At 38.5% G+C, this 288,358-nt stretch overlaps 2 protein-coding genes across 5 annotated transcripts; both read right to left on the bottom strand.

Moving 5' to 3' along the window:
* Window positions 1-80,250: 80,250 nt before the first annotated feature.
* On the bottom strand, window positions 80,251-134,178 carry LOC117413581 (protein quaking-A). 4 transcript variants are annotated; one of them, XM_034022765.3, is made up of 8 exons: window positions 133,746-134,178; window positions 116,846-116,988; window positions 106,444-106,560; window positions 101,628-101,771; window positions 89,082-89,169; window positions 86,903-87,289; window positions 84,363-84,437; window positions 80,251-83,163 (listed from the first exon to the last, which is right to left on the bottom strand). In XM_034022765.3, the coding sequence occupies exons 1-8, from the start codon at window positions 133,894-133,896 to the stop codon at window positions 83,147-83,149; spliced, it is 1,122 nt and encodes a 373-aa protein (XP_033878656.3). In that variant the 5' UTR covers window positions 133,897-134,178; the 3' UTR covers window positions 80,251-83,146. The 4 variants fall into 4 exon arrangements, with proteins under 4 accessions (XP_033878656.3, XP_033878659.3, XP_033878655.3 ...); XM_034022768.3 differs by having other exon boundaries at window positions 87,017-87,289; XM_034022764.3 differs by having other exon boundaries at window positions 86,903-87,313; window positions 133,746-134,177.
* Window positions 134,179-143,587: 9,409 nt separating this feature from the next.
* Window positions 143,588-234,345, bottom strand: LOC117413934 (parkin coregulated gene protein-like). Its single transcript, XM_059000286.1, has 5 exons — window positions 234,111-234,345; window positions 214,848-214,982; window positions 190,102-190,273; window positions 180,601-180,750; window positions 143,588-145,268 (listed from the first exon to the last, which is right to left on the bottom strand). Exons 1-5 carry the CDS (start codon window positions 234,204-234,206, stop codon window positions 145,108-145,110), a joined length of 714 nt encoding a protein of 237 aa, XP_058856269.1. The 5' UTR covers window positions 234,207-234,345; the 3' UTR covers window positions 143,588-145,107.
* Window positions 234,346-288,358: the final 54,013 nt, after the last annotated feature.

Here is a 288,358-nt window from a genome sequence, read left to right as displayed (position 1 = left end):
CTCTGTACACCGAGGAACTCGGGAGCTAATGTCGACAAGATTCTATGTCTGCTAAAAAAAAAAAAAGAATACAATTATAGAGTCCTCTGTTTATATAACAAGTATAATGTATACAAAATAAAGTGTGTTTAAACCTATATTTAACAGCTGAATTCACATACATATTTACCTTAGATCAAGCTCTGCTTAGCAGCGTGGTGTAGTTTGGAACAGTGTGATTATCTGTCTGAACTTGGTTTCAGGAGACTGGGTTTCAAGCCACTGCAAGGCACACCAGGGGAGACCAGGGGGAACTTGGGATTTTATACATCAAAATAAAACCATGCTGTGTATAATAATAATAATAATAATAATAATAATAATAATAATAATAATAACATATGCATTCAATTCATATTTATAGGTTGTATTGACAAAGCATGCGTGGCTCATCATCCTAACAGGATGTCTGTCTTAATTCTTTTTATTTCAAATTTTCCCTTGCGTCAGTCACTGGATCCTGCCTCTATAGTAACGCTCACTCTGTGCTGAACTGATCCACAAGCAATCCCTGCACAAACCTCCCTCTGCCTCCACTACCAAAACCTTGGCATTTAATACAGATAACCCAACCTGACAGCAATATCTGTCATGGCTTTTCCTTGTATAAGGTATGCAGAGACAAATTGCTGAAGCATTTTTATTAGGCCTCTTTGTAATATGCCCTGTCACACAAACTTCCCTCTCCCTCTCCCTCTGTCTTTATTCTGTTACAAAAAATACCGCGACATTTACTGCAACACAGTGTTTTGTTAAAAGTTTTGGTATTGTGTTACACAATTCATTTTAAGAGTCTCTTGGCTACTTGTTTTTCAAGCCAAATGATTTGGTATAGTGTTCTGGTCAATAGAAGCTAACATTGCATTATCCCCTACTGGGGATGGAATATTTCTAGAGAACGGCTGATCATAGATGTCATGGTCATCATCTTACAGAAATGTACAACGTACAATGACACGCCCCCTCCGGTCTGCCGGTGAAGCCCTACAATTCCAGATTGACTCTGGAATGAATAACCCAGCATTAAATACAAACAATTGCTTGCAGTATTCTGTATTCGAGGCGCTTCATTTAAACTGAGCTGGGGAAAGCAGACCATTGTATTTTATACAGGCTCTATTGGACCCTTTGATTACATGCTAAGCAACAATATTGCAGAGATCACACTGCCATAACAACGAAATAAATAAATAAAACGATATGCAGTACCAAAAATATAGCACAAATCAATCAAGTCAATGTGGATGTAAAACCACTGATACACCAGGTAAGAACAGTCAAATAATGTTTGTTCAGCTAACTTCCTCCAGATGGCGAACTTTACTTCTTGTTGCGTAGGAAAAAAACAAAGCACGTGTCTGGTGCATGGAGCAGAGCAGTCCCAGCTGCCATATACACCATGCAGGGCAAAGTTTACCCATGTGTGCCAGATTTAGAGCATGTCAGATTGTGTTTTCAGCTTCCATTTTGACAGTGTTGAAATGATCTTTAACCCTTTAAACTCCACTATTTGTTACTGTGTATAAAAAAATGAATAGATCTGGAATATAATGCAATGTTATATTTCATATATAGTTTGGCTTTTCTCTATGTTATCCATGATAAATGTGGGCTATATTTTGTATTATAATATATCTATCTATATCTATATCTATATATATCTACATATATATATATATATATATATATATATATATATATATATATATATATATATATATATATATATATATATATATATATATATATATCAATTACAGAGGATTTAAGGGGATCAGTATGCAATAGACAAAACAGGTAATTTCTAATTAGGGACCTATTGACGTCGAGTGATGAATTTTGGCACCAGCACAGAACAAGCCATTGGGAGCACAATGCTGTTATAACAGATATTTCCCATAGGGGCCACTGTTAAGCCCATATCACGTGGTTAATTAACTCTGATGAATGTTACAATGTTGGATGAATGAGCTGAGCCCTCAAACACATAGCATTATAGCTGCTCATGTGGTTAGAGGCACTTGAACAGTTACAGACGTGCTCAAATTTGTTGGTACCCCTCCACAAAAAAAGAAGAATGCACATTTTTCTCTGAAATAACTTGAAACTGACAAAAGTAATTGGCATCCACCATTGTTTATTCCATATTTAATAGAAATCAGACTTTGCTTTTGATTTTTTATTCAACATAATATTGTAAATAATAAAACAAATGAAAATGGCATGGACAAAAATGATGGGACCGCTAACCTAATATTTTGTTGCACAACCTTTAGAGGCAGTCACTGCAATCAAATGTTTTCTGTAGCTCTCAATGAGACTTCTGCATCTGTTAACAGGTAGTTTGGCCCACTCTTCCTGAGCAAACTGCTCCAGCTGTCTCAGGTTTGATGGGTGCCTTCTCCAGACTGCAAGTTTCAGCTCTTTCCATAGATGTTCGATAGGATTCAGATCAGGACTCATAGAAGGCCACTTCAGAATAGTCCAAAGTTTTGTTCTTATCCATTCTTGGGTGCTTTTAGCTGTGTGTTTTGGGTCATTATCCTGTTGGAGGACCCATGACCTGCGACTGAGACAGAGCTTTCTGACACTGGGCAGTACGTTTCTCTCCAGAATGCCTTGATAGTCTTGAGATTTCATTGTGCCCTGCACAGATTCAAGGCACCCTGTGCCAGGCGCAGCAAAGCAGCCCCCAAACATAACCGAGCCTCCTCCATGTTTCACTGTAGGTATGGTGTTCTTTTCTTTGAAAGCTTCATTTTTTCGTCTGTGAACATAGAGCTGATGTGACTTGCCAAAAAGCTCCAGTTTTGACTCATCTGTCCAAAGGACATTCTCCCAGAAGGATTGTGGCTTGTCAATATGCATTTTAGCAAATTCCAGTCTGGATTTTTTATGTTTTTCTTTCAAAAGTGGAGTCCTCCTGGGTCTTCTTCCATGGAGCCCACTTTCACTCAAAAAGCGACGGATGGTGCGATCAGAAACTGACGTACCTTCACCTTGGAGTTCAGCTTGTATCTCTTCGGCAGTTATCCTTGGTTCTTTTTCTACCATTCGCACTATCCTTCTGTTCAGTCTGGGGTCGATTTTCCTCTTGCGGCCGCACCCGGGAGGTTGGCTACAGTTCCATGGACCTTAAACTTCTTAATAATATTTGCAACTGTTGTCACAGGAACATCAAGCTGCTTGGAGATGGTCTTGTAGCCTTTACCTTTACCATGCTTGTCTATTATTTTCTTTCTGATCTCCTCAGACAACTCTCTCCTTTGCTTTCTCTGGTCCATGTTCAGTGTGGTGCACACAATGATACCAAACAGCACAGTGACTACTTTTCTCCATTTAAATAGGCTGAATGACTGATTACAAGACTGGAGACATGTGTGATACTAATTAAAGAAACTAATTAGTTTGAAATATCACTATAATCCAATTATTTATTATCTTTTCTAAGGGGTACCAACAAATGTGTCCAGGCCATTTTAGAATATCTTTGTAGAATAAGCAATAATTCATCTCTTTTCACAGCTTCTTTGCTTTATTCTATGACATACCAAAGGCATGCAAGTATACATGACAAAATAGCTTTTAATTTCATCACTTTTCAGGAGGAATGAAGCATTATTTCAATGAGCTGTAAGGGTACCAACAAATTTGAGCACGTCTCTACATATGACGTTTCATCAGTGTCACCTTTGCAGGTCACAGATCAACGAAAGCATCATGTCACCCTATAAGAAATGGCATTGCATTTAGCATGTGCCAGCCATTTTACACAACTGAAGCTATAATATCTAAAGCTGTAGATATTACATGTAGAGTAACTGTCTTAATAATATTGTATTTAAAGCCATTGTATAATACACAAACCATTTATGGAAATCCTATAATCCACTGTGGGTTATATAATTCCCTCCTTTGTGATAATATTTGTTGTCCACTTAAAACCATTAAATATCTTCTGTTGATCAAGAGGCCAGCTAGTGGAATATAAAAGCAGTCTTTCTGCCATATGTCTCCATTATAACTCCTAGTGGGAATCTGTGTAATTCTCTAGGCCAGTATCGCTATGGCGATGGTTGTTGATTTTAATTACTTCATCAGCTGTTGGTCTCCAACCTTATTTTTCCAAGAAAGGTTGTTATCCTATTGATTTAATGTAGAGATCTGAGTATCGACATCTCCCAGTGATATCTCAGGAGAATAATGAGGCATTTCATCCCACTGCCGACCAGCCACAGATCTCAGACAAGCATTCTCAACTTCACTCAACATCTGCATTTACGGAGAGGGGGTAAGCTTTGGTGTTTGAGGAAGACTCTGTTTTGATCTGTAGTGATCTGTGGATTTAATGCATATGAAATGTGAGGGACAATATCTCTAGCTGTACAGCCCATGAGAGCTCCCATCATCAAACCTGATATACAGCAGTGTGAAATGTATTAGAACACCTCAGGATTTGTCATTTATATCCTTTATATACCTACCTGCATGAAAGCCTAGAAAATGATATCGCAAAAGTCTACCCAAAGCCATAACAGTAGTACAGTATTTCATGTTAGATTTTGAAATGTCACATTTTTAAATTGTTGTCAGTTTTTTGTTAAGTATATGGAAAACTACAAAGCGGTATATAATTCAATATGTTAACATAACATTATTCAGCCGATTTCATCTGACTTTATGAAGCAAAATCTCTTAATTCTATAGGGTGTATAGAAACTATTGGCTGTATGTCAGACTTGATATTTTTTTTTACCTGGAGAACTGCTTATCCAGCTGTCTTGAAACTTGGTAATAACTTTATTTGCATGGGTTTGTGTGAATATCAGATTCTGGTCATCTACAGAGGTGTCTAACTGTCTGTTCATGTGTCTGAATGTCACACTTACATTTGGGCATCTAACTGGAGAATTGCTTATCAAATTGTGATTAAACATTTCATTGCTAATTCTTATTCAATTCTACGTACCGTTGATATATGTCATGGCCATCACCCTTTTCATCATATTAGAATTATGAATTTGCAGACATGATGGGGACATACTTGTTTTATATTAAACATTTCAGAAGCCCAGACTGCTTTATTTCTGTAACAGTTAGCTTGCTGTGTTGGCTCTCCGTCATACTAGTGTGATATTGGTGCTGGTCTTAGACAAGCATGAATTCAATTTCACTGACTCAAATAGCCTGCTCACCACCACGTTGCATCAGACGACCGGCAGTGAGCTGCTGGCAAAAGTTGGAGGGCTTTGAAGTGGAACAATATTACAGTTTATGGTTCTGATAATGGACATCATCCTTCATATTTTCCCTTTGAAATCAGAACCTTTAGCGATATTATGCCTTATGCATATTTTTATGAACACGCATTTAAAATTCAGCAGCCCCATGTTAAACTGGAATTGTTCCTTTTTCTCTGCTCCTGCCTGCAGTTAATTGGGCTATTATGGTTGATTAAATGGGCCATTTGAGTGGGTTAGTTTGGACATACTGCCTCTGCATTCTCATGCAATTGCATGGTAATTATTGACTACCTGTTTGAGGTCAGACCCAGAAAACAGTGAAAATATACTAGAAAACAGGCGAAATAAATATCATCTTTTGCAGTCTTTTTTTTCTAATTTCACTAGCAACAACAATTCTTGATTGCTTATAAATGCATTTATAACCTACTGGGGTCTATTTTAATGATCTATCAATGGTGGATATAAATACCGCCTGAATATCTGATTCTCATTTTTCAAAGCACTTTTTATCAGGGGTGTGCTAAAACTCGTTCACTCGTACTTGGAATTGTCTGGAAGAAGTATTCAATAAATCCATTCATTAACGTGGTGATTTCAAAACAAGAAAAGCTGTCCTCCTTTATGTTTACAATTAAGTACCAATCAAGAGCAATTACCTACCAATTGGAAGATTATTTTTCTGTCATCCAAGACGCTGGCATTATTATGGCAGTGCTCCGGATGACAGGAAATTAACCTTTGGTCGCCTAGTTGATGGCATTCATTGCGTGTCATAAGTATATTTGAACTGTATTGTTTATTTGGTTACATTGGTAGTGAACGAACAAAGGCTCCTTTGAGGCCGCGAAAATACAGGTGCTTGTGACTAACTAAAAAAAATAACCAACATTCCCCACGGCAACCCCTCACTGGATGACAGACTAGTAACTCACTAGCACCCCCCCCCCCCGCGAAACTCCAACAGCATCCAAACACAGCCCTCCCAAATCGGACTCCCTCCTTTACATACTCATTCTCCCTAATTTCCCATTGAGTTGAATGGGATACTTCATACTCTTCATTTCAGGAATTACCAGTGTGGCTATCATTGCTTAAAAATCTAAATACAATGAATCAGTAAACACATTCAAAATAAAGAAAAAAGGAAACATTTGATTTGCAATATCCCCCTGTGAGGATCCCAACTGACGGTTTCCAAGTCTGCATTGCAATCAGCTAACGAGCAATTAAACATGTGTAAACAACAAGCAGGAAGAGTGCGTTTTACCAATAGGTTAATTGAAAATCTTTTGCTGCCTTTTCACCCTCAGTTTGTGAAATGCGTCTCATTCTGCAGTCCTCAGTTGTATTAACACCCAGGCAACAAAGTTCCTGATCGTTTGCATAATTATCCTGCCTTTGTATTAATGCTGCATCACTTCAGACCATTACAGAGCAAATCTCCCTGATCCCGAGAGAGCCTGCCATTTGATGTGTTGTAATTCAATGGGAAGAATTCCATTGCTACTTCTCTAATAGTCAGATATCCATATGATTAATATTATGATGATGCACCAGGAGAATGCACCACAATTAGTACACCGCCGGGGGGCGGGGGGGGGGGGGGGGGGGGAGTTATTATTGTTTAATAAATCATGCAGCCATGGAAACAAAAAAGGACAGTGATCTTATTACAAGTTGCTAGACTAGAAGGAACATGGTCACTGGGACAGTTTGGGGCAGTTCAGGCTTTTTAATTCACATTGCAATGCATTAAGTGTAGTCCTGCTTCTCTTAAAGAATAGGGGGATAAATAAAACATAAGGGATAGGCCTATAAATAAATTTTCCATACCTGAAGTCCATACCTACAGCGGGGGAAAACGAGGGTAAAAAAAATTAAATAAATAAATAAATAATGTTAATAAGTAGATGCCTATGGCTGGACAACCAGACTGGTGTTCCCAAATGAAAAAGTCACATGGTTGGACCTTGGACCGCCATATTGGATCTCGTGGGACTTTTTGGAATTTTTCAAAACTCTTGTCATTAAAAACAACTTAAGGTGGAACTATGACAATGGCAGCAGATAGTGCAGCAATGGCCTATAAAAAACATATGTTCAATCTAGGTCGATTGAACAATTACTTTGCCCGCTACGCTGGATTGGCACCAAATATTCAACAATCTTCTTGTCTTAAACCGCAATATAATATACAGTGCCTATAGAAAGTCTACACCCCCTTTCAAAATGTTCACCTTTTGTTGCCTTATAGCCTGGAATTAAAATGCATTAAAAATAGTTTTTTTTTTCATTTATCTACAAATCCTATCCCACAACTTCCAAGTGAAAAAAATATTCTAGAAATTTGTAGAAAATTAATTAAACATAAAAACTGAAATAGCTTGGTTGGATAAGTGTCCACCTCCTTTAGCAATCCTAAATTAGCTCAGGTGTAACCAGTCGCCTTCAAAATCACACACCAAGTTAAGTGGCCTCCACTTGTGTCAAATTGTAGTGATTCACATGATTTCAGGATAAATTCAGCAGTTCCTGTAGGTTCCCTCTGCTGGGTAGTGCATTTCAAAGCAAAGACTCAACCATGAGCACCAAGGCGCTTTTAAAAGAACTCCGGGACAAAGTTGTTGAAAGGCACAGATCAGGGGATGGGTATAAAAAAATATCAAATGCCTTGAATATCCTTTGGAGTACGGTCAAGACGATTATTAAGAAGTGGAAGATGTATATATCATATATCTGTAAAACCACTTATCCAACAGTGATACAACCTGAGAGTATTGAGTAGCTATTGAGAGTATTGAGTAGTTATTGAGAGTATTGAGTAGTTATTGAGAGTATTGAGTAGTTATTGGCAGTATTGAGTGGTTATTGGCAGTATTGAGTAGGCATTGGGAGTATTAGATTCTGTGGGGTGTACAGTATGGGGGTGTCTGTCTGTCTCTCCATACTTTTGTTCATCTGTATGTCTGTAAAAGTGTAGCTGGATGCGCTGGTAGATGTGAGACTCACTGACACTAATCCCTGTACAATTATGCAATAATAAGTGAGCAGTATTATGAGTACAGAGCCATCTTGTGGGTGTAGTTTATTAGACATGAGAGGAAGAATGAAGGAGCGTGTCTTTGGTTGGCCTGGGTTGCACTTGTATGGTAATGTCCTTGTTTAATTAACCCAATGCTACTACTGTGCAACTCTATAACAAAGGCTGCTTACGTTGCATAGATTTAAAGGACGGTTGTATTCACTGGGAAGTGCTGTGTGTGTGGTTTTCATTTTGCACTGGCAGACACTGGCAAGGTGCCAATGTGGAGATCAGGTGGTTTCAGGAAGCCCAAAGTGTGCTTTAGGATGTGCTATTTAATTGTTCAGCATTATAACGTTCTGTTAACAAAGACTAATTCTCCTTTATCAACGCAAATATCATCTCTGGCAGTCCTGCAACCTGCCAAGCACCTCTTCTCAGTAGTTATTTCTTTTTTCTTCAATTCTGAGTAATAAAGTTGTGCTTGGAATTAAAGTTTAAAAATCAATTTTCTATCCCTTAAAGGAGTGCTAACCAGGGTCTTGAAATCCATGTTCAGCTCTACCTACAGTATTACTGTATCCCCGTTGCTCCTGTTAAAGGTGAATCAACATTTGATGAATCAACGTTTGCCACTGAATTTAAGTTTATTTCAGTATTTCTAAATTCAAGGAAAGGTTCAATAGAACAATGATATTAATCTAAATTGATAACTCCATTGTGTTATTACTAGATGACAGCTCTGAAATGATCGTTGTTGAGTTCTGCCTGTAAAGCCTGTGTCACCATCGACCTGCCAACCAAACCTCTGCATCCTACTTCAACTGGGTATACACAGGTCTTCCAATTCCTACCCCTACATTCAGCCACCAGGTCTGAGTGCCGGAACATCTTTCTCTCATAGGCTTAGTGCACGGCTGCTCCCCGTGGTTTTGTGAACTCTGATTCCTTTTGTTACAACCTCAGGACTGGATCTGGTCATAGTGTTGTTTCGCTAAGAGAGGCAGCAAACTGTAGTCTCTTGTCTAGGATAACAGTTATCTTTGTTTCTGTTTCAAGCATGCTATGCAGCTTTTACTGCTGAAGAGCGGGATTTTTTGTGACAAATATAACTCCTGGCTTTTGTAGGCTTTGGATTTGTTTTACTGTGGCATTATAGTTACCATCTGAATGAAACACTGTGCGAAAAACAAGTTAGATAAAAAGAGTTATATGAATAAGCAATACCTCATGTACTACTCCTGTTTCTCCATTTTTAAAGTCAGGGAAAAACTGACTAAAACAATCCAGCAAGGAGGTCCATTATAAATCTTCTTTACTAATAAACTAAAACGATTTGCCTGGTTTGTTGTCTGCCAGACATGAAGTGAATAGAAATAAAATAATGGCCTCTTAAGACAGGTGAATAGTTGCATCTGACAAACCGTTTAAAAGACACAAAACACAGAGATGAAGATGCACTTTTTACATACGGAGATGTTTTTGCCAAAAGGGATTCACAAAGTCTATCATGAGTTACAATTCCTGAATTCATTGATCCTACTTGCGCTTGAAACGTGTCTGGGGGATACGGGACGACTAATTAAGATCGATTTGTAAATTACTGCATAAAAAGAGAACAGCAAATTGAAATGCTTGTTTGCCAAATTCAGTGTGGACCTTAGAGACAGTAAATTGAGTGGAAGAGAGGGGCATTAAATAAAACAGTCTGACTAGTGCTTTTAGAATTTTTTTGGATAAGAACACAAGCATGATCTAATTGAAAAAAGATACTATTACTAGATAATAGTGATGCGTGTGATTGGATTCAGCTGAGACAGAATAGCACAGAGCGTATGTAAAGAAGGCACATTTATAGATGGCATGGGAGGAACCAGTTCAAGAGTTCTTGTATTATACAGTGAACCCTGCTTGATATCACTCTGGTTAACCCTGTGATATTAACACATCAGTGAAATGCCAGAATACAACAGGAGTCAATGGGGACAAGCGCCTAATAATATCACTTTGGTTATCATTGCACTGCGGTTTAATATCACTCACATTTAGGACTGCCAGGATTATTTGTTGCCAACAGTTATTTTTCCAGGTTGCAACTCACTGTATTGTCATCATTTAAGCTCAGAGTCCCTTTGAAAGGGTTTGTAAGAGCAACATATCTGGAAGACATAAAATATTTATGATACGTTAATCTTCAAACACAGAAAAAAGAACAGGGAATAGCAGTATTAGCGGCTACAGCAGATGGAGGGGATATTTCTGGCAGCAGGCGTGGATGCCATGCTCTTGTGAAGCAGCAAGACCTCACTTCATTTCCAGTCACCAACACAGATGGCATCAGGATGAGGTGATGTCACCAACGGGGATGACATCATCGCTTGGCTGGCTATGCAGTTCGCCGGGGATGTTTGGAGTCTGCAGTGCAATAAAACCACCAGGGCAATCACGTAAGGGTTACTACAGGCTTCAGGAATTCAAGATATTTTGCAATGCAGAACAGCTGCTTTTATTCCTGGCTTTTTGGTTCTGTGTCATGATTATTAATTAAATGTTTTAGAATGTTTCCTTAAATTAAAAAAAAATGAAAATAGTCTTTTTTTTAATTTTAAAAATGGAAGCTGATGAAAATCACCATAGCTTTGTTTTTGTTTTCTCCAAAGTTTTTTTTTATTTGAGTCAGTGGTTTGAAAAATATACCTCTTTCATTCTTTTGTTACTCCTGCAAAAATAATGAAAAACCAAACTATGGTATAACTTTAAAACACTTGCCATTTGTGTAATGAAAGGGTCCCAACTGAGATGTACCACAATACTAGGGGAGAACATTCATCTCCAAAGGCAAACGATTAAAAAAAAAAAAATCTACAGAACACATAATCATCATCATTATCATCATCATCATCATCATCATCATCATCATCAGCAGCAGCAGCAGCAGCAGCATCATCATCGTCATCAGCAGCAGCAGCAGCATCATCTGCATCATCATAATCAGCATCAGCATCATCAGCATCAGCATCATCAGCATCATCAGCATCAGCATCATCAGCATCATCAGCATCAGCATCTTCGTTGCAGTCCAGTTAGTACATTTATTCTAAAACGTCGATCCTCACTGATTATGAAGAATTTATCAGAAAGAACAAGGATTAAGAAATGTGGTTATACTTGTGATTTTCAAGAAGTTCTTAACACACATTATGTGCATGTTCTCCACTTGCATTAATGGTAATGGCTGTAGTTGGCATTATAAAAGCAAATTAACCATGTTTTATACCAAAAACCCTCTCCTGGCCTGAACTCAGTTCATTTTGATTAGAAGTGCCTTCATGTTAAAATAAAATAATCCATATGCGGACTCATAATAGGAATGTGAGCTATTTGTTACCAGATGTGTAATCAAATAAAACCACTGAAAATAAACATATATATATAAAACCAGATTTTACATATATTTTGTGAAAAAACAGAACCAGTAAAATTTATTCTGTCCATATGGCACGTGTTATGCCTTATTCATGTCCTCTTTATTTCCAGTGCTGTAAAAGAGACTCACTCAGTCTCAGGCTGTTCAGTGGCATACGGGCTCCTCAGTGGGAGAGGATTGGCACCTTGTAGTGACATCATCACCTCAGCAGCAGCTCTGACAGCATCACATCCACTCTCTGGATAGATTTCCTGAGTGTGTGCTCCAGTGTAACACCATCTAATCTACTGCTTCATGAAAGATATTAAATAACACCCACAACCATTCTTACAATCGGAAAACATAACATATGCTGCTAAAGAGATTGTAACTAACTAAATAGTCCCATAAACCCACCTGTTCTGCACTTCAGGTCTTAAACGTGCAGTTTTGAAAGAAACACATTGATTTTTATTGTGAAACATAATATCTGGTAATGCTTTACATTAAAGTTCTCTGTTTCTAAGCCTTATTCACAGGATATCGTATAGGCTTGCACTTCAGCTGGATGAAAGCTTATTACTGGCTGACAGCATGTCAGTCAATAGAGGAAGCAGCTGGTTGGATAATGATAGTGAAGAAGCCATTTAAGGGGTGGGGACAATTCCACGTTCCAGGTGAAATGACTAAGGAATTGCAACACTAACTAATAGCATGGCTGGCAAACCGAGATTTCTTTAACCGATTGTACTGTAGTACCATATATACATATTTTCAAAAACACAGAATTTTGAGACCCATATAACAAATGGAGGTGCATAACAGATACGATGTGTGGAATTATTTTGTCAGCTCTAATTACTTAAAACAAACCAATATACACTGCTTTTTTAAAGTATTGAATAAATGTAAAGCAGTGGGATACCCATTTTTGTAAACTTGGTTGCTTTTCTGCAAGGAGAATCTGTCCCTAACCAACACGTCATCAGCAAGCGCATGAAGGCTCTGTGTGTTATTCTCCCATGTCGCTTCTTTTGTTTCTGCCTCTCAGTCACACGCTGGGAGGCCGAAACGGGAGTCGACCGCTTAGAGCCTGGAGGATGGGCTACCCTCAGCCATGGATTCCCTGAGGTTTCCCCCTAAAAAATTAAAAATATGTTAGTAGGGGTTTTTTCTTTTTGTTTGTATTTAGTTCTGTGGGGTGGGTGGTCGGGTTGTAGAGGCTGGGTTCTTTCCCCCAGCGCAGTTACACTCTTGGGGGACGGGTTGTGTCTCAGCTGCTCATTTTCATTCATTTTTCAATATTTTTGGAGGGTAGGTGGCAGTGCGCCACTATTGGGTGCGTTAATCATTTATTATTATTTTCCATTCATGGTTTGGTGGCCTCGTCTTTTTGGGGGGAGGTGGCCCATCGCCACTTCCTATCTGCGGCACTGGGATGAATGTAACTGTTCATGTTTTTTCAGCCAGCCTCGCGCAGGACAAATTTATCATTCACTCGGGCCCTGAGCACCCATCAAAGTTCATTATATCATCTGCAATTGCAATCAATAAAGCATTCATTCATTGCAGATTCTCCTTGCTGAATATTCCATTCCCCACCACATGTAAAAATTAACCATCCATCCCAAACATTGTTCATTACTACTACTGAATGCTTTACCAGTCGTGGCATTCAGCATTACCCCAAAAAAACTAAAACGTTTGGGAGGTAAAATGAAAAACAAATGTCCAATCTAGTAGATCTACATTGGTAGTAATTCATATTTTAATAAAACATGTAACAGTGGTGATCACACAATCTCTAGTGCTGTTCATTTTCTAGTGCTGTTCATTTTCAGATTTAATCCGCTAATTACCGGAACTGTACAGGACCTCAGTTGATAAGGTTGGAAAATCCTTCACAGTAAAAGTCTTTCAGCCAAAACATATATTGTCATTAACAAAGGTCATTTTCATGTATTTTTTGTGTGGTTGATCATATATGTATTTTTTTTTTCTTCGATTTGTTTTAGATTGCAGTTTTGTGTGGATTTTAAGCTGAAATCTTTTTGTAATAGAAGAAATTAAAAATTCATTTTTCCTTTATTTCCCCCCTCTTACTGTATATCTAATAGATAGTCTCAGTGACACTCAGACCATGTGAAATGGACCAAGAGAAACTGCACAGTCTAATCTCTGGCAAACAGCATTTAGCTACACTCCACCCCAAAAAGTCTCACCTCCAGCAACATTAACATAATACCAATCCACTGCCGGGTGCGGCCAGCCACTACTTCAGTTTTGATCTCCGGTGAGCTCTGATTACTATGCACCTGTTAAGGTTCAGAATGCAGCAAATCCTACTAAATACCTCTTAGAATGTTTACGTAACTAAACCTTCAACTGCCAAGCAACACTTAAGTTATACCAGGTCTTTTGCTGTGTTACTGTTTTGGTGACCCTATTAACTGGATACCCAATTCAGTTGAACTGTTTGAACTGCCCTGGCTACCCTCAAGGTCTTCCTACACAGAGCAGCATGTTTTCGTTGTATTGATTTACCTGTCGTTGCTCTGGAGGACGCCTTGTCAAAATGAGAGGTCATTGAGGATACCCACAAAAGTACCTTTTTACTGGAGATTTTTATCCTTTCAATTTGGAGTCGATCTAAAGATCTCCCTCTCTTATGACTATCTGTTTAACTTAACATTATTCAGCAGGTTTCATTTGACTTTATGAAGCAAACCTAATTTATCCTATAGGGTGATGCAAAACTTTTGGCAATAGCTGTATGTCTGTATATGTCAGATATTTTATGTGGATATGTGTGTCAGTGACGCAAGCGGGACAGATTGCACCCTGATGAACGAGATAGCTTCATGCTGCTAAGGCACCTGCAGGCTTCATAATTAAAACAAATGGATTGTGTGGTCATTGGCAACAGGAACCACACGCCTTGGGGGGAAAAAAACAGCATTCCCTGGAATTCAACAGCTGTGACAGGCCAGGACCTGGAACATGTTGGGTCTGTATCACTGCACGAGAACAATTCTTCATGAAACTGCAACGGTTATTACATTCTTTGTAGAGGCACGTTGGTCCTGCTTGATAGAGCCCGGCTAGTTACTTCAAAGCAAGAGTGTCAAGATTTAAGCACGTCAGCATTTTTGATATCTCAAGGCAGAATGTTTCATAGAGATGTTGCACAATAAGTTAAGGGTGCTTCCTAGTGACCCATTTTGACAAGGTGTCCTCCATTCGTTGACCTCAGGAAGAGCCCAGATGTGTAAGTATTGTAGCTTGGACCTTGTCCTTGGAGGACCTAAGTAAAAGAACGGATAGGAAACGTGACTAATGCAACTGAGTTGAAGCTGGAGTTATATATTTTCTCATACCTTTATATTTTATACATTAATTGCACTATGGTCTTTTTTTTAAGTGTCAATGTACATTTTCTGTGAGCAATTAAAACAAGTATAAAGGTAAAACTAGCAAGTAATAATTCTGCTAGAAGTTTATTGTTATTGTTCTTGTCAGTTTTTTTATACCACTGCAATTATTTTATTCCAATCTGAAAATGTGCCTTTACTTAAACAGAGTCCATATGAGAGTTGAGCTACTTTCTTGTGTAGCAGGGCTTGATGTTCTTATAATTGCCAGGAAAGTTAAAAAGGAATATGTCAAAAACAAAAACAAAAAACAACAACAAGCGATGTAGCGTCGTGCGGAAACAAAAAACATAAGAACAAGTGCTTTGGCTTTTCTGTTCTGTACCACATCATGGATCGTTGTCGCTGTGTTACCTGTTTGACCATGTGAAAAATAATCCTTACACTGTCAGTGCACTGGGAACTTTACACTAAAGTTCTAAGTGTAAAAATTTGTCAGGGGTGTTAACAATAGAAAGAACAATTACAGGTACGTTATTTAAATAGTTGTAGCAACACGTGGGGACGTGTAATGCTATATTTAAACAGTTGTAGCAATATGTGGGAACCTGTAATGCTATACGGTATCTAAACAGTTGTAGCAACACGTGGGGACGTGTAACGCTGTGTTTTTCATAACCCCGCTACTTACTCTTTAAGTCAATATGAGGCAAGTGCAGGAGGGAATTATTAATGTGTGCAAACAGCCGCACTCACTTCATTTAATTGGGAGCGCAGGTACATTCCTAGCCTTTAAAGACCTGCTTAAAAGTCAGGGCGGTGCCTGGTATGTGCTGAAGGTAAGTAATCCACTCCATGCCCTCACTACTCTCTGTGGGAACAAGTGTCTCCTACCCTCTGTCCTCAGTCTATTCCACATACTTTCCAGCTGTAACCTCATGTCCTGGTTTCTGTGCTGTGCTTAAAGTATTGGTTAGGGCTAACTTTGTCAACTCCTTTAAGAATTCAATCAAGTCCCCCCTAATTCTTCTTTGTTCTTGACTAGATAGGTTCAGTTCTGTGTATGATGACACAGGTTGATATACCCAGCAGGCAAATCAACCTGCTTTGCATTCATTTCAAGGGAAGTAGCCAATCAATGTAATCTGTGTAAGTTGCTCGAGGGCCATTTAAGTATTGCTGCCATAGCTGGTAAATGGCCTCATTAAAATCCCATTGTTAAACTCCTCTGCTGTTGCCATGGAGAAGTCTGGTTTGTCCCTGACTTGTTTTCAATAGCAGTCAAGGTGATACAGTGAGGAGATGTATAATTTTATTATTATTATTATTTATTTCTTATTTGTTTATGTATGTATTAAAATATTTTTTTACTATATACAATGTATAAAGGTTTCAAAATTAGCTTATCATGACAGATTTTACTCTTCACGTTCCCTTTATGGGGTAAGCAATGGTTTATCTTGAGCTGGTTTTCAACATGTCGTGCTGGTTCAAGAGCCTGTAATGCTGTTTTAAGAGCTGTGTTGTTAAATTCTAGTCAAGTGATTGGGTATACACTCATAAAATGTATTCATTTCTGTAAATCTGTGCTGGGGATTTACCAGTAAATTTGTCAACAGTTTATTTTGCTTCCCTGATGTACAGTATTGCTGGACTTGCAGGAGACACTGACCGTCAGTGGTGAGGGAACATAATTTGACATTATTAAATTATTGACAACTCTAAATTGAAAAATAAAAAAGGAGGGGAGGGGGGGGGGTCTTTTCAATTGATATGAACAGTGGTGGATCTAAAAATACTGTAATAATTAAAAAGGAACTTTATGAAAGCCAAATAGTGTGTGTGAGTAGACAAAACAAGTTAAAATACATGACATATGTTGCTTACACTTTTGCACTGAAAATCACATCACTAGTATATGTTCTGTAATATATACATTATTTCTGATTCCTTTATATAAAACTGGCAAGGGGTTGCACAGGGTCATCTACATCACCAATTAATCACTTGCTAACACCCTGAATTTGGGTCTGTTCAATTTACACAATAGTCAGAGATATGAATTGGTTTCACATGAACGTTGTTCACTAATAGCTGTCAAAATCAATTTCTATTAGGTTTCAGATGTAGGCGAACTTCCTGCGATTAAGCTGGTTGAAGGGAGCTCATGAATATTTCAATTGGGATTTCTCCTTTATCAATGCTATTTCAGGAGAAAGCCACATGGAACTGGGTCGTTTCCTCAATGCCTGTGTTCACCTGGTTTGAGCACAGGGTGAAACTGAAAGCTAGTAACCTATTTATCAGCAGATATTTTAGAATATTGTATTCTAGAATGATTTTTTTTTTTTTTTTTTTTTACATTTTCAAATATCATGAATATCATTATATAAAAAAATGTGATTTATCTGGAGTTTGTATTTATAATATTTGTATATGTATGTATTAAAATATTTTTTTACTATATACAATGTATAAAGGTTTCAAAATTAGCTTATCATGAGTGAAATAGGCTATTCTTATGTAAATATTAAGCAATATAAATCATTTTTAAGATTTTGGGAAAATATATATATATATATATATATATATATATAGATATATATATATAGATAGATAGATATATATATATATATATATATATATATATATATATATATATATATATATAATTTTTTTACCTTTACATTTACATATATACTGTAAGATTTAGCTAATGTGAAGTTTTTGATAAAGATTATATATTTTTACTATACCAGAAGATATTTACCACTAAAACATCACACTATCTACCACTCTCCCCATCTTGTTATTATTTCCCTTGTGTATTAACATTTCTAACATTTTTATTTTCCTCTTGCCTATATAACTAACTAGTCCTCTCTGCCAGCTTAATGTTCCATTTGTGAATAAGTAGGCCACCAACTCCTCTTAATGTGACCATTCACACTTTAACAATCAGGATGGCTGTAAATGCAAAACCATTCCTACATAGAAGACATGAAAAGACCTGAAAAGACAGCCAGACAGACTATATCCGTTATAACTGATTATAAACACTAACAAAAACAAAAAAAATGTAGCAAAAGTGTATAATAATAGTATATTATTTCTAATCATAGTCTATTATTGTTAATAGCATAATTAATAACATGTTTATAGCGTGTTTATAATCACATATAACAGATACCTAAACTAATACCGTTTCTTTTAGTGTTTCTATATTTTCGCCCTTCTAAGAGTTTTCTCCCTCATCGTTTTGCTTTTTTTTTCAATCTGCATCAGAACACTACCTCACTGAAGCTGGCGTGCATTGGACAAGTGATCTAATTTGAATAGAGATTCGATTTCCAATCTATAATCTTTCGCACGCTGAAAAACTGAGAAAAAAAGGGTGTTGAATTAAACTAGTTACCTAATTAAAGAAAAAGATGGAAAATCATCTAATGTTATCCAAGCAAAGCATATTGTAGTGCATTAATCCTTAGTCATAGAAAAACATACAGTATATATGAGGTATGTATTACCATGGTAATAGTTTACAAATGGACTGGAGTTGAGGCATATAGTAGGGAACTATTGTCCATTAGGGGGCTATAGCATCTGCAGGATACTTTATCAACACGAGGCAACAATAGCTCTCCACAAAACCCCAAATATCCAGCCCTTATGTTTTATTAATCTCTGAAAGACAGCTTTATCTGTATTTGGTTTCCAGACGGCGGAGTAAAACTCTCAGAAGGTGGTTCAGGTCTTGAGGCTTTTATTTCTCAACAGCTTCTAAGTCTGTGTTTTGGATTGGAGATAATGCTAATGCTAATGTAGATGTTTTTATAACAACTTCTGTGTTTTAGTGTCTTTTTCATTTAGAACTGTGAGGAAAATGTGATTCCACCAGATTTTTTTCTTTGCGATGTCCAAGGTCTAGGTCAGTGATTGCTATAAGTATATGTGTACCGTTGCTATGACTATAGACCATTTTTAAGGACTCTGAGGCTAAAGTGCAAATTGTAACCTGTTACTTAATGGTGTTTCAATGAATCACAAGACGGATTTAATAAAACCCTTTTGCAGTTCAATGGGATGGTGAGGGGGAAGTTAGGAGGGGGCGATTAGTGAGTTGCGTCAGCCTGCCATCGAGTGGGGGGTTGGCGCTGAGCTGGGGGGGGGGGGGGGGGGTTATGATTTTTTGGTGTTTGTGGCTGCATTGGGGGAATGCTGCCACACACATTGGGTTTAAGTAAGTTCCGGGCAGCTCTTTTCTATTGAGCAGCCTAAATAAAACACTTAAGGTGCCTAAAACAGAACTAACGCTTCAAGTGTGTTTGTTTCTGCAAAACACAATATATGGTGGCTGTGCCACTCATGCATTACTGGCCAAAACCAGCTTCACACATATATTATTGTATATCCTTTATTACTAAGAATTAGATAAGGTACCTGTACTGTTTTATTAAGTATATTCATTTTTTTCCCCCAAAATATAAGCACTGTCTATAAATACTTAGCATTACAATTGTCATTTCATTACAAATTAGTAAAATGGCAAAAGATGCTTTTCCCAATTTTCCCACATTTGCTTTGTTTAAGTGTAAAACACCTCCTGTAAAACTACTTCCGTCACACTTCAGCAGGATAAAAGTGAAATTGAAGATTTTGTCCAGGTCGTTGCAGGTCACGGCCGTCCTGATGACTCTGGGCTCCAGGCATAGCGACTCCATCACACTGCTCTGTGCCACTGCTGAGCTGGGCATCGTGGAGTTTGACACTCACATGAACAGATAATCAATCAACCAGGCAGCCCAGTGACAGAGCCAGGAAGAAGTGACCTCTTCTCTGTCCCTCTCTGAGCTGGGCCTGGGAGATACAAGGCAGATAGACAGGGTGTTGACAGTATAAGCTTTGACTTTCAAGGGCTATTTACTTGGACAGCGTACTAGGGGCTGGCACATTAACTGGTCCAGCCAAAGGGCAGAGACTGACCAGCAGCCATAACTCACCAGGCCTGTCCTAGCAGCGGCTGTCAGAGAGGTGCGTGTAGCACATTTATCTGCTGTGTCTGAGGGCCCTTGTCAGCTTGCTGGACCTTTATTAAAACAAGAAGCTTCCTCAGGGTGCAAAGCTGATGCTGCATTTAGAAAGAGAAACAGCATCATGATTTACTATGCTTTTTTTAATCACTCTTTTTTTAAGGGGAACTTTTTCAGTTCATTAACTAGTTTCATAACATGTTAACATATGTTTACCACAGTAAATGTGCTTTTGCAGTTGTTCCCATGCATGTACCATAGTTAACCATAGTTTGACATGTTTTAAATATTGCTTTACCATACCTCACCTGGGTTTTACAGTGTTTACCTATTCATTACATGCTTTCACTATGCTTTAATACACTTTGCTATGCTTTTGAAAATTTTAATCATGCATCATGAGTAGGGCTGCAACGAAGGGTACATTTTGACCTTCGAAGGTTCGGAACACATTACCAAAGGAAAGTTCGAACCTTCAATGGTACTCATTTGCATAATTTACTGGTGACATCACCACAGCTACTTGTTTATATTTGATTGAAAATCCTATTATTTTACGGGTAAGCCATATAAATGGAATAAAACATTCACATGCAGTTTAAAAATACATTATATAGAACAGTAATCATGTTTTTGTAATTTAAATAAAAATAAAAATACACATTGTTTATTTACACGTATTTGAAGATGTCTGTAATACATACAGTAAGCTTGCATTGCACAACTGCAGCAGACGAGGCAAAACAAAGCTTTATTTAACAGACACTGTTCCAAGCAGGTTATCAGTCACACTTTACTACTACTAAAAATATGAATACTAATAATAATAATAATATGAACTTACACTTGTCAAGTGACCCCAGAGATTGGTTATACCTCCATGATACGAGTCGCTTGCACAGCTTGCATTCAACTTTTTTTTTGGTCGTCTGGGCATTTAACAAAAAAATCCCAAACAGCAGAGGGGTTTCGAGACATTTCTTTCAATACAGCTTATGCTATACAGTGCTTTGCTGTCGAGATGACGAATGAAGAAATTAAAGGTTTGCCTCTGGATAACATGAGCTGGAGAGGAGAGGAGTGGATGGTGCTCAGTTTTCAAAATTAAAATGATTAGTATTATTGTATATTTTGTATGATTCAAGAATCCATGGCTAGCGAACAAACCTTCGAACACAGCCCTAATCATGAGTCATAATAAACCAATGGGGGACTACATTTCTTAACATTTTCTCTGCAATGTTTGCCAGGAGAAAGATAATTCTCTTCTAAACATCACAGTGCATCCACATCATGCTCCCTCCTGCAACAATGCTGGTTTTCTGTTCTCACAACACACCTTTCATTTCAATCAGAGCAACAGCATTGTTGCAGGAGGGAGCATAATCTGGATACACTGCAAAGGAATTTCCTAGTTGATTTACCTAAGGTGTGTGAATAAAAATATCAAAAAAATCGGGAATATGTTGAAAAATATATTGGACGTAGGATACAGCAGAATCACTGGAGGGGGTCTGTAATAAACTCTATTTCACCCATATAAAGAGGTCCCAAATCATCAACCCACATGGAGAAGCACAGTCAACTTGTTCATGAGTTATTGTCCTCCAAAAAGTAAAATTACACAAGTAAAACACAGGTGTGCTCTTTAACCCTAATTCTATAATTTGCAAACATTTTATAGTACACTTTTTCAGAATAATATTTGAATAGAATGCTATAGATCTATAATTATTGCTGGACAGAACAAGTGAAAAAAAAACACATTAATGGAGAGACTGTGCTGTAAAACGTCAAGATTTGTGACCCAGACTCACCCGTAATTGTATTTTCCGTCGTAAATTTCACTGGATGCCGCATGGGCTCCATAGACAAAACCAGTTAATGATTGTAAGTGCTGACATAAATCATCTTCCTATTACCTGAACAGCATTGTATCACATGTCCCATCTGCTTTATGGAGTGTGAAGCTGACATAGCTCTCCTAGCTCTCTCTCCCCAAGTCTAAATCTAAATCTGGTACCTGATGAGTCCACCTCACTTTGAAGGCCTCTGTTCTGATTTGCTCCTATTGACGTCAATGTAAAGTCACCTTCAATATTAATCACTGTATCCAGTATTAAGCTCAACCATCAAACCTCTGTTAAATTATCTCTCTAATAAGAGTAACATGCTGTCCACTACCCACAGTTACTAATAAAAAACTAAATAAACCACGGTTTCACTGTACTTCTCAATATTAATTTAAAACTCCTCAATTCCAGTCTTGTCATTAGTGCCTGGCCCTAGGTGAAAGGTAGAACGTGCTGGGTCACTCCAATCATTTTCAACTTCAGTCATCTGATGAAGTCAGCAAAAGAACAATTGAATGAATATCATAAAATTGATCAAATATTCTTCGAATAACCCACACGCTTTGTGAAGCCGGGCCATTGTCTGTCACTTTGGCAACAGAATTATTTTGGTTTTGTAAAAAAAAAAAAAAAACATTTATTTATCAAGGTACCATTTATTTAGTCTGTTCAACATGAGAATGGCTAAACTAAATGCCTCTCTTGTGCTTGTGTTATTTACACTGAGGGCGTTTGAATAAAAAGAAGCTGATTTAAGGTTAAAAGGCAGATAAGTCGAGACAGGAGAGATTAGTCTCTTAGCCATGGGTCTAACAGCCACCATCGGTACAACAGACACGAATCACAGCCGCCGATAAACGGGCATATCAGCTGTCTCCATGGCGACCCCGTGCGCAGGGAAAGGTTAGGGGGAATGCAATCTTCCTGGGCTACAGAACTGGCAATGACAAATGTCATTATGATTATTATAACAAATAGGCTTTCACTGGCTCCAATTGTGGGCCAGAAATAAACAATCTGTGTGGATCTCAATTTGGAAGCAGCTCCTCGGAGAAAATGCTGCCTGGTTTTAGTGAAAGAGCAGCAAGCTGCAATTAATGGGCTGTGCAGGAAAAAAACAAGGTACTGAAAGTGAAACATGCAAACTTACACGGTGTGGCAATGTGCCCTGCCCCTGTGTGCATTTCTGTGTTGTATGTTGTGTGTTAATGTTGGTGTATTGTAGTTGGCTGCACGGGATATAAATGGGTGTGTGCAGCACAAGTTATTTAAAATGTGTAATTGTATTTAAGCACGAGGATTGCACATCACTTCATGTGCATTTAAAGTATTTAATATGTGAGCACGAGGTTGCACATAATTAATTCACGTGCTGGGATTCAAGTGAATAATTAATTAGTAATTGAATCCCGGCACAACAGTATATATAGATGCACGTTTTACTCACTCGGGGTTGTGTGTTTGGTGAGTGGAGAACGGGAGTGGAGAGGAGAAAGTAAAGTAAAGTAAAGTAAAGTAAAGTAAAGTAAAGTAAAGTAAAGTAAATTGATAGTTGTTTGTACTCACCGTGTTTGTTCGTCCCGGTTTGTTAGTGTCTGTTCGTTTTGTTTGTCTGTTTTATTTGGCCTCAAGTGCCGTGTCCTGTGTTTTGTTCAACCGTTTATTTATTTGTTTATTAAACACTGAGCGCTGCCGCGACTCAGTTTCACTCATCACCGCTGTCTCTCTGTGTATTCGTTTCCTGGATCTGACGGCACCACTCAGCCAGCCGTGTGACACACGGCAAGAGTATTTTGAAAATAAATTGAAAGTTTTGAGTGTTTGGAATTTAGCTTTTGGTAATCTGAGTCGATTGTGAGGGCCCTCTTCACTGTATGAGGAAAGGAAAAAAATATGAACCCTTTATTGTTTCTTAGTAAAATGTGGTCTTCACTTTTTAGGTATATTGTAGCATCAGGAGGTAGGAGAAAACATAGCAGTGTTAGCAGAATGATACAGAAGAATAATAGATTTCAGATCCTAGGGATTCTTCATTCTACATGTTTCCATCTACAGTACATGCTGTTCACTCATGTTCCTCATATCTGATGTCATGGAAACAATCAACATCGAGACACATAGAGCCCAGATAAGAGATACCCATCACTGGTATTGAAATTCAGTGCTCTACAACATATTGACCAATTGTGCTGATTCACATTCAGCCCCAACATGCTGCTGGATGGGCCCCTGTCTAAATACCCCCCTGGAGCCGATTAGAACATACGAACCTAAGAACATTTACCAGCGAGAGGAGGCCATTCGGCCCATTAGGTCTTAAAGGATCTCAGTGATTCATCATCAACACCATGACTAGGTCTATCTCCATTCAGTTTCTAACTGCCTGGTCCTGGTTTCTGTGCTGCACTGAAAACACTAGGTTCCGTTAATAACCCCATGCACAAACCCTCAGTAACAGCGGTAATGCATGCTGAGCAATACTTCTGCATGCTGAGCAATACTTCTCCATCCTCAGCACCAGGGGGTGCCCTAAACATGAACCCACATGGGCTGGCATCAATGTCATCCCATCTCCCCTGGGTACACCGGCATATTATGGTCAAGGGAGCGCAGGTTCGCAACCCCACTAGGCAAATTCGAAAGTCTGCGCTGGGAATTCTCTTCTGTAAACTGTCTCTGAAGGTGAAAATGTTCATGTTCTGAAATTCATAAAGACCCGACAGTATTGGAGGTGTTGTTTAAGGGCACATCCTAAACAGCATCCCTTTAAAAGGGTTGACAAAGTTTACCCTAGACACCATTTCAAGTGCAACACAGAGACCAGGACCAGAGCTGGCAATCAAGTGGAAAGAGACTTAGGACAGAGGGTAAAAGACACTTTGTTACATAGAGAGTGGTGAGTGTATGAAATGGGTTACCAAGCCACATTGTTGCTGCTGAGTCATTGGGACTAGGCAAAGTTCTAGAATAACTCAACTAATATGAACCAGATGAGAGACAGTGTTCTCATGTTTCTTATGTTCTCATGTAAAAACTATTCTAAAAATCGTATAGGGCTCAGCACAAACTATGCCTGTAATCAGGTCAGACTCTTTTGTTTAAGAGGGTAGCGCCCAATCTCTGACTGTTACACATAGATTAAATTAAGCAATATAACTCAAAGAAGAGGGCTTTGCTGTCTGGTAAGGCCTACCTCTTGCAGTTCAATGTCCCGAGCAGCTGGCGAGACATTTAACATAACGAGAAGGGCCTAACCAGACAGCAAAGCCCTCTTCTTTGGGTTCTATTGCTATTAGAAAACGGCTGCGTTAAAACAAAAAACAAAAAACTAAAAACTAAGTTATTCATGGAAGATTTCTGGACTGTCGTTAAAGAAACAGCAGTTTAGAAACGTTTTATGAATATTAGACATAATTGACTGTATTTAATCAAAACAGAAACAGTCATTAAACAGCACACAGCATGGGACCCTGAATAATGTTTCTAAAGAGCTATTTTTATCTCTTATTTTTCCATTGGCCCCTCAACCGTTCGTCACTGCATTAGACAGTCTGTGTGGCTCGGTGTGACAGCAGTGCTTCATATGAGCTGTTAGCTCTGACACTTACTCTGCCTGTTTCCTTGCTGTTCCCTGGCTCTGCCATGCAGCCAGTTGAGGTGCATTGTTTTAATGTGCTGGCACTGCCTTGAATCGCACCCTATTTGAAAGAGGAATGCATAATTGTCTCCCTGTCTTTCTGCTTCTGTGCTTCTCAAAAGGAATAGGCAGCTTTGACTGGAATACTAAGTAGGGCTAGGAGGACCGTGTAGCTTCCTGAGTTGGTCGATGAAAGTTCTGATAGTAATCTGAGCCTTAATTCTAGCAAATGAAACACATTCAATCTGTACCTTATAGGTCTCATAAATGCATTTTTGGAAGAAACACATTGTAGCTTCTTTGTATACGACTGTGTTTTTTTGTTGTTCACTCTTCAGACTATAGTTGTAGACACTTCAGACTATATTGTCCCGTATAAATAAGCAGGTAACTCAATGTTTTCTTTGAGCTATTGCGTAAAGCACATGGCGCTTGTGCAGTTTCTATAATGATCTTCAGGCTTGCCGTGCTGTTTTGTATTTGAATGATGTTTGCAGTCATTCTTAGTTGCAATTACTAAACTTGTTTTGGATGCATTTCCTGTTAAAGTGCTTCTCTTCAGCTACAGCTTCCTAGATATCTGAAATGCGTGCTTGATCAGCCAGACTGGCTTTATAGAAGTAAGCGGCTACAAAATCTAGAGCAGTGCTGTGAATTGACAGCAAAACAAAAGAAAGATTGAGCCAAAGTGGCAGATGACTCTCAACACTGGCTGTTAGGTATATCTACAGCAGGTATCTAGAACTGAAGAGCAGCTCCTGAACCTAGGGGACCTTTCTACAGACTAATCAATTAAAAAAGAAGAATACATTTAAATATAATAAGCAATTCAGAATCTTTGCTAAAAAAGGCAACACACACACAAAAAAATGCAGCTTGCTCTTTAAAAGTGCCGAGCTAAATACAATACTTTTTCCCCCCCCTGTTAAAATTTTGCCCATCTTTACCACTCACCACCTGTTCAGATTTAACCTATTCCAAACATGTAAAAAAAACTGTTTTCAAAACCAGGCTGATGTCTGGTGACAGAAAGTATTTCTGAATATATTTCATGCTGTAGAGCATCCTTGTTTATCTTAAGGAACCACAGAGTGTGCTAAAACCGTACTGTAATCTATCATTCATTTGAACGTTTTATTGACATTGTTTTTTTGTTCATGCTGAGAGTTGCAAACATGAAACGTAGGACAGAGAATCCGAATGCAGCGCATTAAAGCTTCATTACCCAATTACAGCCTTGTGAGAATCTTTATTGTGTTTACCAGAGAGGGAAACAGAATAAGAGAGGCAGTTGCTGAACCTTGGCTGAGAGTTCTGAAGAATTAAGCTTCCTCTTTCAGTGCTGTTCCTTCCTGTGAAACATTTCAAATCTGAGAACAGAAGATACTCGAAGTGCATGATGTTAACAAAATAATTCCACTAAATCCTACCACATACTGCATATCTTGCCATCATTTCATAGGTCTCAGATTTTTCTATATGAAAAAACACACACATTATGGTAATGGTGAATTCCATTTTTGTTTTTATGGAAATTTATTTGAAGCAGTTGGTAAAGAACATATGAAATGCTCTTTGCAGATCCCACAATGCTACACTTGCAGTCAACTTCCTAAATTCGCATGAAGGAACTAAGTTGACATTAAAAACACGTCAGTCATAGGAAAAGCAGTGATTGGTACTCAAATATGAGCCAGTGCGTCTAGCTTCTGGGAGTTTGAAAATCAATAGGAAACAATGCTGTAGCCTGATGGCGATGGCTACTTTTGAGGTGATCATGCACCCATCTACCGCCAGAATTCTGTGTTAATGGTTTGAGGAGCATGAGTCAGACTTCAGGCATCTTCCATGGCCACCAAAATCCCTGGATCTCATCATGTTTAGGACTACCTCTCTGCACCAACTACATTCAATATTAATGAGTGAATGGGTTCTCTCGAGGCGCCTTCCAGCACCTTGTGGAGTCTGTGCAATGCTATGTCTGTGACCAGGGTAAGCGATGGCCCAACCCAATATTGTAATATACAATATTACAATTCCATCCCATCTTTAAACAGACCTCTCTTACAAATGTTTTTTACTCACTAGAAAGCTACATCATAATCGACATTTTGTAATCCACAGATGTCATTCCTTCAAAGATGAATTAGACTCAAAGATAGTGTCCAACAATTTGCATGTGTTTGGGTTTGAGTGTGGGCTAATCCTGACACTAACAGTATTGTTAATAGAATCTGAGTAGCTCATTGTTTTCCAGCTGCAGATAACAAACAAAAAGTCTATGCATGCCTTCAACCCACACATTGTAATTGTATACAATTAACATGATTATACATTGTTTCTGCTACACAGACACACAGCTTGTCAGCCTCATACAAGAGGGAAGAGTGTTTGGGAGAGTAGTTAATACAGTTAGATGTTGTCTTTGTCATTTCACCTTCTGACTTTCAATCCGTCACATGGCACCACCACTCATAACATACCTTAAAAAGCAGCTTGGTATATCTTTATTTCTCTTTGTCTTGTTTAGAATCATTTGTATGTCATTTTCTTTTTCTCTTGACGTCCTGTGTCTTCTATCTAAGTATAGCTGGTATACCAGAGTGCAACAATTAACTTGTCCCCTGCAACACCCTGCCCCCAGATGAAATACATAAGTCAGCAAAAAAAAAAAAAAAAAAGTAAGACATAATGTTGCTAGTTAATAATAATAATGATGAATTTACCTGGTTGTAGGTAAATGGTTGCATCTGGTACCATTGCTGTAGATCACATGGTCTGACAAACTACAGGGGTCGCCATGGGCAGCTATATAAATGAAATGCTCTGCATTGTAATTGAGGTCATGTTATCGGACTAGAAATGTAAAGTGTGGAATACTTAATTACATATGACCACATCCACTATATCCCCCGTCGCCAAGGATTTCATCCCCTGCGTGGGATAATTAAGAATGCGCACAATGCTAACACTTTGGTTTCGATTCTCTTTCCTTGGGAGACTTGGTCAATCCTCTCTTTGTTGAGGAAGCAAAGTTCAGTTTGACCTGCTAGAGGAAGGGATGGTGGAAAGTTGCATGGTTGTTGTGGTGGGGAGGTGAAGATCCCATGGAACAAAATACATGTAAGATCTAAAACATAAAATATAATCAACAGAGAATATTTTGTGACTAGGCTAGCTTTTACACTGCCTGGTTGTGACCCCATTTAATACCTCTCACAGTCTGTGACTTCATTAACTAATTGAATTAAGAATTAGGTGGGTGAAGGTTAAATGATATTCCATGGTGGTTTTGTAACCCATGGGTTAATGCATTTTTTACTGTTGAGAGTAATTATGTCACGGAAGATGTCGGGGAAAGAAGAAATGCATTTTAGCGGAAGCAAGACGGTTTTTACTTAAAACAGACTAGAGTCTTGAACTAAGTAGTAATGAGCCACAAAATATAACTATAAGATTTATAGCTATAAGATTTTAAATAATTCACAGAGGCAGCATGATTTTGATTCCCTTATTTTCATATGAGCTCTGGTACTAGGTGACAATGCAACATATTTAACAGATGGTTAAATAGTTGTTTAGAGGCACAGCTTTAGTTTGCTGATATGCTGTGTTAAGCCTCGGACACACGTGAGCGGTGTGGCTCCGCTTGCAGGGAGTGAAGCGGGGCGGCGCGCGGAAATATCGCTTTGCTTGGTGGACACACATCAACATTTTTGAAGTGGCGATAAAAAAAAGACACAGCCCACCACCTCACAGCACTGTACAACAACCCAAAAAATGTATATCATTCTTGAACTTTTACTGCTTGAACCCAGAGTGAACGACCATGTCCATCTCCAGAAATTTTCATCAGGATCTAACGTTATAAGTTCCCATATCAGAACACCACTCTGAAATATTTGCCTTTTATTTACCTAAGGATATGTATGTAAAATATGACTTTTTATTTTGGAATACAATGTGAAAGCATTTTTCTACAATTATATATCCAGCACTGCACTTAACAAGACTGGACTGTGGTACTCTATCTGTCGTTATACATTGTATAGGAGCTGCTATTATTAAGGAAAAATTGATCACTTTCTTTGTAATTGTATACAAATAATCAGTTGGCTGGCAACTGGTTAATTACTTGACGTGTGTATCTGACAAAAGATAATGCGGGTGTAAGCGGTTAGCATTTGTTTTGGATCATTCAGTAGACCAATAACCAACGTCCTTGAAATTCTTATTTTTATAATCAAATAGCTCTGGATGCTGAGGAACTTCAGCTAACAGTAGCTCCTCCATGTTAATGGATATTCGAGTTCATCTAGACATGACGTATCCAACACCATGGACCTGATTGGCTAGGCCCATATTTGCCGCTGTGGGAAAATGTTTGAGCAGCAAAATATCGCTCACCGAGCAATATTTTGCCGTTCTAAAATTGTGCTGCTGCTACACTTTTCCGCAATGTCATTTTTTCGTCAGTGTGTGTTCACTCTAATTGAAATAAAAGGTGAGCGATATGTGCAGCATTTTGACGTTCCCCGCTAGCGGTGCCGCGCCACTCATTTGTGTCCTAGGCTTTATGGGTTGAGTAGCAGATTGGTGGTTTGGGAGCTAGATAAATACAGTTCTATGTTTTGGTGATTTTTTTGGGGAAATTCCAGACCATATGGTTGGGAATCTTCAGAATAGCGCCATGAAACAGGAAACAAGAACAACTGAATCCAAAACTATATTGCATTAATTACAAATTCTTACCATCACAACCTGAATACACTCTTCCATGCTCAATTACGGCTAACATTCCTCCCCAGATATATTCTTGCATGTCACTGTCAGAGGTTTATTGGAAAGGATTTCTCTAACTCCCACGTTCCACTGAACTGTGTTGTATCATGGGATTCTTTTTGGAGAACACAGGGCTTGCTCTTGCTTATAGAAAACACAATACTTCCTTGACATTGGAGGCTGTTGCTCAAGCTAAACCCTGTGTCCAAGGACAGTGGATTGGTTAGTACAGAGCCTTTCCCCTTCTCTGAGATTTCATTTATCTATCATTTCATTTGGCATTAGAGGTCAACACTCAATAACAGATGGATTACTTATTGCACACAATTTATATTTTCCTTGTATCAAAATTGAGATGTTCAAATTGAAACACAATCATTCTGTGCAGTGAAGGCAATCCATTTACCACACTTCTCAAAGACCTCTGTAAACGAGATGTTTCATCTCCAGGGACTTTTTCAGTCTAAATATCTTTCATGAATATACTGGAGGAAAACGGGTGAGAGCTGTATCTTCACACGTTCTTGCTTGTTTAATATTAACTGCAGTATCTTTATTTCATTTTAACCCTCTCCTTGTTGTAAATGTAAAGAAACGCTTTTCTCTGTGTACATGTATATTACAGAATACCAACCTATTTAAAAAATGTATTTGGTATACCATATTGTTCCCCTTTGTATGTTCAGTGCTTGTCCTTTATACCACTGTAGTTGGGATCCAGAGTTACAGGTCTTTACACTGTTAATCTTGTGAAATAAGTAGCAAACCATGGCAACACAGCTGATGTTCATTAGATGGCACTGCAGCTAAAGTTAAGTCATGACTGCGTGGTCTAGCCTATGTAAAAAAAATGTCTATGTCTGGAAACTAGAACTGATGAGCAGTATCTGAATTTAAGTCATCATGGTCCTTATAGGATTAAACCCTTTGCAATAGCTTTAGCGGAACTGCATTATTCAATGATGCTTAAAATCTGGTAATTTTCCATTGTGGTAAAGAATCAGTTTCTTCACAGAAAACGCCACAGGGGTTTTAGGTTTGACCAATGCTATTGTAAGAGTAACAGTAGAAAAATGTTGTTTTGGTTTGGCAACGAGTACTAGCTGTCTTTGGCTATCTCTCTATTTTCCCAATCAGTAACTTGTGGTGAACAGTGACAGTGTACATATGTTAAGAAAGATGAACAAGCAGCCTATATGACCAGATTTTGATAATTTGCCCCTATAGTTTCAACATAAATAGATATAAATTCAAAAATGTGTCAGAGGCCATGTCCCTGTTGCCATCAGTATACTCAGTAGGTGGTAATACAGTCTGCTAAAGAAATAAACAGTGTAGAAATGTCTCACAAAATATTATACTTTATATAACGCTTTAAGGTACACAGGACATATGTGTCCCACAAATATCTTTCTTATTTTTGCAATGAGGTGCACGAAACAGGGTTACAAATTTATTGACAGGTTGGATCTGGTCATCCAAGTTGTCAGTTTCCTCGTGATACTTGAGTTACTCTCAAATTTTAAGAAGAAACCGTTTGAAAAATCGCTCATTTCCTTGTGTACCTTAAGGGTTTAATTCATCGAAACAGGCATTGAAAAAATGTAATTAAAAAAATGCTCTTAACATTTAAAGGACCTGTAATAATATTTTGGAATTGAAAAGGTGTCAGAAGCAAGTCAGAAAACTCTTTTAAACTAAACAGTTACACATAATACAAATATGTACCTCTTATTACCATCACTGAATAGAATAAAATACTCTGGAAAAATATCTGCAATGTATCACGTTTAGGAGTTTTACTACTGCAATATTTAAATCTGCCACTGTTAAGACAATTAAAATAGACCCCAATTTATTTACGACCAGTTTAGGGCTAAATAAACATGCATAGTAAAATGTATCCCTTTAACTGCTTCACAAAGGGATCCATTTCAGAATAAGCAGCTGTTACCATCAAACTAATAGACGGCAGAATCATGGGCAATGTCTTCCCTGGTAGAGCTAGGAGAAGTGATGACTGAGGGGGTGATTTGTAGGTTACTGGTATCAAAACATCTCCCTGACTGTTATAGGCTACTTCAAAAACTGGAGTTGCTTCACAGTATAGTGGAGGTGACAGAGATAGATCCAACAACTTCACTCCAGAGGCCAACATCTTTCTGATTGCCTGAAGGAATATTCCCATAGGTGAGCTGAAAGGCTTATCTCATGCAAGAGGACTCACACAGCATCAGAAAGAGTTCATGACTACATCTGAAAAGCTGCGATAATTATAGCTTAAGTAGCTTTTCTTTTTTACTGTCACTGATAATCGCGTCCTTCTGTAGTGGTATTGTGGAAGCTAGAGCTTGGGGACACCCTCAAAGCCCAGGTTTGAATTTGGCTTACAAGTCGTGACTCAGTTCAGTTCAGCACAATATTGACAATGGGGACTTTGCAGGGAGTCTCAGTGTGGAATGGGGGGAAAAAAGAAGTGCCTTCTGAATTCACATCACACTTCATTTCAAAAGAACTCTGTTCCCTTCAAAGTGAACTCATTTCTTTGCATATTCACATTTTTCTGAACCCTTGTTTCCATTGCGATGAAACAAACTAATCAAACAAAGTACATATGCCCAGACAAGGAGCTCTCAGTTTGGTTTGAAGCATTCAATCAGCTGAGATATTTATTTTTTTTCTTTTCTTTTTATTTATCATACAGAACTGGCCATTAGCTTACTAAAGACTGAGATCCTGTTCAGCAAAATAATAAATTGGATGCAGATGACGTCTGTTTATCTGGGAATATGATGATTTGCTCCTGTTATAACAGTGTTATAACAGTTTTTATCTGGGAATATGGTGATTTGCTCCTGTTATAACAGTTTTTTTCTTTTTAATTGTTATGTTAATGGCATTGATCCAGAGATAAAATAAAGAGACCATTTTATTGTTACAAAGTTGAAAATATACAAGTTTTCAAGTCAATTAGGTAAAAATGGATTTGAGAATAAATACTTTTTAAAAAAAATAAATATGTAGTGGTAGTTTTTAGTGCCAAAGGAAGTGTGTTCTTTTTTATTGAAATTACTCCATATCAGTAAATATAATAGATCATTAATATGTCTACTATGCAGGGACGTTGGACAATCTAAGAGATATATACAGTCAGGGAGTCAGGGATTAAGTTATATTGATATAAATATTGCTATTGTGCCTGCATTCCTCCTGTGGTTTAATGCAATTTCCAGTTTAAAATAACACACACACACACATTTATTTTATTTTAATTTTAATATACATTATTTGTATGTACTTTATGCAATGGACCAGTGCCTAATGAGGTAAAAACTATACTTTAAAATCAATTTGTCTAAATTTGGACAGGCTTTTCATAAAGTCTAAATTGACAGCACTCTAAATCACTGTACTGGGACCAGCACTGAAGTGCACATGCACTAAATATTTATTTTAAGAGGGAAGGTGAATGCCAACAGATATGAGGACGCACACATTTTATGCGATGCTGGATGACTAAATAATAGTTTTTTTTTTAGCCCAGCTGTGTCTGCAATATAAATGAGATATATTATGGAACATATTCTCATTGCTACTGTATATGTATTATATATTTATGACGGTTTATATTTTAAAGTTGTAGTGCCCTATACAGTTTATACTATTGGTTTATATTTACATTGTCATCTTAAAGAGTAAGTAACTGGGTTCCGAAAAATATAGTGTTCCACGTCCCCACGTGTTGCTACAACTGTTTAAATAGCATGTCTGTAATTTTTCTTTTCATTGTTAACATTCTGACAACTTTTACACTTATAACTTTAAAGTCTGTTTCAAAGCTCTTTTCAAAATGCCCGTTCTAGTGCACTGACAGTGTAAGGATTATTGCCCACTTTGTCAAACAGGTAACACAGCAATAATGATCCATGATGTGGTACGGAACAGAAAAGCCAGAGCACTTGTTGTTATGTTTATTTTTGTGTTTATCGCTCTTCCTGCAGTGATTTAGAGGACAGATCTCAAATCCCAGTGCACTAGAACGGCTATTTTCAAAAGAGCTTTGAAACAGATTTTAAAGTTATAAGTGTACAAAGTTATCAGGATGTTAACAATGAAAAGAAAAATTTCAGGTCTGCTATTTATTTCAAATCCTGGTGATATGTTAAAACTCAGAAGTTTAAAGCAATTCTGTGCTCTAAATTGAGCTCTCATAATCATGTCTAAACTGTAAGTTACACAAAAGTGTAGCTACCAACCCTTGGTACAAAATACTATGACCAGACAAATTAGGTTTTTCCACTAGGCCATAGTGTTGAAGGTAAACTAGTTAATTGGTGTACTGCTGTACTGATTCTGAGAGCTCTATGAGTCTTTCGATTTCTAAGTTTTAAAAAGTCGCCAGGAAGTAATAGCTGAAACAGAATATGATACAAAGCGAATCTGAACAACCAGACTAACTTGTAAAACTGTTAGAAAAAAACGGCTTTATAGGTATTTCCTGTTAGGTTATCAGTGTAACAAAACACTATTATATTCAGAACAGTTAAATACTGTACATCGATTTGTAAACCTCATGATCATAGGCTTTTATTTCCCTAAGAAATATCAGTTGTATTGCTGTTCATTGTGAGGAATATTAACTGAAGTGTGACAGGAGTTTGTCCCCGTTGACTACCCTAATATATTCTGTCTGGTAAATTTCAAGGTGTTGATGTTAAGCGCGTTTGACTGTAATAGCTTATGTATTAAATTGGCCCAAAATATATGCCTCCAGCATGTGTTGTATCTACAGTGGTGGTCATGAAAATTGCATTGCCTACGTTTTTCAGTCAATTTTACCATCAAAAATGAATTTGAGCTGCTGCAGTTGCTTTATAAGATATACTGAATACAAAGTAGTGAAAAGTGACAATTTTTTCCCAGTACAACTTAGGACGTATGATGCATTATCAGCACAAAAAAAAAAAAAAAATCAAGACAAATTACTTTTAACACTGTCCAATATTGGAAGCGGATTGCTTTTTAGCTAATTGCTGCATTGGATCTTGCTGGTGCTCCCTTCTCCTTTGTCTTGTGCTGTCTTGGAGTGGTGGTAGCACTTTACAAAATGTGTATACCATACCAGGGTAAAACTATAGCCAAGTGCTATGATAATCACCACAGCAATCCCCACAACAGTTCAGGAGAACTGAAAGTTAATGGACATAACCCAGAGACAATACAGCACTCCCTCTACAATACCCAGAGAAAATCATCACCGTCACTCAACCAGAAAAACAATCAAATCACTCTGTTTGCAGTAAATGTCAACATACATTACATTTGCTTTTATTTCAGCGATTTAGAAAATGCAGCTTGTCTAAGTGAGAAAATGTATTTAAGAATTATGACTAAAAGGCAATGGTGTGTTGGTATAAAGTCCTAGACAGTGGTGCTGTACAGGAGCCATATGAGAGTGTAATGAGATAAACTTTCCAAATTCTACAAAATGACAAGGCTTGCCTCATTTATTACACTCAAAACAAATGATCCCGTAATTCTAAATCGTTACTACAGTCACATCAATCTGACTGCAGTCTGAACTGTGCATTGTCTGAGACACATTAAAAGCTAACCAATTCAAAGTATTTGAATTAGAAATAGACCAATCCTCTGCATCATTAGCTCACATTGCTTTGTACTTTGTGGATACTGATTATATAGTATATATAAACACAGGATGATTGATCCTACTTAGCATTATTCTTTGCTTTACCACTCTGCTTTTAGCATACCAATAGGGGGCGAGAGGAGTGTGTTTCACAAGGGGTGCATGGTATACAAGTGGTGCATGTTATACAAGGGAAGTTAAATGAAACTGCTCAGGGTGCGTATTATAATCTAAAGATTACGGTATATGGTAGAAAATACCACTCATTACACAAACGAAAAAGAGTAATAATAAGAACAGTTAACTACTGTGGGCTGAAGTTCAAATTGCAACACAATAACTGGCACATAACAATGTCCGTCTGCTGTTCGAATTCAGTAAAACAAAGCATTGCAGTGTATTAAAACAATGCACTTTATAGAAGAAAATGCATTAACTCAGTACAAGAATGTCATTATTCCTACTGCAAGCAAAGGGCAGTTTGTAGTACATTCTTGCATTATTATCCTGGCATCACTAACTGGTTTTCTATAATTCATTAAAATTTACAATGCTCCAAGGCACACAATCACAATTAAAAGTGGCCTTTTCTTTCTTAATCCACTCTTTGTTCCTCCTGGAGTTGTCAATTTGAGTTTCATTTGTTTTAGTTCCTAATTTAAGAATTTTGGTTTCTGTCCTGACTCTTGCTTTGTTTATTTTTTTGTTTTCTCAAACAAACTGTTAAACATTAATTAGCCTTTAAAAATGTTACATATCCCCTACCAATAAATAACATATTATAGAAACATGTCGTCATGCACATGGAATAAAATACCTCATGAAATGTGCAGGTTCATCACTATCACTCATTACTGTGTCATAGTTGACTTGGTTGAAAAAGGTCAACTACCAAAATAAAGCCTGATAATAAGGGGTTTATTGGTATTAGAAACTGGTAGTGGGGCTGTTATTTTAAACATTTATTTACTTTCTCAGTGCTTAGTTTTCTTTGGTTATGCTTTTTTAATACATTGTTCTCTCTGAATGCTCAGTACTGTGAGGCAGTGCCCTGCAATGGATCTTTCTGATTGGTGAATGAAAGTTCTGAGTTTTCCAGTGTGCAATGGTAAGAGTCACTGACAGAATGCTACCGCAGTGAGAACCATTTCATAATCAGAGATACAAACAGTATTACATATGTGATAATAGATGGGCTGTAGTGAATGATAAGTTTCTAATGCATCAAAGGGTTCTGGTGACACCATAAACCCCGACAGCGAAGCTTGAGTGGTTAATAATGAATGCACCAGACACAATTATAAACTGAAGCTATCCACTTCAGCCCCATGTGTTATTTTTTTTTATAATATATGGAGTCCAGCACTTTCGAGGTTTATATTGAAGGCAGTTTTCTTTGTTGTTTTTTGTTTGCTTGGTTTCTGATGAATGGTTCTCCAGTGTGAGGACTTGGAATTCTTTAAAAAAAAAAAAAAAAAAAAAAAATGTTGGGGGAAAGTAAAAAATACTTTTTTTCATATGGGCTAAGATGCAACTATTGTACTTATACATATATTATGATTATATAAAGCAATACACACTCAGAATGCTACTGGACCAGGATCATTGTGCAATTTTGTGCAAAATATACAGCAGTGTGCAGATTTATTAGAACACCTCAAGATTTGTCATTTATATCCTTTGTATCCCTGCATGAAAACCACTGGGTGTGAGAATTTCAATTTTCGGTCAGTGAAATAGAAACAATAGGCACTCAAGTGTGAAAATGTTAGACCACTTTAATTAGGCATCTTAAACAACTTCTAAAACGTCTCATGCATTTTACCATGTGTGGCTATGTGTTCCCATTCCCTTACAATTTAAAATCAATTGCATATGTGGCTTAATAAAGTCATCAATTAAATTAGTCAATCACTAATTTGCCTATTTTGACAATTTCCTAAGGTTTTCAGTGACAGTGGTTTGATGTTATATGCACAAAACATCAAAACAACAGAAGCAATTGGGTGTTCTAATAAATGTACACACTACTGTAAATCCATTGTGTTGCTACTTGCTGTTGATTCTATAGCTGTACCAGGATTCCTTTAGGGTGATGAACTGGTACTGCAGTGGCTTGGCCTTGTAATAACTTAGATTAAGGGGGTCCCCAGTGTTGTAGTAGTGGTGAAGCCCAGCTCTGCGATAGGCAGGGTGGTGGCTCAGTCAAGGACTCAGCTGAAGCCTTGTCTGTTATTTGGATGGGAAATATTGGAGTTATTTGAGGACATTCAGACTGTCAGACCTAGCCTATCCTAGAACAATAACTAATTCTTAATATTTCTTGTTGTTTGCAATGTTTTAACTTGTATTACTTCGCCATGTATTACTCACTACCAACCTTCTGTTTACTCAGCCTCCATTTGTGTCCTCTCTTTCCACTCTCTGCGCTATGTGTTAGTTTGAAGTAGTAACTTAACTTTCAGTAGTCAGTTGCAGACTGGCTTTGATTGAAGCAGCTTTTAATACTTTTATACAGAATTTCAGCAATAAAATACTGAGGCATAATATAGTCATCTGTTCCCATTCTCGCACAAGTGTCATCTTCAATGAAGTCTGCCACAAAGAGAGCAACAGAACTGCACAAACAACAATCATAATTAAAATATAAATGTCCACTATGAATGAGATGATTACATTACAGAGTAATTGGAAGATAAAGAAAATAGATTAAGTGTTTGCCGAAATCCTGGGCACGACATCGCTGGAGCACAGATGGAACCAAAACTATGAGTAATCGCACAATCCCTTCATTTTATCAGCTGTCTTACACCGGTTCATTTACAGCAACTGTTGCGGCCTCTCAAAAGAAGACACTAATAAACTGATTTATTCAGGAACCTTTATGACTTATTATCTGCAGTCTGTAGTGCTTTGAAAGCAGATGGTTGTAGACAGCTACTTGGCTGGTCCAGGTAGGGCAGGGATAAGGGAGGCTGTGAGGGGGGAGGGAATTGGTTCTGCAGCCATCTCAGATGTGACAGAAATGTGTGATAAATTGTCATCATAAAAGGAACATCGCAGGGGTCTGTCACTACCACAGTAACACCTGGACTGATCCATCTCGACCCATCTGGCATTGCTTGACCAGTGTGCCAGTCAACGTAAGCGTGTGCCAAACAACACACCCTGAAGAACTGACAGAGTCTGACACGCGCGCAGAAGAAACATGATGCCCTTGATAAACAGTTATGAGCATGGCAGTGCAGTTGTGTGTGCCAGGGAGAAGATCAAGCTGCACAGCACAGTCACTTCATAAACATTACTGAAAGCATGGCAATGCACATGCAAGCATGGCAAACCCCAGTATGGTAAAGCCTTGGTTAGCCATATTAAAGCGAGGCAGATGCATGATAAAGGCATCCTCTTATATAAAGGGGTACTAGACAGTGGCAAATCTAAATGTAGTTTAAATAGCCACAAACTTGGCATTTGACTTACTTTTTAAGACAAAAATAGATGAAAGAGACTCAACCACAATGTTAGAGATATTGTTTTTCACAAGTCTTGGCCTAAACTGTTACACTGATAGCAGTCGCTATACTGACAATAGTATAAAGTAAGAACAGCTGTTTTAAGGTTTGAGTTGAGTTGTATTTCCCTATAACTAGCTTTCAGCTAAATTAACCGAATATATTTTTTTCATTGCTAACTGGCTGACATTGTCTTTGATTTCCTAATTCCCAAAAGCCTGACTGGAGCTGAGTTTAACCAATATGGAAGCAAATAAGTTTTTTACTATCCCCACTGCACACACCTCTCCCTTCTCTATCTCTGTGGCATGGTTCTTGACCTGGTTTCACTGCTGCTCGCCATGTCCTGGTCCCTTTCTGCAAGACTGAGTCTAGTTAATGCGTTTCAGCCTCCTGGGTACTCCCTCTGTGTCCGACACCTGGAATTAAATTTTGACAGCTGTGCTCCAGGAGGGAAGTCACACTTGCAGCTGAACCTCAGAAACAGATGTTTATTTGTGGAACGGTGCAACAATGCTTCTGGAACAAAAACCTGTAAGTAAAAGCAAAAAGAATAACCCATTACCCATTACAGGCAGTGTTGTAAATATGTAAACTGCAGCAACGGTTTCACTTCATTAAGAAATCAATTTTCATACTATTTGTCTTCTCACATATAATATTTTCCAGCTTGAGCAGCATTATTAGATTGTTCTTTTTAAACAAACAATGACCTGTTTGATTTGAGTTGCCTTGCCGGCAGTTAATAGTTTTCTTCAATCACCTCTGATTGCATTCACTTAACATCCAGATTGCAACCGGCACACTTTGCCAGAATTTCCCAGTATGTCATTTTTTATTGAGAAATTAAAGCTGCACAAAAACGGGATCAATTATTGCCAGGACTGACAGATGTTGCTGGTGTTGCCAATAGACGATCAGACTAATTATGTCTAAGATGGGCGATTCAGAGGCACCACAATGACAATGAAAAATTGGAGACAATTGAGGCTCACATTGGGCTAAACAACTCATTTTATTTAGGGAGCAAGTGGATATACAGAGCAGACAACCATTAGGAAAGATAGAGAACTCAGCAAAGTGAAAACAGGAACACTATGTGTCCAGAAAAAGGAGAAAAGTGGCAAATCACTTTTGGGTGATCACCATCTAGAAAATAGCAATCACATCACTACTCATACGTCATGAACAGTTTCATCATACTAAGAGCTGTAATATTGAATTGAGAGCTGTGGCAGGGGTGATATTTTACTGACATGTTTTCAATTACATTCATGTTTTATTGAAAAATGTAACATTGGTTGCAAAAGGCATTAGTCAAATGCATTCATTTCATACCATTCTCTTCAATGAAGGGCGAACTTTCAAAGGTCTGTTTTGTATTCTGTTCAGAAACAGTTCAATATCAAGTCATCTAATAGAACGTTCTGCAAAATAAAAATTGCAACATGGCATAGATTATTAATAGAAGACAAACATCATAGCACAGATAATGTATACAATGAATATGTTATTCTCTAACAGCCAGTGAGAATTCATTTAGAATTGAAGAAGATCTTATATACAACTGGAAGGAAGCAAATACATTTCCTTTTCGTTTCCCAGGGTTCATCACAATACTAAATGAAACAACATGCAAAACTTCCTAGTAAAGAGGGTCTTTTGAGCCTCACTAGTCGTCAATATAAATTAGAATTAAAATTAAAAAAAAACCCTTAAAATATAAATATGTTAAAGAAAAATCATAAAAGGAATGTACATTAAAAAGAGAGCTTTAAGAGCGACCCTGTGAAATTGCAGCTGGCTGTGCACCAGCTGTACCCACTTTACCTAATTGAGTCCTAACAAGAGGCTGGAATTCTGGGAAGATTTTGTAAAATGACTTCAGAGGACATCCAAGAGTTGCAGGGGAAATGCTTTTAAGTCCCTGAATCTCTTATTAGAAAGAGAAGCCAATGGCAGTAGTAACCAAGAATAAAAAGCATGTTAACAGCCAGTAAATGACTGGCTTATCTAAGCACAAACCATTTGAATATTGTACAAAAACAACCTTTTAAACTATAGTTTTATTATATCATATTTGTCATGCCTTTTAATGATACACAGAAACTGTAGCCTCCAGAGTCTGAGACTGGAATTATAATGTCTAGACAAGCAATTTGCACAGGTAAAAAAACAAATAATGCTTACTAGAAAATTGAAAAAAACAGACTGAGAGAGGTGAGAGGAAAGGTAGTGTTTAAACATATTTCTCTGCAGCCAGCTGTGTTAGTAGAAAACAAATGTATTCAACAATGGAGGATATTAAAAAGTAAATATTTAATGAAATGTTCTTAGTTGCTGTCCTCGTACTTTTTTCTGATGTTGGCAATCAGTCTGAGCCTTTCTTAATGCAATTAGTCCAATGCTGTGATAAGTCTCTTTTGATAAGTCTGTGTGAAGCGCCATCTAGTACACAGCTGTATATTGCTAGATCAAGTGTTATGAAGTGCCAGAGCAATCTGGCCTGTATTACATATATCTACGACAGACAGCTGGATCTGAAGAAAGCACATTAAAGGGGTTTCAGGGGGTTTCATTTTTTTTTTAATATAGATGCTCAGAAACCAAACTGGAATTCCGTATAAGAGTCCTTTAGTGTAGCCTTGGAGATGATGGTGTTGAATCAAGGGTGTGTTTTGGGGTGCATGTTGTTATATGCCCAAGTGACAGACTTGCAATCAATCAAGACTGTCGTAACCAAAACACTCAAAGTTCCTTATAACATTGCTTATCTCTGTCTGAGTGGATGAGGGGAAAAAAGTACAGCCTTACACCTTAAACGATAGCCAGGTTTGCTCGTGTCTGCCTTCCTTCCTTGCTTTTTTGCATCTTATATCTTTCCACTTAAGAAAACCAGAATCTTAGCCAGCAGCTGCCTCTGTACTATCACAGCACCTCACACAGGGGTCAGAGCCAGTGAGGCAGATAACACAAGATGTCATTCAAGCTGAGATTTGGACTACAGTGAGGTGCCGCCATGTGGCTCTGATAACAAGATACCCTGCCCTTTACACTGAGAAGGGCTCTGTCCATTCTTCTGTCGTGGCAGGAGGTTACCCCACGTAATCCCCACTTCTGGCCTACATTTACAGTGCTAATAAACAAAGCATAATGCAATGGCATGTACACTAACCCCATACATTAGGATGCATGCAGAAAGACAGTGGTATGTTGGGTATTTTCTGACCATTTTAACTCACTCCGATCCGATTCTGTATTCTTTTATAGAATGTTGTATCTGTCTCTCCTGCAGATTTTATTTTGTGATATATTTGTGGCAAAATATACCATAAACCAGGTTACTTGTTTTGCACGACGGGCTAAAGACTGGATATTTATTTTCTCTATTTGTGATTTCACAAGTATATTTGCATACTTTACATGTGCTCTGTGAGTAATTGCAATAGGACCATTCAGAATGATAGTCAACATCATAAAACAGGTCACGGAACAGTAAAGAAATACACATATCTACTAAAAAAAATACCACCCTAGCAAGCATAAATGCATTGATTGGTCTGTCGTAGTTTATTTTAGCATTTCTACATAGCCAGACACACACGTGGCTCTCTGGTATTTATTATGAGATGGACAGACACGTCTCTGCTTTTTGGACCATCATGTTTATTGACCCAGCACATAATCAAAACTACAGAATCAGTGCAGAATCTAGTGTTTGAGTGCTAGTGGATAGTTAAATGTGTGTTCCAGCTGAGTGTGGAAACAGCAAACAATGCAGCACACTTATCAACTCACTTATCAACTGCCTGAAATAGCAAGGCGCTTCGCTGGGAGGTCTTTAACAGCAACCTACTTCAAATGGGTTTTAAAACATGTGATTCTGAGAACGTCAAAGAAGAATTCTGTTTCTATGGTAACTATTGGTAACAGCATTATAGAGACAAGTGTAGTGTTTCTAAAAGTGTTGGAAGCAGTCTTTCAATGGATATTGAATTAAGGTGCAGATAAAGGTACTCATTTAACATACTGTGTCAAACTAGTTCTAAGACAGCAATTAAATGTAGTCGTTTCTCCATGGTTGTACGCCAATTAAGCAGAGGAGAGGTTCTGGCAGGGAACTTCATGTAGCACCAGGTGTCATGTTTTCTATAACATGTGTTTCTTACAAAAATAAATTGAGAACTACAGTATATAGCGAATGAAAGTGCATGAGAGGTAAGGTTTAGGAATTTTGTTGGCTACAATTACTTAAAGGTGGATTCTTTTTTTTGTTCAGAATTCCTGTGGGACAAATGACACTACTGTAATTCTTTACTGTACTCTGATTGCTAAAGTTCAACTGGCTAAGAGCTTTTCAACAGAAATGAGACCGGTAACATAAAAAAAGCAATTTCAACATCTAGACATTAGGAGTGTGAATAGTAATGATACCCAAAATAGCTGAAACCAAGCTGTTATTTAGTGAAGTGCACATCTTGTCTAAATTAAAATTGTAATCATACCTGTGCACTGATGCAGTTACAGGGTTCAAGCAGAGCACCCATGTCAGTGTGAAATCCTGCGCGAGAACGCCTCAATTTAAGTGACAGTCAAGCTGCTGTAGGCCTCCCAGGATGCACCATCCATCCATCATTACTGCTCTGCTACATGAACTGCGATGCCAAGCAAAATACGCATCTACTCTGAGAAGTAAAACACACAGATCTAATTTACTTAAATGGACTGGATTAGGCTTGCGGATCCACAGTTATGAATTGAAAATGTTATTCTCTAAAAGCACTGCAGCTCCCATTAATCATATAGCAGTTATTCAGCTGGGAGGCTGCTATTGGGGTAGAGGAAATACTCTGGGACTTTAAGTGTATTCTCGGTCAGGAAACCTATTTATTAAATATGTTTACTCCCATGGTGTATCTTTTTTATAAAAAAGGAAACTACACCAATACTGTTAGTGAGAAACAGCTTGTCATCACTGAACCCACCTGTGAACAGGTGAGCTTCAGAATCCTTGCATTGTCATCATTAGTGTTACTGTCCCCTTGCCTTTATATATTGTTTGCAATCATTCCGCGTCCTGACTGCAATTACAGAAAACACTTTTTTATTTGTTGCGATACGCTGTGTTAACGGTAGAGTTTATCATTTTAAATTATTCCTTTTATTTTTTATTACATGATATTTGTTTTTTAAATTCAGTAACACTTTACATTGTGTCCGCAATTACATGTGTATTTACAGTGTAGTTACTTAGTAAATACATGTGTACTTACACATCATTACAATGTTATTATGCATAGTTACAACGTTCAGCATGCCTATTAAATACAGCATGGCTATCTAATACAGCATGCCTATTCAATACAACATGCCTATCTAATACAGCATGCCTATTCAATATAACATGCCTATTCAATGACAGAGACTGAGGCACTTCGAATGGGTCTTCTTCCCCTGAGCATATTCAGACACTGACAAATGTTTAATTGATTCTGATGCACTATTGAATTAATTGCTGAGTCTGTAGTTGCTAAGCAATTTGGTTTCGCACCAGTAAATAGATTTTTTGTTTGTAAAACGAATGTACAGTGTTGTTAGTAATTAATTATAAACATAGAAGGCAACAGGGATGAGTTCCACTGTATACTAATAGTGTGCAGAGGTTTCTCATTCCATATCCAGCTGGAATCGACAAGCTTTTATTTCATGCACTGTACTGAAAGACATTACAAAGTGGCTCTCTAGGCGGAAACTGTATTAAATTATATTCACCTGAGTTCAGGCGCTGCTCTTCAGTTCCAGTTGCCTGTCAGATGAACACTGTACAAGAGCACCAACAATGTGTTCAAATGTCAATGGTCCCAGTTAACATAGTACCACATTTCAATCCCTAAAGTAACATCAGTATTGAAGTAGATAAATAAAACAGATGATTACAAATTATTTGCACACGTTCATGTGTTAAAGACACATGGCATTAATTATATATTGTTGTCAGTTAAGTTTGACCGAACTGATGCTGGACTTCATTTAAAAAGAGATACTGTATGTTGAGTAGAAAAGCCTTGGTTTGTTTAACACAGCTCTGCCAAATACTGTATTAAAGCAGTGGTAGAAAAAAGTTAGCTTCTTACCAACAACAAATGACAAAGACAGATTATAATGGGATGTGCTCAATTACGTTCCCTCACTGTGACAATTCCCCACAAGAGCTCGGTAGAACTGAAGGCCAGGGGCTGTCCTCCGATCCCATAACCAAGCCAATTGCCTCTTTACACCCAGGAACTTGAGAGCGGATGTCAGTGAGCTACCAGCCTCTGGGGGACAAAGGCCAGCCCTGCAGGTGTCCATTTGAGTTCACCAAATGCCTGCCCAGAATGTCTGCTGTCCGATGAGGAGAAATAATCCCTGCCGGTTTTGCCACCCTAACCTGTCGGAGTGGCATTATGTGGACAAGCACACAGTAAACCTTTCATGATATCAGCAACAATTTGACTTTTATGCAAATAGTTTGCCTCTGTGGCACTTTGGGAACACTTGTGTTTGGATAGGGGCAGCAGTGTGGAGTAGTAGTTAAGGCTCTGGACTCTTGACCGGAGGGTCGTGGGTTCAATCCCAGGTGGGGACACTGCTGCTGTACCCTTGAGCAAGGTACTTTACCTAGATTGCTCCAGTAAAAACCCAACTGTTAAAAGGGTAATTGTATGTAAAAATAATGTGTAAAAAATAATATAATTGTATGTAAAAATAATGTGATATCTTGTAACAATTGTAAGTCGCCCTGAATAAGGGCGTCTGCTAAGAAATAAATAATAATAATATGGTTCAGAATTATTTTGAAATGCTGTCAGCACCTTGACGGTTTGAATGGATTTATATGCATGCTGATGATTTATCCTACACAGGGAATTTATTTTCCATTAATTGATCATGAATAAAATCACCTCATAAACATCTAGCCGGCAGAGTAAAGTTTATGGGCACCAGTGACCTCATCACAGCTCCACTTTTCATTTTACTGAATATGGCTCTCAGGAACTGTTAATCTATAGTGTTGTATTTGAACTATCTTTATATTCCAAAGTATTGTTTTTTAAGGTGGTTGCAGTAAACGAAAGAATGTCTAAATCTTACCTGTCGTGCACTTCTGTTCACTTTATAGATCTCAAATGTGCAGATTTGAATGAAACACAGCAAACATAGCTCCAATCACTTTAAATAGAAAACCTGATGGTTCAACGTGATGTAACTGCTGGGACGTGACATCACTGTCTTTAATAACACATTATAGGAACTAAAGATTAGGGGTGTGCTAATAGCGTTTAAGAAGAATTTATCGGCAAGTATTAATTAATCCATTTACTAATATATTGATTTAAAAGCAAGAAAAGCTGTCCTTCCCTCACCTTTACAATTCGGTGCATTTGAGTTTGTTAGTGCTCAAATGAATGAAGAGAGAGGGTCGTCTGTTTTCATCATAGGCAATACAGTAAACATTTGTCTATTGCACAGTGTTGACAGTAAAACCAGGACTAGGAAATGAAGAGTTTGTGGGCCCTGTCACTCGGAAGGCAGATTATTCCCCACTACAGCTCACTTTATTGAAAGAGTAAACTGTGTGCATCCCTGTTTGGGATTACAGCGGAATACCTAATCCGTTTGTTCGGAGCGCCGCAGGAATGGTGTCCGAGGAATCAGAGTCGTGGTAATCAAAGCTGGATAAAACCCTATCAAGTAAAGCATCTTAACTGTAATCCAGCCAGCCATGCGAACACATCCTGCAAACTGTGGGTTTGGGGGTTTAGTCCTGCAGAATAAATTACAGTCAGACTCAGCCTGTATCCTCAGAGACATAGAGAGAGAGAGGAGATTTAAATCTACTTGCCTCCATCTCCGTCAGTGTGCTCTATTGTTTGCTGGTAGATACTAAAGGGGGCTGGTAGAGCAGAGGGGATATTCAGTAGCCGCTCTTGTCTTTCAAGGCCTGTGTTACAATCCAAATTGAAATTAATTTGATGGACGTACACTGTACATAATTCTGCACAATTAGCAATATCTATATCTAGTGCCATTATAATAATCACCTTTTATGAGCACTACATTCACAAATATTAGTGCTACTGGTGCCTTACATTATTAAGTTGAATGTCAGTAACATGATAAGACAGCTGCTCGTAAATTGAGTAGAAGCATTGGAAATTGAAAAATGATGGTGCCTGACTATTTATACAGTAGTATCTGGCAGATGCTGTGATATCTGGAAGTGAACGATCTTCAAAGTCGCTGTTTTGCACAGTTGAGCTGATGTAATGAATGTATTGAACTGCTTTTTTCACAACTTAATTTTAAGGAATGTTTAAATGTGCCACTGAACTACTTTAAAGGGAATTCTGTGTGCTGAATTGGTTCTATCGCTCAGAACTGCCGTATTAAATATTATACTCCTCCCTATCTCAGAAAGCAAGGTGATGCTCGAGTAAAACAGGAAACAATTACCAGCAATTCCAATTGTATTTGAGCATTAATGTTTACTCAGCCTGCTGAATCTGAAATGTCCTCAGCCCATGCTATTATAAACCAAAATTGAAGAATGACGATATATTTAAAATGTGTTTTCAGACAATATTTTGGACTGGATCCATTTAGGCTGCTTGAAATCTAAGTCACTGTTTAAAATGAGTTTAAATGTGGGATAATATCCTGATTGGCTCAGAAGATCCATGAGGTTTATATTTTGTATCATTCATTTTTTCCCCATTTCCCCCCTCCCCCCTTTGACCCCAAACCTATTGCCAGATTAATAATATAATATAATATAATATAATATAATATAATATAATATAATATAATATAATATAATATAATAAATGTTTTACTGGGAAACTGAGAACATAGATAATTGCCTTATTATTTATTCACTAATTCCTGTTAAGTTCCATCTGGTTAATATAAAACAAGACACTTCTGTTACCTCAGAATTTATTGGAGGCTTGCTGTGATTCTAGGGACGAGGTTCAGCCCTCTAAACTTTGTGAAAGTCTTTCTCCTCCCTGCCTCCTTTGCAGCTCTACCTCCCTTCTGGGGGTCGTGATCCTCCATCACCCTGCTTTGGTTGACCTCTGACCCATGTTGTAGGTCGTACCTCAGTTAAGGGTGGCTCCTGCTGGTCCAGAAAGCTCCTGGGCCAGTCAGTCACCCCATACTACATTTTATACTAGCGATGCTGTGCCTTGGTCTTTGAATGATATAGGGATGTACGAACGTTGAATGTGCATGGATGTACGAAACCGTCTTCTGTATTGTAAGCTGCAGCAATAGACAGTGAACCTGCAGGGTGGAAATGGAAAGCGATTGAGGTCAAGGAGGACACTTTCCCCATAGTGATGCACCTGTCTGAAATTCCAGGAGCGCTAGCTGAATGCCTAGTCCAGCCGGAACACAAATATCATTCCGACAGTTTAAGTCCACAGTGGCTGTCGCCACACCTGCCTGCCTCTAAATAGCAGTGCCAAGTGAGCCGGGCAAAAAGTAAACAGTGATTTAGAGTCTATTCTTGAATTCACTCCTAAGCCCTGTAGGAATTGGGCTGAATTGGTCTATCTGGTGAAACTAATAGGACTGCTCGGTTTGCAACAGTAACCTTTGCACATTACAAAAGGCTGAATACAGTAAGTCAAGAAGGATAAGGTATTTAGGTTTCCTGTTGAGTTCAGTTTAAAACCCATTGAGTTTATTGCACTGAAAGACAGCGATACTCAATCAGATGTCCAGATGGGCCACATTTAGAAAGTACATAGCAAGACATGTTAAATTATGAATTAGGGATTGCATGATTTTGTTAATGAAAATGTCTGCATTTCGGCAATAGGCTTAAAGAAGATGGAGCTAACATAATAATTCCAGTAAATCTTAGTTAATATATATTGCGATCATTTTGTAGAAAAATGCACCCATTATGGTATTAGATTTATTTAATGGTAATTTATTTGAAACCATTAGTGTAGAAAATGTATTGATTGCTCCCTGCAGAAACTTCACTGCTACGCGTCAGGTCAACTGAAAGATATCGGTCTACATTACAAGCAAGTCAATCACAGGAATATGTGATAAATATATAGAAAAGAATACGCTTAGGAAATCATTGTCTAAAGAAACAAAAGCTTCTTGGTGCTTTAGCTCTGCTTCCAAATAACATTCCTTTTTACTAGGGTTATGTAAAACGCTGTGCTCTAAATGTACTTTACTGCCGGTCACAATTGCAAAATCTTTTTTTTTTCTCTTGTAGAATGTATTTCTTTTAGGTATACCACAGCTTATGCAATGTGCAGTTTATTGTGTTCTTTTTAATCTGGAGGCTCTTTTTGTTAAATGGGGTTCGTTTCCTCTGTGTTTCCAGGATGTGGCCTTGCAGGATATCTCTGCATTTTGTGATTTCAGGTTGGAGGAAATGAGTTGGAACATCCTAGAAATTATTTCCTCAGCACAAACTTAGGCTAAGGCTCTGGTGCATGTTTGCTTATTAAGCCTTACTTTACCATGTTACATCAACAATTTGTTAAGAATATCTTACAGTCTTCCATCTTAATCATTTGTTGAGAATTATTTAGTTCCCAAGATGCATACAGAACTTGTCAAGGAGTTTATCGCTATAGATTGTGGTTTAACTTTGCAGTGTTTGAGACTTTTCAACATTCCCCACTTTCTGTGGCTGTGTGATGTGTATGATGTAGGGGTAGACTGACTAATTTGAGTCTAATAGTCAAGGAACAAAATAGCTAATAGGTTGACTAATGGCAACTTTAAAACAATGTCAGGTGCTCTATTGGTGAATGTACTGTTTTGTAACAGCAGCTCCGTCTAGTGCACATCAGTGTATTGGCAACAAAACAAAGCGTCATAATGCAAACTGGCTCTTAATTTATATCTATAAAGACATATTGGCAGATCTTACCTATGTTACATATATCTATGGCAGTCAACAAGAAACCAAGAGTAGCTCCTGAACTCAAGTAAAAAACTCTTATTACAGAGTTATGAAGATTTTTTAATTTTTTATTTGAGTAAATAAGAAACACAGAAACAAACACATATATATATGTAATTTAAGAAATACAAATTGGGTTCATCCCTAAAATAAATACATTTCTCCCAGGCTTTCCTGGAAGACCTTTTAACCTTTACCCTTTAACCCAAACCAATGACTCCTTTGAAGCTTGGCCTGTTACTAATGATTTCCTTCTCTAACCACAAATCGCCTCTCTCCATTTCACAATAACAAGCCTTTCTTGTCACATCTCCAACACTAAAGGAAAAAAAAAAAACAAAGTTAAAAATGCTCTTTCCACGCTGCCCCCTAACCCTCCCCCTGCCTAGTACAAAGGTCTCATTCACAGCCCAGACCCACGTGGTTGACCGGATTAACACAAGCCTCTGTCTGAGATCGCCCCCTGTTCTGCCTGCTTGTGTAGATCCCTATGGCTCTTGTTTTTCTTGGATACAGTCCTCTGAACTCCCTATTAGTATTCCAGGACTGCTCTCTCCCACACACTGATGTGGACGATCTGAACCGGGGGCTCTGAAACTTATCCGAACCTCACGGCCTGCCGAGCTGCAGGGGTAAACACAACACGGGTCGCAGCAACCTGACATTCCATCTTTCTTATGTATGTCAGAAATATATCCTCATAGAAATGGTTCAACCATTGGGTTATAATACCAGTATATTAACCTGAAGAGATCCTAGCCGAACCATTATCAGACTGCTGCTTTACCAGCAATGCAATGGCCAGCTGAACAGCCTCTTCTTGTTCTCAAACGTTTCTTGTTTTCACATGTTTTTGGAGTCCAGGGCAGTTCTGGTATTGTATACCATGCTGCCTTTGAAGAACAACATGTATGACCTCTAATGTTACAATCAGTTATCCCAGCATTTGTTTGTTGTGTTATCTGGTAGTTTTTAAAAGTTGCTATAAGGATAGTAGTGCCATAATTTAAATGTATGACTACAGTACATCACTCTGTAAGGCACACTTGTGCCATTACTTGCCATTTAAAGCATTTATTCATCTACATCTTGAAGCTGTCTTTTAATTGAACATTTTGTTATATTGATAACATTTTACAAGCAACGGCAATAGGTATTTTCAACAACACCATTTAGCAATAAACAGGTCTTTTTTTATTTTTTATTTCCTGCACAACAAATTTTATTCAAGACTATAACAGGCTTTAAACAAACAGTGGAATGAAGAGCACAAATAGCAAAGCCACCTGAGAGTATTTTGAAGAGGAACTGCAAATACACTCGATTATAAAATCAGACAAAAACTAAAGAAAAGGATACACTTTTATTCAAGTGTTTGAATCATTCTGTAGTATTTTTAAATTGTGTGGCTTTACTCAGACTTTAAACAGGAAAGCGTTAGCAGGATGTGCTTTATCTGCTGTATTCCCAGATGAGCTGACCTCACCTCCTGCAAGAGTTCCTTTTGGCCCATACTAGAACGCTTTACAGACATCAGAAGAGATGTTTTCCCTCTGAACTGTAGATTAATGAAAGGCAGTTAAAATGTGGGCATTCTGTGAGATTTTAGTTATTCTTGTAATTGGTTCAGTTTGCTTTTATTTAATCTTGTACAGTAAATGTTGTTTCTTGTAGTACGTTTTAGAATTGCAATTGGGGTGCTAATGACAAGAGCTTAGAGAATCTGTCCAAATGATTTTAAAGGCGGTCTGGTTGAGAGGGACATGTATTATTACATGAACATGCCAAAATACACAATGTTCAAAAAATGAAGAAATGTAGGTCTATTGGAGTGATCTAAACTGTGGCAGATTTCAATACTGGCGCTGTTTTTAAATCCCTAAAATAGGAACCTCCTTGGCATTTTATATTTCACTCAGACACCCCAGTGACTCACCAGGTTAAAGCATCGGGAGCTCACTCGTTTAAATCCTGCTTGTACAGAGTTGCCTCTATTGGCTAGGGACCAGTAGGGAGTGCTGGAATTGGGTTAGGGAGGAAAATCCTCTAGGGTTGGTTTGCCTATCCTTATCACAGCAACCTTTTTTTCAAATTTGCTGGAAAATGCCCTCTACAGCTAAACGCTTCAAAAGTTACCTGAAAGCCGCCTGGCGTTTCACAGGCTTGGCATGTACAGGAAAGAGTTCAGTTTGATACTGTGGTACAGTATGGCATGCTCAAGGCTGCCATTGGTTTGCAATGGAGACTTTTCTTCATTGTTAAATCCAGCTCTCGTAGACTAGTTTCTGAATGAAGAAGCCGCTGTTGGATTCAATATTTACCTGTGGCATTTACACAGAACATTAAACTGGCATCTATGGTCTGAATAAAAGGCTGACGTTGATGCATTAATGTAATACTGAGGGATTAAATGATATGCCTGCAGCCTGCTGTCTGAATTGGGCAAAATTATAGCATAGGTTCCTGGCATCAAGCTTGATGTATTTGTACTTACAGCGCCCAGGCTTAGGCAAAATGACTCTGATGAATATGCCTTGATTGCTAGTTATTTATTATACAGACTTGATCGCTTTCCAAACAGTCTGGATATTTTTATCCTTAACAAATTAAAATCAAAACCATGTTTCATAACCCCCTTAAGACAAATATTTTAATTAAAGTTTTAAAAATCCCTTACAGTGTCCTTTAGACTTCTATAGTACTATAGGATGGGACTAAACAGATTGTAAAGGAATCCTATAGGATGCAGTAGATTAATGCAGACTTGGTGGTCCAGTGGTTAAAGAAAGGGGCTTGTTACCAGGAGGTTCCCAGTTCAATCCCAGCCACTGACTCACTGTGTGTGACCCTGAGCAAGTCACTTAACCTCCTTGTGCTCCATTGTAAGTGACTCTGCAGCAGCAGTTGTGATGCATAGTTCACCCCCTAGTCTCTGTAAGTCACTTTGGATAAAAGCGTCTGCTAAATGACTAATTAATAATAAGAATGTATGTTCTTATGGGCTCTTTATAGTATTCAAAAGGGCTCGCTATAGTACAGGTATTCCACAGGACATTTTAAAATCCTATTAAATACTTTTCAAAGTCCTGTTCCTTGCGTAGAAATACAGACAATTGAAAGAAGGTGATTCAGTACGGTCATTTTTTTTAAGTACTGCTTAAATTTCCTATAGGACTTGTGTCCAATTTGCTATAGCACATCTAATAGGATGTCTTACAATAGTTTATTTCATAGTTCTCCTGTAGGACATTTTCATAAGGGATGTCTTCTCCAGTAAATGCTGTATGATGTGAATGATAGTATCTATCTTGGTGTTTTGCCCTATAGACCTATAGAATTCTCCAATTTGTATGTATTTATTTTTTGTACATCATTTTTCTATTAAAAACCTTAAGAACAAAAAAAATCAGGCTATCTGGAAACCTTTTTTTTTATATATATATATATATTTGTAATTACCCTCAAACCTCAGGGGTTGTATCTTCGGAACTACTGGGAATAAAGAGGTACAATAGTGAATTTAACAGTATCTTATAAACCCCAAAACTTCTGAATATTTCGTCAGCTATAAAGTTGAAGTTTCAGATCAATTGAGATGTAATGACTTGAGTTTTTGACCATACAAAATCAGATATGTCGTGTCTCAGCATTACAGCACAGTGGAAAACAGGACCCTAATCCTGTCAGCTTCAGGGAACAACTTGATACGAGTCTGAAATATCCCAGTTTTGTTTCGATTCACTTTGTATAATTTTCTGCTTCAGTCATCCCATCCTGGTGACTTTTTAAAACTCAAACATGTTCTGAATCATGTCTTCTCTCAACATGCAGCTGGTACACCAAAGTGTAACCATTAACCTGTCCCCATGAAACACGGACATCAATAAGAAGTACCATACAGAACAAATCCACAGCTGGTGGAAAGGTTAATATGATTATGCCTAATAAACACAAACTACAGTCAAATCTACTTAATATCCTGTCAATGTCACCCTCTGCTTACTATCAAATGTCCTGACCAGAATACAATGTGAGTCAATGGAACCAAGCTCCTGATATCACTTGGGGTATTGTCACACTTCAGTTAACATATAACATGTACTCGTCATACAACTGCTTTCCATCCCACCTAATATACTTTGGTCAATAAACGCATAAGAAAAGCACAGGATCACGAAAAAGACTACAATGTGTTTAATTATTACAATATGCAGTACGTATGCAGTATAGGAGGCAGTATATTGAAAATAAATCGTATTAATGAACGCTATTATAATCAGTCTGTCTTCTGTGTTTTAATGCTTAATTTGCCAGATTATTGGTTATTTCCTGACCATTCTTGCTCAGAAATTACATTAAAAGTGTTTGTGTCAGGAATAGAACATTGAAATTTAAAATATAATTTTCTATTGAGTTTCAATGAATTATTTGTCATAAATGGCACTATTAATAATACAAACAGTGTTACTCTTTTTATTGAGACTGTCAAGTTGGAACATGGATAACGTAAGCAGAGCAGCCTACACATTGATATACCTCTGCACTCCTTGCTGTCTCCTAGAGTACCTTTTGTAAGAAGACGTTACACTTGAGAAGATCTCAAGCTGACAAAGTGAACTCTCCGGTGAGGCTGTTGTCAAATCACAGAACAAAGAACTGGAAAAGCTTTGTCTTTCATCAGATCCAAAGCCATAGGTGGTTTTCTTCTGTCAAAATCTGTCAAACTGGTCCTCTTGGCTTTTATCTGCTGCCACAATGTGATGGCTGTAGAAATATTCTCTGTATGGTAAATAACCAGACCTGAGATTTAATCTCTCCGATTGCTGACTCCCCCCGCCCCCCGCCCCCCGCCCACCTCCCTGACCAGGGGCTTCAGTTTGCTCCTGGAAAGGGAACCTCCCTTTGGAACATTCTAGAAGGCAGTCCGTGTAATGTTACCCAAGTTGGCATTCTTTGAATAACAGATTTTTTTTTTTTTTAGGATCAAAGAAACATAAGCACAGCTTTAGAGTTATAGCCCAAGGAATCAACAGAGTAACATTTGAGTTGAAAACACCAATGGTATTTCCAACGTGGTTATTTCAACTTTTTCGCTGCCAAGGTAGATAGAACACAAGCTGTGGCACAGTAAAGTGCTTGTTTAATCATTATACAGCTTCATAACATTACATTATTGATATAGTATAAGTGAAAGTTCTTGTGTGCGGTGATAAGATAAACAGAAACATCTGGTGTGTTTTGCATTTCTCTGTATCCTTAGTTTCATAAAAAGTGCAAATCCCAACTGCTTACAAATTATATAATACATTATATTGTCTAATGTGTGTATGTGTGTGTGTGTTTTTTCTTTTTTAAATTTAGAGTCCCCAATTATTTTACCTTGATTTTATTTTAAATTGGCCTCATTTAACCACTTTTTCTGCAACATCTCACAAGAACAATATCAGAATGGGACCTTGTGGGGCCATGACAGATCTAAATACTTTTAAAAAGGCTTAAGGTTATCAAAATCAAACATCCAACATACATGTTAACTCATGCATCGTTAGTGGAAGACACACCTATTGTTAAAACATTGTTAATAATATTTTGAAACAACAGAGACAGTAAAATGACTAGACGTTTGATCAAAGTCGCTGAAAAAGTTCTGAAAATGACCATTTAAAAATATATATTTAAAACCCTAAGGGACGCTAGCCAATCAGAGGTATTCCCTGCACTAGAGAGTTGTAAACAGATGCTTTTGACCCTGAAGAAAACAATAATTCTGGCTTCACTGTAGATATCAATATTGGATTATTTAATAATCGACTTTACAGACAACAACTTTGGTGTGACAGAGGGGTCTTTTTCATGGTAAAATGTTCACCTTGAAATGAAAGCAGGGTGCTCAAATGCGGGGCAAAGCAAAGACCATCCTAACCATGTGGGCTGAGCCAGTACCAGTAATGGATTATACCCTGCCCTGGTTATACAAGCTCATATAAAAGTCCTATACTCATTTCAATAGGTTTTTCTTGTTTAATCATTAACAGGTGTGTGCTAATCTACAAATCAATTTAAAAAATGCAACATAGTAACAATGCTAATAGATGCCTCCTCACAGTTCTGTTATGATACCAGTGTTTTACCCTATACAATCATTAGAATACCTCAGCACTGCCACCAATGGCAACACAATGGATTGTTATGCTGTGGCGGTCACCTACAGGCAGTGATGGTATCATGGGCCTGCAATGGATTACTAATGGGCATTGCTACCTAACACTGTGATATGAAATGCTACTTCGTAGCATACCAATGGTTTATAACATTATATTGTGCTATACTGCCCTTATGTACAGGTAATATTTGTAATACCATTGGCGATTTTGTTTTGTAAGAGTTAACCGTCACCATGCCTATCTCTAAGTTCTTATGCTCAAAGGGATATCCATAACAGCAGTGGTCCCTCGCCTGACATTCTTAGCACCCCACAGATGTTTCTGACTAGTTCAGACATGTTAGCTGCTCCCAAGCATTTCAAAATAATTGCCTGTGCTTATTTTTCTGCTTCATCTTTTTGCTCAAGAAAAAAATAAATCGACTACTTCATGCATACACATCACCTGAAGCATTTAAACTCAGCGAGCCTTGTGCTGTAGATATGCCAGCTGAGTTAGTGTTTGGATTTTTGTTGTGAGAAATATTTGCGTGTGTGGGGGATTGGTCACTTGGTTGGGAATTGTTTTAAAGCAGTTGCTGTATAACATGTTTAATCTTTTTTGTTGCCATGTTAAAAACTACCTCTCCTTCTTGATTATAATATTTTCTATAAAAGTGTGTTTGCATGCTCTTTTTTACTATGCATTTACCATATTTAAATTTGCTTTACAATGCTGTACCTCCCAGGGCTTCACAATGCTTGTGTATGCCTTACCATGTTTTCACTATGCTTTATTACACTTGTTTTTACTATGGTAAACCTTTATAAGGGTACAGCAGGATTACACAAAATTTTTGATATATCAAAGAGAAAACACACTTACTGGTCATCCATATGAATTAGATAAAAACTATGTAACAAAGGAAACACTATTGACGACAATAACATTTGAATGATATATTGCTTATGTCATGTTATAAAGTTATTTAAAGCATGCTACTGTTATTAATGGTAACTACAAAAATGGCAAAAGTGTATAAGTGCGTAAAAGCAATGGAGCTGCATACAATTGATGAGACAGACATATAAAGACATACAGACAGAGAGGCATAGAAAGACAGACAGACAGACTATATTTGTTATAACTGATTATAAACCAAAGCAAAAGTCTTATTATTTATAATCATATTCTATAATTGTTAATATCATAATTAATAACATGTTTATAAATTGTTTATAATCACATATACTAAAGTGTATACTATCCATTTATAACATCCATTATAACACATGTGTATATGCAATAGGGACAGAATCCTTAAAGTGTTACACATTTCAAAACAGCAAGCAGCTATACCTTAAGCAGTCAACATCTTATTGTTATGTTAGTGTACAAATTGAACATTCTGGTGCGATACTGCAGCTTTAAAATAAATACTAAACAAACAATCCCTGTCTGAGCTGGCTTCTGTCTTTGTGAAATGCATATCACCCCCAGTGTGTGGTGGAGACAGGCGCTGTCACTGGGAATGATAGAATCTGTTTGAAGGACGGAGTGCAAAGCAACGTTTGATGTTCGTATTCGTCTGGAATGAACCGCTGCTTCCTCTGTGAAATAAATGCTTCTCTGTGGCATGGCGCTGGGTCTCAGTCACAGCTCTGTCTCCAGATATTTGGAGAGGGATAAACTGAGAAGCAGCTGCATCTGAGGAAAGGCCAGGCGTCTGAGTCTCGTTGTGTTTATTAAAACAAATACACAAGGAGCAGCTTCAGGTACATTCCTGCAGGCTGCTCAGCGCTAGCTCGTCCCATACTAAATCCACCCCAAACAAGGATGTTTGGGTGTCACCAGGTAGCAGATTGTAATGACAACTTCGATTTTACAGAGATATACAGCTCTGGCCAAATGTGTTTGTGACAAAGAGAGAGTGAACTCTTGTTTTAGATCTCCCTCCCGACCGGTGAGGGCGCTGGGGAGGAGGAGCAGGCGGAGCCGCGGTGCGCAACGTCACAGACCCGGTCGGGAAGCGCAGTGGCAATCACGCATTGGCTGACGGCGGTTGCACCTGCTGACCAATGGGGATGGGACGGGGCATACAAAAGGGGGCGTGGCCCAGGGTTCTGTTCCTTCCTGCAAGGTACTGTGTGAGAGAGACGGAGAGAGAGACGATAACAAAAAAAAGGATACAAACAAACAGGGGAAGGAAAGCAAAGAGAAGGGGTGTGTGGCGCGTGTATCGCTAATAACTGTGTTGTGTTTTTACTTTTGTCTGCCAGAGCACTAACGGGACGCTTCGGAGTAAAAAGGAGGAGCGCGAACCCGGAAGTGCCGGACTGGTGACACCCCGTTTTCCCGTCGAGGATTTGGGAGAGACGGACTATTGTTTTGTTGGTTTTTTTTGGGATTGTGCATGTTTTTGCTGGTTCCTTTCTTTGTTACTTTATTTTTGTGGTTGCCAGGTTACACATTGTTGTGTATCCTGGCTCCATTATTATTTTGTGGTGGCCAAAATAAAGCCACGTGTTTTGCACATAGAAAATCGGCACTGGTCTGGTTTATTTCCCATCACCCACACAGCTATCCTGTCACACGTGGTGTCATCGTGGGATGGACCCAACCACTTTTTCGGCGATCCTGGAAGCGTTGGACAGCCGGAGGGAGGCTGAGGAACGGAGGAGGGAGGAGCGGTACACGGCTCTTATCGAGAGGGTCGGGATGGGGATGACGTCGCGGCAACGGGGCCTGTGCTGGTTGCCCCGAAGGCCCGGGCCCAGAAAATGACGGTGGAGGATGACCCTGAGGCCTGCCTCGTAGCTTTTGAGCGATTGGCTACCACCGCAGTATGGCCCCGGGAGTACTGGGCAAGCCAACTTGGCCCCTGCTTGATTGGGGAAGCACAAGCAGCGTACCGGGCCATGACTGATGAAGATGCTGCTCAGTATGATCTGGTGAAGCAGGCTATCCTCCGCCGTCTCAATATCACGGGGGAGACTCACCGAGTCAGATTCCTGGAGTTCCGGCGACCCCCGAACACCTGGCCCAGGGTAGTGGCCCAGCGGCTATGCGACCACATGGCGCAATGGCTGAACCCCAGCCAGAAAACCGGGATCCAGATGGGGGAAGCCATTGTCATGGAACAATTCTGCCATGTGGTCGGGGCTGAGACGCAGGCGTGGGTATGCCAGCATAACCCCACTATGCTGGAACAGGCCGTGGCATTGGCTGAGAATTTTGAGGACTCCCTGGTGTCCGCCTGAGCCACCTTGCTGGACTGCCCCCCTCCCTCCGCTGCCAAAGGACCGCCATCGAACCCTTCCCCCGGACCCCGGACCGTCAGATCACCGGCCCCTTTACCATGGAGGCAAAGGTTGGCCCCCAGCTGGGGTAGAATGGTTCCCCCTGCCCCGCTGTCATACCAGCAGCGGGACAGATATGTACCGCCCTTACCCTCTGCCCCACCCATCTGTTACAGGTGCCAGCAGTCGGGACACATTGCCAGATACTGCCCGGCAGCCATGGAGTGCTGCGTGTCACCCGGCGTCTGAAACAGGTAAGAAATGGGGAAATGGTCGGGAGGGCCCGTGTATGGTTGATGTTGTATTGGGGAATGTGAACACCCACGCGTTAGTGTGAGCAAACTTTAATTCGGACAGCTCTCCTTGGCGGTATGTCGTGGCAGCCACAAGGCCAGGTGGCAATCTCCTGTATCCATGGGGATATGGCGACATACCCCACTCTAAAAGTATATTTATCGGTAGGCCCGATAAAGCGTCACCTAGTAGTGGGGGTGGCCGAAAAGTTGCCACACCCAGTTATTCTGGGTCGAGACTGGCCGCAATATAAGGATTTACTAAAAGTATCGGCAGCCTCGACCACACGTGTAGACACGGCAGGCCCCCGGGGAAGGGAAGTAATTGGTACTATTTTCCCTTTCCATACAGAGCTGTTTTCTCCACTTTTTCATCCTAGGAAAACACATAAGGAGAGACGGAAGGAAAAGTGGGAAGGCACATCAATAAGACACGGTTGGGGTCTGGCGGGAGACGGTTCCGATGGTCCCAAATGTCAATCGAAGGGGGTCGGAACGCAGTGTGACCTGGTGGGCGAGGTTACTGGACCCTCGAGGGTAGAGACTGCTCCAGCCCCTGTCAATATCCCGGACATGAGGGCCTCAAGCGCGGACCTAGTGTGGGAGCAGAACAACAACCCCACACTGGTGCACGCTTGGGAACAGGTCCGGTCTATTGAGGGTAAGGATGTTGACGGCATTGGGACACTGGTAAATCCTCATTTCGTTGTAGAGGGGCACATACTATATAGAGTAAACCCAGCCCCGGGCACAGGACAGCCTGTCAAACAGTTGATGGTTCCCCCGTCCTGTCGACCAGAGGTCATGAGGCTGGCGCATGACGTCCCCTTTGCAGGACATCTTGGCGTTGACAAGACGAGGGACAGAATACTGGCTCGATTTTATTGGGCAGGACTCTACACCGAGGTGGCGAAATATGTAGCTACCTGCCCGGAATGTCAGCGAGTAGCACCGGGTCGGGTGCGCCCTGCCCCTCTGGTTCCACTGCCTATTATCTCCACCCCCTTCGAACGCGTTGCAATGGACATAGTTGGGCCAGTGCTGCCTTCTGATTCCAGGTACAGGCACATATTAGTGATGGTGGATTATGCAACACGGTACCCGGAAGCAGTTCCGTTGCGGTCCACTAGTGCCACTGGAATTGCGAAAGAGTTAAGTCAGATTATGGCTAGAGTAGGGATCCCAAAATAAATATTGACTGATCATGGAATGAACTTTTTGTCGAAAACGCTACAGCAGGTGTACAAAATTCTAAAAATACGTCCCATCAGGACGTCTGTTTATCATCCCCAAACGGATGGGCTGGTGGAACGTTTCAACCAAACATTAAAGCAAATGTTGAGACGATTTGTGAGTCAGGAGCAGAAACATTGGGCTACCCTTCTTCCTTACCTACTCTTCGCAGTGAGAGAGGTGCCTCAGAGCTCAACGGGATTTTCCCCCTTTGAGCTTTTATATGGCCGGCAGCCACGGAGCATCCTCGACCCGTTGAGAGAAGGTTGGGAAGAACACAAAAGCTCCTCTAAAAATGTAGTGCAGCATGTGCTCCTACTGCGGGATCGCCTTGATTTAATTGGTCGACTGGCTCAGGACAATCTTAGATCGGCTCAACATCGGCAACAGCAGCATTACAATACTAATGTGCGAATTCGAACCTTTCGGCCAGGAGATAAAGTAATGTTGCTTCTTCCATCATTGGAGTCGAAACTGTGTGCTAAATGGCAGGGGCCATATGAGGTGATACGGGCCGTAGGATTAGTGAATTATGAAATTAGACAGCCCGATCGCCGAAATAAAACAGAAATTTATCATGTCAATTTGTTAAAGCCCTGGAAGGCAAGGGAGGTCTTATTCATAGCCCCAGGCAAGATGGAGGATGACTTAGGACCCTGTATAGAGACCCCTAGCCCCAGCCAGATTTCAATGGGGAAACAGTTACTTCCAGATCAAGTCGAATTGCGTAAGTTAATTAGGAAATTTGGTGATGTGTTTTCTGACGTGCCCGGCAGGACTAACCTTACCGAATATGCTGTTATTACTCGGCCAGGTGTCACTGTTCGGGAGAGGCCCTACCGGATCCCAGAAAGCCGGCGGAGTGGCGTCCAGAACGAGGTGAGGGCGATGCTTGAACTTGGGGTCATTGAGCCTTCCAGAAGCGAGTCGTACAGTCCCATTGTTATAGTGGCCAAGAAGGATGGCACTAATCGCTTCTGTGTCGATTTTCGAAAGGTCAATGCTATCGCCAAGTTCGACGCCTACCCCATGCCTCGGATCGACGAACTCCTTGACCGACTGGGGACGGCCGGTTTTATCTCAACTCTGGACCTGACGAAGGGATATTGGCAGATCCCTTTGACCCACGATTCATGTGAAAAAATGGCATTTTCAACTCTGGATGGTCTGTTCCATTTCAAAACCATGCTGTTTGGGCTACATGGTGCGCCCGTCGCCTTTCAGAGACTGATGGACGAGGTGTTACATCCCCATTGTGAGTATGCAGCAGCGTATATTGACGATGTGGTTATATATAGCTCCACCTGGAGAGAGCATGTAATTCGACTTACAGCCGTCCTTCAGTCTCTAAGGGCGGCCCGGCTGACAGCCAATCTGAAGAAATGTGCGTTTGCTAAATCAGAAACTCAGTACTTAGGATTTATTATGGGAAACGGATGGGTGAAACCCGTAGCCACCAAAGTCCAGGCTTTGGTGGACGCGGCTGTCCCCAAAACTAAATCCCAGGTGAGGTCACTGTTGGGATTGGTTGGTTATTACCGCCGCTTTATCCCCGAGTATGCCACCGTGGTCGATCCTCTGGTGAACCTCACTAAGAAAAGTGCGCCAAATTTAGTCAAGTGGTCAGAAGAGTGTCAGGGAGCGTTTGAGACCATCAAGCAAAAACTGTGCCAGGCTCCTGCGCTAATATTACCAGACTTTAGCAAGAGATTCCTCCTCCATACTGACGCATCAGAGGTTGGTTTGGGGGTGGTCTTGTCCCAGAGGGTTAATGGGGTGGAGCACCCCATTCTTTACATCAGCAAAAAAATGCTTCCTAGAGAGCGCAATTACTCAGTTGTAGAGAAGGAGTGCTTGGCCATTAAATGGGTGACTCACTCCCTCAGATATTACTTACTGGGACATTCATTTGATCTGGTCACAGACCACGCCCCACTCAGATGGTTAAGCGCTATGAAGGATAACAATGCTCGGATAACTCGGTGGTATTTAGCATTGCAACCTTACATGTATCGAATGGTACATCGTGCAGGGAAAGATCACCAAAATGCTGATTATTTTTCCCGGGAGGGGGGAGTAATGGGGATGGTAGGTTTGGCCGAGTGTTCCTTCGGCTCCACTCTGAGCGGTGGGATATGTGACAAAGAGAGAGTGAACTCTTGTTTTAGATCTCCCTCCCGACCGGTGAGGGCGCTGAGGAGGAGGAGCAGGCGGAGCCGCGGTGCGCAACGTCACAGACCCGGTCGGGAAGCACAGTGGCAATCACGCATTGGCTGACGGCGGTTGCCCTCGCTGACCAATGGTGACGGGACGGGGCGTACAAAAGGGGGCATGGCCCAGGGTTCTGTTCCTTCCTGCAAGGTACTGTGTGAGAGAGATGGAGAGAGAGACGATAACGAAAAAAAGGATACAAACAAACAGGGGAAGGAAAGCAAAGAGAAGGGGTGTGTGGCGCGTGTATCGCTAATAACTGTGTTGTGTTTTTACTTTTGTCTGCCAGAGCACTCTGGAGTAAAAAGGAGGAGTGCAAACCCGGAAGTGCCGGACTGGTGACGCCCCGTTTTCCTGTCGAGGATTTGGGAGAGACAGACTATTGTTTTGTTGGGTTTTTTTTGGATTGTGCACGTTTTTGCTGGTTCCTTTCTTTGTTACTTTATTTTTGTGGTTGCCAGGTTACACATTGTTGTGTATCCTGGCTCCATTATTATTTTGTGGTGGCCAAAATAAAGCCGCGTGTTTTGCACATAGAAAATCGGGACTGGTCTGGTTTATTTCCCATCACCCACACAGCTATCCTGTCACAGTGTTGCATCACCTTATAGAATTAACTCATTTTGCTTCATAAAGTTGAATGAAACCTGCTGAATAATGTTATGTTAACATATTGAATTATATATCACTTGGAAGTTTTCCATATACTTAACAAAAGTACTAGTATTATGGCTTCAGGTAGACTTTTGCATTTATGTTCAGTTGTATACTAAATGCGTATTTTCTTTAGTAATAAATATACCAAGGTAAACCAAAACTCAAGTGTGGACTAACTATTCCAATCACAAATGGGGGACGATACCATCATTATCTTGGTACACTGTATATGTATTTTATTCCATGTGTGTTTTTGTGATACTGGCAGGGCTTTATAGGGAACACGTTTAGACCTGTCTGAATCACCATTAGATTCATATAGCATTAACATTGTAAAGTTCATAAAAACATTTCTACCTGTAGGGGGCACTACACCTAACTCTCAGTTGTTTACACAATGGTGTGTATCAAATTCTGTTTACGAATAAAGTTTGATATTCATGAAATTGCTCTACGCTGTTTTTTAAAGGAGCTACAGTTAAGGTGAAAACAAACTAAAATAGTTAAATCTGTGGTACTAGAAGCTGTTATTAATCTTATCTGCTAATCTACTGGCTAACATTTTCCCCGTTTTGAGATTTCTGATAATGATTTGAATGATATGACTGAAATATTGATATGGAGCTGATGGAACAACAAGTCCCTTATAAAAGTTTCCCATAGTCAAAGGATAGCAAAGTATAATAAAGCACAGTGAAAGTATCGTAAAGAATAGGCAATCATTTAAAAAAATAAAATAAACTGCAAAATATGGTTAACTAGTAATGTAACCATGGGAAAGGCATGGGGGAAACTGCAAAATCATTGTGCAGATTTACCAGGGTAGACCTTTATAAGGGGTGATACAGAGAAAACAGTTACTGTGGTTGTTTCATTTTACACTCCAATGCATTTTCTTTAGCGATAACGTTACCACAAAGGGGGGCAGATACCATGCATAATGCAGGACGTCACGTTTTGAAATGGAGAACAGGGTGAAACAAGGATGCAGACTGGCTGCACTTTCCTGCAGAAACTGCCGGTATGAAACTGGAACATCACATGTGGTTTCACCTTCATGTGCTTTTTTGGCAGTCCCAGAATATTAAGACATTTAATGAATCAATTACTGGAGGTGCTTCTTAATTATCAAAACATGCAAATGCACACTAATGAGCCGCTCCTTTGTGTAATGCCAAGGCTAAGACGACCAGAACTGCTCTGTGTCACTGGGTTTAACAAAGTGACTAATTCCATTCAGGGGGAAAGCACTGCTTTCTAGATTAATACAGTTATATTTTTAAAAAGGCATAACATTAGATGTTACATTGGAGCAGCCCAAGATTTTATAAGAACTCCTTAATGCCTCTCTCTGTCCAAAGCTGACTTGATCATACGCAAATCATACCAACACATACATCGTTTTGGAAAAGGAGCCTCTGGGAAAGTGAGGAATGATTTAGCTATAACAGCTCACTAAGAGGAGTCACAGAGTAAAAAAGAACCTGCTTCAACACATTCCCTCCAATCAAGCCACTTGTCAGTTATTTAGAGAAGTAACGGCTAATAAATGAATCTACTGTACCTTAAACACATTGCTGTTCACTTCAGAAAGGAGATAACCACCAATGGAATTAAATGAATGATTTATTGATTTCACAGATAAACATGCCTATAAATAATTACATTGCTATTTGAATTTGGCCCATGGCCTTGCCCATTGGAGCTTGTTAGCCGCCCCTATGCTGGCAAAATTATAATCAATGAAATATATTAATTAGATTATATTAATGCCAGCAAGCAGGACAAGTGGCACTTGAGGCCACCTTCCCCCTAGACAAGGCAAGGTGGAGGCACTGCACAAAATCGCCAGACTACAGGGCATTCTCATGAACATAATGTAAAAAGTAGAGTTGGCTTAGAAGCGAATATTTAATTGCTTATGTAAATCAGCCATCTAAGCAGCAAGACAGGAGACTTTGATTTGTGTTTAAAATGCTTGTTTAGGGGTCAGCTGTGCCATTCACTGCATTGCAGGGCGTTCTTAGTCGTTTGTTCTCTTAGTTGTTTGTTCTCTGAACAGGGTTGGCTAATTTACAGGTTTTTACACTGCAGAGGGAGAGCGTGGCTATAGAATGCCGAGATTCTGTTATGTTTAAAAATACATTTAGAAATGAATGAAAAAAAAAATGATAATGAGATTTAAAATTAAGATTTAAAAATATGTATTCATAATGTAAAAATGTCATATTTGTACATATCACAAAAAAAAAACAACAAGATACTAACCTTGAACCTGCTTGTGCTGTACGGAACATGCCACTGAGTCAATTTACTCAGGGATCACTCTAAAGACAACATGTAGTCTCTTAAGCAATCTGATCACAACTGTTTATGCAAAGTCTTCAATCTGAAAAAAAACCCCAACTGAATATTCATGAAAGGCACTGTTCATTACAAATCTGAATAAAACGTTGTGTTCTGCGCTGATAGTGCACTGTAAATCAGAGAAAACAGGGTTTTATTTTACTCATGGTACTATTAAGGGTCAATACCAGTGAATATTAATAGGAAACCCTGATAATTTAAGATTTAAACAGAAGACTGTTAAAATGAAGCGCCTGTTGATGAGAGCACAACAGCTGGGGTGCAGTGGGATATATCAGATGAGAGCACTGTGACCAATGAGTCTATAAAGCCTTGATTTATTCTATGCCTGGTTTGCTTTTTGTATGACTAGAAGGGGGTTTACCTGAAGTAAAACCTGTGTCAGTTTGACCAAACAGAATAGATTCTGGATAGCGGCTTTTGTTTTGAGCAGATTATGTTAAAGAGTAATCTTTAATCTGTGTTAGAGACAAAAATAATAATAATAATTTAAAACAATGCAGACCTTGTAATGAATGTTTATAAAAAATACATTGTTACTAATTTACTTCCGCTTGAGGTCTGTTTTTTATTTTTTCTATTTTAGTTTTTTGCCCAGTTATGTATTACAGCCCTGTGTCCTCCCAATTTGAAATACCCAATCTCAACATTAAAACCTACAGTAGCAATAGAAGACATACTGTTTAGAAGGCCTTTCTAAACAGTATGTCTTCTTCATCCAACTGTCATATTAATGTCATTAGAAATCCATTGCTGTAAATACTGTAGTCTTCTGATGGTTCTGCTGAGGTTTGTTCGGGGTAATATTCTATTACTATAACCATACCCCAGTGATATTTTTCTAGCTTTTCTGTGGGGGTCATGCTTTGTCAGAGCCACATTTTTTATGTATTCTTTTTTAAAAAGGTTGACACGGACAATGGTAATATCTAGTCAGTCAAGGTTTGAATGAGTGAATGATCCCACTGCGCCAGCTAGCCCCCCCCCCCCCCCCCCCCACACACACTTAATTTACTTTTTTTTTTACTAAGAGTATGAAACAGCTGTAAAGAAACTTTACACCCAACATGGGGTACTTTAAGGAATCATAAAAATGTGTTTGATACACTAATAAGCACGGCTGCTGAAACCCCTTGTTAGACAACACTGACGCTGTGTTTCCCACTGTGTCCAAGCCTCTCTGATTAAGTCAGTTACAGGATGCAATGGTATGGCTAGGTTTGCTGCAGCACAATTACAACAATGAACAACAACGAGCTATGTTTGAACTCTTGGAGCTAGGAGACACTGTCTGATTGCTTCTTTTGGATCTAGAAATGCATGTATGGGCTTGCTGTTAACATTCCGATATTAACCCTTTGAAGTTAAACCTTTTAGGTCCCTTCTTCTGTTGAAGCTCTTTTTGCTTGTATTTTATACAATTTCAAATAAACATATTGTTAACTGGCTCACTGGTGTGAGTCTTATTTTGTGGATTAATAAGAGTACAAGACACTGACAGCCTCTATATACCAAATAAGGAATGTGTCCTTATCAGTAACTTTCCACCAGCTTTCCTTTAAATTGAATTAAAGACAATACACAGACAAAGCATAGCGACATATAAAATAGAAAAATATTATAAAAACAACACAATATCTTGCAACCATATGTTTCAAAGATAATGCTGCTGAAGTAGTTACTGGCTGGTCTGGAATTACCATACAATGCCTAACTGCAATCAGGCCCTGTGACCAACCACACTGGAAGTGATTAAATACCAGATTTTTTTTTTTATTGACAGTGTTGTACTTCAGTGTAGGCTAAAAATAAGCAAAGAACCACAAGATATTTAACACAAGAAAAGCTATTACAGAAAAAGATAAAAGATAATTTTGAAATGTCCATTTATTCTTCAGTAGGCAATAAGTCCATGCCGCAGATTTCGCATACATGTTTCATAATGTTCCTATTTTAAGTCAAGGACAACTTGTTGCATTAAAGGAATGTATTAAGCCGACATGGAAACACATTACATGAGAGTATATTAGAACATTTGGCATTCACGCTTGCTGTAGATTTGGAATGCAGCCTTGCTCTTCTGAGGAGCATGCTGTCACCAGCTGTTCAGAGTGATAGGCAGGGAGACAGTCCGACCGCCATCCCCAGGCAAGGCCAAATAAGAGAGGTGGAGATGAAGAAGGAAGAGAGGGAACACAAAACCACAAAGAACACTAATTCACGACGTAAGGCTCTATATTCCCCAATCTCACTGGGTGAGAAGCAAGTATAAGTTTGTCTGTAGCCTGGCTGGGTACAGGCCCACACATAAACAAACCCTCTACAGTGTATTCACAGAAATATCTGTTTCGTGAATTGTATGCATCTCCGCTCTACTGGCTTTGCTTAAATAAATGCTGCTTGCAGGTCTTGTTTTAGAACATTTAGACACATCCCGCCCTCGCTGAGTAACCCTCGTAAGTCACTTTCAACACCTGGTAAAATAATTACGCTGCACAGCACATGTTATATGGAAAATCAGTTGCAGCACTCTTAACCCTATGTTCTCCTGCATGTTTTGCTTTTATTGTGGCTGGCGTGCCCTGTTATTCTCCTCTCTTGCATGTGTGTTTTATATACTTCTGTGGAGAAGCCATGTATTGATTTAACTTGAGTGTTTTTAAGTGTATTCAATGTTGTGTGTTGTACTGTATCTCTTTTCAATATAATTCTTAATTGTCTGAAGTAGCTAGGGAGATACTAATTAAGGTTTCCTAATTGATCTGTATCAAGTTAAGCTTAATTGCAACAGGTGTAATAAAAGGCAAGACTGCCAGTTGCTCTATAGTGAAAGAATGGGTTGTTGGTGTCGTTTTAGCCAGTGAAAGCTGAACTGGCTTTTAAAATGCTTCTGTAAGCAACCTGTTTCTGCCTAGATCGGTATTTACCAGACTTACTAACGAATGCCCGTTTTCAAGCATGGTGGCTGCTTCTAAAAAAAAATCCTAAATGCTGAATATCTGAAACTTGGGGTGTGCAATTGTACTTTCTGCCTCTTCACACATAGTTTTATCCTTGGGATGAACCCCATGTTTGCATAGCGGAATCTAGGTCACAATGATCCATTTTTGCAGGAGTTCTGGTCTCTGATTGGTTAGACTAATGAAGGATATACAGTATCATTAGATCTGCTCCTCAAAATTTGAAACTATGACTGGACCTTTGTACGTGATTCTATTTTACATGCTATGGATGTATGTCATGTGTTTTTTTTTTTTAAATGTGAAATCTCTTTGCCATTCACTGTCATGGGGATGCCAAAACAGAAAACAAGGCAGTCTCTATAAACAAACAGCACAAAGTCTCCCATTCACAGCACAGCCTAAATGACAGATTCTGCTGAGGTCACACTTAGAGCAGTCCTAATATCTAGAGCCTTAAAAAAGGTATGTTCAAATCACTGGCACAACAAAAACAAAAACCTTGACCTTGTCTCAGATTTTATCCTTGTACACTCAATCCACCTTTTTAGTCATTGCTTGATTTGATCCTTGGCAGGGGATATGTAACTTACATATTTTGTTTTTTCAAACTGGATGCCTTGCATTTTTCCAAATTGAGCTGGCCTCTTTTTATTATTATGTCTAAGGGCATGTAAAAACAAGTATTGCTTTACATGGAATGTACCTGACACTGAGAGACAAACAGAAAGAGACAGAGAGAGAGGAGAAAGGAGACAGAGACAGAGAGGCACAAAGAGAGACTTTCTAGATACACGGTGATTGCAATACAACCCCTCATGCAGTCCTCTGTTATTAATGACAATACCCAACCTAATCTGTGTGAGTTATCACAGTTACCCCCCTGCTCCTGCTCACTGATTAGAGTGCTTCACTTACGCTCGCTTTTTATTCTCAGACAGACTTTAATCTGTCTGAAACATCTGAGGGCTCTTCAGATTATTCTGCTGTCATTGCGAATGTCAACAATGCCCCTAAAAGTGTGAAAACATGTATTCAAATGCCAGCTAGTGCTCGCCTGAATTAGTTTTGAATGAGAATGATCATTGGTGGCCTTTTTCAAATAATGAAGCAGAGCTGTTGAATATAGTTTGGAAAGTGCACTATAAGCTAAAGCTTTAGAGGAAGTGCATAATGTTCTTATAATGCAGCGTGGTACAAAATACCAGAAGCTGCTGTATTCAAAGCTTGCCCCACTCCCAATAAAATTGGCTAAAATTGCATTCTTGCGGATTTTCATTGTAGACCTCAATCAGTTTATGTTATCCTTTTTTGGCATGGCAGAGGACTCATAAGAACTACTGCCACTCGTAAGTATATAATGATATCAATTTAGCAGCATAGAGTTCTAACTTGTTGTATTTGCTGACAGTATCCTCCTCAAAGGCAGACTATGTAGTAATACTAAAATATGCTTTCTGGTCAGTGTGCAGTATTCACTGTTTAACACCGACTCTCAAAGACGTGCAATAGGTAATCTCCTGGATGAATCTACATCAGTCTCACAGCATGAACACCATTCCCTGCCACGTGCGATTGTATCTGGAGTCTGGAATATCCTTATCTCCAGTCTGTGTCGACCACAGGACCCTGTTCCCTTTGCTTCGGCTGCTACAGCTCATATTAAATGGCATGACTCACTTAATCCTGCAGTGACTGTGAATTTAATGTAACTATAAATTTTACAGTAAAGATTAATATGAGACAATATACATCCTTCTTACTGTTTACACCCGTAGAGAGAGGATTAATTAGTTATAAAAAGGTGGAACACATTGAAAGACTATACAGTCATTTATCTTGAAAATTTCATATTAGTATGCATTAAGGCTCCACTCTGGGCATAACCGGCTAGTGTTTTAGGGAAATTGAGCTTAAATGTCCAAAAGATTTAAAAGCAATTCCAAACCTAATTATTATTTTTTTTATTATTATATTATAGTCAGATTGTGGTTGAAAGAAAGGGTAGACTGTAAAATAAGTTTTTAAAAATATTATTATTGGGGCACTCAAAAGGTCCAACTTCCCACTGTTTCAGAATGTTTAACATACCTTTGTGAAAGGAAGTGTGTTTGAAAAGAAACAGTGGGGGTACGTATAAGCTTTTGATGACATGGTATCTACACTCACTTATTTCTATTTAAATCTATTAATGTGTTTGTAATGTCATTTACTACATAATTAATGATGTAAAGGGCATCATGTTATTGAGTCTATTTATCAATGTATTTTCCTTTATTCTTCTGTATTGTATATTATCTAATTTTATTTCTTCTAAAACTACAAACTTGCTCATACAGGTCTGAATGTCCTTTAATATGTCTAAAATCCGTTTATGTTTATGTTTATGTGGACCAGCTAAATTTGCATCCCTTCTAAAAGCCACTACCAGCGTTTTTGGAATTTTATTTTATTTTTTAAATTATAAAGTAGATGTAAATGCTTCCAAATTATTTTTTAAATGTTGGGTAATATTTTAGGATATGTAATTATTATGTCTTTGTGTCTCGAGGGATTAACATGTCCCTAATAAAGTGGCCAGCCAGTGTATTGTTTAATAGATGGGGCTTCAGTAATATATAAACAAGTAATTCCTTCCAATTATAAACCGCACGAACAGAGCTTGATTTTACACTAAGAACCAATCCATTGAAGAAATATTTTATCAATTGATTGAACTGGTTGAAAGATCATTTTAGTGAGGGATCTCAAAGAACTGTGATGGATTGAAAGTGACCATTCTTTTTTTTATTTTGCAATTAAAAGCAATATCCACATATTAAACAAATCTCTTGTCTCTCAAACTATGCACTCATTATAAGACAAGCCCATTCCCAAGCAGAATAAATCGCAGGTTTGTAGTGAGGCATGTAGTAAGACGAGCAGTTAAATTGGTGACCTTTTACTGGAGGACGATCCACAGCCACTGGAGGTCAAAATAATAATGGGCAGAAAACCAGTCACAGGTTTCCGAAAATAGAATTAGAGAGGCTGGATTAATATTCAAGTAGCCCCAGGCTCCTGGGGAGAAAACACAGGACTGGATGATTGTAAAATGCTTTCAAGGCAGGAGGCAGCAAGCTGTGACGCTGCCGTCTTCGAAAGGGGAGATAACGGCACTGATCAGCAGACAGCAGCATTAATACATTTGAAATGTCCTCAAACACAATCAGTGTGAGGTTAGCCAGTTTAGCAACAATGCTCCGACCAGGCGCCAGGCAGATCTGAGCAGTGGAGGAATTCAACACGACCCTTAAATCAAACACGACTTAATGAAAGCCTTCAATACGAATTGAAGGCAATATGCGACTAGCATTTCCAAGTCAGATTTGATTTACTGTAATTGACCGAGATTAATCCACCAATGATCAAACCTACTCTCAGTGGAGTTCAATATTGCTTTCTTTTCTTCTTTTGTTTGTTTTTTCTTGTGTGCTTGAAATCCCTGTTGGACAGACAGGCAAAGGTTGCACGGGGTCAATTTGACAGAATTCCAGAGAGTCTACCAGTGAGATTACAAAGTGTTTCTCTCCCCTCTACACTAGTTCATACAGTGTTGAAATTAAACTCTGGCAAAGAGGGAATAATAAAATAGAGAGAGCTGCCCGTAGGAGCAAAAGTGTTTATTGATTGGAAGCAAATGAAATATTTGTGTGTGTTTTTAGTTTGCCTTGAGAGTCTTTCCATGTGCTAAAACTGCTGGCTGCCATTCGTCACCATTGCTGGATAAATAAAATTTCTCAAGTCTGAACCCAAACAACAGTGTAAACACTCCATACTGCCAGACTGTGATGCATGCCTCTGATTTATCTGCAGAACTGGTGTTGTTTGTCACATGTGACATCCTCTGTGGAGCTCGAAGCTGACAGAGAGATCCCCGCGCAGAGAGCTGCTTTTTGTTTTGTGTAACACTGGATACTGCGTGGCCTTTGTGTTCCATCCACAGAGGCCCCCAGCTCAGGATTGACCCTGCCAGGCTTCTTGGCACTAATCAGGGATTTGTATTAGAGAGGAGAACTGCTGTGATTTATTTGCAGAATGGTGATGATAATGGCTGACAATTGTTTAGTAGAATCTGGGAATTAATGTGTCAGCAACATCACAGTAATTAGCAACCCACTTTAGGAACAATCACACAGTTACATAAAAAATCCACATGCAAATAATGTCGTGTTTGAGACAAAGTATTTTCATATCAGTCCCATTTGTTCCTATCTACGGCAGACCACAATTAAACCAGTTGGAATTAGGACTTCAACCCCAGGAATAAGAATAAGAAAATGTACGAATGAGTGGAGGCCATTTGGTCCATCAGTGCTCCTTGTAACTGGTTGATGTCAAAACCTCAGACCATAAAAGATCCCAATGAGTCAGCATCAACAATATGACTGGGTAACCCATTCCAAAGTGTGAACAGGAAACTTGACTGAAATCCAATCCAATAGAGTTGCTAAACAGGAAGAAAGTTAAAAGATTTTGAGTGTGTCTGGAATCATTACCACTTAAGACTGACATGTTTAAGAGCAGTTGCGTATTTAGAGGAGCGCTAAAAAACCATTTTCTTACCCCCTTTTATCGTCAGCAACATTATTATTATTATTATTTATTTCTTAGCAGACGCCCTTATCCAGGGCGACTTACAATTGTTACAAGATATCACATTATACATTATTTCACATTATACAGATATAACAATTTTTTTTTTTTTTTTTTTTTACATACAATTACCCATTTATACAGTTGGGTTTTTACTGGAGCAATCTAGGTAAAGTACCTTGCTCAAGGGTACAACAGCAGTGTCCCCCACTAGGGATTGAACCCACAACCCTCCGGTCAAGAGTCCAGAGCCCTAACCACTACTCCACACTGCTGCCCCAGTATCGTTGCACTCCGTTTTCATCTTTGAATTCAGGATGTGTTAAATGCATGTGGACATGTGATGGTGCTTCCTGGGTCCTAATCACACCGTGTTCTATAGTTCAAGCCTTCTCCAGCTCTTTAGATATCTCAAATACATTTCAGCTGTTGATTTACCAGCCAAATTAATGGATGTCATCAATTATGTCATATTTGCCAATCCCTTGTATTGCCTGATGTTTTATTAACATATTTGGTTTTGGTGGCAGCATCATATATTTTTATTAAGGGAAAAAGGATTATATTTATTTTCAGCTTGGGATTGAACCCAAGGTCCCTATTTCCCCATTGTGGTGATGCTTTTCAGACAGGGATGTTCTGTGCTAGTTATATATTGAGACCCACTGAAATTGTGATGAATATGCTGGACAAACTTCAGACTAGTCTGGGTTAAATGCGTCCATCAGTAAACCAGGTGTTGTAATTTTTGTTTTTGGACAGAAGTCTTTTGTTGATTCTGTAGACTGGAACAGAGCAGATCCTGTTGTGGTTCCCAGCTGTGCATGTTGAGGTCATGGATTTGGTACAATGGGTTACAGATTGTACAACAGAGAACCAGAAAGCTGCCACTTATATTCAGCGTCCTGTTCTTGACTGTGGCGTGCCCATAGTTAAATAGAATTGCCTTCATCTTGCATATTGGGATGGAAAATTGCTTTAAGTGTATAGGCAAATCTTCTCACCCCCCTTTTTAAAACTGTTTTTTTTTCTAAAAATAAATAACATTCAGTATTTGTTAAGCTTTTAAATAAACCCATTTCTAGACGTTTGTCATGGAAGTTAAGGGAATCGAAAGTGTTTTATAATAACTGCTATACATTAGGACTTTATAGGTCTCCTCTTCAGGTGAAATTATATATATATATATATATATATATATATATATATATATATATATATATATATATATTGTAAGACAGCAGGGAGGGGGTTAAAACCTCCCTGCTGAAAAAACATGTGCGTAGGCATATTTTTGGTTTGTTTGTTTTGTTAATTATTTTCATTACCTGCACCTGGCTATTATTGAAAATTAGAGCCAGGTGCAGGGTTTATAAGGAGAGCAGTCAGTCTGCTCTTGGCGGCTGCTGAAGAGGGTAGAAGCCCAACTGTGCTGTTGTGTGGGTACAGCCGTAATTTCAAAGCGGAAAGGTAGAGTGAATCCTTTTCTGTGTGTGCTGTTCTGTTTGTTTTGTTTTTGTTACAGGTAAACAGCTTAGCTGTCCTGTTTTTAGTTTAGGTTCCTGTTTTGTTTTAGTTATTGCTCAAAGGAGAGCTAGGTGTTTGTTTTGTTTATTTTGTTTTTGTATTTTCATTAAAAAAAAATAGCGCAACCGCACTTTCAAAAATCAATTTCTGTGTGTTGGGTCAGTGTTTTTAAAGGGGCAACGGTGAGGTGAGGGCGATTCTTTTACATATGGTGGCAGCGAGTGTGGGTGCCCCTAGAGACCCGAAAATTGATTTTAAAGAATTAATTGAGAGGCTAAATAAAAACACCGCTGCTCAGGAGGAGCAGATAAAGAAGATGGAGAGGCAGAGACAGGAGCTGGGCGAGGCCCCGTTGATAATACAAGAGCGGGAGCCAACCGAACTGGAGCTGCTTCTTCAAAAGTGGGAGCTGCCGTCCCGAGAGCCAGAGGGGGTGGAGCTGCCGCTTCCAGAACAACCAACCGTGCAAGTGAGTCCGGCGTTGCCGAGGGAGGTTCCCGGTCCCGTCATCATGGACACCTGGCCGGAATACCCAGACCTCCCTGCGCTGAACCTTGCTCCCAGGTCGCAGCACTGCCAGGCACAGTCGCTTGCCTGGTCCCTTACTCCACTCCCCCTGGAATCCCAGACATCGCTGCGCAAGGGACAGAGGTCACTAGCATTCCCCCTGCTGATTGCTCCGCTCCCCTTGCCTAGTGCTACGCTCCACCTGGGATTCCAGAGGTTGCTGCGCAGGTCCACAGGCACACGCCTCTGCCTGTCAGTCCTGGCTCCCGGTCACCAGTCTGTGCTATGGTCGCCCTGGACAAGCCTTCTGGGTCCCTCCCTGGAAACGCTGGAGGGGCCAACCCACCCTCAAGCCCGCCCGTGGAAGAGGGCGAAAATTTACATTTGTGACTTGAGGGTGGGTGGTCTTTTAAGGGTGGAGGGAGGTGGCCGTTGTATGGTCAGTGTCTTGAAAAGACATGGGGGGGATGTGTAAGGGAGGGGGTTAAAACCTCCCTGCAGAAAAAACATGTGCGTAGGCACATTTTTGGTTTGTTTAATTGTTAATCATTACCTGCACCTGGCTATTATTGAAAATTAGAGCCAGGTGCAGGGTTTATAAGGAGAGCAGTCAGTCTGCTTTTGGCAGCTGTTGAAGAGGGTAGAAGCCTGACTGTGCTGGTGTGGGTACAGCCGTAATTTCAAAGGGGAAAAGTAGAGTGAATCCTTTTCTGTGTGTGCTGTGCTGTTCTGTTTGTTTTGTTTTTGTTACAGGTAAACAGCTTAGCTGTCCTGTTTTTAGTTTAGGTTCCTGTTTTGTTTTAGTTAGTGCTCAAAGAAGAGCTAGGTGTTTGTTTTGTTTATTTTGTTTTTGTATTTTCATTAAAAAAAATAGCGCAACCACACTTTCAAAAATCCATTTCTGTGTGTTGGGTCGGTGTTTTTAAAGGGGCAACGAACCCCGGTGAGGGCGATTCTTTTACTATATATATATATATATATATATATATATATACACACGTTATATCCACTTTCACTTGAAAAACAAAACAGTAATTTAAGTAGTGTGAATTCAAGTTTTACAACCAAAACAATGTGCTTGATCCAACAGGCACTGTTACCAGTAGAAGCCCTTAATAGTTCTTGCATTAATTATAGACTGTCCAACACAAGTATAAATGAATATAAAGTGAATATGAAGAAAAGGGTAAGAGGTGCCAATTGAGCAATTCTGTCACCTAAAGTATAAAATGAAAAGTAAACATTTCATTAAAGGAAATCCAGGACAAACACTTTGTTAAAATGTTGATTTTATTCCATAATTTCTTTTTGAACAAAAGGATATTTTGGGGCAAGAAAGGTTCACAAAATGCATTGTCAACTTATTGAAACATAAATTGGGGATAATTAAAACCAAGCTTAATTTCACTAAGCAGTATTTTAATAATTTGGGCTCTTCTTAGGACATATTTTAATGACCAGTTAGGCTTTATCAGGTGTGCAATTTTTCAGCTTAATAGGCACAATGTTCTTGCTTGGGGCTAAGGGTAACTACAGGTCTTCTAAGGACATTCAATTGAAGCAAAAAACAAATATTAAATTGCATCCCTGAGCTATAATAAACCTCAATATTATTCAGTGCTGTTATTTTTGTGTTTGAACTTTCTTTCAATGGTTAAAATTAATATAAATATATATTATTTATTTTAAATGCAAGGCCTCAAATACGCAATGAAGCTCAAAATGTAAGCACCAATGTATTGAATTTCTCCAGAACTCATTTGCAATAACCTCAAATAAAAACGTGGGACCTTTTTTTATTTACTTCTGATAATCCAGTCTGTTCACATCTAGAATTACTGTTGACCTACAAAAATAGCTGTGCGCACCAGTGCCTTACACAGCCAATCTCTTTGCAGGCAGCAAGTGGGTGGATGTGCATCTGTGGGATTTAACCCTATCCAGGGATCAACTCTTAAACAAAGGCACAGATTTACCAAACTTACTCCAGTAAGTGTTTCTATATGAGAATGGCACATTATTCCACAATCATGTTCAATACAGTTTGCTGGTGTCCACTTAGCACATTCTTCCATACAGTAGTTTATCCTTGTTTGCACTGTTTAATCAAATTGCTATGTAGAACAATATTAGTTTTTTGTTTGTTTTTTAACACCTTTTTTTAGTATTCAAAACCTGCATGGAGCACTGCTCTAAACTTTAAAAAGGATTGAAAATTGCCTAACTTAACCATGCAAGTGCTGTTTCAGGCAAGACCTCCATCATTTGAGTGCTTGTATTGCTGTACTGCTGGCAGCTGAGCTTACCTTTTCAAAGATTTTTGTGTCCGTCTTTGCGTGTCCATCCTCGCAAAGACCAAACGAAGAGACTTGGATGCAACATAAGAAATATGCAGTACAGTGACTGCCAAGACAGACGACAATGTAAACCAGCCCAAGGGGCGATGCAGACAGGTATACGGTATTCCACTTGTAACATTTGACTTTATTGCACACATCATCATCGCTGTTTTTGGTGTGATCAACATTTCTGGCATTACAAATGTTTTTTTTATTGTTTTTTTCCCCTACGATTTTTTTTAAACTACTGTACATTAATAGAACTTTATATATATAGTTCAAAAAATATTTAAAAACTTACATTTAGTGTTTCCCTAATATCATAACAAACTTTTAAAAACCATTGCTATTGTACAAAATGTTAAACACTCACATGAATGAATTTATTATTATACAAGCAGTTTCATGTAAAGCACATTGGTATAATACCCAGTAGGAATTTAGTTTTCGCCTCTCCACTTGGTAGCATGGTCTTTAACCTTTTGAGTGCTGTTGATTTGGTTTTAACATTTGAATTGCTCTGGATTTTGGTAAAACAGGAATGTTTTTAAAAGCTTTGGGGATGCTGACTGTGCCAGTATGAGACCTGTACTTGACATGGTGCAAGATAATATGTGAGATTTTGATATGAAAGCAGAGTTAGCGGATTCCACATCATCTAGGAACAACAGAAGTAACTTGGAAGTGGACTGGAGATATTGGAATTACTTATTCTATTATTGTTAAGAGCAGAACTGTCCTGGGGAAGGCACTACATGTGAATGAGAATTCAGAATTTGATAAGCCAAGAGTCTGAGGTGGCTTAAAAAAGTTCTGGTGTAAAACGTACAAGACAATAAACTAATACCATCATCAGTGCTGTTGAAGGAATACACTAAACAAGTGTATGATTGACGATTCGAAGTCAGTGATGTGTTCCATTCAAGTTTTGCAGCTGAAAAACTTGGTACCTCAAATTACTTATTTTTAGAGAATTGTGGATCGTCAATGGGTCTGATTAATACATTGTGCAATTGCAGCATTAGTATACAATAGTGCAAACAGAGTTCCTTCAGCACTCAAAGGGTTAAAGAGAAAGTGATTAATAAGTTAATTATTGCTTGTGCACCTGTGTTTAATTACACCTTACATTAGTGAAAGAAAGAAGCACCTAAACTGGATTGAAAAAATTAGTACACAAACATGTGCTTTTGCTTGTAGGCAACAGAGAAAGCTAAAGAAGTTTTAATGGAAACAAAAATAAAATAAAAGTTTGATCCCAAATGATCTTGTTGGTATAGCTGAACAACTCTGAGTTTCATACCAATTATTAAAGCAGCTCTCAATTTTCCTATACAGTGCAAATGTAGACCGGCTAGACAAATGGAGTTTAATTGAGATGAAATGTCAGCAAGTCTTTAGGAGTGTGTGTTCGTGCGTGTGTGCGTGTGAGTGTGCGTTTGTGGCCAAACAAACACTGATTTAATTGGTTAGTCCAGTGTTCCAGACTGTACATTCATTAAAACAGGTTAAAAACACAAGACAAAAAATAAATATCAGCAAGTTAGTAAAATTCTTACTAGAATGTTTATTAAAATAAATGCCAGGATGTTAATAAGAAAAAAAAACAAAAAGAACAGCAAAACACCGTGAAACTAAATGCAAGCATGTAAAAAATACTTGTAACAAAGAGAACTAATAAAGTGGCTAATGAGTTAACAAGCTAGTAATTGGAAATCTAGGAAAGGCAATACTCCCAAATGACAGGCCAGGAGAAAAGCTGCAATGGGGAGGGGCTATTAAAAAATCTTGCAAGGGGTTCCATCAGAAATAAAGAAAGTCAGAAATGTTTTAGAATATACATATAAAATAAAGCTAGAAAAATACATTATAAACCTGTAACAATGGCTGTAATTACATTATTATACATATTGGCAGGCCATAGACTGAATATGGTACAATATCTGTACTCGTGATTTACCAACCACCAAAAACAGCTTTGTAACATTGCTGAGAGAGTACGTAATACTGTCAAATACTGAACTGCTGACTCCCTCTTCCATTTTAATATTGCATTAAAAAAATTAACACTGAAAAACAAAACGTTGACCTTTTAGAACATCATGTAGAAAAATCTTAACCAGAACAAAAAAAATTAAAAAATTAAAAAGAAATTGATTATAACTGGTTTTGTTCTCTGGAGCCAATTAATCCCGCTCCTCTGAATAACTGAAACCCATATTCCTTGAAGACTGCGACGCTGTTTACTGAATAACGAGGGAGAACGACTCAAAACATGTCTCCTCATTACTCTAAAATCCCATTTACTACCCTCTTAATCTGAAATGGTCACCCAAAAGATCAGATTGCCATCATGATTGTATTAATATGACCAGATTCCCCCCCCCCCCCCCCCACCAAAAAAAAAAAATTAGTTTAACTGAAAACAACCACCAGACCAATAGTGTATCCCACTAACTGGTCTATGATAATGGACAGGCCAGCAAGGAGTGGAAGCTGGGGGTTCTGATCAGGGTTTCAGTTATTCAAACAAGTGGTTTACACAGCAAGTGTTTAATCCATCACCCTCTTTATAAAAAGTCAGCCCAGCAAGTCTTTGCATTGCAAGTGGCAGTTTGTTTTTGTTCATTGTATGTATAAAGTATTCTTTTTGTTCAAATGGCAGACAGGGATTAAGGAAAAAAAAAACTAAACTAAACTGAGGAAGACAAATTATGGCACACACATTTAGCTGGTCGAGTAACAGCTACTTGCATAGGATAATTTGAACGGCTACAGTTGACAAGGATCTTGTAGCTACGTATCAACTCCAGACCATCCTTGTTAAGAATCAAGAAGTTTCTGTCCAGTCTTTCTGGTTGGCGTGCACTGGACTGAATTTAATAATGTTAATACTTAGAAAATAATATTAATAATAAAAAAAACCTGTTGATAAGGCACTTAAATTTCTCCTCTATGTTTCTCGCAACATTCCTAGATATGCTATTTTGGTCGTTCTTTTGCCAGCCACTACTATCCATTATCACTTAATCTTTTTTCTAGTATACATATTTTTTTCTTTTTTAGTATTTTGTAACTGCAAGTTAAGTATAAAAAGCTAAAATTGCCAAAAATATATTTTCTTCACCAGCACCCTGTAAAAGTATCCTCTGTAGTTTCTATGCAAGGACTTATCTACACTTTATAGAACAGGTATAGAGCAATCGGAACAGGCAAGCATGGCTTTCACATCCTTTTTTTTGTTCAAAAGAGTAAAAGAAAACAGAGATCATACAACACAAGAGCTCTGCTGAAACTGCAAATATTGTGCGACACATTGTGGATGCACCATGCTCATGGAAAAGGCTAAGGCTGGACTTCAGCAATCCATCTATACTTTAAGGCAAGTAAATCTTCAATAAACACACACAAAAAAATAATTACAAAAATCATGTTAAATGCATCTCCTAAAGTGGAGTGCCCCATCCCAAAAGTCCCTTAGTGTTTACAGGCTTCAGTTACATGAAAAAAATACACATTTTCATCTGTGATAGGAGTTAGCACAGAAAAAAAATGGGGAAGAGGAGGAGACCTTTGAGGCCGCCTCCCTCTGTGCATCTTGGCACACGTTACCCCCTTACTTTGACATTCATTTGGCATCAACTGGCACCCTAAATAAGCACAAGATTAATAAAACGTCCTCAAATCCTGGCATATATTAAAATATTGCCATTTATATTGAGGGAAGGTCTGTTGGTTACTCTAGTTTACTAGTGCTAGATATCTCATCTTTTTATGGAAACTTTAGTATACTAAAAAGTACAAACAACTGCTTGTATGGAGCTAATACAGCTGCAATACATAAAATACTGCAGCTTTTTGTTTTCTAGAATTGTGGAATTGCATTTTTTTTTTTTTTTTTTTAAAGAAAATGTTTCTTTGCAGTCAATTTAGCCATGCTTAAAAAGACAGCCACACCCATAATGTGTCGGCACAAAAGTTTCAGAGCTGAGAGACAGGACTACATGTGAAATGACATTAGAACTCTGCAGTTTGTGTGAGTGTGTTTTTAGGGGGGGGGGGGGCAGGAAAGTTTGAGCACAGCCCCCTATCAGTGCAGTTAATAAGAATTTGTCTTACCAGTTGTTAGCCTTTTGCTTTATTTAGAGGTGGCCACTGAAGGAGAGCTGTGAAGGATTGGGGGAGAGGGGTTCACCTTATTGCTTAAGTTATTCAGTGCAGATTCTGGGATAACACATTCACCCAAACCAGACTACAAGCTGAGACTCCGATAACAGTTTGCTGGGTGGTTGTTGCGGTTGTTGTTAGGTTACAATACGGACAGTGCCTCAGCTTGCTGTGTCCGAGACAGGCAAGCAAAGGCGATTACCGGTTAACTGATCAGCAGGCAGGCATGGTCAGCTCATCATTGGGTGAAGATTTCAGAGGTCAGAAGGTCATGTGTTAGTTGCCGGTGGCGGCTAGGTGGTTAGAAACAAAAAGAAACAAAAGAAGAAAAAAAAAAAAAGATAGAAAGGATATTAGTGTCAGCAGAAGAGACTAGATGACATCACTTTAACAATAAAATGAATGACCCCCCCTCACCTCCCCAAAACTAACCATTGGGTTAAGCATGACATACTTGCATCATTACTTATTTAATCAATGAGCCCCCACCTGAATAATCACACTTTACAGATTAAATTAGAGGACAGCATAAGAGACCCAACTTCCCCCCCACAACAAAAAGCAAGAAAGTCAAAAATTAAAGCGTTTAGTTCTTATTTGAGTGAAAATGCCGTTATATACAGTACAGTAGTATTAGTGTTAAGAGACATTAATTAATGTCATTTAGACACAAAGGCATTGTTTTTTTTTTCAGTCTACTCTCATTTATTAATATACATGTGCCATAATTCTATTGATCTTATTATAAAATGTCCCTATATATATATATATATATATATATATATATATATATATATATATATATATATATATATATAAAGACAGTACCACTTGTACAGTTGAAATATAAAGCATTTTAAACTTGGCTAAAATCAGAACATAATCCTGAACTTCACAATTCTACAAGTGTATGCTCAAGGACACTGTAAACTACCTGCTTTCAATACACAGTCTACTCCAGAGCAAATACGTTTTAGGTTTGAAAAGCGCAGCTTGTTGACTATGTGCATATGGTCCAATAGCAAATGTTAATTTGCTAAGGGTGTAAAACTGAAAATGAGGTTTTTATGAAGTCTCATTTTAGGAGAGAAGGTACAGTATGCAAGGCTAAGAAATTACTGTCATAACATAAATTAACTCTTATTTAAGTAGGTAACAGTTTCAAGAATTTATACAAGTAAAACATTTATGTTTTTATACATTGGTCCAATCAACAATGCTACACCCAAAAATGTGGACAACAGTATTTGTGTATCTCAGTCGGATGCAAGGATCCTGCCATTGGCATCAACGTTCTGAATCCATGAGCCAATTTAGCAAACTAATCCCTACTACAGCTCTATACCGTAGTGCTAACATTTTTTTATAGAATGATTGTGTACCTGAGCTTGTTGCTTTTACCATAATCGTGTAAAACACAATCTATACCACAGATTAAGACTTAATGAAGAGAGAAACAAATATAAAAAGATTTCTTAAGAGCTAAACTGACCTCTGTCTGCGGTCACAATCCTTTGGTAAGGATGGACCCGCGGGTCATGCCTCCGCACTTTAGTTGCCATTGCACCTAAAAGGTTCACATATTAGAAATCAACTCCAAACACACATTCACATTTTGTTATATATATAAAAATATATAAACATAACTTATCTTTCATATAATTTACCCTAATAATATTCCACAGTATCAATATTACAGAAGTTTGACAATTCACTTGTACTAAAAAAAAAATATATATACTGTACACCATTTATTTTGCTGCAGCAAAAAATGCGAGGATCACTTCTTTTAGGGGACTTTACAACAGGTAAAACCTTTTAATAAGATTCTACAACATGTCAAAGGTGGTGAAAGGTTCTAATTTCTTTAGATGGTATACCTAACTGACCTCTTGTATAAAATTGCTCAAACAGAACCTGCTCTGTAACAGTGCAGGAGCATGTCTCACACAAACTGAAACACTGGCTCTTATGGGGAGGCGTATTGACTGGAAGTATTCACCGGTAGTGAACAGCCTGCAATTATTCATGTTGGGTCAAGGTAGATAAGAGAACAACTGCAAATGCATTTTTCTTCACGCTCTGTGACAGCCTTGTCTTTTCTTACAGGAGCAGTAAGGTATGTTTAACAATCCACTACTACTTTCATTCGTATTGGGTCAAGGCAGTCCAGGCAGATTAAAGTAGAACTATTGCAATGCCATTATTTTCTGTGCTTATAACTGCATTTGCATGTTATTACAAGACTCCCAAGGACCGTTTGCTGTGGCTTTTTCTGTGTCAGTGAAACAGAACAAGGACACCTGCACAGGCTCGTTTCCCCCCCAGTGTTTCAGTCAAGACCCCTGAAGAGACTTCTTCAGTACAGTATTGTGATTTAGAGTTACTTATTCAAGCACTTGCTTATTTTTTTTATTTAGACTTTAGTTGAGAACCGAAAAAATAAAAGAAACAGCTACTGTAACTGTGTGCATTCCTGGCTAGAGCTGCTTTTATTTTCTACTATCGCTAACATGGCTGCCTGTAGCAGCGTGCTTTGGACCATATAGCAGTCCTTACTTACAGTCCAGCTAAGACAGAACATTAGACTTAAACACACAAGAGTACTGCCAAACTGAACACTGGTGCGGGATAATAAAAATGCAGTTTCAGGACATTCAGTCTATCATCATAGTATTGCAATTTTACCAGTGTGTCTTGGCACTGCCCCTGTGCTGGTGACCTACAATTTAGGTTTTTATAATTCTGGCTAGTGACACTTAATATACAGTTTGTATTGTCTGAAAAACACAGTATGTACTGAAGGAGGCCTTCAAAATTCAAAATGTATTTTCTTGAATTGACCCATCGCATGTGGTATTGTTCATCATACATGTCTAAAGTACATAGTTTGGCAAAACTTTTAAAACGTTTGCCAATCTACTGCAGTGTAATTAAAAACTAACCACAAACATGTTCAGGACTTAATACAATTCTTGTATACCAGGTTAGCCCCAGTATGCCTTTCCACAAAGGTGCTTTCTGAAAGCACTGATAGGAGTTAATGCTGGTAAAAATAGCTTCAAGAGCTGGAAAACTACAGTTAAAAAGTATGTCACGGTTTCTATTTGTTTAATTGAAACCAAGCTCAAGATGTAATCACTTTGTGCACTGCTGCAAAGGGATTCAATTAATCTTGCAATTGATTTGTATTCAGGTCTATGTGCACTTCACTTCAGCTTTAGTTCTCTGTATTTGCTTGAGTAGCAGTGGTAACATTTTCTCCCAGTGAATGCCTGAAAGTCCCTGCAGGCCTTATGGCACTGTCCAGGATGACAAGGGAGTCCTCAGTAGGAATCTCTGTGCAGTTAAGGAGCAGACAGAAATGAAAGACTGTCAGGATTCTTTAGCATTACTCAACTGGTTCATATAATAGTACCACCTCTGCATGAGCCAGGTGAAAATCACACTGTCCTAGAGTCTGTGTCAGCCAGCCTCCCTCCCACACTTGGTCCATGTTTGAAGTTACTAGGATCTGCAGGATCAGATCAATACCACTTTAAAAATTAAATGCCTATTAAAATAATAAAAGTACCTCTGCATAAATCTATTTTAACAATCCATGGAAACAGTGGGGCAAAATTAGAAATAAGATTGCGTACGACTATAAGGGAGGGGGTGCTTTTCAATTGTGACAACCAGGATTACTATAGAATTAAATGGTAGCAGTATTTACCAATAAATTAGACCTCTCAAGTAATTGCAGTACATAGCAAAAAGGAAGCGTGCCCTATGAGACAGCAATGACATGGGAGAAAATGTATACAACACCTGTTGACAAGTAATACAGTTTACATGGAAGAGAGACCGGGAAGCACAGCAAAAACATTCATTAACCAAGAATTCTGTTTCCCACAGGTGTTTCCTGCGAGCAGATCTTGCCAGTGTACACTTTCAATACATCAATGTGTGTGTTTGACATACGTTCCTTAAGGCATGCAAAAACACAGGAACCTTGACAATGCACTCAAGAACTTGAGACGATATATTTACCTTTTAATAACTCATGACTGGGGTTCCCAGATGCTGCCTCCAGAAAGCCATTGTATAAAAAGCTGCCTTCCTGTCCAGGGTTTATCATTGTCCCAAAGCCCCAAGGACGCTTACCTAGAACCCCGCTGTGTTCAATGGGGTATTCCAGTAGAGACGTTGGGGCCAGTGTATACGGATAATCGTATGGTGAGGTGTAAATGATGCCACCATCTGGAGATTGGGGCATTAAGGTGGGCGTCCCGTTTTGCATCATCGCGGCCGCTTGCATGGGCCGGATGATATTCATGATGGGGGTCCCTGGTGTGGGGGGTCTCAAGCCTGCAGGTGGGAGAACTTGCCCTGAAGGTGCGGCTATGAGCCGGGTCCCCTGTGCTGCCGCGGCAGCCGCTGCAAGAGAAAAAGCAAGGGTGGCTGCAGTAAGCAAGGGGGGGGGGGATGAAGGAGAAAGAGGGGGTGGGGGAGTGCAATAAGAAAGATGGGGTGGGCGAGGAAAAAAATTACAGGCAGAAAAAGCAGAATGAAAGAAGAGAAATGGGAGGAGGAGGAGGAGGAGGAGGAGGAGGAGGAGGAGGAGGAGGAGGAGGAAGGGGAAAAAAAGGCAAATTAGTCCATGCAATGATTACAGTGAACCAGACACACAAGCATCACCTTGTAGCGCAAAAAAGGGTTCATTTTGCACGAAAACAACAAAACAAATAAAATGCACAGATCAAATCACCGGAGTGACACCACAGAAAGTGTAAAATTGCTCCAGCTGAAATGAGCCCTAATGCCATTGTATGAGCCACAGATCCCCAGCCTGAATGAAGATGATTCTGCTTACGATTAGTTGTGGGACAGCAACAAAACTAAAATAGATTGATAAGTCATTAATTAAAATAAATAAATAAATAAATAAATAAAAAATTATATATTATATATATATATATGGTTGGCTTTTACACCCAATGGGAAGTTATCTAGATTAGAAGGGCCATGATGCAGCATCTTTTTGAATTGTGTATAAATACAAATGGCACAGAAAACATTCCTGACGATTAGTGGATGATCCTCAACAAGACATTAGGATCCTTTCGGCTTAAAATGCAGCCTGGTTTGCATTTGTGAACCATTCTACTGCAATGCCAAATATCACAACTGTTTACAGCTCGATGTTGTGTTAATCAGCATTCAAATTCAGGGCTTTCGCCTACCAAAATACATTTACTGTTTCAGTAAAATCTATTGGGTTACTTAACAGCTGAGCACCAATAAATGATAAATGGTTATTAATTGGACAGGTGCTTAATATAAAACTGTCCATAGCACATTAAAGCAAACAAGTTACATATGTATTTTTGCTGCTGCTGCAGATGGTCAGCAGTTCAACTGAACCACATTTACTCCAACATTACATTTGCTGTATGGCTACATTTCCAGCATGGCAGACACTGATAAAAAATTGTGTGTGTCGAATTGCTAAACTATATGATTATATTTCAAGACAGCTTTTTTTTTTTGGGGGGGGGGGGGGGGTCTTTAATGCACGAAGTGCTGACTATTTGCAGCAGTAAGATTCAGTACATATGAATATATGTAAGTACTTGTTAGACCTTTGAAAGAAATTACAAGTGAAACAACTAAATGCAAGATGCACAAAAAATAACCATGCACAAACATGCCAGCGATTCAAAACAGCAAAGCCACAAAGCAAAACCCAAAAGTGATACATTTCCAAGTGAAGGAAGGATCTGGATCAGGGATGGAGAAATGAAAATTGGGGCATCTGCCATAATGAACATCACATAAAAGGACACAGGAACCAGGAAAGGTTAATACTTGTTATTGTCTCACTAAAGGGTGCTACTGTACACACGTCTGTCTATTTATCAATGCAGTTCAGCAGTACAGAGTCACACCAATTTCGCATGCTGAGTTTCCATACGCTCATTATGCGTATCGGTAAGTTCCGTCTCCAGTAGGGAAAGAGACTGGACAGTTCTGCTCTACATTGCTGAAACTAAATTCAGTGTAGCTTTTCAGAGCTGTACGGTTGGTGTGTGCGCTCATGTAGGGCTTGATGTCAAGGACTAGGACTGAACCCATAACCACTTCAGAACTGCATGGTCTACATGGTGTTGTCTGGGTGGTGAATATGGAATGGGTGTGGAGAAGGTGGGCTGTTACAAGGTGGTCTTACGTGTTTTGATGTTTGTGTCTCTGTAGGTGCCGTTTAGGATGGCCAGTTCCATCAACTGCATTTTCTTCAGGTTGTCTTCTCCCTCGGCCTACGAAAGGGGGAAAAGACAAAGTATTTCATTACCTTCATGAAACACACTATATGCTTGTGATTTATTTTCCCCCACCAAGAAAACTAAAATTAATCTCTTCAAAAGGAAACAAATGCATTATTAAAGTAATATTGTCAATTACTTCCATTTCTCCCAATTTTGAAAGCATCTCAGCATTATGCATAACAATCTCAAAGGCTGTTAAAGTTAATGTCCACATCTACCCATGGGCCAAATGTATAGATGTATCATAAAAACAGTAAAAAAATAAAATAAAATGTAGTGCTACGAACATAGTCTAGCTTCAAATTCCAATACATTCCTAATACAAGTGACAACTTGCATGTGCTCATCAGCACTGCATACGTACACTCCGAGAATTAATGAATATTGCATTCTGCCCTTTTGTCCCTCCTCAAGGCAAGTCGTCATTTCAAAGCCTACTTGCCGCTTTCAGAGAACAATTTAGTGCAGCCATCAGCAAAGAGCCACACCAATTGAAAGCATAACATACTGTACATGCCACTAGAGACGGCATGACTCACAGCTAACTGCACTGTCATGACCCCTCTGAACAGGTAGGAGGTAAAGTATTCATGCACAACGTTTGTGCCACTTCAATACTCTTGACCAACATGGGCTATGTTTTTATTCATTTATACAGAATATTTCACTGGAAGTTTGCATTACTCAACAGAAAACACTATTTCCTGTACTGCATTTAATTATTTCATATAAAAAATTAAGGCATCCAAAAGTAATTTATTTGAACTAAATTAAAAGTACAGGACCTTTGCTTTTAACCAACAACCTTAAATAAGTAAGCAGTTCCTAATGAATGTCAACACTGGCAAGTGCAGTTTCATACCTCGACCTGCACCAGAGAAGAATCTGCTATTTAGATGTGTTAAACAACCTCACATATATGTTTAGATGTTTTTGCTTAGTTTGACAGTTGTACTGAAGGTCATACTCACAAGCAGAGAAGCACAAAACAAAGGCCGAGAAGTTCTGGAACTGGAATTACTTTTTTTATGAAGGGATTTTTCCCATTACTGCTTTCAATTTTACACCAAAATAGAATTCTGTGGTGTCTGTTTAAATCATCATTGCAGTTTAACCTTCTGTGAACTCTGCTCCAATCATAAAGCAGACTTTTTGAACACATGCAGTGTTAGCTGTAGAGACATGCGAGAATATAACTACGTTCTAAAATATTTCATTTCATTATAATGAAGTGCCTGTAATCCAAGTTACTGGTCATGATTGAGTTTCTTAAAACAGGAGGCAAGGAAGAGCCAGTGTCCTTGATTACCAACAGGCACAACAGTCTGCTGTTGCTGGCTCCCTGGCGGCAGGCAGAGATGGATTGTTGCAGTTTGCAGCGAGAGAGAAAGATGAGGCCGCACAGTAATACTGATGCAGCACAGAGACAGGTACCGATGCTGTACAGCACTTGATAAATTTGTAGGTCAGAGAGTTAAAAGAGACTCCAGGGAAGGAAATGCCATTCAGCTTTTTGACTATTTTGTTTCTGCTATCAGCAGGGGACTGAACTAACAAGGAGCACACATCAGATAGGAGAAAAAAAAATTAAAGCAGACCAAGTATGTGCTTTTATTTTCTTCTATTAGTACTGGGACACAGTCCAGAGAATTGCAGGTCATCTCCTTAAGGGACGGCATCTTATGCAGGCAATATAAATATAAGCAAACCTGGAAATAGCCCAACCTAATAGATAAAAATGAGTACTTAACCATAACCTCCACCTGGACTTCAGCGAGATCTGCTTTGACTCAACCTACAAATATCAAGCTGCAAGTCACTGTGGAAAACTGTTGGTTTATTTTTGAAGGTGAAGATTTCCCACCCCCACCCATCCAGAAGTTCAGTTGCCAAGGGGTGTAACAGTCAATGAACAGAAGGTGCGACCTGCATGAGCTTTGCATAGCGTATTTTCCACATTCATTTTTTTCACTCCTCATGTTTCCTTCCTATTTGCCACTGGGGGGCGGGGGTATGGAATTATAAAGAATATATAGGCTAAATTCAAGGGCTCAGAAAAAGAGACATGTCCAATGTACCACTGTACCAGTGTATGTACTGGGACAGCAGGAGACTAGTACTGCCAGTAGTATACAACGAAACACCAAAACATGGTAAGCCAAGTGTACAAGCCATCAATGGCAGTTTCAAAGAATAATAATAAAAAAAAAGCACACCAGTTTCTGTGTGCAACCTTTTCAGTAAAAGTACTCACGGCTTTTATTCCCAAAAGGGTTGCTGCTGATCTATGAAACTCAACTTAATTCTGATGCAACTCCAACTGCAACTGAAAGTTTCCTTTTCTGCAAAGCACTCAATAAAAGCAGCAGTATGCTCTCGAATCAGGTTTAATCAATAAAGCCTATTTGCAAAGCCGGTCAACCGGTAAACGCCATCGGGGGGAGGAATATTTATGGAGCTGGCTAGACCATCTCATAAGTTTTCTAAGATGATCAAATGCTGAGATGCTTTGCACACCAGATTCTGAGAAATAACCCATTATAAACATTTGCAGCCAGGTTGTAACATGCCTTTACTGCTCTTTCAAAAGGAAATCCAGCTGTTAGGTGTGACCATGACACTATAGTCAACATACTACATCTCCATGCATTACTACAGAATAGAAACTCCTGATCTAAGATTTACAAGAAACTTCAGTGCTCAGGCCACTGAACCGACCCCACCCCCAGCCAAATCAACAGCCTTCAGCATTATTGGACACTGTAGTAATCCACAGAGCGGAACACCTTTTAAACCGATCTACAATTACAACTTGTAAGGACTCGATTTTAGAGTTTTCTTTTATTTAAGTAGGCTCTACTCCCAAAACTCATGAGTACATACATGTACCCGTGCAGTGAAGTGCATATTAATTTGCAGATAACTGTGTACTGTAGGTCTGCTGTAGAGTTGGCAATTTGTGGTAACTTATGAACAGGCTTTTATTTGTTCTACTTTGATGGTCTACTGGCCACCTGTGGCAAACAGAAGACGGAATATTACTGCAGAATTGGCAACTAAAATAAGAATATGAAAGCCTCCAACTTGGCTGATGGAAATTTTAAAAATGCAAGGAATTGCTCCAGCAATTAAAGTAAGTTTTCCATCTAGTGAACTTTCATCCTTCGTTTAAAAAATACAAAGATGACTTCATACACATGCTGGAACAGAAGGGTGGAATTAAGAAAGCAGCTGTTTCGGTAATGACATCTGTTTAAGTGTGATTTTAAAAAGACCCTGTGCCAGGCAGTCTAGCGCTTATCTCCAAAGGCCCCCAGTGAATGATATCTAACTGCAAGGCGTGGGACTGAGGAAAGCCGCATTTGGCAGAGAAAAACAATAGACACCAGCGTGGTCAGGCTCCGGGGAGCCAGGAACACAGAACACTTTCTCTGCTTTCCGTTAGAAGACTGGAAGTAAACATCCCCGTGAGACAAAACACACACGCCTGACGAAGTTTGTGTTAAAAGGCCTGTATCAAGAGAGACAATGCTGAATTTATCACTACTAACCTCAGCTGATGCTATTCTCAATCTTTGAATTTCCCAAGAAATAGGCTACAATTGAGACTTGCCGCTAGCGCTTGACTGACTGCACACACTATGAATCCCCTATCCTAGTCATATACATTACCTGCACAGAACAGTACTGTACCCAATTGTGTCATAGCGTTAAAACCTTATTGTGGGTTTGTAAATTTAAAAAGCAATTGCGTTTGTAACCAATTATACATATGTATGCCATCCTTGTGCGCATTACTGCAGTCTTGTTAAAGTTTGACCATTATAACAACAAGTTGTAGTGATTAAGTACAAGAACACCCCATTATCTTTGACTTAAAAAGGAGGAAAATAGAAATAACAGACACAGTAGTTTTAACTAGACCCAATATACATAAAACTGGAAAAGCCACTCTTGAAATATAGACTAACAATTTGTGCAAGAACAAAGAAGTCGAAGTTAAAAGTACAGATTTAAAATCTGTCTTTTGTTAGACACCCAGGAGGTGGATGATTAAAATGGACAAAATTAGAAAACATATTGAATAAAAATAAACAAATACATCATTTCAATGTAAACTGCCATGTAATGCAAACTACCCTTTGATAACTCATTTGGGAAACGGGTGATCATGGTCCACACAAAGGGCAGATTCTACAATGTTGTTCTGCCGTGTAGACTTGCAGTGGCCTGTAGTGTGACCAAAGGGCTTTAGCAAGGACGACTAGTACATACCGTCTTGGAAATAGCTCTGAAATGTATCGGAACGTATTTGAGAGTCATGGTGAACTGAAGCACTATATAAACAATTTATTGTTGGTTACTAGACCTAAAAGTATGTAGAATGTGCAGGTTTTGTACAAACTACAGATCTAGCATATTAGAAACACATCTGACAGCCATATTCACATGTTTTAGTGCTAGTGCTCACTAAAATGTGCTTTCTCAATATGAACAACCATCAGCTTGACTCAAGGGTCGTTTGTGAACGGCTATATGGAGTAGAGTGCATCTATTCCAGTTATTATAGCTGAATCTGGAGACATTAGCATTCGTTTTACATTAATACCTCAACATGGTCAGGGAGTTGTAAAGGAAGCTACCTTAATGTACAGGACGTGTGGCCTTCAACATAGCTTTCGTTACACATGAACTCATAAACCCAACATTAGCTGGTGTCAGCTTGCCTTGAGGAACATACTGAATTACAGTTAAAATGAAGCAAAGCTGTAAAACAAACCAGTCTCTCTATTTCTGTGAACACGCTGTAAAGCCACATTGAGACAGATGTCTGGATAGATTCTCCCCACATCCCCCGTTGCCTGATAATACATTGTTCTGTTACTTTGATCCCTTAATGCCACAAAATCTAGCTGAGAATATCTTTAAGGGATTTCCAGGCTGATTCAGGTTTTAAATACTGCTGGATTTAGATCAGATCTGCATGTTCATGTAAAGCTGCACACATCCACCAAGCTGTTCATTCTGGTAAGAGGGACAGGCAGGGGCTGCTGCATGCTCCACAATGCCAATGTGTGGCTCGATCCGGCTTCTTGAGGGATAGCACCATTTAAACACATCAAAGAATTACAGCCAAACCTTGAAACTGTAAGGAGGGATTACTTTCAGGCATGCGTTTCTACAGAAAAATCTGAGAGAAATGATTGCAACAGGATAGAGGGTTTTTTGTTCCAGTTACTATGCAAACATTTGAAACAATTGTCATATTATTCCATCCCCAGTGCCAGTCCCACTGCACACACAAACCAAATTGGCTAAGGTGTTGGGACATGAATTAAATAAATTCAGCAATAATCTGATTATGTTAGCTTGTAAAAGACAGTAAAACAATAGTTGTATCTTCTTGTTCTGATCCAACAGAACATATTTTATATGGGGGTAGTCTCCACCCATATCTCTTAAGGGAGGGATGGCTAAAGTAGCAATTAATTAATATCATAAAGTTACAGTTTCAGGATCACATTAATCAATTACACAATTACAGCTGACCATAAAACACACACATACTAGATAAAAAGGAAACTTTTACATTTGTATAGGGCATTGTTGTTAGATCCCAGTCTCTCGCAGTTAATGACCACAGGTCAGTTTTGGAAAGCACAAAAATATTAGTTATTTATTTAAATACTTATTATTTGCCTACAGCTAAGTGAATTGCCCAGCTTCAAAACGAGTAAAATTGACTGGAACAGGACGTAACAGCTCTCATTTCTCATGGGTGTAATCACAGTAGCTTGGCAAGCATGTCACTCACAGGCTGCATGGTCCCTACAGAGGAAAGGGTATTTTATTTACTCTACTCAGCTCTTCTGATTTCTTGTTGAGCCCCGCAATGGAATAACACATTTTTTGGCAGGTTAATGGAAATTCCTCCCAACTGAAATATTTCAAATTGAAAAGAAACCCACCATTTACAAACTGCCCAGTCCCTGACCACATTCCGGCGCCTCCTCAAGACTCACCTCTTCAAAGAGCACCTGTAGAACTCCTCTGTTTGTATCCTGGGACACTATCACCCTTCATGTAAATGTGCTTTATTTTGCACTTATCTGCCCCCTATTTTACTGCATTTAATCCTGTACTTCAGAATACTGTAATCTGCCAAGTGTTTAACCTGTAGTAACTATCACTATTTAATCATATCCTGATGTAACTATCACTATTATCTGCTGTATTATTGAATTGTGGTTTGTCAAACTTGTACTTTGCTTGAACAAAAGTTATTGTATTTCTTGCTCTTATTGTATTACTTGTATTGTAACACTTGAAATGTATTTGCTTACGATTGTAAGTCGCCCTGGATAAGGGCGTCTGCTAAGAAATAAATAATAATAATAATAATAATAATAATAATAATAATAATAAAAAATGAAGAGATGAATAGCAGTCAGCATAAAGTAAGAGATAAGAAAAAAAATGCTTACAGTACTTGTATCCAGCATGCAACTACTCTAGCACATGATCTTGTCTCGCAATTACAAGTTTAACTTTTACTCAAGTACAAACTGAAAGCACACCATACTGCATGCGCCACACCTACTTTATTGAACACCTTGTTTCAGTTTGGATGAACCCTATATATTAGTAATGCACCCTTTTCTGCCTGCTGTATAGGTCACTCCTTTAATGTGTTTAATAGCTGAAGCATGTCTTCCATGTATTTGCAGGAAGACTTCAGGGTTTATGTTATTATTATTATTATTATTTTTTTATTATTTAGCAGACGCCTTTATCCAAGGCGACTTACAGAGACTAGAGTGTGTGAACTATGCATCAGCTGCAGAGTCACTTACAATTACGTCTCACCCGAAAGTCGGAGCACAAGGAGGTTAAATGACTTGCTCAGGGTCACACAGTGAGTCAGTGGCTGAGGTGGGATTTGAACCGGGGACCTCCTAGTTACAAGCCCTTTTCTTTAACCACTGGACCACACAGCCTCCTCCTCCTTATGTACTGCAAACCTAGTCTAAAAACAAAAACAATCAATCAACCCAAGTAATATTAAGGGTTAGCCTTGGAGTAAACATGAGCACAGAACAACTGCATGAGAGTTTACTGTGGTCTGTGCTTCCATGTACTGTACAGCTCCAATAACACATTTGTGAAATATCCTTTCTAAATACTGAATGGCATGCACCTGGTGCTACAACAGGCATTTACAAGCGAAACATTTCTGCCAGTACTTCATTAAAAGTGGCATAACATGATCCTGCATTAAGGCAAAGGAGTTTTATATAAAAAATGTTTCATTATGCATAAATATTTTGCAGTCAGGGTTTGGGAAGGATTTGTCACTTCATTTACTGCATGGGTGATCAACCTCCATGATCTTAGTATCTTACTGTGAGCAGGGCCTTTCCTGTGAAGACAATCTCTCTACACAGAAGCCACTGCCCTGTCCTATTCCACAGCCAGCATGTGCTGTAGAAATCACTGCTCCTTGACAGGGGATCGACTGCATCTCTAACTAGGTTCAGGGAACTGTAGGACGGGTGGTTTAGCTTCCAAGTGGTTTTCATTGTGAGCAGCTACCCACCGCCAGCTGCACAAAAAGCTGTTATTCTTAAACTTGACGACTTCTTAGAAACACTTGGTCTGGTGATTAGGGACCTGGGATAAATCCCCATTTCAGCAACTGACTTACTGTGCGACCTTCAAGTCGCTCCTGTTGAATGACAGCTGCAGATATGGGTACAAACTTGGTATAGAGGTAATATGCCTAGAAGTGTGATCCTAATGATATTCAATGTTAGACAAACTAAAGTTGAAAATTCTTTATCGGATTTTATTATGCAATGTCAGTACATTTAAACAGTCAATCTGACCAAGTAACAAATGGTGTTCTATGACTTTATAGCTAGGAGAAAAGTTGCATTTTAACAAAGCAAGACGCATTCAGAAACTTAAAAGGTTTACGGCAGGCAGGCAGTAAGATGTTTAGACGCAAGGAAACAGTGACAGCGTCAAACAGATGGTTGACAAGATGAAAGAAGGGTTAGAACAGAAAAGGTTTCAGAGCAACTGGCCAAACCCTTGAGCTTAGCCGATTTCAAATAAACAAAATTCTTTCTTGCAGACCACCTGCTGAAATCGAGTCGCTGTGGGGTTGTAGTTGGATTTAGCAATGAAAATGACAGCATGTATATAAAAATAAAAGAAATAAATATAAAAGACATTTCAGTACAACAGACCGTATTGCAAATATACTTGTAACAACAATTCTCGGCATGTATTGAACGTCTACTAACTGCTGCTAGTTGATTTGAACACCTGTGTTGCAGACAACTGTAAACACTTTCACCATCACTCAGAGAGACACCGCTGTGCAACAAATAGACAAAGCAGAGGAAGGGCTCCACTTCTCATGCTGGTCACAAAGTTATTTAGTTTTATGTAAGGACAGTCCATCCCAAGATTTATATTATATATATTCACCACTAAAACTAGTTCTCCATGATCCAATTACTCGACAAAATTGCCCAAAGACAGCAATTAAGATACACTCTGCATAGATCTTTACTTCTTTCTGCTAGTGCAACACAACATTCAGCTATTGTGGTTGAAGCATTCATTTAAGCCCCTGAGGGCATGCAAACTATAGTGTCACTTCCAATCTGATCAGGCTCCCAGCCTGTTTGTTCAAGAGAGCACCAGTTATTAGCAATGGATCTAAATGAGTCTGTTCTCTTATCACACAGATGAGTTGGCTGCATGAGTGAGACAGACAGAGACAGTGAGACAGAGACAGTGAGTGAGTGAGTGAGTGAGTGAGTGAGTGAGTGAGTGAGTGAGTGAGTGAGTGAGTGAGTGAGAGAGAGAGAGAGAGAGAATTGGACTCCCCAGTCCCTACCCCATGTTGGTTCCCTTATACTGGGTTACTAGTAGCCTACTGCTTAGAGTATCAGTCTCAGTATCAACAACTTCTATTATTGTACCAGCTGTTTTATCTTACATCATCCCTTGACCATGAAATAAATTCTGCATTTTAGGATTAGCAAAGTATTTAATTCAATCTGATCTCTGAACTCAAATCAAAAAGAAAGATTTGGATTAGTGTGCAGTGCATCTGAATCAATGCAATATATACATGCAACTGAATTGAGTCTGTGGGCCATAAGGCTATTCAGACAGCTTATTTATCTAAAGAGTTCAAAAACACCCAAGTCCGGGAGATCAAGGGGTATTGCTCTAAAACCAAATGTGCCTACCCCCTTTAGTTGAGAGCCTTCTACTTTCAGGAGCCACTGCTAGGATCCACATTTTCTGTATAGTAAGTCTGAAAAAAGTGGGGGCCAGTCATTGCTAATAGAATAATAAGCTGCAAATCACACAATATTGACACATCACTAAATCTGAAAAGGACATCAAGCATGCAAGATCTACTTGTTAATTAGGAGCAACTGCTAGTGAGCCCTTTGTAGCCAGGTTGTTCCCCCCCATTGAGAGCAGGCATCTTAATGATCAGTTTTAAAAACATCTGTAATCCATCATGGTTGACTGACTACCACTTTTCAAATCTACAGTCTGGCCAACATTCAGGACTTGACAATTCATAGAAACAAATAGTTTTACTCAGCAGGAGCCAAGTTAGTTTTCAGAGTGAAAATTGCCCAAGAAACACTGCAGTATAATTCAGCAAAAAGCTATTCTAGGCTCTTTGGAAGAAATACAGAAAGCACAATACTCAATAACCAGGTGCCAGCTACTGTACATAGTAATAGTATGTCAATAAGAAGCCAATTTGTGCAGCCCACACACCATCAATAACTTATGGGTTTTCCAAACAGTAGGGGTGGCAGAAACAAGGCAGGATTATCAAACACATGCCTTATTTTTATTATTAGGGGTCTATAATTATCTATGATGCAATGTAGAGGGTATTTTATAAAGGCAAGTCAATGAAAAACTGAGATTACACCGAATGTAATTAGCCTGTGCAATTTGGTTCCTAACCACAGCTCTATTATTTCCAACAGGTCCAGTCCCCAAGTCTGCATGGGTATTGATTCAGGCTGACATTACCTTCCATCATTTCTAGTATTGTCTGCAACCTTGCAGCAGAGATCAAAAGAGCCAAAGTTGTCTCTTGCTTATACATCATCTCACGCAGAACTAATAGTAAATGGCCTGAGTTCCTCATTACAGTCAGCACTCTCATCCCATCCTATAAAATTTTGACTTCAGTGACGGTTAAGAGTGCAACGCATATCTGATTATTTCATCTGATCTGACGTGTATGTAGGTGAGCATGTTGTAACCTGCCCCCTAACACCCAAACAACCCCCTGCCCTGCACACACACATTTCGTACAGAAAGAAAAAAATATGACTTGGGGTTGAGGAACTGTACAGGGAGACTTTCATTGTAATACAGTACATACTTTTAAATCTGGCATGTATTGCAGCAGTATGTAAACACAGCAACATGAAATAAAAATGTGCACAGAACTGCTTAAAACGTAAAAGACAATGCAATTTAGCAAAAGATTTAAAAATAACACCACTAGTTTCCAGAATTAAAAAACAGTAACCAGGTCAGTCAGTCTTCAAAACTGCAGAATATAGTGCGATAAGGCCCTAAAGTCACAGTTCACTTGCAAATGAAAATGCACAAAAGCAGAGATCACAGATTTTAAAATGCACAGTATCTAAAACTGTTTACTGATTAACTTTTACATTCCCGTGCCTCATCTCGTTCGCGTTGTTTTTGGAGGAAACACTGTAACTGCAGTGCACAATATTAAGACAGACTGATATGCCATGCCAGTGTCATATCCGAGTGCTGACTGTATAACTCACATTTACATTATTGTAATTCACCCTCTCAGCCTTTACAGTGCACTGATGTACTTTAGGTACATGCTCCACACATTACAGGCAGTATCTGTAACACTGCATGAGCCACCCCTGCTTTAATGTATGGCTTTTACCTCCGATATAAGATTTCAATAGAATGCACCTTGATATTAGCACAATGGTGATATCAGATCATCCTCATTCTTATTATTACCTCTATAGGTATCAATCTATTGAGGGAAATACACATTTAAATGGAATGCAAACAATGTGATACATTTAAAAACAGTTATATAGAAGGCACACAATAACCAAGCTGCTACACTTTGTGGCTGTATAGGAGGTAAAAGCTGTAAAATCAATGATACAGTGGGTTATAGTTCACACAAGCTAAAATCACATTAATGGAAAAAAGGATGCCGTGGAGTGTAATAGGGAGTGCGAGTGTGTGGAGGAGGGTGGTGAAGACTATAACAGAGTACATTTGTGTGGCAAATGTTTAAACCTTACAGGTTTAAAAGGCAAACCACACTGGATTAAATCATCCAAAGGGAAAAAAATAGGGAGAGGAGAAATTTGATTTCAACAGTGAATTACCAAGACCCCATTCGTTTCTTGAAAGCTGAAATAGACAATTTCACGCTTCTGAATGCAGAGGAGATGCCCCTCATTAAACACATGTATCCATTGAGCTCACTGCATAACTACTTAATCCAATTTATTTTAGCGTGTCAAAAGAAATTAATGTGTGCGTACGTGCCGCTATACCCACCACTCCTTTAAAAATACTGTTCTACCAAAATGAAACTCTTGACACAGTCACAAGCATCTCTTTACCGTTTAATTACAGCCGATTTCAATATTGTTAACCCTCATATCAGTATTTAAAAGCACAGTACCTCTTTCTTTCTCTGCAGTTCCATTAAACAAACAGGGACTGTCGCCCCATGTTTTGTGGAGAGACAGTCAGCTGTATTCCAGAATAACTCCAAGTAAATCACACATTATCCGTAACCCTCTGGAAATGAGATGCAAATCTGTGTGGGTTTTCTGATTAAATTAGACTAAAACTCAAATGAATACATCAAGTGACCATAGCGATCTGCAAAAAGATGACATGTTTTCCGCAAACTGTATTACATATGGCATTTACAGGCAGCCAGAGTTATCACTGTCAGGAGTCATCCTGTGTTATATCTGACATATGACTTAGCTGTGAACTCACAATGAGCAGGAACCAATGCAAAAAGGAGAGAAAAAAAAGTTTATTTCCTAGAACTCTTCTAAGATGACTAGTCTGACTAGTGCCCTATCAATGGCTAAGAAATTGTTGGCTTGCATTGCATTCGCTTACATTTGCAAAGCTGATTTGACTGACTAGATCCATTCTAGGTTGTATTACGCACTTCATTAGCCACGCTGGTATAGTAACAAGCACTTAAGGTTTTAAAACCAGTAATGTCTTTTACAGGACACAAAAGGGAGTTCCTTCCTTCCCTGTTCCTGTACTGCTTACTCATACAATGAGCTCCATCACAAGGTCTGCTGTCATAGTCTCTGGGGTAACTCATGTTCTGGGGTCAGCGTACTCACCGCAGGCACTAGCAACTTCTTCACTTCTTCCACTGCTCTCCTCATCTTCATTTCCGCCCGGCCTTGTGTGTCCTCCACTGTGATCAACACGTGCAAATCTTCATTTAAATGCTCCCAGTTGGGCTTGCCTCTGTTCTGTTCTTCCTGTGTACAGTGAAAAAAAAATACAAGTAATCAAAAACAGAACTACTACTTTTGTAACAAATGTGTTGCTGGGTTAGGCTTAATGCCATCCAGTGACCCCAAGTATACTGTACACATGCAACCCCAGGGCTTGTTAGCCATTTTAACCGCACCAAAAACCCAGTGAAAGACATACTGGCCATACAGAGCTCTGATTCTACTGTGAAGCTACACATCAGCCTAAACTGTGTGTGATGAATTTACAACCTTTGCATTAACAGGGTGCAAACCCCACACCCTCCCCTCCAAAAAAAAAAAAAAAAAAAAAAAAAAAAAAAACCTGCCATCCAAATGAGCTTGAGACAGATACAACTGATGAGCTATTTGATCGTTTTACAAAAATAAAAATAGACATGTTGTGCCTACACCCTCTTCCACTATTGGAACATGTGGCTTATCCTGTCCCAGCGTACACTCACATTGCTTTCCTTTGTGCTGGACTCAGAAGGACGATTAGAGTCTGCATTAAGGTTCAATGACTACAAGACTTGTTACAGATGGTCCTTTAATACATGTGCAATTAAAGCTGGGAATGTGCAATTAAAGGGAAATACTGTTCTGCAGTTTAAATGTGTGATATTTATTTCAGACATCACGGATGCATTGGTTTCCTGCACAATATCTTTGACATTCACAAATTATGCCCTATGAATGAATAAACATGGCCATTTTAAAGCAGTGTGTTCAAATATTTGTCCCAGCACTACAATATTACACAATAAAAAGTGCATTGCCCTTAAAGTTTAAACAATAGTTGTCATAGATACACAGTTAACCAAATCAAATATCATCCATAAAATCTTTAAATAAAAGCAGACATGCTAAACCGTCAATAGTTCCTTGAGCAAGAGGCTATGTTGTAACAAAAGCCATACTGTGCATTAAGTTAAACTAGTGCCAATAGCTCATCAGATGGACAAAAAAAAAAAAAAAAAAAAAAACCCACATTGTTCACCAAATATGCAACAGCCTTTCAATAAGTAAATAAAAAGGTTTTAAAACCCACACCAAGTAGCCCTAATTCACCGGACCTCCCTAGTGTGGATTGATATTACAGAGACAGAGCAGGCTTGCTGTCTTTATAACTGATGTCCGATGCAAATATCTCACTTAGTAATGGAGGGCCAGACACTTCAGAGACTACAATTATTCAAGCGACCATGTTTAAACTTTAATATCTACATAGCTAATTCTGCTTTAATTGGCATCTTATTGATCCAGTACTACATACCACTGGAATAAAGTGCGGTTATTAAAAGGGGCCTTTCATATCAATTACTATGTGCCGTTTCCCCTGTGTATGAGCATGATAGTATACTGGACGCCAACAAAAAGTTTATGGTTTTACAATGCTCTTCTAGTGATCCCACACAGTGATATTTCTGCTGTCACTAAAAAGAACTTGATACACAAACAATAAAAAAGGTGTGTGTGTTTTCAACAACTACAGTACTATGTTTATGAGTTCTTTATTTGTATTGTGTGTCAAAGGGAATATGCACACACAAAGGCTGTATTTTATTTCTGAAGCATGTTTGATCAGGAAGTGAAGCATGGCTTTAACGGCTGGTGAATGAAAGTGGTTTCTGCATTTTTCTTCCTGTCCTGATTAGAGATCACAATCCAAGCTCCTGGTCAGGGCAAAGATTTAAAGACCCCCCCATCTGACACCGTACTTGTTATGTACAGGCCTGAGGCACATCATTAACTTGGCACTCGTTCCAGTCCCCATCCTTCACAGCTCTCTCCGCCCCAGCATTTGTTATCTCCAACCCATTCAAGCTGCCAGAGCTAAACACTTAGTAGACCTTTTCTGGTCAAATTCCCTTCAAGGTAAAAAATAAAAAACCCCATTGAATGGCCTCTTTTTCCATAATCTACCTCAATTAAAAGACACTTTATACAATATAACAATACTCCTGGGTCCAAGGTAAAACAAAAAAAAAAACGTGAATGCGTTTGTAAAGATTGTTTCTTACTAAAGCCTTGAACTTTGGCACAAATCAGTTTGCTTTTAAACTAAACATTCCAAAAGAGTCAGCCTGCAGTCTCAAAAGAAACCCGCCCTGTACCAAACAAGTTTAATTTCACTCACGGGACTTCTAGCAAGTATTGTGCAAGATCTTATGGGTACACTGTAACTACCCTCTTCAGTCCCTGCCCATTTAAATGGATGTAGGGCTTTCATTTGTCAACCCTACATAGTAGTTTGCCAAGGCCTATTATGGGTGATGCCTCCTATTAAATTCACCCTAATAGTGCCCACAATGGGGTGCATTATTGTGAAAGTGAAAATCACCCCCACTTCCTTGAAGCCTGACCTCTTTCCAGCTCTCTGCCCCCTGCTAGACAATCGCACAGCATGACATAGCCTTGCTCCAGATTCAATCTCTCACCTCTTCCCGATTGCTAGCCGCCTACAGACTACAAAAGCTACACCATCATTGGATCCCAAATAAACATTCAAATTATACCCAGCAACCATTCAACAGAGGATCACAACAAAAAAAAATAAAACAAATAAGTCTTAAATGGCAATAAAGGGTCTTGTATATAAAATTAAATGTGGCAATACAGCTGCAACAACAAAAGGCATAGGCCTAGTACACTTCAGACCCCCCATTCCCTAAAATAAATATTTAAAACTTCAGACCTGTGAGTGATTAGTCATTCTGTAGATTTAAGCGATGTCTGCAAACCATAAAAAGCTGTATTTAGGACACTCAAGGTGTGAAACCGACCACATCAATATCCGGCACTGCACCACTATTCTGACAGAATGTACTTCTGCTGAGGTTCATTTCATGATTTAGTGCAGCCCCCATCGTGTACTTTAGAGCGCATTAGCTGTGCCCTTTGAAGAATCTGACCATCTCTGTCCAATATTACATCCCTGGCTCAAAATAGCTTTCAAACTTGGCAGCACTGCATTGTCATATTAGAGGTCACCTCACTCTTCGAACTCTGTCCTTGGGAGCCACGTTTTGTGTGTGCTGTAGTGTTTTAATAAAATGATTTAACCCTTTGCGGTCCATTGTCGGACTGGGTCCGACATTGCAATTATTCCTCACAGGTCCTTTGTTGGACTGGGTCCGACATCATTATAGCAACGCAATAAACGGGTGTCTAGTCGTTTTTTCTCCAGAAAAAGCCGAGAAAACCATTCAATTGCCGAGTGGGAGCGACAGGAGCCGAGACAAGTCGAAAAAAAAAAAAGGGCGTATCTCATGAATAGTCATACATTGTATCAGGTATCAGATAACGGGGGCGGTCTGAAGTAAACAAGTTGGCTGACTGAACCAGCGCACAGAAAACACGGACATTTGCAGAGCTTTTTTGAGATGTTATAGTAATAAAATAATGACTTGGATCGCATTATTGAGGAGTTTGGTGATAAAACGAGTGATCCGGAGATGATCGATCGGTATGTACGACTATTATTATTATTATTATTATTATTTATTTCTTACATAGGTGAACGCTATAGCAAACGAAAGGGTGGGGCGGGGCTGGAGATGCCTTGTGAGTGCTTTGTTGATATGCAGGGCCATTTAAACCCGTTTGACTGTGAAAAAAAACACTTAAAACAGCGCGTCTAAAATTAACTGTGCGTGTGAAAATTAATTAGACCTGGCGTGCATGACGCGCGATTAATAAATGGACCGCAAAGGGTTAATGTAGCCGGGGGGTGTATGTGGGGGGGTTTAAGCGAGAAACCACAGACAAGGTTGGATCTGCAGGCACAGGTGTTAGAATTATGCTTCTTAATAATGATAAACTACCTTAATAAAAACAACCTTCATTACCCGCAAACTGGGACACAAACCTAAGCTGAATGACTGTTGAGAGATATCAGCAATATCAAGCTTTGTGACATGGTTTTGGTTTGTGATTTGCTTTTGTTTAGATACTCTACAAGAAACCACAGCCTGCCTGTATGCACCAGTATAACTGACCTTCCAGCAGGGGGCCTTGCGTGCAATATGTACATGGCCTGACCCTTGCATGACTGGATGATTACATAGACATTAAAAGACTTCGATGTTGGCAGGTGCTTTTGATGTTTCTCGTACAAAAGAGTCTAAAGTGATGGCTATTGGCCATTCTATAGACTTCTCTGCAGATTTCTACACCCAGCTTACCTGAAGGAATTGTCTTGAGCCGTCCAAACACTCGGGGCTATCCTGGTTGTTAATGATGGCCCTACATCTATTAAAGGTGTTAAGGCAGTGTGGTTCAAATCCTGAACATTGCACTCCTGTTTGCTCTAGAGACAGAACTGGTATTTATGTAGAGAAGACTTAGAAGGTGCATTAACCAACGCTTTAAAAACCTTTCCAAACACATTCTCACACCTGCCACAACACTAATAGTTTTTTTGCTGTACTAGCACCCAATTGAAGACAGGAAACTAATTAGTGGCAGGACATATGAACTGGGAAAACAATAACAAGCTATGGCTATTGCTCTGACGGGTTCAATGGCAATTCAATGTCACTGACAGAGCTGTCAATTCTTACTTGCCATTTCAGATAGCTCAAAACAGGAACAAAGAAAAGCCGAAAGCCCAGGGGGGGGGGGGGGGGGGGGGGGGAGAGGGAAGCGGGGGGGCAGGCATCACAGATGTGCTTACCTTCTTCTTATCCCTCATTGAGCTCTTTCCCCGGACCATGATTTTACATCCAGTCTCTGCTTCTAGCTGCTTGGCTGTGAGTCCTCGTGGGCCCAAAATCCTTCCAACAAAGTTATACTGCAATACAAAAAAACAGAAGTTCTTTATTACTGATCAATGCAGGGCAGTGGGACAATTTCTAAAAACAATACAATCTGCTTGGTATGACACATGCATCTGGTTAAAAGCCTAACCCCTATAATAGATACACACCCAACATTGTGATTGACTGGAAATTCTAATTAAATTAAAAGAATGCAAGTTTCCGAGCTAACAAAAAACTAAGCCTGGAGATCAGGAGACTGAATACCAGCTCAGCAATTGACGCACGCATTGTGCAATCTACAATCTACATGTGACACTGTCCCACCCAGCAGGGAAATCGGGTTCCCCACTGGCAAGGAAATGGCAGTTTTTAAAAGAAAACGGATGCGCAACAGACTGCCGAGGCAGGAATAAAGGCACAGCACCCAAAAGAAAAACTTGCTACTACGGCTGTGGTCAAGAAATACAAAATGATCCACACACAGGTCTGGTTTTGGTTCTTGGTGTTAGTTACAGTAAAGCACCTCTTGTTATTTCACACATACTGTAGAACCGCTTTAGAAAAATAGCAGTTTCTTCTATAAGAATGCAATGTTTTGGAGTATTGCCCAAAAGTAGGCTTCAAGTTTGATGCAAGTTACTAATCAGGAAAACAGGCTCTGTATTGTGGCCCTTGTACTTTGTGGAATTACAAGCATTAGGTTAACAATGAGTGGTTGTTTACCTCAAACTAATCACCCGCTACCCTTTAGTGCTTTCTAAAAAAAAAACTACAAAGACACACAGTAGTTCCTTATTAAAGAATTCGGCAGCAGACCTGAACACTAAAACGATCACTATCAAATTCTTTATTGTGTGAAACAGCCATTAGGTGTCCAACAAATACAGTAGGTAATCCCAGGGATGGGGCAAGAACGACCAATTAGAACTTCCTGGTACAGCCTCAAATATGAACCTTATTATCAAATACCAGAAGTTTTTTTTTTCCCCCGTTGTTGCAATGCTTACACAAACCAGGGGAAACATATTTATAGAGAATTTGTAATGAAGTGTCTTCGTGGTTTTAAAAGTTAATGCATTCAGTACATTTTAAATTGCAATTGCACGTCAGTTTTTTTTTTCTAGCATTCCTACTAGACAAGTTAATTCTCCTTTGCAAAAATAAATGTTGATGCTGATCGTACATGACAGACAGCAAGAGCTTTTCGCATATTTGAAACTGCTCACTTTACTGTTGCGAGACTAGCAATTAGTGCCAAAGCCAAAAAAGAAGTTCCGGAACAACCGAGCCGGAACGCAGTACACATCACATTCCGCACTCCCTTTCAAATCTCGTGTAGAATGACACATGTACAGACTCTGATTAGGAGATGGAGAGGGGGACAGCAGAAAGCAGCACTACCTGGCACTTGAGGTCTCTGGTACTGCGAGGCATCACAAGCTTAAGCAGGTGTAATGTGAAACACGACCAGACAGGATGTCAATGTAGATTAGTATTCAGAGTAGCACTGACTATATATATATATATATATATATATATATATATATATATATATATATATATATATATATATATATATATTACACACAAGTGCCACAAAAAGCCACAAGCCAGTGACGTTTAGATTCAATGGACTAGTTTAAACATTTACATACGGTTCTCACAAACAGCGTACACAAATTAATTTCTAAATTTTACCATCTAAGCTTACCCGCACAGATGTAAAAACAATATCAGCGAAAATGTGTTAGTTTGGAAACTTTTTTTTTTTCCCCCCTTGATCCCTGCATCAGTGACAAAGACAAGTGAATCCCCTGGTGTACTGCATGAACAGCTGCATTATTCTGGAAGACGCAGGCATTCCAGAAATGCTTAACCACAGGCTTGCGGTCGCTCCCAGGAAATCCTCCTCTTTTTAGAAAAAGGACAACTGTGCTGGATGACCAGCGAATTACGCATACCCCCAATTTCATCTCCGCCTCCTGTTTCTGATCCATCACTCAAATCACACCTGTCCTCGCCTTGTTTTAGAATCCCCCGGAATCCAGGATAAATACATAACAGCTGGAACTATCAATGGTCGATAATGCTGCTTGCGCAACAGTATACATAACATGTGCACATATTGTATTCCAATGTTACAAGAACAGATTTTAAAAAGAGCCCATTTCTCAGAGATCAGTCTTACTGAATCTTGCTTTTACTATTCTTACATTAAAACAAAACCAGAACAGCTGTCCAAAACCACCATTAACTAAGCACAATTATAGAGCCTCATAATAAAATGTCAGAATGCACTTAAGCTATACAATTCTAAAAGCTCTTCAATACAGCCATGGCACATACAGTCGATATGATTAACCAATGGCCCTGGATTGCATCAACCACCTATGGGAATCCCGGGATTATCCCTAAACAGGTTTATCCTAAATAAGTGTGCTGTATGCTCCAATAAAATTCTGGCAGGGTATAGGTTTATCAAATTAACCCCTACTAACTTTACAAAATAAAAACATTTTCATTCTCATACTGGAAATAAAAAGGTACGCCACAATAGATTAGTTCACTGGTCTGCTGTTTTATATGCAGTGATCTGCATTTTTTACATTCCTAGACAGATTTACAGGTATGGAGAGTTAAATTAATACAAAAGGTGTATATGGAATATCTGAGTATATTAAACATGCGCACAGTATTTTAAATATAAAAATATATTTTTTTAAAAAAAATCAAGTTCAAATTTAAAAAAATACTAAAATTCGCACTGTTTTAAAAGCCAAATTATTATAATAATTAGTGTTTAAAAAGGGCCCAGTTTCACTGCATCATTCCCATTCCTAAAGCATGAGGAGATTAGAAAAATACCTTTCCATTGTATCTGCATTTCCACAAATCCAGAGAATCCGCACTTATTTCCTAGCAAAGCCCAGAGGGACTGGATTTCAGTTACATTAACAGGGTCTTTGTTTACTCTCTTATCTTCCATAAACAGCTGGGATTCACAGCATGGCAGCGTAACCAGTTCCCACTGGAAACTCCGTAGTGGAGTTTTCATACAGGTCTCCAGGACCCAGTAAGAGGCTGAAAAGCAGCTCGACAGGCTGCAAGGCAAAGTCAAATCTCCAGTACGAAGCATCAGAGACCATCCCCACACAAGTGCAATTAGACATCACATTCAGATGCAGGCACTGTGTCTGATTTTATAGCAAAACATGAGTTATAAAATCCCAGTCTTCACCCTGAGCTTTACATTGTACAGCTGGCTGCAAGTCTAATGAAAAAAGTAGCAAAACCACACAGAATTTGAGTTGCCTTCCAAATACTTTACCAACCCGGCCCAAACAATACAGCTTACATCATAAAATTCCTCAATGTTTTTTATTTTTATTGCCAGACTTGCACCTATGTTGCTGTGTACAGTACAGTATTTCTTCTAGACTGTGCCACAAATAAACTGCTAAGATTAATGTTAGTTTTGTTTTACTGAAAGTGTGTAAAACAGGGCAGCTTTACTCAGCATAAAAACTACCTTTAAGGGCAGGACTGAGTCACTATTTATATTCAGGTGTCAAAAGTAAGATTTAAAAAATGTTTAAGCAATAAATCAGCACTAATAATAGCTCCCATAACTATTAAAACACTCAACAGTGCTACATTTAGAAATACAGAACCACGTTCAATGACAAATGTTTCGACCAAGTCTTTTTCATAGCAGCTCTGTCTTAAAAGTGCTGCATTATTAGTAACTAGGTCAAAACTATTATTTTTGCAGATATTTTGTATATTTAACATTTGCTTTTGTTTCCCTATTAATTTGCGTTCATAACCTCATGCTGTTGGAGGCAGTACTAGACAAATGTACATCCATGTACGTGTTTACTTTGAGGTACAAAACTGCAGCGTAAACAAACCCCCCTGCAAAATCTATTTTCCTGTTCTTTGCAATCACTCAGACACATCCTAATCCAGCAAGACTGACCTTCAAATCCCAGAGAGACGAGATAATTGAGGCCGACCCCTCAGGGGGCTCATTCTCTTCCTCCCCACCCTTCTTTCCCTGAGGAGTCAGTAAGTGTTCCAGTCTCCAGCGAGCAGCTCCGATAATCCAGACGTTTTACTCTTCTCATTTAATGGATTACTTGAAAAAAATAAATCAACGTGCAGCTGCTTCCATCAGCCCTCCATCCAATCTCCCAGATGACTGTTTGGATCTTATTATTAATTAATCTGGGCAGAATTGCAATACCTCCACCATATCATTCAATTAATCCATTTTTCACTCTGCCCAAATAAAGTTGCATGTAGAGGGAAATTGGAGGCCATTTTTTGTTCTAGTAGCAATTAACCCTGTCCAGTAATACACTGCTCTCCCCATCTAGTTATTATAATATCCCGTGACCTTCACATCTTGTAGTTTATACCGTGGGGGCTTTTAACATGCTTGCAAGGCGAACAAGTGTAAAAGGTTAGGCCAATGTCAGTGTTTCAGGATAGGTCCCATGGCCTGCAAACCAAATGTAAAAATGTAATTCCAATATGGCCATTTCTGACTATCTCATTGTAAATGAATACAACTAGATCTATTATAACTCCAAATAGGTTGCCAAGAGTAGCTCAACTAAAGCAGGAAATCCACTAACATACAGTAGGTTGACTAAAGGCAAATGAGCTGCGAGGCAGATCTGTGGACAATCAAAAGCTCCACAGAGACGGTAATACAAGCCTGGAGGGCAGTCGGGAATTCCTTGATAACATGATATCAGAGATAATGCTCTATCCAAACTACATTTAAGGTGATCAGAGCATTGTAAATCATGAGAGATTATCCTGTCACATTAAATCAAACAGTTCTGGCTGCATCTAAAGCATGATAATACAATATGAACCAACCGTTGGATGAATTTTATTATATTTTTATATATATATATATATATAGAGTGGTGTTTAAAAATAAATAAATGTATATATTTATGTATGTATGTATGTATGTATGTATGTACGTATGTATGTACGTATGTACGCATGTATGTGCCGACACCTCCATTATATCCCTTTCGCCAGCATTTGCATCTCCAGATGGGGATAACAAACAATATGTGGAACCGAGTTGCTGTAGCTTTTCATAATGACCCTTGATGAATCTTGTTCACCCGTTAAAGCAGTCAGTTTTGTTCCAAGCCTGTCAGGATGTCCATAGTCTGTGTTGAGGGGTTGTATGAAAGTCGCGGAAAATGGAAAGGGCCAGATTGAGGGAAAACAGGCGATTACTGAAACCCAGTTACTGTGGAACCATTTAACAACTTCCATGTGCTTGTTACCTGGCAGAAATATACAGCCCCTAGATCTCAGCCTTTCAAAAATCTACCTCGGTTTTAAAATTCTCATTCTAGGTCATTATCTTTTGGATAACAAATTGATTTGCTACGCTATTAAAATTGGGCTCTGCAAATGCACTAGGTTCTAAGTGTATGTGCAAGCAAGAATGTGTCTCAGGCCATATATCAGCAGTTTTATAACCCCATAAAGTTTCTTCTGTAAGTGGTTTGATGCTAAGACTGTTCAAGGTATCTGCATTAATCTCCCTCAAGATTTACCACAACAAAACTACTAAGCACCTTAGTGCTGGCATTCAACTCAGTTTATTAGCTGCTTGCTGCTGCTGAAGGTGCTACATTAAGGTTCAAGGCATTTTAAGACATGCCCTAGTAATTCTAACTGCACTTTGCCTTCAAAGCGCTGCCAACCACAATTAGGCAAAAATACAATTCAAGGATATTCCTGGTGTAGGATATCACAACAGACAAATCGTTTGTTTGACTAGGTGTATTTTTACAACAGCACAGAGAGGAATATTAAATGTGCACCAACATGGTGAAAGGGAATCTGCATGCTGTAGCGTTTGACTAATCTTACTTTTAGATAGTGATGCTATTTTGTTTCATTTCTTAAATGTTTAAACTTTAGGATAAAAAGCCTCCATCACTTTATTTAATAAATCTTTACAACATGTTAATAAGACATGCATGTACAGAATTGAAATTATTATTATTATTATTATTATTATTATTATTATTATAGCGCCTTTCACACCTAAGGAGTCTCAAGGCGCTGTACAAACAAAAAGAAAAACCATTACAAAAAACACAAAAAATCTATACATAAATACAATAGGTAAATAGAGATAAAATTGATCATCATAAAACTACAGTATATTATAACAAACAGTGCAGACTGCAGTACAGTCAAAAAGTTAAAATAATAATAATAATAATAATAATAATAATAATAATAATAATAATAATAATAATAAAGTGGAGAAGTGTGTCTTAAAAGGTATTTTTAAATTTGGCTACTGTTGTGGATTCTCTAATGAAAGCTGGTATTGAGTTCCAAAGAAAAGGAGCAACACAGCTAAAACTACACCTCAGAGCAGAACACGTTTTGGAAGCATGCATTTTAACGGTCCAGAGTTAGAGGATCTAAGCTGCCTCCCAGGGATGCAAGGGCTGAGAAGGTCCATTAAATAACTAGGACCCTGACCGTACAAAGCCTTGTAGGTCAACAATAATATTTTAAAATAAACACAGGAAATTAATCTGGAAAAGGTTAGATTGAATCTGAAATAGATTACTGTATATGTTTTACTACGCAAGGGCTAACCCCTATATCTGGCCTCCTTATTTTCAATATCAGGTAAACGCTGAGGCAAAATTTTAACCATTTAACATTTGGTCATTTTTAGATATATGTATAATTTCAAATACAATATTTCTAAATGTATGCTGGATGTCTAAATCCCTATATTTTTTTCTGAAAAAATATAGGGATTACAGTATCTAAGACTCAGAGGCCAACAAGAACATTAGTACATTTCTATTTAAATAAAATTATGCCAGGAAGTCAAAATATAGCTAAATATGTTGTTTACAAATGTGAAGTTTGTTTACAAATCATACTAGTCAGTTTCAGGTGCTCCAAACTGCTGAAGCTTGCAGCCGTTTTTACAGTTTAATTTTCAGCACCTCCACCGATCCACTACCCTATCAGTAAGTTATATTCTTTTATAAAGTTTCAGTCTGACATTACATGCATTTCACTCTCAAACAAGACTCTCAATCAGTTTTTTTTTTTATTATTTTGCTTGCTGTGCTGCTGATTAATCCAATGACAACCAGACAAATCGGATTACTTGGTCCTGGATCCAGCATTCTGAAGGAAGGCTTCAATTAAGTTTCTGGAGTGAAGTACTTGCTGGCAGGGTGCTGATGTTTACAGCTCAATATGTGTGCTTAGAAGGCATTCAAAATTGGCTGTAGTATATATATATTTTTGCAAGGAGACATCAAATGGTTTAGATGTGTCATCTAAACCCAGCGGGTGACAATTCTAAAACTTTGAGAAAGGCAAGTTGTGTTCAATCAAGTCAAATTACATTCCTCCCCGCCCACTCCCCCACTTTCTTGGACAAGTTTCAGTGCTGTTAATCAGGCCTTCCAGATTCCATTTTTTAAATTGTTTTAAGTGGGTAATCCAAACAACCACACAGGTGTAACAAAACCACAACATGTTCCAAGTTAGTTTTGACCCAGACACCATCATTTCATTTGTTTGTTCTGATGCAGAACTTGAAAGTGCAAAATGCATGCTTCTTGAAACCAGTTCAGCTAGTTACAGTGTAATAAAAATCACAGTACCTGAAAGGTTACAAATATTTGCATGAAAATCTGAGTTATCAAATTATTAAATCAGAAATGTCTATAGCAGGTGTACGATAACGGTTTGGTAAAGACTGGTGAAGAAAAGGTAGTTATTGTGTTCACCATTAACCCTTTACTTCCCTGGTTATGTTCCCATACCTATTTAATGCCGATTTTCAAATATAGTGGACACTGAGCAGCAAGTGGTTAAGAGTGAGACATACTTCAAAATCTGGTTATCCACACAGGATAAACATTAGTTGTAAGCCTATTCTGTTTGTCTATGTGGCTCATTTTCTATGTTACTGACACATGAAACTAACCATGTAAAGGATATACCTAAACAAATTCTCAATTATTAAATGCTGGAAACAGCCAATTTATAAAAATAATGCTAAGTGTCAGTGCAAGTAATAAAACACCATACAAGGAGTCTCCTGGCTATTTTAAATCCAATACTAAGCCAAGGCACTAATAGCCAGGGTGTGCTGTTGACTAGAATTAAGGATCTGTTATTCATAATGAGCTTGTTAGCACAATAATAGAGAGGTGTTATTACAGCCAAGAGTCTCAACTTCATGCAAATATTAAATAGCAGCATTTATAAAAACGCAAGAACATTTAGGTGTTGGAATCAAAAGGCAATTGAAGAGGATTGTGAAACTTGAAAATAAACAGTTGTTTTTAAGCAGTAGACTGGACACAAAGGGCATTAAATCAGCAATTACAGACCAGTTTAAGGTCAGAGCCCAAGGGGAAAGAAGAGGACTTTGTATCAAATCAGTAATTACTACCTGGTGCTTACCAGTCGAGTGTCACTTCACATGAATTACTAGGGGCTATATGCTTTGACACAGAATGCAAAAACTACAGCCTTGCTGTGTTTTCTGTAGCGAGATTACAGAATTACAATTGTAGTTGCTTTGTCATTGTACGGTAGTTTCAGCATTGTTATTAACAGTTGGCACATTTATTTTACAACTGACATCATGTGTGCCATGAATCATGATAATCGACATTAAGCAAAGATGTGCCCGTGTTCCAGTTGACATGAAAAGTAATATTTAAATAATTCATAATATAATACAGTAATTGTGAATATAATATTTTAGTTCACTTAAAGAAACGCATTCAATAAAGAAAGTGTATAAAAGGGAGAGTTAAGAGAGATCAACTTAGGACAGCTTCTTTATCAGGCTTGGATCTCCAAAATGTTAATTACCCGCATCCACAACAATCTTCTTGGGTAGTGGCAGAATTCCAGCAGGGCACATGTTTCAACCTAGCTTGTCTACTAGCAGGGACCTAGAATTCTTCAATCTGCTCAGAAGGCAGAATCTACTTGAGCAAAACAGCACCCGTCTCAAAAAAAATTGCTAAGATTGGAGAATAAATCTTTCAACTCCGCTACTGGTGCTGGAAAATACTCAGTCAGGACTGTGTGAATATTAATCTTTATTCTAGCATGGTATTACTGAGAGCGCAGTCTTGCCAGAATTGAAAATCTTATTTATGGTACCGCTGGCCCATGTTATTTAAAAGGAAAAAAACAGCATCAATCCCTTTATCAGTGTGAGGTTTGTCAAGGGGAAAATGCATTTCATGCTTGACTAGTCCAATATCTGGCTGACCTTCTTCCAATGACCAGATTAGAAAGAGAAATGTTTCTCCTGTAAAGTGTGACATGGATATCCTCGATATTGACCACACAGGATCAGTAAGCAGCCAGCTAAAGCCCTGGCCAAGGACTTGAGAAATGAGACAGACAGCTTTCGGCACACCTCTGATTAAGTTTCAAAAAGCCATGCCGGGCCTGGTTAAAAATAAAGCAAGACGAGGTCTGATGGAAAGGAAGTGGGGTTTATTTTTTAAACATAGCACCCAATTCAAAGCCCGGGGCTAAATGAATGTGAAGCCCGCAGCAAGTCAGCACCAGTGCAATACCTGCTTAGAACAGGGCTGCATGGAGAAAGGAGGAAGCTTCAACCTAACAAAGGCTTTCTATTGGAAGCGAATATGTAATCTCCCACATGCAGTGACCCAAAAAAACAACTCCCTGCTCCTCTTCAAAAAAACGGCTATTTAGTCTTGCTGATAGGCGCGGAACTTCCGAGCCCCAGTTTTGCCACAAGCACAAGCAGTACTGCGTGGGCGCTCCTGAAGGCACACTTATCATGAAGACTGCTAATCTTGGAGTACCCTTAGAATCTACATTACACATGAACACTTATGCAAAACTTGTTTATTCACTAGTATTGTACTGGCAATGGTGTTTTTATTGATGTAAAATGTGCACCAGTTGTGTTCCTATATTACAGCATATCAGGTACCGCTTGATTTTAAAATCCTCTTCCTTCCAGTTTTGTTTCAATAATTGTACAAGACGAGGGAAAATTAACTACAGGATTATTTGAGCTAATTGTTCCAGTATATTGTTCATGATTGATCTCAGCTGTAGATAAAGTTAATCCTGCATTCTTTGTTGCTCACAAGCACTGTTTTCCAGTTATCTAGGGCACAAGTTTACAAGGGAATCAAGTAGCAAGTCTCATTTGCTTCAATGTAGCAGTGTTCTTCTTGGTGATCCTTTACTACCACAGTAAAGGCTACAGGTACTCACGTCTGGGTATTCTTTCACAGGCACAAAGAGTTTTTCTTGTACATGGACAACAGGTCCCAGCGGGTCAGGCAGCTCCAGAGGATGCTTCTCTACAAGGCCGCTCGCTGTGTCATTGTACATGTCTTTCCTTACTCTGTTGATTTCTGCAAACAGAAAGAGAAAGCAGGTTAATAAATGCTGCAAGGGGTCGGCAGTCCACTAAAAAAATTGGAACTGTAGGTCACCAATTCAACAAAACAGGCTTTATTCACTACCTTGAGACTGAAGTGTTTGGCGCTTTATTATTTCTGGATTCTTCTCAGTTACTATTTTGGTTTATTAATGCATCGGTTATTTTAAAATCTGGTTTAAATACAAATAAAAGTATGTTTGAATACGTTTTTTTGAAATCCAAATGAACAATGATTTGGGTAACTGATCCTTAGCCCTCAAAGACCAGATTAACAACAAACTTGGACTATGTTGACCATATCACTTTTTTCTTTTTTTTTTCCAAAAAAACACATTGTTATGAAAATGCTAGATAAAATCAAGTGTCACCTTAAGACTGCTGACATCCAGCATAAAAGAATGATACATTTCAGGTTGATCAGGTTACACTGACCCATAAATGAAACAATCTTACAAATATGTGAAACTTGTTTTCATCTTGTAAAACGTACTAAGACATTTTAATAACACACGCTGCGCCTGTGCAAACATTACTACTGACCACATTACCAATAGACAGGAGCTTTTTTATACAAGGTACAGAAATGTGCTGCATACTAGAGCAGACGCAGTATCACTCATGGTCACACTAACTGTAGAAATACTGAGGAAGCAGAAGATGTTGCTTCCAGTGAGAATGCCTGGGACAAAGTGTATAGTGTCTGTAATGTCATCAGGATGAATCATTAGTATCTGACTGCAAGAGAGATGTGTCGCAGCTTCTATTAGTACAGCAAGCTTTCTTTTAAAGCCTTAATGGATTCATCAAGTGGATTAATGCTTTCAGCAGTGAAGATGCAAGGCAGGTGGGATTCATGGGGAACCACACCTGGTAGTTGGCACAAGGGGTACAGTTTGCACCCACTAAGCCTGCAAACCAAACAGGAAACATGACTGGCATACAATGCTGGCGTCAATCCTGAGATCAGATCGCAAAAAAAAAAAAAAAAAAAAAGGTCGCAAAAAAGTAGAGTACATTGAAAATATCCCCAAAAAATAATAAATTTATGAAACCTGAATATTCTATATTGTTTTTGTCTAAATTGAGTGACACAGTTTATGGCAAATGATGTTATTTTGTACATAAAATCTAGGCTTGGAGCCAGATTGGTAATGAAGACAGATGCCAAATGCAGTCTAGTGCATTAGTCAGTCTCCAGGAAAGTTGCAACAGATGCATTGCTTAAAGCCCAAATTAAGCTTCAAAAGATTATAATAATACTACCAGCCAGGACAAGAGAATATAAAGCTGTCACAACCCCATCTTTACAATCAGTTGGCAAAAGATGATTTAGATGATAATGTAATGTCTGGAGTTTCTATAAAGAACAGGTAAATTATGCGCTGGAGTTTCTACTGTGTAATCTTCATTCAGTAATACAATACATGTAACAAACATCTGTCTTAAAGTCCTCCTGCAGAATGCTTTTTTTTTCTGAAATGCCACATTAGCATAAAAAGGCCACTCAAGAAAATCTGCAGAGACACCCACCATATGACAGCCTCCAATTTGTTTCCCCCCCAAGCTGCGAGTTTACAGCTAGTCTTCTTAAATGCTTGGCTTACCAAAAACTTACCCCCTGCATTCCTCTCTTTCAAATCATTTGTCTTTGTCTTCGCTAGCAAATGTAGCTTTCAAAAAGGACACCATTGCTTATAATGCGTTAAAATCATCCAAGCAAAACATGGAGGACAAGCCTGGCTCTACACTGCCTTCCCAATACCAGAAATGAAAAGGGAGCTGGATTCTGGAAAGTGACATTTATATCAGTGTTGGCAATTTTTTAGATTTTTTGTTTTTTTTAAAATCAGATATTGTTTTTTAATTTAAATTGATTTTTTCCCCTTTTTTTGTAGTACCGTAGTTGTAGCTCTACAGTACCTCTAAACTGTAAATTTAAGGATGTTGGAAATGGTGGTTTGTGAATAGTTACATACCGAACTAAATTAAAATTACTCAATCTTAAATAAAGCACATTTTTATCATTGTGGCATCCTCTAAATGTGAATTACAAGAATTTAGCGATGGAGTACACCAGAGAAAATTCCCCCTCACTCATCCCAGTCATTCTTTTCTTTCTTTGATTTCCCCTTTCTGTGTCAGTCCAAACACATGCAGTTGTTACTTAGGACTACTTTGCTTTTTATAGTGTGTTCAATTGTTATAGTTCCTGATGATTGCACCACTAAATATATGCGCTGTGATCAAAATACTGGTCATAAGAGTTCTAGTTTAGACAGTAAGAGTTTACAATGTTTGTGTTAACAAAAGGTTTTTAAAATATACTTTTCATGTCTTTTCCTTGAGAAACTATATAAAATAGGTAGTAAATGAAAAAATGATTCAAATTCAATGATTTAAAAAAAAAAAGAAAAGTGATTTAAAATCATGATTTAAAATCGACTTGATTTAAAATCAGCCAACCCTGATTTTTGCGCAACCGGAACAGAATGAGAGCAAGGGAAGGTGATCAGACACCCCACTGTACTGCTGCAGTAAGCCATAATGCTTTCTTGTTACTGATGCAATCACTAATGGAGGTGCACAACAGAAATAAATCAACTCCTTCCGTCCTAGTGCCAGATTCTGTCTTCATGCAAGGTGTATGGAGAAGACTCCACATTTCGGGAAGGGGGTTGGCTTTTTACAGAGCTAGCTTTACTAAGAGAAACCATTCAAGAGGACCACTAAGAGTTTACTTGATTAGACAGAGTTAATCGCCACCGTGCACACCCACACACAAACACCCAATAGTCCAATTATAAAATGGTTCAATCCCAATCCTAAATGGAAACAAGAAAATGGCATTAGGATTGCTTGTCCCGTTTCCTTGGCTAACAGTGCAAGAAGATTAGGAAACAGTTACCAGGGCATACAGGAAGTCAGGGGGCAGGGATCTACTGTAGCAGATGTCATATCCTGCCATCAGAAACCAGTTTAAGAAAGAAACATGTTCAGACAAATTCCAGAAAATGGCACAGACAAATCCTGATTCCTCCCTTCCCTTTGGCATCCAATAATCAAAGCTTCCACACATTACTCACTACATTCTGCCTTGGTTACACTGCACTTAGAAACCACAACACAACAGTGGCTGTTACGCAAGGACTGCTTGCTAACTGTATAGTAACCGTGATTGTAAAAGCTGTGCGTGTTTCTGTGTCTGGCAGGACAGAGACACAGAAACAAAACCTAGAATCCTCTTAAAAGCTGAATGTGAACATCTAAATCAGTGAGCCTCTGCAGGGGCGGACAAATCGGTAGCCCGGGCACCCAGGACTCCCAAAAATGGGGTCCGGACTACCGAACTGTAATGTTCCAAAGCCCGCGGGACTACCGAACTGTAATGTTCCAAAGCCTGCGGGACTACCGGCCGCTTCTAAAGATTTTTTTTTTCTTAAGCAGTTACTTCAAAGATCTTCTACATAGAAGATCTTTGGTTACTTTGTACAGACAGCCTGATAAACCAGCTCAGTTTACTTCGCGTTTAGTACAGGTCTACTGTAAACCAATCAGAGTGGGGAACACCGTACCCTCAGTGGCTATCACAGTGTTACAGAGGTGCAGGGACACTGCAGCTCAAGCACAGTAGAAAGTTAATAAAAGGTGCCTTATTTAATTTTTTTTATTTCCAACTGAACAATTACCTAATGGTACTGTGAGGGAGCCCCCTCGCACGGAAATGTCTTTATAAAGTGTGCAATGCATTTGTACTACTTTAAAATGTATACCCTGACATTATTGTTGTTTTTTTCTGAACCTTACAATTGTATCAGTCTACATTTTTTTTGTTTGTTTGCTTTAAATGGTGTGTAGCATTACATGGAAATCTATCTACTGAAAAATGTGGGCTACCAAGATTTATGGTGGGCTACCATAGTTTACCTTTTGGTAGCCCATCGGTCTACCGCACATAGTAGTGATTTGTCCACCCCTGCTCTGAATTAGTTGCTCCTCTCCCAATATGAAAATGCAGTTGATGTGCATACATTTCAGTTGACTACATTAGTGCATTTATTTTGTTATTAAACTATGGGATAAAACGAAGGTTAAAGACATTATTTTTAACTGTTAGCTCAGTATACAACATGCCCATTAAAAACGAGAAGTCATCATAAGAGGTTCTAATGGTGAAGTCTGTTTAAGTAAATTATATTGTTTACAAAGTGATCCTGGGGTACAGACAGCACATTGACCCAAGCACTCTACACGACTATCAATTGCAAAAAAAACACAATCACAGTTCAGTGGGGAATTCTTACCTGTGGTTTGTGACTGTACTGTACAGCAAGTGGCCTCAGAGAAGTAGTTCACATCAAACATCCATCACACAATCTGGCCGAATTAGTTGACTCTGGTTAACAAAGGCCTAGGGCTGAAGTACTGTACAGCAGAGTTTTGTTTGATAGCTCACTTAATGGTTTCAGGCATTAATGTACTTTAGAAATAGGTGTATGGGGCAAAGCTAGCATACTTAACCCTTAAAATACCCTTAAACTATTGAGAGTTCAATCACTGTTTATGCTGAAGCAACTGCTGCAGTTCAAAAGGAGGTTACCCTTTCAAGTGCTTGACAGCAAGTACACACCTATACTGTACCTGTGGGCTTTTTGCTAACAATTAGAACATTTTGATTACTTGGTAAATGCAACCTTGATATTTCAGCAGCCTATTATCAGCAAATTCTATGCAAAGAAGGGGCAGACAACAACAAAAACAAAATCAGACCATCAGTAGTAAATCATGAAATTAGTTCATACCAGTAGTGGAGTAGTGGTTAGGGCTTTGGACCCTTGACCGGAGGGTTGTGGGTTCAATCCCCGGTGAGGACACTGCTGCTGTACCCTTGAGCAAGGTACTTTACCTAGATTGCTCCAGTTAAAACCCAACTGTATAAATGGGTAATTGTATGTAACAATAATGTGATATCTTGTAACAATTGTAAGTCGCCCTGGATAAGGGCGTCTGCTAAGAAAAAATAATAATAATAAATACCTCTTGCCTTTTCCAGTAAAATGAGTTCTACTTTCAGCCTTGCAACAACACATTTGTGGTGAAATGCCCCATCCGCAACACACAAATACTTCCAGATAGACACAAAGCTGGAACCACATGCAGAAACAAACTGAATCAGAGACGCAAATGACAGCACTGCAGGTAATTTAGACTTTTCCTTTTAAACCAGTCTAGGAGACGATTAATTTAGACTCCATAACCCACCGCTCCATCTAAATGCCATAGAGCACTTCTCTTTATTGCTTCCCTTCCACAGCCTGTATCTTCGAGGGAAGCTGCTACCTACGAGGAACTGCACTCACTTTATTAACCACCACTTTCTCCTTAACATTAATGGATTCCGTTCAAGCAGGCTCATTCACTTAAATTATATAGTTCTGGCACACTTATTTAATTGGGTTTCTGACTGGGCCAATTTCCATACACCGGTGAGTGTTACTCTGGTCTCAGAACGGGCTTCCAGAAACATGCTTTTGGTTCACTGCACACTGACGGACCTCTGCCCTAACAGCAGAGACAAATCCATGCAGGAGATACTGCTGTAAGGTATGAAAGATAGGAGCAAATTGAATGTGGACTTCCTCCAAAAACACAACACAGTGCAGTAAGACAAGCAGAGGCTTATTTGTGTTTGTCTAAATCCAACTGACATTTAGAATTTATAACAGCGAGTTTCACAAACCCTGATTAGCAATTGTCAATGTAAACCAATTAGAGCATAACATGGGTCTGTGAAAGTAGCTTCTCAAAAAATTGATCTTATCAACTTACTCAACATGTTGGTGCTCAGTGATAACTGTAATACTGTAGCTTGTAATTCAGACAATGAAAAGCTTCAGGACAGCATCTAACATGTTTGTGTTTTCACTCTGATGGTGGTGCAGACAAAGTGAATGGCAGACTGAGCTAAACTCACTTTGACATGTTGCAAGAAATTCTGACCAGGAAGCAGGAAAATGAAGGCATGTGTTAAAGTTTGTGCTACAAGTATCATTCAATAAATCATGAACCACAGTTATAAAAACACACACCGAGAACATTCACGCAGGATTATTATCCTGAAAAACATTTTTTATGCACTATCCAGTTCCATAAAGGGTTACAAATATTCAGCTGGCTTGTATGGTCTCTTACAGGGACCCATACAGGAAGAACACGATCACCCTCCAAAAACACAATGGCAGGAAGTTCACAATTGTAAGGAAGGAAATGACCACTTACAAAACGTGTTCTGTACTGATAATTCTGGCCTGTTTCCTGAAGCAAGCCTCCATGAAAACAGCCCTTCACAACGACTTCAAAGTTACAGGACAGTGCCAGGCATATTAGCTAGCTCAACCACAGGAACAAAACACTTTAATAATCAATAAACAACTGTCGTAAGTAAACCACCTTTCATTTTTGTGATGCCAGAGCAGCTGCTAGGCTAATGTCTGGCCAAAGACATTAAATAAACAGAGCTATACTGTGTCAAATAAAAGTCCTGCCTTGGTCTGCTAATCAAATCAGGAATTTCTTAAAACTGTTTCAATGCATTTAAATTTTTTTATTACCCAAATGAGCGATTATTGGCATGCTCCAGCAGAATGTTTGCTTGGCTCATTTTCTCAATTCCTTAAGTGTTCCTCACATGACACTGGTCTGTAGGTAGTTTGTGAACTGAGAAGTATAGCTGCTAGAAAAACCAACCCGTGTTCAAATAAGAAGTCTTGGTTAACAGCACTGTTAACCAAGTTCAGTTTAAAATCGTGCGGCTATTTTAGGACTCCTGTGCATATCAAGGTTTGCAACTGTAAAATACAGACACTTCAAAAGCTGGCTCGTCGTTACTCAGCCAAGCACAGAAAACGTGTTTCTGTTCCTCAAACGCATTGCATTAAGTCACTTACAGTTCTGACGTATTTGTAAAACCCACAGCTCCGCTACTGTTCCGCTCTATAATTAAATGCACAGTACATTAATTATATCTGGGGACTCAAGGATGCAGGCCTGTGACCAGTCGAAGATAAAAACTGCTTATATCTACAACTGAAAAAGAACTGGAGGTGGATTGTTAGATTTCCTTTACTAAATACGAGCCTCACAAAAGGTGACACTGCAAATTAGTCAAAAGCTACTTGGACGTTATTGTAAATGCAGGGATTAAAACAGTGCTATGTTTTGTAAAGTCATATTTCATATTAGTGTTAACTGCAGCTGGGCAGCTTTATTTCTTTATTTTTATATATAAAGCAGCTCCACCCTAGTCTGATAATCGCGATATCAATATGACATGGAACGGTTTAATCATGCCCAACACACCACAGATCCAGCTTTTACCCAATTTCGCAAGCTGTGGAGTTAAAATGACACAACTACTATTCAGTGGTACAGGCCCCGGTCCAGCCCTTTAACCTACAGTCTGTTCTTTGAATGCTCTGAAGTATTTGCCTCCAGGGCTGAATGATGGTAAATGAGGCCCAGTCCAGAGATGTCAGTGCGTGTGAATCACACGTCCGGAGCGTGAACAATGCCATGCACTCTAAATGAATGAGAGAAGCCATGCATGCTGGCTGCTACAGTCGTACTACTTTATAGAAAAGAAAGAAAAAACAAAACAAAAAACAAAACAGGGATCTAGGACTGGTTCAAATCACAGTTCCCTGGCAGCTTGAACCAAAGCTACATCCAACTCCAGCTTCTTAAACTGATCTCCAAGTCAGAGCCCAGCAAGCTAACCTCCAGTTTAAAAAGGAAACACTGTACATCTGAACAACTAGTAAGACCACATCAGCAACAGAACTGGGATTTATTTTAGCAGCATACAATTTGTGTACCGAAACAGATTTGTCAAAATGTTGCATCACGACCAACCATAAGACAATGTTGTAGATGGGAAACTCAACCCAAGCAGAAAATACATAGATTACAATGGGGCAAACAAACCGTCTAATGCAGCTATTGTGCAACAGCTGTTTGACTGACTAAAACAAAAGCAAAAAGTTGGCAGGTGCAGTAGCTCCTTACCAAGGAAACAAAGCACGAATCTTTTTATGACTAACTGCACAAGACAGATCAAACGAGGAGTATTTAGAGGCTGCTAATAGAACCTGGATTCGTTCAGCACACCACAGAGCTAAAAGAGCTCCTCTTTGTTAGCCATCAGGACTGAGAAAGAGGAAATAATGACCACAGACATAGGAATGCTGTCTGTCCAGGAGCAGGGAATTACTGGACAATGCCCCACTTGGAGTAAATAGCTGGGTAATTCAACACAAACCAGGAACAGCATGCTTAGGGCTATATCCCTACCCTCAATGATGGTGTCTTAAACAGTCTGCTTGATAATAATAATAATAATAATAATAATAATAATAATAATAATAATAATAATTTATTTCTTAGCAGACGCCCTTATCCAGGGCGACTTACAATTGTTACAAGATATCACGTTATTTTTAAATACAATTACGCATTTATACATTTGGGTTTTTTACTGGAGCAATCTAGGTAAAGTACCTTACTCAAGGGTACAGCAGCAGTGTCCCCCCAGCTGGGATTGAACCCACGACCCTCCGGTCAAGAGTCCAAAGCCCTAACCACTAATCCACACTACTGATTAATTAAGTGGTTTATAGCCTTATTTATGGAAAGTGTGAATAAAGACAGTCTTGCTGCAGCAACTTCCTCAACTTGAATGGGAACAGAAAGATGCATAATAATGTATCCTGGATCTTCTGAAAACCTCATTCAGTGGTGCATCTTCTACCTTATGTCAGACATCTATCTTTCCAGGACAATTTTGTAAGAAAGGTCACATACATACACAAGGTAAAAAATAAATAAATGAAATACAGATATAAATGGGATTAATAAAGTGTATACAGCACAGGGAATGGAATTGAACTTTTCTTGCAGAAGCAATATTTGCTCATGTGGCAGAACAATTTTCTCCTTTGAGTGGCTGCAATAGCCGGCTTTACAAATGCAGAAGTCAATGTATAGGCAATTTTATGACCTCCTGTTCGAGAAAATTGCTTGCTTGCAGAAATAAAGTGCTGATGTCGCCAGGCTTTCACTGCAATATTACAATAGACATGATCGTGTGAAGGGTGATGATGGCTACCTCATGAGTGAGTTCTTTGGTTGCCCAGCTAGATGCTATTAGTATCTTGGTGCTCCATTCTTCCGTAAAAGAAAAGGTATCCAATACTGTATGCAACTGCGACACAGACCCCAGCAGTAGATCTGAAACCAGATACTGCACAAGCATTCAGAGTTTACTACTGAATTTATGCCAGTTATACTGTAGAGCAGATTACTATTTAAAATATGCGTTCTATTTAAGATAACAGCTGGAGTTAGGCACATACATTTTAAATTCGGATGCACCAGTGGGGTATTCTGGATGTAGACCAATTATTGTAACTCAAGTTGGAATTTGTAGCAATTTTCTTCCTATGTACTGCAATTCAGGAAACAGATAAGGACACTGCAAAATAAAAACCTCTATTAAAAAAAGTTTAGCACTAAACAACAACAGGGGGTATTCTACAGCTTGGTTATCCTGAATGTTTAAACTTGATGAAAACAAACACGCAGGAGCCCTGTTTTGAGGGTGATTCTTTAATTAGACCACCTGTATTGTTATTTTAAAATCGGTGGAGGATTTCCATTAACAAGAAATGTGATGCCTTCTCGGACTATAAATTGATTTTTTCCAAATGGATGCCTCAAATTAGAATCTTAACCTCCTACCTAATTTTAGTTTTCTGTGACAGAAATTTTAGGGTTTTGTTTCTGAATTGTTGCGGTAATTCCAACTGACGTAAAATAAATCAAGGAGATAGGATGGTGAACATGAGGATTACACCTAATAAAGTTAAATCTAGGTTTGTCAAATCTCCGCAAAGGAGTTTAAATCTTTAGACTCTGTTCACACTACTGGGCTGGCGCAGGGCCGCCTCAGGGGTCGTCGCATATTTAGGTCTGCAACCACGTTCATATTTGTGGTTTTTTGCGCGTTCACACATGTGACTGAAAAGCAGGCCTAAAATGTGACAAACTGCTTGTTTATTTTTTTAAACGATTGTCTGCACTCACAATGGAAGAGCTACCAGGATATACAGTAATCCCTGATTTGCAAAAGTTTCTTAATATATATTAACAGTATTTTATGTGTGTGTAAAGCCAAGCAGCTAAATGAAAGGATCTGCATTTTAATGTAAACACGCACATTTCTGTAGCTACGTATATCGTTGCATGTAAAATAAACAACGGTGGATGAATATGCCAAGTCGGCGCATTACAGAGATACACAATCCTGCAGTTTTTATATTTAGCGCTTAGTTACTAAAGAACACAAAGAAAAAGTAAATGGGACAAATTAAGCATAATTATAAATGCACTGTAGCTCATATATTATGTGAAAGAAACAATCTGAACGTTAACCCACTAGATTTTATTTATTTATTTAATATTTTGAATTAATTAAAAGTTGTAGGATGTAAAAATAAATCACCATTCCATATTGATCCACTGCTGTCTTGGCGCAGAGCATTCACCTTTCTATTTACCTTTCGTGCGAGTGGGAGTATGGGAGGGTCTACCAAGGTACGTAACCAAATTGGTCATGTGATACAAAAAGGCAGCCCCAAGTCTGCTTTGCGTTCATATATATGCAAAGGCCGGCCCTGGACCACATCGAAATGGTGGCCTAAATCTAGACCGGCCTGGGGCTGCTTTTTCTTTTTTGGAGCGTTCACGAGAAAAGGCAGCCCTGAGGCGACACTGGGCCGCTTTAAAACCACAAGTGTGAATGGGGTCTAAGACATTTGTGATGTTTATAACCCATTACCTCACCACGATGCTACCTTAGATGTATAACACTGGTCAAACACTCAAACCCCGAACATGGATTTACTATTTCTTAACCAATTGTAGACCAGTGGGGTTTAAGTATTGTACAGTATTGCCACTCAATTTACCACAACCCATACAGTGAAAATCTCAATCCAACCACAGACTTTATATTTTGAAGGTGAACCAAATGGTGGTTTACACAACAAAGATAATACGTGCAAGCAAGGTCAATTCATTTCAGATTTACCAGGTGTGGCTTTGCAAAGTAGCGAGTACTCTGCACAAAGTTACAATGTTTGTATTGCTCCTGCCTTATAAGGCACCCCTTTATAAGGTGGTATTGTGGCTCATTATATGAAATTAAACAGCTGTTTCTGCAATGCTTAATTTTACTTTTTTTTTGTTATTTTCATTTTGGTGTAAAGACCAAACTGCGTCCCATTGTGCCAAATATAATGTTAGCAAAAACGAAGGCACAATAACCAACAATATTTATTGTAATCAAGAACAAACTTAATTTTAATAATGCAATATTTATTGTTTTCATAAGTGGGCTTGTATAATTATATTTTAAACTAGTTGTTTATATAAAAAAAAAGGAAGTTGTTCTTGTTAAATCATTTTGTTTACTTTCAATAACAATGTTTATTGTTGCAGAAAGCCAAGCTGTGCAAACAATCTGTTTAACAGGATGCATTTCAAAAGGTTAAAAGGGGTTGTTCTTTGTATGACTTGAGCAAACTTTATAAACACATACAATAGTGTTTTTTTTTTTTTTTTTGGTAATTACAGTACTTGGAAACCGAGACCCATACACACTTCCATTTGCTCTGAACATCATCCCTTCTGTAAAGTTCCATATTATTATTATTATTATTATTATTATTATTATTATTTATTTCTTAGCAGACGCCATTATCCAGGGCGACTTACAATCGTAAGCAAATACATTTCAAGTGTTACAATACAAGTAATACAATAAGAGCAAGAAATACAATAACTTTTGTTCAAGTGTGACAAACCACAATTCAATAATACAGCAGATAATAGTGATAGTTACATCAGGATACTGAACTGTACTTTCCTGCTGTGTGTTGACAGTTAAACACAATTTTGGCCTGACAGTCAGGGGTTTAGGATTGCACAGATTATTATTGTACTGTGTAGGATGACCTTTTCTTTTTTTAATAATTCAGAGTTTTAAACGAATCATTTTTGGATAATCAGATTACAAATTTTAGCTCAAGGGTTGTTCTCATAATACACCAGCTACAAGGCCACATACTTGTACCTTTCGTCAGTGCAATATATACTATTTTGCAACCTCCTTCTGAAGCTGACAGTGTATTTCAAAATATTAAAATACTAATGAATAACCCGCTGTGTAAATGAACACATACTGAGAACTGGTTGTCAAAAAAACACTGTTGCTTTATAGTATGCACACACAGACACACACATTTACTTTTCAGACTGTCAAAGCACTGTACTCCAGTTTGAATAGTTTTTAAAAATAGTTTCAATCTTACTGTCAAAGTCCTGCATTCCCAGAGTAACACACAACCACTAACCAGGCATGGTGAATGCAAGCACTAAAACTTTAAATGCTAAATTACAGTATCCATGGAGAAAACACACACAGTGGTTACTTCATTACAAAAACATTCCAAGGTTACCAGGATGGGATTTGATACCGTACTAGCTAATACGCTGTTTTGTCCTTAGTCATTGCAATTGACCCAGCTAACGGTTTAGACCCGACATTTGCATGTAAATATACTGTACGTACTGCAGCAAGAAATGAAATAATAATCACTACTCAGGCTAGTCTGCAAATCTGTAGACCTAGCACCTTGATTACTTACACGCTATCTAATTTACACAGTGAACCTCCTACTGTCTTTAAACTCTTATCCACTCAATTGCAGTGAAGCCAGCGTGCCATGCCACATTCCCTCAGGCTATTACACCTTGGGTTTTTCAAATCAGTCCCTTGAGCCAAACTCACCGATTCCACCACAGACATGCAAAGACATTCCAAGAAGCTGAAGAATTTGTGGGGTGAGGCCTACATTCCTAAAGAATGCATTAGAGAGGGACGGAGAACAAACAGACCACATTGGAAAATTACATCCAGACCACTGCAAATCTTTTCTTTCCTGTAAATTTTTATTTTATTTTATTTTTAAACAACTCATTTTAAGTCATAGAATACTCCTTCCTGTCGCCATCATCTGCCCATGAGCACTACTTTCTTTTTAATAAAATACATTACATTTAATAATCCAGTACTGGGGAGTGTCTGGAACAGAGTTTTTAACTTGCACAATATTTATTTAGTTCATCAGTTGTATGGGGGGGGGGGGGAGAAAAAGACAAAGACACACATTAGGCTACATTGTTTGGTTGTCCTTTCAAAAAATTGGGGTATACTACAAGTATAGTTCTGATACTAAATGTTGCTCAAGCCCAGTTTTTGCTTGCTACTTTGATCCTTCCTCGATTATATCTGTATTACTGGTAAAACAGCTTTCTAACTTGAAAAAGCCTTGGAGGAGACAATTATGCTGGCACAACAGAACAAGGGAATTCACAGTAGTAGAAGTTACATAAATAAGGTGATATTTTTTGGAACTTGTGAAATCCACATTTACCACTACCAAAATTCATTCACACTTTCAAAAGGAACTCAAAGAGTTCCTTTAATGTGAACACAGATGAAGAGGGAGGTGGGTGTTGGTCAAAAGCAAAAACAGGAAAGTTTAGACGAAAGAGTTACTGTTTGACCTGAGTAGAGGCAGAGATAAAAAGCCAGCTTGATGGCAGACAGCTTTATCAGCCAAAGCAACAGCATGTCAATGTGGGTCCCCCAGCAAAAACAACATTAGGGGGAAGTCAACAAACATAATGGTTTGCTCTGATAAAGCAGAGTGCACGGAAGGTGAAACTATGGTTTGCCTCAATATGTCCAAACAAGGAATAATACAGGACTGTGGGATACTTTCGATTCTATTTTCAATTTCAAGGCTATTTCACTAGGACATGTTTCCGTAACACATGCATGTAAATCTACAAAGCCGTTGGCTCCATTGTACCTAATTTAGTATCACCCAGGGCAACTAAAGCCAAAACACTACTGCCACACAACAGAATTTCTGAATTCAGTAAGCAGAGTGACCTTGGCAGCTTAATCCCTCAGTCGTAACCTAGGGTTGCAACGATACAAGGGTGTCAATTACACTGCCCTGGAAAAACCAACACAGGAGCGCAAGAGTTAATCTGGAGGAATGTGGATACAGCTGCCAAGACCATTCTGGGCAGGTGACAACTAGAAAGGGTCGCCTCGTGGCTGGCTGGAAATTGTCGTTCGAGAGCACTCCAGTTTTATTTAGACAGTGTGTTCTGGCTGCCACTCAGCTGCTTATCACACCGCCTACCCAATGACTTCAGTGTCACCTTGATGAACTGTGGACAGATGCTGTTATTCCAATGACAGTTCCTTACCACCAGAATAGCAGCACTCACTGATTGCAGAGACTCCACAAGTCAGAATCACTGCGAAGGCAGATAACAGGCACTCAAGCAAGATTACAGAGAGCTCTAGGAAAACAAAACTAAGGGAAAAGCTACCACTGATATGTTATTTTTACCCAGGAAGGTATAAGATTTGTGAAATCACATTGGGGCAGTCATGTTACAGATTCACAGGCTCTGAAGCAGTTTACCTATCCTCATCATATTAATGTCCTTCTAAACTAACAATGAATTTAAAAGCATTTGGTGGGGACATGTTAAACCCATAGAAAAATTATGCAACGTTCTAGAAATATCTAATAGAGAATAAGGAATAAAGTTGTAAAATGTATCAATATTAATTTTTGTAAAACCTTTTTCTAGCACAAGACAAAGAAAACAGACTACAGAAAACAGACTACAAACAAAAAGGTTGGCCTAAGATTTAGACCACTCAACACACAAAAAAAACAGGCACCAGGAAGCTAGACCCTGCTTCTGCCTGATCTAGGGGTTGGAAATATCCACTCCCCAATCCTGTACTGGTTCCCTTTGCTATACATCATAGCAAAGGAAAACAAATTACTTGCCAAAGATCAGCTCACAACTGCTGGCTTCTGGAACAAAGGGAAAGCTAGCTGTTTCAAGTAGCAGAGGCTTAAATCTGAACCCATGAGCTGAAACAGTTCATGTACAGTAGGCAAACCACAAAGAATGTGTTGCATTAGCGCCAAGGGCAAATATACTAATCCATAACCTGTGGCATTTGGGATTATTCAAAGTACTTTCCTGTTTCTCTTATTTTATTAAAATATATAACAGTTGCCTTTCAATCAAGTAAGTGTTATGATCAAACAGCCTATTTAACGACGCAAAAAACCGCTTCCAATAACCATTTAGATACCAGTGTTGAGGAATATTTAACTATGACACAAAACAAAAGTTACGATATTGTTCTTTGGAACCGTTTTCTTTGTGAATACTGTGGCTATGCATTATTTCGTTTCACTCAAGTTGCTTCTCCAGCTGAACGTCTGACAGCGGGTTATGTTGAAATACGTGTGTGCAGGTACCATCAAAACAGGTCGCGGTTTCTTAAATATTTATATAACTTATTGTGCAAAATTGACTACATTTCATTGTATGTGGCGGCTGACGTCGTGACAACAGCATATGGTAAACAACCAAATTCTCTAACTCAAATTATCCATAACCGTGTATATTACGATACTGCTCTACTGTGTGCTTCTTGTTATTACACAACCATCAAACACCAAGTGTGCTGTTCTCCATCCAAATTCCTGAATGCAATAGCTGGAGGAAAGTGGCGCTCTCTAGCGTTTCAAATTTCATTTAATTAATATAAATCACTTTCCCCACTTTAGTCTTCCGAGCACATTAACCTTGACGTACTCGTGATATGAAAATAATGTAGCATTTACACGTGCGTTTAGAACTAACTTATATAGCACGCAGATCTGTCGGATGGTGTTAACTTTAAAATAACTTTTTTGTAAAAAAAAAAAAAAGTTATTTATGGTGCGCAACAGGCCTTCTAGTTTTCCTCTCCCGTAGCTCAAGCAAGAATGTCAAACCATCTCAAAAACGCACCCGTCCACTTTAACTTTCGCAAAAGAAAAGGAAACTCCTTTCCTACCCACCCCGCCGCATTGCACACAAGCGTACCGTACTACTTGACAACAAACAGCTACTTTATTTACATTTTTGTTAAACAGCCCCGTGTTTTCCTGTTTTTTTTTTCCTCTCAAGACAAATGTCACGAAATATACAATTATTTGACGTTTCAACGTATTATTAAAAAGCGAGAGCTCTCCTTTAAATAAGTAAATCTAGCAAATTCCTTCAAACCAAACAGCGGGCAACGAATGAGCGTTGTTGACAGAGGCCGCTAAAAAGAAATAAAACATGTCACGGCGGAAAAAATACATGAGTAAAATTAAACCGAGAGAATAACTGGCGGGTGTAAAGCCATGTAGGCGAAATGCACTCTAAAAACTTTTACAGGAGACCAACTCTTTATTAACGCGAGTTGCTAACGCATAACTAAATATATAATAAAAGCACAACAAAACACAAATCCTAGTACAGATATTTTACTGTTGGGGTCGTAAATGCCCCCCTCCCCTCCGGGCTCCCGTAGTTTCTGAAGTTGAGACAGGAGGTATTTCTCAATCCCAGATCGCTAAGACTTCTTTCTCAGCATGGTGCAGTTTTGCTCTCTTTGAAGAAACACTTATATGATTTCTGGTGTTTTTTTGTTTTTGTTTTTATTGTTTTATTTATTTAATGTCGTTTTACCTTCGTCCAGCAGCCGCTCGAGATGTGTGAAGATGCCGCAGAGATTCGGCAGACTCGACATCAGCTTTTTTTCATTGAGGAGCTGCATCAAATAATCGGGACTCGGCCTCGGTCTCTCCTGCTTCACTTCCATCTCCCCCACCATCATCATATCTGAACCGAGAAAACAAGCCAACACAATCCTAAAACTTGGTGGTCAAATCCTTCGTCCCCCCCACGATTCAATCACTCGTGTTTATCTGCCTTCCTGATATATCGTGATTTAAAAAAAACACCACGATCTCCTCCCGGTTAGTCGCTTTTCTCTCGCTGGCAGTTACTCTTCTCCAGTAAGTACAGGCTCGGTCCGATCTCTGAGTGCTAGTGCGAGACTGTATCAACCAGAACGCTCGACCCACTCCTCCACGATTGGATAGGTCACTCTCCAACGGACAGGAGCGACAGCCAACAGAGACAAAGAAGTGGACTCGCTGGGAGGGTTAGAACGCAGGGGTGGGTTTACACGTTGTGATTGGCAAATGTTGACGCCAATCAAAACCAAGGTGTATGTTTAGGGTAAGTGTTATTGATATTATTGATAGCCGTCAAGCTTCATAGGGGAACTAGCACTATAGACGGGTGGGGGTAGCGTGGATCCTAACTAGCCAATAAGGGTGGCAAGGGGCGGTAGAAAGAGAACAGACCCACAGTAGTTTATTTTGAGTTTTCTTTATATTGCTCAATCGTGATCGCTTGTTTTCTCGTTGTTTATTTGAAATGCAAGATAGTACACTATATGGGTTTGAAATGCAAACAGCTGGGTGTTTATTATTAATACGAAAGGGGTTCCTTTTTCAAATCCACAGATTGATCTGAGCAAAGTATGACCGGGGTACTAAGCTATGCGGGGGGTTGTTCTTCAAGGTTAAACAAATACACGTCGGCATGCAGATTAATATAATGTATACTATGCACAGCTGAAGAAGGGCTTCTACCCGAAACATGCTGAAATAAATGATGTTTTAACCCACTTAAACCTTTTGTGTAGATGAAAAAATAACTTCATTTATTCACGCTGCAGTTTACCTCCTTTCAAACACACACACACGTGTATATATATATATATATATATATATATATATATATATATATATATATATATATATATATATATATACATCCTGCCTACTCATCTTAGTTATTTTGATTTCACATGGGACTCTTCCCCCTTTTTAAAAAAATATTTTTGTTTGTTTGTTTGTTTGTTTGTTTTAAAATACTGTAGCCATATTGACCCCAAAGGTAGTATGTATCACGATCAATACCCTGATGATTGAATGCAGAGGGAAATTAAATGTTTGATTTGCGAAGCTTTTAATTTCTGAAAAAATATCCCCTGCGTCACCTGAATGGTACCCCACAGTAACCCGAAAAGCGCTGTTGCGGTGTCGTGTGGTGACAGACCGAAAACCAAAACAACAACACAATAATAACAGGCCTACACAAGGAAATTCATTATATGCAAATGACACTGCACTACATATTTTACATGTTGACTAAAAAATATAAAAGAATGTTGTAAAATGCAGGTTTCTTTGTTTACACTGCTGTGTCAAAACAATTTCGACTTCTTTGATCGTTAAACGTCCTCCCTGTGTCTTCTCTTCCACTTCATTTTGTATGTAAGACTTGTTTAACTTCTTAGAAACCACAAACTAATAATATGATATTGGTATTGCCATGGTAAATACATCTAACATTTAACTAATAGTTAGCTTGGGATATAAGTATGTCATCCATGTATGTTCTGTATACGTATCTAAACGTAAACATTAGATTGTATTTATTTATTTATTTATTTATTTAGTATTAAGTCGTTTTTTCATTTATGAAAAAATAAAAGAACGTTAAACAAATTATTAAATTTGTTTGCCATAATGTATGCTTTACTACAGTACAGTATTTTCTTTTAATCAAATCTATGATTGCTGCCTGACCATGCAGACTGGGTGACTGAGTTGGGGGTGAGGACTTGGTGCAATTTTATTTAAGGTCATTAATCAGCTATTAATTAATTGATAAGCTTTACATTTAATTACTGATAGCTGTGTACAGTGTCCTCTGCATCATATAACACAATAGAACTGCTATTAATATAGCAAATTAATAATTTCCTCATTTAAGAATTTATACCCTTTGGATTCAAGATAATATTTTAATAAAATAGTGTGTCTGTGGTTAAAATGTTTAATGCTATATAACATGTTCAATAACAAGCACACTCGTATTTATTTTTTCGTGAAAAAGTCCTAAGCCATGTTATGCTGTACTGGTGCTCCTTGGTGGTTTTGAAAGTCTGTGTGTCTGTGTATTTAATTCAGGACTTGTTTTGGATATGCTGTTTGAACAGCTGGTGTTGAAATGCCACCCAACACCCATGCAGTTGTCTTGGGCAGGAGTTGTGACCATAGCAAGGGTACAGTAAAGAGGTCGAAATGGTCTTAAAAAAAAAAAAAAAAAAAAAGTAGGGGGTTGGAGGGGTACAGTGCTGTAGGTAATTCATGCTGCTATTTCTGAAATTTGAAGTAATTCCTAAAAAAAGGTTTAATTAAAAAATAAAACTTAAAAATACTGTAGTCTTTAAGTTCTGCTTTGCATAATCAGGTCACATTGGTTTATGGTAAATTAACACAAAGAACACAGTTTACCTAATTAATTTTCTTGATTTATTCCAGAAATAGCAACAACGTTTTGTGTGACTCCCAGCTCGTTTCTGTTTATAATTTGGCACCTGGCATCTGTTACAAGCTGTTATTCATGAGTTTATGATTTGTTTTTATACACAAAGACAATTATTTGGTTATTTGTCAAGGAGTCCCTTGCCAACGCCCCCCTTTTCAATTCCTTTTAAGCACTCCTCTCTTTTCCAATTCCATTGCCCTCCCTTGAATTTTTCAAACTTGTTTTTAACAAATCAGTTTTCCACTTCTGTTTTCTCAAGGGGGTTGATACTTCATTAATTGAATCACAGAAAGTGTCACTGTCTTTGTCTAAACATTGCATGTTTTTGATTAATAATCAAATGATTACAAACCAAAAGCTGTGCCTCAACACCTTCCCAGACAAATAGCTAATTAAAACAGATAGAGTACAGCACCCCCATCAAAAAGCGGACCCCAGCCTTTGCAGTGCTATTCTCAGTCCTTATCTGAGCTAAACAAGGAGCTGGCTTTGAGTTTGGCAGCCCAAAACTACTTATCACTAACCAGACTCCACAAGATATATTTTTATATTTCATCTTTTCACAGAAGCTTATGATTTTTACCCTTAACGTCCCTCTTTTTATTCTCCCTTGTTGTTTTGAATCCTGCATGCCCACTCAAACTGTCATAAGCAAGCTTTACTAACCATTCTGGATGAGACCTGAATGAACCTGCTTTCAGAGGGAGGGTGTTCAGAATTTGCAGCAGTGGTCCAGGCCATATGCCACAAAAGGCTCCAATGCTACTGTCATAAAGTCTCAGTATGACTTGATAACACGTCTCACACAGAGAGAGAGAGAGACACACACACACACAGACAGAGAGAGAAAGACACACACACAGACAGACACACACACGACACACAGAGAGAGAGAGAGAGAGAGACTCTGTAGAGAGATTCAAATTGTTCACTGTGCTTGTTTTTCTTTATAAACACAAATGCTGAAAACGTCGGTAGTTTGGCATCGCACATTTGGCACGCCTTCAAAGCTTTAGTATCTTTTTCGCTCTGATTTGTTCTTTGCTAGAACAGTTTGCCACTTGCAAGTGAAATGTGTATAATATTAATCCCTAAAACCGTGCATTTTTAATTTTAATAACTTGGTTTGATTTCACTAATTAATCCTATTCACATCTATGATATGAACTGAAAGCTTGTTTTTGTCTTGTCTTCTACCAATTTTCCAGTGTTCTCTTCATCCATGATATCCTGCAGTCACAGCAATATAGACAGATCCTTTAGGCTTTGTATCAGCTGTGACACAGTTGGGTGAAATTTATTTTTACATTGATAACAAATTGTGTTGGTGTAGAACTCTTTTCTGACCTTCTAAAAGGGGCTAAACATTCAATACTACAAAAGTGATAGTAGAAGAAGAAGAAGAAGAAGAAGAAGAAGAAGAAATCAAATTGGGTATTTTGCAATGACAAATCTTAAGATCATAAAGGAGTGCTGTCAAGGTTTTGAAATCCAGTTTCTAACCTCTTATTAGGATTGACATACTATCACTCATCCTGACTTGACAACGTTTAGAGATCAATCAGCAACTAGAGTGTAATAAATCCACATTTTCAGAGTATTAGATCCTGGTGGGTGTTGGGATTTTCATTAAATAAGCCTAATTACCATAGTGGTGCCATTTTGAATTCATTTCAGGAGAGACATCACAAAATCTGGGTCCCAGCACAAAACAAAACAAAACAAAAAGTTTTAAGATTTATAAACGAAAGGACTGCAGAGGTTACAGTGTGGTTATAAACTCTGCTGCTGCTGAAAAAACATTTACAACATACTGTGATAATGCGTGGGCTCTCTATTATTCATATATCAGCTCTGCCAGCCACCAGCAGGCTAGGGATTCCTCCACAGATCAGCACAGAAACTAGTGTCTGAATTACAGGGGCTAATGACTGATCACTCCTAACATCACTCACGCAGTTCTATACTAGGACCCCTACAATATAATAGTACTACCTTGCACTGATACACCACAAATATTGCCCTTGCTAAAGTGAACAAGCCAGTCGTCCTGGTATATGACACAAAAGACAGGATCCTCCAATACTTTTCTTACCGGCAGCTGGTTTAGCAGTAAAATTTTGAGCTGTTTTAAGAGCCTAATTTGTTTTAATCAAACATATACAATATTTTCATGGAGCGCGGTTAGTAATTGTTAAAATCTACGTGGGAACATTATAAATTAACAATTATTATGATGTTGCAACGGAGTCAGTGTTGGGCATGAGAGCCATAATGAGCCCTTTGAAAAGAGCAGGTAGAACAGAAAGCTTTTTGCACTGCTTTCAGCATCATCCACTGTTATCAGAAATGTTACTTACACTTGACAAACCATTGCCCTTTATATTTTTAAAAGCTCTATTAATTCCAGGCTGCAGCAGAGATCTGATTACATTTATTTCTAAAATGTGTTCTTCTGTATAAACGTATAGTCGCTCAAAAAGAAATTTAATTTGATTATATTAAAAGCATGCATGAGCCATATCAGCTTCAGTACAGATCGTAGTCTACACATGTGTCTAGCCAAGGCTGTTGTACTTAAACTTAATTTAACAAATGATCATCAGTGTCATTTTTCTGTACCAGGGGTCAATGGTCAAGGCAGCTACAATGGTAATACACCAAGTGGATACAAAAGGCAGGAGTTTCTCCACATAGAATGCATTGTGCTACATGAGACACACACACACACACACACACACACACACACACGTGGTCCAGTTTTATGCTGGAATAAATTAATCTGAAACATTCAGAACTTTTACTTATTTCAGAACCACTGAAACTTTTTACAGCTGCTCCCTGCAACACTAAAACACTTTTTGGAAATTCACCACTCACTGGAAAGTTTAGTAATACTTTAGAATGGACTAAGTCTCCAAAAAGTAATGCCAAGACTGACCAGCCCAAAGCTAAGAGCCATGGGGATATACAGGTCTGCAGTCACAAGAAAGATTATTTCTTTTAATCTGCCAGGCAGAGTAACTGTTCAGATCACATGATTGATGGAGATTTTTCTTCCAAGTCCTGTAATCTAATGAAATCTTAATCCTGTGTCACAGGGGAGCCAGGCCGTTCAAAGGTAATGGTCTTTTAGCCAGGAACACTTGGGTGAAGCAGCAGTGGCAGAGATGGTGAATTTGCATAAGATTTTTGTTTTCTACTGCCTTCATTTCTGCACCCATGTTTTAACATAACTGTCTCAGTGTAGCAAAAACTATTTTATTTTTTTTTGCATTTGAGAATTGCACTGCAACTTAATTCTGGTAAATGTTTAGGTAGGAACCAAACAGAGAGTAGTGAGAGTACTCGAGATGAGCTACCTAATCATGTTAATGAGGCAGAATCACTGGGTTTCTTTTAAAAGCGTCTCCCAGAGGCTACAGTAAAGTAGATTTTACTAGATAATAGTGCTAATCTTACTCATCTCCACAATCTCTTGCCTTGACAGATCAAGTACGAATTCTTATGGTCTGTCACCTCAACATTTCTCTTACATTTTAATGCATGATGTTAAAACCGGAAATCTGTGTCTTTCATTTGCTTGTTCGGGTTTATATAAGAAACAGCACACAAAGTAACAACCAATCTGAGACCACTCCGGTATCGCCACATACCTGTATATCATTTTAGTTACTTACACTTGTTAATGGTATGATACCAACTATAATGTGCGCTCCTGTGATTCTGCCAACCTGGTCTTTCCAAGGGTTGGCACATGTTTGGGTAAAATGTCCTTTGCCTAACTCTTTTAACCATGATATAAGGACTACATTTAATAGTCTCTCTTTTAAATGTTTTAAAAATGATCTCTGTAAATTGTTTTATTAGGACCTGCCTATCCGATTGGATTCGGCATCACCTTGGTGTAGGGCATGTTCTCCTGGTATGTCTCTTGATTACTCTGGAAGGCTGAACAAATGCTATAGCTGAGCTATGCATTGTTGAGGATCAAGTCCTCCCAGTGGTGCTGCACTTGTGCAATGCTACTTTCAAGTTGTGCTTGAATGGTTCGAGGAGCATGACAGACTTCAGGCATCTTCCATGCAAGCTCCAATCCCTGAATCCCAATACAAACGAGCATGAATTTGAACAACGCATTAATCATCATGATCCTCTGTCTATCTCTCTGCACCTCATGCAAGTTGTGTGAAGGCTGCAATCAGGGTAAATGGGGGCACAACCACATATTAGATATAGGTCCTGGCAGTGTATGTAGAAAGAGCATATGAAGGTCTACAATAACTTCAACTGAATTTCAGATGCACCCTTGCAGAAAGGTTTAAGAAATCCATTGGGATGTAATTATTAAGAAACTCTAGCAGACCCCAACATTGGCAACAATGACAAAATAATGAAATGCAAAAAAAAAAAAAAAAGGATTGCCATTGTATATTGGTTCATGCCATTGAGATGCTTTTGGTATAGAACTGTGGTACCATTCTACCACTGATTATCATTTGGCAAGTGACCTTTTGATATAACAGGGTCAGAAGGTGCTGGAGGTGTTTTCATGGCCAACGCTGTAATTACACTCTTGTAAGTGCTGTTTTGAGGGCATCAAAAGACTGTGTGTAATTACTGTTATTAAGTGCCGGTGGATCGCAATAGGTTGATTCACAGTTAGTGCAAGGCACGTATCCAATGTTTGCTGGGTTACTGGGTAAATACCAGCTTTTTACAAACTGCTGTACTTAATATGCAATTGGCTGTGCTTTAAAAGAAATGTTACAACATTGTTAAAGCCTGGATAAAGCAGGCTTTATTCTGTCTTTATTTTGCACATGCTCAGTGCGAGCTGCTGGGACAGGACTGCCTCAGGGCTTGACTGAACAAGATTAATGGTTTCCTAAGGGTGATTTTTATTCAATTGTGCAGCCCTGCCCTTGTTCCTTGTTTCTTTAAAACAATTTGGGAGTCCAAAAGGCATTCCTTCATACCTGCTTGCAACCTATAATGTGCTACAAGAGACATGATTTACCCAATATAGAATGCATTATACCACACACCCATGTATGAAACTGGAATCTTTAATGCACATTTTCTGTTGATTTGCTTATGGTTTTTGGTGAGTAAGATACAGCAGATGCAGGGATCTACAAATTGTTTCAAGGTTATGGAAATCTAGAATAGTTTTTAAAATCCACCTGGGGTGCCTTTGGTTTATTGCAGTGGTGTCCAAACTTGGCCCTTCCACTCCTGGTTTTTGTTTCAGCCTGTTCTAAATTCTTTAATTGAAACAATTAAACATCCATCCAGGCCCTGCCGTAGTTAATGATCTCATTTTACCTGTTAAACCTGGAGTGGAATGGCCCTCCTGGACCGTGATTGGACACCCCTGGTTTATTGACATAAACAGAATTTAAAGTAGTGACCATTTATGCCAATTGAATGGATCCCAATATGTTTGAAGATCATCTATTTTATAAGGTTAACCTTAATCGAATTAATCAATTGTCATACCTATGATTGTACTGTTGGAATTCTGTTATTAAGGAGCAAAATATACAAACTTAACTAGAAATGAATGCTAATTATTTTATTTTTTTTAAAACTAACAGCAGCCTTAACTGGAAAGTAAAAAGTCAAAGATTAAGGGGAGGTGGGGGGCAGGCAACACTATATTACATGTGGTGACTTTTGAGTTGCACCTGGAAAAGTGGGTGTGACTTGCATCTTGAAACCATGACACTTCAAAGCTAATTAGAAATGTAAAGATCAGCTTTACAAGGTTAAGGATAGTGATTATTGGCAGTAAAGATAACAAGATGATTTAAAAACCTTAGTGGAAGAATCATCATTACGTTGAAAAAGCCTTTGATTGTGGCATGTACGGATATGTACGTCCTAAGTGTGTATCTGTGGTTAGTAGGTACTGTAGAACACTTCAAGTTGCTGTTAGGCGCTGCAGGAAAACAACTTGTATTGATCATTTTTACTTTTTTAACAAGTAAATCCCTTAATCTCAGAAATACTGCACCGTAGGAAAGCGCAGTCTAAGAAAATCAATGTCATCTTGTAAGCCAAAGGGTACAAGTTTAAAAAAAGCAGACATAAAATCACAGAAATAATTTCAGATAGAAATCACAGCTACCTCTCAAGAGTGCTACAACCTACTGTGGCGTCGTGTCAATTCATGCTGGTTTCAGTGATCTATGTGACAGCCTTCTTTTAAGCAGTTTGATAACCCCTTTTTTATATACAGAAGAAGACATATTTTACCCTAAAGCTAGTATATATATTCCCCTTTTGCGACCGCCCACACCAACCCTAAGCAGTCCTGTGCAAGGTCGAATTTCTGTAATGAAGCATAAAAATATCAACTGGGTGTGTATTGTTAATTTTTTCCACCCTGAAAAAGTGAGTTTGTCTGATATTTTTCCATTGCAGCTCTTAAAAAAAAAAAACAAAAAAAAAAAAACAAAAAAAAAAAAAAAAACCTCATAACAAACAGTAATAAATGATGACTAAGAAAACATATCATAGTATAACAAACACATTAAGCAGTGGTGGGAAATGTATTAATACTAAAATAAACTTTCTATGACAAATATATACAATTCTAAGAAATCATTTGATGAGAATTCTTTCACTAGTTGAAAGGTTTGAAGATTTCTAGCTGAAACATTCATTATAGAAGTTTAACCTTTGTGACACAGGCTACCCGGCCTACACAGGCACAGCTTTTATAAGATAAGTCTGCATAGCGTCTAAAAGAAGAGTCTGAACTTAATAAAAGCGCTATTCAAACATTACCAAGATAGCAGAATGATCCCCAAGCCTAGCCATTGGCTTGGACAATGAAAATTGAAATCTCACAAACTGCTGAAAATTGAAAATCTCACAAAATCTAATTTCATAGTCATCTTTTAACAAAAAAGGGCCATCCCAATTTTATCTTATTATACATCATACAATGTAGCCCATCAAAACCATAACATGCATCTTGAGATGCATCACACATGGTGAATGGATCATGCCCTTTGTGTAATGTTAGAGCTCAATGGCTAAATCTACATGGTATTTATTTCCTGATCAAGTTATCCCCCTTCATAAAAGAGAAAAGTGAGAGAAGAGAAGCCTTTTAATAGAAAGTGTGGTTTATTGTGGTTTATTGAGTGGTTTTATAATGGAACAGAATGCATTTGCTTTAAAGATAAAAGGAGGATCTGACTCTGGCAGTGCACTTTTATAAAAAGGTACCCAGGTGGTTTGGGAGTATATTTGCTGCCTCATATAGAGCTGGGTAAGCCTAGACTGATACACAGCACATGGGGACACGCTTCATGATCTCAACCAGAAGAAAGTCAATGATAAAATCATATGATATATCAATAGCCTAAGAACACTAAATCTAGACAAAAAGAAAACAAGCAATACCCTGAAATGATTTAATCACCTTGAAAACGAAAGAAAAATATCATTTCAAAATCCACCTACTGTATTCCCTATTAACAATATGACCCTTCACCCCTTATAAATCTGGTACATTTGCAGTTGTTATGTAGTGTTTTACACAGAACACACAATTATAACATGGTACATTATTTTACTATGGTACAGTATATTTATTTGGGATTCACTATGATTGCATGCACTTTGCTACGCTTTTCCTAGAATTGTCAGAATAATGTCTTTTTAGTATCACCTTGGACCCATTATTTACCACATGTAAACACAATCCCTGCTCATTCTCTTGGTGTTGGTATTATGTATTAAATGAATGCTGCTTTACAGAAGTACAGTACTGGGATCTAGTGGGACAAGGGTATCCATGCCAGTGGTCTCCTAACACTAGATTGAAAGATCATCTGGGCAAACAGATTGAGTGGAATAATCTGCTTACCCCCTTTGTATTTACTGGGGCTTCTGGATAAACAGAACCATAATATAATCACATATCGGATGGTTGAATTTTTCTTCACAAACGAATGAAATGCATTTTTCAAACATCATTCTTTTCTAATCTAACCCGGATCATGAATGAAGTTAACTCCAGGTTGTAAGCATGTATCAAATTTGGTGAGATGTATTCGGATGAACACGCTAAAATAAATTAAACTGCACTCTTACCCCTGGCTCTTTTTGTAAAGCCCATGCAATACATGACATTTTTCTTTTTTTTTTTTGTTCAATGATCTGAAATAAGAGCAGTCTGATGTCCCTAGCTGCTACTGTAAAACAATTAAAATAAAATGATGTTGTACCGCTGTTTGTTTAATGCAGCAGTAGTTACAGTATGTATCTGTGAAATTTTTACTTAACTGGGATATCGGAAGCTGGCAGCAGAGCCAATTTGGTTAGTGTTAAAGCCTTTACCCACTTTTAAAACATAAAAGTCCCCCCTAGAATTGTTCTGACACCCCTGGTTGTGGTATCAAATGATTAAGACGACTAAGAAAGAAAGAAGAAAAAAAACCATTAACAACTTCAATGAAATATCTGTTCATTGTTCTCCAGGGAGTAATATGTTAGCATCAGGAAATATGTTTAAAAACACAAACACAAAAAGGCATCATTAATTTAATCAGGTACACAACAATCAGTTTTGCATAGGCTGGATTAAGTTTGCGAGCTGGTGGGGAAACGGTATAGTGTCCGCTCAGTTCATCATGCAGGACTCGTACGTAGGAACCATGTACTTGATGTTGATGAAGGAATCCTCCCCTCCATAGCGCTCAAACACCTCCAGAGTCTCCAGAATGAGGTCCCCAATATTCTCCCGCTTCTGCTGGCTGTAGTCAATGCCATCTCCAGAATTGACTGAAACAGAAAAGGGACAGAATGTGACTGAGCAGAACCGGAAAGTAATGAAAGGCTTTGTTTTACTTTTAGGCACAAAGTCAACTCAATTAACCAGTGGAGCACTAAGGTGCTCAGCTTTTTACTGTGGAATAGAGTCTCTTGTGTATTAAGGGGGAGGGGAATGCATGGCGCAATGCAGTGTCTATTTATCTCATAAGGATGTCACACTGTAAAACTTGCAACCGACAGCAAACATTCCTCCTTTGTACTGTGTGGCTTATTGGCTCAGTACTGAATTCTCCTGGCTTACAATCAACAGCCTGCCGCACCAAACCAATAAAAATCACGCTTAGTTCAGGCTAAGCTGAATACATGATGGCTGTCAGTGGATATGAAGAATATCACACAGGTGCAAACAAATCATCAGCAGCTATAAGGTCTTATGTCACGTATGGAAAACACATTTATATCCCTCATTGCAGTCAGCTTGCACTTTCTCCTTTCTACTGATATGCCACACGGTAATTAGACATGCAGAGGTGATCTATACCACCCAGCTCCATCCACCACACAGCTGCAGAAGCCAGAGAAAATATACTGGAGAAATTCTCATCCCATTAGGGGGAGCGGATCTGGTTGTGCTCAGAAACTCAATTAGGTTTAAGTGGAGAGCTGAGCTGCCTTTTTTTTTTTTTCTTTAACTCAGAGTCCATTAATAAAGAAATTGAATCACCTGAGGCATAATATAAATAACTTGCATATCTTCTATTGCGCTGCATATTTTCTTAATTGGAAAGGTTGCTAGATCACACAGATTGGTTAATCTGTTATTACAGTATTGGTAAATGTAAATGTTTTTTTTTTTTTTTTTTATCTATGTACCTGAAGTAGATCAGGGATGGAAATGTGATCTTTTGTATCATCATGTCACTTCCCCCATGCATACAGTGTAACTGCCCTTAAACAACCACAGTGTGTAATGTGACTATGCGGTTGCTACTTTAGGATAGCCTATATATTTTTAATGCACTTTAAATTTCATATATAATGCTATTAAAATGCATTGCCAAGAATACAATCATTGGATTTGTATTGCATTGATCTCTTGAAATCTAGTTACTAGGATTAGGATATTCACCAGTCCTGATCATTAAAGAAATGGCACTAGCTCATAGGATAATACAAATTCTCTTTATTTAGATTGTCAGACTACTGGAACACAGATGTTTAAATCTTCGATTATACCTTTTCTATGAGCTCACCTCAATCCTGACTGAACACCCCCTTTCATTCAAGCCACGACAGCCAATTGTGCCAAATTGTGTGGCAGTTTTGTGATGTCTATTGATGTTCATTTCAGGCATGAGAGGCTTGTGAATTAGCTCACTGCACCACCGTGGTCGGTCATCCTTGATTTACTCAATGTATTCAACATGCTTCTATTTTACAAACCGATATCCAAACATAAAAAAACATTGTGTTTTGTTTTTGTTTTTCTTTTAATGGTGTTGATAAAGGAACAATTGGCTTCCCAAGCAGAGGGAGGGTATGATAACGGCAACAGGTGGCTTTGATTCTCACAAATGGGTACCTGTCTTTGGAGCATAAAATCAAATGTGCACCATTCATACGGCAATAAAAAGCATTCATTTCACAGGCTCCTGCTTCTGAAGAAATCTGGTAACAATCAGCTACAGTCCACCACACTACAGTGAAATAACAGCCTCAGTGTCTCAGCCAATGCTGAGTGACATCATTCTCTCTCTCTCTTTTTATTTATTTATTTTTACAGTTGTGAAACCAGCAGACTCTGTTTTGAAGGAATGTTATTCCCAGTCAAACAAAGTAAACATCACAGAAATACACCCTTGGACTAACATTTGGGTTCCTGAATCCTTGTAATTTATTAGATTTTTTTTTTTTTTTTTTAATAGGAACCATGTTGAGTTATGTATTCAGTAAAAAAAAAATATATATATATATATATATATATAGCTTTACATGAACACCTGCCAGTAACTGAGGTCAATGATTTTACTTTTAAATACAGGGTTTCTCTTGTGTATGTATCTGTAGGAGCACATTCCAGAACACCATAATAAAATGTTTTTTATAGTTGTAATGTTTCATTCCTCTAAACTTACAAAAAGTTACTGTGTACATGCAATAGGGTGGGCCAGAGGCACATTTCTTTCTGCTTCACCCAGCTCCTGTCTGCCTGTCCTTTCTGCCCTAACAGCTGTGGAGCAGATGTCTCTTTCAACAAGAAAGGCTCTGCCTGGAGAGGGGGCATCCCATTTGTTTAAACATTTTTACAATTGCTATAGGAGCGTCAAGGCTAGAATACATCACAGCCAGTGAGTGGTATAACAGGACACAGACACAATCTGGGAAGCAGAAGAGAAGCACATTTCTGTGATGAATAAAATGATTGTAACAGTACATTAACAAGAAACAACTTATCTGCAGGAAAAGCAAACAAGTCTGCCTGTAACATACATCCACCGCAGGAGGTGTTTATGGGCTAAATGTCCTTCCTGGCTGCTATGTGAAATCTAACACCAGAGTCAAAGAGCAGTGTTTAGGATATGTTCAAAACAGCACAACCATTGAGAATACGGGTTCCCTCCTGCACTGGGGAGACACTGAAAGCATGTCACTGTACGCAGTTCACATTTATTATTCATTCATCTGACCTCAGTTTAATATTCCTCAACGGGTGTTCGTATTGTCAGAGACTGAATTGGTAACTTAGTTGAGTGAGAAAGACACAATTCATCTAGCAGACTGGCTGCAAGGGGCGGACAGGATAAGATCCCAATCAGGAAAAAGAAACGACAGAAATCACAGAAATGTCTGACTCCCAGTGGCTTGATCATACACAACTGTTGTTTGAAAACGATGGGCTTACGTAATAAAAGCACAAAGTCAGGTGGTGTTCGAGGTTTCTGAGGCAACTGAATGTGTTACTTCTGTGTCAATGTCCAAATAGTTTGGCAGGGTAATCCCATTCATTGAATTGAGAAATAACACACACACATTTTGAGCTGCAAACATACAAGCTAATTACTAGTCAGGCATTTAGCTGGTACATTTTGGCTAGAGGAGGCTTTGTGGTCTAGACAAGAGCAAAGGACTAGTTGTGTTCCAGTTGTGTTATTTTCTAATTGAATAGCGTTCTTCATTTTTACATAATTTCGTTATCTTAATGTAGATACGTTTAGTGATGTTTTACTCTCAATCGATTGCTTTTCATGATGTATCGGAGAGCATAATATTAATAGCAAGGTGAGGCTAAAATGTTATCCTGTGGGTGGAGGTTGACTGTATATGGTAGTTTTCAAATGAGGGAGTAGAGAGAGGTGTTTAATCCATGATTGATTAAAAGGGGGTTGTATTGATTGAAAATATGGGTGTGGTTGCGGTGATCTGACTAAAGTTCAAATTATAATATTAACTTTTTTTTTAACCTGTGTATATTTTTTTATACCTGTGTCATCTAACCCATGAAATTAACACAACATATCTGACTGTTAGCTCTTTTCTAATTAGATTTTTATAATTCATTGAACACAATAATTAAAAACAGAGGGTTAGCCGTAGCTGTCAATATTTCCAGTACTGGAACCCTAGGAAGTAACATTTATCTGATTTAATTTTAATACAAATATTTAGCAATTTCTAAAAGGAGGAGGAGTGAAACTTAACACCCTAATGGAAAAAAGGAGGGACCTACAATATTTTAAAAAGGATTGAATAAGTTGACACTAATCTGTAACAAATAGGAGGGAGGGTATAGCCTCACCCTTAGAGTTGTAACAAGTCACTAATTAAAAAAACATTCTTGCATTTGCACTAGAGGTTTACAGAAATGTCATCAAGACTAGAAATAAATATGTGCTTGGTGTGAAGAGGTTTGGCACTCTGATGCAAAGAGCTGCCCTGTGACATTCCAGAACAGTCGAAAGGTTCAGACTCCCCTCCCCCAGCTCCACCCCAAGACGGACAGCACAGCTTCAGCTGCCCCAGGACCTACAGACACTCGCTCCCCCAGGACCCACAGAGCACAGCTCGCTTTACACACACTCACAATCAATAACAGCAACTTTTTATTATAGCTCAGAACCCTGTGCTAAACAACAAAGGTAAACAATTCTGGTATACCTAAATTTATCCTCCTCTGCAAATCATGAAATCATTCATTTTCCTGCCCCTATAAAATGAAGACTCAAACACATAAATACTTATATATTTAAAGAGGTTACATAATTCAGAGTGGAATGCACAGTAGCATGCCAAGGGTGAGGAAGGCAAACGATTCACAAAGGACATAGTCACACGTTAATTATAGACTTTCCTCATGCGTGGAAGTTTTCTAGCTATTCCACTCAGAACTATCACATTTTGTTTGTCTGACATGTGCAGAGTTAGTTTAGTTTAAAGAATGTTTCAAGTCTTATCTGCAGCGTAGTCAGTGGGGGAGGGTTAGGCTGAACCAAGTGAGTGTTCAGAAAAGAAATATGCAGAAAAACATGTTATACTAAGTAATGTGGTAACATACTTCCACTGCACTCTGTCAGCACTAACATAATACAAATATATGTATATATTATCAACATTCATCTATAAACTTTATCTTAATCAAATAATATTGTATTTACTCAATTGTGCTGTACTTTCCATATAGGCAACAAAAATACCATGAATGGACAGTAATACTGAACATCTACTGCATGACTTGGAGTTGTCCTTAAAAGGCAGCAGCTACAGAAAACCTTTTTTTTAATATATATATATATATATATATATATATATATATATATATATATATATATATATATATATATATATATATAACATACTGACTGTAGATACCATTAAGCAGAATTAAGACCTTGATAATAAATCTGTAAGAAAATTAGTCATACAAATGACATATATTAAAATGCAGTATTTTCTAATATTATTATTACAATTGCCTTTTTCTGCAGTGCCCCCGTAGGTTTCTCACTATAAATGGGTCCGTCGCATATTGTCAGAATATGACACCACTACAAAATCAATGCCCACAGATTTTAACTAATTACATCAATATCCCTAAGGTTAGATCTTAGTTCATGTGTGAGTTGTGTTATAGACTTTCAACAGGGCTCCTCTGGCTGTGAAAGGAGTGGTGGCAGTTTAATCAGAAACATGATAAAGACAGAGCTGTGGAGTCCAGAGTTGCAGAGGGAGTTGGTACAGTGGAACAGTAGAGGAATGTTAGCAGACCCAGTGTGGGTATTTAAACAGTTGACACAGACAGTGGTTTGTTGGGAAACCAGAGCCTGTGAATGGACAGATGCCCCTTGTTTGTTCTGCATGAAGCCCAGTGTGCGATCATGCATGGAGAGGCTGCATTGTTCGTGGGCCGTCGATCGGCTGATGGTGGGGGAGGGGTGGAGTGCAGCTGCACGTTAGAGATCTGATCACGGGGGGATGGTTTTCGTAAAGGGTGGGGGTGGGTATTTACAGCTCCTATTGGGGCTGGGAATAAGGGTCCTGACTGTGACTGCTTGAATGTGACTGGCCATTAGATATCATCCCTTGAGGAGCAAATGGGAATAGGAATGTTTTATTATGCCACTACAATGGGTTCAGAGAGGACTGCAATCAAACTCTGCACATTTGCATTGGGTTCAAAAAGTTCCGCTTTCAATTTTGAAATCAAATGACTTGCTAACGTCAAACATTAACGTATGGGAATTATAGTACATTCTGTAATAATATAAATGAAATGTGTCTTTAGTGACCTATTAGTTCTGTGTTTGATTGGAAGGAACAATTCAAATGGACTAATGAGATCTATAGTCATGACCTTTACAAACATATATATATATATATATATATTCTGATTGGCGTTCATGTATTCATACTTACTAGTAATACATGTATTTAAAACAGAGACAGCAATACTTTTCATTTGACCAGACAATTAACTCGCTGGTGGTATAATCATTTAATTTAACCACACAATTAACTTACAGGCGGTATAAATAGAATATTTAAAAGGACAGAGATTTTGCCATGTCCACAGATGGACAGACTTCCTTTTAGAATTACAGCGCATCTTTCCTAATACAAATGATGGTTTATATTTGAAGATGGTCAAGCAATTTGTTAATATTAATTTTTAGTTCCTGTTTTTAGTATTCTCGAACAGTTACTGTGCAGAAAGTTAATTTGTAAACTTTGCTACTTTCTTAACTAACACAATGTGGCTTCTTAATTTCACTGGCAATTTCCTATACAAATAATGTGCACACTATTATACAAACTGGATTTATCACAGCTGGCATCTGAAATTTAACAAGGCCCTTTCATTCCGTAATTCATTTGAAAATTAATATCAGCTCAGTGCTGTTCTAACCAGCTGACATCTATAATGGTGTCAACAATACCCACATAGACCCGTCTTGTAAACAGGGATTTTGCTGGCTGCAGTGACAGAGAGAAGAGAAATAAAGAGTGAAAAATGTGATATGTAAACAGCAGGGAAACGGTGAAGTGAGAAAAGAGGAGGAAATAAAAACAAGATGAGGGCATAGAAAAGAAAGAGTACAGGGGACAAAAACAAAGACATGACAACATGCATAGAAAAAGCAAAAGAAAGGGGTAAAAGCATCTGCTAAATGACTAATAATAATAAAAGGAGAGCACAGAGAAGAGGCTGGTGAGCTTGTGTGAAATCAAAGAGATAAATATTATAAATAATTTAGGTTACGTTTTGTTTTTGTACTTTTTCAAAATCTCCATAAAAATACAACTTATATAAGAATTAATATTTGTATGTTTTTTATTCAATTCATATATTCAACTATAAAAAGCCAATGGAATGACGAAATGGGCGACTGAACTGCTCCCTCATCCCTTCAAGAGAAAGGTGCTTCCAGGGCAGGCTGCAGATTAATCATATCATAGACCTCCAGTTCTGCCGATCCAGCATCTTTCATGTGCCACGTTCAATCCCTACAAATAAATCAATCAAATGTGCACACATGCCCATACTTCAAATCATAATGGGTCCTCTATTCGATGCTGAATGTCTGGTACAGTCCTATTTTAACAGTATCATTACTGTATCATTAATATGACTCACAGACATTTAGTGATAAAAAAATAAATACAAATCACCCAAAACATTTTTTACTTTTGATATCTGTTAATATGTAGCGGACCCTTGGTAGTTATCAGTTAGTCCACCTTTACTGCATCCCAAAACAGGACACATTTTCTACTAATGCTGAACATCTATGGGCGCACCACCGACAGAAGTGAAATCTATAAGACAACAGTAGAAAATAGATCCATATGAGCTGATTCCCTACCTAACTACAACAATCGAAACAGATCTTAGTTCATGTGTGAGTAGTGCATTTTTCCTGTTCAAGAAGAACAAGCAGACTACATATCATCACTAAACAAAAAGGAATTTCAAAGTGGGACTGTGGAACTAATAGTTATAGATATTCACACTATGCCCCCTTTATTACTGTTTAGTGAATCTTATTAAAATAGTTTTACATCATGTTTATTAAACATTGTCACATCCAAATATCTCCCTTGTGCTAATTATCAGCATGTGTCATCTCAGATAGGCAGCAATAGTCTCACTTATACCCTGATGTGTTAACTGTGGCAGTGTTTAATTAAGTATTAAAAACAAAAGATGCCACACACCGTGAAGCTCAACAGTCCACACCGTTTGTTATTGGTATTACTAATACTTTTATATGCAGTGCTTATCATTTGGGAGAAAATGTTAATGTTAATTACAATTAGGCTTTATTACATTTCACTAAATGCTCAATACAAAATAAAAAAGGTAATTAACAACAAAGTGTCAGGGGCCAGGCTCTTCAGATTATTATAAAATCGGAAGTACATCAGCACTTCTTCTCAGTTAGTAGATGTAACCGGGACACCGTACTGTCCCTAGCTTCTCGGATGCATGCGTGTGCAAACCCATGTGTCACAGTCACTCTTTGTCTTGTTACTAATTTACTTTTTCTCTGCTCTTGTTAGTTCCTCCTTTCACTCTGACTCGCTTTCCTGAGTTGGTTTCCGCCCTCCCTCCTATTTCCTGTCTCTCTCACACTTCCTCTTTTCCTTCTAGGCTGCCCTTATTTTTCTTATTCAAGATATTTCTCTTCTTTCTATTTCTTTTAAAAAATACATATTTTGTTGTAAACTAATTTTTTTTCCTAAAGCAATGCTTTTAGCAATACACAGGTCATTATCAACTTTTGTAAATAATCAATTAATTAGATTTTTTAAAATGAAACTTTTTTTTTTTTTTTGCAAAGTCAGTGCTTGTACTGTATGGTGGACAATCTAATATACTGAAATTAAGACAACGCAATACACAATGTTTCTTGTAAAACTGTTATACAAAAATGTTTTTTCCTTTACACAACAGATATGTTTAAGTAACAAGACTGTCCCAATTCTGTCTGAACAGATGCAAGTCATGATTATATGTTTAAAGAGAGTACCAGTAATCACTGCAGCACTAAAGTTTATAACACCTTAGAGATACCATATTTTGCAGGGACATCCATCCTTAGATGTTAATAAGATAATAGATTTTAAATTTTATATATTTTGGACAATGGACCATATTTAGAAAACTCTAAAGACTGCTCTTAAGTACTGTTTATTCAGTGCTAAACAGTCTCTTAGATTAAACAGTGCTTTGAAAAATTAGATTACACTTCTAATCCTCACAAACAGTTGAAAAACGTATTTATGATATGCAAACATGTATTTAAACAGTTGTGAATATGACCACAATACTACCAAAATACTACAAAATATATGCAAGCTTCAGAACTTTGGTGAAACTAAATATTACTGTGTTTTTCTCTCCTCTTCTTTTCCTTATTTCCCTTTTTGTTCTGCCCTATTTATAGTCTGGTCAGTCTACAGGACTTCCTGCACGCTGTATTGGCACAATTTGTGCTTTCTTCTCTGCCAGAGACACTCATTTATTTATTTATTTATTTTTAAATTTAGTAGTCGCCAATTATTTTTATTGTTTTCTCCCCAATTCAGAAGTGTCCAATTATTTTTAGGCTCATTTCACCGCTACCACCCCTGAGCTGACTTGGGAGGGGCGAAGACGAACACACGCTATCCTCCGAAGCATGTGCAGTTAGCTGCCCGCTTTTTTCACACTGCAGACTCCCTTCCATCTCCATATTGTGATGGCGCCCGGCCAGACCACAGGGGTCGCTGGTGCGCGGTGAGCCGCGGAGACCCTGGCTGACCTAGCCCTCCCTCCCTATCCCCAGGCGGTGCTCTGCCAATTGTGCACCGCCCCCTGGGAGCGCCCGTCCTCTGTCGGCAAAGGAATAACCTGGACTCGAACCGGCAACGTCCAGGCTATAGGGCACATCTTGCACTCCACGCGGAGCCCCTTTACCAGATGCGCCACTTGGGAGCCCCAAGACACTCAGCTTTGACATGGTCTCTGTGCCTTTCTTGCCAGAGAGCAGCGAGTTTGCAGCACAGAGAGGTCATTATTACACCGCTGGACAGGGATACAGCTTCCATTCTTCACTCTGCCTCCTACAGAAATGCTTCCTCTACTAGAGGGTCCTTTTCTGATGCATTAATAAAAGATTAACAGGAATGGCTTAAACTCAGCTTTTTAGATGTCTCATTAAGTTCCTGTCACAAAGACGGCCGGAGTGGGTGGCGTCAGACCAGAAGCAGGAAATAAACAGAGACTTGTGGTTTGGTGGAGCTGAGCGAATGCTTTCACTCAGCATTTAATAAACAGAACAGAAAATAAAAGGTTTGAAACAAAAACACAGGACACGGCACTCGAGCCAAAACAAAAAAGACAAACAAAACGTACTACACAGACAAACACGGTGAGCAGATTTTAACTATTATTATTATTATTACCTCCGTCTCCAATCCCGTTCTCCACTCACCGAACACACAATAACCCCGAGTGAAAGAAAATGTGTCTATATATACTGTTGTGCTGGGATTCAATTACTAATTAATTATTCACTTGAATCCCAGCACGTGAATTAATTCTGTGCAACCCTGTGCTCACATATTACATTTAACCAGCACGTGAAGTGATTTGTGCCCTCCTCGTGCCTAAATACAAATCTACATTTTAAATACTCGTGCTGCACACACCCATTTATATCCCGTGTACCAATGACTACACACCAACATTTACACACGCAACACGCAACATACAACACACAAATGCACACAGGGGCGGGGCACATTGCCACAGTTCCCCAGACCACTTTCTCTGTAACTCCCTCAACTTTCATTTCTTTAGATTGTAAGAAAGAAGACTTGATGTGGTTTCTTCAGTGGTTAGTGTGTTAATCGCTATTAATTCATGTCTAGCTAATAGACTTAAAGTGCTGGTTTCACAGACCCCAATTAGCACTAATCTTGGACTACCTAATCTTACTTTAGGTAAGGTAGTCCAAGGTGCTAATCAGGTCTTGTCAAACCAGTCAAAAGAGTAACTAATATGATGGCCCTGGTCTTGGATGTGCAATGGAGATCACATTATTTAAAGAGCAGCATGGTACAGATATGAAATATGACAGTTATTTCAACTAATGTATTCTTATTCCAGTTAAGATTCACTTTGTATATCATTTTCTGTTTCAATCATGACATCCTGTTAACCTCAAAACGTAGAAGCTTAAAGCCACCCTGTGGCCCAAATATGTCTCAAGCACGTCTTCTCTCCAAGTACAGCTGGTATACCACAGTGTAACCATCAAGTTGTCTTCTGCAACACTCTACCCCAGTTCCATGTGATATTTTTGCGGATGTGTTTTTTACATTTACAGAAGGGACAGGTTCATAATTTCACTCAGGTGTAGCACCTGTGCTTGTAGAAGCTTGAGAGGTCACAGGGGTGCTTTAAAAAGCCACAACAGGATGTGATGAGTGAAAAAATAAACTGATATGCAAAGTGAATGTAAACAAGAAGAAGAATAAGTTAGTTTGGATAACTGTAATATTTCATTGCCATGCTTTTCCAATTGATTCCTGTTTAGTATTAAAAAATGCATTATGAAGTATTTGTATTTTTTATTAATATTAATTATTAGTAAACATTACCCTTTGATTTGATTGATGAAATGAGGGGCAAGAGGTTATATTACAAGAATAGGAAGGTTATGTGCTGGGTACTCTATCATATCATTATCACACACAATACACCTTTATACACTATATTCACTTCTTGTACTATATGAGCAGTCGTTCCTTGCCATATTCACAATGAGGAACTAGTCTAAAACTTTCCTCTACTGCATGCTTTTGAATACAAATACCAGAAATCAAAAGGCATGGACTGGATTTTTATGTAGTAACAAGTGTGTGCAATGCAGACACTGGTAAAAAGTACTTTTACTGCACTGTACTTGCCTTGACACACACCACTTGTAATTCATTTGTTATCGTAATAGGGTTAGTTCATACAGGAGTTACACAAACTCAATGTCTGCTCTTGTTACCATGTTGATGCCTTGAGTTACAACAGTACTACAAAGGTAAGGGGAAGGCTAGTTTACAACTAAACACAATAAGACTGATGTCATTTAACACGGTCAGTTTGATCATATCAACTCAGACAGACTATTGCATGGCCATGCTATGGTGTCATAGGCACAAAAAGTGACTGTATTCACTCTCACTCTGCATGCTTGCAAAGGGTCACACAGATTAACAGCAGCAACATCACAACATGGAGATGGGAGGGAGGTCATAGTCCTTTGTATATGGCTTGAAGCAGTACAGTATATTGGTATTGTTCGTTTTTTGTTTTCTATTTTAAAATGATTCCCTATTTTATTTAATCATAATGATGTGCCATTGTGTGACATTAGTAAAACTTTCTTTTTGGAAATGTTTTAAATCTATCTTAATTTTAACACACAGTGAAACTAACCACTAGAACCTTCAAATTTGTATTCAAACTTTTACAAAAAGGATTGGGTAAGAAAATATAGAATGCCTACAAGATATAACCTTTCAAATTAATAATTACATTTTTTCGGCTGGAGTTTAACTCTAAATTGTGTATGGAAGCTGGCAGTTGTAGATTCATGTTCTTTCTGTTTATATTTTATAGAGCTTTGGGTGATCCAATAAAACAGTCAAATGGAGATCTTTGATAGCCCCTCAGTTCCAAGATGTTCTTGTTTATTTGACAAGAACACATAAAAAATAAAGAGCTCTGATGAATCGGGGGAAAAAGTAAATGAAAGTTATTGTGTGATGAACGTGGCCAGGGGCTGCTGTTCCAGAATGTATTGGCTAATATTACAAAAAGAAAACTGAGCTTTAATATCGAATTCTGCTGAGATTAAATCATGTGCAAACATACTCAAGTCATTAGGCTAAATGAACAACCTCCAAAACCTTGGTACATAGTACTCAGGGGAGGCATAGTACATTCCTTTAAAACAACTGCTGCCTCGGTCTCTGTGCAATCAACACAGACATTAACTCAGCAATAAACATCATTCTGAAATCAATTTTTTATTATTTTTTTGCTTTTGCTTGTAGAGTGCTGGAGAAACTCAGGACTCTCCTAAGGGCAGCAAATTTGAGGTGCCTGGCTGTGCTATTGGACAGATGAGCTGCAGGTCACATGATCTGTGCGGGATCCTGTGTACTGCCAGGTCACACAAACACAGTATTCATAAGCTCAACTCGCCAGACTTAAACTCCACAGCCGGTACAAAAGGAGCAAAGAAACCTGACAGATAATCTGTCAAATCCCTTTTCAATAAAACCCTGGAGAATGTGTAAGAAGACGTAGTGTTTCACAGATAAAACTCAAATGAAACTGGGCTAAAACCGAATTTAAAGTCTAAATGAAAGCTGAAGGGAGTCCACGTGTGTATAATTTAATAGTTTTGTTTGAAATAACTGAGGGTTGTTTACTTGTTATTATTTCATATTTGTTTTTAGTTCTTTTAATGAATTTAAAATATTTAGTAGACAGTCACAATCATTTCACTGCTTAATTCAAAAATCCATATGATCAGTATTATTATGAATAACAGATCACCCCCTCCCTCATAATGTTGAAACTGAGCGAGACGGAAGCAGGGGTGTAACCCATGACTTCTTTTCCCAAACCAATTGCACAATTGCACATGTATCATTGATTAAATGCAATCCTGTCTTTTTATAGATGTTACCGATTCCATCTTACCCATTGTGTTATTCTGGGAGTATTGAAACCCCCACCCCCCCAGCATTGCAATGCTCCCCTTATAATTTACTAGATCCACAAGACTTCCTTTAACCAAAGACACATCTTATGGAATTGACAGATTGGCTGTATTGTTTATATATTAAGTTGCTTTTGTATTTATTATTCAATCCATTTAAGACATTTTTTCTAAAAATGTAATTATCAGCTTGATGTATGATACTGTGTAATTCAAAAATCAATACAAATCGAATTCCTTGTTACATTAGTTCATATAAGTAATTTAGGATACAAGTGGCACAAAGAGCAGGAGCGACCCTTGAGGAGTGTGATTGTGTACTCTTGTCATACAGTGTTTCGGTTTTTCTTTATCTTTTTTTACTGAATAATTCCCAAGATTTATGGTATTTTTTTTTTTTTTGGACCAATTACTCTTGTTATTCAGTCCCTGTCACAAAGACGGCCGGAGTGGGTGGCGTCAGACCAGAAGCAGGAAATAAACAGACAGAGATGTGTGGTTTGGTGAAGCTGAGCGAATGCTTTCGCTCAGCATTTAATAAACAGCACAGAAAATAAAAGGTTTTAAACACAAAAACACGGGACACGGCACTACACGCCAAAATAAAAAGACAAACAAAACGGACTACACAGACAAAACACGGTGAGCAGATTGCTATTATTATTATTATTATTATTATTATTATTATTATTATTATTATTATTATTATTATTATCTTTACCTCCGTCTCCAATCCCGTTCTCCACTCACCGAACACCTAACCCCGAGTGAATGCTACGTGTCTCTATATATACTGTTGTGCTGGGATTCAATTACTAATTAATTATTCACTTGAATCCCAGCACGTGAATTAATTCTGTGCAACCCCGTGCTCACATATTACATTTAACCAGCACGTGAAGTAATTTGTGCCCTCCTCGTGCCTAAATACAAATCTACACTTTTTAAATACACGTGAAACACAGACCCGTTTATATCCCGTGTACCAATCTATACACCAACATTAACACACGCACGCAACACACAAATGCACACAGGGACGGGGCACATTGCCACAGTCACCAATACTAATTATTCTGAAAAACAAAATGTCCTGATTTTAAATTGGATTTGCTTTGTCCTCCAGCTTCAGAAAATAAGTATGGTAGGTTTATAATCTGATATGTAATGTAGCTAAAAAAAATAAATTATATTGGATCCTTATGTAGCATTACTGTAGCTGCATTACCGCAATAATAAACAGTAAATGTTTTCATGCTACAGCTGGCATGTTTAGCTCCACCACACTGCATACACAAAACAATACAACAAGTATTGCAGCAGTGACCATATATGCTTACTTTCATACGTGCAAATAGCGCATGCAGCAAAAGCAAGAAGGTTTAAGTTTATTATTCACTTCATTAATTTGGGGAATCTTGTAAAGGTATTTTCATTGTTTGTTTTTCCTACTGATTTCATCCTGAAAAATATACTGTGAATAATTCCATGGAAATTGGAATTATTAAATTAAGTTGATTTAATGGCACTTGTTTTTTTTTTAACTTCAAGGCAAAGAGACTAGAAAGGGTTTTGACTGTCATTTGATTGGTTTGATTTGAAACTACTCAAAAAATATTATTTTAATGGTATGATTCAATGAATATTTAATTAAACCACCACCTCTGGGGTAGTTTGTGCTTAGAGGTCACGTTGGATTGATTTGCATAAAACTGTATTAAAAGAGTAAGGGCCTGATTCACACAATGTTTTTGTGATGGAGTTAATTCCATTTCTGTCTTAATATCAGTGCTAATACCCATCCTCAGCAAATGACAGCATTATTAAAAGTAGTTGGAGTAGTAGGATGATGTTTGCTATTCTTTGGTTACAAGGAAGGCTTCAGAGAACAAGAATTAGTCAAGGAAAACCCAGTCTGCCCATATCAGACCCTGGATATATTTAGACAGTTTCCAGATGACATGTTTGTAATTTTACATCTTTTAACAATGTATGTTATTTCATATTATTCTTACTAATAAGAGTCATACACCAAACTACTACACAATCCTATATAAGAATATCCTATAGGAATCTAGCCGAAGGTTTATAAGCCACAGAAAGCGACCCGATTTCAATGTTTGGTCTGGATATCAGATCGGCCTGTCACATGAATGATTGTGTTTATGTTGCACTCACAGATTCATTTGGTAATGTTTAAATCAATGGCAAAAGAATTGATGGATTTGTTGAAATGTAATTTTTGTTTGTTTGGTGGAAGGCATGAAAAGCTAACGAATTAGCCTGTTCCTCTCCGCAGATCTATTTTAAATGTTAACTGCCTAGAATTGTGAGCATGCATGGCCAATGTCTGCCATTCTCTACAATGATTTACTACTTGTTTGTTGTTATCTGTCCATTAGCTTTTTTTTTTTTCATGAGTAGATTGCATTTTTTGTTACTGTCAGGCACCCTGATGGTTCTCCTGTCAGTGTACGTTGTGTGCTCTTGTTTGTTCATCATGAAAGCTCTAGCAGAGGAAGGTTTTAATTCTGTCAGTAGCACACAGTGATTAGTGTCGTAGCCATGGTTCAGTGTTGTTTCTTTGAATGTTATAATCATGTGGAGAAAAAAAAAATGCAAATTATCGTTTTATTTTCCCCCAAAATCCTGCAGCTACAGGTAGTTAAAATAAAACAACATTCAGTTTCCTGCCCTACACAATTATTAACCATCACAATATGAGAGAACTTTTATAGTTTAAGCCATCAATGCAAATTCATGGCAAGTACATGGCTTAACTGTTAGACACAGATCTAATCTTTCATCCATACATATGCCCAGACAGAGGAATATATTATTAACTTATACAATACATTTCCTATAGGAGCAAAATAGGTGCTGTCTATAACCTGACACTGCTGAAAGTAGTAGTAGGAGGATTCTTATTTGGCTCATCAAAAGACATGCCTTCATTTTTCAATAGAAGACTTAGGGAATATAATCAAACAGGATTTTGTGATCAAGAGGTCATGAAGGAAACATGTGTTTGATCATTCTCTGTGTCCTGTTCATAATCCCATCCTAAATTAGAGTCTCTGCTATCTTCTTACTAGTTATCGTACACATTTAAGTGATGAAACGTATTAATAATTTATTGAAACATTAATATTTGAAAAATGACTGGAAAATGTAAGGTGTTGTAATATTCATGACCACAACTGCAGTTTTCACATTTATTTGAGATTTTCTTTAATATTTTATATTGGGAAATTCAGTGAAAAATTAAGATGCTATATATTTAAAAAAATGTAAGATTTGTTGTTGGGTTAATGATGCCAACATATTTTCTCCAAATTCTGCTCTAACAGTATTTTAAAATATTCCAAGGACATAAATAAAGTCTGACATGTGTGCACCAGCCATAATGGGTACAGCAAAACTATGACAAAGATAAATTGGAATTAAAATCCTAGCAAATCATTTGTATTATTCCACTTCTGTTTTCTGCAGTGCAGTACAATTGACTATGCAGTTATTGTGCAAATGGCAAGGGCATTAGGTCATCAAGGTCAACTAATGCAATCATCATCCCTGTGTCTTGCTTGTTCACATAAAAGCAGTACTCAGTCAACAGAACATTTTGACAGAAATATGTATAGCAATACTGCTTATAGATAACAATTTGAAATAGCCCAGTCAGTTGTTTGCAACAAACAGAACACATTGATTCAAGCATTGAGTTCATAAATGTTTTAATTTTAACCATTGCACGCTAACGGTAGTATCGAATAGCTAGAAAAGTCAACAAACTTAAAAATAGTAATGCTTTTGTCTTTACCCTAGTGGTGAACTAACAATATTGATCATTTTATTGTATGCAACAGTTTGAATTGAAATGAAAAGTAAATGTGAACATAAGCAGTAACATATAAATGACAGTTTGGAATTTTAATAGATAGTTTTAAAAAATTCCATTATTACCTTAATTTGAATTGCTGTTACTGACCATGGCCATTGTCATCAAATAAAATGTACTACTTCAAACATGGAACTTATTTTTTTGTTAAACCCAATTCATGATTTTGTAGACAGACAATCTAAAGCAATCTTCAATAAGCTGTCATTAACTGCAGTCACAGTAAAATGAAAAAAGAAATGTTAACATATTTTTCTACCCCTAATTAGAACTTTCAATTTTGAGAAAAGGCTGTTTGTTAGTTTAATTACACCAATAACCTAGAGTACGTAGGTCATTACTTTCATAATTGATTTTGCTCTCTATCGAGTGCCCTTAACTTCGGCTCAGGACACTTAACTGCTACAGCGGTCAATTGGCTAAAGGGAATGACCTCTGTGGCATTATTATATAGGTAAATAACAACAAATGTATCCAATGAAGCAGGATTTTAAACTCAATCAATCAAAGCAAAGGGAAACAATCAGCAGCATTTGAGGTTTCAAGGCTCCTCATCACTGCTGTCCATAAATGTAAATGGCATTCAAGTCTTTGTCTTCAATTTACACTTCACCTGAAGAAGATACTTTTGTGGTCTGGACAGTGCATATATATTAGCTTATGCTTTTAAAAAGGTATAGAAAAATAATAAAAAAAAAAAAAAAAAACCTGGTTCACACATCTTGCGTGTGGGCCAGTACTGATACTCACACAAAACATTTTTATTTTACTTAAAAAAATTCTTGTTCTCATTCGGTTTTATAAGATATAATTTGAATAAGTTATCAAGCAACAGGAGTTGTATAACAAAGTTAATGTTCAGGCATGGACATTGTATAGGACTGGTGTACAGCACTGTAGTGATTTGAATATTAAACGTATTTTCAGCCATGGTAAATAAATCCTCCGTTAGATTTGAGGAGAGAAAACTGCAAAGTGTTCCTTTGCTTGATCTGCTGTAGGCGCGTGGCTGGAGACAAAGGATCTGCCAGGACGCCCACTCGCTTTATTACTAAGGAAAGGAATAGCAGCCACATGCACTGAAGACCCTGAGACTAACCATCTCCCTAAAGTCAGCTCAGAGCCCTGCCTGACAGGGGGAGCGTGGATATGAAATTAGGAGGCTTTTGATGCAGTGAGTTGAAGCAACAGCACAAGGCTACCACATAGGCATAAAAGGCTGCTGTCTATTCCTCTTGCATTGTATTTATTTATTTATTTATTTATTTTTAAAAACACACTTTCCATTACTACAGAGCCGTGCTGGGCAAACCCAGAGGCAGAGGTCTTATAAATCAGTTAACCTTCACTTTTTCAAACCCGATACAACCTACAACGATTTCCAAAGTTATTGAGACCCTATTCCTTATCATAGTGTCAACTATGTACAGTATGTCTGTAAGCAACAATATGAAGTTGCTTGTAATCTTACAAGGGAATGCAATAGAGGACAATTTCACCAAACCCGATTAGTGTTGGAATAAGAATCGATTATCTGTCTGCAAAAACACAAAATGCCAGGGAGGGTTCTATTTTATTTTATTTATTTCTATGGCAATATTTAGATACACCATTGTTTACATCAACTGAATAGAGCCCTACAAGTCTTGCATATATCTTTCTATTGATTTTAAATAATTTAGAAAGCAACATTACAATTTTGTTGTTTATATGTTTGTTGCACCCTCACTGACAAAGGCTTTTCTCTTTTCTGTTTGTCAAGTTAGACCTCATCCGCAGTTTGTTTGAGCTTCTAAAAATAAAGAAACACCTTTGCATGGCAGTCAGTTTATACTTAATAAATCAGATTTCCTCAGCTCTTGATTCCTGGTGGATTACAGTGGAATGTGAGGTATATATCACCATTCTATGTGATGAGTAAAAGCCAACCAAATTGACAGTGGCCCAATTAAGAAAGTTCCCGGTGGAGCTGTGTCCTTGTCTGCCCAAGCTCCCTTAGTTTTTCCAAGGACACAGCCATGGCTTGAGATGGTGACAGAAGAACATTTGTTAATCATACCCCGCAAAAGACAGTTGAAGGCTTAGGAGGTGTTGCCCAGTCGTTTGGTTACTCAGCCATCTGGGAGACATCACTCATATGCCTGCTTGCAATGTCACACTGCTGGCAACATAAATCATTATATTACATAAAACATTTTCTTCTTCTGCTATTGTGGAAACCAACTGCTATGTAAGAGTGCCCAAGTATAGTAGAGTACAGCATGAACCATTCAGATTACTCAGATTAATAGGATTCTAGAAGAGCACTAATCTTGCACTACCTAATAATACTTTAGCTAAAGTAATCCAAGATTAATCTGTCTGTGAAACCAGGAGATGGTTGAGAAGGAAAATAGACTTTCGACTAGTGAAAACAAAAGTCTGGAGAACACACACAAATATGTAAGAGGTATAACTGCAGTGTACAAAAATAAAAACAAAAGTTGTCTTTTTGGATAGACAAAGGATTTAAATGACAACATTTTTTACTATTATTTCAGGACATCCTATAGAAATCTAGCCGAAGAGACCTTTTTAAGCCTTGGTTATCCCTTTAGACTTAAATTCGTTACCTCAATTTTTGATTGATCACGTAAATGTCTATTTTTAGTACAAGAAGATTAATCCATGTGAGAAAATTTGAATAATTCACAATAAATGCATCACTTATAACCAACATCCCCTTACTGGTAATAGCACAGATTGCTGTTATTACTCATACAACAGTTATCACTGCATGGTAATTAAAAGACAAATTTAAAAAATAAATACACCTTCAAGTAATGCTTGGAAAAAAACCCCACCAAAGCTGGTGGCTATAATTTCAATAATGGTTTTGATATCTGTTTTTGCTATTTGTTGTTGCTTGTTTCAGTGTGCTTCACAACATGTTCAGTGTTTAACCTGGTGGGCTGATGCGCTTGGTGTTTACAAACACGTTTCTTGAGAAAGAACCCTGGTAGGCGAGTCAGTCCATTTCGAATTGAGCAGTTAATGTCAGGGAGTGGGTGGGCCAGGAATTGTGCCGAGACACAAATCGAAAGGAGCTGCTAGTTTACACTCCTGAAATGGCTCTCCCTCTCTCGGAAATATCCTTATGCATTTTACAGGAACGTGCAGATTCAATCTGAGATGAAATGCAAATGCAGTAAGGAGGTGGTACATTGGAAGGCTTGCAACAGAAGATTAGATTACATACATATTTTAACATATTGGGTCAGTCCCTGTAGCTTTCAAATTAGCTTCTGCAGAAGAGGCTGGGAGGCAAAAGCTAATTTATCAGCATTCCTATATTAACAAGGGGCTGACCAGAAAGAGTGCAAAGTTACAATTAGAAGAATTGGCCCCAGGCTTTATGCCAGTACATGTACTATAAATGGACACTATTGAAGGAGGTTTGTACAACCATTTGTTTACCAAATTTTGTATTTATTTATTTATTTTTAGTAGTATACTTCAACCATTACTAAATCATAATCTAATTAAACCTAAATAAACTTCCCACTTCTTTTTTTAAGACACATTTGTCTATTTCTTAATGCGTTTCTTTAGGTTTACTGCTTCAGTATCTGCTCCCAAGGTCCTTTTATAAAACAGAAAAACAATCTCTAACAGTTTTGATCAAGAGCTTCAGACACTGGGTTGGTATTCTCTAATGGATAGCGCCACCCCTATTTTTCATACATTTCTGCTGTGCAAGCACACAGGGGGAAAAAAAATATATAATCAATACATGATTTATTTGAAGCCCTGTTGTGCATAACACAGGGAAATGCTGGTTGTTACTGTATAGGAATGCTGATATGTACAATACAGCCCCTCTGGGCTGCACTGGAGGTTCACTCCGCTAATTGTGACAGCACTACCATGCTTTGCCTTGCAGCAGCATTGAATCCCATGTCTCCACTTTACTATTTAAGTGATCAGTTACTCAGGGGGCTTAAAACTGCCCCAAATTAATTCTTAATATTGCTTAAAGAGCCACTTACTCCTCATAATGGTACAGTACTGTTTGGTTTTCCCTGCAGTTTTATTAATGCCATGTATACATTTCAGTTTCAATAAAATCTCCCTGGATAAAGGTTCCATTTCAGATCCACCCCCCTACCCCCCCACACACACACGTCTACAAAACGGAATCTCTGCTACAGCGAGATATTTTTACTCTTGTTAATAAATAATACAGCACTCCAAAGCACAAAAACGGGCAAACCGTTTTCAGAGTTATGATCTGAATTAAATATTCATACGGCCCTCACTGCTCCTTGTCTCTTTGTGAATATATATTAGGACTCTGCAGTTACACTTTAATCAAACAGATGCTAAATATAACAATAGAAGCTAACGCTAACATAATTCTCAGTCGGGGAGCCTCCACATTAGAATCAGTTGAACTAATTAGCCTATAGTTTATGGTGTTCCATAACAGGCTGTTAAGCTATGCTAAACACTGTAGAAATGTTACAAGAAAGAACTATACAAGTGGCCCAATTTACTAAGCTTTTTATACAAAAATTGGCAAAATTATTGTTTTTTTTTTAAGGTGAAAAAGAATGAAACCATGTGCTGTAGGTGCATACTGGAGCCTTATATTAAATGAGTGGGAATTGGATATTTCTTGCTTTTATTGTGAAAAAGAGGTACATAGACTGTGTTTCAGTAAATGGGGCCCAGAGGTGCCCCCTGTAAATCCCAGGATAAATGTGGGGGCAACGACCCGATCTACACTCCCCAGAGTGGTAAACAACCTTCCTGGGATTTACAATAAAGCTGTTATGTTCCTATTTTGGGACGCTTGTGTTAAAGTGTATACTTTTGTTAATTTAATGTGTGTCTATTGCAGCAGTATTCTATCTTGCTTCATTTAATCAAGCAGTAAAATGTGTTGTTACTGTAGGTGCAGTAATAACTACACTACACTTACTGTCTATTTTTAATTTAGTAGTTGCCAATTGATTGACCCCATTTTTCTCCCAATTTGAAATAGCCAATTGTATTAGTTTAGGCTCAGCTCACCTTCAGCGGTGAAGGCGAACACAAGCTGTCCTCCGAAACATGTGCTGTCAGCCAACTGCTTTTTTTTCACTCTGCAGGCCCGCCATGCAGCCACCTCAGAGGTACAGAGTCGGAGGACAACTCAGCTTACAGGATAGCCCACAGGTGCCCGGCCAATCTACAGGGGTCACTGGTGCGCGGTAAGCCGAGGACACCCTGGCCAACCTAAGCCCTCCCCATCCGGGCGACGCTCGGCCAATTGTGTGCCGCCCCTTGGGAGCTCTCGTCCACAGTCAGTAGTGGAATAGCCTGGACTCAAACCGGCGACCTCCAGGCTATAGGGTGCATCCAGCACTCCATGTGGAGCGCCTTTACTGGATGCACCACTTGGGAGCCCCCACATTAACTGTCCTTTAACCTGTTATAGAAGTCATAGTTTCAAAAAAACAAATAATAAAAGCAAAAAACAATACTGTTTGTTTAGTAATCGGTTTAGTAATGTAGTATAATTTGGAACAGTGCATTTTGTCATTGGATTTGAATGACTACAAGATAGATTCCAAAATAAGATCCGATAAAAAGAATCACTCAGCAGCATTGAATATGAGTAAGGTACTCAGACAACTTATTTAAGTGCTGAAATGGAACTGCACTCCCTAGTATTGGGTAATGGGAGGTAATATGTTCCAGCACATGTGCTGAAGATAAAACATCTTTTTCTATCTAATATTATATATTTTTTCCTAATGAAAACATGTTTTATTCTGTGTCTTCCAGGTTTTACTTTCCTTAAAGCAAATACGAATTTAACAATGAAACAGGTTTAAACAGCACTTTATTATATTGAATCCTAAAGGCTATTTTTATACACATACAGTAAATGTTTCAGCTCCCCTTTAAAACCTTTTACTAGATGATAACCTCAATAATTTGAGCATTATTTCAGCATGAGCATAGACACTAGAATCTACCTTAACAACTTTTTAGAGTTATTCAGCAAATTGACTTTCAGCATTAGAGCTGATAAAATTAAAAGTTAATCATCCCACATTTGAGCAATATACTTTACACATTAGGGTAGTCTAATGAAAAGCTTTGACTTCCACATCACTGGTGAATCCATAATTGAGTACCTAGCCATATAGACAAAACACCGGGCATTCTCATATATTTAAAAAAAATAAAACAAGAATCAGTCTTCATCATAATCAAGAAGGCATGAAATAGGAGTCAATATTATGATTTTAAGCTTCCACCAAGATAAGCTGGTGGCAGCAGCACATAGAATTTCTGAACAGCTTGCAGTGTGTTACCGAATGCTCAATTCTTACAATAGTACTACATCCAATAGTGTCTGGATTTAAATTCATATCACCCCCACCACTAGTTAATAACTTTGGATTCTAGAACCTCAAACACACTATTGACAGCTCACTTGACACGTTTAGACTTGGCCCTTTAATTTTTAATGCAAGTGTTACATAACCGAGTGGGCCTCCTCTGTCCTTCTATTGAAATTGACAATGATATTATTAGGGACATGTAACGCACTGCAATAAAATGTCACAGGCTCACACTAATGAAGGGTCTCCTGGGAAATAAGTTGGATACATTATTAAAGACTTTCATTTAAAACGTCCAAAATGAAACTGAAACTATTTGCACTAAAGTAGAAAAGGTCATATCACCGTTGTAGGATGTAATTAACCTACTCACATCCAGCTAGTTCAATTATTTCTATCAGAGCGAAAGGGATACATTGATTGTTTTTAAAGTTTTTAATAAAGTTTGGTTGTGTTACAGGTGCTATTGTTCGGGGAGTTCATTGGTTTCATCCCAAGTAATATTCTATCAGGATTTAAGTCTAAAATGTGTACAGATGAGTCACCTGTGTACAGTAAATGTAAAATCTATCCTTTATCCCGCTTGAAGATTAAGGATATATAACCATAGTCTCTAGTTCTATTTTCCATCAGAAATAGAGACCCCAAGCTGTCAAACCTTTGAAGCACATGGATGATTAAAATATTATGAGAATTGATGTACAACTTGATGTGTAAATCTGTCAAACAGAACTGAAATAAGTGTACTATTTATATTTCAAAGTAATATCTTTTTTATACTCCCCCTATGCCTTACAAAAAAGTTCAGGAAATAAAAAGGTCTAAAATTACTTGTGGATGTGATTACGATAAAGTGTGGACCTGTTTTGCAAAACTCCTCCTACAAACCCAGTACATGTCATCTCCTTAGTTCTGAGCATCAGACCCATTCATTTTAAGACGAGTGCCAGGGTGTGGGTTGGCAGACAAATTGCCTCTCTCCACACTGCATGCACTTTCAGTGCCTGAATCTGCTCAGCTGGAGAATGGAAATTATTTTCTTTCTCCCTAATCTTTATATAATTTTATCTGCATGACGCAGAACTTTTTTTTCTCTGTATCAGCAGTGGCCATATGTCACCACACTGCAGGCTATGATCTGCAGAGCTCCATAAGCGGTTATGGGCCCCAGTAAGAAAATGCATGGCATGTCCTTAAGTTTGTAGATATTGTTTAATTTAAGGACAGTCATCGACATCCATTATCTCTGGCCCTAGAGTTCTTCTTAGAGCTAAAATTTAGTTCAAGAGCCCAAAGTATTTTCTAATTTATAATTCCTAAGTGCCTTTAAAACTAATTGCTAAACGGCTGTGCTAATTTTTATTTCTAGGATACAGGGCAACTGTCAGATCCTGAGAGGGCTGATTGGTCCCTTAATCCATAATATGGATAAGTCAGGCGTGTCATTAACCCCAACCAGCTATGGAAATTAAACAATTGCCAATGTTTTTATTTATTTTTGTATTTTTTTATTATTTTTTTTTATTTAAGTCGGCCATGAATTCCCTTCTGGCTACAGATCTACAATCTAGGCCCTTTTTTCTTTGATGGTCTAGGGCCTTTCCGTCTTTGATTAAACGGTTCAAAATACACATAAGACGATAAAGCTCCGGGAGATTCCAGTTTGGAGATTGCAACATGAACTATAGACATATCAATTCAATCTGTATTGAAAACTGTCAAAGGCAACTCAATTTTGGGAACCTATTGCTGGCCAGCACATTTAAGTGCATCTATAAACCCAGCCTTCAAACAATGCTGATGAGGTTTGGGGACAGATTTGTGTATGGTATGATGCAGTGCTTCAGTAACATTTCTCGCTTGCCCTTCAGCGTTCTCTGGGTGTTTCAGGCTAAAGCTCTGTACTCAGCAGGAACTACAGATTCGGATGTGTTTCCATTCAATGTTTTTTATTGGTGATTAGTAAGAAAGCCTGCAGAGATAACTGACTTCTTATTGAATGCATGCTTGAGATATGTTTAATTCATTACAGCTCTTTAATAGCAGTTGTGTACCCAGGTTGTTATTGGACTTTATCAGACAATCCATAAAAAACATTCACCAAAGAACTAACCTGTACTTATAGGAACATGATTCTAGCAGCAAGATCATTTGCACAGATAAAAGGTTCCCTTTTTAGGTAAGTGTGATGGGGTGCAGCCTATTTTGTGGTGGTTCTGTGTTTTTTGTATTGTTTAGAGTGGATGTGAGTGAGTTTGGGGTGTGGTTCAGTGAGTATGTGTGAGGAATGTGTGGAATGTGCCTGGGCTAATGAGGTGCGAATTGCCCAATTAGCCAGGCACCTGTATAAAAGGGAGTGGTTGGGTATGTTAGTAGGGTGAGTGTTTGTTAGTAGGGTGAGTGTTTGTTAGTAGGGTGAGTGTTTGTAAGTAGGGTGAGTGTTTGTAAGTAGGGTGAGTGTTTGTAACTGTGAGACTGCGTGCGTGCGTGCGTGCGTGCGTGCGTGCGTGAGAGAGAGAGAGAGAGAGAGAGAGAGAGAGAGAGAGAGAGAGAGAGAGAGAGAGAGAGAGAGAGAGAGAGAGAGAGAGAGAGAGAGAGAGAGAGAGAGAGAGAGAGAGAGAGAGAGAGAGAGATAGATATATATGTATGTTCTTTTTGGGTTGTTTAAAGCCTGTTTTTGTGTTGGTCTTTTTGGTTGGCCATCGTGCCTTTTTATTTGTGTTTTGTTAATTAAAATATTTTGGTTTCACTGCACTTTCTGTCTCTTGAGTCTTCCCTCTGCTGCTATCCTGCCACAGTAAGGTATAGCAGATATTGCTCTAAGCAGCTCGTCCAACCGTCAGTTTATTTCTCAATATAGTATAGGTATAGCGAATTATAGCTGAACATTTTACTATTAGCACAACTAAGAATCTTTTTATTTAATGTGTATGTTGCATCCTACATTGCACTGTGCATGCTTGGTCACATCATAGTGGAATGTAATTTAGTTTAGAATTTCTATTTTGCTCTCAGCAAACACTTCGGTATAACACCATCTAGGATGCCAAACACAAATTTGTATCTGCTTAATAGTCACACCTAGACAATTAGGGGCCGATGTAAGGATACATGCAAAAACCCATACTGCTGCCAAAAAACGTGTTTAGCTGGCGTAAGGTGGTATTTTAGCGGTCACTAAAAAAGCGGTATATGTAAAGAATGGTTTTCACCTGGCAATCTGCACCCGCTATCAAATTAGCTCTTTGCCATCATTAATCAATTTAAATGATATTGAAATGTATTCAAATGAAGAGCAGGGATCTGGGATGCTAATCAGACGCAAACATTATAATGAGTTGTAAGGATTTTGCTTTGCACTTGGGCAATTGCTGACCCTCCAAACACTTTGTACCTCCTCTGACAAGGTGCAAACCATCGTAAAAGCGAGTAATTAAGAGCTGTATAAAACCAAAATAATTTCCTGGCCGCTAGGCAATTATTTCACGGCATTTCATGGTCCAAAAAAAGGTACCAGTATTTCAAGATATTTCGCAATTAAACATGATATTTATTAATGCATAAAAAACAGCGTTGTGACATTCAAAATTGATCATTTTCTCTAGGGTTATTATTAAACAGATGTTCCAAAATGTTTAAATGCTGAAAAACAGTAAATGCTAAATTGTAGAATATTTCATTTTTTATGTCCACCTTTTAAATACATGTAAAATATGAAACAGAAATACATGTAAAAATAACAGACATGTCCCCTTCTTGCAGAAATATTTCCGATCTTTGATGCAGCTGGTGTCTTTTTCGTTTAAGTCATTTTAAAGAAATCGTGCTGCTCTAATGCAGTGTGTTCAATCATTTAACCGGAAGCAAACTAAACTGTCTGCCAGGTTCCCAAAAGCAGTGTAACAGGTAGTGTGGCAATCACCCAACCGTTTGCTGTATTTTAAGTGATTAAAAAATATGTATATTTACACTGTTCTTTCAGAAATTGAATTTTCACAGTGAACTACATCACATGGCAATGTGTACATTTTACGGAGATCGGGAAATCTGTGGTAACTGTGAAAAAAAATCCAACCTTACTCATAAATTACTATGTTAAATGTGCACTGTTAAAATACATAACAAATGCTCTACTGTTTCCAAACCATTTCTTTTGTGCGACAGACTGACGAAGCAGCTGGTAAAAATAGTTATGCTCCTTCTTTCCATGCGACAGCCTTCCAGGAAAGAGATTTAACCAAGTACAAAATTCACTGGCTCTCTGGATTACAGACCCTTTGGATGATTGAACAGAACAGATTTTCTTCTTTCATTACAAATACAATATGACAACAGCTGCTTTTGTGGATCTCCTTTCAAAGGAAAAAAATTATGAGAAAAGACAGGACAATTGGCATTGTGCTGTGGTCCACAGGGTTAAAGTGTTCAGATTGCAGGCTTCATTGTCTTTTTAAGAGACATGGAGACACAACAACTAACCACAGAGACCAGCATGTGTCTCCATATAATCCTGCATAACACTGGAACCTGTGTTTGAACAATCAAATGCTATGGAAAAAGTAAAGCAGACACTTAAATGGAGGACAACATCTGTGGTATTACATCACCATCATAATCTCGTACAAGCTGGTATTTACAGGATACGCACAGGGCGTAACTAGGAACATTTTAAAAATATAATTGCAAAAATATCAACATTTCATTTAAAATAGGAGAAATGGCAAGAATAAAAACAGGACTTGGATTATTTCTCTATATATATTTAATTGTTTTAAAGAAACTGTACCTTTTTACCAAATACATGCAAAAGATTGTAGTGAGCTATCTGTCACTATGAAGAGCTGTGCCCTTTAATAGGGATTTTTTTTTATAGCATTCATACGTAACCTTTAGCTTAAATCATGCATTGCACAAACTATAATGTTTGAGATTTGACTTGTGATTTGATCTTGTTCACCAGATCATCTCAAAAATAAAAATAAATAAATAGATGCAAAGGTCAGAGCATCAAAAAAAGTGAAATATGAAAAAAGCTAGAGCCACTGAAATGCATAATGAATTGTCAGTCTTACTGTAAATGAGCGAGACTTGGGACTCCACCACATCTACAGGGAATTCATTTTTTCTACAACACTTTTCCACAGCTAAATGATATGCGAGTTTGGTCCTTAGCATTGGTTTTAAAATGTTTACATTGGTACAAAAAAAGTCACGGATTGGAAAGACAGCGGTTAAAATGACCTCTTAGAGGCTGGTTGGTCCCTGTAGTGCAGGGTAAAGCATATTAGAAGGTAATGTGTAGACGAGTTCTCATTGCAGCTGCCAGTGCTATCTCTCCTGTTATTTAAACAGAGAACTTTAGCTGCCAGTGCTGTCAATCCAGTAGCAGATTCACAAAGTTATATTAAAAACACACACATACGAAAGCAAGAACAAAGCATGCAATTAATAAAAACATTTGAAAGAACAAAGTCTTCTGAAGTATGACTGGAAAACATGACACCCTGGTTCTGTGCATTTTTTAGATTATGCATGAGCTTCAGTCTTATCTCCTGACCTTTAAATTGAAGGCAAACATCATTTCAGCCGAGGGGCTGCAGAACATGCCTGATTGGCTACCTGCACAAACCTGCTGACAATTGAAATTAACAGAACCAAGAGGCATAACCAAAGGGAGATTAGTTTAATATATATTTTAAACGAGAGAGAGAGAGAGAGAGAGAGTTTCGTTCTTAAACGTGTAGAGGTAAAAAAAATCATTATGTGCTCTGAAGCATGTTGAGTAGGAACAGCATTACATTTACTTTTTCCCTATTGGAAACTTGCAGTATTGTATTTTAATAACTGATAGTATAGCACATTTTATTGAAGTGTGTGCTGATGTGTACACCAGGCTTCAAGGAAGGCTTGTGTCCCTAACTTAAAGGTACCGTTGAGAATGTAAACAAACTTGACTGTCAAAAAGGATTGTGTTGTGGACAAGAAAACTACAGCAGCGAGATGATTTGAGCAATCTCTCCGTCCCAACGTAAAGCTGAAGCAATGGACAAAGTTATCAAATGCCTGTATTTTTGCCTGTGAAAGTCATAGCACCCCCATCCCCATTTCAACTCTGCACCCCTTAGCGTTTATTCATCAGAATCCAGTGCTTTATATCACCCTCATTGAGCACATGTAGGTGTAATAATCTAAATAAACACACAAGGATGATGCCAGCTCTACTGTAGTAGGGATATCTGGGACATTAGAAATTTAAAGCAACATGTATCGCATACATTTTCTCCAGTTTTGTAATAAAAAGGTGAACACATGTATTAAATACATATAAACTTCTGCAACATATTATGGATTCAAAACTAAGACACACAATCAGCACATCTTTGCCCTCACATACTGCTCTACCGGCAGTAATTCCTCACTGTCCAAAAGAGTCAACAAGTTCTCCCTTAACTTCTCCATCAGTTTGTGAAATGGAAATGTCTTCACCTAGGGGTGCTGTTGTTCTGTATGTTGTCTGAAATATGTCAGGAAACCAGTTTGAAGTTGTGTTGTGATGAGAAAAAATCCTAGCAGGAAGATAAGAGGCAAAATGAACTGGAAGACAATGCAGGAGGCAGTGATGAATGGCATATAAGCACTTACCACTCAAACATAACAAAGACATGCTGTACCTGCTGCTGGACTTCCAGTGGTTTATTAAAACACTAAGAGTGAACAAAAGGGGAATTATATTAGCAACATTTACTAGTTTCTGCTGGTGAACGTCAAGGGACATTGCTTGCTTAACTGTCTACTTTATGATTTACATTTTTTACATGTATACAAGGTATTTGAACCCAAAGATACGGCCACGCGTTTTCCAATTTAAAACAGTTAAAGATGCAGAATATATTAAATGAAACAAAATGTAATACAGGTGCAGGGCTAGAATGAGAGTCAAATAGTCAAGGTCAGTAGTTGACTAGTCACCATTTTAAAATGAAATGTATTTGATAATGTCTGGTGCTCAATTTGTGAATGTACAGTTTGGACCATTTTTCTGTGTGTGGACTATATTTTAGTTAGAAAATATGAACTATTTATTAATGTTCTAAAATGTCATTTATGTTAATGGATTGCAACTGCACTTCCCTCTATCTGAAATGTGGAGGATGTGCAATTAGTCGACCACCAGTTTCGGAGGTCGACTGTCACTTTACTATTTGACTAGTCAACTATTAAGTGCTACCACTATACATGAGTACAAAGCGTGCTACTCATATTTGTTCTGTAGGGCACAGTCCACTATTGACTTTGGTTTGAGTACCTGTGCTGGTACAGTATGGCGGCTCCTCATACAGCACACAAGCAGATTTCATCGTAAAAAACACTTGTGCTAGAAGTCAGAAGTTTGGGCTGTTGTTGCCTTATATGGAGAAAGGTTTAAAATGATAGTTACAGAATTGTGAATTCATAATTACCTTTGCAAAAAGCATATCTTTACAATCATATCTTGATGCATTCATGTTCGGAATCCTAAAATGGTCGAAAAAGTTATGTCATGTTGTGACATCCTTCAATAATACATATCTATAAAATAGATTCAGGACCTGGTGTTATAAACGCTTATGTAGAATGTGCACAAAATTCAACACAATCAATGTGGGCTTGTAATGGCGACTGTTAAAGGTTGTCATCAGTTTGATCTCCAGAGCCTCCATTTCTTTCGTACCCAGTCATTGGGCAGTATATTCAACATTGGTGTAACTTTCACATAAAGTCCTACTGAATTATGTCTCTTCAATCATTCCATCCCTTTCATCCATCACATTTCTTTGGAAAGCAATAATTAATGAACGAGTTAGTGGAATGGAATGCCCTTTTGCAGTTGGGCATAGCATTTGGTGCTCTAGACACGATTTGTCGATAGCCCCAGGGAAAGGTAGTAATAGGGCTGCAAATACAATCTATCTTAGAATTCCAAGGCAGTAACTGGTGAGTCCAATTTATGTACGTTTCCCATGCTAAATCACATGTAAATAATGATAATCTGCCTATAACTCCGCTTATAACCTATAATCCCTTATTCCCAGGCTATAAACTATGACTATTTACAACCTTTCTAGTTTATAAAATATCCAAGACACATCACATTCATATATCATCAGACAGTTATTCCATTTTTTTTTTAAATCCACTTGTATCAGATTATTATTATTATTATTAATATTATTATTATTATTATTATTATTATTATTATTATTATTATTATTATTATAGGCTTCTCTTTTGAAGTTCAGTTTGGTGAACAATACTGGTAATACGTTATTAAATCCCATCCACCCCAGACAGCAGTGTGTATTCCCCAGATCCCTTGCAGTAACACTTGTTGGTTACAAGGTCTCTATCGCTCATATACAGATAGCCATCAGGTTATTAAGCCTCCCAGAGTCATGTAATACCATTCACCATTGTGATGCTGAGAATCCCAGTGGAGTCTGGAGTGCTCCTGAGTGAAGAACTCTATTGTACAGAGCTTGCCAGAAGCACACATCCTATTCGTAAACCCAAGTGCCTGAGGCATTCATCAGTTACTGGATGTCAATAATAAGTCATCCCATGAAAAAACGCATATAACCAGGCAACATCATGTACCCTCTATAACACCCGCATGGAGCCTACAGCACTGAATCGCCAAGGTGTTGAGTTCTCAAACCGCGCTCATGCAACCCAACATCATCCATACTGCGAAACTCATGGTAGCTTGAGGGGCTATTTTGTTAACTACAATTACATTACTGTGAAACAATGGATCTGATCGATGTTTGTCACTGACATGAAAGCTTGTCCAGAATCCTTTTTCAAAAGGATGTCAAGCACAGGTATTGCCTGTTTTTTTTTAATGAAATATAAGGAATCTAAAAAATATAAAAGTGTTCAAAATGTATAGCCCATCCGCTTGCTAATTTATCTGCTTTGTACATCCATTTAGCCACAAATGTAAACATTTAAAAGCATTTTATGATCATCATCATGTATGATGCATGCTGTGTATACCACTGGGGTTTATACTCCTCATGCAGAGCTGAATGTTTTTGTTAAGTGTGAATTTCAGTGTTGCTCATAAAGGGAAAGTGAAATCCAGATTTTCCTACACATCTTTTATTCGATAATGTGTTTTTATAGCATAAATTATACTCCTATAAAAGAACAAAAGTGCTCTTTCATCACATAATTCACTGGATTGTCATTTCTACATCAGTGGTAACTCATTTTGAAAGGTCAAATTTCAATAGCAGCCCAATCGTGCAAGCGAAGAGGAAAATAAATAAATAATGAATACACACAGCTTCCAGCCAGAGATAAACTATTCCAACTGGGTAGGCTTGCTAACCGCTGTGGTTTACGAAGTACTGAATCCAAATGATTTTGAAATGAAGTTGACAGCTAATTTACAGATAGATTTACATAAAAAAAGATTAATAAGCTAGGCTTTTTTTCTGCCACAGATAATGTAATAGAATCAAAAGACAAGAAATTGGATATTGATTAAAATTTCTAATAAAAACCATGCAGGATGCACAATGCCCTTTTATTAATCAAAGGGGTGATTAATTTCCAATGCAATGTTTTGTTCGCCACTCCCCTGTCAGTTTCACTTAGATTGCTTCCCTTTTTTATCTGACATGACACCACGGCCTGTACTATCCACTTAGATCACTGAATATCACTCATCTCTTGGCCTAAATGGGCTTAAAGCTTTTAATGTCAACTACGGATAACACTTTCAGAGTAAACGGCAGCGTTGTATTAATGACATTCACTATCAGCCAATTTTGGAAAATGCTGCAAAACAGTTAGGACACTTTCTTTAAAGGTTCCACTATCGCTTACTCTATTATATAAATTGTAACACGGCCAACTCACTGAGGTTCGTGTGCCCCTTTAAAAACATTAGACCCAGCACACAGAAACTGATTTTTTAAGAGTGGTTGTGCTATTTCTTTTAATAATAACAAAAACTAAATAAACACCTAGCTCTAATGAGCATTAACTAGACACAACACAGGAACCTAACTATAAAACAGGACAGCTAAGCTGTTTACTTGTAACACAAAACACTATGCAAGGTTTAACACTACCATTTTTTTTTCTTTACAGTTGAACACACTCCCAGCCGTTCTCTTCACTCTTCAACAGCCCAGAACAGACTGGCTGCACTCCTTTTAAACCCTGCACCTTATTGAAATTGAAGATGTGTATATCGGTACTGTGCTGTACTTACTACCTACCCAAATTACAGAAGCTGTCTAAAACGATCTGCAGGAATGCATAGAGAATGCAGGTTAATTTAGTGAGAGATGTGCAACAAGAAGCTCAGATGAAGATTTTTGCTCCAGGCTGCACATTCCATCCAGAAATTAATATATATATATATATATATATATATATATATATATATATATATATATATATATATATATATATATATATATATATATATAAGAAACAGTTTAGACTTACAAGTCCTTAGATGTACTTTCTGAGTAACAATATCAGTTTTCTTTTACACAAATAATGCTAATCAAACACTGGAATAAAAGGTTGAATAGTGTTTTTGTGCCAGTGAATGAAAAAGAAATGGAGTGGAGCAGTCAGTGGTAGAAACCTACATCCCAGATACTTGTCCTTGATGGCCCTTATGGCAATAATATGCAGGTGATTCATTTCAATCCCTGTATAAAACTTTCCAAAGGTAAAAGACATTAACAAAACACGTTTTGCCAAACCCAGGCTAAGCTTTTTTGAACACAGACTGCTGTCACATAATTTACAAAGTATCTTGATGAACAGGGCATTACGGAGGATGACCCTGCAAAATGGTCTACGTGTGAAGGCAGAATAAGACTGTCACCTCATAGATGTGTACAGATAGATGGTGTGAGAAACTCATCTGTCTGAAATAGACCTGCTATCTGCTACTACTATCTTTCAGAAGACCCCCGGGGGAGGCAGTGTAGCCTGGTTGTTAGAGCCAACGGCAGGAAGCCAGGTGATTCTGGCTTTGCATTTCAAGATTAAATCACTGACTTTTTTGTGACCTATAAGGCACACTGCTTAACCTGTGTGCCAGACCTGCCAGGTGTCAACCTCGGTATGACAAGAAAAAACATTTGCAGTAACAAGATGTTTAAGTTCTTTGTATTTGCAATGACTGTTTTGTTGTTTAGCAGCCCAGGAAAAGCAGAGAAAACCATGAAAGCAATCCAAAATATTTAAAGAACTCACAAACTCATGAAGTTAAAGCATTGTGATAAGTGCAAAATCATCATAAAATTAACACCTAACAGCAAAACATTAATTGGAAATTAACATTTTAGTATTTCAATTTAAATCTGAAGTTTCTGAATGAAATTTCAGATTCTCATTTTTTAAGGGATAATTTACACCATCCATATTTTCTTAATATATAATTTTGTATCTGTGTACTTTCTTTTATTCTGTATTGCTTAAGTCATCATCATAGGGGACAGAAGTTACAGTTGCACACCCCTAGTAGTCATTTCTTCCACCTCCCTTCAGAAATGCAGGGATCTAAGCAGAAACAACAACAGTGAATGAAAGAAGACACTGATAATAGGATATTAAACATGTAAGAAAATATTAACATGTAGATAAAAAGTGAACATACGTAATAGAATTGCTATGTTTTTACAATAAAAGGCTTTTATGAGCAGCACAGATTATAAAAGTTGTCAAACTGGGGCTAACTTCACAGTGTAAGTGAAGTGGATTTGTGTAGGTGAAGCTCTACTCACGGTTCATGTTCTTGAAGATGTTGAGGATGGGCAGGATCTGCCTGTAGTAGGGAACCAAGGCCTCCCCCACCATGTCTCCTGAGATCACCAGATGCTGGAGGATCTTCAGTGTGGTGCAGATCACCTGCCTGTTCCGAGTGTTGAGAGCATCTGAAACAACAAACACAGTGTACACAAAGAGCTTGTTGCTATGTGTCTTCAAATGAATCAGGCATCTGTGCCTAAGACGTACAAGATAATAATACACCAACATGGAACAAGACTTGGGGCAGATAAATACATGCAACTGATACCTTGACTTACATTTTAGTTAGCAGCTTTTTTAAAATGTAGCAAAAAACTGTGATACAGATACAGTGTATTTACTATTACTTACTCATTATTACTTTCTACCAATGCAGAATGACTAGGTGGGATTCTTCATTTTACACCAAAAAATTATTTCTGCAAAGGTGGTTGCCAAGATGGTGCAACATTCAATATTGTACCACTATCACACAGGTTAGACTGCAAAAATCCTATACAGTTATATAAAGGTATTTAGTTGCAGACAGTACATATAATATATGTACACCAATCTTATTGTCTGACATAAATCATATAATAATAACTACAAAAATAATACGAAAAAAATAAATCAGTGACACACAAAGACAGCAATCCCAGACTTCAAAATAAGCTAAACAGACCTGAATGAGTTTTAGAAGTTGGTTATAGCATGTTTAAAGTTATGGATGATAAACTGTACGGTAATACATGTTTTATATAAAACAATCCTTGCATAAGTGTAAGAAAGGGGGCACTTTGTTATGAGTTCATATTTTTATCAGCGAGGGATAGAAACATGAAACAATAAATTATTACAATTCTGGCAAGCAAAAACCGGCCTCTGGTTTGAATAACACTCACTGTTTTTATGACATACAGTACAAGCCCCTTACTCCTACTTACCTTGTCTGCTTTAATTTTCTACTCCTTGAATCTTTAACTGCATTCTGCAGCCCCTGCATGTGAGATCACTGATCTCAGCCAACCTTTCCTGGGTAAATGTTTTTTCATAAAATAAAATAATAAATCTCCCCTTTCCAATGGGGCCCAGGGACAAAAAGGAGTGTGCTGTTAACTAGAGACTCCGGGGTAAACTTAATGATTTAGGTTTTGGGCAGCAAATATCTCTGGCTTAATACAGGGCTATTGCATGCACCTTGGGCTCAACTGTAGGTGATAGGACCCTTTGATGTTATTCTTCCAGGCTCTTTCTGCTTGCAATCCATCACTTTCTGAATTAAGATCTCAACTTGACTTGAAAAAACAGGAAGCATTCCATTTGTCTAAACACCCTATTTGATCTATAATACAGCTATATGTAAAGTGCGGTATTTTTGCTAAAGTACATTTCATAGAATTAAGAATTTACCTTGGTCTTTATTTTCAAATCTAACTCGAGCAAGCAGTGAACTGCAGCTTTTGCGCAAGTTGGAGAAAAGAATGTTATTTTCATAACTTGTATTTTGTCCTTTGCTTTTTGTCTTGTGGTTATTTGTGGTTAGAATGTCAGCAATGTCATATTAAAGCATTTTAATGTTATCAACATTTCAAATAAGTCTTCGGGTGTGTTGCACTTTAGTTTGCTTACATATGTGGCCATGGTTACTTAAGTCATAACTCTCTGTCATCCTCTTCTTTGCCTTTGTGTTAGGCTGCAGAATAGTGATTTATATTGACATCAGACAGTATATCAACAATGTAGCTGATCTATATGGATTAAATGCCATTCTCTTAACTCTAGTGTTTGGCTCTGTTGGTAGTCAAACTGTTGCTTTAAGAAAAGCTTTCTTTCTTTTTATTTTATGTTGCCTACAGATTCCTTCTTTCATGCCGATTGCTCAGACAATTCAGAATCAGCTGATCTGTGAAAAACGATGATCTGTTTTTGTGTTTGTTTTTTTAAAGGGAATGTTACAGGACTCTTGCACGGATAACTAGTATTCCAATGCCATTCTAGCAACAAACAATGAATGAAACTGTCATTCACTTATTTATTGTAATGTGAATAAGCGTCTTATGCTGGTGCAAATGGTAAGGGGCCAATTCACTGCAGATCTCAGAACCAGCTTAGTAATGTGGAGCCGGGACAGGAGTTTAATATCAGCTGCTGCTTTCATCTAAGTGACAATAAACAGCAGCTGCAACAAGCCAGGACTGATGGTATGGAAACAGGGGAGTGAGGTTCACCTGTTCCTTAGAACAACTTCATACAGCCTGTGTATTACACTGCAACAGCAGAACCAGTCCTGTTATAGAAACGCAGCAGCAAGTTACCAGAACTGGGAAAAGTTTCAGGAAATTATGCAAAGATTATACTTACAACAATTAGGCTATTATTACTTAATGGCATGTGCTAGGAGGACTGGTAAAAATAAATAAATCTCTTCAGCCTAGAAAATAAAGACTGGAAACAGGGATCTTTAATTGAAGTATATAAAATCCTAAATGCTATAAATTATGTTAATTCCCTGCTTCAGACAAATAGAAGCTGAGTAAAAGTTAAGAAGGTAGGAAACACTTTATGCTACTGGGGATACAATACATGTGTGGAATTGTATACCAAGAGTAATAACATCTAAAAATAAATATTGTAAATTCATCAAGAATTAAATTAGATTCTAACAGACAAATGGTTAGAAAGGTTACTTTCCAAACTACAACTAAGACTACAACTACTTCTACTGCTGCTGCTTATCTAACTATGCAGAATAAGTAATACATTGCTATTACTGTTAACCTGTAAGTGTACAATTAGTAGACAGATCAGCTAGGGATAATCCACTGCAGAACATGAGCACCAAAGATATCACAAGACTCTTTGTTCTACTAAAAGTACCAGGTTTGGTTTTGAAAAGATCGCCCGCAGACATGCTGTAACCAAGTCAGGCAGAACACATTAAATCCTAACCCTCCCCTCTAGTGGGCATTGTAAGCCCTGCGGTGGATTACTCAGCCTAGTCTAATGCAAAGCTGTCAGCCCCTACACTGGAAACAGTGTTTTGTAAAATAACTTAGGAGTAATAAGGGCCCACACATACACACAGACAAAATCCTTTATACTTTCATCTGACAATTTAAACCTGCAGTGTCTCACGTGTTTCGTTGAACACAATGTATTCACTGGTATCTATTCACACTATATTTCAGATTTTTCTTTTCCAATAATTTAAACTTGCTTGACACTTTGGCTAGTCACTCAGTGACTCAGTGAGACAAACAGGCATAATTCTGCTACTATTACAGCATTAGAAGATGTAATCCTATGTAGTTATATGCTGTTTTCTGACAAAATTGACTCCCTTGGTTTCATAAATAAGCCCATGCACTTATATATGTGGAGTTATAAGCGCCCTCACAGCAAATGCAAGACAGACGTTTCCCTTCCATATGGGGTTTTGATATACTGATAGTATTTTAAACATAAACATCTAGGGAGATATTTCCAGCAAATAATAGAAGGCATCTGTAACAACCTTTTTAAAAATGGAGTCCACGCCTATAAATGTAACATTTAATTAAACATGTCAGTAATTCAAAAGCAACTGCTGTAATTGTCAGGATATAGCGTGTGTAACGGACAAGAGTTGGAACGGGCCAAAATGAAATAATCAGATATGCGTCACTCGTGTTTAACCATCACTGAAGTCAAAATTGTATAGGGTCGGATATGTGAGTGCTGACTGTATTACACAACTATACTGCACACCTTGTATATAATACGCAACATGATATACAACACTTTATATGAATGTTTGATTGCCTGATCTTGACAGTTATTATAAAGTATTACTAAATAAACAATTAAAAAACGATTTTTACAACTCAACATGTTGCTGCAATCAGGCTTTTCATTCTAAATACAACCGAAGAGTCAAATAAGAGAAAGACAATCAAGGACAATTTGGCTGACAGCACTTATCTGAGACTGCCTTAGACTGGCTCCTCAGGGTTGGCAATGGAATTCTTAAATAAAGATCTGTCACTTTCTCAAGCTGGGTGCACTCTCAGGTGACTTAGAACATCTGTTTATTACTCACACTCAATACCACATCTCTACAGTGCCAGACGCACAAATGTACAAAACAGTGTTTAAGTTTTCCATCACTAATGTGTGCCAGCAATCTTTCTTCCTCACCTGCAAAGGACCACACAAAGGGAATCATTAAGGCAAGAGGAATTACGAGAGCATATAACCCTAACAGAACGCATGCTGAGAGAGGGTCATTAATTACTGGGATTGGACTGGTTTCCAGCTCAGCTGTTTCAATTGATCACAGATATTTGGTATTAAGATAAATGGTTTGGATTAAACGCACAGCTATGCTTCCCTAGCTACAGAATTAGTTCAAAACAGTGTATTAACATATTCCACAGTGTATAAAGCCTGTTTCTGCTATTATTAAGAAAAGTTCTTACTTCCAAAACATGCATTGTTTTTTTTTTTTTAACTTAACAAAACAATAATTTATATATATATATACAGATATATATATAGTGTGTGTAAAATGGCAATGTAGTCACTCCAGTTTTGCTTGGTATCTTTACTTGTCATTTCAGATTTTTCTGTTTTCCATTTCCATTACTATTTTATGATATTCACAATCATTCTGAGTAGCTCTGTTGTTCCCATATTGAATTCTTATTCTCTACATCTCCCTTTACCTGGCTTTGAGCTGCTTTGAACTTGAGATGTAGATCCTAAGCTCCAATACTGGACAGCCTTCCTTATTCCATATAATGCCAATGTGACCTTTCAACTCTTCCTGCCCCTCCTACTCTACATTTGTTAGACAGACAGTCTGGAACTGGCAGACTTGAAAGGTCACGTATGTGTCACATGACTTGAATAGAATGAGGAGGGCTGTTCAGTATTGGCACTTTGGATCTCTAGCACGAGTTCAAAGCCAAGTAAAGAGAGATTTAGAGAGCTACATGACCCAGAACTACTCAGACTGATTGCAGATGCCATTAAATAATAAGGGAAGTGTAATACACAATACACAATACTTCTGAATCGACTTCGTCTTTAACTAGGGTTTCAACAATATACTTAAGTCATAATCTACTGCATCTCAATTAGTCTTGATGGGCTCATTTGTGCAAATTGTCACACAATACAATTTTAAAAGCCAAAAATTTAACGAGACTATGAATCACATGCACAGTATTCAACCTTCAAGAACCACTTGGACTTATCTATATACTACTTTTGGTCATGTGTCACTATAATAGCCATGGTCAATTGTCATTCTAGTAGGTACTGCTCACTATGATGAGTATTGTTGCTTGCATTGTATCAGTAAGATATCAATCACACCACAATTGAAGCGACAAATGTAATACTTTATTTATGGTGCCTGTGACAGGGTGACTGAGCGGTGACGTCACGGCAGAAGCAGGAACAAAATACTGACACCAGGGAGTACTGCAGGTAAAGGTGGCGTTTGCCGTTTTATTCAGCCAAACAACAAAAATAAATAAAATATTTTAACAAAAAGACTTTGCTCACAGAGCGAAAATAAATATTTTAAACAAAACAAATCTCGAACACAAAATAAAACACAGGTCAGGCTGGGCTATAGCCTTCACTGATCCTGTATCTTTTTAAACTCCTTTTTCTCTCTCGGTTCTCTCCACTCTCGGTTCTCTCCACTCTCGCTCTCTCCGCTCCTACAACACCCACCTCGAGCTGGAGAGCTGCAGGCTTTTTATATTCAGGTGACCATCTCGCGATTAGAAACAAAATTAATCACTTAATTAATTCGGGAGATGGCCACCTTCTGCACGAGTTTTTCCATTACTCCTGGCAGAGGACGAGCACCAATCTCGCCTCTGCCAGGACACGTTTTAAAAATAAACAAAACAATAACACGGCGGTACGCCGTCACAAATTACAATAAATAAATCATAATACAAAACAAATACAAAATACACTGCACAGGGGCAGCGGGGGAGACCCTGATCTAAAAATAAATAAACAAAACAATGTACATGGCACCTCGCCCTGTTACAGTGCCCTATTAGATTTGTAGCACATAAAGCTCATAAATTCTCAATCTTAAATGTCAGGGGTAGTTGACATTTATAATGTTTTTTTTTTTTTTTTTCTGTACAGACAGAAATTAAATGTATTACTGCTTAAGTACTGGATTGTGTGGTTATAAAAGTTTAATTTCAAACTGTGTGGGCAAAAAAGAAATGATACTCCATCTTGAGCAGTTAATAAAATATATCTTTCCAGCTTGCTGAGATTTATAGGTATTATAGTAAATGAGCAATGTTGGTAAAATAAATTTGTGGGAAAATTAATCGAACTCTGGGGTTATAAATTGTTATTAAAGTTTCCAGAAGTTTTTTTTTTTTCTTTTTCTTTTTTTTGTTGCTTTACTTTGGTTGTTAAATGTCCTGAGGCATAACTGTGGATATCAGCACAATGTCCCAATCAGAGGAAACAGAGGCACCATGTAGTCTGCACATACATATCACACTAACATTTTCACTATACATACTGTACTGTGGATGTATACAGCTGCGCACAGTGAGCACCTTTGTTTTTACCAGTGTTAAAGAGCCCTTTCACACATAAGACCACTAATTCATTAACACCCCTCCCCTCTCTCACTAAAGGTGACAGGCCCGATGTACTGCATGGCCAATTTGCCTGCAATTTCCAACTGGGGAAAATATAGACCCGCATTTGTTATAACTTTTCCAAGTTCAAAACATTTACTCGTATTATGCTTAACAACCTGCATACAAAAGGCATGCTATTTCTGTCAAGTTGTAAAGAGTGTGAGTGCTGCAAGCTCAATGGGGCAGCATTAACAAAGTCACAATACAAAGACACTCTTCAGAACGCACCTGTGGAAGGGTACACTGAATAATAAACGCCTGCCTTTTGTGCATTCATATGCATGTTATTAAGCACTGACAGTACAAGCCCTTCGCTTCGCTGGCACATCGATACCCCACCACTACTGTCAGTTTGCAATGTCATTCAGCCCTTATTAGGTACTAACGAGAAAGATTTTTTTCAGGCGCCTTGCTATACCTTTGAATCAGCACTGGCACTGGGTCATGAAAGGGCACCCAAACTGTGAGCTAAAAACACGCCCACGTACGGCAGACCAAGCCTAGAGATCAGATAATGATGCTATGGGTATTTTATTTATTTCCATCATCTCATCTGCTGATCAGTTTTACAGACACTAATAAGACATTTTACTTTGTGAAAAGTGCCATGGTGCATGATATTATTGTCAACATAATGTTAGAACTCAGCATTCTGAATGCGGGTTAGTCCATTACTTTCGAACTGCTAGGAATGCTAAATCAACACCACATGTGCACAACATTACTATACTGGCTGTTGGAGACAGATTTTTATACTGCTAGAAGACAGTATGCCATGTAAAATAGCGTGTTTCTTTATCAAGGTATGTCAAATACCACAGTTTTATAAGCTGACTGGCATTGATCATCAATGTTCAGAATGCTGGATGTCCTATTTTTAAACTCATAGGGCTGTGTGGCAATGTGCCCCGCCCCTGTGTGCATATTATGTGTTGTATGTTGCGTGCGTGTGTTAATGTTGGTGTATAGTCATTGGTACACGGGATATAAACGGGTCTGTGTTTCACGTGTATTTAAAAAGTGTAGATTTGTATTTAGGCACGAGGAGGGCACAAATCACTTCACGTGCTGGTTAAATGTAATATGTGAGCACGGGGTTGCACAGAATTAATTCACGTGCTGGGATTCAAGTAAATAATTAATTAGTAATTGAATCCCAGCACAACAGTATATATAGATGCACGTTTCTTTCAGTCAGGGTTGGGTGTTCGGTGAGTGGAGAACGGGAGAGAGAGAAGGAGAAAGTAAAACCAAGTAAAGTAAATAATAAGTGTTTTCACTCACCGTGTTTGTTCGTCTGTCTGTTTAAGTGCAATACGTTTTGTTTATCTGTTTTATTTTGGCGTATAGTGCCCTGTCCTGTGTTTTTGTTGTTTCAAACCTTTTATTTTTTGTACTGTTTATTAAATGCTGAGCGAAAGCATTCGCTCAGCTCCACCAAACCACAAGTCTCTGTCTGTTTATTTCCTGCTTCTGGTCTGACGCCACCCACTCCGGCCGTCTTTGTGACAGGCTGATAACAGTATGACTTCAGAATGCCAAGGCTATGCAGAATGTACAGAAGGTTTGCATTAAAGATGATAAAGGCTCAGTTGTATTCTGCATTTGCAAAGTAATTAATCTGCAACAGAGGCATGCCCCAGCAGGTTGAGCGCGGTCAGAAATGTGCATCTATTAATAATGAGGAGTCCAATAACTGCATGCATTTAAAATTCCATTATCATTACTATGTATGTATTTTCATAAAGAATATTACCTCTGGTCTAGCCTTAGTAGTCAATATGATTTACTTCCTATGCCAGGGACTTGATGGTCATGGTCAGCGTGTACAGTCTCTATCTGAAAACTATCTTCCAGATAAGATGGATAATATCAGAAAAAAATGTAGGGCTATTTTTTTAATGTTTTAGTAACAGTTGAATGTACCACAGGATTGTAATTAAAACTACTACTGTTTTTTTTTTTTTTTAATGCAGAATAAAAGCACAGTAAATCAGAAGAAAAAAAAGATACCTACTGGTGATCATATAAAACCCCTTGCTCCCTTTCCTGTTACCTTTTTATACAAACTGCTAACACCACTGTTGTCTTCTTTTGCTGCTGTCTGTCAACACTTACTAGTAGTTTTCCCGGGTCACAAAAAAATAGATTTTTTTCTGACACTGGTCATAAGACTCAATTGGAGGCAACAACTGACACAGAATTTAGAGAATCACATTGCGCCCATTGTCAGATTCCATCAGCCTGCTGCTTGCAACTGAATCCTGGCTATTTCTAAAAAGGTTGAAAGTCTAAAGCCAAAGTCAAGGTTACTGTTGTAACAATTTATAAGCTTTGACAGTTGCAACATGAATTAAATACCACATGTAAATAAGATTTTTTTTTTTTTTTTTAATTAGACATTAGCAATACATCACTATCAAGTTTTGGAAAAAGGTGTGGTAAATGCTAATGGGGAATATATTCATGCCTTTAAAAACTGTAAATAAAATTGGTCTACTTGACTTTCATTTTACCTAGAAATCCCCCCCGCCCCCACTATATAAAAACAAAACTAAAAAAATATATATCAATACTTTAATATCGCACACAACATCATCTCCAGTAAATGTAATACAAAAAAAATACAAAAAAAAGAATTTTGGCTCAGCATAAAGTGCAACCTGGTGGCTGTTTGTTGCTTTAGTGGCAACGACCTTAAAGGGAAAGACAAAGCTAAATGTTCTGCACATTCCCGGTTGCTATGCATCAGAAGGCGTTTCAAATCCGCTCTCAAAGCGCTGCCCTTGGAGATCCCATTGAGCTTAACAGCAGACTTACTCTTAATGGGGATGATGAGCTGTGGGATGACGGGGAGAATCTTGGTGCCTCCATGCTCCAGCATGTCATGCACTCCCTGTCGTGCAAAGAACTCGTAGGGGTGAACCGTCTCACAGAGCCCGTCAAAAAACAGTGGCAGGTAGTGGTGATAGTCCAGCTTCTCAATCTCCACCTGTGTTAAGAAAAGCAAAGAGATGTAGGATGCGTTAGCTTGAAAACTTGCTTGATTCATTTAAAAAAAAAAAAAGTCTAATGTTAATTATGTCCTCTTTAAACCCCAAATAAGATTTTATGTACAGTAAGATACCATAACATATGTTGAATACGCCTGCATGATTAAGTCATTCAATTTATTCAGGGGATAGATTAAATTGTCAATCATGTATTTTTGCATCTTTAGACCAATGCTAGAACCAAGCATGTGGAAGTGGTCTCAATATAGCCCCAGTTGGCATAAGCCCACCTCATCTAACCACCACTAAATCTGACACAATTGGCAGTCTCTGTTTGAGACAAGCTCTCACACTGCCTGCGTACACTGTATCCCCAGTTAATATTTGTATTACTAAAAGTCCATTTATTTATGACTACTGTACAAATCTCACTCATCTAGGGAATACCCCCAAACAATATGCTGAGATGAGAGCAAGAGCCCTGGCAGTGATTCAGAGAAGAGGTTATCAGAGGAATGCCACACAAAGGGAGGGTAAACATGCAAGGTCAGTGTGAGGTCTCTTGGACAGCTGCACAAGCTGCCTTTGAAGCTGCAACCTTGAGACTCCAACCAGTCTCCTGTATACAGGACATCAAAGCCCTGATCCTGCGCCACTTTACTGAGACCCACTATAGACAAATTGTAATGCTCTGACAATCAAATAATATAGATTACACTGAAGTAATTTACAGCAAATCTTGATCTGTTAGTACTGGTCACATTAAGACCATCAGCTGTGACATTGAGTTCCTTGAGTAACTCAAGGAAAACAAAGCCAACATCAGCAATCAATCCCCAGCTAAACTTATAATTAACATTTTGTTTCAGAATCAAGGAAAAATAAATAACTTTGACCTGCATCCTCGACATGTACAACAGAATCTCATGTATGGATTATATTCTATGTTTTCGGGGTTTTTTTGTTTTGTTTTTACAGGCACAATGTCACAATGCTGCCAGACTACAAGAAACTGCTGCTAAACAGATTTTTTAAAGAAACCAAGACTATTGGATTGCAAGACTTATTCTGTTTTTGACAAGCAGGTCTGAAAATATTATTTTGCATCTCTTCAAATGTGTGATGGTATTACAAACAACTTTCACAAAATAATCAGATATTTACATATGTATATTCAATACAAAGGTGTCAATTTAAAAGGTGTATGTATTGTTTTAATTTTTTTGACCACTTTTTAAACTTTTAAATTGCATTCCCTGCCTCAAGATGGCTTCACATGTACCTACATGGGCTGCTGAGAACTACATTTCCCATCATCCTCCTGCTCACTGTTAAATCCATCTCAGTTACATATGTGAGCATGAGGATGATGGGAAATGTAGTTCTGAGAGGTCCATGCGGGAAAATGTGAAGGAAGGGAATGCAATTTAAAAGTTTTAAAAAGTGGTCAAAATGTAGGGAAAAAAAAGAAAACAACACACACACCTTACGTAAACAGTTGTAGCAACACATGGAAACATGTAACACAATAAAATAAAAAGGTCCTTATGTACCCTTTAAGTACTACATATTATTCAACAGTAAATTATTTTATATAAAATGAATAACTGCATGGTAAACAGCCTTGATTATTTTGTTTATTAATGCTGAAATTTCAGTTCTGTCAGGATAAAGCTAGAGGCCAGAATAATTTTTTAGAGGCTGCAGTTAGACAATTTCTAGAGGCAGAAATCCATTTTAGTTTTGAGGTTAGGGGTGTTACTATGCCTCTTAATCTCAGTGGAGATCCAGTCAATAACACAAGTCTGCCTGAGCTCCACTGTCTAAACAATTAGTGGACTGCAACAAAACATTGGCATCACACTAGCAGCTCTGACTCAATGACAAAACAGTGCCATCCTCATTAAATTAGCTGCGGTTCAAGACTAATTGCTTTATATTCGCAAGTCAGAATTGATGCACGTTTAAATCAGTTACAAAAACGCTACAAAGTATAGCTGTGGACATTTTCTAACCCTCAGCATCGCACATCGACACATGACATATATCTTTAAAAATAGCTAAAAAAATTCCTGCTCCATTGGCATAGCTATGGGGGTGGTTTTAGGGGTTTGAACCCCCCCCCCCATCACCAGCACAAAACCGCCCCCCCCCCCCAGCCCGAAACATAATCCAGACGACTCAATGTTCCTTTTAAGCCACAGACTTCAAAGACAATACTATACATGATGTTAAACTGGTAAAAAAAAAAAAATACGTCTTACAATTGCATTGTATATTTAATATATGGATATTTGCCGGTAACTTAACAATAACGAGAACTGAAAAAAATTTAGGCAAATGTTTTTAAGACCAAGAAAATGAGGAAACAAGGAATAAACAAACACTTGCTGATAGGCTCAGCATCACATATGTATTTGTGTTCAAGATAACTCTTCCAGAATCATTTACATCAATTGCATGTCACTTAGATTTTATTTAGTGTTTTGTCTTTTTTGTGTTTTTTTTCTGCAGACAAAATGACAGAATGCAGCCAGACTACAAGAAACTGCTACTAAACCTTTTTTTTTTTTTTTTTTAAAGAAACATCAATATATAAAATAAACTAGTACACAGAATGTATTAGCACTCAATAGTATGTCTCATGTTGGTTTTGGACTGGTAATGCATGAGTTGTCAAAACCAATTCAGAAAACTGTTAAATGCTACAAAGCAACTCAGAAGGTCTCAAGTAGGGATGTATGAAAATATATTCTGACACATGCATTATATATATATATATATTAAAGAAAGGTTTACAATTATTTAAGTTAGCTGAATGCAACAGTCCTTAAATAAACATTCTGTGTTGTTTGTTTTAGTTTTCCCTACTTTAGCAGTTATTCCACTGGGAAAAGAAATATGGTACAGCTTGTGCACTGGAGCAAATGCATAGCATAATTATCCCCTGCTTCCACCTGTTTCAACAGAATATAAAAAAAAAACAATAAAAACTGAAATATTACTGCTTTACAATGTTACAGACTGAGAAATGATGGGCTCCCACTGTGGTTAATATGCATCCACTGTGTCCATTAAAAAAGATTATAACTGTAGTTGAACTATAATAAATATCATATGTGCAGCCCGTTTGATTATGCAGTTAATGATAGTCATACAGTGTTGTGGAATCAAACTCAAACCGTCTGTTTTAGGGCGTCTTACTCCCATGGGGTGTTGTTAGAATTAGTGCAGTGTGTAATTTGTATCTTTCGGAGATAAGAAAGCTTGTTTTCAGACGTTTGTAAACGCGGTCTGCAGTGGTAAGCAGCACAGCAAGCATTTCTTCACAGGGCACTGATGCGCTTGGGTTCTAATAGCAGATCAAAGAGAGGAGTGGGCGACTCGAAGGCCAGAGCAGTGGTCGTTTTATTAACCCAGCGGCAAGCTGCAGGGCTGAGCAAAACAAGCAGCAACTGCGAAGACACACACACACACACAAATAAAATGTGATGGTTTGATGTTTAGAAATCGAAGGAGCCCCAAGAGAAGCTAGGCGATTACAAGTATGTTTTATTTTTTAATTCAGAAACAGACTTTTAAGTAAAAAGCCATGTTTGTTACAGATATAAAAAGCCAAAATGTTAAGACTATAGAACCCCATAAGACATGCTCGTTATGAAAAAGCAGGTTTGTTTGTTGGTTTCTTTTTTAAACAGAGATACCCTAATTTTAGCAAGCTCATGTAAATCATCATCAAGGCTTGTTTAATCAAAATAGGTGGCTACATTTGTTAGTAATCAGTTTCAATCTCAAGTAACCAATAAACAGAACAATCCACAATATCATAGTGGATTAATCTGTTCATCAGCCAGCTCTTTATAAAACAAGCGTTCAGATATCTAGCATATTCGGTGGTCCTGAATAAATAGGAGCCTATCTCCCATTCATTCAAATCCAATAGGAAAATCACTGTCCGATTTCAACTGTTCCAAATGTTGCTGTGTTGCTATGCAAATGCTGAACTTGATCTTAGGAAAGTAATGCTCAGCTGTTAAATATATGTTTAAACATTCATGGAATAACTACAGTACTCTATTAATGTTCATGATGTACCCTCTATATACCTCTTTGACATTTTATAGTTTCTATGAGCGTATATGAAATTGAACAAAATATGGAAACATTATGGCATCTGCTGATGCCTATTATCCAACTTGTTTTGTTTGAAGAAAAAGTTAAAGCAGAAGATTACACAGCCTATACATATTTATGCATCTGTTAACATCAATGTAAGGGTTAGAAGTGTTGTGTAGTTGCATAGTGATGGTTCTTGTTGTATTTAATTTACTGTTTATGCTTTTCTTGTGTCTAAACATACCGTATATCCAATGGAACAATTTAAGGGTGGGATGTGTGGTAACCAAGCAGATGTACAGCATGAAAACAAAAAGTATTATGAGCAGTACAATATATAGGCTTACTTCATTTCCTGCTTTTTTGTTTTAAACAATGGTAAAAATTAAGAAGACTTCAATAGAAAAATGAGCTTTCTACTGAGGCTGGCATCTGCAGTAGCTAGTGTTTCCTTAGACCTGTTCCATTTTTAAAGGTGACGTTTCTAAATGAAGCAGAGATTAGATAGCATACCTGGGAGCTAAGTATATATAAAAAAGAGGAACTAGGCCAGATCTGCAAGACATTAAGGGAGTTCTGTTATGTGGCTGATGGATTCTTACAGTATATGTAATCAGGCTCTGGTTACATGGGTGAATATTACAAACAAGGGAGTATGATGATGATGTCTTACTGATCAGAGAGAACCGAAAACATGTTCACTTCATGTTACACTCACAGATCAGGCTAATAATAAAGCACAGTGCTCCAGGGTCTTGGGAGATTTGCAGTCAGAAGAGGATCGGATTCGCAGGAAGACACCTGCAGCTTGTTTTAATGCCACAAAGAATCGCTTTCTCACTCTGTGATGGAGATAAGATAACACCCACATGGCGGCCCCCCTGGGGAATCTTTTCCCAGCGCTGCTAACATTCTTATTCACACACCTGCTTCCCGGAAGTGTTGGAAAAATCATCACCAAAAGGAAACAAATAATACATTTACTGTACTGACAGTAACCAATTATACTGAAAACAAGTCAGGGCTTCTCCAGCCCCAAAATGCTACTGCCTGCAGCCCCTATTTTACACTTACTAATGCTACCTACTGTAAGGAACTACTGTATTTGCAAACAACTTTGTTAATTCTAGATGACCAGTATTCTTCTTGTATTATGGTAGAAAGATAAATGAAATGCACAGACTAAGATCAATTTAAATAAATTGAACAGATGTTAATAATTTAGCTGCAACTTTTAATGTTTTACTTTTTATCCAGTGGATGGATGTTACAAAAATTGGTAAACATTGAGCTTTGGAGTAAATACTGTAACTTTGAGAAACTAGACAGGTGATATTTTACACAAAAACTCACAAATAGAATGCATGTGTTCCTTAGCGGATTTCCTGATAATTGTTATAAAGTGTTTCCCAAAAGTTTAATAAACCTGATCATGTTTTGTCAGTCACAGTGGTTTTCAAGCTATTTTTTTTTTTTCATAATTTTTTTTTTTTTTTTTAAAAACAGGAGGAAAAAGGTATTACTCTATCTTTGAAAAGGTTGAGCAAACACTTTGTCATGATAATGATGTTAAAATATAAATTAAAACAACTGCCACCTCTGCAGATTACTGCAGTATGTTCCCTCCAGGAAAGTGTTTTAGTTAGCCGTGCAGACAGGTCAGCATTGGGAATGTCTTCCAGCCAGGTTTCTGTGCCAGTCTGCTTTGATGACAGGTCAACATGCTGAACATGCCTTCAAGGCAGGTAATCTTATAGCAGTGTGAGATGCAAAATCTCTGAGCAACTTTGTAGTGTCTGTGCTCCACAGGCAGCCCCTTGCACAATTAGGGGACCAAGCTGGTGTATAATGAACCTTCATATTGCTGTGTAATATACCTTCACAACTTCTCACGACAGGTGCTGGCAAACCCAATTTTACAAATAACCTTTATACATACAGCCATCGGTCTGTCCATATGACAGCATGCAATCCTTAAATGTGCCTGTCTGTCATTACTTTGTCTTGCAAACCTTATTTTCACTTTGACACTAATCCTGAGCCAAAATACAAGCATGATGATAATTGTACTCTCCCCAATGACTTTTGATGTTACTTACAGGTATTTGGATCTCACCCTAGTGTTATATGCTGCAAAAAAGAAACAGTGGGTTCAGGTGAGATACTAATACCTTTTCAGTAACACAGGAAGTGAATAGAGAGAGTACAGTGTCAAAGTGATAATAAGATTTGCAAGTGAAAGTCATGACAGACAGCACATTTAGGGATTGCTGACATACAGGCACGCTGAATCTGGACAGTTCTTCTTATAATGGAATAAAGCACATGTGATGGGGTGCCAGCTCGCCCCTATAAATTTGTGTTTTGTTATTGTTGTTATTTTTACTGTTTTCATTATGTTTTTGTGATTCTTGGTTTGTTTTGGATTGGCAGGGAGGGGGTTAAATTCCTCCCTGTAAAATACATGTGAGAATGTGGCTGGAGCCTTAAGTGTTTAATTGTTAATTATTAGTTAATTGGGCTCCAGCCACAGACTATAAAAGGCAGGTGAAACCCTTTGTGTGGAAGAGTTTTGGGGTGAGTTTTTTTGTTGGTGTGCTGTGCTGTTTAGTTTTGAATACAGAAATGTAGGCTGGGCATTCGCCTTCACTACAGTTTCTTTTTTCAAAACTAAACAGCACAGCACACCAACAAACAAACTCACCCCAAAACTCTTCCACACAAATGGTTTCACCTGCCTTTTATAGTCTGTGGTCACATGTATTTTCAGGGAGGAATTTAACCCCCTCCCTGCCAATCCAAAACAAACCAAGAATCACAAAAACATAATGAAAACAGTAAAAATAACAACAACAAAACACAAATTTATAGGGGCGAGCTGGCACCCCATCACAGCACACTATTCAAAAAAGTAAAATACAGATCAGCCGGGTGCATTTACTGTGTTTTCTGGCGCAATCTTCTCTATATTCTTCTAGTAGCCCCCAGCCCTACAACACACTCAAAAGGCAAAGCTACATTCTGTCCAAACATTACACAATCCTCGCTACCACAATTATAAAGTATAATACTTCTAGGAAATTCCCAGCCAGCACTCCTCCTTATCATCAGAGAATCAAAGGCTATTTAGTACATCATGCCTGACCCCCAAACCAAATAAAAAATGTCAATTTTGGAAAGAGAAAGCCTTTGTTGCTGTATGATAAATGAAATGCCATGTGTTTTTATCAATCTGTGCAATCTGTTGGTTCCCACTGCTGCTCCCTGTAGTCCAGTACATGCCCGGAAGCAACACATCTTGTTATAGAGGATGTCTGAGAGAGGCTCTGGAATGTGAAACACACGGGGAAGCTTGGAGGTATCCCTCCTGTGAGGAATGTACTGAAAGCTCACAGATAAAGGAAATCCTGTCCAACAGCATAGCTCGGACTCTCATCCAAACAGGTTTGGACATAACCGGAGATGAGATCTTTAGTGGAGTAAAAAAAACACAAAACATGATAGGCCCACATCAAAAAATGTTCCTAAAATGTAAACTGCAGAAGCAATTGCAACATGTACTGTAGAATGCCTGCAACCTTTCTGAAAAAAACATGTTTTCTCATTCATTTAGAATGTGAAAAAAATCATAAGACATTCATACAGTATTTACTAATACATTGTTTGCATGTTATTTTGTAAATAATACACAATCAGCACAAGTTGCATCACAATTATTCACAATCACATTTTCCACATGTGATGAGCACACTTTTTTTAAGTACAGTGAATAATGTATAGTGCTGAGGTAAAGCAATGGATTGCAGGATTGGTCACTCCTGCCATTTCTGAATTTGTGACTGGGAAAAATATGATACAAACCCAGAGCTTCTCTCAGTATTGTTATGGGCAAACCCCGAAATTCGGGCAATTCATGGATTGCTCAGGCGATTTGCGAATTGCCTGCTTACTTTGGGCAAAGATGGAAAGAAAAATTGATAGTGTAAGGATTATTGCCCACATTGTCAAATAGTTAGCAATAACGATCCATGATGTGGTACAAAACAGAAAAGCCAGAACACTTGTTATGTTTTTTTGTCTGTTTTTTTTATCACTTCCTCCAGTGATTTAGCGCGCACATTTTGAAAAGAGCTTTGAAACAGACTTTAAAATTATAAGAGTAAAAAGCTGTCAGGATGTTAACAGTGAAAGAAAAATGACAGGTACATTATTTAAACAGTTGTAGCAACATGTGGAGATGTATAATGTTACATTTTTCAGAACCCCGCTACTTACTCTTTAAGCGTACTATAATTTATTAACAAGAAATGTCAGTAAGATTTGGCCATTGGGGATTACAAAAGTAGAAATAACTCCTTTGCTACTAGTACCCCAGAAGCACTATCATGTACTATTTTATTAATGGGTTAAATCATTCTGTCTTGCTCCTTAAACATGAGGACCAAGTTGCTTGCAGACAGCTGACCTAGGCAAACAGAGTAAAAAAAACGTAATAAGGAAAAATGAGGATGCTAAAAGTGGCCTTTAATCAAATGGGATTTTTTTTCTTTTTTATTCGACAGAGCAGTCTATCACAGCTGCAGGAAAACAGAGGCTAAATTTAAGGACCATTTCTTGTGCCTGTCCAAATAAGCGAATAGATATCAGGATTTTCCAGCCTATTACACACCATAATTGAGATTCATATTAAATTGAATTTTGCACTTTTCTTAGAATGTATTCTTTATTACCATGTTTATATATAACTCTGAATATATGTGTAGGGTAGGGTACTAGGTAGGGCTATTCTGTTGTGTGGCTTATGGAAGTCTTACTTCAATCTCTGAACTAGGATCTAGGATTGCGTTATTGAGATGCATTTAAAGCTGTTGTTCTATAGTAGACATTTAGATGCAGGCTAGAAGCATGTACTAGAGCCAGCATGGGGGGCCTTTACTAGCTTTATCAATACCTCTTATTATGAAAGATTACAAATTCTACACAGACAAAGTGAAGTGTCCTAAATCCAAGAGCACACTGAAGCCCATCTCCTGGTTTGCTTCAAACAGCTCATGCATGAAATTCAAAACCTGATTGAGTACTCTCATTAGACTCATTCATCACTGTAATTAGCCATAATCATGGTTATTCTGAGAGAATGAAAATAGAGAGCTACTCTTTTTGCTCCACACAGTACAGTATCCGGCATTGCTTCAAGCAAGAAATGTGACGTGAGCACTGAAACAGCTTCGCCATCGCACCGCAGACAAATGCAGCATCAGACAAATCCGCTGGGAGTGAGACGTTAAGATACTGTACAGCTGCGATCATAGTCTGCCTGCTACATTCAGGTGTGTGGTTCTCAGCTCTGCAACTAGCTCTGCATCTGTAAAGGAGGGTGTAGCAGGGCGGTAGTAAGCCCTGCTTATTGATATGTGTTTGTTCATTTTATTTTTAGAACAGGGTTTCCCCCTCCGCCCCTGTGTTAGTTTGTATTTGTTTTATGATTTATTTATTGCGTTATAGGACGGTGAGGCGCCGTGTGTTATTATTTCTGTATTGTTTTATTTGTATTTATGTATTGTCGGCGTAGCCGTGTTTTATATTTTGTTTAGCGTAGATGGGTAGTCCCATCCACAGTTTAAAAAACTCGTGCAGAAGGTGAACCATCTCCCGAATTAATTACGGGATTAATTTTGTTGCTAATTGGGAGATTGTTCACCTTAATAAAAGCCTGCAGCTCTCGGCACTCGGGGTGGGTGTTGTAGGAGCGGAGAGAGCGAGAGCGGAGCGATCGTGTGAAAACAAAACTAAATTAAATTATAACATACAGGAACAGTGACAGCGACTGCCCAGCCTGACCTGTATGGTATATTTATTATTTATTGTTTATTTTGTGTTCGAAATTTGTTTTTGTTTACTCTTTTATTTTGCTCTGTGAGCGCCAGTGTTTTTGTTTAAATATTTTATTTATTTTTGCTGAATAAAAACGGCACATCCTTTTGAACTGCAGTATTGGTGTCACTTTGTTTTCGTGCCTGCTTCTGCCGTGACGTCACCACTCAGCCACCCTGTCACAGAGCGCCTATGATATTTACTGCTTTACAGCTCAAACAGATCCCGCTTTACTGTGTGATTTGCCTTGCTTATGTCCAAAGCATGCCATCTATTAATTATTTTGCGCAATGACCTGACTAGCTGCACAATTCCCTGGGGGAACACAGTTTCACATAAAGGGTCTATTTTAATCTACCAGTAAATACCATCACCTTGACCTTGAACACTATTAATTCTGCTGCGTGGTTTTAACCTTTATTAACCACTAAATAGAATAAAAACAAAGAAAAGTTATGCAGTACTAGGCATAATTAATTGAAACTTAATTTAATTGTATTTTACAATAGTGACACATTATCTTGCATGTTTTGGAAAGAAATACATTTGTCATGTCAGTAAATTCATTTCCTGGTGTAATTTGCAATACAAATACAGCATTTTGCCTTCTAGACTGATATTTAACCTTTGTTAAACAAAAGGGCTACAATATTACACTTTTTTTTTTTTATTAAAAATGTATTAAATGTGCATACAATCCTTAATGTTATATCCCTGATTAATCATGCAATGAAAAATCTGAGGTCATAATCTGACAATATCATTTTTATCCTCAGTTATTCTTATTTATTTATATGAATATGTCTTTCCATGTATTTATTACAATTTGCCAATTGTTAACACTGCACCAGGTGTTAACTGTGCACCTGGTGTATGCATTTAGCACCTGATATATTATGACAAATGTCTGTGTGTGTGTGCGTGCGTGCGTGCGTGTTTGCGCGTGCGTGCGTGCGTGTGTGTGTGCGTGGAAAAGCTTGACAGTTTAGCTTGACAGTTATACCTAACCAGGGCTTTCCCTTTTTCTTTATCCCAATACCACATCAGCATAACATGCAGCACCTACTATCTTTTATACAGATTGTTTTATCCACTGAGTATCCAAGGCTATGATATACCCAAATGACATAACCTTGTTCTTCCTGCAGCAGTTTTGGATCTACCCCAAAACATTAGTTTTTAGTCTACCCAACTGTGTGGGCGATGAGTCATGAACATGAAGTGCCTCAGCAGATATTTTAAAATAATTAATTTGATGTTTTACAGTAGAAATGTGTATTCATTTTGGTATTGTAAAGGCTTTGGGAAGCATCTCATAACACGTCTTCCACACTGTGTGTTGTGTGTGTGTAATAGCACTGTGTTAAATTTACTGCAGCAGGAATCTTCAGCTGCCCGCACAAAAATGAAGGCGGCAGTATATTACTCAGCTCCAATCAGATTTCCGCTAATTCTGCTGGCTTAGTAACTTTGCAAGCCTGCTGTTAAAGACTGATTAGTTTCTGCCTACTCACACGAGTACTAATAAAATAAAAACAATCAAGTTATTCCCCTGCAGACACACTTTCTCTTGGAATGTTGCTTGAGATAACAAACTGCAGGAGGGATGGCTAGATTGTGGCAATGAAATCTAGGCAGACATTTAGATCAGGCTGGAAGGGCTGACAATATTAACACAGAACCCCACAATGCTTTAGACTTGGGCGATGAAATATTGAAAGGTTGGAAATTGGATAAGGTACCACCCGGAGATTAAGAAGCTGTCCCAAATGTCCGTCCAACCCTGCTGATTTCCCTCCATGTTGGGTCCATACCCAGAGTTCATACCCAAGAATACAACTGAGATGTAAGCCATAGATGCTACATTAAACAGCATTCTTCTTTGTAGTAAACATGTGCTAGAAATACCAAGGTTAAATGTGGATTGATGGTGAATAGCTGTATCCAGCCATACATGGTATGGATAGTTTGTTAATTGCATATAATAGGAGTGATACCCAAGGTTTTAAAATCTGTTAATTTTTTTCCTCTTATTAGCACTGGTTCCACTGTATTTCTGTTGAAGATCTTTTTTTCGTTGCTTGTATTTAACTTCAGTTCATACATGCTGCTGCTGTTCTCCCAGTACTTCATGTGTTGTAGTTCAAACAAACTCAAATGGTCTAACTGCACTCTGACCGTATGTGCAACAAAGTTACCACTATGCAGCATATTATCTTTTGTATTTTAAATATGTACATATCTTGGCTTATCATAAAAACAAGTACTAAAAGATTCTCAGTACAATAAAAGGGTGACCAGCAATTAAATTAAAAACAGCATATAAAAGGGATTTCTAAGACATTGGTAAGCACCCCTATATTCTATATTCAATAGAAACCCAAAACACAGCCACAGTAAAATGACCAATATGGGGACCAATGATGACATTGTTTTACCCTTCTGTACACCAGATCTTATCAGAAACCTTGTTGCCTTGCAGTTTTACATCCCCTAGGTAGCAAAAAGTACTGTAAAAAAGTTTCCATTTGTTTCTGAAATGAATAGAAAGGTAAAAAACAATGGCTTTTTGTTTTTAAATTGCGCCTTTGTCATATTTTACAGAAGCAACCTAAAGAGATTGTGTTAGTTGCACTGCAGTTTAATCCATGATTTACTGTAAACTTGGTTAGTCCCACCTGGCTTGTATAAGATGACAGTAAAAGCTATGCAAGATGATTGTTTTTATTCCTGGTTTATTTCACTATCCACAAATCTCTTCTCTGTAGCAAATATTACAGCTTTTTAAAATGGATTGGAATTTCAATGAGCCAATTTATTACTTTTGAAGTAGTAGAAAATATAAACACCATAAAAAACTGTAATTTAGAGTTAGGTTTTCAAATCTTCATTTCAAAAAGCTTAGAAGTGCAATAGAAGAATTAGCAATTACTTCTAATTGTTGTTTTTTTTCTTTTATGCTTTTCTTGAAAACAATAGCACAGTTTGTCCTGAATAGCAATGTTTTTCTTCACATACAAAATTAACTGCATACGTTGGAAAGGTCAACGGCAGCCGTCTAATGCATCCTTTCATTTCTGGTGAGCAGAAACTGACGCTAATGTTTCTTTATTGTCTTCATATGCAAGAATATCAATGCACTCCATCAGCTGCTACATAAATGTATGCTGCGCTGACGTAAATTACCAGCAGCCAATCAGGGGAAAGTAGGAGGCTCCTTTGCAAGGAAGAAATAAAAAAAAATAATAAATAAAACGGGGGAAAAGCTTGTGGTTCTGATTTCTGATTTTCCAGAGTTGTATAATACAACAATAAGTAGGTTTGAGATCTGCCTTCATCAAACCGGAGCTCCTGTATCAGCCGATGATATTCGTCGTACCTTTTTCTTTTCTTGAGGATGTCATGGACCCACAGCGATCTTACATTTTTTTTTTCTTTCTCCGGTAGAGCAGGGCGATCACAATTATCTTTTTTTGTTTGCTGTTCATTGTTCCAGGTATTGTGTTGTTGCTTTTACAGCCCCCTCCCCACCCTTCCCCCCCGCCCCATTCATATGATGGGATGGCAGTACTTGCATTTTTTATGTGACTAACCCTTCAGCTAATATTTGACAACTGATGTATCTTTTAGGTTCAAGAGGCCTAAATCTCTAGCAGCTAGATAGTCGCAAGTGGACCTGGATCTCAGTAGATTTCCACTGACTCTGATTATAAACCTGTCCATTTCAACACTGTCTTTGAAATCAGGCTATTATACCTCTACTCTGAACTACATTAAACCCTATTAAAATCACCTTCATTAAAATATGCTACTCATTATAGCAAGCAAAACACTCAGCATCCAAGGAGAGGTTTTATAATGAGGGGAGTGAAGTTAAACTAGCTTTGAAGGACTGATATGCTCTTCATTCCATTGGAATTATGAATACAGGAAATGGAGATGATTGCTACAGTACATTACAGCAATAAGGATACAAATGGGTGAACAGACAAGTACAAATCTAATTGCATTTATATAAAAATATGGATATGGATGTGTAGCACAGTATCCATGTGTTTTGCAACATGCTGCACCTCCCTGCTGTAAGACAGTTATTCAAGATGTTTCACAAGAGATTAAAAGTGATGGACCATTCTGATGTCATTAGATAAGCAGATGAGGAGTTAATATCACGGTAAAGTATACTTAAGTGACCGATTTCCAGTATGTGAAATTACTTCTTGTTTTCTCAAGTTACAGTACATTTACAAAATGCAAGTGTGATATACAAACGGACGGATAGACATACAGAGAGACACCTCCATATAGCCCAACAGTTTGATACTCCTTTTTTAGTATTTCAAATAATTCTAATACCAAGTTTCATCAACATTTTAAAAGCAGCTTTCCAAATGTATGCAACAATGTAAAGCTTCTTATTCACAGTGTTAGACAATAATTACAGGTGAGTTGCTGGGATTCATAATCCTGATCTACAGGTGTCAGACCCTCAGCTCTAGACCACACTCATCCCATTCAATCACATTGCCATTCTTCAGCTCAGTGTCCCTCTATAGATGTGTACTCATTTTTTAAAACATGAAATAGTATACTGTTACTATATTGAAAGCAATTGTTTAATTCCCCCAGTGACAAATACAAGAACAAGAATCTCAGTCTCTGATACAGTGCATGAAGGGTGTCACCCAAGGTTACCAATGATGCTCAGTAACACAACAGAATAGCATATTTACATTTTATCAAACCTCAACTGAAATGAACTGAGATGTTTATCCTGATACATTGCGGCATTGTTCAATCACTCCAGAGTTTTTTGGTATGTGTAATAGACTGTCTTGTGACTGGTAATTTGGTGGAGTTGTGAAGAGTGCTCGATCACTCTGTGCTCTAGGCTAGTTAGAGGCTATATGTGGAGATTATTGTCTCTCTCAGCTATTTAAGACCCAGTTTTGCTCGACAATAGTCCCAGAGAGCATTATTCTGAATTGCAACCTCAGGCACCAAAGCTTTTAAAACCCCTGTGCTGTTCCCAAGCAGCTCAATGGGAAAGAATGTGGGCTGTTCTTCTCAACAGCACTTTATATATAAATTAATAGCCCCATTTGCTTAGAGCTATATGCTGCTGCCCAAGCCTCCCTTTTGTAAAAAAATGCAGCGCCTCAGAGATAATATTACCATTTAAAAAGGCATGAAAAAGTACTTTCCGCCTTTAACAATTTGCAGAATTCTTCAATCATATTATAATCTATCTTGCAGAGACTTTTAAAAGACTGTAATATGCCTTTGGTAGCCTTTATCAGAATGGTGTAGTTGAAAAAAGACATGTAATACAGTTATTAGTACCTGCATTACTCCCAGACCAGAAAGTACTAAATACTATCAGGTTATTCCACACAGTTCCGACTTGACAAAGATCTAAAGCACCGAGAACATATCCACAAATATCTTCTCTCTTTTCAAAACCTCAGCAGATTCTAATAGTCACGATAGTGAATCTCTAGGAGATGGGCCAAGGCTAATGCACAGGTGACCTGTAATTGAGAGCTTTCTGAAGAATAGAAGACGGCTGACATTGCTCGCCCTAAATGAAAAAAAAAAAAAACACAGGAGAAATCTTTGAAAGTCAAGCGGGTCTGACAACAAAATGATTTGGATAATTGTTGCTGTTATCGAGGCAGAGAGAGAGAGAGACTAGGGAGTCAATGAGATCTTGTGTTTATTGCATTCTTGGTAGTGTAATTCTTCGTAGTGAGACTGCGTGAGTTCAAGGGGTCAGCAGAGGGGGTTAGACACATCGCACCCTCAGCCTTCAGGACACGCGTTTTTACAAGACAGCCTGTCCCTTCTGATTTGGGCTTGACTCCCTCACAGGGAAGGGCCGCGTCAAACAGAAGAAGTGCAAAGCATGTGATGTGTGCAGTAGACCACTGACATGACAGCTCAGCCCTCCATCAAGTCAGAGAAGTGAGAAATGCTCCACGGGGAGCAACCCTAAGATGCAACATGAAAATACCGAAGCGATCTGAAAAGGAGTCCTGTTCCTTAGCTCTGGACATCAGCAATTTATCTACAGGCCTATATCTCAAATAAAAATGGAATACCCTGCGATCACCTTAATTAGGATTGCAGGTCACCTACCTCTTATTAAGTTTGTTGGTGAAACCTGTCAAAATACAAGTGTTTCCTATATTACCAGTATATTAAAATACATTATTTGTTTATTAAACAGACACCTTTATCCAAGGCGACTTACAGAGACTAGGGTGTGTGAACTATGCATCAGCTGCAAAGTCACTTACAATTACATCTCACCCGAAAGACAGAGCACAAGGAGGTTAAGTGACTTGCTCAGGGTCACACAATGAGTCAGTGGCTGAGGTGGGATTTGAACCGGGGATCTCCCCTTTCTTTAACCACTGGACCACACAGCCTCCTAATACATCAGAGATTCCTTTGCATTTTTATTGTTATAGGAGTACCTTGTAATTACAAAAATTACAGAATGTTGGTTTCTGAAATTCAGACCTATAACATGAAGAGCAAAAAGGTACTGCATGGTGTTTAATTAATTAAGCATAGTATTTATGCACCCTCTTGTAATTGTATGCAGGACTTTGAGCCAACAAAGCGGATACCTGCAGCTGCAAAGAGATGTTAATAACACTGGGATTGCTGCTTCGAGAAACAAAATCCAGGATTACTGAATGTCATTCCTCTGTCATGGTCCACACAGCTATACTAATTTTAACACAAAAGCCCTACATTGCCCAGATAATTTCATGAAGTGTTTGTAATTTCTCTCGCTGCACTGTGAGGCTGCTGGAATTTGTATTAAACGCGCTTTCAGATTTACAGACAAGCTTGCCAGGATCACTCACAGACAGTGATGCAAAGGGGGGTAGGGGGGTGGGGGGGTCTGGATGGGCTTAAGCCCCTGCCTTCCTGCCCTTATGCCCCAAAAGTGCCCTTTTTCTCAGTCATGCAATGCTTGAAAAGTGCCCTTTTGTCTCAATGAGCCCCTGCCCTTTTAATGCCCTCTGCATGTTACTGCTCACAGAGACACTGAAAGGTTGCTCCACAAAGTGAAATCACTTTACAAAACATGGATTAATGGTGGATTACTACTGCTAGCCCAGTGTAGTGATCTGCAAAACCACTGAATTACGTCAATGGGACACCATCCTTTTTTTCTGTTAAATGAGTTCTGGTAGCACATGGTTTTGTTAATATACTCTGGCCAGCAAAAAAAATAAACTTGTTTATGGTCCTTATGGTGAAGCTTTTGTTGCTTGTCTTACTTCCCTCTTGGTATCCCTGAATAGAATAGCATAATTTGTAGCTCTGTACAAATGATTTTAATTAATATGCTGCCGATGCACTGAAACCCCTAAATGTACTGTATGTCTGTTCTATCTGTTCTATCCACCAAGGATTATTCTATGGTATGATCAGCACTACAGTATCTACAAACTGGTCTCCCATAATTATGGTATGCACGTATAAAACTAAGATTCTCTCCACTGTAGCACTTCAAAAGAAAGAAAGGGCCATTCCCATTAAATATAAATTAATACAAAATAGCCTGAAATAAAGTTAAAGGTTTATCAATCTGAAAGGAGTTCAGGGTTTACAGACCATTTTTAGCTGGTTTGAAGCAGTACCAGTCTGCTAACTCTCCCTCATTAGGAGCAAGGCACGCTCAGTTTAACCCCAAGGTCTGCCAATTGGTTAACCTACCACACATTTACATTGCAAATATGCTTCTAATGCATCTCAATAGAGAGCAAGTCAATCTGGCCCATTAGTGTAATGCAGACAGGTCCTTGGAGAGCAAAGAAGCACCACATTGGTATCCCTGCTACTGTGCACATGAAAGAAACATTAAAGAGTTGCCAAACGTTCTCCTTGTGAAAGTGGCTACTTACAAACAAACATAGTGTCTACAGACTTCAACTACAGTACAGACTACAGAGGATTCCCATGTAACCAATTCCCTATCTCATCCTTAGAGTAGAATTAATCAATACATATGTAGATCATATAGTCTTTGTCATCACAAATATATTGCAAATGTCGTGGATATTATATATTTTAACAGAAAACTAAATTGAATTAAATCTAACCTCATTTGTTTAGCTTTGCCTGGTGATAACGATCTATCTAACACTTTTAATACGCCAGGCACTCATGAAACAGGCTAATCAAACCCGTCTCTTCGAGATTGAATTACCCCATCTAGTGGGGGAAGGGGGGTTCAGCACAAAGCCTACAGTAAGGCAAAAAGGAAAAAAAAAAAACAATGTAGTTTAAATCAGCTTAATGAAAACAAGAGATCTGAAACAATTTAACATCATTATTGATTTAAATCCAGAATGCAAGCCCAATTCAGGCACAAACTAGCCAATCAAAACGTGCCGCGCGAGATTTAAACAATCTCTTTGTTTAAAAAATATAAAACCCACTGTAACAATTACAATATCGCTCTCTGATCTCTGGCTACCTGCTCTCTCTGCTCTGTGCTCTCTCGGATTCAAATTATTATTATTATTATTTGTTTATTTAGCAGACACCGTTATCCAAGGCGACTTACAGAGACTAGGGTATCAGCTGCAGAGTCACTTACAATTACGTCTCACCCGAAAGACGGAGCACAAGGAGGTTAAGTGACTTGCTCAGGGTCACACAATGAGTCAGTGGCTGAGGTGGGATTTGAACTGGGGACCTCCTGGTTACAAGCCCTTTTCTTTAACCACTGGACCACACAGCCAAATAAGAAAGGAAACTACAAAATCGTGCCTGAAACCCTCAGCTTTCAGAGATCAGGGGCCCTGACACTCGGAGAAACACAAGGTAACAGCACGCTGGAATTTGACTGCTTTCCAGGCTAGGTAACAATACTCTTAAATATCTTGAAACCTGTTGTTTAAAACCTTAGTTCTCATTGTAATGCTTTTAATGTGATATTAAATGTGTAACTCCTTTGTGTGATTTCCGAACATATTTTGATTGCATGCTTCATAAATACCATATTTCTAAGAAGGGATTCCCAGTACTGAATAATTCACTCATGTTGAACAAACTCGATTTATGAACTTTGAACAGTCTGGAATGTGTTCTAGTTTTGGCTTCTTGTAATGTGTAAATCCGCTATTGTTTTCAGAGAGCGGTTTTGAAAACGGGTTTATACATTATAATAGGACACGATTATTGTTTTAAGAATATTGTTCATCTAAAATCAAATCTTTTATAAAACTTTCACTGTAGTTCAAATTAGATCCAATCCAAATCTCAGAAATATATGGACATGTCTTGTAAGTGATCCACAATGCCACCAATGTGGGTCATGTATCTGCATCTACTGTACAATAGCCCACTACGGCTGTGAAACATATTTATCCTACATATGAACGAATAGCAAACTACTTTGGGACTGATTCACTGCAGCAACATTGTTTCTGTAGACCATTCTAATGCCATGTCTAGACTACCAATCGATCCGTTCAAGTTCTGTCCTTGATCTGCTGTAGCACATCATCAATGGGTAGCATTACCATATCCACAAGCGTTTATTTTTTACAATACTACCTTTGGATACTCCGTTGCATTTCCACATCACATGCAAGTCACTACATCCATTTCAATTGCCACAACATTTTATAAAGCAGTGATGAGTAGCAAAACTAATGATGCCAAAAAGTCTTGATGTATTGGTCATGGCCTAGTCATGGCCTAGTCATGCGGGTCACTGTTTAAAAAAGCTGAAAAGAACTGCTGCTCAATCTAAAAATTTGTCACACTAAAAAGTAACTCACATCCTATATTTTCGCTAGGATATATTTTGCTTTGTTTGGTATTCAACATGTACTATGATCCAATTTCTAAACTCATACTACAGCAAACCCTGATCCGGAACAGGAGAAGCAGAACTGAAGACTTATTTGAAGGTTAGCCAGGTTTAGGAAACTGCTTGATTGACCTATACTAGTTACAGAGAAGTAATACACCTAAACATGAAAGAGTCACATACTGTACGTACATACTGTAATATTGGAAAACTGCTAATGTTAAAAAGAGAGGACTGAAGAGAGCTATACCAAGCCTGAGAGACCAGTGGTTAAAATATAGTCACATTTCAAATACAACATCATAATATCTTAGGACACTGTCTATGGTTGATTTCTCTTACGTGACATCATATACTGTCTAAAGCCATTTTTCTTCACACCCGCTTGATCAAGCAAGCCTCCTATCGCACATCTGGCCCGGCATGATGTAATGCAGTATCATGTACTGTATATGAACTATCTACAGGCCCAAAATTTATTTATATCCATTAAAGCTATTTTCAAGTGAATGATTTTCTTTAGAAACCAGATATTAGTAGTTTTGTTGCTGTAACTTAAAAAACAAAAATGATTTAATTAAAAAAATAACAGTAGAGCTATTTTATTTTGTACAGTGCTGTAATCACTGCAGGCCCTTAAAGAGTAAGTAGCGGGGTTCCGAAAAATATAACATTACACGTCCCCATGTGTTGCTACAACTGTTTAAATAACGTACCTGTCTTTTTCATTTTCATTGTTAACATCCTGACAACTTTTTACACTTATAACTTTAAAGTCTGTTTTCAAAGCTCTTCAAAATACACTAGGGTTTGAGATCTGTTCTCTAAATCACTGCAGGAAGAGTGAAAAAAACTAAAAATCATAACAATAAGTGCTCTGGCTTTTCTGTTCCATACCACATCATGGATCGTTATTGCTGTGTTACCTGTTTGACAAAGTGGGCAATAATCCTTACACTGTCAGTGCACTAGAGCGGACATTTTGAAAAGAGCTTTGAAACAGACTTTAAAGTTATAAATATAAAAGTTGTCAGGATATAAGAATGAAAAGAAAAAATGAAGTTGTAGCAACATGTAGGGACATCTAATGCTTTATTTTTTGGAACCCTGCTACATACCCTTTAAGCTCCAATACAGATTCTAATATTCTGACCTTGTGATTACAATAAAGACATGATGGTTCCTTCCCCCTTGGAAAAAAAAAAAAAGCTTTCAAGGTAATGAAACTCCACAATCATTTAAGGGTAAGTCTTGCTTTGGAAAGCTGAGCTGTTTAAAAAATGAACAGATGAAATTGGATTTTTTTTCTCTTTTTCTTTTTTAAGGAGGGCTTCTGTTTTGCTAAGACTTTCTCACAAATGCACGATAACCGCATTAGTGTCTGGATTTAATCGAATCATTTCAAAACCAATTAACCTTCAGCAGTGGTGGGAAAGAGATAGAGGAGAGCCAAACGACTAGCAAGTGGTGCTGCCTGTCCACTGAAGAGAAAGGGGGATCTGACCAGCACGTACACTGCCGTCCTCTCCTGACAGGAAGTCAGAGGCTGTAATATGCTGCGTTTACATTCTACGCTTGATTACGAAGTGTACACAGTTGTGACCCCATCTATTTAGTTAATTAAAGGTTTCATTTAGGGAAGACACCTGCGGTGCACAAAGCAGCACGAGCCTGTCACATTCTTCAATGAATATATTCCTCTGTTTTATAGGAAAGGCGGGTCAACAGCCCTGAGCAGATTTGGGTTTGAGAAAGTAGTCCCTGGCCGGGTCTTCTGTCCTTTTAAAGAGAATTATTGTTTGTGTTGGAAGCACTGCTTTTGAAGAGCCAGCTGCAAGGATGTGACAAGGGAGAGCTGCAGGAATGGAGGGAGCAGCTGGATAAAGGCCTGATTTAAAAACAGGGTAAAGGAGACCTTGATACAGTCTTTTTTTCTCAAACATGATGTCAGGTGTTCCTATTTATAACTCACTTCTAGGTTTAACCTTTCCAGAAGCCCTGAGGCAGTTTTTTTTTTTTTTTTTTTTATCAGCTCACCTCCAATGAATAGAGCTATTTAGTGCACAACGTTAATTCTTGATTTCCCTTTCAATGAATATGAAATGCTGGAACTTGAAAAAGCACTTTGGCCCATTGGCTTGCTCATTCCCAGCCCCATGAGAGTAATACATTGTCTTCTTTTTGTTGTTGTTAATTGTGCAAGATATTGCAGTGAATTGTGTGCCTGCTGATCGTCACAACAAAAAGGATAATTTGAATCCAAGCTGTTTGTGCTTTATCATCCGGAAACTAAAAAGTCACAAACGCATTTGATCAAGGTTACATTTAATTACACTAAAAATATAAAGTTTGAGATATGAAGCAGAGGATTAAAACTAAAGCTAATTTATGACTGTGGTATGAAAGAAGTTGTATTATTTTTGTTATTTAGATTCTCATTTTAACCTTAAAGCACCCCTCAACTTATGTCTGAACAACAGATTGTAATCATCAGCTTACCTCCTACATCACTCTGCCCCTTGAGAATATAATAAATAACACACTTGCAATATTGCCAGACTCTTTTACAATGCAGCGCTCCCTGTGTGCCACAAACCAAGCATGGTAACTCAGCATGCCTGGGATTCAAACCAACTAATCCTGCACTCCAGGCAGTATTGCTTTAATAAGTAAGCCACATAAAACCTATAATGGGTCAAACTGCTAAGCAGTCTTATTACACCCCCTGACTTATGCTAGACACTTAAAAATATATAATGTCCCACATGTCAGGCTGAGGTCTGGGTAGACAAAGACATGTGGTTTGGTATTAAAATTGTATAGCCATCTAACCTAAAGGCAAAATTGATATTAGTTAAGCTTCCTTCATCCCACAGTGGTGGCTACAACAATATATTATTTATGATATTAATTGGGTACATTCTAGAGACCCTGCTTACCTTAGAAAAAGGGAAAGCTATGATTAGCTTTGATGAGTTTAAGAGCCTCAGTTCATAATAGGAACATACAGTATTTAACAGATACACAATAGAGCAGGCAATGCAAAAATGCTTGTTTTTTGCTTCCTGTTTTAAAAGAATCAATGTGTAGTGACATAAATGACTTAAACCAGGGGCCTGGAATGATTCCTAACCAAATTAGGTATATAGCCTGATGTAATTGTCAGAATAAGTTATTCATCCATCCAACACATAAAAATGTAAATGGACAGCTGGGGTAAAAGCTTTTTCATAGCCACACTGACCCTGGTGTGTCTCCCTGCATGTAATTCAATCATTCTGAGGAGATGCATATCCATCTCGAGGGAGCGCTTACACTCTCCACTTCCTAAAGCACTTGATCAGATTAATTGATCGGGCCCGGCTGTCTTTTGGCATAAACTGGGTTTGCATTGATATTCCTTTAAAATATTGTTATTCCATTTATACTTGAGAAACCACAGAGTAAAGATGCAGTACTAAATCCAAACACAGGCAGTCTGATGAACGCATATTGACTGTCTAACAAGCAAACCAATACCCATGTCAAGCATGCATATAGCACTGCAGCTGACCGTTTGAACTTAGAGGTAAACTGTATTCTTAACAACAAAGATGCACCAGCAGCAGTGATGGGTCACAGAAAAAGAGTGCATTCTAACAAGAGCTAAAGACAGCAAGAGTCTATTCATACACCTCTAGCTAAGAGGGTCAGTAGTTCCTGGAATTTGGGGAATTGGAAGTGATGTACCTATCCATTGTCCAAAGTTTAGCAGTTCTGGTTCCATCTTTCAATGCCAATTACTTTCTTTGTAAAAGCACGGAGACAAGACAAGTTTGCTTTGTAAGAAAACAGGGTGGAAACAACCAAAAAAAAAGAGTATTGCAGAACCCTTTGGACAAGAGGTTCACCTGTGAGCATATGGCCATCTATCTGTGGAGAGCAAATTATGATACTTAAATGAATTAAAAAAGTTACTATTTACACAATTCCAGAAATGCCTCATTTTGCACCCCCCGCACCCCCTGCACAGCTGCAAGAATCCCCCCAGCCCAGCCCCCGATCCCCACACACACAAAAAAAGATAAGGACGCCATTGAAACTCTGTACCATTCAGAGACCAAATAGGAGTTGCTTTAATGGAAGTCTGTCAAACAACAGATGTTGGAGCACAAAATAACATCAAAAAACAAGACATGTGAAAAGACAGAGTCAGAGAGTTTTTATTCGCTTAAGCACAAAGTTACAGACATGCACATACACACACACAAACACACACACATTCACAACTGTACATTAACAGATAATGTATCCCACTGTGAAATGGTGTTATGCTATAAAGGAAAGCAGCCCCTGTATAATTAACTGGATGGGCCCCCTTTGGAGTGATGCTTAGTATACCTACAGATTGGATTCATTAGCCAGACAAAAATAGACAGGTACATTGGAAAATAAAAATGGTCCAATGGCTAAAAAAAAATATATACATATATATATATTTTTTTTCTTTTATCTAAAATGTTGGTGCTTCTGAATTTACCGCCCATGAACACATGAACAATGGCACTTGCTAGTCAGGCACGGTGCTGGCAGAGCACTCATCTAAATCCTGACCTGAACACCTGCTGCTACCATTTAGACCTGCTTCTAGTTCAATCAGAGACTTTCAATGGCGCTGATTTTGTGATGTGGATTTGGGGATAGATTGAGACCAGTGCATTTATATATTTTTAATGGAAAAGGGAAAAGTAAAGCGGTACCTTCCAGGCTATCCTGTTTCCTTTAGTGTCATGTTCCAGGGCAATAGGGAAGTCCCCTCGCTCATAGAATTTCCGAAATGCAGTTGGTTTTGCTGGTCTTACCCTAAATGCACCAGCTGCAGGGGGTCCAACAACCTGGATAGACAGAAATTAAGTAACCAGTTTAATCTTCAAGTTGTTGTTTTCCAAAAAAAGATGAATATGTTTTATAATATTGCTGTACATTTTGCATGTATTCAACTATTTTAATAATTTTTTTTGTTAATAAACAAACCATACATTTCAGGAATATCAAACTGTATGTATTTTCATCAAAATAAAAGTTTTAAAATAGTCTTTATCAGTGTTCCTCCAGCTGCAATATTTCTAAAGCAATAAAGCCCACCAAGTGACTGAAAGTTTTATGCGTAAAGGCTGCCACGCTTTTCACAGGACCGTTCAAACCCTGGGAAATACAACCCAGTCGATTTGAGCTTGTCTTTTTTATCTATATAACTTCAGCACCTAGATATCCAAAATTATATTGAAATGAATCATGTGCCACAAAAATCAATAGTACTCTACACACGATATACAGCAATTTTAATAGAAAGGAAATAAGTCGATGGCTATACATACAATACAGTATCAAAAATAGGCTACATTAGACATTACATCAGTGTAGTCTGTATGGTCATTTCGCAGTGAAAGTGTTGCGTCATCCCACAAATCACATTGTTTGCGTATGTGGAGTTCCCGAAAAGGTGTGTGTTAAACACCCAAAGCTGTACTATACATTTTCAGACCTAATTTAATGCCTTGTTCTGGTGAGTTCCATTTGAAATCAGAGTACTCCTATTCAGAATGTTAAATGATTAGGAAAGAATGGCAAATGATGTAACCTGTATTTCTTTTCATGTTACAGCTTCATTTTCAAAGAGATGCACTGCACCAGATTGCTTGATGAGTAATAGTAATCGCACCAGCTGATTTTGTGTTTGCTGTATCTCTACCAAGCCGACTGTTGAGTGGCACTCTGCTTCATCTCGCTTTCACAGTCTGAACAACAAGAGCAACATGATTGACACACAAATTATATAAACTGGGTTCGTATTCTTCATTATAACACAGGCTCTGGGTGCTTGTAAGAGAGCAGGTCTTTCTATTAAAACAACAGATCAATACAATTAGTCCCATTTTTCTTTTCCTATTTTTTTAGGTGGATCAATAACCTTTAAAAGACCCTGAACTAGTCCCTGACCCTTCCATAGAGGTTATGCATGGAGACTGGCAAATTAGGCTGCCTGGGGTGGATCTGTCAGTATTTTCAGAAAACACAATGATGTAACTTTATTAGTAAAACACAGCCGGTGTGCTGACACATTGTTCTGATTGGGAGAATCAGTACATCTCATCAATTAAAATGGGGAGTTCAGTGTGTCACTGCAGGTGATCCATCATATAGACTGGAAGGCAGGTCTCAATAGATGCTCTAGCTGTTCTGAAAACCTTTGATTGATGTTTGGAAAAGGGGCTGTCACTGCACTGCCAGTTCTCACAAAGCCTAGCCATTTATACAAAGGAATACTCCACTTTTTGCAGTGAAATGCTACAAACTCATCTATTAGGCATATTGGTAAAGCATGTTGTATATTGGTAAATTAACATGCCTGTAACAACAATAAATCTCTCCTAGTCATCATCCTCTGAGTTGCAGTCCTCTTTATCACTTGACATCTCCCACACAATGGCTGCCTGTATGTCATGGATGATTCGAGATCGAGCAGTAACATTTTTTGTTTGTCTTTTCTCTCTTGCAGTCACGTCTTTTATTGGAGATTTTAATACATGCTTCACTATACTCAAATTTAAGATGCAGGGCATTTTTGAGAAATAAAATTTTAAAAGCATGTCTTAAAGGAATACAGTATATATATCAAACAAAAAGTAAAATGCTAAGAATTTCAAAACTTGCCGTTCTGACAAGGTGCACTAGTGCATTAGTATTATTATTAAGTAGCTTGGTATTGTACATGTATGTACACATCTATCTATTGCTATCTATAGACACGTCTATCTATTGCTTTTTCGTTACACGTTTAAAGATGCTGCTTCTTAACGCCCTTGAAGATGCTAATCACATCATTCAAAATGTATACAGTGCAATGATGGCAACTGTCTAATTGTAAAACTTCATACTGGGTGTGGCAGGAACGGCTGAGTGGTCTGACGTCACGGCAGAAGAAGGGACAACAAAAACAAAAAGGTATTGTGCAGTGGCGCGGGCGCCGTTTTATTTAATGAATCCAAAAATAAAATAAATATTTAAACAAAAGAACACTTGCTCACAGAGCAAAATAAAAGTGTAAACAAAAACAAATCTCGAACACAAAATCCAAAATAAATAAACCATACAGGTCAGGCTGGGCAGTCGCTGTCACTGTTCCTGTAGGCTATGCTTTAGTTTCGTTTTTAAATAAACCTTCTCTCGCTCTCCGTCTCTATCACCCACCTAAAACACCCACCCAAAACTAGAGAGCTGCAGGCTTTTATTAAGGTGAACCATCTCCCAATTAGCAACAAAATTAATCCCGTAATTAATTCGGGAGATGGTTCACCTTCTGCACGAGTTTATTAATTATTACTCCTGGCAGAGGACGAGCACCGATCTCGCCTCTGCCAGGACACGTTTTAAAAATAAACGAAACAATAACAAACATACGGCGCTCGCCGTCATAAATACAATAAATCATAATAAACAAAAACAATACTTTGCACAGGGGCGGAGGATGAACCTTCGTTCTAAAAATAACACAAAACAATGTACAGGGCTGCTCGCCCTGTTACATATCCCCCCCCTTGTGCAACGCACACATGGCCCCAACGGCCACCTCCCCCCTCAGTCTCAAAGTCCCGGACGAGGGGGAAGAGAGTTGCTTCTGGGGGGTGGCCATGGTGGAATCTCCGGCACCCCCCAATTCTTTGTGGCCGGCAGCTCCCTCTTCTGGGGCTCCCTCCACACTCTGTCCTGCCGCGAAATTGCGGCTGGGGGAGCTGGTCTCCTGACCTTCCCCCTCCTCTTCATGGCCAGCAGTTCCCCTCCGTGGGGCTCTGACCACCCAAACTCCTGCCGCGAAAGTGCGGCTGGGGGATCTGGTCTCCTGACCTTCCCCCTCCTCTTCATGGCCAGCAGTTCCCCTCCGTGGGGCTCTGACCACCCAATATCCTGCCGCGAAAGTGCGGCTGGGGGAGCTGGTCTCCTGACCTCCCCCCCTTTCTTGATGGCCGGCAGCTCCCCTCCGTGGGGCTCCGACCACATGACCTCTGGCCGCGAAAGTGCGGCTGGGGGAGCTGGTCTCCTGACCTCCCCCCCTTTCTTGATGGCCGGCAGCTCCCCTCCATGGGGCTCCGACCACAGTGTAGGGACCCCAGGTGAAGCAGGATCCCTGGCGACCCCAGGCGACGGCAGCGGACCCTCGGGAGGCGACGGCAGCGGCAGCGGACCCTCGGGAGGCGACGGCAGCGGCAGCGGACCCTCGGGAGGCGACGGCAGCGGACCCTCGGGAGGCGACGGCAGCGGCAGCGGACCCTCGGGAGGCGACGGCAGCGGACCCTCGGGAGGCGACGGCAGCGGACCCTCGGGAGGCGACGGCAGCGGACCCTCGGGAGGCGACGGCAGCGGACCCTCGGGAGGCAACGCAGGACCGGCAGCAACCCTAGGAGACGCAAGGGAGACACAGGCGACCCAAGGCGATGCTGACGGCGGGAGGGGAGCCCCTGGCCATGAAGGCGGCAGCAGGAGCTCCACTTCTCCCAATGGTGGTGGTGGAGGTAGAGGTAGCTCCTGCTCCTCTCCTCCTGACAGTAAAGGCGGCAGGGGCTCCTCCTCTTCTGGCGGCCAAGGCGGCAGGGGCTTCTCCCCTTCTGGCAGCCAGGGCGGCAGGGGCTCCTCCCCTTCTGGCGGCCAAGGCGGCAGGGCTTCCTCCCCTTCAGGCGGCCAAGGCGGACGGGCTTCCTCCCCTTCAGGCGGCCAAGGCGGCAGGGCTTCCTCCCCTTCAGGCGGCCAAGGCGGCAGGGCTTCCTCCCCTTCAGGCGGCCAAGGCGGCAGGGCTTCCTCCCCTTCAGGCGGCCAAGGCGGCAGGGCTTCCTCCCCTTCAGGCGGCCAAGGCGGCAGGGCTTCCTCCCCTTCAGGCTGCGAAGGCGGCAGGGCTTCCTCCCCTTCAGGCTGCGAAGGCGGCAGGGCTTCCTCCCCTTCAGGCTGCGAAGGCGGCAGGGCTTCCTCCCCTTCAGGCTGCGAAGGCGGCAGGGCTTCCTCCCCTTCAGGCTGCGAAGGCGGCAGGGCTTCCTCCCCTTCAGGCTGCGAAGGCGGCAGGGCTTCCTCCCCTTCAGGCTGCGAAGGCGGCAGGGCTTCCTCCCCTTCAGACTGCGAAGGCGGCAGGGCTTCCTCCCCTTCAGGCTGCGAAGGCGGCAGGGCTTCCTCCCCTTCAGGCTGCGAAGGCGGCAGGGCTTCCTCCCCTTCAGGCTGCGAAGGCGGCAGGGGCTCCTCCCCTTCTGGCAGCCAAGGCGGCTCCTCCCCTTCTGGCAGCCAAGGCGGCTCCTCCCCTTCTGGCAGCCAAGGCGGCAGGGGCGCCTCCCCTTCTGGCAGCCAAGGCGGCTCCTCCCCTTCTGGCAGCCAAGGCGGCTCCTCCCCTTCTGGCAGCCAAGGCGGCTCCTCCCCTTCTGGCAGCCAAGGCGGCTCCTCCCCTTCTGGCAGCCAAGGCGGCTCCTCCCCTTCTGGCAGCCAAGGCGGCTCCTCCCCTTCTGGCAGCCAAGGCGGCAGGGGCGCCTCCCCTTCTGGCTGCAACAGGGAAACCAGCAGGCATGTTCCCTCTGCTGGCAGTGGTGGAAGCGGAACCAGCAGGCATGCTCCCTCTGCTGGTGGTGGTGGTGGTGGGGGGAGCGACATGTCGTCCTCCCACGGAGACGGAGGTGGCACCAGCAGGTATTCTCCCTCTGCTGGCGGAGGTGGGAGCGACTCACAGTCCTCCCAGGGCGGTGGAACCAGCAGGAATGCTCCCTCTGCTGGCGGAGGTGGGAGTGACTCACAGTCCTCCCACGGCGGTGGAGGTGGAACCAGCAGGAATGCTCCCTCTGCTGGCGGAGGTGGGAGCAACTCACAGTCCTCCCAGGGCAGTGGAGGTGGCACCAGCAGGTATTCTCCCTCTGCTGGCGGAGGTGGGAGCGACTCACAGTCCTCCCAGGGCGGTGGAACCAGCAGGAATGCTCCCTCTGCTGGCGGAGGTGGGAGTGACTCACAGTCCTCCCAGGGCAGTGGAGGTGGAACCAGCAGGAATGCTCCCTCTGCTGGCGGAGGTGGGAGCAACTCACAGTCCTCCCAGGGCAGTGGAGGTGGCACCAGCAGGTATGCTTCCTCTGCTGGCGGAGGTGGGAGCGACTCACAGTCCTCCCACGGAGACGGAGATGGCACCAGCAGGTATGCTCCCTCTGCTGGCGGAGGTGGGAGCGACTCACAGTCCTCCCATGGAGATGGAGGCGGCACCAGCAGGTATTCCCCCTCTGCTGGCAGGTACCTGGGCTGTGGACCTTCGGCCTTCCCCTTCTTGGGCCGTGGACGCACCGACTCCCCCCTCTTGGGTCGTGGACGCACCGACTCCCCCCTCTTGGGCCGTGGACGCACCGACTCCTCCCTTTTAGGCGCAGGACGTTCGGGCTCCTCCCTTTTAGGCGCAGGACGTTCGGGCTCCTCCCTTTTAGGCGCAGGACGTTCGGGCTCCTCCCACTCCAGGTCCGTGTCTTTGAAGACCTCCAGGCAGTGGTGCTCCTCATGCCCGTATCTCATGCAGTTGGTGCACCACTCCTCTTCCCCTCGTTCCACTTTTCCTCTCTGCCTCCTCCTCCTCCTCCTCACCTCTGTCTGTGTCCCCTCCTCCTGCCATATGGGGAAGGTGCCAGGGGAAATGTGCCATGGCTCCCCACAGTTAAAACACCACTCCTCCCCCAACAGGCAGGTAAGGCAGACTTGCTGCGGCTGTTGCTGCTGCAGCGGCTGCTGTCCCCTCATCCTCCTTCTTCCTCCCATCTTCCTTCCTCCCATCCACCTCTTCACTCTCCTTTTCTCCACACACAAAAACGAAAAAAAACGAAAAAACCTGCAGTACCCTCTTCTGCCTGCGTCCTGGAGGCGCTGCGATCCCACTTCTGACACCACGTGTGGCAGGAACGGCTGAGTGGTCTGACGTCACGGCAGAAGAAGGGACAACAAAAACAAAAAGGTATTGTGCAGTGGCGCGGGCGCCGTTTTATTTAATGAATCCAAAAATAAAATAAATATTTAAACAAAAGAACACTTGCTCACAGAGCAAAATAAAAGTGTAAACAAAAACAAATCTCGAACACAAAATCCAAAATAAATAAACCATACAGGTCAGGCTGGGCAGTCGCTGTCACTGTTCCTGTAGGCTATGCTTTAGTTTCGTTTTTAAATAAACCTTCTCTCGCTCTCCGTCTCTATCACCCACCTAAAACACCCACCCAAAACTAGAGAGCTGCAGGCTTTTATTAAGGTGAACCATCTCCCAATTAGCAACAAAATTAATCCCGTAATTAATTCGGGAGATGGTTCACCTTCTGCACGAGTTTATTAATTATTACTCCTGGCAGAGGACGAGCACCGATCTCGCCTCTGCCAGGACACGTTTTAAAAATAAACGAAACAATAACAAACATACGGCGCTCGCCGTCATAAATACAATAAATCATAATAAACAAAAACAATACTTTGCACAGGGGCGGAGGATGAACCTTCGTTCTAAAAATAACACAAAACAATGTACAGGGCTGCTCGCCCTGTTACACTGGGATATTAAAATCAGCAAATATCCCATAGAAAACTCAATGGTAGTCAAGATCTTTGTCAGTGAATTTAAAGAAAAGACACTGGGACTTTCAAGCCAGCTAATTCAACGTAGAGAAATGCTTACAAGGATATCAATAGTTCCTGCTGTCAGTGAGCTAAGTGAATGTACAGATGTACCCACCTATGAACTTTCAGAAAATAATGAAAATTCAGCACAAGGGACAAAGGCCCTCTTCTATATTTAGGGCAAGTGCAGTAGTCCATTTAGAGTCCAGCAATATGTGACAGACTGACAGCACCAGGGGGGAGATGCAGCACAGGTGGATAGAGTTATCAATTAAGGTCTGTAAAAGATGAGCACTGGAGGAAAGGCGCCTCCAGCAAGCCACAAGGTATGAGTGAGAGCAACGGTGAGTGCTTCTGAAAGGTGGAGGTTAACGGCTACAGAGAAAACAGGCTCCTATCTATCCTCTAAATAGGCAGTGCATGGACAGGGGCACCATGTTTGTGCATGAAACATGAAGGACTGACAGCACTCGAGAGCCTATTATTTATATACAGACAGGCACTTAAAAGCTTGTGCAGGTGCTGTTATGGATTAAATCCATTCAAAGATTAAGGACCATGGGCTCAGGCTATTTTTAACATCTACAATGAATCTACGATGAACAGACAGGCTCACCACAGGAATGCAGAGAGGCCATACCTCACAGCTATATATAATGATATGGTCACCATAAAGGGCTTGAACTGCAATACAGAAAAACAAGAAGAAGAAGAAGAAGAAGTGAGAAACACATATGATATGTGGCACACACTTTTGTTTTACTGGGGTGTCCCTCATACGAGAGATTAATTTGTTATGCAAAAAGATGCACCTCTCTGTTGTACTTTACAGGTGAAATCGTCCCATTTATCCGACTGGAACTCCCCCCTAGGACCCGTTATTGCAAATCAGTACTGTCCTTCCTGCAAACATACTGTACACCTGCCATAACATATTGACAGTGTTATGGCAGGTGGTTCTATCATTCTGTCTGATTCTGTAGGTAACTAAGCCTTTGTTTGCCTCCCAGGCAGTCAAAGCATATACTTTCCAAAAAGAATATATTTTTTTAAAGAAATAAATATCAAGCTCCATGTTAAATCAACGCAAACTGAATTCAAGTTCAGCGTACCTTAGCAAAATAAGATCATGAACCATAAGATCGCGCAAATTCACAAACATCTGAGCCCACAAGACTGTCGTCTTTCCGGATCAACAGACTTTGTATTTATTCAGGTTTCCACTGGTGTAGAAACATGCAGCCCAGCAGGGCTTCGGCTCAGACAAGTTCTCAGAGAGGAAGAATAATTTGGTTCATGCAGAGGTTAAATGGGGCGAGTGTGCACTGTGCCAGCTTGGGGCTTCCATTTAGGAATGAGGGCATTATTCACTGTTGACGTGCCAGATATATGAGTTATTTAATAAACAAAAGCTACCAAAATGCAGATGTGTATTAATTAATGATGCACCAATCTAAATGGAAAAACAACGTGAATCAGGCAGGCTGAAAATATTATAGAATTGTTTGAATGCTTCACCATTGCCAGGGTAATAAAAACTATTTCTGTTCTTGTGCTAAAGCTCAGCTGGAAAACAGCCTGGCTGTGTGATTGCATATTGCAGTACAGTGCAGCGTGTGTTAAATTCAGTACAGTAAAGTCACTTCAGAAGGTAGAAGGACAAACATTTATTCATGATTTATTTATTTGAACACACTGCATAAATCAAAGGCAGCTCTTTGATATTTCTCCAGTGTTGGGTTGGGACGGATGAAGCTTTATAAGTGGAACTTGGCCCAGACACTGCAATCGATACCTTTGTTCTTGTTTGACAAGTGCCCAGGGATCTTTAATGTCCACACAGCAGACAGATCTTCTATTGTTTGCCTCAGGATTAAAGAGCAATGATCCTACACAGCATGTTCACTCAGGTGTGGGTATCCGCTGTATGTCAGTCACATAATTACTGTACCTAATAAAGCTGTGATTGTGATTTTAATGATGCAACACTGTTATGATTGATGGAAATAAAATTCCTCATTGATTTTCAGGATACCTTCCATCAAGAGGTCATGTGTATTCCTGTAAAAATCATGCTTACAGGCATCAGCTACAGGGTCCATCATTTGGTGCCCCATCCCCCCCCCCCCCCCCCCCCCATAAGTGTACATTAAAATGCTGACATCAGAAGGAAGCCGTAGATGTTCGAAATGTAGACATTGCAGAATTTTAGCACAGGTTCAAAATGTTAATGTTTAACTTAATTGGCCCATGGATATCCTAAGCAGTAAAAAAAAACTTAGCAGGTACTACTGATCTATGCGTATTTGTGATAGGATTCTATCTACCGAGAGAGGCAGGTCAAGCCATTTTAAGGTCAATTATATTTTCATTGTCAGACTCCATCACATACTTGTGTTTACTATTTAAACTGAAAAATACATATTTGAGTCTTCTAATCTGTTTTTGCAGTGAAACTGAGTAGTATTACGTGACAGGCAGCATTTTTCAATGGTGTACTGTATGAGATTTCATAGATTTTTTTAAAGATTTCACGCTGCTATTTGTACAAACACATTTTAGAAATACTATTAAATGTATATATTTGAATTAATTCTGCACATATTTGCATACTGGAGAAATACAGTAACAAATAAAAACATATTTTTTCCGCCACTGAACAATGAATTGTATTTTCATTTAATCATGTGGTGCTGTCTTTCTGCACCCTTCGCTATTCAAACGATCAGCCATGATGTACACTGATCTTGCTCACCACACTAAATCAGAAAGGAACTTGATAGGCCCAAGAAAAGTTTTAAAGACACTGAGAGAAATAACTGGAGTTTGCTGACGCTTCACTGCCTTCTATACTCTCGCATGCTTTGTACACGTTAAGAAAATGTTGATAATTTTGGACGGCCCCTAAGAACGAGGCATTATGCATACAATAATTGCTCACCTAATTAAATAACAGCCAGTAGCAAAGAAATGATGAAATCAGACATGATTCTGGTTCATATTGACAATGACTATAGTGTTCTTGCTTACTGATGCTGTCACTTTCTTGACAACTATACAACTCTACCAATCCTGCTGATATAGTTCATGCATTTTTACTACTTAATGATACATTCTGACACTTACTCACACTGCACGTTTTCATGCTCCCTGCAAATCTGGTTTTACTTGGCACATGTACTGATAGAAACATCCTAATACACATTTACTGTAATGTACTGATGCACGCAGAGAGTAGTCAGCCAGTTCCTGTTTGACATTTATGTTCCCCTGTCACTAGCGCCTATGTCTCTGTCACTAGAATAGCTGATTCTTAAAATACATTTACGGATTGGTTCAGGGGTTTATGCCCAGCAAATAAATAACATTGAGTAGATTTTGCTGCAAACCCATTGCTCTCAAACACATTCTAATAAATGTTCTAGGAGTGATATGATATTGAGAATAAACTGTATGTGGAATTATGCAGAAACTGGTACTGCTGGCACGTAAAATATATACAGTACATAAAGCTAATAAAACCTAATAAATGGCATTCTATGGTATACACTGGGTTAACAATTACTGACACATAAACCCCAAACACTACAGAGGCCATTGATTTATAGTGGCAGGCACAAAGGATGACTGACATTCTCAATTTAACCAGACAAGATCACAACACAAACCCAAGATCTTGTTAAACTTTTCTGTGTTTTTTTTACATTTTTTTTATTTTTATTTCAACTCTCTCAGGCTGCAAAAAAAACCCAGCGATTTCATGTTACTATTGATCTTCCTTTATTCTAACTGCCATTTTCAGGCAAGAACCGTTTTTAGCATAGCAGCGTGAAAAACCATTGTGTGCAACAGTAATCACTGGTTGATTGGGGAAATTCCTGATTCGTCTTTGAGATCTCTTCTCCAGATAATATATATCGAGCTGGATTTGGACTCTCTACAACAGTCCCTGAGCAAATCAGTTCACAACATGTTTGAACAGGTCGTATTGCAGTGTATCTGTTCACAGTGCAAAATATTATGGTATTAAAAAGATAAAATCATAAATCGAATCTGGGGATAGGGACTGTGGCCCAAGTGAAAATGTAATGATTTTAAAATTAACAAGCAAAATAGTTTTGCAGGAATTAAATATTAAGCTTTGGGCACTGCTGGCTATCAGTTAATAAAACGAAATCCACTATTAACCTGGTGATATTCTAAGTATACTAATAGTGCAGTGCAATCCCTAAGGGTTATTCAAGTAGAAGCCAATTCTGAGCTTTTGTACAAAAACAACTTAAGTGCACATACTATGCAGTCCAATTTATTTAGGGCAGCAGTGTGGAGTAGTGGTTAGGGCTCTGGATTCTTGACCAGAGGGTCGTGGGTTCAATCCCAGGTGGGGGACACTGCTGCTGTACCCTTGAGTAAGGTACTTTACCTAGATTGCTCCAGTAAAAACCCAACTGTATAAATGGGTAATTGTATGTAAAAATAATGTGATATCTTGTAACAATTGTAAGTCACCCAGGATAAGGGCATCTGCTAAGAAATAAATAATAATATTGTAAGAGCTTTGGGATACTATATTGTATGTAAAAAAAGGGCACGAATGTAAGGCTAATACTGTCAGTTTATTTATGCTTTCGTTTTTATTTGCACCCTGTTTCATGGTCTTTTTTAACGGCTTAGGATGCAGCAATCATATTTATTCAATTGGACATTTGCTATTAGTGTGTATGCTATATTGTGCTCATTTTGAGGACTTGTCTTATTTGAAAGAACTGAAAGAGTTCCTTTGCTATATTGTATTGTGACTGACTGTGCTGTGTCAAAGGACAGTGTGTCATTTTGAGAGATGTCCTGCAGTGTTGATACCAAGCTTTTTCTATTTTGTGGGCGGAACATCCTCCAGTTTTAAATAACCATTGTCTAATCGTAAACATTTTTTAAACCAGACATTTAGTGTCTATAAAATAGCTGTTTAAAAAAAAAAAAAAAAAATAAATGGGACCAATTAGGAGTGAATAGTCAGATAGTTTTCCAGATGGTTTCATGTGGGTACATCTGGAATTAACATTTTTGAAAATCCAGTATTGCACCAAATATAGCTTTGCAGCCAAATAATATTTCTCAAGAACAGACAAGGATAGCCCTCCTAGTTTAGAGAGTGAGAGTCTCCTTTACTTTATTCTAGGCTGGGAACCTTCCAGAGAAAATTTACCCAACAGTGAGATTGGCAGCATTTTCCAGTTCAGCATCTTCTACTATTACTATTGCCCTGGATAAGGGCGTCTGCTAATAAATAAATAATAATAATTAATTGTTATTATTATAGTGATTATTGGTAACCTACAACTGAGTTCCAATCTTCACATAATATAATTCTTTACATGCAAATAAACATTTTCCCATCTAAATAACAGCATGATTTTTTAAGCAGGTAGGTCATTTATTTGCAAGTTCACTAACAATCCAACATAGTTTCAGAAAGCTGAAATTATTATTATTATTATTATTATTATTATTATTATTTATTTCTTAGCAGACGCCCTTATCCAGGGCGACTTACAATCGTAAGCAAAAACATTTCAAGCGTTACAATTGAATGCTTGTCTAATCTAGCCATTATAGCCATTGAATTTGCATTGGCCAACTCTCTTAACTATGACCATGGCATGAATGACTTTGCATCACTGAAGGCAAGAAAAGTACATTTGTAGGCCCTAGGTTTCGTTTCTATTGGTGCATTCCATTAAAACAATGTTTAGCTTTTTAAAATGATATGGTGACAGAATTATACCAGCAGGTGGTATATAAAATAAAGGGATTTTAGCAATATTGAGATGTATTTGAACATCAAAAAGCAAGTTTCTTTCTTTCTTTCTTTCTTTCTTTCTTTCTTTCTCTCTTTCTTTCTAAACTCAAAGATATCAGGCTGAAAGTGTTGTCTGGTTTCACAACCCTCAATTAGCTCTTATCCTGGACTGTCTTACCTAAGGTATCATTAGATGTTGTAAGATTTGTGCAAATCAATGTCTATGAAACAAGCTGGATACCCGGGTCTTTTTGGGTAATGATTTTTTTTTTTAAAAAGTCACAAATATTCATGTTTTAAGTGCATGATACATATTTAAATACTATATAGTACACATACATTTAATCCCTGTAGACGTATGAAATCTTTTTCAGTGCTGGAAACACTGAAATAATAATAATAATAATAATAATAGTAATAATAATAATAATAATAATAATAATAATAATAATAATAATAATAATAATTCTCAGTCTGAATACAGTTATTAATGTTAAATGCACTTCACGCTGCGGGATAACATGGCATCCAAGAAAAGCATTGTGTGTAATTTCTTTACCAAAGCAGGAGAAAACAGAATTTGAATATTTCATTCAAAGGAGGAAGCACTAGCACACTTATTTAATGTGCTCCACAAATATTTTTTATTTAACCCAAAACAAAATAGTTAAACGTTTCGTAAGTAAGTGAGTAATGTTTTTCTCTTATTATTATTATTATTATTATTATTATTATTATTATTATTATTATTATTATTATTATTATTATTATTATTATTAATGGATCACAGAGTTATCATTGACATAAACCCAACAGGATGTTGTTATGTTGTTTTCTTTCCAATTTAGTTCCTGAGAAGAATAGTCACCGCAGTTATTATTATTGAGGTGTGCTTGCCGCTGCGTGTTATTGTTTTCTGTAAAACAATGACATCCTGTCAGTTAAGAAAAGACTTAATGCAAAGCTTGTTTTAACGCTGTCTTTATTACGCCGACTAGAGACCTGCTCTTACAACTGCATTATTTTCTACATTTTCTTTAAATTCTCAAATTAATAATTGATACCAGAGTAATAAAAAGAGACCCAGGTCGGGTAATTTAGTGGAACTATTTATTATTGTTCTAAAATGTCATTTTTATGTTCATGGATTGTAACCGCAACTGCACTTCTGTCCATTTGAAATCACACGCTTCACAACCACAATGTACAGTTAGGCGATTACCAGATTGTGAAGGTAATGCCCTCTTATCAGGTTCAGTTGCAGAAATCAAATCTTTGTCTTTTAGAGCTCGGTCTATAGAGATGCAATTTTCAAGTAATGCCAACTGTCTACAAGCTCAGAGAGAGAGGCTCTGGACACACCCTGAAGTGCCAAGATTGTTAATTAGCATTAGCGACACGGATGGCTAGACAATTCATTCCTTTGTATGCAAGTGGAACAGAAAGGATTAAATTAGGAGAAGTTTGTTTATAGTTATCATTATCATCTCTGTAGCCTTAATTTAACTACAATTACAATTCATTATTAATGCAAGGCTTAGTATGTTCATCACGGACTCAAACCCCATACACTACTAATCACTGCTCTGCCTAAATTACATAGGTTATTCCAATTCTGATCTTAATGAAATCCATTACATTTCCTTTTTTTATTATTATTTCAACAAAATAATAAAAGGGTTCAGCCTAATTGCTTTCTCTTTAGTATACTGCATGAAAAGCTCCTGAAGGCCCTTTGCAGTTAGCTGAATCATTTTCTATGTCACTGCAGTTTGGGAAAGAACAGGCAGCTTTGTCTGCGAGAGGGAGTGCTGATTGACAGCCACCACTGCTCTGCTGCTCAACCCACAGGAAAAGAGTTCGGAAGGGCATTTTATTTGTCACAGTTTCTTTATGAGTTCCTACTTTAGCTTCCTGAATAACCATTATCTCTTCAGCTTAACAGTCATAATTTATATTCTGAAATATTATTTTATGTTCTGAAATACTATTTCTGCGTAACGCAGTTTGGATTTCAAAAGATACTCAAAACTACAAAACATTTTCTAGAAGTGTTTCCTGTAGATCCCTGATAGCTCAGTAGTCAAAGCATTCCAAATCTATAGGATCTGTATTTGCTAGAGTGCAGTATAGTAGTGCCACCTAATGACAGAAATGTACAACTCTGTCCTGACCTTCAAAATTGATAGAGGTCATTCCATGGCAAGTGGTGACATAGAAGCGGCCAACCCAACTGAGATTAGCTAAAAAAAAAAAAAAAGCAAGTGTTTTCCCTGTCTAGCCTAATGGAAAAGTTTGTGACCTGTGTCCCCCCCCACCCATGGCAGCTGTAGCAAGATGTTTCTTTTTTTAAAAAAAATTCAAAAAATAATGACACTGTGAGTCATTGGTGAAAACATTTAAAAACTGCCAACGTTAGATATTTGTACAGTGCAAACCACAGGGTCAATACACTGAGCGAAAAGAGTGGAGGGGCAAAATATATATTAATCAAAGGAAGGGGGGGGGAACATGCTCCCTCTGCCCTATGGGTTAGGCGCCTATGTTAAAATGTAATCAAAACCAGACTGGTGTTAAACATTGTAGCACTGACTTCATCAGTCAAGTATTAACAGTTATTTACTTTAATAAACAACAACATCACTGCCGACAAGAGAAAGCTACCTCTTACAGTAAGAATTAATGCTTCCAGGAATAGCTGGTGACAGATTGCATTGCAAATACCCTGGTGATGTTTCAGAAAGCATAGTCTGTGAGACAGAAGTCTGTTTTATTGTATTTTTAAAAGAATTTGGTATTAATGTTCAATTGGGACTATTTATAGTGGAGTGTTTTCTATGATGTAACGGTTTTAAAGAGACTATTTCATATGCTGTGATGGAAACAGTTTTGATTTTGATTGTAATGATTCATCTCTATTGGGGAATTGTCTCTTTGCAGCTTCTGCCAGCTGAAATGAGTTCTTGTTCTGACATCATCTGGCAATAAACAGAGAATATTATATTTGATGTTGCTAAGTGGGTAATGTAAAAAGAAATATTCTGTATGTAAAGAAAGATTAACCCTCAAAGCATAAAGGGCCCAATTCAAATCAACTATTCAGATTCATGCAGTAAATGGAGCATTTGTTTTATCTTATTCGCATACCATCAACAATGTATTATTTCAATAAAAAAAAAAAAATGGCTCCACATTCGTTTATCTCACTGTAAAATACATACCATATTATTCTAGAAATAATCCTTTGATGATCTCATTACCGCTACCCTAAAATGCAAAACCCAGATTTTGTGCCAACCTCATTACACCATATCTATATCTATATATATATATATATATATATATATATATATATATATATATATATGAGAGAGAGAGAGAAAGAGAGAGTGAGCGAGAGAGAGAGAGATAGATTCATCCTTTCCATTACATCTACAATGAATAGAATATATGGTGTGCTGCAGTCAAATAGGATTTTATGCTGAGAAGCAAATCCATAATCTTCACATCAATCAAGGGGTGAGAAGCAGAGGGGTATAGTGCGGTAGTCAAGCGCTATAGTTAAGAGACCATGCCATTGTATGTGTGTTATGACTTATAATGAGAATGACGATTGGAAGGGAAATTGATGGGGAAAATAGGATCTGACAACCATATTGACAACTGGTGCCCTGAAAAGGGTTGCACTGCGACGATGGAGCCCTGTACAGAAATACATTTTGGGGTAAAAAAAGAGCGTTCGGTCTATTACAAAGAACGATGAATGGTTTAACACCATTAAGCGTAGCATCATTCTTCCTTAAAATGAACAGCATTTTTTTAAAAGAAGCAGGCAGCAGAATACTGTAGCTCGTCCTCTAGTTTGTTATGAATTTTGTAGACTTCCAAAGGCTTAATGACACATTGTTCCTTCAGATTTTTTCTCAACAAAAAATGAATGGTATACATCTAAAATCAAGCTGCGTCTCATTACTGTCTCTTGTACGATGAGGGAGGCATGCTTTCAAAATCTGATGCTGTTGATAGGAAAACTGTGTTTTTTTTTCTTTAAAAAAAAATATGATATCACGTCAGGTAATATATTCACTGCACGGCTGTCATTCTTTCAACATAATACACTGTAATTAAGCCTTTCCTCCGCTGAACCACATTATCACAGTTGAGGTCACATTAAAAAGATATGAATAAGCTGTGAAGGATTTGAACAAGCATTCACAGATGTATTTGTAAATTAAATGTAGACTTCAAATACAGACAAATAAAGAAGGGTGAAGTAAGAATCAGCCCCAAAATAATGTGTTTGCTTTCAGTCGGTTTTAATTTGATAACAGAAAATATTCAGAGGCACAGTCAGCTTACTACATTTAGGTCAAATCCTCTGGAATTTGGAATTTTCATCAAATCATTTTTGATCCTTTACCGCTGCAGTTTTTGTAAATCCAGAAATAACTTAATTCTCTTGAGTTTTGGTGACTACTTTTGTACTTTTAGAATGTAATAATGTAGATACAGTGCTTCCCCTGCCCTCCATGAGATGTGACTCTTGATCTCTCCGTTCACTTTTAGAGTCCATTAATAGAGTGCAGTAAAAATAAGCTTGCGAGTCCATTCCTTGTCAAGTGGTACAATTGATACAGCTGAACTGATTTGCTTGAAAATAAAGGGGAATAGGTTTTGAAGGAATTGGGGGTGCTGGCAAATTACATATTGCCATTGTAAAATTAATTAAAGGGATACCATCGAAATCCTCCTTAATTTCTTATCTACAGTACTGAGAATCATAAACCGTAGATCATAAGTGTGGTTCTGTTTCTAGCTTTCTCACAAGAGCAAATGGGTGCGGAATGTTTTCTAATTTCACAATATTTGAAAAAAAAAATTGAAAAAAAAAAAAAAAAGTATTTATATTTTCCTAAACCTGCCACTTACAGGTAAAGTAATGTGAAGCACATCCCACCAGGATATCTAGTCTTTGTGTATAGTCAAGTCATAACTCAGGCTCAGGACTGAGAGTACGCTTTTGTGGTGTCTTCCTGTGGCCATTGTCATTGTCCCACAACATTATTTAGTACGAAACTTACAAAATCAATTACAAATATGCACATCCCCCGAGTTATTAACACCTACTCAATCTTCCTAATAACTACATCTGATTCCCCCCCCCCCCCCTCCCCCCCCCCCCTCTCCCCTCCCCCCCCCCCCCCCTCCAACCCAGGTCAGCACGTTGCCTACTATCCAGGAATCAGAGACAGAAAGCATTAACTTCAAAAAAGACATCCTGTCTATAGGTTAACAATTCTGTTTTCAAGCTTTACCAATAAAGTGTCTGTTTGACTAGATCAATAATAACTTCCAGCGATAACCGAAGAGGCTGACAGCTAACATTTCACCTGATTTATCTTCAGTAAAAGGAACAGCCGAAGGAGTTTAGGAGGAGCGCATCTGACTGGTAACATTACTCACAGTTTAACACAGCATAAATATTTCATCACTGCTGGGGACTGTACAGCATATTGTTACAAAAGAGCAAATTCAGACTCAAGGAATAGAGATGCATAACGGGAGCAAGTGAAGAATGGATGCAATAAATGCCGTTCATTTAGATTCATACTGTAGATGATGTAAAAAAAGGAGTTTCAAGAGTCAGCAGTGAAAGTCGGGAACATCTCCAGCTCTAAGGCTCTGTTGGGCCAACTTGCTTTTGATGTTTTTTTTCACTCAGTACATGCTTACAAATTATTCTTTGCTATTTGTTTCTTTGCTCCATATCATCAGAAAGAAAAATGGGTTTTGAGTGTGACATAAGAAGGGACTTGGATCTACCTCTTTCAATTGTCTAATGTAGCTGAGGGCCTGGGAGGAATGCAGTCACAGTATTAAAAGTCATCTGTACCAGACTTGTATTTTCAGTTAATAATAATAAGTCTTACTACTACAAGACCTGTAAATGGTTAATATTTTAATTATGGAGTGACCTCATTGTTTGGTAGTTTCATAAAATGTGACTACTGTATATAAATAATCCTGCCAGGCATATTAGTTGAGTAAAATCACCAATGATGTAAACTGAGGCAATATTCATAAAGAAAAGAACTTACATCATATGAGATCAATTCACATTGTTATTTAACAATTACCTACTAACTTTACCAAGATTAGTATATAAAAAAATAAAAAATAAAAACACATATTCCTAGGCTTCTCATTTTTATAACCAGTGAACCCATTCATCCATTCAGTTTTGAGCCACTGAGGAATATACTGTCGTTGCTTTTGTGACTGTTCTCCTAAACATCTTTCTGAGCTGACATATTGAATATATAATTGTTCCAACATCTCTTTCCAATAGTATCCTACACCATTAAAATAAATATCAAACAGGGCCCTAGCAGTATTTCATGGCTGGTTTGATGAGAATAGTAAGTTACTGATGTGAATATCACCAAATAAAACACACATCTCTCTTCTTGGATAAAAATAACCACCCCAGTGAAGGGACATTCATTGACCAGTATTAATCCACTATAACATTTAGAAAATCGATTCCGACATGTTTACTTACAACTGAGTTCTTCATAGTTGATTTCACTGTGAAACCTTCAGTCTTCACCTGTTTTCTGTCTTTTATGGCCTCGAAATTTCTCATTTTTGTGATCATGGACCGCAGCCCGTCTCCCCTTTTTTATGAACGAAACGAAACACACACAAAAAAATATATAAAACGGTGTATTTGTCTTTCTATCAGCAGTGCTTCGCAACGTGTTCCTGCGTGGTTACTGTGGAGACTCTTTGAAGACGCGTTCTAGGTTGCTATAGAGACGACGTAAGTGTCTGCCCTGGTTGTTATAGAGACGGGGACGCCTTCTATGTTGCCATGGAGACCATTTTTTTAAAAAAAAACATTGGTTTCGCACCTCGGTTCTGTTTTCGTTTACTCAACTCACACGTTGACTGACAACATTCTTGTAGGAAATGGGTAGAATGGTACAGTTAGTGTCCTTTGAGGCATTCACACGTTTTATCAGAGCTGTTACACTTAATGATGCAGCATAATTATTATTATTATTATTATTATTATTATTATTATTATTATTATTATTATTATTATTATTATTATTATTGCATGTTTATTTAAAAAAAATACCAAGCGTTTGTTGCATTTTAATCTGGTCTATTTTTGTTCTAATCTTAGTGTTATGTAAATATTATGAAACTATTGCTGTAAGGTCTGTCAGTGTACCTGTAAATGTGTACAAGCCGAGGTAGAGAAATTAGCACAAAAAAAAAAACATAAGCTGACAATCTTGGTTGAGGGCCAACAGGAAGTACTGCGGTTGCCTTTGGTGTTCCTGCTTGTTAGAGACAGCCCTGTTTGGGAGATTGGGAGATAAAGGAAGAAAATGCTAACTATTTTGTCTCTAAAAGCCCCTAATTTAAAAAACACAACATATTGATCTAACATTTGAAATCATTGTGTTGCAAATGTGTTTCAAATGTTTCAGCTCAGTTGCTTAAAACTATTTGTCCTCTGCCTAATCATGGCACCGAATTAGTGTTGGCTAAATGCTCCCTTTTAACAACGTTAAAAATTAGGACGTGAAGCTAAAATGTGTAGCTAAAATTATTCCTTCTTCTGATTATTATTATTATTATTATTATTATTATTATTATTATTATTATTATTATTATTATTATTAGCATTTTCAACGTCACATAACCATTTGAGATACATATTTCATATTTGCATGGTTATATTATCCCCTCGGGCAAAATACCCTTTTAGGTGCTTCAATGCATGAAAAGAACTTTATAACTACCGGTATTATGATTATTATTAAAGAGACCTGTGTCTCTGTTGTACGGTCCTTATATTAAACCCTTGGACAGCATCCAACGCAAAGTCTGTTTACTGAATTGAAGTGACATTAAAAAGCTGGCTAAGTAAATCACATCCACTATATTAAATTTTGGAGAGGTTTTGAAAAATATGGCCTTAATAGGTCATTTGCATTGAAAAACTAAATATCAATAATTCCCCTCCGCGTCGGGTGTAAAATAATTGTTCTGTCATAGAAATACATCTTGACTGCAGAAGGTCTACATCGAAGATCCACCGGTATGAAACATTACATAACAGTCACATCTATCACATGTGTAAGCAAAGTCTGGGTCCCTAGACATTTCATCACCAATTTAACCCAGTGTCTGAATTAATGATGTCTACATTTTAAGTAAACTGTAATAAAAGATTCAGGAACGATATGTGTGCTTGCTAAGGTCTTGTGTGTGTGTGTGTGTTTTTTTTTTTTCATTTTAAGTATTGGTTTTTCGCCTTGTTGTTATTTCCAGTGGGTCCCAATGTAAATATCCTTAAACATGTCAGCATTGATTATTCAAATGGGATTGTCTTCAAATTGAATTCTGTTTGATTTGTCAAGCTGAGTTAGTGCTGCTGAGAGCAGATTGCACTGATCGATACTTGCAGTTGGTCAGGTTGCTGTCTCTGAAGGCATCCTGTGAATTTATTTCACTCCAGAATTGATAGCAACATCCATATTTTGTTGGCTGCCCTGAATTACTATGTTTAAACCACGCTTTTACTTCTTCAATCACATTTTTTTTAGGGGTTGAACGAAAAAATAGAACAGCCTACAAGATGTAGCACACACTTTTGTAGATTGCGCATGACTTGTGGTTTTGTTGTGCACATTCTGTCATGTCTATTGTCACATTCTTTTTTTTCCCAAGTGTATTGAATTCTATCCTATTGACACATTTTCCATTTTTTGTCCATGTCTTTTATGTAACATTTCGTGTAAAATATTACAGTTTCAGGCCAATACTCAAGACTAAAAAAAAGTTCACACTTCTACATTCATACATGTCGCGATCTGACAATTGGATTTTCACTAGCCATAGCATCAGTCATGTTTCCAGCAGTCATTATTGGTCATTTTCACCATGTATACAATCCATTATGTGCAGTGTAACACTGAGACAACAATTTGCATTATAAAAACCTGTGATGGATGGAACAATAAACACAATGACATTTGACATTTTGGTACCAATTAATCAAGTCCTCTAGGCTTTGATGCTCATTCAGCCAGACAATCCACCTTGTTTGTTTCCAAAGGGAAATCTGTAATTATGGGACTGTTGACTAAAGGGGAGCTCACCAGAGAAGCATTTATAAAGCAAATAGGGTTATGAGTGCAACAGATGATGCCATCAAAAACTAGAAAAGAATCCGAGAAACATATCATCACTAAAAGGAAACACTGATTGTTCATGGGAAGCAAATTCGTCACTAAGGCATGGATTCAGATCTTTTGTTGCATGTTGTCTTTTCACAATGAAGGCAGTATCAAATCAAACATTAATTATGTGAAGATTATAAATAACACATTTAAAAGGATAAAATCAATCTATGTCAAGTTGTGCTCGTAAAAGATCTGGGTTGAGAGGTCTCCACAGAGCTGCTCTGACAATCATTCCTTATCGCCTGCGGTTGTGTCGTTGTTCTTTCTTTGACGCAGCCTTGGGGTTCTGGAATGCCCTTCTAGATTCCAATGTGTCATTCTCAAGCCTCTCCAGGTTTACAATTGCTGTTCAGCGTCATCTGTGATTGAGATGTTAACTGTTAAAGTTAAGACACAAAGTGAAGGGAACAAACAAATATATTCTTGTTTTACTGGGTTCTCTCGAAGTACAAACTGGAACACCAGAGTGTAACTGTTAATCTGTCCCCTTGCAACACTCTGCTATTAGATGACAGAAATGCCTAGTAAGGAGTGACACATACTGTAGAACAAACGTTGTATTTCCTACAACTTCGAATCAGTCAATCAGAATTCTGAAAGAAACTTAGTCAAGTACAGAAATTAAGGCTTGTGCCTTTGTCAGTGTACTAGTCACTTCCTTATAGTGTTTATTTCTTACATCCACTGAGGCAGTGTTGAAGGGGGACAGGTTAATGGTTACACTTTGGTGTACCAGCTGTACTTAAAGTTTGTTTGATAGCTCTATAGGGGCACTTTTAACTTCTGAGTTTTAACATCAGGATGTGATGACTGAAACAGAAAATGCTATATAAAGAGTTTCTAAACAACAACAATTGGCTAAGATGCATAAAGTATTTCACAGCGGTAAAGTCGCTCTTTGAAAGGGTACTCATTAACAATTTCGTTTCCCATTCATGAAATGGCCAATTGGAGACCAGGTTAAGCGTGATACTTAGAGACGCCAGAACCTCTCTAGAGTTCAGGGAACTCACTTACATTGTATGAAGTAATCATCTGTTTTCTCCAGTGTAACAAGCATCCTCTCTTACATATCCTAGCTTTCGAGAGTGTTTCTGCCTCATGCATACATGGATACTGTCTCCCAGCGCTTTGTGATCTGTGAGCTTACTTGTCATGTTTACTCAGTAATGAAATGCCTCAGACATGTCGGGAAAGATTATTTATTTAGTACCTGTAGAAAGTTAAACCAAATGGACACAGCCTTTGGTAGAAAACTATTTTCCAGACCTCCAGCATTGCCTTGTAGGCTGGGCTTGGATTGTCCTCAGTGATGGGGTCAATGGTCACCCTCAAGCAGGAAAGCCTACAAAAGCAGACCGTGCAGTCAGGGGTGGAGATTTGAGTTAAATAATTATAAATCATGCCAATTAAAACTCCAGATTTCAGAACATTTCACAAATGGACTACAAACTGAAACAATTCTAAAGACGTGGATAGTAACATTTACTATGTACTGTGTTCTTTTTGGTGACTGAAACATGATTGACAATACGTTAATGTGTACAGCTGACCTTGTCTCTTATGATATAAGAGTGTCTTCGGTTTTCGCACTTTGGGCAGCAGGACTGATTAGCTTCGCTTCGTGGTTCTCTTGGTCACCCAAAGTGCTCATGCGAAGACAGTCTTACAGTGTACCATAAACAACAACTGTACTTACTCATTTATAGTATATGGTTGAAACTAAACTCTGGACTGGAGTTGGGAACCCCAGTCAAATATTCTTCAGTGGCACTTGTCTATAGGGCAGAGACAGCACAAGGGTAGCTGTAATGGCAGTCCTTAGTAAAATGACATATTCATATCTCTATGGTATGAACTAATATACATTAATAACCATGGTACCATGTCAGAACCAGTCTGCTGGCTTGTTAATATTACTTTGAAAAGCTGTTACAAATCTTCTGAAAGTTACCAAGATCCATTACTGATTATTTTCTTACAGCAGTAATGCATTGCTGATTACTCCAAGATGACTTTTGCCAAACTAAAAAAAACAAAACAAACAAACAGAAAAAAAACCTCACATCATTTACACAAAAGTCTGCGTTCTATGCATGATTCCAAATTACCATATCCATCAGGAAAGGGGGCAGTGTTGTCAACTATTGTGTAACCAGTTATAGTAGCAAAAGCAGTGACCTTAAAGCACATCTAGCTAAGAAAGTAATTCCAGCACATCTTATCCAGTGAGTATTCCCATCACTTTGTAGATGTCACATTTTCCTCTAAGACACACACATTATACTAAGCATGCATTTGATTTTTTTATGGTATTTTTTTTCCATGCATCCAAATGCATCCAACACAGATGAGTTGCTTCTAAATGTTTGCCATTCATTTTCTTTAAAAGAACTTAAACCCACAGAAGCTGCATGCATTGGCTCATATTTGAGTACCAATCACTGTTTTGTAATGGCTTCAATTAAATTACTGTTAAAAAATCAAATTCACCTTTACCATAACAGTGACGTCTAAGACATGGCAATGATGGCAACACATATTAGGTAAGATTTACTGGAATTATTTTGTTGCACCATTTACTTTAATGTGGTGCTAACCAAGGTTTTTTTTTTTTTTAAAAAAGAAATAATTAATGTTTCTGTAATATGTGCTGCTGTGCAATAGTTGTTCAAACCCCATTGTGTTTCTACTGTGGCAGCGATGTGGTCTGCAGATAGTTCTGCTAAGCATTTCTTCAGCTATTCTAAAGGGGTTTTCAATCTCCTGTTTATGTGCTAATGTGCTCTGGTACTGTAAACCTGCTGGCATGTCATACTAAATTCAGCAAAAACTCATGACCCAATCCACCATTCAATTCAACCCATAACCCTAGCCTTTACCCCCCTCTTACTCTAAAGTGCCATGTTTCACTTCCTTAGCTTTTTACACACACACAGCAGCCTGGACTTCAACCCCAATTGGTAGTTTGTGGGCCTGAGTTATCAGCCCACAAACTAGAAGAAAGAATGTAAGCTAAGGTGCACTGTGAATGATATTGACTTTTACGGTAAAATATATATATATATATATATATATATATATATATATATATATATATATATATATATATATATTTGTATTGGTGTTTGTTTAGTACTGTATTTCATAGTTTACCTTTCTGTGCAGTTAGAAAGCAGACGCTGTTGACATTCCAGTTTATTTACACCCCTTTGTCGCTGGCCCAATCCTAAATTAGTATGATGCTTCTACTGCTTGCAGCAGAATAAGATCATACCTCAAGATTCGAGTTATTGAATACTGGAGCTCAAAAAACAAAACACAACCTTTCTCTTCCATATGGCTGTACTATTAAATGACAGGTAATTAATTGTCAACATTATAAGTGAACACGTTTACTAATATTAACACATCATTTGTGTACCTGATGACATTTTAAATACCACTTATCCCGTTATCATTTAACTATTCACTGCCAATTCAAATTCTATACTATCCTGTACACGCTGTTGAGATACACTGTGGTCATGAACTGTTTTGCCATACTGATAACTCTAATTTTGAATCTACAGTGGCGGAGAGGGATGCGTGAAACTGATATATCTGTTATATATCTTTATTTACATACTGGTTCCTATTTCATTGTGCTGACAATCTTTCTGTTCTTCACTTAATGCAGGACATGCAGATATTTCAAACACAACACTCTAGATACACGGCTGCCTCCTTGTAGCTTTGCAGTAGGTCACAAGAGGCTTAGTTTATTGATCTACACAGTGCTGGATCTAAACATGCATTTTCACTGACCTTATTTCGCTGCACTTGTATTTCGTTATATTATTAAGTGAGTCAATACATCACCTCCTGGGGAAAACCCTAGCAAGATTAATATGAGTTAAAGTAGCTAAAAAAATAAATTTAAAAAAATCATAACTGGCAGCTACATGGTCTTAAATGTGCAGTTTTGAAAGAAACACGTGATATAGCACTACTGTAGGTTAAAGAAAACTCTCAGTTTTATTATTATTTATTTCTTAGCAGACGCCCTTATCCAGGGCAACTTACAATTGTTACAAGATATCACATTATTTTTTTATATACAATTACCCATTTATACAGTTGGGTTTTTACTGGAGCAATCTAGGTAAAGGGTACAGCACCAGTGTCCCCCACTGGGGATTGAACCCACAACCCTCCGGTCAAGAGTCCAGAGCCCCTAACCAATACTCCACACTGCTGGACTCATTTCACCTCAGCAGAGTCTTCTGGGTATTGTTACTGGCGGAAAGCATGTCAATTGGGAAAGCAGCTGATTGGTTATTGACAGTAAAGAAGCAGGTGAAGGGGTGGGGACAATTTAATTCCCCATGTAAAAATGACCTAGGAATCGCAAGACAGTCTAAAAACATGGCATGCAAACAGAAATTTCTTTAACCTAGTGTAGAACCAGAAACCGTGTTCTAAAATGAAAATGCATGCTGGCAATGATTTGTGATTCTTTCAAAACTGCACATTTGAGAGCTTTCGAACTTTACTAAAGAAAGTATCATATATTTCTGTGTAAGTATCATATATTTCTAGTGTAAAGCTCCTTCTGTATCCTCTTGAGTTTCAATCTTTCTTTTCTTCTTCTTTCCAACACCTTGGAATAATTCATCTCTCATTGCTGAAATCATTTTAATTGGTCTACAGTGGTGTGAACAGATGGCGTTTGGATAAAATAATATTAGTAACGCCTCTGTTGTAAACAGAGGTGTTTAAGCATGTATTTATGCAAAATCGATTAAAAATCTTTAAAACAGAATTAAAGATGGAGCAGACATTAAATATCCAGAATATCAGAACAGATTGTCTCATAAACATTTATTTGTAATAATGTGTGGTGTTTGAAAGTTACCTTATTTCACTATATAGGAGAGATACCAACACAGCATTCGGAATAATGTCCTGTCTTTTAAGATGCTGCAAGTCAGTTACAGTCATAATGGGCTAGACATTCAGATTAATAATAGGCAGAGGTCCAGAAGTGAATCACCTGCTAAAAGCACGACAGTATGGTGTGCAGATTGAGTCATACAGTCAGGAGAGCGCAGATTCAGGACCTGGCTGTGCAAAGTCACCCGTTTTCATTGGCTCTGGAACTCCCGCTGATCAGAGAGGCAAAATCAGAATCTCCTTATCACACTACAGCGCACCCTACTGGTCTGGCACCTGGCCTTTGTCCTCCAGAGTAGCTTGCAGACATCGAGTTCCTGGATGTACAGAGACAATTGGCTTGGTCTTGGGATTGGAGGATGCTCACTGACCTTCAGTTCTCCTGAGCTGTTGTGGGGAACTGGTGCTGTGAGGGAACTTAATTCGACATGCTAAACTGCAGATGAAAATTAGGAGTACAATAATTGGGCACTCTAAATTTATAAAAGGACTCTAAAGACCATTCTGGAGAAGAGCCTTTGCTACAGATTTTCAAAGGTCACATAAACCTCTTGCAGACTCGTCATGTCAAAATAGTGACAGTACTGAGGGTAATCTTAATTTCTTTGTAAAATGAATACCATTTTTCAGCCATTTTACTTTTGCCCATAATATGTGACTGCCCTCTTTTACAGCTTTGTTCTCCTTACAGTGCAGTGTATTAATATGGACTATGCAGTACTGTCCAATTTCAGCCACTGATGCTCATCAGCCTGGACACTGGAGAAAATGTTGCAGGACTTTCCAGGTAAAACTATGACTGATGGTCACTCTACCCACACAGGGGAACCCAGGTGGCTCAGAGCTCCAAGCCTGACAGGGCCTGACCAATGGCCAAAGAACCGTGAAAGTCAAAGAGGAGAAGCGTGTATAAATCCAAGTGGAAATGCTACAAAGTCCTGGTGTGTCGTGTCACATCTGTCACTCACAAAAAGCAGGCCTCCGAGGCTATGACCTTACCTTAAAACCATCTTTGTGTGATTTCAGGCTTCAGTGCAATTGAGGGTCCACAGATGAAATGATGGGAAGCGACACGTCCGCTGACCCATAGAAAAAGAAAAAATCCAATTAAAGGAGAAAAGGGGAAAAAATGTAGATCTGCCCCTCCAGAGTATCGTGTTCTGAGACACAGTGCTTGATCATGGCGGAAACATAACAGAAATAACAGAGGTGCAGCACTTTGGTTTAAAATAAAAAAGGATTCAAGCAGCAATGTAAAACTGTTTGAATTGCTATTATTTGGTTGACTTTTGAATGGCCGTGAAGCATGAGTGCAGATTCACAGTGCTGTCCATTATAGATGCACGTATACAGTAGATCAATCAATCAAAAAATCAAATAATCAATTCCGCAAATATCGTCACAAAGCGCTGACTGTATAATAATATTCCAGCCATTAATTCATGTCAATTATATATAAGGAAGCATGCACAGAATACATAGAGGATACTCCACAAATGATGTTTGTATAACTAGTACATCACATGAAAAGTGTGTTTAAAACAACATTAAACAGCTGGATTCTAAGAAATATTTTCTGATGGTGGATTTAAATTAATGGAAGGTAGATTCCAAAATGAGCATCACGGAATACGAAAACGTTATTCGATGCTGGATCTCTTTATACTTTTTTTAACGATTTTAACGATCCCGCCGAGGGCGTCTCACATGCCGCTCCAGCTTGCTGCTGACGAGGTACAGCTGGGGGCCACTCGAGAATCCTCTTAATTATGCAAACAAGCCTCTCAAGTGCAAAACACCATGCGCTGAACAGATAGGCTTGAGACTTTTAATTGGGGGGGAAAACATATTGCAGCGATACAGAGAACGAGCATTTCTACAGGCAAAGCAGGTGGGTCTACTCCTTAAGCTAACCCAGGGCTTCGTTACAGAAGAGAGGGCTGCGAGTTTGCCTGTCTGCACTTCCCCTAGGTATAGCGACTGCATGGCTGGATCATTTAATAAATAAAAGAAATGCTACTTTAAATAAAACGGTATTACAAAATTACAAATATAATCAAACCTTTTTTTTAAATATAACTTTAAAGAGACTAAGCAAAATAAGTGGAGTTCGCTATCAGTAGTTCACCAATATAACCTGGTAATAACACAAGGTACAGCATTGCGTTTATTAATAACATTTCATTTCAATCAGTACTCTGCATGTGCAGCCATTTGAAGAATTCTAGAACATTTCGATACTGACATGTACACTTTCTCATATTATGCTTTTATTTTCCAAAGTGATATTAGTTGGGGTTTAAATCACTTTTATGCCCGATAAGTGCGATTTATGTGTTATGATAACCAAAGTGATACTATGGGGAGCTTGTCCCTATTGCCTCTCAACGAGGTGATAATAGTGTAACTGGAGAGTGACATTGACAGGAGAGATATTAAGCAGGTTTGACAGTAAGTTGTACTTTTAAAGTAGCCATTCATGAGCAGTAATGTGTCACATATATACAATAGATCAGGCTGATGTGTACCGTAATGTTAAAGCACAGCTCAGTATTGATTCCAGTGCGGTGTTTAGATCATGCCCTGATTTTAGTAACCTATTCATCCGATTTACTGTAGCAATATGCAACTCTATACCTTACTGATTTTTTTTTTTTTTTTAAATCACATTACTGGAATATTAAATCACATTGATGTGATTCATTTCTGCTTGAAGCATTTCATAATACATGAACCAGGGGGTTAATTAGAAACAGAGAGAGAGAAAGAGACACTACTGAAAGTGTAAATAGAATATACCATTGGAAAACTATTCAGTGCCATAATAAGCTGGCATAATGCTTTTTTATATATTTATCAGTAAATACATACATATACTATGTATATAAACAAGAAGCTTTCGAGTTAAGTGGAAGGAAGGCAAAGGATAGAGAACAATGGGTAATCGAGGAACTATGCAAATTTCAGCATTACAAGAGCCAATCAAATCGCATGAAAGTTGCCTAAAGGCTTCTACATTCACAGCGTTTTAAAAGTCAAAGCACAGTATCTGCAAAAACGCTGTGAATGTAGAAGCCTTTAGGCCTTTAGAGAATAATAGTTTTCAATATATTTGATACATTTTTGGCGTATACTGGCATACCATGCTTTATATTGTTTCATACATATATTATAAAATATATTTAGTGATCTAAAAAATGATTGTAATACATGAACCCATATTTATCCGTGAAAGGTAGATAGAGGGTAAATCGACAGACAGACAGAAATAAAACAGAGACTGAGGGAGACAGGAAGAGATCGACGGAAAGACAGGGAAATTTGTCATTGTATATTTTCAGTCATAAATTCACCGTCTGTGACAAACTGACAATATAGTCAGCCTTCCATATCAGCCATTGAGACATCCCACTACGACAGCACCAGAGCGCAGGGAGACTGCACTGCAGGGCAGGCAGAGACAGTGACCCATCCCTAACACAGGAGGGAGGAAGTTAATCAGCCACTCTTCAACCTGCAGGCTGTGAGATTGGTGCTGGCTTGCTGAGCGGCTGGCCGCTCCCAGGAGTCCTCTGTCTGTGTGGGCTGGCAATGGTGAACAGCAGAGTATTCCGGAAGGTGTAACTCAAAGAGGGACAATGAGTTTAAGGTTTTTATTAGGCACCGTCAAACACAAGCTTATTGAAATCAAGAATACAAAAGGTAAGTAGAGATACCACAGTAGGTACCCTAGACACTTTGGCCTCAGTTCACTTGGAGTCCTGGTCTATCCCTTGAATGCCGAGGCACCACTTCACCAGATGGAAGCAGGTTCCAAATGCTTTTCTGTGCCAATTCACTGGTTCTCTCCAAAGGACTAATGGTGCAGCTATAGCGTTTCCCATAGTAAAAGCATAGCAAAGTTTAATAAAGCATGGTATAGCATAGGAAAGCATTGTAAAGAGAGGCAAAGTAAAGTATATTATAAATGTCTCCAGTGACAGCGTTTCAAGCTGAAAATGACCGCTGTCTTTTAGTCACTATTTTTAATCTATCCCAGTGTGTCCAAATAATTCACAATTTCCTAACTTTGTAATACTGGTGTTTCAGCCATTACAATAGGGATTTGAGGATTTGTGTCTTAATCACTTCCTCTTTAAGGTTTAATAGTTGCCTTTTATTCAGATGGGATTTTTATTAGTGCCTGATGCCACCTGGTGGCTAAGTATTGAAACTAGGCTTTCAATGTGCTCATCAATAATTCTCACGTGCCTAATATCAACTGAAATTTTGGGTAGCCTTTTTTACTCTCTCAATTGCAGATCCACACATGTAAACCAAGCAGTGCATTACAGTGGTCAAACTAATTGGAAGCAACGGGGCTGAACTGTAGTTTGCATCACAGAAGTCACACCGTTCTTTGAATTACATTGTAACAACAAATATTGCTTTCATCCGCAATTACAGAGCATTTCAAATGCAGTCTAACTAATGCATTGGCTCCAATGAAACCCATGGACTGAAGGAATGTGGAAAATAAAATGAAATATGTTCCTAATGCACACGTGCTGGTTCAGTACAGTGCAATTTAAATAAGCCAATTTCTCCTGTAAGGAAACAGATAAAAGTGGTATTTCACTGGAGGTCTTTATACTTTAACTTGGGAATGTACATTGCGTGGCCAATATATTAAGTGTGGCATCACTACGAATTAGAGATGCAACTTAGGTTGATCATGTGATGTGACGTGATCCCTGCAGCACTACAAAGCTGAGAGAGCAGCACAACTACAAACTGCCTACCAGAAATGGGGAAAAGGAAAGGATGTGATCAGCGCAAACAGAACCAGGTATTAGGTACAGGTCCTAATAAAGTGGCCATGCGTGGTATAAGCAGTGCAAGGAATTATCAGAGCAGAGTGCTCACGTTTTGTAGCAGGTTGTTGTAGTTTCGACGGTAATAGAGACTGCGGTTAGTATTTTACAAATGCCTATTATTATAAGAAACAATCCTTCCAGATTAGATTCTTGAGCGTGCAGCTGCAATAACATGACTATGCTTTTGTGGGGTTTATTCAAATGTGCCCAAGAAGCTCAAAACAACATGGCAAGTGCCACCACACTTGTTGTATGTTTTGTTGGAAAGTGGGAGCCAGGTGGGTAGATAGAGGAGCCTGGTTTAATATGCTTGCACGGGACGTGATGGATTATGCTGTGGGTTGCTCTGCCGTTAATTGGAGAACCAGTAATTAATCAGGGGGGCTTGTGGAACGTCAGCAGACAGTCGTGAGACATTACAGCCGGCTGCTGCCTGGAATCTCTCATTTTTTGGTCCAGGGAACACGGTATAAATTACAGCTGCTGGTGCAGGGTTCATTAATCATTCAGACTCAATCATCGCACCACAGGTACCGTCACAGCCAGCACTGCGCCCTGGACAGGGAGGCATTAAGCTCTCATTAAGGAAGGAAAAACTGTGTGAAATTCAGATTAGCTGCCAGTCGCCTTGGGACCCAGCACGTTAATGGCAATGAAATAAAGCAGTCTGAACTTGGTCAGATACTAGCCTAATTTGTGACACAGAGAGAAGAGGAATGTTCATCTGATATCAACGAATAGAGATCAGAAATATTGAGATGTGGCCTGATAGAAGTTAGTTCAAATGCTCCCTACATAATGATGCACTGTTGGTTTCGTCACAGCATTGCCTGTGTTTGCAAACTGGAATCACAGAACTGCCATGACTTAGACAATTCTTCTGGCATGAATCCAGCAGGCAAGGTTTCTCTCAATCGTGGTGCTGTTTTTTTCTTCTATGGAGCTGTTTCAATGATAGTTCTTATTGAGAACAAACAAGAGGAGGAGGCCTTCTCCAAATACATGTTCCCAACTTGTGGTCTGTTAGCAAATGCCAGGTGGTCCCTGAAAAATCCAGATTAGGTTATTGAAAGTACCCCTTTCCACACATCCAAACCACAACATATTGTAGTATGTCAAGAGAGTAAACCCCCTATAGTGTTTACTGTTCTAAGTAGAGTCCTATAGAGACATTCTCTGGGCCTGCTTAGAATCAGAGTTCTCATTGTTTAGGTTCTTATAAAACAATTTAACCCTGCCCAAGTCAAACATGAGACTCACTGCTACCCCTGCCTCCCTGCAGTTTGCTTCAATATCAACAAACAAATAAGGACCTAAGGGGTTGTGACAGAAACAGAATGATTCTTGGTGATAAATCTCCCTCCTGACCCATGAGGGCGAAGTGTAAAAGGAACAGAGTGCCCTGGATTGGATGGCCAGACAATTCATTCCCAGGGTTAGGCGGAAGTCGACCCAGAAGGGAAACAGTGTGGCAGCCGCGGATTGGAGAAGCGGTTGCAATCGTTAAGCAAGGGATCATGATTGATGGTATATAAGGGGGCATAGCGAGGTGATCTGTACATTTGTTATGGTTAACGCTAAACCGGAAGGAGACCTGCATTGTAATCATGAGTGTTTTGTTTGTTTTGTCTAAAAACTGTTTGTTTGTTGTTATTAGACGGCTAACATGATCCAGAGCTGTCGCTAAAGGCCAACACCAAACCACTGTGTCACAATTAACTGTATTTGCACCACGAACACTAGAGCACTCATTGTGGACTTGTGATCGTGTTTGTGTTATGTGTGGGTGTTCAAAGATCGGGACTATTATTTTGGGGCCAACCTGTGGATTACAACAGAGCAATACGCAAACCATTGTGTATTGTCTGTTATCATTATTGTTTACTGTTTTGTTATCAGACTTTGGATTATAAAAATAAACCTCCATTTCACCAGTACTACAGAACTTACAGAAAGACACCTATGCATTTCCCTAAGGGATCTAAAATGATTATTGCAGGCTTCTAGTTACAGTACAGTGATGTCAATGGTGAGTTAACAGTTCGTGCCTTTGAGTTTACAACAGTTTAAATCATGCCTTCCCTGTCAAGGGAGTTCATGACTGGATGCCGAGTAGCATTGTAGCCCATTTGAACTGAAATGTGTTCCTGGGGGACTGCTTCTTTACATGATTAAATCAGCGTAATGTTTAAACAATCTGCTACCTACTCACTGCACTTCAAAAACATGCCTTTTGGTTCTCAACAAATGCTGACTTACTGAGATCCCATTTATACTATAAATATGCAACACCTTTTAACCGATTCATTTCTGTGTTCTTGCTATTCAAAATCTAGGAATGGGTAGTCAAAAGTATTCATTGCTGTGTGAGTACAGTTGATGAATTACTGTCAACTGAATAATCTGTGTAGGTCGTTTATAAGGCAGCTTTCAGGGTGTACTGGTAAAAGGCAGCAATGCTTGGAGTGCATGATGATGTGTTATGCAGGTGTGGTTTGACTCCTGTTTGTACAGAGTTGCTGATTTCAGCTGGGGAACCACAGGACTAGCTGCATGGGCCTTTGCACTCCCAACCACCGTACATTTGCACAGTAATTTGGTTTTGCCCCATTGTTATACTATGCATTTACCATAGTTTACCATGGTCTGCCATGTTTTTAACATGCTTTAACAAACCGCTCTGGGATTTACAGTGCTTACTTACCATGTGTTCACTATGCTTTACAGCGCTTTTCTATGCTTTTAATATGGTACATTTGTATAAGTGCTCCCTGACAGTTCCCGGCTCAGTAGCTTGAGAAAATCAGTTTAGGTGGGTAAAAAAAGTAAATGACATGAACAGTGGTCACACGTTGAACCTCCTGATTGGTAAGAGTGAGGGCATTTCAAATTGGGCATAAAAACAGGGGTTAAAATATGTACTGAAGAAATAACGAATACAAATATTGTATCCTGGAACATGAGAGAGAGAAAACTGTATAGTGAAAGTTGATTTTTACACACTATACTATCAAAAATTATTGAAAAAATTGTTAACCACCTGAATACTTATGGATGCCACTCTTGTATTACATTCAATACAATTGTTTTTTTTTAGTATTTAAACAGCCTCTTTAGGAAGGAAGAATAGCTTGCTTTTTTATTAATGCTATTCTGTGAGTCCAGATCCTGAGCCCCTGATATGATCTAGGATATAAACTTCCCATCTCTGTAGTGAACATGTTCTCTGCACTTCACAGAGGTTTTAAATTCATTAACATTTGCACAGAACACTTCAGGGAGCGGCAAATTGATTTCTTATTAATAGGTTGTTTGTACTAATAAAATTCTTACAAGCACAGGGTAGGAAGACCCACTGGCAAGGAGACCCCAGGGTTTAAAAAGGGATATTAAGTGAGTCAAATGTAAATTATATAGAAATATAGCATACTACTACATGCCTTTAAACAAATTATATTTATGCAGATTCAGTATTTTGTAGGATGCTCCTGCAACTCTCTAAATAATTTCAAACATCAAAAAAACTAAGAAAGTGAAATTTGGAGCTACTTACTCTTACTTTACATCCTTTCGAACCCCAAAAGTTGCTTCTTTGGTGTGAGTTAATTATGAAAAACAAATACACTGTAGTTAAATGATAAACATATTAATCATAATAGTCCCTGGAGGATAATGATAAATGGTCTTTATAATAATGACCTCTCACCACACACTACATACAGTGCACTCATTTCCCAGCACATGAATCAAATGAAATTCATTAAACATGCCCACACCTGTTTCTCCTTTTTCTTCCTGGTTATTCGTGATTAACTGTGTCAGGATTGTTGTATTTAGACTTTCTATTGCAGTGCTGGTTAAAATGAATTATCTTGTTGCACCCTTATAAGCTTACCACTATGCCTTTACTATAGTTTACCCTTGTTTCCTATGTTCATTAAAATGCTTTACCATCCTGCTCTGTGCTTTACAATGCCTACCTGTGCTTTACCATGCTTTCACTGTGCTTTATTATTCTTTGCTATGCTTTCATTATGGTAAACTTCTATAAAGAAAAACTGCTAAAGCTTTCCATTAGGAGTCTCTAATTACTGTATATTTACATTTACATAATTACAATTATGCATAGTTACAAAGAACTTAATGTGTCAATCTTTTCACACAATATATGTAATGACACAATTCTTTCAGAAAAGGGTTAGGGTTATACCATGCAAAAAGATGTACACATTAAGTTATAAGTAAATACACAATAATTAGAGACACTTAATGTAAAGTGTTTCCGGAAAACCTGTACCAGATCTTTATGAGTATGGCTAAATGGTATTGTTTATATTTTTTTCCTCTTCAGAATTCATCATGTGTTTTTTAGGAATTAGGATTGCACTTAGCTTTTCTGGGAACTTCTTCAGCTTGTGTAGCCGGTAACAAATAACTGACATATGAGAATTACTGTACAGTGAAAGTGCATTACGATAACACACACATACCTGCACACTGAAGTTATTTAACAGATTAACTGAGCTATCACTGGAGAGAATGCTGTACCTTGCACAGTTCTTGCTATTGCTATGCTAGTGGCCTAGCAGAAATGAAATAGGCTTAAAAGATAAAGGTTTATAGGATTAGGGTGTGTATGAAAAACAAGAAAAAAAATCATTTCAGATGTTAACATGTTTGTCAAACGTCAAAAAGTAATTTTAACACAGCTGATTGCTATAGTACAGTAGATTACCTAAAAGCAGATTAAATCTAAGAAACCCACTTACACTACAAAATAGGTAGCTGTGGGATCCATCTTTAAAGCTACAGAATCGAAATATCATTCCATCCTGTCTATGTGAATGGGTACATGACTAGTGATGTCTTTTGAGCAGGGGCGAGACAATAGATTTAACCCTTTGTGGCAAAGTGGTGAATACGTGCAGGCCTGGAAGAAACAGACAGACAGAGACAGCGAGGTTGGTGAAGCTGAACACTTGGTTGTGCTCAGCATTTAATAAACAAAATAAGAGAACACAAAAACACAGGACACGGCACTTGCGGACAAAATAAACAGGTAAACAAAAACGAACAGACACTTAACAAACGGTGAACAGACAGACAAACAAACACGGTGAGTACCAAACACTTATTATATTAATTTAATTTACTTCAACGTTTCTCACCCGTTCTCCACTCTCGAACACCCAACCCCGAGTGAAAGAAATGTGCATCTATATATACTGTTGTGCTGGGATTCAATTACTAATTAATTATTCACTTGAATCCCAGCACGTGAATTAATTCTGTGCAACCCCGTGCTCACATACTATACTTTAAATACTCGTGCTGCACACACCCATTTATATCCCGTGTACCAACTACAATACACCAACATTAACACACGCACCATACAACACATAAATGCACACAGGGGCGGAGCACATTGCCACACCCTTATAAAAGTTACCATCGTATTTTTTCACAGTATTTTTGCAGTTTTCCCATGGTTATACAATACATCTACTATAGCTTACCATGGTTTCCCATGCTTATGGGAAGGTAGAATTTCCTCATGTTTTACCAGACTTGTTTGTTTGTCACCACACCAGTTTAGCTTTCACAGTTGTCATAGAGAGGCCATATCATGAACACAGAGACATTGAAAACATGTGAGTTAAAGCAATCGCATAGATTTATCACTGAGAAGGAAACTCCAACGCCCAGAAGCAAACCTCCATCCTCCATCTCTCCCTCTCTTGCATTGCTTTTAATGTCTCATGTAAACACATAAAAGTGATGGCAATTCATATTAGGTAAGATTTACTTTACTTTTCAATGTAAAAAGTAAAGTAAATCTTAATGTAAAACTACCCTTTGTATGAGCTGACCTTGGTAACAATTTGACAACTTGTTTCTGCCCTGGAACTGTTTTGTGGAGAGGAAACCTCGCTGTCTGCATGGAACGGTAAGAGAGTTTGGTGTGTTAATGGTTTCTCATTTCAAACGCAAGTGTCCAGGCCTTAATAATTCATCTGACAGTGGTGTGCTCCTCCCTCGACAGCTTCAGTGGCTGTTAATGGATGTTTTTTGTTTCTTTTGTTCACACTACAGCTCTCAGCGCCCAGAATCTGTCTCGGCTCCTGCTGGAGTGTGATTTTAAAAGGGGCAGATCCATCACTTGTGGAACGTTCTTGAATTGTTTTTTTAAAATGACACAGGGAGCATGGTTGGGATTTGTCTCCCATTGTCCCGGTGAGACCAGCTCTGACAGTCTCTAACAGCAAGTGCCTATAAAAAACAAGCACCGGTTGCTAATTCGAACCAGTTGGGACCCTGTTCATATACTGTAAGTGATTTGGAGTATTGACCGTAATATCCAGGTTTATTCAAGTACCGTACAACAGAACGAATGTGAGTGTATGTTTTTTATGTTACTATTGTATATTAATGATAATTTATAAAGAGCTTTGCCCCTCATCTTGTATTTGGAATCATCTATGGGGTTGATTATACACTATATATATATAGAGTGTGTGTGTGAAACTAATGGAGTAACTGCATTTTCACAAGAAAATAACATATTCCCAAGTATAACCCAATGCACCTATATATGTGCGCGACTACATAGCATTTACTGGAGTCTCATTCGCCACTAACCAAAATAGGGAATCGATGAGTTAGCAACTTCCAGCAACTGGGTCCGAGCTGGTCGTTTCAAAACAACCACAAGCACCTTGCTTGGGCTATATATGGAAATAGATAAAGAGAGCATTTCAAGCTTATAATACTGTATCATAGGTGGAAATCACTGTTTGCAGTAATATTTAAATTCACCTGTGTGGACATTCAGGGCCATATTTTCAAAGCATTTACTCCAGTTAATAATGAACTCCAATTAGGTTTGATGTAAAACACCTGTTAATGAAACAAAATTAGAACCCAAAACGCAATAGTGCTGAATTTATAAACACTAAAATAAACTTAATAAATTCAATGACAAACTTGTCAGTTTTTAATGTAATTAAGTTTCTTTTAGTATTTCCCAATTTAAGCCAAACAACTAAGTAATGCAATTCAAATTCTTTTACTCTTCGGATTTTTCTCCTGTCAAAAAAAAAAAATAGGAGTTATTTACAGAATGGAGAAAACACTATGGAAATATAACCCACAGTTTCTCCAACAACTATTATCATGCATCTCATTGTGAGAGTGTGGTGTGATCAGTTTGATCTAACATGTGATCAGTCCCATTTGGACACAGGATGTGCAGAAAGTGAAAAGGTAGAGTACTTCCATCAAACTTGTGGTGCAGGCAAGAGAAGCTTCATCTTAAATGTGAAAACAAACATCAGAATAATAAGGGTCTTACAAATGTTGTCGCGTTAAACCTGACTACCACACCATTAGTAAACCATTAAGCAAAGCAGCAAATGTTTCGTAAACTTCAAAAGAATATGTTCTTGATTGAAACGCATACCTGAGAGCATGCATGCTGTGCAAAGCAGGAGGAGCCTAGCCATATTTCATTACCAGGCGAACCCCTGCTCAGAGCTCATGCTGAGATTGCTTGTAATCAGAGTCTTTCTGTTTGTTTTTAAAGAACCAGATATTAGATCTCCTAAGCCTGCAGGCTCACAGCTGTTTGATTCATTTCATGTTTTTGCTTTTAAAGATCCCGAATGATTTGTTGACAGTTTCAAGTTTTTTTTTTCTCACTCGTCAATTTCAGATGCCAGTTTGCAGCTCCTGGTCACCGTGAAGCATGGAGAATAAATTACCTGGAAACAGGCAATCAATACTTAATAGCTACAAAATCATAATGTTTTGCAAATTAAATTTGGTCCTAAACATGCCAATGAGTTTAATTAGGTACCAGTGGTAAACAAATTGCAATTTACATTTTTATAGTTTTTTAGTTACTTAGCTTTGCTCACTCAGCCAGTCCTTCTCATACAGTACAAGCAGATGGGGGTGGACTCCTACCTCACCTCATGTCAATTACTTGTAGACCAATTTCTTACACAGACACACGCAGAGTGTTAATAGTGCTTTTGGAAAGGTTTTTATTTTTAGCCTCGTCAAGAACTAATAGGTTGTATAACAAGTACTAATGCATTTATACACAGGCTTGTCAAATTGTATTGTGGTAAAAAGCATGGGAAAGCTTAGGGAAACATGGTAAGATGCACATATTTACCATGCTAATTGACAGTAAAGTTGATTAAAAAGCACAGTGTATTAGTTGTTATTTAAGTGGATAGGTGAGATATAAAAGCATGCAATACAATTATTTTTTCTTAAAAAGGGAATATTTCTATTTAAAATGTTTTTTTTTGGGGGGGGGGGGGGGGGGTCCCTGAGTGGCTCACCTGGTAAAAGCACAGCTGCATGGATGGAAGTCAGGAGAGCACAGATTCTCACCCTGCCACTGAAGTCACTGTTCTTCACTGGGGATTCCTGTTTCTCCTCATCACGCTACACCGGACCATACTGTCCAGGCCCCTGGTAAGAGCAAGCAGGCGCAAGCTGGGCTGCCCATTGTCCTCCAGAGGCAGGTTGTTAGGTCTAGAGTTCCTGGGTGTAAAGAAGCAATTGGCTTGGTCTTGAGATCACAAAATGCCCACAGACCTTCAGTGCTTCTCAGCTGTTGTGAGGAATTGCTGCAGTGAGGGATCGTAATTGGACATTCTAAACTGAGGAGAAAATATGGAGTAAAATATTAAAAGTTTTCCCAGTGCTTTACCCAGACTTGTCTTTTACCTTGTCTCTCCTTGTCCTAATTGTATCAAGCAGTCTGGGCTCCAAATTAACCAAAAACACATACAGTATTAGGATGTTAGTGGCCCATGTTTTTTTTTTGCCTTTGTCAGCATTGATGTCCCAGATAGTATTTTCTTGTGAAAATCTGGAGCTTTTTTTCTAATAACTACAATTATTTACTCTGCAGTACAAACAATTCTAATGTTTTATTTACTTTTATTATCCGACGCAGTGTACCAGTTTTGAGTGCTGAATTGTCATAATTCCAGGCTTTTAGTAGTTGCTGTGACAGTTACTTTTGGTAGAGGTAATATTCATACATTGGTCTTATTACTCACACTAACTTTGTGGTTTTTGCGATACTGATATATGCCAAAGTACAAACACCAGTTTACCTTCCCTCCCTCCTCCAACACATCTACAGCAGCCCTGGCTGTGGACCAATCGAGGGATTTATTTTCACAGGCAGTACAGAATGAAATGTTTCCCATTCAAAAGCTGTATGCTGTTACCTCAGTTAACCAATGCAAACAACAAATATGACACAAGCAACACAGATTGCAGAAGCTGCCTTATGGTCAAAGAGAAGCGGAATGCATGTCAGTAAAACTCAGTGGCGTATAAAGAAGAGAGCCAATTATAGCTAATTAGAATAAACGACCTGCAAGAACCACAGATGCACGCTAATATGATATAAAGAAAGAACACCAGGCTGGGGAGAAGTTAGAGTGGATGTTTTACTAATCAAGTTAAATGAGGAGCAAGCCGGGGATGGAACATTAAGCACCTACCAGGTTGTGTACAATTTGGATGCTATTAATTGTACAGTCAGTACCCCCTCGACCTCACCTTCGGAATTTGCTGCAGGATGGTTGATCTCTTAGATCGTTTAGATTAAAGATAATTAAACTGGTGCTCAGGACAGTACAGATTGATAGTCTGGCCTGAAAGATTGTGCCTCTGTCAGTATGACCTACCTCAGTGAATCAAGCAGCTACCTCAGACACATCAAACAAAGTGAACACCCAGAGGTGTTATTACACAGGTGCTGGAGAGCAAGAAGGCACAGACCAGGGATTTTGGGGCTGAAATGCCGATTTGGTAACATTCTATTTAAATAGTTTCCCCCCACTTTTGGTTTACAATAACAAAGGAATGATCTTTAACCAACAAAAAGAACAGAAAACAATAACGGTGAAAAACACTATAAAAACAAAGATGACTGTGGCTTGGCTTAAACACGTGAACCGCCCCACACAATAAGTAGAGCTATTTCCCTCACTATACTTGTTTTATTTTCACTAAGCTTTCCCCCCCCCAATTCCCCTGAACACATTTCTTTTTAACCTGTTACTTGACAACTCTTATCAGCTCCTTGCAGTCCTTTCTCAGATTCTTAACAGAGCTTGAAATATAGTTTAAAGTTCTAAGTGTAAAAAGTTGTCAGGATGGTAACAATAAAAATAAAAATGACAGGTACATTATTTAAACAGTTGTAGCAACACGTGGGGACGTGTAACGCTATATTTTTCAGAACCCCGCTACTTACTCTTTAACCTTTGTATAATTATAATTATGTGTGATAGATGTGTGTAATAACGAGTGTTAGAAACCATGATGTAGTTTATGTCAATGGTGTGTATTTTCTATCCTTGAAAGTAACCAATTTTGATAAATAATAATAAAAAAAAGAACATTTCAAGCCCTAGGTGTAACTAATTACAGTAAACAATGCATATGTTACAGTTAGACTCCCTACAGCCACACTTCCGTTATGGGTAATGTGAAACACGCCGGTGGTCAGAGCAAGGGTTCAAGCTTCGTAGCAAGTCTGCCACACTCTTTGTACCTTCACAGCAGATCCAATGCATTCCAGCCTTGCTGTTTCTTACCTCCAAGCTCATACTTCATTAGGAATCCAGTGTCTGTGTTCATTGTAATTTATCAGTCCGCTGTGGACTCCTTCAGTTCTTCTTTGTTTTCCTTCTCAGCCTGCAAGGTCACCTCTGTGGCTCCATTAGTGGTAGCTGCACTTTCACAGTGTGTGGGTAGGCCTTTAACTTCATTAAAAGTACAAAGTGCAGGATTGGAAGTATTGATTGAGCTTTCCCTGCTAGAGAGGGAGGAACACATTTCTCATATCCGTTTGGAGTGGCTGTCTTTGGGGTAGTATGGTGTTTATTTTCCATTGATGTGATTTGACCCCACCTGGAGCACTAACACAGTGCCTTTTAAACGTTTCATATGGAAGCCTCTAAATGACTTCCATTGCCGCTGCTATGAAACTGCTGTTTATTTGGTATACTGGTATCTTGGTAACACTTTATATGAAGTTTCCTTAATTACTGTGTATTTACATAGTAGTTACATAGTAAATACATGTGTACTTGCACATAATTATAATGATATTATGCATAGTTTCAATGTACTTCATGTGTAAATCTTTTCGCACACTATATGGAAGTGCACAATTGTATCAAAAGAGGTTAGGGTTTGGTTTAGAGTTAAGGTTAGAGTTAGGGTTAGGGTTATGGTTATGGTTAGAATTAGGATTATATCCTGCAAAAAAATGTACACATTAAGTACATTGTATCTATGCATAATAACATTGTAGCTATGTGTAAGCACACATGCATTTAATAAGTAATCAGTCCCTTTGGTGACTACTGTAGTTCCCGGTATTTAGCTCATAAGTGGTTTATATATTTATTTATATCTGCGCATTTCAGAAACCCCAGAGAATTAAAACCAGATTTTTTTTTTTCAGGTGGCTTGCCGCAAACACATTATGTACAAGATTAAAATGATACGAAAGCAACAGCAAATCAAACTGCACTTAAATGAGGTCAGTGAGTAACCAAGGCATAGAGTAGAGATCAAGGCAGCCAGCCAGCATCTCTGCTCCTGATGGTGCCAGTCCAAAGATCTCAATGCCTGTGATCAGAGAGCTGTGCGGTATGATAAGGGTGGTAAACCTCTCATGTTATGTAGATGTCTGCTGACTTCAAATGCAAATTCTTGGTTTGTTTGCATGTTTATTTTTATGTTTTAAGCTGTTTCTGTCATTAATTCCCAGACTAACTTTCCTGACCTTACGGGAATTAAATAAAGTAAGCATATCCCCTAACTAAATGATCGTCAGAGGGAATTCAATACTATAACTAAAAAGCCACTACAGAAAGGACTCCCTTATAAATGTTAGCATATGCTTGGAATTGGAGTGTTAAAAAAATAAATAAATAAAAAATTAAAGAATCTAGAATCAACTTTTTTTGGAAAAGGTGCATGTACAAATAAATTAAGGTAAATAGCATGTGACAAGCAGCAGCAAATAATAGTAAATACATGTTCTTTCACATTCAGAACTGCAGTTTCGAAGATGATCAACTGTGACATAACTTACAATAACATGCCTGGTGATTCAGTGTGTCTCACGCAATACACAGTAAAAATCTATTTTAAAAATCAGTGTAGTCTGAGATTATAAGCCCTATAAGTACATGCTCATGTTTAGTGCAATGCCTGGAGCATCTCTAAAATATGATGCTCCTATAGCTGTGTCCGTCCGTCTGTCTCTCCCATTGGGAGTCACTGAAAAGCAGGGATGGGAATAGGGCTGCAGGAGAACCATCCTGATGGTCCCTACACCTTTTGTGCGTCTTTTTGCTTCCTTGAAAACTTATAAGAGTAGACAAATGTTTTGGCTAGGGCCTTTATCAGCGTGGATTTTGTGATTCAGCTAGTAAATTCATATATAACTTCTCAAACTCAAACCATAAAACTTTCAGGTATAGCAGTCAAGCATTTGGCTAGTGCCTTAATTAGCATGACAATAAAGAAAAAAGGATTCTCGAAACCGTACTAAGAGGGAAAAGCTTTGTAACGTGTATCTTTTTCCATTTGACTCTGTCAGGAATCCTCTTTCTTCTGCCACTGTCAGATCATTATTTAGTTTCTAAACTCCTTTGTTTGGTCCCAGATTCTCTCTCCCTGAGGTAGCGAGGCTGAGTGAACAGAAATTGAACAAGTTCCTTTCCAATAGCGACTGGCTCAACGCCCCGGCCAATACAATTAACTGGAGACTTGGAACACTCCTGCTGTCGTTCCTGGTAATTACGGCTCGGAGCTATTTAAATACACCTAATTAACTAAAATGCAAAGTAGATCATTAGATGAAAATTGTTTGTTCCCTCTAGGGCACTGCTAGCATTATAAAAAAAAGAAAACACATCTTCCAGATTGTACAACACTCTAACTATTACCAGTGTAAGCCAAAAGGTAAAAGGAAAACATTTTGTCACCACCGATTAGGGTCTTTTTGTTCAAATTCCTTCTGTTTTTTAATTAGTACTGGACTAATTGTTTCAAGTTAAGATCTTGAAAACGCAAGCATTAACGTGTTTGATTATATAAATATACAAAGATAGGAATTTTATATTGTTAGATGTGCAATGCATGAGAGTATACATTTTACTACTCTATAGCAATGTCTACATAGGAAAGACTGCCGGCATGTCAGTATATTATAGCTTCACAGTATGGACCGTGTCATAAGGAATCATGGGCTCTATTCACAAAGCTGTAACACACAATTTATTTAAAGAATGTTTTTTCAAAGTCTGTTTTTATGAGTAAAATAAAGTTTGATACTTGATACTGTTTTCTATTATTCTTAATGAAACCATCAATAGTTTCAGGAATATCAAACATTCTTTAAATAGCTCATGCGATAAAGCTTTGTGAATAGAACAGTATATTTCCAAAGTGTTTACTTCAGTCTTTAATTAACTCCTATTATTTGAAAGATGACATCTCAACAGTACTGTACAAAACCGAGAAACAAACTGCTTGAGTGTTTGAGATACCTCAAATTACATGACTTTGATGTTTGATACTAGAGTAGCACCTCAGAGTTGCAAACACCAGAGTTACGAACTGAGCGGTCTACCGAACACCCCCTTTAAACAGGAAGTTCGCAATCACTGACCAATGAGTGCAAAGCAACCACAAAGGCTCTCCTATAAGCGGCATGCTGGTCACGGAGAAGACAAAATTATTGTGCCAACAAATGTATCCAGAAAGGGGAGGCAGATTTCAAAGCAAGTACAGGCAATTTTACTAGGGACATTTTAGTTTTAAACAAAGCACAGGTTTTTATTTTTCAAGCCAAAGGACGAATGCACGAATTCATTTTGTTAAAACACGCACTACGTTAACCCAGGTTTTCATGGGCATTTAAATCTGTGTTTTTGCTTTTACAGTTACAATTTCAGTGGTAACTTCAATTTAGACTTTTTTCCATTTACGGTACTGTTTTAAAGACTTTAGAACCATAACAATACGAGTATTGCATTACTGTGCTGTATCCTTGTATTAATCGCCAGATTGAGGGTGTAGATAGCAGGTGTGCACATTTAATAAAACCATTGAAAATTCAGTTTTCAGAGTTACGAACATTTCAGACTTTATGAACAACCTCCATTCCCAAGGGGTTCGTAACTCTGGCGTCCTACTGTACCTTTGTAAAGTTAAGAATGTGTTTTTCTCCTTTAATAAAATAGTAGTTAATTAAGACTGAAGTAACTTGTAGAAAAGCATGTAAAAGTGCAAAATGCTGTGCAAAAATAACATGGTAAACTTTTCTTTGAAAATATGGCATTAAATAGTCTATAAGACTGTGTGGTCTAGTGGTTAAAGAAACAGGCTTTTAACCAGCAGGTACCCGGTTCAAATCCCAGCTCAGCCACTGACTTATTGTGTGACCCTGAGCAAATCACTTAACCTCCTTGTGCTCCGTCTTTCGGGTGAGACGTTGTAAGTGACTCTGCAGCTGATGTATAGTTCACACACCCTAGTCTCGTATCTTGTAAAGCGCTTTGGGATGGTGGTCCACTATGAAAGGAGCTATATAAAAATAAAAGATGAAAAAGATTATTATAAAACAAGGATAAAAATCATTAATTACATGTTGTCCTCTAATCAATTTCCAGCTCATATGATTGGGAGCATCTGTGAGTTATTAACACATAAGGCTGCATTCACATGCTACTCTCACTCATATATGAACATACTATTACAAAGCTGTCCTACCTGTGTCCCCAGTGCACTCTGGGTAATGACGTCTATTGGGACCTTTACAACTACAAATAACTCATTTCTATTTTTTCCTCTTGCTTTTTTAAATCTAGCAAAACACTTGACATCTTGTTAACCATAATTGCAGCTGCAGGTGGGTGTCTTGAGTCTCAGACTGTTCTAATAGGTTTGTATTCAGTCCAAAGCATGCGTTTGCAGATTAAGGTGCCGCTCTCCCTCGGGAGCCATAGTTATGTGACTGTGCTATTTGTGCTCCACCTTATAACCAAACAAATGGAAACACTATTTTAGATTTTCCACTGTGAACAGAATCAATATTTTTGAATTGGATTTTACAGCTGATTCGTTTGAAACTCTGGCCAAGGTAAATAAAACACTATAAATGTGCAGGTAATTATTCTCTCTGAGTCTGGGCAAATAGAACAACCCTGGCATTCAGTCCCAGATTTATAGAACAAATAGTTGCTGTGTAAAGGCATCCTAGCTCAGCTAATTTACAATGTTCAAGAATTTTAGTACGTGTTTGCTAATTCTTCACCCAGAAAAGCAGCAGCTCACATTGATAAGCTGTTACGCTATTGCCAGCGCAATTCAATTATAAAAACAGCAAAATAATGGGACACTAGGAGAAAATGATTGTGTTGCCCTGCTTCCAGGCATCACCCAACAAGGAGTGCTAGAGAAGTCAAAACCAGCAGAAGAAACATGAAGGCTGTGGATATATTGTACAGTCAGGTGGCTGGTGAATTTATTTGTAAATATCATCTTTCATCTTTGATGTCCGGTTGCAGATTGGAGTGCACTCAGATTGCAGCCCCAGTTTGGAACACTGGAACAGCACTGAGCTAGCATTAGAACATGAACACAATGTATGTGATCCACCAATAAAACTGTTTATTAGGATTAGATGATAAGTGCGGTCTTATTATAAGTGCAATGGAAAACAGTGTAATTGAAAACAAATACATTTCTGATTTAAAAAATGATCTATGCCAAAAACCCTGTTTATTATGGTTAGTAACTTCAAACGCTTAACGCTTGCCATGCCAGTGAAAATATTTTACTATAAAAATATATGTGTTTATTGTGGCAGACCCAAATAACACCTAATTTATTACTGTTTGTATTTAATGTCTATTTTGGAAATAATGTGTTTGGGAATCAATGAGAGGTACTAATTGTCCTCATTTAATTAGATTGATCATTTTTAACAAGTGTGCACCTCACACTGACACACAGGCCAGCATGTATTCCACACTCACTCAGTGACTGGGCAGTGAGCTGATCCTTCCTCTGGTAACTCTCAGCAGGGCTGCCTCCACTATTACTACACTGCAGGTGCGCTGAAGGCCAGCAGCCCCAATGACCTTCACAACAATGGCTATTTATAACATTTTTACAATTTCACATTCCTTTTTAGTTTAATCAATGTCACCTTCCCTAATTTGGCTACCTGACAGTTAAGGCTGCCATCTTAAAATATACCCCCCCCCCCCTCTGTTTAGTGTAATTCATACACTGTAAACTAACTAAAGCATCTAATTAGTCTATCTAATTTATCCCCAACTTGTTTGTGTGTTGCTTTGCAATCACATACAACTCGATCACATTCTATTTCATTATTAAACCTTGTGCAAAGAAGGCTGCACATGTATTTCCCTCAAATTACATGCAAGCATGGTATAGCAATACATGCAAACGTCTATTAAAAAAAAAAGAACAGTCCCACAATGCATCTCACCGTGCTCCAGGATCTTCTTGCCAAAGGTATACTATGAGACTCATGTGGAATTAAATAGGCAGATTGCCTTCCTTGTTTTTTTAGCATGCAGTCAGCAACATTTTGAAGGAATTATTTCGTCTCTCTATTTGGAACAGGAGATGCAAATTTTAAAAAATCTCAAGCAATTGTTTTGCCAAAATAGTGAGTACAGTTAGTTGTTTGTAGAATGTCAGATGACCAGCATCATCCTGCTATGCTGAACTGCTGATGAATATGAAAGCTCTATACTCCACCACACAAGCGCCTCAATACAAACAAAACTCTTCCTTAAGGAACTGTTTCCTTAACTACCTCACTGGACTGGTGTGTTTGTACTGCTTAGTAGTAAATGTGAAGCACTGATTAAGCCCTAAATATTAGGCCATTTTTTTTTATCAGATTTATTTTTTTTCTTGAAAAGACAATAGTTTAAACATTGCAGATCCAGTTTGACATTGGAACAACACAGAGTCTCGTCAGAATGGTTAGTGAGCCCAGAATAAAACTCCCCAACTTCCATTTTATCAAGAGATGGCGTTCTTCTTAAATTGTTAACTGTAAGTCTAGAAAGCTAAGTAGGTTTAACAGCTGATTGTCGTGCAGAAACCAACCTGGGCAGGATTAGCTGGGATATCCAAGCATTTTGGGTGGGTCTTTAAATGTTACAAATGCTGCACTACAGCAATACTACATACTAAGGACATTCAGCCAGTGTCCATGAATCAGAGAATTTGAAAGGCTTTAGAAACCAGGCAAAGCCACTTCTGTGGGTGCACCGAATGGAGACAGTGGAGATAGTGGAGAAGGACTGTCGAAGTCAGTTCTCCTTAGAACTGTAGGATGACAGGCTCTTATTTGGAAGGCAGGGTATCGTGAAGGGCTGATGATGTTGGCTGTGGAAACTCCCAATTTATAGGCCACTTTCCTTGATAAACTCTGATAGCAAAATAATAGCGAAAGTGTTAGCCAACACAGCAAATACACCAAAACCGTGGGATTTGTGGGTACTACTGGTCAAATAAATACAGAGAATGATATAATCACAGGGATGTCAATACAAAAGAGGTACAACTATTTCCAATGTTTGTATTACCGAGTTTCAATAGGAAGTAAGAGAGAAAAACTAAATCTAAGCTTGCTCATCCAATGTAAATATGCAACCCTAGCTATATGCGGTTTGCATGCAGTGGTGGTAAAGTATCCTAGAAATTGGTAACCTTGAGTATGAGACAGAATCAGTCAAATCTTCTAAGGACACCCTTAGAGAGAATGCATTCCAGCAGCCAAAGGAAGGCTTAAAATAATTGGGTATCTGTATTAACAGACTTGTTTCCAGTGACCAATATAACCCTTTTATTAGTTGACATTAAAAGTAAATTAAGTATCTGGAAGGGACTTGGCCATTTATAATTGCCATGACATCAAACAGACAGATATAAATTGTAATGCATGTAATTGACTTTTCAATTAGCAGATTTCATTAAAATATTGAATGATTGCATTTCATAAAAATGCTCTTTTAATTTAAAAAAAAATGCATACAAAAATATATTGTTTCTTTTCATCATTCATCAATTTGAAAAGCAGGATGGCAGCTAACCTCTAAAATTAATGCTGCGGAGACATTCAATATTTATTTTAATAATCCCTTCCCTCAAATCCAATCAGTACTGTGGCTTCAGTCTTGCACTTTCACTTCATAAATGAACATATTCTTGATTAAAATAACTGAAGCATAATCTTTTTCATGCTACCTAAAACTCTCCTGTAAAAGACATGGACACATCTGAGCAGAGTGGTACTACAAGGGACAACATTTTGCTCTGAATATATATCGCTACCCATGTATTCCTACAAGAATGAACACACCAAGATAAAATACCATTGCGGTAAAATATCACAGCGGCAAAATGTCACTACCCTGAGCGATATTTTGCTGCGGCTATATTTAGTCTCTGCAGGACACCTGCTATAAACCAACCAGAAGCTAGCATTGGGTTTGCATCACATGTCACCTGGGGTAAAACCTACAGCATTGAGAAGCAAGACGGAGGAATAGCTTAAACTTGCAGCTGTGCACCCAGAGAAGCAGCGTGGCACAATGCCGCCAGGAGACACCTGGTAGCATGCATGTGTTTACAGGCTTTTGAATCACTTGTGGGCACAGCAGGAGAACTATATTTATCTTGCAGAATGCACCACGGAAACCACATAGGAATGAAGGAATCTCTACCTGATTCAGGTAAGGATAATCTGTTAAAGCAAGGTACAAACCAAGGGCTCAGAAGCATTGCTAAAGCCTCAGTTTTAGCTGATCAGAATATGCAGGAGTCATTGATAGAAATATCTGCAGATATTAATACCACCTCCCAAGAATCTATAAACTTAGACATTGTCTTCTGCATTGCCAGTGTAATACAGATTCAACAAAGTGCAACCCCCATCCCCCCACTACATGGAAGTGAGCTGTCACCTCTCAACAGGGCTAAGAAAAAATACCAAACCAAAATGGTGAAATGAGAAATGTATGTGTCAGCCTCGCTCATCTCCACAGTGAGGTCCTTGTCTCCTGCTTGTCATTGACGGTGCTCCAATCTCATCAGTCTTTGCTTACGGGTCAGCGCTCCTCCGAGTCTCTTAACTCCATGCTGATGATGACGTGAGCAACACAAGACCTGTTTTTCTTTTTTCTATAAAACTCCTTTGTCTCCTCTTTTGAGAGCTGGCTGCTGAGGCCAGGAGTAATCATTAAGATACCCTCCTCCCAGCCTGCAACTCTCTCTCTGTGCATCACCATGGTAAACCCTCAGCTTGTTGGACAGCTATTCCTAAAGCACGTGACAAGCCACTTGCATGCCTGACAGCACAATGACAAGTGTATTACAATTTGAGACAGCATCACCCTGTGGTTATGCACCCAGGGACTGGCAAGTCATGCAGGCTGTGTCTGGTCCTATAATAAAGGACATTTGGTCCCTGCAGCACTTTTCACTAACAACAAATTAAGTTAAATTATGCATTGTGGGTTACCACCTGAAATCTGAAGAGAGAAAATTCAGTAGAAATGTAATGAGCTGAGTCTGACAGGCAGCAACAGGAGCACTGTCATCTGTTACTGTATGTTATGACTCACTTCTGATATCAGTATCTGTGAAGATCAGAGGATTGACAGTATTGGAGGCGTCAGTTCTGTTTATTAACTAACTAGGTACTACAGGTTGTGGTCACTTTATTAGGAAATAAAGTAGGCACATTCTGAGTCCATGCTATGCAAAGGAAATGAACCACATGACATGTCACGTGAACGTCTGGGAACATCTACAGATAAACTTGAAATCAGTAAGTGGCCCAGGCTCATACCTTTAAGTTTCCGTTTGCTGTTTGGTTATTGCTGTAAGCCTTTGAATGGTACAGGAGGTAACCTTCTGACTTTTGCTTCACAATTTTAATTCCTTTTGAACAAAAAAAAAACAGGTTTAGGTTTAAGTATTACAGTACCTTTTCATAAGGTTCCCCTCGCATAGGTCTCTCCTTAGGCCTTATGCTTCACACAGACAGGCCACAAACATTTAGACCTCCTGTATATGCACACCTGCCTTAATTAGTAGCAGGTGTCCCTAATTAAATTAGAGCCAGGTGAATCTGATCCTGGCTCAATAAAACAATCAAACAATTATACGAACACATTCACCCAGTGTGCAGGGCATCTGCCCTGTCACAGTAGTTTAAACACTGCCGTGTTTAGTTTGTGTGTAGACGCTCTTAGAACTGCGTCCTAAAAGAGCATCTCTTACAGGACTAAACAACAACGTGCAACTACATTGCATGGTATCATGCTATTGGGTGAGTCATACAGTCAAAGCTGCCAGTGTTCTCTGATGAATCCACTGGGAGCATTGCATTGGCTCTGGCGCTCCCGTAGCTCTAGCTGATTAATGAAAATGACCGGTGCTACCATTGTAGAGAGCAACTGCATTGCTGCTGCATTGCCATTGAAGATCATTTTGGAAAACTCCAGAATCCTATTTCTTTTTTTCATACTTGAAACAGTGGTGGACCAACTCAGTGGATAGCCATCCATGCCAGAATTCATTTTTTTATTAGCTGTGTAAGAAAATAATAACATAAAACAAACTTCTTTAGGTTGTTATATCTACAGCTCTATTCAATCTCACCATATCAAATATTTAAGTTCCCCTGTATGTATATATTAAACCCTAAACATCTGACAGTCTTATTTCCTGTCTTACATTTTTTATTACCTCCATACCCGGCTGTCTTGTTAACTAGAAATTGAAAGCGATAACGCTTGTTGAAGTTAGTTCCGTTGGGGAGAAGATTTATATCCTGCCTGATGTTTCATTTGGGGATAAATAAAAAAAAGAGGAAATGACTGTTAATCATCCCAGTGACATCACCATGGCGGCCCCAGTATTTCTTTTTCCTTATTTTTTAAGTGCTTCATAAATTTAAAGCCACTTCCATCTTCTGACTGCTGATTCCCCCCAAAACTAATAAAAATCCAGGCCATATTGTAATTGAATCTAGGGCAAAGGCCAGCATACAATAACTCTTTTATGGTCAGACAACCTCTATTTTGCAGACTATAGCAGGGAAAAAAGTGATGTTCCCAGAAGACAGCTAATACTAATGTTGCCTCTGACGATTTATTGGCTAACAGAAAGGCTGTCTAAGTTACGGGAGGCTGTAAATATTATAAAATGAAATGGGTCTATATGCCTTGAAATACCTGTGAAGGCAGGGCCAGAGGCCTGTAAACAAGAGGCCGTAAAGACACTTGATTGCACAGTTCAGGGCTTAGCATTAAAACAGGGGAAGGTGCTTTTTTTTATTTTCCAAGCAGAGTAACATAAATGAGCCTGCATTATTTACAGCCTTATACACAAGGTTCACACGCAAAAAAAGCAAAACATTTCCTAGCAATCGTTACATTTTGGCAAGGTAAACACAGATCGTAATGTCTACCAGGTGCTTTTATACACTTAAATCAATGAGTCAATTCATCAATTAAGCAGTTAGTTTCAGTGAGGCTTCCCAGCTGTTTTAAACATAGCTCAGAGGACAGTCCCTGCAATACAAATACCTGCACACTTTTGTAGTGTTGCTGGCCCCATCACAGACTTCCATTACATTTCAATGTGGAGAGAATAAGCATTAGCAGGAGTGATATTAAACGGGTATGACAGTACTTCCTCTCAGAAATGCTCTATTCTGAAACATGGATCAATCTATACTGGTTAAGCCACTTGCATGCAAGGCTTTGATGATTTAAGTTGACATTTACATGCACTGATTTCTTCACCTGGCTAATCTTAAGCCACAAATCTGTATTACAAAATGTCAGTTTAGATCGACGTCTCATACTATTATGTCATTTATCTTCAGTGATAGACCTATGAAGTACTTCACCCTCTATTTAACTAAAGCCAGTTTTTTCACTTTCTGCTAAAGCATTTTCCCTCTACCTCCAGCAGTTTAATGCATCACATATGTTTTCCATTTTAATTTTTTATTTTTTTCCCAGTGAATATATTCATTAGAGATTAATTGTGATATATGCATGTATGCTTGAGTGACTGTGTCAATGAGGTGTGTGACCACCATGGACAGCACATGACCAGCTTTCTTCTTCAGAGATGTTTGGGGAGGAAATCAGCACTTACAAATGGCCCAATCAAAGCCATTGTGGCACAAGATGACTTGCCGCCTTGTTCCTTTATGTAACTGCATTCCACTTCAAAGGCTCACTAAAGGAAAGCTGAGACGTTAAAAACACGTGAGTCTTAGAAAACCAGCGACTGGTTACTGAGAATGTGAGCCAAAGCTTCTTGGAATTTGCGTTTTTCAAAAGCTACAACTAGAAAGTCCTCAGTGAGCAAGCACTGCTTTTCCAAAGACTCCTGTGTTTTCAATGTCCATCTTCGTGTGCTCTCTTGAAGTGGAATGCAGGGAAGCGCAGCAATGAGATGTCTTCTAGCAGCGATCTGTAGAACATGTTCATTTATACAAATGAAAAATCTCATTCCTGCTTACAACAATGTATATGTATTTTAGAATAGAACATTTGATATATTCAATGTAAGACTTATTTGTTAGCTCTGTGTACATTAATACAGCATTACTACAGACTAAAGAAAGAGTACCTGTTGTGCTTGACACAAATTAAGCATAACTAAGTTCCCGCTGTTTGAGTCAGAGCTTCAACAACATCACCAGTATCATGAATCTTCATGTGTGCTGGGTTTGGTTTCCATGGAGAGAACCCGTGTCGTTGCTATGCGGATGTGCTTTCAAATCCACCACACTGACAAGCTTGAGAGACCGGGCCACATGTTTTCCTGCAGTGCATAAAAGAACTCAAACCGCTACGATTAGTGTATTCTGACAGATATGTCAACCACTAAATTACAATAGCATGCCAGCGTTTAACTGAATAAATGTTAATTTATTCAGCTCAGAGGGATTCCTTAAAAGAGTCTGGTGTTATTTCTCACGCTGTAGATACAAATCCAGCTTCTTACCGTGTCTTGTCAATCTACTTGCTCAGTGGTTAAAATAGGAGCTTCAATGACAAGTACCAACATTTTGTGTTTTAATTTTGCTTTACCAGTTCTATAATTAAAGACTCAATTGAAGTACAGGTAATTACTGTAGGCGCTAATTGTTGTTGTTGTTGTTGGTGTTGTTGTTGCTTATTCATTCCAAAAATACAGAATGAAGATTTATGGGGTTTTCAAACCCAATTTACAGACAACAATAAAACATATTTATTTTGCATTTCGACAGGGAGGGTAACGTAACTGAAACTATTGTCTCAATTACAAGAAGGTGCTGTAAGTGACAGCCTTCTCACAAGTTACCTCTCTAACGTAGATGTGTATTTCAGTACCAGCAAAACATGTATTATCTAACCCTCACCAAAAAATATCTCATTCACACCAATGTAATACCAGTTTATATCATGAAAAAACTCTGCAGGACCATACTGGTATAGGATACCATGGTAATGTAATACACTGACAGTTTATTTGTTCACACCATTGTGATATCATTGGAATTTTAAAATACAAACCATTCTGACATGGTAGCTGCCTTTGTGCTGCCATTGCCCTTTCATACAAAACAATGACGTCCTCACTGTAGGGGTACTGTTGACCATATGGTAAGAGGCTATAAGATAACATAAATGATTAATGAAAATTTTTAGTGTCATAAGCATGTTCATGTAAAGTGGTTAGCATATTTATTGCATAAGCATGCTTGATCAGGGGTAGTCTCAGCATGAATCTTTACTTTGATTGGGTGTATTTTGTGAGTGCATCCAATCACAATACAAGGAGCTTTCAGCTGCATACTTGAGACTGCATCCATCATCTGCAACACTTACATCCAATTAAGTCAACTTGAAACAATGGAAAGTTAATCAGAGGCTCCTGCTGCCAACAGTCAAGAGGGACAGCCTGCAAGGTTTTGGCACAGCTGTACAATGTTGCCACCTAAGACATCGTTTTCCATCAAATCTAACTGGAGTAACAAACTCAAAATGAAAAGATGAAAATTCCTTGTCTACCCTATAAACGTATATGATGATTTAGCATCCAACGCTTACTATGGTCTCGTCTTTCATAAGCACCAAGTCATAAACCATACCTACTTATGCAGCCTTGTCCAGGAGAAAATGGCTTCAGATTTCCAGAGCTATGAGCACCTTGGTAGGCACTAAGTTCTAATTTATTGCCAGCCTATCTTGGTTGTCCCTGTGCAAAGCTTTTAAATGTCCTTCGTTGTCAATCTTTTACCTTACACTGGCATTAAATCAAAGACAGACAGCCATCATGTGCTGTCCTATGCAGATAGACTTTAGTCCCCTGCATTGTCAGACCACTGCCAAGTTCTTCATCTTTCACCATGCATGTCCATGCTGTTTCTACCATGTCTCCCAGCTTTCAACAGATATGCATGTCCACAATCAATGTACCCTGTGGATCGGTACTTCTCAGACTGTTTCACAGGTAATGTATTGATCATTGCTTTTAGCTTCACACTACTGGCCTTTGGAGTCTGTGTTTCCACAGTGCTGGCTGCCCACATTGGGCCAATGGCTTGGGTCGATTTTTTGGCCGGTGTTGGGCCATTGCTGGTCCCATGTGGGCATGTTTGCTGGGGCATTCGATGATCACGGGAAGCATAGTGTTGAAGGTTCTGTGATATATATATTAAATAAAGTCGGGTCCAGCAATTGAAAATGGCATGTATCAAAGCAAAAGAAAGTGCTTGTTAACAGTGACTGGAGTAAAAAATATGAATTTATTCTGCGGGGGGGGGGGAGGACGGGACGGACTATTACTTATGATAACTAGTGTTTGCATGTATGTATGTTTTTAATTTACATTATAAATGCTAAGTGTGGATTCAGTGTTGAACAAATCCTCCGTCCTCGTGATGAACGACAGTCTATGGATTATTCCATAGACACTCGACACCAGAGAAACAACCCCATTGCCATTATTAATGCAAGCATTGTTCTGAATGTGACGAGACATAGTCATGAACTGCACACACTAGGCGTTAAGAAATCCAGTCCTGTTGACAGTGTTAACGTACCAATATGACAGAGCGATAGATGGGCAGACAATGAGATGTGGCAGTAAGTTTCTTTAAGTTTCTAACCCTGGTTTTGTTTTCAACACCAAACGCATACCATGGATCATTTCAAAGTTTGTTACTATCTTGGAATAAAATATAAAAGATAAGAATCAGTTATGAAAAATGCACCACATATTTTTGAAGAACCCAGAGCCTACAGGTAAACAAAAATGATATATATATATTGTGCTGAATGGTGGTTAAGCTTTCTTTGATCTAGATTACCATCTAATATGCCACATTTGCAAATAAAGATAAAATAGAGTTCTTGTAATTTAAATGTTGGCTAAATGAATTATTCATAGTTGCTTCATTCATTATGTATGTTTAGATGTGGTAACTTGGCTAGAAAAATTAACTCACAGACAGAACAATTGCCTTTAATTACTACTGAGGGCAATTTTACGTTAAAAAAAAAATCTGTGACTTTTCTTAAAGGGTCCAAGAAAAATGTCTTTATTGTATGCATTCGCACACTAAAAATACACAAGCGTTTTGGGGAGACATTTGTTTGTATTTGGAAAGATGGGCAATCATTTTGTGGCAGAACTTTTGATAAATGAAGAACAAAGAAGCCATCAAGCGAAATAAAATACTAAACAAAGGCTTCACTTCAACATATCCTCTGCTTGTGATTAATCTCCAGCTGCATTCACCTTTCTGCTTCCATCTTTCTAGTCATTTATTTAGACTTTTGGTGCTGCTTTTTGATAAGCTTAGGATTGATCTGAGATGCCATTAATGTATTTCTCTGTCTCTGTAATGTAAAGTGTTACCCTTTTTATTTTTATTTAATTTCATGTTATTTACTTCTACCAATTTATTTTCTTCTCTATTCTTGCCTATGTGAATAACTAGCCACTCATACCTCTGCAAGCTAAATGTCCCAGTCGTGGATAATTAGCACACACCAACGTCCCTCTTAATATGATTATTAAGAGGAGATCCACACTTTATCAATCAGGGGAGGAGACCACACTCCAAAATAGTGTGTGTGTGTATATATATATATATATATATATATATATATATATATATATATATATATATATATATTTCAAGAAATTGAAAAAGACTTACAGTTGAACCATTTGGCATTGAATTTAAGTTTAATTTTTGCATTACCAACAAAAACAAGAAAGCTAGTTTTTGGATGGTTCTACAGTATTTTTAATACGGTGTTCCCCAACTGCAAGAATTGGGGTTTGTGCAGAGCCCCGCATTGTTGTACCCCTGTTAGCAGTGAGTGCATAGACAAGTAAACAGCATGAGGGGGAATTCTAGGAGTTATTTTGTTTATTGTATTCACCAATCATCACTACTGGTTGGATGTCCTGCATAGCAAAGTATCTTCGGTTCTGCTGTAATGTAGGAGGCTGTGTGGTCCAGTGGTTAAAGAAAAGGGCTTGTAACCAGGAGGTCCCTGGTTCAAATCTCACCTCAGCCACTGACTCATTGTGTGACCCTAAGTAAGTCACTTAACCTCCTTATGCTCCGTCTTTCGGGTGAGACGTAATTGTAAGTGACTCTGCAGCTGATGCATAGTTCACACACCCTAGTCTCTGTAATTCGCCTTGGATAAAGGCGTCTGCTAAATAAACTAATAATAATAATAATGTGTAATCCTCATAGCGGCTGACACATACTTGCCTCTCGACTATAGCTTGCAGTAGCTTGCTCTTTAATGGTCAGACGTGAGGTTAGCGGTTCACATCCAGCTCCCATTCAATTGAAAGGGCTGAGATGTATTACAAATGTATAAATGATGATGGTTTGTGTAAAGCTACAGACCTTCATATACTACAAACCTCTATTCTCTGTTCTGGAAACACTGACAAGCATCAGTGCTCTTTTATCATGTGTCAGCGACAGCATGAGCTACGTTACCACCACTCATTCTTTAAAAAACTAAACTAAATTCATATGTAATACTGATAAATACTTAGTTATTTACCTACTGAGCTAACAACAACCCCCCTTATGCATTCTGAAGATAAAAAGAATGCTCTTCTGAGTACACAACAGTCTCTGTTATCTGAACTAATTTCCATTTTAAATATTAATTGTTAAAGTGCTGGTAAAAAATTAACAGCGGGGAATGTTATTTTCTGTTAATAATTCAATTCCTGTCTCAGCCAATGCCTGTTGCAGCGTATCTCTGTCTAGTAACCCAATGTGACCCGACAGCCACTTTCATGACTGAACATGGAGCTGCAGTACACAAACAAATCACCTATCCTTACACTCTACAGTGTGATAATCTGTTAGCTACATCTGATACTGTCAGGCCACCTCCCCAACAGCTTCAGCCAGGGAAGAGTGGGGGGGATACAGGGAAAGATAAGATACTGCCCCCATAACCCCCCCTCCTCCTCTGCCAGAGATCTCCGAGAGACAAGAATTGACTCTGACTCCAAGCCATTTTGAACCTTTGTCTATCCTGTTTAATCACGTCAGGCAGACCCAAATACAATTTTGTTAAACGATAAGGCAGTGTTTAGAGACAAATGAATTGCTCTTTCAGTTGGAAATGTATCAGAAGCATGAGGCTAAAGGGAGCATACCCAGGGAGAAGAAAAATAAACCTTTCACTGTATATAGCACATGTGAAATATATACTGCAGGCGTTTGAAACCCCTGTCATTGGGGTAAAGGGCCACTATGGGTCGCCAAGCTCATGCATTAGTTGCTATAATAAAAAGGTGGTTTTCAGGTAAAGTTTGGGGATCAGACTCTTGTACGTGAAAATACAAACAAAAGGTAACCAGAGGACATGACAGTGTAGCCTCTAAAGACATCATGATGAAGAGATCATCCTCATAATCTCCTACAGAATACTCTGTATCTAGATAGCCAAGAAACTATTAAAAAACAAAACAGAAAGAATAACTTTATTAAATGTGAAAGAAGACTCTGCAACAATTGTGTCATTTAAAAAGGGTTTAAGATTTTGTCGTAGAAAAGACGAGTGGCCTGAGTATAATATAGAAGCAGGTGGAGCCAAAAGAGTAACAAGATTTTTCAAGAACCAGGAAACCAAAGCCACAAACACGAGGGCAGCCAGTTAGAGCAACAGAACTCCGAACCATTCAGAAGGAGTGTGAACATCATAAAAAGTTAAGAGAGGGGAAGCAATGTTTTAGCTGTACGACCTCTAATAGCAACTGGAGACAGTGTCATAAGGCTCTGGTCTTTGTATCAAACTGGCTGCAAGGGGGGCGTTTACACTATCAAAGCTATGTGTAAGGGTTAGGCGAAGCGACCAGGCAAAAAGGCAGAAAATCAGGCAGCCATTGAAATAGTGATGCTTCTGAGCACTTTTATTTAACAAAAATATAACAATTGATTTTTAACAAATAAATACACTGTACAGTCACCCTTTTGGCAGCAAACCACTGGCATTCCTTCCTAAGCCCCAGCCTCTACAAGACTGAACATGCAGCCTAATTGCAGCCTTTTATACACCCCTGCATCGTTTAAAACCTGGAAACTTAACCCTTTCCTGGACCCATTTAATATACATACATTTATGTGGTTGGCATGATGAGTCGGTGGCTAAGTAGTTTGTTTTTTTTTAACCCAGGGTCTCCTGTATCTTGTTTGTCCTACATTTTAAAATCCCATCTATAAAACAAATGACTCTCTTTTGGTGCTCAATCCATGTTTTTCAAAACACTGTGGACGGTTACAACACTTGGATAACTTCCCCTGCAGTTTCTGAGCCGTAGTTAAACTGAAACGGTTCCTAATAAAGTCTTAGTGCTCTGGGAATTACACACCTGCTGTTTCAGTAATAAAGCACAGGGGTCATAAAAACACATCGATTTGGTTAGTACATTTGAAACTCCCAACTCTGCAGTTCTACATTGTTTTATCAAATTACTTTTTAGTGCACCTGAATTGAGACATTTCCCATCTCAGATGTTTTTGTATTACTTAAATAAATGACATGCATTTGGTTTCTCTTAATCTTTTTTTCATATATAATTACATGAATATGAAGCCAATATAAATTATTTTAGGAGTGTTTTCTCCTAGATAAGATTATTTTTAAAGTACAAACAGAACTTTACTCTATAAAGAAAGACCATTTTTTAAAAGACATATCGCCTAGAAAGAAACTACATTTATAGATAGTAGCTACAGTATACTTACAGATATAATCCAAACTACAAACCCAGGAATTACAAACCCAGTAGTTTAAACATGATAAAGCACAGAGTTTGCACCGGTATGGGACTGGGAAACTATATTATTTATTTACCATATTCTCTACCACTTACTTTTCTGTCCCCTTGATCCCAATGCAACACAGCCCTGCAACGCTTCCAAAACTAACATGCCTGTCTAATGTTCTCCTGTTTAACCTAACAGGATGAGTTATTTTGGTCACACTGCTCACTACTGCTTCACCGGAGAGTTGAGTGGCTCCAAAGAGTGTCTCCCTTCATCGACCATCTACTAAATGGAGAAACCCATATCATCAGTGTACCACTTCATAATCCTTCATTTTAGCAGTGCTGCACTCAGGTGGGAACTCCTGTCAATGTATTTCAAACACACCAGCGTAGTTGTTTAATTACCTGAAAATATGATGCTGTCTAGTTGTTGTCATGCTAGAGGGACTCACAACCAGCATCCGAGTCCTGGAAAGAGCATGCTGCACTCCAGGGATGTAACCTGCCCAGTATACATTCTCTGTAACTAATGCTTCTTGGCTCAGAAAAACTACATCTACATTGATGCCAGCTCAGACATACCATCTCTGTGCCATGGCAGCTCAGAAAACTACATCTACACTGACGCCATCTCAGAAACGAACTCTCTGATGCCATGAGGGTGCAGACATACCATACCTTGAGGTCAGGGTGGGGCGCTTGAATATCACCTGTTGAAACCTGTAGGTTTACCTGCAGCTTTGTTGCTCAAGATCCCATCTGCTGAGACCTGTAACTGTGTAGTCCAGTGGTTAAAGAAACAGGCTTGTAACCAGCAGGGCACTGGTTCAAATCCCAACTCAGCCACTGACTCATTGTGTGACCTGAGCAAGTCACTTAACCTCCTTGTGCTCTGTCTTTCGGGTAAGCTGATGTATAGTTCACACACCTGAGTCTTGTATCTTGTAAAGCTCTTTGTGATAGTGGTCCACTATGAAAGGTGCTAAATAAAGATTATTAATACAGTACTGTTGTGATTGCATCCTGTACTGTCTTTGGATTTGCTTTGTTCCTGAATAAAATCCTACTGATTGAAGTTACCTGAAGAAGACTGATTTATTATTTTTAAGAAGAAAACAAACCTTACAGTTGTCACAGAACAGGTAAAGTATGCTGGTGTTGTATTATTATTATTTTTTTATTGAATCCTGCCGAAAGTATATTGGGAATATAGATTTTTAGACATAATCCCTTTTACATTAGTACATTTTTAAAATGTATAGAAGAAAACTAAGGCTACATTCACAATGGGTGCGTTTCAAACAGACTCGGTCTGGTTCGTTTCATTTTAAACAATGTATCAGTGTGCTTGCTGTCACACTTATCTGCAGAGTTTGCATGCAAGCTAAAGTTCAGTTTTTTTCAGGACTGAGATGTCTGTGTTCACAATGCAGTTTGCAAGTGCACTCGGCTCGTTTAGATGGTGTGTGAACCAGATGTTTGCAATATCCTGCAAGGCATATTGAAAGATGGCAGCTATTGATGTATTGCTCCAGTTTTTAATATAGCATGTTTTGGATTCTTACATAGTGCTGTGGAAGAAAGCACTTGGGGAGTGCTTTGCTAACTTAATGAATACATTTCTTGAATGCCTACAGTACAAGAATGCAATTTACACAATTCTGCACGGTTCTGCTAATGTCGGCATTAAACAAAGTAATTTGAGAAAAGGCTGAATATATTTTACTATTTTTGTGGGTTTTGTCCAATTTGGCAAGAGTTTGGTGTCTGACCAAATTTTTTACCAGAGCTTCAGTTTCTCACACTGCCCATGTAGTTTAGGATTACCAGATTTCCACAGTGAAAAACAGGGAGTTTATTTATTTATTTTTTTTAATTTACTGACGCCATAACAACTCTGAAACCAAAAATAACAGTATATAAAATAACACAATAATAGTTTAAAAATTAAACATTGGGTGAATTTATTGCAGATGATAAGAACTCATTATTTTCTTTACATTATTATCTAGTCAAAACATGTTAAATGTAGAAAAAGACTGATTTAATAAATAGATCAGCTATAAACGTATACACATAATCAGAATGATTAAACAAATAATCCATGATTGTTTATTTTTTTTTTGAATGTGCTAACACACAACCTAATACATTACTCTGCTACTGAGCACGCTGATACAGTTTTGTACTTAAAAAAATAGCAAAACCGGGACGATTAATAATTTTACAAAAAAGAGGCTGAAAAGTGTGACAACCTAAATTTTCCCAGGATGTCTGGTAGTGGTAACCCTAATGCAGTTCATCAAGTCAGGTTACCTTGTATAGTTAGCTTCCCATATGCAGAAGGACCGAGTCCAGCTGTTTTTCACATTAAGGTTTAGCAATCGAACCAGACTGGTGTTTGCCAAATGGACTGAGACGGAGACTTTGTTGTTCACATTTCACACCAAACCGTACAGAGTGCGGACCAAACCCTCTAAACAGAGCCAGCGTGAACACAGCCTAAGAAATAGAAGAAAGTATTTTTTTATTATGCCATCTATCATCAAGTGAACTTTTCAGATCCTGTATAATACAATTCTAATAAAGAACATTTAATTGTAGCAACTCTATCACCCATTCCCTGCAGACCTGTTCTATTTATAAATATGTGGCAGAAGGAATTTGAGGCAGAGTAATAGAAAGTGGTTTCGCTGTTTCCCCCAGGTTAATACATAACAGACTGGAAATTGCACTACAGTAGTCATTAAGAATTGCTACCCCACAGTGCAGAACTGGGCATCAGAACTGGCTTTCTTAACCAGCGTTCCCCAACCTGTTCAGCACATCGCTCTTCTTGTCTTGAATCATTCTTACTTAATAAAGTTCTGGTATTTAAAAGGGGAGTTGTTTTGTTCATATTTATTACTAAAGAGCAAAAAGCTTCAAAGGAACTTTAAAAAAAAAAATTGGTTTACTTTCTTTTACCTTTTTAAGATATTTGCAATCGTTCTGTGCAAGGTGCAGTTGTTCAAATATTATGTTTTTGGACTTTTTGAACCTTTTAAAAAAAGCCCAACTCCTTACAGAAGTCTTTAACCTGTAACAAAGTCACCCTAAAAATCAGATTCTGTCCATTATTCCTGTATTTGATCTAACAAATACATTGCTCAGTTTCCAGGTCGTGAAACGCTAGTGACATGCTAACACAAAGGCAGGATTATCTCCTGAAGCAGCTTTGATTGACTAAGAAGACGGGCATGGTTGTTGCTTCTTATCCTGGGAGGAATGAATGAGAGACTCAGTAATAAATCTTCACATTTTATATTTAGTCCTACAGAAGTACCTACGCTGTTGGCTTCTTTTGTGCTTTCATTATCTGAGCCTGTAGAATAATATTTTTTCCTGATTCCAAAGAAATGGCATGATGCTGTAACCTTTCAACGATGTGGCACCCTCCCATGCAAGTACAGACCAGGTCTGTCCTTGCTTAGCTTCTGAGATCTGATAAGGTCGAGTGTAGTCAAGGCAGTGTGGCCGTAGACTAAGGCTAGATGAACCTAGACTCCCACCACTGACCCCCAGAGAGGAAAATAAATAAATAAATAAGCCTATGGGACACAGGAATTATTTTCACTGTGATTCTGGTTGTCCATTTAACCTGCCACCACATTCACTTCCTGTGCAACAGGTATTAGGACCCCACCTAATACGTGTCGCACAGAGGATAGGTCATTCCTGCTGGCCACACAGGGAGTGAATGCAGTGTTGTGGCAAGATGCATAGGTTTCACTAGATATAAAGTCTAATTTAAACAACAGTATATGAATAGTTAAAACCCCCTCCATCCCATCATACAGGGATTGTATTGTGGCCTTGTTTCAGATGCGCCTGTCAAAACAAATTTGTAATAAAAGTCAGTGAGGGTAATGATACTGTATCCTGTCTCTGTTGCCTCTGCAGGCAAGACAAGCCTTTATGTCCTGTACTGTATGAGTTCTTAAGAACAGCAATCAATGTCTGCTCATAAGACCCTAGGCTAGCCTCACAAATGGTTAGTGTCACTGCAAACCAGCACACTAAACTGAAGATATTAAAGAAAATGAGGCGCACAACCTTCACCTGCTATTCATTTAGAAGAAAGTAAGATACAAGTGAGTTTAATACTGTATTTCAGGATAGCAACGTGTTTGTATAGTCCAGTTCCGACATTTCGTATTATTAAATTCACCATTGCTGCATGTAGGAGGAACTATAATGGCAAACTTAAAATTCTTGGTAAAACGTACATTATCACTACAATAACAACATTTGGTTTTATTATAAAGAAAAGCATTGTTTTGGGTTTTAACTATAATTTTTACCTCTACCTTAGAATATGTTTTTTTTTTTGACAATATTTTAGTTCAATGTTTATGTTTTATCAACCACCTATGAGAAATCTGTAAAGGATTAGTCAAAATGATATCACATATAATCCTGTGTACAAATGTAATCCCATGCATCGAACATTTGGCACACACTTTTTGGTAAGTGACAGGATACACCCCACCCCTGTGTTTATTTGTATTATTTTGTATTATTAGGGTTATTGCTGTTATCGTTTAACTGTATTTGGTATATTAGTGCAGGTGTGTGGCAGCACGGCAGGGTGTGTGTTGTGTGGGGAGTATTGGGTGGCAGGGAGAGAGTTAAAATCCTCCCTGCAAACACACGTGGGAATGTGGCTGGAGCCATCAATTGAATACATGTTTAAATGAATAATTAAGACTCCAGCCGTGGGGATATAAAATAGGTGTTCACGGGTGTTAGGGAGAATTAGAATTAGTGATGGTGAGAATTCATGTTGGTGAAGGGTTTTGTGTGCTGTGGTGTAAATATATAAATAATTATTGTTGGGGTAGAGAACATATTGCTATGAACCTTGCTGGGCTCAGACATTTTAAGTTTCAAAGTGTCAATGAAAAAACAGAAACAAAACACAAATCAGAAACTATATACCATAATTCATATGTGGGTGAAAGAATTGCGGGTGGGAGATGTTGTGTCTGTGTATGTGTGGAGTGCATTCAACTGGTAAAAATAGTGCTCTGTAGTAGGGCACTGCCATAAGCGCCTTACTTATTTTAAATAGACTGTAGATCACATACATGAAGAAACAACAGCTTATTTTCCATATACAATCAGGACAGGATCATGAGTCTTCACACTATTGTACAAACTAACAAGAGCCCCGAGTTCTGGCAATCTTGCTCCTTACGGCAATATTAACCAATGAGCATCGAGAACATCCGTGCTCTTTCTTCCTTATATGGAACACAGCATTGTTACATCAACACTTAACTCTTTAGTTACCTGAACACAATTTACATCTGCTTCAGTCATGTTATATGTATATCATATACCACAGGAGAGTTATCTAATTACGCCCTATTCTACCTTTAAATTGTATTCTTTCTGAGTGGTTCTAATTGCAATTACTCAAGCACCCAAATACAATGTATCTTTTATTTGTATACATCTGTATTAAGGTGTTTTCACTTGAGGAACTGACTCCCTGAAGTTATATATGTTGAGACAGAACGGACTACACTAAAGAAGCTCACTTGCACCATTAAAAGTTTTAGTTGTCACAAACGAGTCCTTTTCATGGTTCTGCAACTGTTTACATCACTTGACTACCCTCCTGCCACAGAGCAGGTGCCACGCCATGGCCCACAAGAAAGGGAGAAGCAGTTTTCAGTTCAGAGACAGCACAGTGACAGAGCCCAGATGAACAGTGTGCCTCACGGCTACAGGACTTTGTATAAAAATAAAACTTGCCCATCTTTACCAAAACATCCTATTAAGGACGCTGCCTTTTATTTTCCCTTACTGCGACTCACTTTAGTCTCAGCACCCTGGAGAGCAATTTACACTGCCTTTCTGTTAACTTCAGTTCCCCTGCTCCAGTCTCAGTCCCAGTTTAATCGTTCTCTGTTGCCCGTGGGACATAGAAAAGTGAGAGGACCAACCAGGAACCACAAAGCTAGAATTCCATTCTGCAGAAGACCCCTTCTCACTCGGTGCATTCTGCACACCCAGGAGACTGTAATGGAACTCTTTGGAGATACAGTGATTGGAATCCAAATGCATTACTGTGGTTTATATATATATATATATATATATATATATATATATATATATATATATATATATGATTAATCTGGATAGAGGATTGTTTTAGTGGTTCAGGAGTGACCCCAATAAGTACCCCATCTGATTCCTTCAGAAATCAGAACAGCCATTATAGCCATAACTTTTGAAACAGCGCTGTCTTGTCCTTCATGACTGAAACTGACTTTCAATACTGTATATAACTGCCATTACCAATCATTTATCCAACCTTCCTCAGTTCTTAGCCTATTATTCAAGAGTAAAACTCGACCTGGGTGATAAATTTAGACTCATTTTCATTTCTTATGTACTTCTTTTCTTCATATGATAATTCGTATTTGAGTCTTCAGAGTATAGAAATGGCACTGAAAGGAAGGACTCCCACTTCTATTGAAATCTTGCCAGTTTGTAAATCTGACTCCCGCCTACAGCTCTATTATACAAGCCCCAAGAAATAGCATAGCCTGGCACAAATCACTACCTGAAGGATTCTTCATACACTGCTCTGGAGGGATAAGAAAAACCCTGAAATTAGTTAAATAGCAACCCTTGTAGGTTGCAGCCGAGAGTCAGCCCTTGAGATGCTCACAGTTATACCTGAGGACAGGGGGAGCTCCAAACAGTGTGTTACTGGGATTGCCCCAGTCTGATCCTATACCACAATGGAAATGTAATGCTTCTGTAAAGGTGCAGTAGCAATGCAATCACAACGTTCACTGCACATGCCTTATTAAACTGAAGCAAATATGCATTGATGTACATTTTCACTTTGCAGAATCCTGAATCCCATCAACACAGTGCTGTGACTGGACTTGAGAATGTGGCATGTAGAGTGCAGTGGAGAGTGATTCAGAGTGAAACGCAGGCAATGCTAAGCGTTTTGGAAGAACTAAATGTAATTAGTATGCTTGACATGAAAAGGCAATGTAATGGTGATATACACTGCCCAGCCACTTCATTAGGACCTCATTGGATTTGGCACCTCCTGGTATACCCTGGGTCCCTTGATTACCAAACAAATTCTGTATTTTTCTTAGGCATCATTGGGGATAAAATCCTCCAAGCAATGCTGCCTTTCTAACCAATGGCTATGTTCAATAAGATAATGCACCCATAATGGTTCGAGGAGCATGGCAGAGGCATCTTCCATGCCCACCACTATCCAAAGATCACAATCTGATTGAGCACGTCTGGGATGAACTTGAATGGCACATTCATCATCACAATCCTCGGCATCAGTTGTGTGGAATATTAATGACTGAATGGATTAGCATTTCTCGAGACACCTTCCAGCACCTGAAGTATGAAATTAAAATGAGGAACAGTTGCTAATATATGACAAGGTGGCTTCTGGATACCTTCTGGTATAACACTAGATTGAAGAAACGTTTGCATGTTGTTAAATACCAATGTTATCATACAGATATACTATAAACCAACACACAATGGAAATGTACTGAAGTTCCTGGCTTCTATGTTGAGTGTCTTATCATATCAGCATCAGTATTTCCAAATCCTTTTGCGTTGCCAGTGTTGGTACGATAATGATGGTGTCTGTTTGGGTTTGTCTGTAGTAACACTGGTAATGTAATGATTTCCCATGGTAACTGTCAGACTTTTCTGTAAGGAATTACATAACAGAGCTTCAGTCAGACTTTTTTTGTACAAATAAAGGATTTCCTGCAAAATCATCTTCAATTGAAAAGCCTGCTGGTGCATCTGGTCTGAGGAATTAATTGGAAACACAGCATTTCATCCAGACTTTTATATTCAGGTGTACTGTGGCGAGGTGAGTATTGCAGTTTTAGTTTTGTACACGTTTTAAAAGGATGTACTGCTGCAAAAATAAAATTGTAAAAGAGTTCACTTTCAACTCTTCACATACAAGCAAACATTGAGCATTTTGCCATAGTATTCCTGTAAGATACTATAGGATTCATATAGTGCCCTACAATATTCCTATAATACTGATATGATATTATTATATAGTGTGTCCCAATTTATTATAGTAATTTTGCTATATAGTTTGTATAGTAATACTATAGAAGCATTTACACAAGGGCCTGCATTTAGTAAAGCTTACATTTAGTAAAGCTTATTTTGTATTATTTTTTAATATTTTTAGTATAGTATCTGTTTTTGAGTACAACTCCTATTACAAGTTTTGTATTTTGATAGGGCAGATTATAGTATGTGGTGCATGAAAAGTTTCAAGAAATTCCACCAAGCTATCCCAAGAGTCTTAATTCAATAGTAAGCCAGTCACAATATATTAGCTTTTTTCCAGGCCTGATGAGTACTGAAAAACAAAAAAGGTCAATATTATAAAAGTACAAATAATCTGCTTCCGTCTAAAACATTTCAAACAGCCTCATGATGTCAGTAGCTTGCACAGGGTCTCCAGAGTTTGATTCGCCACCTGCAGACCAATGATTTCTAAGCATACAAATGGGTTGCAAAGCTGTTTAGCTTTATCGTTTACACTGTTTATGCATGGTGACTAGTGACCTTACTCTTATTAACAGGATCCTAGCTGAAAAGAAGGTGTCTCATGCTAACAGAAGCCCCTGCTGTTTAGCAGTAGAACTCATTATGTCTCTGCAATCACAACATTAGCATTTATCTGCAACATGTTTTGTCACTGGCTAAGCAGCAGAACTCGCATAGCATTTCCGTGTCTTGATGTATTGTAATTAGCAAGTGCTTTTAGCCCTGGGTTGATTTCTGCTGGTACGCTTGGCTTAACACTCAAACAACACAAACGACTGTGTGTCTGTGCAGGAAGGGAATGTCCAAAATGTATGGTGGGAATGCATCTACACAGCAAGATTTCCAACCAATAGCCTCATTTTATTAAATATTTTCCTATTTATGAATGTCTTCCAACCAATAGCCTTATTGTATTTGTCCCCTCCTCCTCTCAGCTGGCTTTGTCTCGTTTTGGCTATAGTCGTCTACGCTATAGGCATATGTGCTATAAGCTCTGAGAATAGAGACCATTGGCATGTATAGCTGTGCATTAAAAATCTTTTATCCTTATTTTGTTTCTTGACTGAATTTTGTTCTTAGTCCAACCCTTAAAAACGTTTCCCATAGTATATTTGCTCAGACGTTTTGTAGTTTTATCATCATTTTCCCTATGCTACACATTCTTTTCTACAGCTATGTCTCAGTGCTTTGCTGTGCTTATGATGTTATGCAATTTAGCTCCCCCCACCCCACCCCCAATTTTCCACCTCACTAATTTCCTGCTTCTTTAAATATCATACATATCTCTTTGGAACATTCTAATGAACATCACTCGTACCTGCTGAATAGCTTTGAATCCCGAATACCTTACAATGAACAGATTTTTAAAAATATAATTTTTTCAATGGGCTCATCTAGTTGATATTTCCAGTAATAACCAGCAACAGAGCGTGACACCAGCGCAAGCCGTCAAACTGAAAGGAATTCCAACACAAGACTTCAAAACTGGCAGGAAAAAAATCTCACCAGAGATTATAAAAAAATACTTTGTGGGGTAGGGGTGGGATGCTTGGATTTATGCAGCATCCCACCCCTCGGGTGGGCATTAAACTCCCATATCCCACACTACCCCATGCATTATTCTCTATATTTTAGAGTAATTGCAATACTAACCATTAAGAATGACTGCAAAGGGAAGATTTAAACTAAGAAAATGTAATTTAAAGATGAAGGTACTATTTTAAGATGAAGGTACGATTTGAATGGCTGCCTGTGCTGGAGCCTCTGATTGAAACCCAATCTAATAGCTTTGTCTAACTTGTTTTACTTTAAATAGTGGAACTCATTTCGGACAATAGTGTTTTTCATGCAGGCAGTATCCCCCAGAAACAAAATACAAAACGCATTTCATCAATGAAAAGGAATTAAACAACAGTATGTGCTGCTAAGCAGAACAGTTACAGTCACACTGAGCTTGGCTGTGAAGGTCCCGTATGCTATTCATTACAATGAGAAAAATAAAGGGAATGTGTTTGCGTGTGGAAAGCAATTGAGGGGAGATCATTCCAAAGCACAGGAAATACCTAGCGCTGGAGCACACCATGTGAATCCCACCAAGTCTGCAGCTCAGCTGAAGAATAACCATTCAAACTCACTGCATTTTACAGCTGTTTGTTTTTAAATTACATTTTACAATTCATTGTACATTGAGACGATCCCAGTGGAAATATGGAAGTGAACAGCTTGTCAACACAACACAGGAAAGTTATTCAGGATTCAGCCCAGGTCCCACTATAGGCCTCATCTTTCATTTACTGCCTATCTGAGTTTGAAATACATGCATTAGATAAATTGCATAATATACCTTCTCCTTGTGGCACCTCACTTCAAATTTAAATGCATTATTGCACTCAAGGTACAGAGAAGGTTAACTATGCTGATCCCAGGACATAATGGCATGAGGGTACAATAATTAAATCTCAAGTCACTTCTTCAAATTTAGCACAGGGAATACAACGTAAGGGCATAAGAAGCTGACTGGAAGTTCAGAACAGAAGGTAGGAAGCCATGTTTCTACACAGAGTTAAGCAATGCGTGCAATGCTTAGTAGGTGAAGTAAAACACCAGGAACATTAATAAAAATGACTAGATTGTGTCCTATTAAATCAGACCTCCCTAGAAGAGCAAACGATGTGCTAACGAGGGATGAGCCTTAATGGGCCTCTTCTTGTTCCTGAACGGATCTTAAAAAGCGTACGGGGCCAAAAATAACAGAGAAGCTGAGATATTGTAGCCAGCCAAGTTTAATAGAGGCAGGTTTAAAGACAGATGTGCAAAGTAACTGCAGTGGCTTACCAGAGGATTTCCAGCGACCTGTTTAAGAAGATGCCTTACGCACTAAATATAACACTAATAATAGATGCATTAAACCCACATCAGAAATCCTCTTTCTCTGAAATGTAATTTGTTAGACACATTTATGTAAGCTATTGGGATTTGACTGCAACTGCCAGCACCAGCGGAATCACATTTCTGATGTCCCCTCTGAATCTATGTTATCACTTTCTCGTAACAATTTGTGGTTGTCTGTTCCTGTAAATCACTTTAACGAAGATTGTAATAGAAAGATGCAATTGTTCACCGTGGCACAAAAAGGAACATAAATGCTCAGTCGGGACAACTCCTGCGATTAAAAAATATTAGAAAATTCAAATAATAATTCTGGCATTCGGCATCGCTTTCCGTACAGTTTGGTGCTTTAGAGAGGTTTGTTCCGCCGCACAGTTTAATCTGGGTTAAAGATTTCAGGAACCGCTCTCCATTTCTACTGGCTTGCTATAGACTTACAAACATGGTGTTTACTGACATTGTGAGTAAGCACCAGCACCATCTAGTGCACAGCAGTGCATTGTCAGAAGAACTGAAAGGAAATCCGATCCATAGTGGCAGAGCATTAAATGGCACTGGCTCATATTTCTAAAACAATTAAATTAAATAAAAATACAGCCTACATATGACAGGCAACTTGAACTTAAGAGTAGCTCCTAAACTCCTATAACAGGCATGTATGTATAGTTCCTTATTATTATTTATTTCTTAGCAGACGCCCTTATCCAGGGCGACTTACAATCGTAAGCAAATACATTTCAAGAATCACAGTACAAGTATTAATACAATTAAGAGCAAGATAAATACAATGACTTCGGTTCAAGCAAGTACAAGTGTGACGAAATACAATTCAATAATACAGCAGATAACAGTGACAGTGATAGTTACATCAGGATATGATTAATTACAAAATACTACAGATTAAATACTTGGCAGATTATAGTACTCTGAAGTACAGGATTAAATGCAGTAAAATAGGGGGCAGATAAGAGCAAATAAAGTGCATTTTAAGGAAGGGTGATAGTGTCCCAGGGGAAAAACAGAGGAGTTCTACAGGTGCTGTCTGAAGAGGTGAGTCTTAAGGAGGCGCCAGAATGTGGTCAGGGACTGGGCGGTCCTGACATCTGTAGGAAGGTCATTCCACCACTGCGGAGCAAGGGTGGAGAAGGAGCGGGCTCTGGAGGCAGGGGAGCGTAGAGGAGGTAGAGCCAGTCTTCTAGTGCAGGCGGAGCGGAGAGGTCGAGTGGGGGTGTAGGGAGAGATGAGGGTCTGGAGGTAGCTGGGTGCAGTCTGGTCAAGGCATCTGTAGGCTAGTA

This window comes from Acipenser ruthenus, chromosome 25 (genome assembly GCF_902713425.1).
Source record: "Acipenser ruthenus chromosome 25, fAciRut3.2 maternal haplotype, whole genome shotgun sequence".
Classification (NCBI taxonomy): Eukaryota; Metazoa; Chordata; class Actinopteri; order Acipenseriformes; family Acipenseridae; genus Acipenser; species Acipenser ruthenus.
Note: the sequence above shows the minus strand (reverse complement) of the source record. Positions and strands in the feature narration are given on the sequence as shown.

Coding starts and splice junctions, on each gene's coding strand:
- LOC117413581 (XM_034022764.3), bottom strand. CDS start 133,896: ATGATGATGGTGGGGGAGATGGAAGTGAAGCAGGAGAGACCGAGGCCG. Junction 101,772..106,443: donor CAATGAGGGATAAGAAGAAG/GTAAGCACATCT, acceptor CACTGTACACAG/GAAGAACAGAACAGAGGCAA. Junction 87,314..89,081: donor AGACACAAACATCAAAACAC/GTAAGACCACCT, acceptor TGCTTACTGCAG/CCACCCTTGCTTTTTCTCTT.
- LOC117413934 (XM_059000286.1), bottom strand. CDS start 234,206: ATGATCACAAAAATGAGAAATTTCGAGGCCATAAAAGACAGAAAACAG. Junction 190,274..214,847: donor GAAACAGGATAGCCTGGAAG/GTACCGCTTTAC, acceptor TTCTTAACACAG/GTGGAGATTGAGAAGCTGGA. Junction 145,269..180,600: donor CATCTTCAAGAACATGAACC/GTGAGTAGAGCT, acceptor TTTCTGTTTCAG/TCAATTCTGGAGATGGCATT.